General features: G+C 39.8%; 2 protein-coding genes and 1 non-coding gene across 4 annotated transcripts; 2 read left to right on the top strand and 1 right to left on the bottom strand.

Annotated features, from left to right (window-relative positions):
• Window positions 1-46,904: 46,904 nt before the first annotated feature.
• On the top strand, window positions 46,905-65,692 carry STRAP (serine/threonine kinase receptor associated protein). 2 transcript variants are annotated; one of them, XM_049783700.1, is made up of 10 exons: window positions 46,905-47,344; window positions 48,047-48,182; window positions 54,408-54,489; window positions 55,451-55,523; window positions 59,322-59,418; window positions 59,942-60,079; window positions 61,418-61,554; window positions 62,983-63,132; window positions 63,685-63,750; window positions 65,118-65,692. In XM_049783700.1, the coding sequence occupies exons 1-10, from the start codon at window positions 47,233-47,235 to the stop codon at window positions 65,177-65,179; spliced, it is 1,053 nt and encodes a 350-aa protein (XP_049639657.1). In that variant the 5' UTR covers window positions 46,905-47,232; the 3' UTR covers window positions 65,180-65,692. The 2 variants fall into 2 exon arrangements, with proteins under 2 accessions (XP_049639657.1, XP_049639656.1); XM_049783699.1 differs by having other exon boundaries at window positions 65,115-65,692.
• Window positions 65,693-72,174: 6,482 nt separating this feature from the next.
• On the top strand, window positions 72,175-182,409 carry DERA (deoxyribose-phosphate aldolase). The gene is made up of 9 exons (XM_049783701.1): window positions 72,175-72,218; window positions 96,666-96,763; window positions 99,715-99,856; window positions 101,982-102,077; window positions 105,481-105,615; window positions 138,648-138,776; window positions 177,067-177,179; window positions 181,064-181,213; window positions 181,808-182,409. Exons 1-9 carry the CDS (start codon window positions 72,188-72,190, stop codon window positions 181,862-181,864), a joined length of 951 nt encoding a protein of 316 aa, XP_049639658.1. The 5' UTR covers window positions 72,175-72,187; the 3' UTR covers window positions 181,865-182,409.
• Window positions 182,410-244,994: 62,585 nt separating this feature from the next.
• LOC126023124 (small nucleolar RNA SNORA51) lies at window positions 244,995-245,127 on the bottom strand. The gene has a single exon (XR_007500331.1). It is a non-coding gene; the product is annotated as a small nucleolar RNA SNORA51 (small nucleolar RNA).
• Between the last annotated feature and the right edge of the window lie 43,231 nt (window positions 245,128-288,358).

Raw genomic sequence — 288,358 nt, 5'->3', positions numbered from 1 at the left:
ATATAAATGTATATATAAATGCACATGTGTTTTCTGTTAGCACAGAACCAATAGGGCACACATTACATAGTCTGCTTTACTTCTACTCTGAAAGTGTTGTTTCACAGATGATCAATGATCTCACTACAGGCAAGTGAGACTGTATTTATATTGCCCTCTTTTATTTCGTTGTTTGTTTTTGGGTCCCAGCCAGCAGCGCTCACGACTTACTCCTGGCCTACTCTCAGAGATTACTCCTGGCAGGCTGGGGGACCATATGGGGTGCCAGAGATTGAACTCAAGTCTTCTGTGTGCAAGGCCAGTACCCTACTCATTGTACCATCTCTCCGCCCCCTATTTATTTTCATTTTTTAAAAAAAGCACTTTATAACATTGCAAGTCACACCCAATTTCTTCAATATCTTTTATAAGTGCATATGTTTGTGTGTATATAAAATTATTAAATATATAAAAATAAATTGAATATAAATAATTGTAAAATAAAATCTGTAAGTGAAATCACCTCACATGTCATGTTTCTAACCCCTTGGGCTGATGGTCTGAAGCAGGTAGGGCAACCATGAAGGGTTAATAAGCCAGACCAGTCAGGAGAGACCATGAAGTCAGTCTGCACCTCATGTGTCTTGTGGTTTCTTAGAGTGCTCCAAGCCAAAAACTGACCTTTCTTTATTAAACCAATACCAAGAAAGTCAAGAGAGACAAAAGTACCTGTCCAGGTGGGCTTTCACATATAAAAGGAGAGATTTTAAGGGAAGAGGAAGATGGGGGCTAATAGCTGAGTGTCATCATAAAGATAATATATAAATACATAATTATATATTATGTAAGCTTATAATATATATAATTTTCTTAACTATGTAATCTCACCACCATTGAAAATCATTGATGGTAAGGTATGTCTCATAATTTTTTAGTATTTTATATAAATTTGTAGCTAACTAAATATTCTTTTTTTTGGGGGGGGGTCACACCCGGCAGCGCTCAGGGGTCACTCCTGACTCTATGCTCAGAAATCGCTCCTGGCAGGCTTGGGGGACCATATGAGATGCCGGGATTCAAACTACTGTCCTTCTGCATGCAAGGCAAATGCCTTACCTCCATGCTCTCTCTCCAGCCCCCTAACTGAATATTCTAAAGGAATAATATATGCTAGTTCAAAAAACAAATTAGTTTTCCTCAATATTTATTTTTCCACTTAGTGTTTATTTTTCAAAATCTCTACACATAATTTTTGGCCTTTCATCAATATTTGAATATTATCCAAGTATATCTGTACATTCACCTACTCCCTTTAGATATTGGATTTTTCTATCCAAACTGGTTTCTAGCTACTTCCCTCTGGATGCTTTGAAAGCCTGTCATTCCAACTTCTGCAAAAATAAATTCTTAGTAGATTTTATCAATTTAACATCTTTGAAACTATAATTTATATTTGCTGAAACTCTTGTAAAAAATCTTGCTCTAGACCATACAGAGAAGAGGAACAAGAGTAAAATTATATTGTTTTCCCATAAGCAGCTTATGGGTTCATAAGGGAGGTGAGCACTTTTAATGAGCAGCATTCATCTAGATTCAGCTAGAGATAGACATAGAACTTCAGAAAATTCTCCAAATTGCTATGCTCTAACTTAAGCCTGGAATCATCCATATTTTCACATTGACTTCAAAGTCGAAATTGTGGTTGCATTTCTTGGATCTTGTTTTCCCACATGCTCCTTTTTCTTAGCTTTAATATGCTGAAGGAAGCCTATGAATCTCTCCAGCCTCCTCCAGACCTCCATTACTGGCCAGGAACTGTGACAACCTGCCACTTGCACCTTTGGTTTTCCATGCCCTCATCCTGCTTCAGTTTGATTCTAACCTGTAATACATATGCCAGTAGAAAGTTAAAAAAAAATCTTAATTCATAAAATATTCTAAGAAGATAATGGCAGGAGTGGAGGAATACCACAGTTCACATGGAGCATTTTTGTTGTTGTTGTGTTTTGGTCCACACCCAGTGACACTCAGGGGTTACTTTTGGCTATGTGCTCAGAAATCGTTCCTGGCTTAAGGGACCATATGAGATGCATGAAGCATTTTTAATAAATGAGAAAAAAGTATGTATGTTTAATGTATGTTTATATATGGAGAGAGAGAAAAGAGAGAGAAAGAGAGAGAGAGGGGAGAGAGAGAGAGAGAGAGAGAGAGAGAGAGAGAGTTTGGGCCATGTCCAGCAGTGCTCAGAATATACTCCTATCTCTATGCTCAAGATTCATTCCTGGAGTGACTCAGGGAACCCCATGGGATGCCAAGAATAAAATCTATATCAGATGAATGCAAGGCAAATACCCTATTCACTGTTCTATTGCTATGTACCCCCCAATCAGATATATTCTTATATAAGCACATGGACTCACAATCAAATGAAAGCGAGTTTAATCTTACTTGCTTCTTTAGCTAGCCACCCTTATGTAGTTCACAACCTGCACTGAAACAAGCAATCTTCCTGATCCAGCTTACATCTAAAGTGGACACGAAACAGACCTCCAATCCTTTCCCTCCCTCTGGTCTGACTTGAAAATAGATAAAAGGTTTCAAATAAACAATTAGCTTATGTTCTAGCACAAATGGAGATAGAACCACCCTGGATCCCTATCCCCTCTAGTTATTTATTCTTTGTCACTTAAGATTGCATTACTTGCATCCTTGAGTTTTGAAAAGAGAAAATCAAACTCATTTATTTGATGCCACTATCAATATTGATCCCAGAAATAAATTAGACATTTCTCACTCTGGTTTCATGGCTTCAGGGAGAATTTATGGGCTGAATTCTTTTTCAGTTAGAAGACACATTCAAGATGTACTAAAGTAGCTGAGGAGATATGGTGTGTTGCATTTTATGGAACTAAATGGCTTGTATTTACTAGACAAAGAATTTACAGCTAGGAGAAAGTAGATTTCAGCATTAAACTATTTCTATCTTTCCTACAGACTCCAACAGTTTATTGCAGGACTTGGTTTGAGATATTCTAAAATATAATAACATAATAAACAATTATAAAATGTAATATTTAGGAGCCAGAGAGATAGCATGGAGGCAGGGCATTTGCCTTGCATGCAGGATGGTGGTTCAAATCCCGGTCCCCTCATATGGTCCCCCGAACCTGCAGGGACAATTTCTGGGCATAGAGCCAGGAGTAACACCTGAGTGCTGCTGGGTGTGACCCAAAAAACAAAAAAACAGAAAACAATAAAAAAGAAAATATAATATTTAATTATCTTTCTCAACTAATAATATCCCCTTTTATGATTTGTCAACTTGAAAATATTTATATAAGGGTCTAGAGAAATAACACAGGGGATAAAGTACTTGCCTGGTACATGGAACCAGGAGTGATCTCTGAGCACAGAACCAGAAATAAGTCTGAGCAAAGCTAGGTGTGATCCCGAACTCACAAAACAAAACAAAAATTGTCACCTCAAATACATTCTTTAGGGCTACAGCAATAATGCAGTGGGCAGTGTATTTTACTTTGCATGTAGCAGACCTGGGTTTGATGCCACATGCTACATGGCATCCAGAGCCTGCCAGGAGTGATTTCTTAGCTCAAAATCAAGATAAATCCTTGAGCATTGCTGGATATGGCACACAAAATAAAACAAAACAAAATAACCCTTCCCAAAATTCTACTTTGACATACAGTGAAATTGAACTTTGTAGCTAGGTTATTAAAAGAGGATATGGGTGGGGCCAGAGAGATAGTACAGTAGTTAGGGAACTTGCCTTGCATATGGCCAACTAAGATTCAATCCCCCACACCATATATGGCCCGCTGAGCCCAGGAGGTGTGATCCCTAAGCACAGAGCCAGTAGTATCAGTGGACGTGGCCCCAAACCAACAACAACAAGAACAGAAAAAGAAATTGTAGTTACCTGTAAACCATTCTTTCAATTCAAAGTTTCATTGTGGGAGTCAAAAGAAAGATAAAACAAAACTTTTTTCCTTTTTTCTTTTTTTATTTTTATTTTTGAAGAGGAACACACTGAGCAGTGCTCAGGGGTTACTCCTGTGTTCAGGAACAAGTTTCTGGCAGAGCTTTGGGAACAACATGGAAAGCCCGGGGATTGAACTTGGATTGGCTGCATGCAAGGCAAACACCCTACCTGCTGTACAATTGCTCTGGCCCCTAAATAAAACTAAACTATTTTCAACTGACATAATTGTCAAAGAAGGTGAAGCATTTCATATTTTGTGACGTCTTTTAATTAAGAAATTACTATCCTGTTTTGTTCTTGCCAATATGTCTTTGTAACTGAGAAAATCGATGGTGTCATTTTCTGACAAAAAAAATGAAACTAATGGTTTTTGTGGTAGTACTTCAAGTATGGCAATGTTGCTATGTGACATGTCTCTTCACATTTGGATACAGTTTTCATATATGGAATAGACATCTGCATTCCAATCCTTTTATAGACTGTGAAAAAAAAATGAAGAAAACTTAATAATGTTTTAAATGCTTTACTCATCTCTCCTTAACATAAATCCTTAATCATAAATCTTTGTCAAGAGGTTAAAATTGGTTCTACCAGAAACCTCTGAAATGTCCCATCCTTGAACTTCTATTTTATTACTTTTTCTCTCCCACTGCAAATCCTACTTATAATCCAAACCTATCTAAAGTCTCCCTAGTAAGCCCTCCCTAATCCCTCCTCCCTCCTGTGAGATCCTATATCATTACCCATTTATATAATTGGAATATATATTTATATTATTGTAATGCAATCCTATGTCATCTTATATTATGTCCATCTCATATGTATGAGTTTTGTTTCCTTAGCAACACTCTTTAAGTCCCAGAATAGAAAAACAAAGCCTATTTCATTTTTGCTGTTGTAGAAAATTTGTTGTAGAGCTGAGCTGAGAATTGGTCAATTCAATTTAATTCAGTAAAGTTGATTTAACTTTTCTCCAATGTGCTGTTTGGATATTTGGTTTTGTGAGCAATGATGACCTCTTATAAATACAGCTAAATTATGGATTATACTATTGGATTATGCATACAAACCCATACATATCATACATTGCCTATATTATGATAACATTTGTTCTTGTATATACAAATAACATTCCTGAAAACCACCAATACTCATCAGATTCTACCATTTTGTTTTGCTTGATTGCTTTATTTTTGCTTTTGGGCCACACTTGGTGGTAGTTGGGGCTTACTTCTGGCTTCTGTCCTAAGGTATCTTTTTTGTGGGTCTAGGGGGGATCATTTGGGAAGCTAGGGATCTAACCTGAGTTAGCCACATATAAGCTGACACCAACTTGCCTGGTCTACAGTCTCTCTGGCCCCAAGATTCTATCATGTCTTAATCATAGTTACTACTCATCCTCAGCTAAAGAAAGCAATAACAATTAAAAAACATGTTAGATTTTATACAATATGTAGTTTTTAAAAGATATTTAATAGTTTGGAAAGACATAAATGTTGAGAAATAGCGATCATTGGCACCATAAAAATATAAACAGATTAAATATGGGCTTCACTATATGTATTTAAAGAAGAAGATGCTCTCTCTAGCTCTGGGAAAAGAGGGTAGAACATACCAAAATTATCACATCAAGAAGATAGAGGTCTCATATAGTTAAAAAGAAAGAAACGTACTGACAATGAATTAACATCTAATTAGAACTGAATCTTTACTTCTGTCAGGTTTCACAAATGGTTCCTAATCCTAATAAAGGACCTTAAGAAAAACCCTACAGTTTTCTTTTATGAGAGGAAACTCAGGCTAGTAGAGGTAAAGCTTCATGGGCAATCTGTCAGAGAGCTGGAATTCAAACTAAGACAATGTTACCAGATCTGGTGTCTGAGTTTAGATACTCTCTGAAGCAATGGAGGACATCCTGGCAGCAACTACTGTGCATTTTTCATTCATCCCCAGGCCCCATTCATTGATATCTAAAAAAATAATTAAAAGGCTCATCTGGGGGAGATAGTATAAGGGTTCAGGCATCTGGCATGAATGCAACTGAAACCAACTGATCCCTGAGGGCTTGTAAGCATCTCTATATATAGTACGAATAGCACCTGGTCCGACTCTAAAGCCACCTGAACCTGGTCAACCCAGCACTACAGGACCTAAGTAGGACTATATTTTGAACCCTGATGTTGAACACTGAATCTGTGGGCAAGAATGACTAGGAGAGGACTCAGATGCCTTGAACACTGCTTGAGAGACCTCCTCTCTCCTTCCCAAAACCTAACTTGATCTAATTTCTTTCACAGTTGCTAAGAGCATAGACTTGTGGCACACACCACAAAGTGACCTCAGGAATAATTTTATATAACTTTTAGGTAAACTTCCAATTTGCCTTTATCTCAGAGGCTCTGCATGAGGTCTCTCCCATCACTAGACTCTGTCCTCGAAGACTCTGCTTTTAGCATAATGGAGAAAGGCATTCTCTTCATGGACTTCAAAAAGCTAACACCATATTTTGCCTAAGAGAAGGGTTTCCAGGCAGGAGACTGGAGAGCATGTCTGGGACCACTAAGTAACAACTAGCTGCAGTCGACAAAAATACAAAATCTTTCATTATTTATTTTGACTTTGGGGCCACACATTTAGTGCTCAGTACTCGAGAACATGCCCAGTGACTATGGGATGCCAGGGATCACACTGGGTCATCTGAATGCAAGGCAAATACCCTACCCACTGTACTATCGCTCTGGTCTGAAAATCCAAGATCTTTTAGTCTTGCAGGCTAATCTGAATAAATGTTATCAACTACCTGAATCAGACTGGAAGTTCCCTCCTCCTCCTCTCCTCTTCCTCCTCCTCCTCTCCTCTTCCTCCTCCTCCTCTCCTCTTCCTCCTCCTCCTCTCCTCTTCCTCCTCCTCTTCCTCCTCCTCCTCCTCTACTTCTGTGTTTGAATCACACCGGCAGCCCTCAGGGATTACTCCTGGATCTGAGCTCAGAAATCACTCTTGATGCCCTATAGGAGTCCGGGATTCAAACCACCATTTGTCCTGAATCAGCTGCATGCAAGGGAAAAGCCCTACCGATGTGCTATCTCTCCAGCCCTTTCCTTACATCTTTCTTTTCTTTTCCTTCCTTCCTTCCTTTCCCTTCCCTTCCTTCCCTTCCCCTTCCCTTCCTTCCTCTTCCCTTCCCTTTCCCTTCCGTTTCCTTTTTCTTCCCTTTCCCTCCCCTTCCCTTTTCCTCCCCTTCCCTTTCCCTTCCCTTCATTTCCCTCCCCTTTCCCTCCCCTCCCCTTCCTTTCCCTCCTCCCTCCCTTTCCCTTCCCTCCTCCCTCCCCTTCCCTTCTCCCTCCCTTTCCCTTCCCTCTCCCTTCACCCTCCTTCCCTTCCCTTCTCCCTTCCCTTTCCTTCTCCCTTCTTCCTTTTCCCTCCCCAGCCCTGCCCTCCCCTGCCCTCCCCTCTCCTCTCCTTTCCTTTCTTCCTTTCCTTTCCTTTCTTCCTTTCCTTTTTCCTTTCCTTTTTCCTTCCCTTTTTCCTTCCCTTTTTCCTTCCCCCTTTCCTTCTCTTTCCTTCCCCTTCCTTCCCCTTCCTCCCTCCTTCCCTCCTTCCTTCCCTCCTTCCTTCCCTCCTTCCTTCCTTCTCTTTCTTTCTTCCCTTCTTTTTCTTTTTTTCTTTTTCTTTTCTTTTTTATGGTTTTTGGTTTCTGAGTCACACCCAGCAGTGCTCAGGGGTTACTCCTGGCTCTAGGCTCAGAAATCGCTCCTGGCAGGCTCAGGGGACCATATGGGATGCCGGGATTCGAACTACCGACCTTCTGCATGCAAAGCAAATGCCTTACTTCCATGCTATCTCTCTGGCCCCTCTTTCTCTTTCTCTTTTCTTCTTTTTCTCTCTTATTGTTTTGTTTTTTGGGCACACCCGGTGACTCTCAAGGTTATGTGCTCAGAAATCGCTCCTGGCTTGGGGGACCATATGGGACACTGAGGAGGTGGAACCACGGTATGTCCTAGGCTAGCGCAGGCAAGGCAGACGCCTTACCGCTTTGCACCACTGCTCCAGCCCCTCTTTGCTTCTTTCTTTCCTTTTTTTTTTTTTCTTTCTTACTTCCTTTCTGGACCACACCCAATGACATATAGGGGCTACTTTTGGTTCTGTGCTCAGGAATCACTCCTGGCAGGCTCGGGGGACTATATGGAATGCTAGGGATTGAACCCGGGTTGGTCACATGCAAGGCAAACAAGTACCCACTGTGCTAATGCTTAGGCCCCCCAAGGGAGCTAATTATTCTTCAGTAAACCTGCACTTGAAAATGCAGCCCACAGAACTTTTGGATTGGATACTTGTGTGATGGATCAGCAGAATTCTAAGGTTGTCTTTAAAGGTTTCTTGGTCCCTGGTGTATACACAGCTTCTTCTGCTTATTTTAATAAAATATTGATCTAGGGGCTACTAGGAAGGACTTTTGCAGATGTGATTAGATTTCAAATCAGTTGGCATTAAGAAAGAGAGGTTATTCTAAGGTGTCCTCATCTGATCAGATAATTCTGCAAAAGAGAATAGGACCTTTCTAGACATATTTAAAGAGTGAAGAGGATTCAACACAAAAGAATCTCCAGCACTGGCCTTGAAGATGAATTTGGTCAAAACATCAGTGTTGTCTAGATGCTGAGAGCAGCTCCCTGCTGATAGGCCACAAAGTATAGTACAACTCGTTTCTATAGCCAAGGGAATAGAATTCTCCTTTGAAAAAAAAACTATAGGTCACCATAGGCATACAACCTGGCTGATAGTTTGATTTTAGCCTCATGAAATGGAGCAAAGAAACCAGTTTTACTTCTGCTTACAGAACCGAGAGCTAGCATTTTAAGCTGCTGAATCCATGGTAACTTGTTTAATTTAATACATAAAAAAATGTAATTCATTTCCCATTTGAAATCAACCTAAATTGAGTGTTTACAATTATAAAAGAGTATAGAGTACAATGTCTGGAATGTAAACGATGTTAATTATTTGTGAAGCTTCTTTCTTAGTGAGGCTCTACAACAGAAGTTCTAGGTGGGGTGATAGTACAGGATCTAAATCACTTGTTTTGCTAGTGGTCAAGCGTGGGTCAAACCCCAATACCACATATGATGCTCTGAACACTGCTGATTATGCCTCCAAATACCCAAAATAAAATAAAATATAAAACTTCTTCTGTTGAGCCAGAGTGTTAGCACAGTGAGTAGAGCATATGGTCCCCCAAAGCCAACCAAGAGTGATTTCTGAGCACAGAGCCAGGAGTATCCCCTGAGTATCACTGGGTGTGGCCCTAAAAACAAAAAAAACTTCTTCTGTTTTTGTTAGAGTAATCAGGTAAAGTTTGCAAGAAAACATTTGGATGGTAACACTTATTAGATAGTGAAAAATACTATACAACACTTCACACAAAGCAATCAAATCTTTTTAGCATTTGATAATTGAAGGATCAATATAAAGAAAATTAAAATGTTGATAAACTTCACCTATATGTCCAGAATAAGAATACAATAAACTCAAAATATTAGCAAATTTAAATCAATATTCTGCTTACTTTCAATGATTTTAATAACTCATCTTTAAATTATTTCATTTTATTTCTCCAACAGCTTAGTCTTTCACTTCATAGAGTCCAAGAATACTGAGATCATGGGAAAAGTTTCAAAAAATTGTCTCATAGCTGAATCATAGACCTTGGCAGCTGTGGGTTTGTTTGTCATCTATAGTAGATGATTTCTCTGTAAAAAATTCAAATGTTTAAATTCTGGCCTGTGCGTCATAGATGAATTGAATATTAGTTCCAAGGTCTTTGATACATTCCAAAGGAAGTTTGCGTTGTCTGAAACAGAAAGTTCCCTATAGCTGCAAGCATCTCACTTTCTGTTTCAAGGATGGCAGGCATCATTGGCACTATTTTGAATGTGATATATGGCCCCAAAAGCAGCTGTGAAACTGGAAAAGACAAATAATTCACACATATATATTTGTTGGACACTCAAATCTCTGGGTGTTAAGAAGTGAAATTGGGAAGTAAAACTGACTATATCAGGGCCCCATATTATGATTAGAACGAGGCATTTAAAATTTCTGAGAGAGAGAGGAGAGAGAGAGAGAGAGAGAGAGAGAGAGAGAGAGAGAGAGAGAGAGAGAGAGAGAGAGAGAGAGAAGAATGTCTTCCCCAGAGGTATTCATGGGAGGGCATGAGGGAAACTGGGGGCATTTCTGGTGGAAATTGTGCCCTGGTGAAGGGTGTTGTACATTATAATGACTGAAACTCAATCATAAACAACTTTGTGGGGGAAAAAAGACAAATGCATTATGAATAACCTTGTAACCATGATACTTGAATAAAAATGTTTTTAAAATTTACTTTTTACTGACAAGGAAAACTCAGCATGCACATGCCAATTTTAGCAGGGTTACAACTGAGCATTGGAGCAAAGTACCTTGTAGAGTGTCCTTTTTCATCTGACATGTCTGAACAATGAACAAAGGTACTTTTTCAAAGTTATGCTGGTAGAGGGCAAAATGGGGTGAGATGTCCTGAAATTTTTATTTATGTGGATATTTTACTTGTGAACTTGTGACCATCCAGAGATAAGTTTGTCCTTTATAAGATAAAGTAACATTTTTGAGGCACTGAGACATTCTGTGTATAGTTTATCATATTTTTTCCTTTCTTCCCCCATTCTCCCTTTTTTGAAGGGCACACCCTGTGGCGCTCAAAAGTTACTCCTGGCTTTGCACTCAAAAATCACTCGTGTTAGGCTTGGGGGACCCTATGGAATGCTAGAAATTGAACGTGGGTTGGTTCTGGGGTGGTCTTGAGTTGGTAGGGTGCAAAGAAAGCGCCCTACCCACTATGATATTCCTCCAGCCTCCAATTTTTTATTTTTATTTTTTGGCATTCTCATTTTTATTGTGGTGCGAGGGATAAACATACATTCCCCGCCCCCCCCCCAAGCAGGTACATGTGCTTTTGAGTGGAGAAATAGTTCAATTTTCAATAAGATAAAAATGTTTTCAATTCTTTTTCATTTTTAAACATCAATTACTTTTGCGATCCAAATCTCTAGTACTTCCCTTAGAAAAAACTTGTTCTCAAAAATAATATAGTGCTTTAGAGAAAGAGAAAGATAGAGGTAAGCCTTTATTTGTTTATAAAAATATTTTCTCAATACTCAGGGCTGGAGCAATACTACAGTGCGCAGGGCACTTACCTTTTATGTGGCTGATCTGGGTTCAATCCTAGCAATTCACATGGTCCCTTAAGCCCACCAGTTGTGACCCTGAGCTCAGAAGAGTGAGCCCTGAGTATTGTTGAATGTGCTCACAATCCCTTTACACCCCCAATTGTTTATAGAAGAACAGAGAGACAGTACAAAGACATGTGGCTGCAGCTATAGCATTGCTTTTAATCCTAGTATCACTTATGGTCTTCTGAGCACTGCCAGATGTGGCCCCTGACCACTGTGTGATGTAGTCTAAAACCCTCCTATGTCCGTCTGTCTGGCTAGCTAGTTACCTATCTGTTGAACTATATCTATTCTAAAGCTGCTGAATAGTACTAGGGAATTTGCAAATTCCATTTTACAAAATTTATACTGGTGTTTACCAAAAAGGCTCATCCACAATTTGGCACAACAAATAGAGAAAAAATTGTTTTCCTTTGAGACTTCTGGAATATCCAAGATATTCTCATTTTCTGTGGAAAAACAATCTGCTAAAATGACTGGATGGCTTATTGGGTTCTTTTCTAAATTTTATGTGGGGTAAAGGTAAAGGGTATAAGAATGAAATCCTAGGATCAGAAAACTACTTGGAACATATACCAACAGATCAAGAGGCCTTGTGGATGGGAAAAGAGAAAAGATTCTGGAAGTGCACCTTCACATATAGCTGAACGTTAAAAGATTCTGAAAGTCTGAAAATTATTAAAAGGAAAGAATGGTGGCCCATGCAATGGAAAGATAAAGTACAGAGCACAATACTGTCAACAGCTGTCTCCTCCTCCAGCTTACTCAAGCTTGGATCAAATTTCTCCTTTTTGGCTTACAAGTCCCATTATTTTTCCACTTCGAAGTCCCCAAACAGAACTCATTTTTCTCTCGTAAAGAACTGCTGTCATGCTGGCAACACTACACAAATAGGTGGCTGTCCTTGTCTCTCTCACACTTCTGTGACAGGCAATCCCACATCCTGGACCTAACGCCTTCCCATCTTCATTGTGTTGGCTTTGGGACAAGCCCTGATAGAATCTAGTCTGACACAATGTTAACAGCCACCTTCTAGTCCTTCTAGTTAGTCACCCTACCCCCACACTCCCAGCCAGATGATTTTTTTTTTAACATCAATCTTATCTCCCCATATTCTTGAATGAGATCCCAGTGTTCCAGAATGAAGTCCAAAGTCATGAGAGGGACGTGACATTTTTAAGACTTGGCTTCTAGTAAGGAGCTTAGCTTCCTTTCTCAATGTTCTTCCATATCCCAAATGCCCCACACACTTGAATGCTTTTCTCATATGGTCTTCTCAGGTTCCAATTCCCTGTTCTCCTTTTTCTGACTGATCAATCACCTTTCCTTCTATTTGTCATGGCTGCTACAGAATTGATCCTATTTTTCTTATTCAACCATATGCAAGTGTCTTTGTTGATATAAAACTAATTAGCATATATTCTGCCCTCAAGATTCCTGTTGTCAGTCAACCTGGTATAGGGCTATAACAGTTGATTGAATAGGAACACCAGAAAGTTGGGTGGGACTTTGCTATTGGAACTCAGAAGAGGGAAACAAAATTAGTGTTTTGATTTTGAGCATTTGTTTGTTTGGGGGCCACACTTGGTGGTGTTCAGGGCTTACTCCTGGCTCTGCACTCAAACACTTCTGTAAGTTCTCAGGGTACCATATGGGGTACAGAGGACTTAACCTAGGTCCGTCACATGTGGGACAAGCAGTACTTTACCAGCTATATCATCTTTCTGACCCTTTTTGGTATCTTGTTTTAACATTTAAATTTTTCTCTTATCTAAAATTTAAAAACCAGACTGATTCATAGTGTTTTATTTCTCAAATATTTTACATATAAATTTAGTATTAAGCCATAAATTAATGCAACAAAGGCATTGCTATGACATCCACTATACACTACTGTATTTACTTTTTTCTTTTACTATTTTCACGTGTAAAAATGTTTTGACATTTTCAGACTTGTAGAGATTTATGATTTTCCTCTAGTTCTTTTTTTTTTTTTTTTTGTGTGTGTGGTTTTTGGGTCACACCCGGCAGTGCTCAGGGGTTATTCCTGGCTCCAGGCTCAGAAATCGCTCCTGGCAGGCACAGGGGACCATATGGGACGCCGGGATTCGAACCGATGACCTCCTGCATGAAAGGCAAACACCTCACCTCCATGCTATCTCTCCGGCCCCAGATTTTCCTCTAGTTCTTTTTTTTTTTTTTTTTTTTTTTTTTGGTTTTTGGGCCACACCCGTTTGATGCTCAGGGGTTACTCCTGGCTATGTGCTCAGAAATCGCCCCTGGCTTGGGGGGACCATATGGGACGCCGGGGGATCGAACCGCGGTCCGTTCCTTGGTAGCGCTTACAAGGCAGACACCTTATCTCTAGCGAGATTCTTCCCCTGTGTGTTCTATTCAAGCAGTAGTTCAGCATAACTATTTTTGTATAGTTTTCTTTAAAGTTAAAGTACTCACTGAAAATATTTTTTGTATTGTATTTAAGAACTTGTATTGTCAGAATAATAGTACAGTGATGGGGTATTTGTTTTGCACACAGCTGACCGGGTTCAATACTCAATACCCATATGATTTCCATGAGTGATCCTTATGAGCAAAGTCAGGAGTAAACCCTGGGCACAGTCAAGTGTGGTTCAAAAACCAAGAATAAAGTACTCATTAAAATACTGCAGTGGTATTCGCATTTCTCTATTTGTCATCTCCAGTTACCAGTACATTTGCTGTGTGGCTGATTTATAATACCAGAATTCCATGACACCAAAATATTTCTTTTGAAATTTGTATTCCCATTTTTCATGATTATACATTAAAAGCTTTACATATTCAGATTATGCCTTCCAATTAGATTATAGCATACAGTATCAACATGAACCAAATAATTCATCTTTTTTAAGAAAATCTAAATTCATCTGTGTGTGTGTGTGTGTGTGTGTGTGTGTGTGTGTGTATGTGGTTTGGGAGCCACATCTGGTGACACTCCAGTCTCTGCACTCAGAAATTACTCCTGACAGGTTCAGGGGACTATATAGTATGGCAGAATGGAACCTGGGTCAGTCACATGCAAAGCAAATGCCCTAGCCACTGTGATATCACTCTGGCTCTTAAATGCATCTTTAACAATGTATTCTCAACTTTATTCTCATAACAAACTTTCTAACAAGTCAGAGTTATATTTTGGTCAAGCAAATGTCAGTAGTTAGCATATTTTCAATTAAGGGACTTGAGGAAGGTTTAGGCCAGAGCAATAATAGAAAAGTAGGTAAGGCATTTTTAAGATATGTGACTGACCTAGGTTTGAACCCCTGTACTCAGCCCTACAAGGAGTGATTACTGAGCTCAGAGCAGGAGTAAGCCTTGAGCACCACTAGGTATGGCCCCAAACCAAAAAATAACAACAAATAAAATGACTTGAGGGAGATTCCATGAAGGAATTTGAATGAAAGTTGAACTGTGATGGAGGATTTGAAAGTAACACACACAGGTCTAAGAAGATAAAAGCAGGTTTACAAGTAAGCTCCTTAAGATAGAAAAATTTTGGAACAGAATTTCAGTCTTTCTGCTACTTGCAAAGATACTAACAGTATGTATCAGAGGACTGTTTAGACAAAAAATGAAAAGCCACATTGATGTTAGGTCATGAAGACCCTTGAACAAGAAGCTAAAGATAGACAGCCACCACCTTGTCAACTCAAAGGCCAGCTGCATAACAGATACTATTCTTGGAAAAGAAGAAAGTCAAACTGTTAAAATTCATAAGTATATTGCTTTTACAGCTGAAAACTTTGGGGTGCCCTTGGGAGTGAGGTGGTTTGAGTTTCCCTCCTGCTGAAGCTGTGCCAACCAAATTCACACTCTACAATCACTGCTACACCAACAGCCCAACTTCACTCATAAACAACTAATCTCTATAGACATCAAATCAACAAAATGGGTAAAGACCCAAGACTTCTATGACCAAAGAACCCTGGATTTGTGTGACTTTGGGAGTCCCATCTTTTCAAAATTCCATCATCTTATCATCTAAGTGGGTTTGGGGACAGTCCTGAAGGCGCTCAAGACTTACACTGTTCTATGCCAAGGGGTCACACCTCGAGGGACTCGGGGACACGGGTCTGGGCGTGAACCTGATCCAGCAAGACAAGTGCTTTCACGGTGCCCACTGCTGGCTCCATATCCAGGCCTCAGGGACCCACTGTCTCTATATAGGGCCGCTGTTTCTTGGATCTCTGACACTCCTCACTCCTTCACAGGGACCCCATTCTTTCTAAATTCAGACTCTCCTCTATCCAGGGCCCCATTTCCTCTGCCATTTCGCCCTCCTCCATCTCTTCTGGGTCCCAACTCTGTGCCCAGTACTTCTGGGATTCCCTCCATCTGCTGAAACTCACGGTTTAGTTTTGTTCTCGCTGCGGGTATTGTGTGATTTCTGGGGAGCTGACTGCGTAGTTCCAGGATCTGGGCCCAAATTGGGCTTGCTCCAACCGGCTTCCACATTGCTGCCAGTTGGCTGGGACTGAATCAGGGGGTGCAGCACGTCCCTAGAAACCAGGGTTCTACTGGGGTCCCCTTTGTGACGCAGTGAGCAGACATCAGAATTCTGGGCTGGGGTTCCCACGTGCCTGGCACCCTGGAACGTAATAGCGCCTGCCACTCGGCACGAGACCCCCTGCACTGGTTTCCTGAGCGCCCAGTGCTGAGATCCTGCACCAGCCAGAATGAACCCCAGATTCAGCTGTCACTGAGTGCGCCCCGCAGCTGGCTGCGCATCCTTGGTGATGGGATTGGCCCTGATTCATTGTATGTCTGAAACCCAGCTATGAAGAAATTTGTAAATCACAGTGGTTTTAGTGAAATTCAAAAAACAAAATAGAAAAAAAAAATACAATCACATTTGCCTTTCAATCAAGATCAGCAAGCAGCACTTAAATGTAGAGATTGGAAGGATACTACCATGTAGAGTCTAATAGTGCAGATCATGAACCTAAAATTAATGTAGGCCTGGGCTAGGAAGAAATCAGAAGGGCTGAGCACATTCTCTGCTGCAGGAGGCCTGACTCAGCAGCTCATGGGCCCAGAGCCCAGAGCAAATCCCACCCCACCTCTAGGCAGCTGAGAGTAAGTAGTCCCAAAGTATCACTGGGTGTGGCCCCAAACCAAAAACAAACATGAGTCTAAGCTACACTAGCAAAGCCAGGCGCCTGCAGTGTGTGTGTGTGTGTGTGTGTGTGTGTGTGTGTGTGTGTGTGTGTGTGTGTGTGTGTGTGTGTGAAGAAGGGTTAGAGATGGCCCCAGGTGTTTGCAAGCCCGAGTTAGGATAAAACCAACAAGTTCCATTTGAAAAACGGCAATTCCCTGGGTCTAAGTTTGTAGGCTTTGGAATGATGGCAGAGAAATGACTCATAATTCTTACTAAGGGAAAAGTTGTAAATTGTGCTCCAGGTCTAGTGCCTAGATGAGAAACTCAACTTCCTATCTGAGCTGAGACCATGCATCTCCCTGATGGCTTCTGGCCAAGGAGCAGGTGCTACAGAAATGCTCAGTGCAGCAACCTGAAAAGACAAAGGAGTCCCTGTTTAGCCAACTGTGGCTCAAGGACATCCCATCAGCTCTAATAAATCTTCCCTCAACTGTATTGTGGTCGATATGGCTTCCACCCAAACTTGCTTCTTCCCCATCTTCTCTCTCCTTCCTTGGAGCAGACTTGCACCAGAGGCTGAGCTGTCTTTCAGCATTCTCTCTGGGACTTTTCCCATTTTCCTTAGGCAAGCAAGTTCACACTAGTTATAAATTCTGGTCTTCATTGGTGTTGTTTTGGAGTCTGCTTCTTAGAACATTTATATGGTAACACAATTATTTTTAAAAAGACAATATATGCCATGCCAACACAACTGGAAAAGTGAATTATGATTTAAAAATCTTATGATGGAAATAAACCTCTAGGTATGCTGGTTTTGTAGCTGACATTTCCAGGGACTTTTAGAGCCAGGGCAGGCTGCCTTCCCCTGTGCTTCTGTACTCCCAGAAGACCCAGCAGTCAGGCCCACGATCCAGAGCCAAACTCCATGTCTACCCATCAGCCAGCACCATAATTATCTAACAATCGAAAGAGAGGCAAAACTAGCCTCAAAAACTATGAGTATACTGGCTTTTCAGCTGATAGCACTGATATCAAGTTCCCCAGCCCTGCTGAAGCCCTGAGAACTGCACAACAGACCCTCCCTACAATAGGTGCCATGCCAATGGCTCAACTTCACTACTTCTCCATTCATCTCCTCAGAGACTTCTACCTGCCAAAAACTCCAGGTATGTTTGTTTTGTAGCTGACATCTCTGGAAACTCTTTGGAGCCAGGGAAAGTCACATTCACTCTCCTCCCCTCCACTGCAGCACTGTACTTTCAGAAGTCTTGGCAGCCATACCTATGAACCACTACTGCCACTTTATGAACTCATTGGCTCAGCTCCACAGATACTTGAAGTCCTGGACCATTTGGGCACTTAAATTGCCATTATAATTATGGACACATCCATAATTTTAATACTTATTTTCTTTTTTTTTAAAATTTATTTAAACACCTTAATTACATACATGATTGTGTTTGGGTTTCAGTCATGTAAAGAACACCACCCATCACCAGTGCAACATTCCCATCACCAATGTCCCAAGTCTCCCTCCTCCCCACCCGACCCCCGCCTATACTCTAGACAGGCTCTCCATTTTCCTCATACATTCTCATTATTAGGACAGTTCAAAATGTAGTTATTTCCCTAACTAAACTCATCACTATTTGTGGTGAGCTTCCTGAGGTGAGCTGGAACTTCCAGCTCTTTTCTCTTTTGTGTCTGAAAATTATTATTACAAGGGTGTCTTTCATTTTTCTTAAAACCCATAGATGAGTGAGACCCTTCTGTGTTTTTCTCTCTCTCTCTGACTTATTTAACTCAGCATAATAGATTCCGTGTACATCCATGTATAGGAAAATTTCATGACTTCATCTCTCCTGACAGCTGCATAATATTCCATTGTGTATATGTACCACAGTTTCTTTAGCCATTCGTCTGTTGAAGGGCATCTTGGTTGTTTCCAGAGTCTTGCTATGGTAAATAGTGCTGCAATGAATATAGGTGTAAGGAAGGGGTTTTTGTATTGTATTTTTGTGTTCCTAGGGTATATTCCTAGGAGTGGTATAGCTGGATCGTATGGGAGCTCGATTTCCAGTTTTTGGAGGAATCTCCATATTGCTTTCCATAAAGGTTGAACTAGACAGCATTCCCACCAGCAGTGGATAAGAGTTCCTTTCTCTCCACATCCCCGCCAACACTGTTTATTCTCATTCTTTGTGATGTGTGCCGTTCTCTGGGGTGTGAGGTGGTATCTCATCGTTGTTTTGATTTGCATCTCCCTGATGATTAGTGATGTGGAACATTTTTTCATGTGTCTTATGGCCATGTGTATCTCTTCTTTGTCAAAGTGTCTGTTCATTTCTTCTCCCCATTTTTTGATGGGGTTAGATGTTTTTTTCTTTTTCTTTTTTTTGTTTGTTTTTTTTTTTGTGGTTTTTGGGTCACACCCGGCAGTGCTCAGGGGTTATTCCTGGCTTCAGGCTCAGAAATTGCTCCTGGCAGGCACGGGGGACCATATGGGGCGCCGGGATTCGAACTGATGACCTCCTGCATGAAAGGCAAATGCCTTACCTCCATGCTATCTCTCCGGCCCCCAGATGTTTTTTTCTTGTAAAGTTTTGTCAGTGCCTTGTATATTTTGGAGATTAGCCCCTTATCTGATGGGTATTGCGTGAATAGTTTCTCCCACTCATTGGGGGGCTCTTGTATCCTGGGCACTATTTCTTTTGAGGTGCAGAAGCTTCTCAGCTTAATATATTCCCATCTGTTAATCTCTGCTTTCACTTGCTTGGAGAGGGGAGTTTCCTCCTTGAAGATGCCTGTAATGTCCTGGAGTGTTTTGCCTATGTGCTGTTCTATATATCTTATGGTTTTGGGGCTGATATCGAGGTCTTTAATCCATTTGGATTTTACCTTCGTACATGATGGTAACTGGGGGTCTAAGTTCAATTTTTTGCAAGTGGCTATCCAATTGTGCCAACACCACTTGTTGAAGAGGCTTTCCCTGCTCCATTTAGGATTTCCTGCTCCTTTATCAAAAATTAGGTGATTGTATGTCTGGGGAACATTTTCTGTGTATTCAAGCCTATTCCACTGATCTGAGGACCTGTCCTTATTCCAATACCATGCTGTTTTGATAACTATTGCTTTGTAGTACAGTTTAAAGTTGGGGAAAGTAATTCCTCCCATATTCTTTTTCCCAATGATTGCTTTAGCTATTCGATGGTGTTTATTCTTCCAAATGAATTTCAAAAGTGTCTGATCCACTTCTTTGAAGACTGTCATGGGTATCTTTAGAGGGATGGCATTAAATCTGTATAATGCCTTGGGGAGTATTGCCATTTTGATGATGTTAATCCTGCCGATCCATGAGCAGGGTATGTGTTTCCATTTCCGTGTGTCCTCTCTTATTTCTTGGAGCAGAGTTTTATTGTTTTCCTTGTATAGGTCCTTCACATATTTAGTCAAGTTGATTCCAAGATATTTGAGTTTGTGGGGCACTATTGTGAATGGGGTTGTTTTCTTAATGTCCATTTCATCCTTATTACTATTGGTGTATAGAAAGGCCATTGATTTTTGTGTGTTAATTTTGTAGCCTGCCACCTTGCTATATGAGTCTATTGTTTCTAGAAGCTTTTTGATAGAGTCTTTAGGGTTTTCTAAGTAGAGTATCATGTCATCTGCAAACAGTGAGAGCTTGACTTCTTCCTTTCCTATCTGGATTCCCTTGATATCCTTTTCTTGCCTAATCGCTATAGCAAGTACTTCCAGTGCTATGTTGAATAGGAGTGGTGAGAGAGGACAGCCTTGTCTTGTGCCAGAATTTAGAGGGAAGGCTTTTAGTTTTTCTCCATTTAGGATAATGTTTGCCACTGGCTTGTGGTAGATGGCCTTCACTATATTGAGAAAGGTTCCCTCCATTCCCATCTTGCTGAGAGTTTTGATCAAGAATGGGTGTTGGACCTTATCAAATGCTTTCTCTGCATCTATTGATATGATCATGTGGTTTTTATTTTTTTTGTTATTGATGTTGTGTATTATGTTGATAGATTTACGGATGTTGAACCAGCCTTGCATTCCTGGGATGAAACCTACTTGATCGTAGTGGATGATCTTCTTAACGAGGCATTGAATCCTATTTGCAAGGATTTTGTTGAGGATCTTTGCATCTGCATTCATCAGTGATATTGGTCTGTAATTTTCTTTTTTGGTAGCATCTCTGTCTGGTTTAGGTACCAAGGTGATGTTGGCTTCATAAAAGCTATTTGGAAGTGTTTCTGCTTGTTCAATTTCATGGAAGAGTCTTGCCAAGATTGGCAGTAGTTCCTCTTGGAAAGTTTGATAGAATTCATTAGTGAATGCATCTGGACCTGGGCTTTTGTTTTTCGGCAGACATTTGATTACTGTTTTAATTTCATCAATGGTGATGGGGGTGTTTAGATATGTTACATCCTCTTCCTTCAACCGTGGAAGATTATAAGAGTCCAAGAATTTATCCATTTCTTCCAGGTTCTCATTTTTAGTGGCGTAGAGTTTTTCAAACTAGTTTCTGATTACCCTTTGAATCTCTGTCATATCAGTAGTGATCTCTCCTTTTTCATTCCTGATACGAGTTATCAAGTTTCTCTCTCTCTCTTTCTTTGTTAAGTTTGCCAGTGGTCTATCAATCTTGTTTATTTTTTCAAAGAACCAACTTCTGCTTTCGTTGATCTTTCGGACTGTTTTTTGGGTTTCCACTTCGTTGATTTCTGCTCTCAGCTTTGTTATTTCCTTCTGTCTTCTATTCTTGGGTCCTTTTATTGAGCATTTTCTAGTTCTATTAGCTGTGTCATTAAGCTACTCAGGTAAGCTCCTTCTTCCTTCCTGATGTGTGCTTGCAAAGCTATAAATTTTCCTCGCAGTACTGCTTTTGCTGTGTCCCATAAGTTCTGATAGTTTGTGTCTTTATTGTCATTTGTTTCCAGGAACCTTTTGATTTCCTCCTTGATTTCATCTCGGACCCACTGGTTATTGAGCATGAGGCTGTTTAACTTCCAGGTGTTAAAGTGTTTCTTCTGAGTCCCTTTGGAGTTCACAAATAATTTCAGAGCCTTGTGGTCAGCGAAGGTAGTCTGCAAAATTTCTATCCTCTTGATCTTATGGAGGTATGTTTTATGTGCCAGCATGTAGTCTATCCTGGAGAATGTCCCATGTACATTGGAGAAGAATGTGTATCCAGGTTTCTGGGGATGGAGTGTCCTATATATATCCACTAGGCCTCTTTCTTCCATTTCTCTCCTCAGGTCTAGTATATTCTTGTTGGGTTTCAGTCTGGTTGACCTATCCAGTGTTGACAAAGCCGTGTTAAGGTCCCCCACAATTATTGTGTTGTTGTTGATATTACTTTTCAGATTTGTCAACAGTTGTATTAAATATTTTGCTGGCCCCTCATTCGGTGCATATATGTTTAGGAGAGTTATTTTTTCCTGTTCTACATGCCCCTTGATTAATATAAAATGTCCATCTTTGTCCCTTACAACCTTCCTGAGTATAAAGTTTGCATTATCTGATATTAGTATGGCCACTCCAGCTTTTTTATGGGTGTTGTTTGCTTGGATAATTTTTCTCCAACCTTTTATTTTGAGTCTATGTTTGTTCTGACTATTCAGGTGGGTTTCTTGTAGGCAGCAGAAGGTTGGATTGAGTTTTTTGATCCATTTAGCCACTCTGTGTCTCTTAACTGGTGCATTTAGTCCATTGACGTTGAGAGAAAGAATTGTCCTGGGATTTAACGCCATCTTTAGTTCGAAATTTGGTGTGTCTTTTGGGTAGTCTTGTCTTAGATTAAGTCTTTCAGTTTTTCTCTTAAGACTGGTTTTGTGTCTGTGAAGTTTCTGAGCTGTTTTTTGTCTGTGAAACCATGTATTCTTCCGTCAAACCGGAAAGTGAGTTTTGCTGGGTACAGTATTCTGGGTGAAGCATTCATTTCTTTCAGTCTTGTCACAATATCCCACCACTGCTTTCTGGCATTGAGTGTTTCTGGTGACAGGTCTGCTGTAAATCTCAGGGAAGCTTGCTTGAACGTGATTTCCCCTTTTGATCTTGCTGTTTTCAGAATTCTATCTCTATCTGTGGGATTTGTCATTGTGACTAGGATGTGTCTTGGGGTGGTTTTTCTGGGGTCTCTTTTGGTTGGTACTCTTCGGGCATGCAGGATTTGATCACATATATTCTTTAGCTCTGGAAGTTTCTCTTTAATGATGTTCTTGACTGTTGATTCTTCCTGGAAGTTTTCTTCCTGGGTCTCTGGGACTCCAATGATTCTTAAGTTGTTTCTGTTGATCTTATCATAGACTTCTATTTTCATCTGTTCCCATTCTTTGACTAATTTTTCCATTGTCTGCTCATTTGCTTTAAGTTTTTTGTCCAATCTCTCCTGCTGTATGGAATTGTTATTTATCTCATCTTCCACAGCACCAAGTCTATTCTCAGCTTCTGATACCCTGTCCCAGAGCTTATCCATTTTGTCATTCACTTCGTTTACTGACTTTTTCAGTCCTGTTAGTTGACATGTTATTTCAGTTTGGAGATTTGTGATTTCTGTCTTCATATTTTCTTGGTTCTTATTAGTGTTCTGTTCAACTCGATCCATGGTTTCTTGGAGTCCATTGAGCATCTTCCATATTGCTAGTCTAAAGTCCTTATCTGAGAGGTTGATTAGTTGGTTGGTCATTATCTGGTCCTCAGAATTGTCATCTTCATTCTCTATGTCTGATGCTGGCCTGCGTTGTTTCCCCATTGTCACACTTGTATTGTGGGTTTTTCTACGTGTTGTGGTGGTATTCATTGTCTATATGATGCAGGCAGCACACTCCTCTGGCTCCTCCCTTTCTGGATGGGCTGACTTGCCTCTAAGGGAGGGGAGTCCTCCGTGGATGAAGCCTCACACTGGGTCAAATCTTAAGCCCGAGCATGCAACAGAGAAGACAGTCCGGAGAGAAATGTTTGCTTCTGTGATATAGCACTGTTCTTAGTGTAATTTTTTCTTCTTGTTGCAATGGTGTTCGTTCCTTAGAAAGAGTGCATGGCCTTGTAGTGAAGCGGAGTGGCCATGCTCCGCTGGAGCCTCTTTTTGCCCCACTCACAAGAGTTTCACGCAAGAGGACAGTAGACAGACATATACAGGTCACACTCACAGTTTTTCACAGTTGGGCCCCACTGGGCCGGTGTACTTTCGTGGATTTTCCCCACCTGGTGTCACGCACAGGGAGCCAGCTTTTGCAAAGTTATGCCGGTTTTCATGCTCTGTAGTCCCTCCCTGAAAATGGCGTCTGGGCGAGCGAGTTTTCTGGAGCCTCTTTTTGCCCCACTCGCAAGAGTTTCACGCAAGAGGACAGTAGACAGACATATACAGGTCAAACTCACAGTTTTTCACAGTTGGGCCCCACTGGGCCGGTGTACTTTCGTTGATTTTCCCCGTCTGTTGTCACACACAGGGAGCCATACTTATTTTCTAATAGGAATATACCAAATTATTTTTTAATAATATCTTTATTTATTTATTTATTTTTATAATTTTTTATTATGAATTATGAGAACAAAAGATGCAAAGAAAGATGATAAGGTAAAGTTACAGTGGAAGGACAATCACCCATAACATAATTATCAGAAGAAGTCCCCTTGCTGATATCTTAACTTTGAACTTTCACCAAAGAAAGTTAAGATAAATAAAACAGAATCCATGTGCAATTACTTTTTCCCTCAAGTCCCCAGATTGTAGCACATTATAATATTTCTTAACAGCACACAAGGCAATCTAAAGCCATCAAACTTACGTAACTCCTTAAACATTAGAGGCATAGTATTTTTTACATTTCCATGTACATGCATATTAGCTTAAGTTAACCTCAAATTTTAAGTGGGTGTGTTTTAAGGATTAGAGTCAAAGGAGCACAGTAAAAACGGTGTTAGAGTGGCAATTGTTGTTTGCATAGGCCCACCAAAATATGAGAGGCATGGAAAGGAATAGCCTTGGCCTAAATACAAAGAGATCCTACCCCTGTAGTTTCCTGGCATAAGACCAGCTCTAGGCCTAGGGAAAGTTATCGTTTGCTCCAAGACATTGTCCGTAGCGCCAACACACTTATCACACAGTCTCTATTGTTGGTCTCATGTTTCTGTATTAAAGATTCTGGAATCTGCATGTCCTACATTGAAGTCATGATGTGGAGTGCCTTCTCGTTTCACCTCACCATGAAAGGGCAATGCAGGAAGCCCTGTCCTGTAAGCAGGTTGTTGTTGTTAAGTCTTCTCAGTGTTAAGGGAAGTCTCTTTTGAGCAGGACGATGTCTGAGCCGTGGTAGGGTCTTCCGTGGTAGAGGATTGCTTCCAGGTGATGTTATAGACAAACCTCACCATAAAGGGGCAATACAGCAAGCCCTGTCCAGTAAGCAGGTCATTGTTCTTGTTGTCTTCTCAGTGTTAATGGATGTCTCTTTTGAGTAGATCGATGTCAGAGCAGCTGTAGGGTTGTCCCTGGTACAGGAATGCCTCCGGGTGATGTTATATACAACCTTGGATGTTTTGTAAATGTCTTCTGTAGATCAAGGGGTAAATGGAGAATGCCCATTCTTCTGAGGCCTGTGCCAGGTCTTTATGTCAATGTTCAGTGTGTAAGGTCTCATTGCACTACAAGATTTGTGTGTTCCCATTTCTATTAGATAAGAACTTACTGGTATGTATAGTATTTTCCCATGTTAGTGTGCCTACGCAAACAAGATATAAAGCCACGTGGTGCTATCAGATATATGGGGGCATAAGAACATTTCCAACAAGACCCATGACTTGGTTCAAACATAAGTATTAAACTGAGGGATTCTTTCACACCAAATTCCATATTGAGCAGTTCACAAAGAGAAGATAAAAAACATGGGGGGGGGGGGAATCATCACTGTATAAGAAAGTATTTAGCAAAAGTTATAGCCGTCAAAGAAAACACCCATAAAATGTTGAAAAGATATGTGTCCTTTTTATGCCATTTAAAATAGTTGGGTGGGTGTTAACTCTAGGGCACCACTTTGGTCTGTGAATTAGGACTCAACAGTACTTAAGTTAGAAAGGGTAAAAAAGGAGTAATGATGATAGGAGTTAAAGAAGTTAAAGAGAAATATGAACTTATGAAGGGGTATGCAAAAGGGCAGAGTACAAAATGGACATACTGCATACATAAAAACAATTCAATGATAGTGAGTACTATTAATGTTTCTTGTGAGAGTACTATTAATGTTTCTTGTGCGCGCGGGGGCGATAGCCCTCGCGCGATTTTGAAAATGTAGACTGGACAGAGATTACCAGTGCCAGCCAAACCTCCTCCTGCTAGACTCCTGGCTCCCAGAAAGGAGAGACCCTTCAAGAAGCTGGGAGAACAGAAGTTCAGAGCCCCACCCAGACCCTCCCTAAGGAGCCGCATGGATAGTGGGGGAAGGCCTAGGGTACCTTCAAGCTCCACCAAGGGACCCAACTCACCGGCTTGCCCAGGCGTGTGGCCCAGGGAAGCCCTGGAGATCTAGAGCAAGGCGGCAGAGGGGTGCTGGGGTTACCCAAATCCCGCACCCACCCTAGGCCTGGCCAAGCAGGCCTCTGGCATGACGTGGGCCTGCCAAACCTCCTCCTGCTAGACTCCCGGCTCCCAGGAAGGAGAGATCCTTCAAGAAGCTGGGAGAACAGAAGTTCAGAGCCCCACCCAGACCCTCCCTAAGGAGCCGCATAGATAGTGGGGGAAGGCCTAGGGTACCTTCAAGCTCCACCAAGGGACCCAACTCACCGGCTTGCCCAGGTGTGTGGCCCGGGGAAGCCCTGGAGATCTGGAGCAAGGCGGCAGAGGGGTGCTGGGGTTACCCAAATCCCGCACCCCCCCTAGGCCTGGCCAAGCAGGCCTCCGGCATGGCGTGGGCCTGCCAAACCTCCTCCTGCTAGACTCCTGGCTCCCAGGAAGGAGAGATCCTTCAAGAAGCTGGGAGAACAGAAGTTCAGAGCCCCACCCAGACCCTCCCTAAGGAGCTGCATGGATAGTGGGGGGAAGGCCTAGGGTACCTTCAAGCTCCACCAAGGGACCCAACTCACTGGCTTGCCCAGGCGTGTGGCCCGGGGAAGCCCTGGAGATCTAGAGCAAGGCGGCAGAGGGGTGCTGGGGTTACCCAAATCCCGCACCCACCCTAGGCCTGGCCAAGCAGGCCTCCGGCATGGCGTGGGCCTGCCAAACCTCCTCCTGCTAGACTCCCGGCTCCCAGGAAGGAGAGATCCTTCAAGAAGCTGGGAGAACAGAAGTTCAGAGCCCCACCCAGACCCTCCCTAAGGAGCCGCATGGATAGTGGGGGAAGGCCTAGGGTACCTTCAAGCTCCACCAAGGGACCCAACTCACCGGCTTGCCCAGGTGTGTGGCCCGGGGAAGCCCTGGAGATCTGGAGCAAGGCGGCAGAGGGGTGCTGGGGTTACCCAAATCCCGCACCCCCCCTAGGCCTGGCCAAGCAGGCCTCCGGCATGGCGTGGGCCTGCCAAACCTCCTCCTGCTAGACTCCTGGCTCCCAGGAAGGAGAGATCCTTCAAGAAGCTGGGAGAACAGAAGTTCAGAGCCCCACCCAGACCCTCCCTAAGGAGCCGCATGGATAGTGGGGGAAGGCCTAGGGTACCTTCAAGCTCCACCAAGGGACCCAACTCACCGGCTTGCCCAGGCGTGTGGCCCGGGGAAGCCCTGGAGATCTGGAGCAAGGCGGCAGAGGGGTGCTGGGGTTACCCAAATCCCGCACCTCCCCCTAGGCCTGGCCAAGCAGGCCTCTGGCATGGCGTGGGCCTGCCAAACCTCCTCCTGCTAGACTCCCGGCTCCCAGGAAGGAGAGATCCTTCAAGAAGCTGGGAGAACAGAAGTTCAGAGTCCCACCCAGACCCTCCCTAAGGAGCCGCATGGATAGTGGGGGAAGGCCTAGGGTACCATCAAGCTCCACCAAGGGACCCAACTCACCGGCTTGCACAGGGGTGTGGCCCGGGGAAGCCCTGGAGATCTGGAGCAAGGTGGCAGAGGGGTGCTGGGGTTACCCAAATCCCGCACCCCCCCTAGGCCTGGCCAAGCAGGCCTCCGGCATGGCGTGGGCCTGCCAAACCAACTGTTGCTAGACTCCCGGCTCCCAGGAAGGAGAGATCCTTCAAGAAGCTGGGAGAACAGAAGTTCAGAGCCCCACCCAGACCCTCCCTAAGGAGCCGCATGGATAGTGGGGGAAGGCCTAGGGTACCTTCAAGCTCCACCAAGGGACCCAACTCACCGGCTTGCCCAGGCGTGTGGCCCGGGGAAGCCCTTGAGATCTGGAGCAAGGCAGCAGAGGGGTGCTGGGGTTACCCAAATCCCGCACCCCCCCCTAGGCCTGGCCAAGCAGGCCTCCGGCATGGCGTGGGCCTGCCAAACCTCCTCCTGCTAGACTCCTGGCTCCCAGGAAGGAGAGATCCTTGAAGAAGCTGGGAGAACAGAAGTTCAGAGCCCCACCCAGACCCTCCCTAAGGAGCCGCATGGATAGTGGGGGAAGGCCTAGGGTACCTTCAAGCTCCACCAAGGGACTCAACTCACCGGCTTGCCCAGGCGTGTGGCCCGGGGAAGCCCTGGATATCTGGAGCAAGGCAGCAGAGGGGTGCTGGGGTTACCCAGATCCCGCACCCACCCTAGGCCTGGCCAAGCAGGCCTCCGGCATGGCGTGGGCCTGCCAAACCTCCTCCTGCTAGACTCCCGGCTCCCAGGAAGGAGAGATCCTTCAAGAAGCTGGGAGAACAGAAGTTCAGAGCCCCACCCAGACCCTCCCTAAGGAGCTGCATGGATAGTGGGGGAAGGCCTAGGGTACCTTCAAGCTCCACCAAGGGACCCAACTCACCGGCTTGCCCAGGCGTGTGGCCCGGGGAAGCCCTGGAGATCTGGAGCAAGGCGGCAGAGGGGTGCTGGGGTTACCCAAATCCCGCACCCACCCTAGGCCTGGCCAAGTAGGCCTCCGGCATGGCGTGGGCCTGCCAAACCTCCTCCTGCTAGACTCCTGGCTCCCAGGAAGAAGAGATCCTTCAAGAAGCTGGGAGAACAGAAGTTCAGAGCCCCACCCAGACCCTCCCTCTAATATCTTTATTTAAGCACCATGATTACACACATATTTGAAGTTGGGTTTCAGTTACAAAAAAAAGAATACCTCCCTTCACTAGCGAACCTTCCTACCACCAACGCCCTCATTTTTCTCCTCCCCTACCCTGCCTGTATTCAAGACAGGCACTCTATTTTTCTCACTCAATACTATTGTCATGATAGTTGTTAGTGTAGTTAATTCTCAAACTGCACTCACCACTCTTTATGGTAAGCTTCATATTGTGGGCCAGTCCTTCTAGGCCTCATCTCTACTGACTCTGTGTGTTATTACAATAATGTCTTTTATTTTTCCTAAATCCCATAGATGAGTGAGACTATTCTGTGTCTGTCTCTCTCCCTCTGACTTATTTCACTAGCATAATAATTTCCATGTCCATCCATGCATAAGCAAATTTCATGACTTTACTTTTTCTGATGGTTGCACAGTATTCCATTGTGTATATGTGCCACAGTTTCTTTAGCCTCTCATCTGGAATACATCAAATTAGATATGAAATTATTACTGTAGTCACATAAGACCAACAAACAAAACCAACAAGAATTCTCAACTAGCAATAAATAGCTTAGTAAACCTTCAGACAATGTCATAACAATCTCATTGTGAGATATGACAGTTTTACAATTTTTTAATTCTTTTTCTAATTCCATTACCATTTATTTGTAGCAAGAAATATTAAGTACATCATTTGTACCTGCCATTGTCCAGGTTTCAGGGACTTTTGGGAGACTAGGCGTAATGGTGGAGGGAATATTACACTGGTGGCTGAAACACTGAATGCCAGAAATAACTATATTTTGAGCAATTCTGTAAACCATAGTGTTTAAAATAAATTTAATTTAAAAAAATTATGATGGGGTTGGAATGATTAGGGTACTAGCCCTGTAAGTGGCTGGCATAGGTTTGATCCCGACAGCCTATATGGTCCCTCAGAACCCTACCAGGAATGATTAATCCCTAAGCACAAATGGGAGTAAGCTCTAAGCATCACTAGGTATGGCCCCAAGACAAACAAACAAACAAAAAACTTCTGGGTTGATACATTAACCCCAATAAATATGCCAAAGTTACACATCACCAAGTTTGAGTCTCGGATTGAATGGCCTTTGATACAATGCAGATTCTTTGGTAATTACTATTTTTTTTAATTTTTCAAATACTCATAAAGCTGCAGCTCCATTTATGCTGTTTTTAAATGCCCTCTTGCTTTTTCTCAAAATCTATTAGGCAAGGCTAAAGAAATCATCCAGTGGGCCATGAGCAAATGAGGGAAACCAGGGTTCAAGTTCAGTGACCTTGGAGCACAAAGTCAGGTGTCATGCAAAACACAAATGAAACTACTGCTTTAATATAAAAAAATAAAACTAATGATATATGTATAAAAGGTAATATATTAAAATATTATAAATACATTAAGAACAATCTGGCTGATCATCTACTACAGTATGTTATAGCAAGTTTAGCAAACCCTGAAAGTCCTTGTTAGTTTTCTGAAATTGGCCTCCCACACTTTCCTATAGCACCCATTCCCAGCTGAAGAACTTATTTTGATGTAAATAGTGAAAAAGCTATGGTTAGTCTTACACTGCTTCTCCAAAGGAAACTCAGGTTCTTTAAAAAATGTATGGCTTCGGGGCCGGGAAGGTGGCGCTAGACATAAGGTGTCTGCCTTGCAAGCGCTACCATAGGACGGACAGCGGTTCGATCCCCTGGCATCCCATATGGTCCCGCCAAGCCAGGGGCAATTTCTAAGCGTATAGCCAGGAGTAACCCCTGAGCGTCAAATGGGTGTGGCCCAAAAACAAACAAACAAAAAAAAACAAAAAAAAATGTATGGCTTAGAACCAATCAAAACAAGATCACCTCATCAATATTATAATGAAGTTAGTCTCTGAATCACTGAAGCAATTATGGTTTCAGGCTTATTGATGTGAGTCTTTGAAAGGCCAATGTAATAGAACATTTATTGATTTGGTTGCTGAAGTTATGGTAGTACGTTGGTTTAAATGTTAGAATTAAACATGTTGACAGAAGAGTAGAGGATGAAACTCAGGGCTTACTCCTGGCTCTGTGCTCAGAGATCACACCTAGCAGGGTTCAAAGGACAAGATGGAATGCAAGGAATCAAACTCATGCAGGCCTTGTGGCCAGTTTCTCCAGCCCAAGGTTAGAATTGTTTTTTAAAGAAAATATCCCATGGGTAAGCCTTTTTACTCTCGGGATCTGTGTTTCTTCACATTCTTAGGAACTGTTTACTCTTCTCTGAGGTAGGCTGGTTTAGAAATTGAGTATCTAGTTAATTCGGCCTCTATTGACTCAAGAGACTCACAAACAATGTTAACAGAAACATCTGTTGATCTTCTGAAAGGTAGACAATGAATTCAGTTTCCTTTGGTCTGACAAGTAATGGGATCACAGCCCAGTCCCTGAGATTAATTTCAGGGCAATAAGATTATTGCTGGCATCTATAAAGAATATCTCCAAAGGGAAATGGTAGGCTGAAAAAAATTACTGGCAAGTCTCTAATTTTTTCACAGTAAAATAAATGAAAGTGCTAAGATAAGTTTGTAAAAATAGTTGTAAAAACACACGCATAATTGAAACAAAGAGTTAAATGATTACATGGCGAGTTTGAATCATGTAAAAACTTTTTTTGAAAAAAAAAAAAGAAAAAAAAAAAGACCAGATATTTGGTCTAAATCTGCTCAGAATTGATGGTTCATTAACACTGTAATTAAAAAATGTTTAAAATAATTATTTTTGAAACAATGCGTTTCCCACTAATGTTCAGATATTGTGAATTTACCTCCCCTGTGGTATTGCAGATCAAACTGGGATCTGTTGCTTGCAAGGCAGATGCTTTAAACTCTCTACTATCTTTTCAGGTTAAAAAAAAATGATAGCAAAATCCACCAGCAATATAATGTAGCACCACTTCCTCCTGCAAAGACATGTTAAACAAAGGGGAAATTGTACGTGTAAAATAAGCTCTTATCTACTAGGGATAAGAACTCATACTTGTTTACAACACAGGGACATCTCCCACCCTGAACGTATGTCATGTAGAAACAACTTAGGCTTCAGGGAACTAGACATCGACGGTCCAGCTTTGACTCCTGGATCCCAGACATAGAAACGACAGAGTTCTCCACAACAGCTCCAGGAACCAAACCCCCTCCAGGGCATTCACAATGCTGCTCTGACGCCACCATGCGCCAGTTCTAAATTGATAACCTGACAATGAGGAAATGGGAACAAATTGATCTAAGAGCAAGTTGTCCTTCCTCATCAGCCAACGATAAGACAAAATCAGAAAACATGTCACCCTTTGATCTGTGCAAAAGCCAAGATCGCTATATACAGAAGACTGGTTGTTACAACCAGGGCTGGACAGTATGCATCTAGGGACCAACAACAACAACAGCAACAAAAAGCTCTAGCCTAGCTTTTGGTCTACGATTTGTTCAACAAACAAGATCTCCAATTCCAGAGGTCTGACTGAGACAACTTCAACTGAACGTGTCTTCCAGAAACATAACGAAAGACCTTATCCCAGGCTCCATCCTAGGAGCAACATAATGACCAAGAACACCAACTACAGAAGATGGATTAAAACGACACTGAAGAAACAGAACTGATAGAACCACAAAGAAAGACTTCATCATAAGCTCCATTCCTTGAGCTGCACAGTCACCAAGATCGCTAGATACAGAGATCTGATCTTACCATCCAAGACAAGCAGAAGTCTTCCATACACCAGGAAAGCACCGAGGGGAGAGTAAATGATCATGCAAGGAGTCTATAGTTAATCCCATGACAGTATACTTCAGGGGTGGAAAACCCTGTATCTCCTAGGTCAAGGGAATTCCCTGTACAATATCCCCAATAGTTACTGTGCCTATGCAGGGGGGGGGGAAGAAAAGGGGAGAAAAAAGGCACAAAACAATCATTTTCCCACATATTTATTTATCAATTGATTTTTTTTGATGTCTTTATTTTGGTGTAGAGATTGAAGTTGATGTCTCCAATATTATTTTATTTTATTTTATCTTATCTTTTTCTTTCTTTTTGCACTCCAGCATGATTTGATTTCAGAACTGAGACTACTGAGTGGTGCTTGTCTTTATTGCTGTAGTGCTCACTGGATATTTAATTTGATATTTCTTTCTGTATTGTTGTGGTGTTTCAATTACCTTTTTCACATCCTTTCTCAAACTGAGGTTGAAAGCCTCTAGAAGGACTCTGCCCATTTTCAGCGTATTTGACTTCTTTTTTTTTCTTTTCTTATTTTGTACCCTAATCTATTGCTTTTCTTTCCTTCAAACAAAACCACATAACTCAATTTATCTAGCTCCGCCTTTTAAATAGAGGGGGAAACAAGGGAGGGTAACAGGACCAAACAGATATATGATCACTAATAGTAAGCTAGACAAAGAAGGGACCACCTACTCTACTCTAGCAGCCCGGGGGGGGGTGATGGTGGGGGATATGGACAGCAAAAAGGGAACTGGGATGGGGGGAGGACATATTTGGTGATGGGTATTCTCCTGATTCAATGTTAATATGTACCTAAAATACTACTGTGAAAGATATGTAAGCCATTATGATCAAAAAAATTGTGTTTTAATCAGAAATGCTCTTTGACTTACATGTATTATTATATTATATTAATTATATTATATGTTATGTTACTATATTATGCTATACTAATTCACCTCAATATGTTAATCAATTTTGTCTCTTGAATAAATTTTTACAATAATAAATGATAGCATAATCAGGAGTAACCCTGAGCATCACCAGGTGTGCCCCCCCCCCCGCAAAAAAACAAAAACAATCAGGGCTGGAGTGGTGGCACAAGTGGTAGGGCATTTGCCTTGCATGCGCTAACCAAGGACAGACCATGGCTCGATACCCCAGCATCTCATATCATCCCCCAAGCCAGGAGTGATTTCTGAGCACATAGCCAGGAGTAACCCCTAAGCGTCACCGAGTGTGGCCCAAAAACAAAAAATAAAATAAAATAAGAATAAATAAATAAATAAATAAAGCTGAGGCCAGAGTGATAGCATAGAGGGTAGGCTATTTGCCTTGCACCAGGTGAACCTGGTTTGATCCCCAGAATCTCATATGGTTTCCTAAGCATGCCAGTAGTAACCTCTAAGTGCTGCTGAGTGTAGCCCCAATTCTCCTCCCAATTTTTGTTTTTCTTTAGGCCACATCCAGTGGTTTTCAGGGGTTACTCCTGACTCAGTGCTCAGACCATTCCAGGTAGGGCTCAGGGTACCGTGCTGTTATTGAATCCAGACTCTCACATACAAAGAATGTGCTTCAGCCTTGCAGGCTATGTCCACAGCTTATTTTTAAATCCTTTAGGCAGACAAACAACAGAACAACATATTTTCAAAGATGTTCCACTATGTGTTCTGCTGTAGTGCAGAGCAAATGCCAAAAGCCAGCAAATCCTCATTCCTTCTGCTATTGTATTAATCTTGGTGATAATATTAGCTCTGTTGGGTACAGCTATTATTTACATACATGCATTTCAGTCAGGCACACATCTATCCTTCTGATCCTATCCTATTCTTTACCATTCTAATCATTGCAACTGAAGTCCTGTCTCCAACCACTTTACTTACATAATTTATAATTGTCTTTCAATTATATTCCCAAATATAATTAAAATCTCCCATGTTGCTGCTATACCAATGTGCATATTGTTTATTTCTCAACTATACTGAGAAACTCTTAAAAGACAATTCTATATGCTATTTAAATATGACTCATATGGAATAAATTAAATTTTATTTTGATTCTACTAATATATATTATTTCCTATATGTCTTTATTTTTAATTCTCACTTCTACAAAAATAAAACATGATCAACTTAAGAGAGAGGTTGCAATCTTTTTTTCTTTTTTGGTCTTAGGGCCACATCCTATGGTACTCAGGGGTTACTCATGACTCTGTGCTCAGGATTCACTTCTGGCTATGTGCAAGGGACCATATGTGTGCTTAGGATAGAACCTGGGCAGACCATATACAAGGTCTTACCCTCTTTACTATTATTCCAGACCAACCACATCCTTAAATACCCTCTTCCTTTGATACTTGTTGGGTGTAGGGCAGGAAGGGGCCTCTTAAATGGTGTGATGTCCAGGTCCAATCGCAACAAAAGAGGCCACCTGGGTCAATGGTTTTGTGCTAGGGCCCAAGGATGTAATGTCCTCAGGCTTAGTTGGTCATTGTGGTTCTGAGGATTGAACTTTGACAGCTGCTATGCTATTTCTAGACTCTTTCCCTTGGATTCTTAGTTTCCATAAAGTCCATTTATTCTACCACATTCTGGACAGCTTCTTTTTCTGCCAATATTGCTGCCCAATAACTAGAATTGATCCCAGAAATCTGGTAGGGTCTTTATAAATTATAGCATTTAGTGCTAATAAGCATTCCTAAACAAGGGGTTCTTGTTATTATTAAAGATTATGGGAGTCCTGAGGCCGGAGAGATAGCATGGAGGTAAGGCGTTTGCCTCGCATACAGGACAGTGGTTGGAACCCCGGCATCCCATATGGTTCCCCCCCCCCAAGCCTGCCTGGGGCGATTTCTGAGCATAGAGCCAGGAGTAACCCCTGAGTGCTGCCAGGTGTGACCCCAAAACCAAACCAAATCAAAACAAAACAAAAAATATTATTGGAGTCCTAAACAACTATATGACATATGGTATATATTAGGACTAGAAAAAAATTAAATTCATTTGAGCAGAACTCTGGAACTTCAGTGTTAAAGAAATTACGTGGTCTGTGTGATAGTACAAAAATATCAACTCGGGGGGCTGGAGAGATAACATGGAGGTAAGGCATTACATGCAGAAGGTCCTTGGTTCAAATTCCGGCATCCCATATGGTCCCCTGAGCCTGCCAGGAGTGATTTCTGAGCGTAGAGCCAGGAGTAATCCTTGAGCGCTGCCTTGTGTGACCCCCTCAAAAAAACAAACAAGCAAACAAACAAACAAAACAAAGCAAAACAATATCAACTCGGGACAGAAGTGATAGCACAGCAGTAGGGCGTTTGCCTTGCATGAAGCCAACCCAAGTTCGATATCTGGTGTTCTATATGGTCCCCTAACCTTCCAGGTGCGATTTCTGAGCCCAGAGCCAGGAATAATCTCTGAGCACTGCCAGGTGTGACCCAAAAACCAAAATAAAATAAAATAAAACAAACTCAATTTCTTATTAATTAACTATGTTACTTGAACTAAAATACTTTGTCTTTAAAACTGGTAAACTTGTGTATATGTGGGGTGGGGAAGTAGGGGGAAGTGAAAGACTCTAGCTCAAATCTTTAAAAACACTTTCTTGAATACAGTAATACTAAATAAATTATTTTCTGAGAGATAATTGCCTATTTCTCTGACTGCTTCATTAGATTTTAAGTGAGGGTCTCTATTTCAGTGGGAAATGTTTTGAAAATAAATCTATAGTTGAATTTATTTTGAAATTCACATTACACTCACACCAAATAATAATTAAAAGACACAGATGGTGCTATTTGTTTTTAAGTTGGAATAGATGAGCAAAAACAATTGAAAAGCAAACAATAATCATTTTAAACACTGACAGCCAGTGTTTTAAATGAAAATTAAGTTCTGGAAAGCACTGAATGAAGGATCGAAGATTTTTAATTCTCTAAAAATGAACTCAGATTTTCGGTTGATGTAAAATTTACTCCCACTGACTCTCTGAGATGAATTCTTTTTCTCCTCCATTTCTATAGGCAGCAGATAAAGAGAAACATTCACCCTCCTAGAAAGGCCTAGCATTCAGAAGTGATGAGGGCAGTACTCTAAGAGGATTAAGCATACAAAGAAGATAATGAACTTGCAGAGGCTCCATTAAAACTGTGGACCAGCAAGAACAGTGTTCAGAGTTTCTGTTAACGTAGCATGAGAGTCCCTGAAAAATAGACAACTCAAACCTCCAAGTTCATTTGCAGTCCTAAAAATGTTCACATCAGTTAAAAGGAAAAATGTTTATCCTTTTAACTTCAAGCACTATGCAAAGAAAGTAAATGATAATAATTTTTAACAAATAAAAGTTTTTTAAATAAACGATATCTGTCTGTAGTTTACAACACAAACAAAAAATTTATTGATATTGTTCTTAACACCATTCACAATATAATAGAACTCAGAATAATAAAACTTCACAAAGAAAACTGATGAGAATGTAGAGATGTTAGATTTCTGTAAATGTAAGATAAACTTTTATAATAATTTTTTAGTCACAAATAGGATAATTCCTATGTGAAAACTGTGAGTTATTTCAATTTTTTGAGCTTTCTGCCTTTCAAAACTTTTTTTTATAAAGATTGTATATTTTGGAGAAAATTCTAAATAATTACAATGTGCTTCTATAGTCTTTATGTCTTTAGTGAGTTCCCTTCATCATGATCAGCTCAAATTTAGACATTAGATATGTACCTCACGTGTTCAAAAGGAAACTACTCACTTGATCTGGCAGAAAAACATCTGAGTCGACCACATTTGACTCACTCCTTGAGTACTGCTTATTGTAAATTAAAAATGTAATCCAAGGTCAATAAGTCATCATCTAATTAAAATGAGGAATCATTTTTATCATGTATTTTGACAAGAATAGAGGAAACAACTAGAGAGATTTGAGGATTTTTTTCCCCAGTACTTGTATGAGTTCTAACTCATTATAACAGTAAAGCACTAATGAACTCCTTTTCTTGGTGGATGTCAACAGCAATGGAAGAAGAGGAGATTCTGCCACTACCAATGTTGAGTGATGGCACTGAAACTTGGATGCAACGGGAGGATAATAGGTTGAGTAAAATAAAACAGGGGATAAGGACGTGTAGAAGCATAGGACTTGCACTCATCTATGGATATAGAGAAACTTAAAAGGCCTTTTTGGAATGGGAGGTAGGCAAATTCCTTTCCATTCCAGAGAGGCCTTGCAGCCACCACACCTGACCTCCTGCAAATTATAAACAGCCCAGCTCCACAGTTCCTGGAGAGAGATACCTCCTCCATATTTCACAGTACAAATAGCACCTTACCCACAGGAAATTTGATGGGAAAGTTGTGCGAGTGAAAATAATAACTCAACCAGCACCAATCAACTCAGTATATTAAAAGTGACTTTAGTAACATTGTTGTGAGATATAACAATGATAACAAATTGACTTTTATTGATCTACTTATGAATAATTCACATGCTATTGTGTTGTAACAAGCAAAATTAATTAAATACTTCATGTCTGCTAAGTGGCCAGGGTTTGGGGAATAGGGGTGAGAAAGTGGGGACAACTGGTGGTGGGACTGGTGCTTGAACATTGAATGCCTGAAATAACTGCACTGTGAATAATTTTATAAAGTATGGTGTTTAAGTTAAAAGAGATAGAGAAAACACCTTTCTTAATCTTACCTCAGGACTTACTATTTTCATTTCTATGTATTTTTACTTTTTTTTTTTTTTTTTTGCCCAATTCAGTGATACTCAGGGCTTACTCCTAGCTCTGTGCTCAGGAAATCACTACTGGTAGGCTCAGGGGGGACCATATGGGACACTGGGTATTGAACCCGTCAGCCAGATGCAAGGAATGCTCTTAACCCACTGTAATATCACTTGTTATTTTCTAAACATTTTAGGAACATTGATTAATATCCTCAATATTTCAGGGATTTAGAATTCTACCAATACACACATATCTACATTCAGCACATCCATCCCAGGTATATCTAGGTATGCCCTTAACTTACGTTAAGATGGAGCTAATTTGGGGCCGGAGAGATAGCATGGAGGTAAGGCATTTGCCTTTCATACAGAAGGTCTGTGGTTCGAATCCCAGCATCCCATATGGTCCCCCAAGCCTGCCAGGAGCGATTTCTGAGCGTGGAGCCAGGAGTGACCCCTGAGTGCTACCAGGTGTGACTCAAAAACCAAAAAAAAAAAAAAAAAAAAAAAAAAAGATGGAGTTAATATATACAGAGGGATAGATAGTAGCAATCTTATTGTAAGTAATGCCATGGGGCTAGAGAGATAGTACAGAGGGTAATGCTCTTGCCTTGCTGAAGACACAACAATGATTTTAATGTCATATATAAATCCCCAAGCATGGCCAAGGTGTGACCCTGAGTACCGAAGTATGTGACCCACTCCCCTCTAAAAGTTAAATTCTGTGTGTAACATATGTAAACCTAACGGTCTCAATCAAGAATAAAGCAACATATTTATATATGTAATTATTTCTATACTTCTCAAGAATGTCTTTCATTCTGACGCAAGTTGGTGCCAGAGCAGTTTTAGCGCCTCCCTCAGGGGTAGGAGATGGGGTTGATTCCTGGTGCAGGTAACTAAAGTTACGTATCTTGCTCCTAGCTGAACCTTGTTCAATTCCTGATACTGTGTATTTTCACCTGGCCAGAGGTCACTCTAGAGCACAGAGAGAGTTAACCCTGAGTAGCCAGGTATGGTCCAAATCACTCACCTCTCCCTCAACAGAATAAAAACAAAAGGAAATTCAAGGGTGAAGGAAATTCCTGCCACCTTTTAAATGGTGAAGTAGGGCCAATTAGAATAAAAACAATAGTTGTGAGTTTTTGAAGTTTATGAGTTTATTAACATTTTTGAAATTAAAAATTTCCTGAGTGTTCACTAAAATATTTTATAAGCATAAGCAATGTGTTATTTTATTTATTTGTTGAAAAATGAAGATATACATGTAACAATCCCTACAAATCCACATAAAACCCCTACAAAGGGAATTCAGCAAATTCTAAATAAAATACATGTGGAAAGATTGCCATCTAGTGGTCTAAGGAAAATACTTTTGTGGATGTCCAGAACAGTCGTATATAGGTGAAAGCTTACAATAATTAAATGGTCAATCCCTTAAACTGAAAACTCCTCAAAAACCTATAAATTTGGACCTTCCTCTAACTTAAAAATTCTACTTCTTAACTCCATAAAAAATGAGGAGAAGAAATGAACAGACACTTCCTCAAGGAAGAAATACAAATGGTCAAAAGACACATGAAAAAATGCTCCACATCATTAATCATCAGGGGGATGCAAATCAAAACAACAATGAGGTACCATCTCACACCACAGAGACTGGCACACATCACAAAGAAAAAGAAGAATCAGTGCGGCAGGGATGTGGGGAGAAAGGAACTCTTATTCATTGTGGATGGGAATGTAGTCTAGTCCAGCTTTTATGGAAAACAATATGGAGATTTCTCAAAAAAAACCCTGGAAATTGAGCTCCCATATGATCCATCTATACCACTTCTAGGGATATACCCTATAAACTCAAAAACACAATAAAAAATCCCTTCCTCAAACCTATATTCATTGCAGTACTATTTACAATAGCCAGACTCTGGAAACAACCAGGATACCTTTCAACAGATGAATGGCTAAAGATACTGTTGTACATATACACAATGGACTATTATGTAGCAGCCAGGAGAGATAAAGTAATGAAATTTTTCTATACATGGATGTACATGGAAACTGTTATTCTGAGTGAAATAAGCCAGAGGGAGAGAGAGACACAGAATAATCTCACTGATCTCTGGGTGTTAAGAAAAATAAAAGACATTATTCTAATGCCCAGAGATGAGGGGAAAAAGAAATTCCACTTCTTGGCATATACTCAAAGGTCCCAAAAACTCTATTCAGAAAACATAATTACAGATCTGGAAAGAAAGCACAGTGGAAAAGGTGTTTGCATTGCACATGGTCGAGCAGGGTTTGATCCTTGATATTCCATATGATCCCCTGAAGACTGCCAGGAGTGATCTCAAAGTGCAGAGTCTGAGCCAGGAGTAAGCCCTGAGCATGTATGAGTGTGACCCAAAACCTAAAAAAGAGAAGAAAACACATTTACTGTACAATGTTCATTGTAGCATTCTCACAATAGCCAAAACCTGGAAACAACCCAAGAGTCCAAGAACAGGATTGCATATGCATAAAGGAACTTTGATAGAAATACACAATGAAATATTACTTGTCTATAAAGTAAGAATGAAATTCAATTTTCTTTTATATGATACAATTGGAGGGTATCATACTGAGTGAAGTCAGCCAGGAGAGGGATGGAAGCAGAAATGTCTCTTAGCTGGGGTATGTGTGTGGAATAACATGCACATGAAAATTTATCATTGACAGTAGTGTAAATTGCAGTGATTAAAAATTTTTTAAGGGCTTTTTGGCTGGAACTGATGCTGAGCTTTTGGGCTTCAGTCTTGTTCACCGAATAAAGCCAATATTTTCACAAGCCTGACTGTCTGCTAGCTGTTTACCCACCACTTCACTTCAGAACCACCGGCTGAACAGGGTGGCAGATGCGTGCTCTGAGCTGGAGGGGAAAAACCTCATCCTCCATCCCTCCATCAGTCAACCCCATCAAGGGCTGATTTGCAACATCTCAGAAAGACTTCTTGATCTACAGACTCAAAAGGCAAAAACAAAAGAAATCAAAGAAGCAAATATTCGATAGCGAGGCAGCAGGCCCCACAACATCAAGTGGCCAGATATCAAAATCAAGATCTTTCTAATAATAGCCACATTCACTAGAAAAACAGAGACTGGAACTCTGCTGGAACTCAAATGCCAGCACCTCCATTTTCGGCCTGATTTCGTACTGTGTGTAGCTCATCTGCAGACGGCTTGCCTTCCCTGGAGCCTTCCCTGGAGCTGAGCTTCTGTGCTGTACAGCGGGAAGAAATCACTCTCCTAAACATATATGCACCGAATGAGGGGCCAGCAAAATATTTAATAAAATTGTTGACAAATCTAAAAAATAATATCAATAACAACACAATAATTGTGGGAGACCTCAACACGGCATTATCAACACTTGACAGGTCAACCAGACTGAAACCCAACAAGAATATACTAGACCTGAAAAGAGAAATGGAAGAAAGAGGCCTAGTAGATATATACAGGACACTCCACCCCCAGAAGCCTGGATACACATTCTTCTCTAATGTACATGGGACATTCTCCAGGATAGACTACATGCTAGCATACCTCCATAATATCAAGAGGATAGACATTTTGCAGGCTACCTTCACTGACCACAAGGCCCTGAAATTATATGTGAACTACAAAGGGACACAGAAGAAAAACTTTAATACCTGGAAGTTAAACAGCCTAATACTGAATAACCAGTGGGTCCGAGATGAAACCAAAGAGGAAATCAAAACCTTCCTAGAAACAAATGACAAGGAGACACAACTATCAGAACCTATGGGACACAGCAAAAGCTGTACTGAGCGGAAAATTTATAGCTTTGCAAGCACACATCAGGAAAGACAAAGGGGCATACCTGAATAGCTTAATGATGCAGCTCATTAGAATTAGAAAGTACTCAATAAAAGGACCCAAAAATAGGGAGACAGAAGGAAATAACAAAGTTGAAAGCAGAAATCAATGCAGTGGAAACCCGAAAAACAATACAAAAGATCAACAAAAGCAGAAGTTGGTTCTTTGAAAAAATAAACAAGATTGATAGACCACTGGCAAAACTAGCAAAGAAAGAGAGAGAAACTTGATAACTCGTATTAGGAATGAAAAAGGAGAGATCACTACTGAAATGGTAGAGATCCAAAAGGTAATCAGAAACTACTTTGAGAAACTCTATGCCACTAAAAATGAAAACCTGGAAGAAATGGATAAATTTTTGGACTCCTATAATCTTCCACGGTTGAATGAAGAGGATGTAACTATCTAAACACACCCATCACTATTGAGGAAATTAAGACAGTAATCAAATGTCTGCCCAAAAACAAAAGTCCAGGCCCAGATGGATTTACTAATGAATTCTTTCAAACCTTTCAAGAGGAACTTCTACCAATCCTGGCAAGACTCTTTCATGAAATAGAAAAAGCAGGAACACTTCCAAATAGCTTTTATGAAGCCAACATCACCTTGATACCTAAACAAGACAAAGATGCTACCGAAAAAGAAAATTACAGACCAATACCGCTGATGAATACAGATGCAAAGATCCTCGACAAAATCCCAGGAAATAGAAGTCAATGCCTCATTAAGAAGATCATCCACTACGATCAAGTAGATTTCACCCCAGGAATGCAAGGCTGGTTTAACATCCGTAAATCTATCAACATAATACACATTATCAACAACAAGAAAAATAGAAATCACATGATCATATCAATAGACGCAGAGAAAACATTTAATAAGGTCCAACACCCATTCTTGATCAAAACTCTCAGCTAGATGGGAATGGAAGGAACCTTTCTCAATATAGTTAAGGCCATCGCCACAAGCCAGAAACAAATATTGTCCTCAGTGGAGAAAAACCCATCAGACAAGGGGCTAATCTCCAAAATATACATGGCACTGACAGAAATTTACATGAAAAAAACATCTAATCCCATCAAAAAATGGGGAGAAGAAATGAACAGACACTTTGACAAAGAAGAAATACAAATGACCAAAAGACACATGAAAAAATGCTCCACATCACTAATCATCAGGGAGATGCAAATCAAAACAACTATGAGGTACCACCTCACACCACAGACATTGGCACACATCACAAAGAATGAGAACAAGCAGTGTTGGCGGGGATCTGGAGAGAAAGGAACTCTTATCCACTGCTGGTGAGAATGCCATCTAGTTCAACCTTTATGGAAAGTAATATGGAGATTCCTCCCAAAACTGGAAATCGAGCTCCCATACGACCCAGCTATACCACTCCTAGGAATATACCCTAGGAACACAAAAATATAATACATAAATCCCTTCTTTACACCTATATTCATTGCAGCACTATTTACCATAGCAAGACTCTGGAAACAGCCAAGATACCCTTCAACAGATGAATGGCTAAAGAAACTGTGGTACATATACACAATGGAATATTATGCAGCTGTCAGGAGAGATGAAGTCATGAAATTTTCCTATACATGGATGTATATGAAATCTATTATGCTGAGTGAAATAAATCAGAGAGAGAGAGAAAGATGCAGAATGGTCTCACTCATCTATGGGTTTTAAGAAAAATGAAAGACATTTTTGCAATAATAACTTTCAGACAGGAAAGAGAAAAGAGCTGGAAGTTACAGCTCACTTCATGAAGCTCAGCACAAACGGGGATGAGTTTAGTTAGAGAAATAACTAAGTTTCGAACTATCCTAATAATGAGAATGTAGAGGGAAATAGAAAGCCTGTCTAGAGTAGAGGCGGGAGTTGGGTGGGGAGGAGGGAGATTTGGGACATTGGTGATGGGAATGTTCACTGGTGATGGGTGGTGTTCTTTACATGACTGAAACCCAAACACAATCATGTATGTAATAAAGTTGTTTAAATAAAAAAATTAAAGAAAGAGAAACAGAGACTGAATTAAATTTGATTCAAAAAACAAATAGAGAAAGGCATTTTATGAATTTTAATAGAAAATCAGACAAATGCAATATATTTGAGTTTGTTTTAATAAATGCACAATTAATTCTTTCCAAAAAATGTTTTAAGGTCAAATATATATATATTTTTTGGCTTTTTTGGGTCCCACCTGGCAGTGCTCAGGGGTTACTCCTAGCTCTATGCTTAGAAATCGCTCCTGGCAGACTCGGGGACCATATGGGATGATGGAATTCGAACCACCATCCTTCTGTATGCAAGGCAAACGCCCTACCTCCATGCTATCTCTTCGGCCCCAGGGTCAAATATTTTGCCACATTGTTTCATTCTTTTGAGTATTCCTTGATTAGCCTAATTCACTTTAATTCAGTATTTACACACCCCAATTGGTACTGATGATGATTCAGCTTAATCTTGCAAATAAAACTACATATGTTAATCTAATTATTTTAATACTCTTAGACCCATCATGCTCCTACAATTTGGTAAGTAGTGGCTATTCCATTAAGAGGGTCAATATGTAAAATCTTAGGATTTTTACAAATAATTGGTTTGCCATTTGCTCCTTCACTAAACATTGTTTGTTATCACTGATCACCACCACCATGACATTTATGATTTAAAGAATCCACACTTGTCTTAGTGTTTCTACGTATCAAGAATATACCTACCAGTTAGTTCCCTTAGGAACTTTGTTGAAATAACCCATTATCCATTTATAGATAATCACCCAGTCTCTACTTATAATCCTTTAACTATTTTTGTATCATGTACATCTGTGAGATCTAAATATTCAGCAGTGGGGCATATTAGCATGATTTTGAACATTCTAGTCTTAAACCTGATCTAATATCCAACACTTTCAGTGTCTCCCTGTCAGTTAACAGAATATGCACATAATATTAAGAAAGATTTCTTCTACCTCCAGTACCTAAAATTTTTTATCATAAAATTATGAACATGAAGTTCTAGTTAAAAATTATACATAGGGAATCAGAAGATAGAATAGGATGTAAAGCATTTAGTTTGCATGAGGCCAATTCCAGTTCAATTCCCATCACCTCTGTGATTACCGTAGTACTGCCAGATGTAAAGTCAGAGCACAACCAAACAAACTATACATAGAGCTAGGGAAAATTCAATGCGTGTAATACACAAAGCTTTGCCTTTGACACCTGCACCCTAAGAGAGGACTTACCCTATGAGGTTTATAACTATACTGATATAAAATTTTCTTCCTCAATGTGGTTAATTTTACAACTTGTTTTCACAAACTGGCCTTGCAGTACATACAACTAATTATGACCTGTTAATACTCTTGACCTCTTAGAATTCAAATGAACAGGAAGCAGAAAGTCTAGAAACAAAGTAGTTTTCAGTATATACTTACCTACACACATGGGCAGCCAATCAACAAATATTATTTTTTGTTTTGTTTTGAGGCCACAGTTGGCACTCAGGGGTTGTTCCTGGTTCTGTGCTCAGGAATTACACTTGAGAGGCTCAGGAGACCATATGGAATGTCCCAGATTGAACTTGGCTGAGCTGTGTGCAAGCCAAATGCCCTACCCACAGGACTATCACTTTGGCTCCAAATGTTAATATTTTCCTAATTGTTTTACCCTCAGTTCTTTTTCTCTTTTTAGGCCTCTCAATTGAAGGCTGGGATAAACAGTGTGGAGGATAAATCCATGCCCTGCTTGTGTCACATCCTTCATCTTCAGTTCTATCTTTATTTTGTTTGTTGGCCATAGCCAAATATTCAGGGGTTATTGCACTCTGGAAATCATTCCCAGCGGTGCATAATGAATACTGAGAATGGAACCTGGGTCAGCTGCATTACCCACTCTACTTTCTCTCTGGTCCCTTCAGTTCTTTTTTCATTCATTTCCATCCATAATGCACTAATATATTAAATCAGTGAACTAAGTCGTCTCTCCTCTGGCAATTACAAGTATTGTCACTGAAGAGTTCAAAAGTGTGCAAAAGGGGACTCTGATGAACAATGAGGGTGAAGTTGACATAGAGAGGTGCAATAGTGCTGTGCTCTGGGTGAAAGCAGCATAAGGACAATCTCCATCAATTTACTGATGAGAATGAATCACAAAAAAAGGGGCAAACATTCACATTCTCACTGACTAAATCTTTACTGATTTACTGACTTGAAGATAAAGAAACAATTAAGCCACACACTTCCCTACCATTTTTGCATTTGGAATTGAAAGGGAATAAACAACTTGCCCAAAGAAAGACTCCCTGCTTAGTCACCAAAGCTTTTTTGTACAAGCCCTCAATCAGGGTCTAGTAGCTCCAAGAGAAAAAGAATACTCGGAAAAATGTGCTGCCAGTTGGAAGACACAGTACCAGAGCTTTTATTTCTATGATCTTAATTGTTTTTATTTTGCATTCTTCTACTTTTATTTTTGTTCTTGGGCGCAAACAAACCTAGGACTGGAATGGTTTGGAAATCAGAGCTCCAGCGCGACCCAGAAACCTCAAAAAGTCCTACCAACTGGGATAAATTATAAAGTTACTTTTCTTAGGCAATAAGTAGAGGGGAAAGCAAGGTCCAAGGGTAGAGGAGGGGGCCGGAGCGGTGGCGCCTTGCACTGCGCTAGCCTAGGAGGGACCGCAGTTCAATCCCCCGGCATCCAATATAGTCCCCCCAAGCCAGGGGCGATTCCTGAGCGCATAGCCGGGAGGAACCCCTGAGCATCAATGGGGTGTGACTCAAAAAACCAAACAAAAACAAAAACAAAATAATAGAAAAGAACACCAGGGGTAAGACCATCGCTCCTTAAGCACAGCGCCGGGAGAGTCATGTGACCTAAGTGGGCGGAGCCCGCGCCTGCGCACTGCGTCCCCCTTGGGTTTTTTTTTTTTTCCCTCCCCTCTCCCGCCCGTCCCCCGTGAACCCGCCTTCCCCGCCACGCTCGACGTCACTTCCGCCGCGCGGCGCGCGTCAGCGTGTCGTCACGTCCGGCCGGTACCGGTGTGGACGGTGCGGGTCGTGGCAGCCGGTTTTCCGGTTCTCCCCCTTTCCCCTACTCTCCTCCCTCCCTCCTTCCCTCTCCCTCGCCGTCGGTTCCCCGACCCACCACCCACCCTGAGCCCTCACACCCTTTTCCTACCTTCGGGGCGCCCATCCCGGCTCCGGCTCGGCCTCTCGCTTCTGCTTCCCCGGCCCCAAGTGTTGCCAAGTGTCGGGGCGGCGGCCTCGAGGCGGGAGGGGAAAAAAAACAACAACAAAAAAGACGAGACGACCCTAAGCTGCTCTTTGCCTTTGCCGTCGCCGCCATGGCCATGAGACAGACGCCGCTCACCTGCTCCGGCCACACGCGGCCCGTGGTGGATCTGGCCTTCAGCGGCATCACGCCCTACGGCTATTTCTTAATCAGCGCCTGCAAAGGTGAAATGGGGACGGGGCCTGGGCTGGGGGGACGGGTGGTTGCGATGGGGGGGATAGGAGAGTACCAGCTTGGTACCCCACCCCATTATTTTTTCTTTCTCTGCAGTTTTTTTTTTGGGGGGGGATGGTTAGGATCTGATGCTTGCCCAGACACGGCCGTCCTCCCCCCAGGCCCTCCCTGCAAGATTTTTTTTTCCTAGGGTTGGAAAAAGGAAAAAATAAAATAGGCCCAGGTTGAGTCATCATCTTTATTTTTTTCCTCCCTCCCCCCCAAAAAAAAACTCATTGGGTAGAATTCATCCCCACTTAATTTAAAATAAAGTCCTCCCTTTCCTCCCCCCCTCCTCTGCAAGTGGAGGCTGAAGCTTACTTAACACGTTTTGTTTTGTTTTGTTTTGTTTTGTACCCAAAACAGCAGTGAATTCACTCGCCCTCATTGTTTTCACGCTGGTCAAATTTGATTCATTTTTTTTTAAGTCGTGGCAGCCTTATTTAAAAGGCTGCACAGACAGACAGATGTTCCTGGATGATCTCTGAAAGTGGAGCTGGCCAGACACTTGGAGGTTGTTCATTCCAAGTGATACCTTATTTATTTATTTATTTACTTATTTATTTATTTACTTACTTACTTATTTATTTTTTGCATCTTAAGAGGTCTGTGATGTAAACTTGTAAATCACTGTGTCATTTTGATTGCTCTAGATGGGAAACCGATGCTACGCCAGGGAGATACAGGAGACTGGATCGGAACGTTTCTGGGGCACAAAGGTGCAGTTTGGGGTGCCACATTGAACAAGGATGCCACGAAAGCAGCTACGGCAGCTGCAGACTTCACCGCGTAAGTGTGGCCTTTAGGCCAAAGAGAGGGGGTGTTTAGTGGGTTTTATTCTGATCTTTCAAACTTAAGTCTCGGGGGCTCCTGAAGGTCTGACATCTTGCTTGCCATAGCAAACCTGTGATGTTTTGGATGGCATGCACAGTTCCTACCTGCTCTCCTCTGCTGTATTTGGAGTGCACAAAATTCTTAGAGCTTGTAAGGACTTTACTTCTTGGGCCACCCCTGCCCCCTAATGCATCTGATTTATTAATGGATGCTTCAGGTAGAGTGTTAATGGCTCCCATTATCCACATGTGCTTTCTTCTGGAGCATCTTCCCAAGAGCTAGACCTCATCTCTAGACAAGCTTAAACTCTGGATCCCAAACTTCTTAGGTATTCAAATTTTTTGGAATGTGGGTGCTGGAGAAATGTATAACTGGTAGGGTGCTTGCCGTGCCTCATATGATTCCCTAAGAACTGCCAAAAGTGTTTTCAGAGTGCAAAGACAGGAGTAACTCCTATGCACTGGTGTGGCCCAAAACAAAGAAGAGAAAATCTGATTTGTTGTTTTTCTTACATTCAGTTGATCTTTTATTTTTTTGATTCCACCAGTAGAATATCTCCTGATGACAAAGGTTTTTATTTTTCAGCCATTGCTTTAGTTCATCCCCCTAACTACTTGATTTTTTATTTTTCTTCTTCAGTCTGTTCAACTTTTATAGTTCTCCTACAACTGTCTCCATACAAACAAATTTTATTCACTTTTCTGCCTTGTGACTACTGTTTTAGTGATTGGGCCTTGAGTGTAGGCTAGAATAACCTAGTGAGCTCTTAATATATTAAAAATAGAGATACCAGTAATTCTGACTTTATTAGTTTGGGGATAGAGTACTTAATAGTTTTCTAGTTTGTTTGCAATACTCTGCAATGCTTAGGGCCTGTTGCTAGCAATGCCAATGAGTAAAGGGATCATGTGCTGAGATCAGGCAAGCCTGGGCCTCCTGCCATGTAGGGCTGGCTCCTTAATCCATTGAGCACACTGGCCCCAATAGCAGTTTTGTTTTTTAAACTGCTGCTCCAAGTTCAGGTTTGATTTGAAGCCTTAAAATCAATGGCTAAAAGGCAAAGTTTCAGTTGTTGGTACTTCAGAAGTACTTCTCAGGACTGCTTCCTCGTCCATCATCAGCATCTTTCTGCTGAGCTCTCTGAGCTGCTGTGGTCCTGAGACTGATCTGCTTATTTTCAAAATTCACCTGTCCTCATTGATTTTTTTTTTTATTTTTGTGCATTATATGATCTTGGAGTCCCTGGTTTCTAAGTATATTTCTGACTTAGTACACAGTACTGTTGAAATTAATGTAGGCAGTGTCAAGATTTTATACAAATAGACATGGTTAAACTGAAGTACCTGGAAAATTAAAGTGGCCTTGTTTCCCCCCTCCCCCTCATATTTTGTTGAGGGCTCACTCTTTGCTGGGCTTGGGGTGCTGGGGATAGAACCCAGTCAGCTATGTACAGGGCAAGCACCCTACGTGCTGTACTATCTTGGTTATTTTTAACATTTGTTGGGCTCTTTTATTTTATTTAATTAATTAATTTATTTATTTATGTTGGATTTTTGGTCCACACTCAGTGAATGCTCAGGGGTTATTCCTGGCTATGCACTCAGAAATCACTCCTGGATTGGGGGACCATATGGGACGTAGGGGGATTGAACTGAGGTCCATCCGTCCTGGGTCAGCTGCGTGCAAGGCAAATGCCCTACCACTGCACCATCACTCCTGCCCCTCTTTTTTTAAATAGTTTTATACTAAAAAGAATTTGAATAGTATTGTTCCCTTAAGCATATTAAAGATAATTATCAAACAGTGAAGGCAGATTGTGGTGGATGCATGCATTTAAGTTATCAGGGAGATGACATACACATTTAGATGGGACAGAATTTGAGGTGGTCTGAGACCTGTTTAAAGAGTTGAATCTTGTTTTAAACTTTGGCTCTGGGCAATGACTATATTATAACCTGTACAAGGCTTTGAACTCCCATGGTTGTATGTATCAAGATAAAAGTAAGAAACTGGTTTATTGCATCTTTATTACTGGGGCCAGAGAGAGAGAAGCACTGCACAGTAAATGGTTTAGTAGGACCAGGCTTGATCCCAGTACCACCTTGTCCCTTCAAAAACCCAGCACAGCAGTGAGTGATCCTTACTCCCAGCACAGAACATGGAGTAGTTCCCAAGCACCATCATTGGGTGTGGCCCAAAACAAAACCAAAAAATAAACCATAATTGTCAAGCAGTAAGTTGCTTTAGATATTAGCATGCCTGCTTATACTGTTTCAGAGGTGCTTTGATGATTAATTATGGGAGGTGAGAAATCAGCAAAAGTGATGTTGGAGAGGAGACTTACTAGTGCTGTAAATTGAAGGTGTTAGTCCCTTTGTGCTCATACTGTCCCCTGCAGGCATTTTCATAGTGCTCACCAGTGCTGTGTCCTCCTGTGTCTGGAGGCTGTCTTGGATATTAGTGATCTTTTTTGCCAAATATTAAAGATGGATGAACTGAAAATTCTTAAAAAATGATGTCAGATATTCAGCAGTTTAGCTTTTTTGTCGCCTACAAAGTTGTCTAGGGGAACCAGTAAGCAACTACTATTCATTACCAATTGAACAGGCCCTCCCCAACAGTTCTTAGGGTCACCAGGGAGACAGTAGCTGTGTTGTAGGGACTACTTAGTGAGCTAAAACTTGGGAGGCTAATACAAGGCGTGTCTTTAGCCTTTTTTGCTTTTTTCCAAATTTATTAAGCATCAACAATAGTTGGGCCTGGTTCTAAGGATGAAAAATTAGTAGCAAGGTGTCCAGGGGAATGTGCCACTCCTGATGCCATCTACTTTTCAACTCAGTATTGGGGACTGAGAAGTACTGGGAATGGAAGCCCACTTCCTATATACAAAGCAAGTATGTTGTTTGGGCCATACCCAGAAATGCTCAGGGGTAACTGACTCCTGATTCGGCATTCAAGATTTACTCCTGGCAGCACTCAGAGACCATATGGGCTGCTGGGAATGGAACTGGGGTCAGCCATGTGAAAGGCAAGCACTATTGCTCAGGCCCCTATAGAGAAATTAAATATAATTAAGTTACAAACAACCAAATTTCATACTCTACAAACTTTAGCATTAAAGGAAATTAGCTTTGACTTTGCAATTTTGTTAACCTTAATTGTGTGTTACCTAGCCCTGTCTGCTAATTACTTTGTGTCCTGCTTGATGGTCTTGCTTCAGTCTGTAGGAAACCTGTGCAGAGCTGTCGGGAATGAATACAGTCTGTAAAGTCTGTGTAGCCACTCCGTCCAGTTGACCAGGCTGTAATGGTGCCTTTAGGAAAAGATAGGACCTTAGGTAGAAGTCAGCTGAGTGATAATTATTATGAAATGGAGAGAGAAAAAGCATGCGACAAAGCTACTGTTAATGCTTAAGAGAATCTTGAAAAAGAGTGGTCAGGATTTTATCTTTCATCTAGCGTAAAAGTTGTCTTTGGGTCATTGACAGAGCTCGCATCACCAAAAGGGGACCCACCTTGAAGGCATGCCCTCTGGGTAAGAGCTCACTGTTATTTTTGTGCTTAGCATTTCATAATTTAGAATTTGTTTTCAAATGATACTAAGCATAAACTCTGGAACTGGGTTGTACTTGAATTCTGACTCCAGTGTTTAATAGCTCTATGAGGTTGGAAACTTTAGCTTCCCTTATTCATGTACATAAAAGTGAGATAGTATTAGTGAGTATGACAGTTGATAGTGAGATGGTGGGTGTTAATATGTTTTTATAATATTGCCTAAAATCTAATTGCCTGTTACTTAAGGGCTCCCTATATCAGGTTGATGGTTATAGCCACCACTTTTTTGCTCTACTACTACTATAAATGCAGTATGGCTATATGTGGTTTTATAGGAAACCTGTTTTCTCTCTTTTCTGTATTTTAATGTTTCATATATGAAAATATTTTTTTTTTTTTTTTTTTGTGCCGCATCTGGTGGCTCTCGGGTTACCCCTGGCTCTCCTGTGCTCAGAAATCACTCCTGGCAGGCTCTGGGGACCATATGGGATGCTGGGTTGGTCCCTGGTTGGCTGCTTACAAGGCTGCAAATGCCCTACCTGCTCCAGCCCCAGTAAATGATTTTTTTTATCAGAAATATTTGTTATGATATAGAATAGGTTGCTTCTGTTTCTTGTGGCTCTGTTTAGTAGAGCAGGTTTGTGGGTGAGTCTACAATATAACTAAAAATACAGTGTGAAGGGCACTTGTTTTGCATGCTGCTGACCTGGCTTCTTTCCCTGGCAACGTATATGGTCCCCTAAGCACATGGGATGATGTTGAGCACAGACAGAACCAGTAGTAAACCCTGAGCACCACTGGGTGTGTAAAAAATAGTTATAAAAAAAAAACCTGGACAATTTAGTCAGACAGTGTCTTTTCCTAAAAACAGTTCTCTTTGAGTTCATGCCACTGATTTACCATTACTTCCTCTTATTCTCTTATCACCCTTCACTTCCTACATCGTTTTTGCCCGATTCATCATCAATCAGGAGAGTCTGCCTAAATGTCTAGAAACAGAAATGGGTGCTATCTGTGTTTTAGAGTATATTTATATAGATCTGGTGTTGGGCTCAGGTATCTCAGTAGTAAAGCACACTGTCTATTTTCTTTTTTGTAAGATCCAATAGAAAGATCGAGTTATCTTTGCATAAGGTTCTTAGTCAAAAATGAACTTACTTTGGCCAATGTCTTAGAATAGGGGAATTTCTGTCCTAAGATAAATCATTTTTTCTCAACATCTAAAGAAGTTTCACTGCCACTGCTTTGGAACTTTTCAGAATATCAAAGAGAGTCAAACAGGTAGCACTGGTTGTTAGTCTATTTGAAAGATGAACTGGGAATATAATAGTTGACAGTTTTTTGGGGAGATGAAATGCTGTGGTAGGAGTGACCCAATGTGACCAATGCCTCACTGGCCTGATTAGACTCCTTTACCTAGCTACTTAATAGGAGAATCTAAAACCTTTTGATGATTCCAGATACTTTTTAGGTCTCAGGTATTTTTATGATACTTAACTGGGAATAATGAAAATAGGCCAAGTACAACTGGTAAGAATATGATTTATAGGGCATATCCAGCTTCAGCTTCAGTAGGTTTGTCTTGTGTTTTGGCCACACCTGGCTAGGCTCAGGGCTTACTACTGTGCTTAGAGATCAGTTCCTGCGTACTGGGGGAATCATATAGTGTGCTGGGAATGAACCCAGGTTAGCCACATGTATAACAAGCTCCTTAGCTCTTGTACTCTTTCTCGCTCAGTTTCAGTAGGTTTTTAAGTAGGAGAAAAGAGCAACAAAGTGCTGACCTCTCTATATGGGCCTGCTCTGGTCACTCCAGTTGTTTCCTCCTCCCTGGGTCAGAATCTAAGATTTTAAGGAGTTTGAGGAAGATTGTTAGATTGGATGTACTTGAAGTTAGTTATTCAGAGGGCATGAGCAAGTTCCTTTGAGGCTTGACATCATGTGAATAATTAGGAAAGAAATTTCCAGTCTATTACCACCTGTCACGCAGCTGTGTAGAATCCAAAATTGTGTGAACTCTTAGCACTGATTTCCCCATGATTGGGAGTAAGGATACAGAAAATGAAGGCAAAGAAAATTAGGCAGTCATCAGAGGAAGCTAAGTTCTGTGAAGGAACTGAAAGGTCTAGTTGATGGAAGCGAGGTAGATGGATTTGTTGACAAGATAGCATTTGAAAGGCTCCTGAGGCTGAGTGGAACCTGGATAGCCGAAATTGCAAAGCACAGACTAAAAGCTTCCATGTTTTTTTACCTACCTGAAAGAAGAGAATAGAGAAAATGTTGGAGAAGTTAAATTAAATTTGTTTTAAATACCTGTTACAGTCTAGCTAAAGGGTATTATGACTACCAACTATAAAACAAGGAAGGATGGGTGGGAGGTATCTGCATTAATTCACCAAGCTTTCTATTATCAACTTTGTCAGTTTGTCAGAGAGAAATTTCTTTTCACATAGACTCAGTTTATCAAATCTAGTGTTAGACTACATTTAGAGATAATGAAGAATTAGAGATGATGGAGATTTATAATGTACTTATGTGGCATTTCTGTAACATTTCACATATTTATTTGATAACTGATCATAAAAATTGTATTGTATTCTCTCCTAACTTTACTTTTTACTTTTAGGAAAGTGTGGGATGCTGTTTCAGGAGACGAGCTGATGACTCTTGCTCATAAACACATTGTCAAGTCTGTGGATTTCACACAGGTATCAAAACCTAGACTTTCTTTTAAGAAGTTTATTGCAGTTATGGGGAAATATTCCACTTATATTGTCATATTTGATTATCCGATTGAAGTATTTGTTGTTTTTTTTTTTTTGGAGGAGTTTTTTTTTTTTTTTTTTGATTTGTTTTGTTTTTTGGGGTGTTTGGGTCATACCCGGTGGTGCTTGTGATTATGTTTGGCTCTGCACTTAGAAATAGCTCCTGGAAGGCTTGGGGGACATATCGGATGCCAGGGATTGAATCCAGGTCTGTCCCAGGTCAGCCACGTGCAGGCAAATGCCCTACCGCTGTGCTATTGTTCTGGTCCTACAAAAAGTTGTTTTTTTGTTTTTTTGTTTTTTTTTGTTTTTTTTTGTTTTTTGTTTTTGTTTTTTTTGGGCCACACCTGGCGGTGCTCAGGGGTTACTTCTGGCTGTCTGCTCAGAAATAGCTCCTGGCAGGCACGGGGGGGGGGGGGGGGGGGGACCATATGGGACACCGGGATTCGAACCAACCACCTTTGGTCCTGGATTGGCTGCTTGCAAGGCAAACTCCGCTGTGCTATCTCTTTGGGCCCACAATGAAGTTTTTTCCCCCTGAGGGTTAAAACCCTTTAAAAAGTATCTTAGGAGTCTTGTTTCACTCTTCTAACAATAGTTGTACATCTGGAAGTTCAATATAATGTTTTCTATCTACTTGCAGAAAGGATAGAATAACTTTGAGATTTGAGGGAGGGGGACACAAAAGGGAATGGGGTAATCTGGTAGAGGGTTGGGATATATTTGCATTGGGAAGTTTGAATGACCTTCCTTGGCAATTATGAGAAGGTAGACTTCTTAGAAGTAATTGGGTTTACTTCTAAAGTAGTATATCTTTGTGATGTCTGTCTTCACTTGGTACTGAAGTAGCTTCAAAGCCGTATTTTTGAAGTGGCTAATGTGATAGCATTTTTACTCTTTTCAGGACAGTAACTACTTGCTAACAGCGGGACAGGATAAACTGTTACGTATCTATGACTTGAACAAACCTGAAGCTGGTAAGTGTCATTTATATGAGTTTGGATTTTATTTTCTTTAACTTATGTAGCTTTTTCTGGTTTTGATTTTCTGCTCAATGCTTAAAATCTGGAAAATAAAGATGGGTAGAAATTAAACATAATCAACCACCTGGTCTTCATTAATGTTAAGATCTTTTGATATTTGTTCACATTTTTTCAGGTTTTTTTCCCTCGATTAATTTTATCAATGATAATAAAAACCTTTTCCTATTACATTTGTATTTAAATTTCTAAATTTTTCTTTTTCTTTTGTTTTGTTGTGGTTTTTGGGTCACACCCAGCAGTACTCAGGGGTTATTCCTGGCTCCAGGCTCAGAAATTGCTCCTGGCAGGCACAGGGGACCATATGGGACGCCGGGATTCAAACCGATGACCTTCTCTCCGGCTCCTCTAAATTTTTCTTAATGGGAAGATCCTAGCCTTGGGTTGGGTCATACCCACCCTTGCTCATAGGGCTTCTCCTGGCTCTGCTCAGGGCTCACATGAACTCTTTGTGGTGCTTGGGGTTGAATCTGGGTTGATGGCAAACAATATAAGCCTCTTAATCCCCTGCACTCTGTTTGGTCTCATATTTAAATTGTAAAGGCATCTAAGAATGTTAGTACCTTTTAATAAATGGGACTGGGGAGATAGAACAGTGGTAGGGTTCTTGCCTTGCATGCAGCTAATTCAGGACAGACAGTGGTTCGAATTCCAGCATACCATATGGTCCCCTATGCCTACCAGGAGCAATTTTTGAGCACAGAGCAAGGATTTACCCCTGAGTGCCATCAGGTGTGATCCAAAAACCAAAAATAAATAAATGAAATTATTTATAGAAGCTGAATAAAGTGAATCCTTAGTATGTACACATATTCAGATTTTGTACTACATAACTATTAACTGTTGAAAATTTTTTGGAACATTGTAACAGTTTTTCATCTCAAATTATAGCATCTATTTGTTTGGCTTTTTTTGTTTGTTTTTTTTTCTGTATAAAAGACACAAGGTCAGTCATAATGGTGTTTATTCGGTACTGCTATGTTAATAGTATGTCAAACATAAGAAATAAAAATAGGCCCATTTGGAATTAGAGGATCACACACATGCACAACCAAACACTTTTCATGGGGGTGGGGAAGGTAGTGTGGAACATGTACAGTGTGGAGCCAGAAGTCCAATCCACAGCTACCAAACCCCAATCCTATGGTTTTAACTGGTGACAGAACATTACCTATGTACCTCAAATACACCATCTTATAAACCCTAGACTCATAAACAAGAAACACTGAATGGCCGGCCAGGTGCTGGTAACATTCTGATTTGTAATTCATCCAAACAATCTATCTGACAGTCTGAAAGAGATTGGCAGTATCACTATGGAGCCATTCTGCTAGTTAGCCTTCAACTATTGTATAGCACATGAGAAATAATTTATTAAATATTTATTTATTTTTTAGTTTTGGGACATACCTGGCAGCGCTCAGGGTTTACTCCTGGTTCTGTGCTCAGAAATTACTCCTGGCAGGCTCAGAGGATCATATGGGCTGCCAGGGATTGAACCCAGGTTGGCCCTGTGCAAGGCAAACACCCTACCCACTGCACAGAAAATATTTGTTAGGACAAAAAAGGAAAAGGAACATTGACAGTATTAACGTTTTTCCTCCAGCAAAGTATTAAAAGAAACTTAGAACTTACCTGTTTTTAGTAAATACTGACAACTTCTTCTTTGCAAATATAATAGAAAAAATGATTTCTATTAGACACATTTAAAAACTAAAATGCTTTTTAGTTTTGGGGTCACACCCAGCATAGCTCAGGGCTTATTCCTGGCTCTGTGCTCTAGGATCACTCTCGGCAGGCTTTGAGGCCCCTCTGGGTTGTCAGGGATCAAATCTGGGTCAGCTGCATACAAAGTCAATGCCCTGCCTATCGTGTGATTGCTCTGGCTCCCACAGTTAATTTTTTTGATGGTGAAGGAAAGGGAAATGTCATTTACTTTGAGTTCCCTCACTTTACAGAAGTTGTAAGAGAACTTTTCATTCCTAGTTCATATATTCAACTCTTTTTTTTTTTCATTGCAATGCATTTTGAATATCTACCACATTCATGATCACAAAATACATGTACTGATTATCCATAAATCAGTAGTACGCTTTAAGAGTTTTAGAAAGTCAGAGCCAAAAAAAAAAAAAAAAAAGAGCCACATTGAAATTAAATATATCTTCTCCAGTATCTTCTTTTTTAAAGAGTATTTTTGTTTTGTGGGGCCACACCCAGCAGTGCCTGGAAGGTACTCCCAGCTCTGTTGGGGGGGGGGCTGGGTGTTCACTCATGACAGTGCAAATATTTTTAAGGTGAGGAAACACTATATTTCCAGAATATTCTTCATTGGTACATAAGAGGGTTTTTTTTCCTCCTCTGAAAACTTTTTTTTTTTTTTAACCAAACAGCAACATATTCTGACCTCATTTAACCTGACCCAGCAAGGCAGATCAGAGCTTTGGTGGCAGTTTATGTTCCTTTACCTGCTTTCTCAGTATAGGTTGTTTAAAATGACTTTCCCACTGACCAGCAATAGGAATAATAATAATTAACTGATTTTTTGACTATTTTTGTCATTCACCATATTTGGTATGTTGATGCATGCATAGTTATTTTAATCTTATTATAATCTGGTGCTGAGGTATTGTAACTGTTGTCAGTTTTTTGTTTGTTTGAAGTAAAAACTGGTAATAAACTGAATAAGCAAGTATTGATGAAGGCATGTGGGGGTAAAGGATCAGAGAGAGAGAGTAACAAACTCAAGAAAGAGCATGGGCTTCTCCAAAAACAGCCCCAGTTAGCTATCTTGTCATCAAAGTATGAAGGCATGAAAGCACACATCTCAGGAGGGGAGATGGGGTCCACAGATGCTCGGCACCATGTATCCAGACAACACCTTTGTGCCAGCCACCTGTTTTTATGTAACAGGGCAGAAAGGCCTCAGAAGGTGAAATTCATCCCACCCACCCACCCCAAAAAAGAAAGAAAAATCCGTTTGCATAAAGTTTGAGTTGTGTATTGATGGCATTGTCTCTAGCATTTGCTATTGGTGGGAGAGAACTGTGGTGGTGGTTTCATTTTTTTTTTTTTTTTTAATTTTGTCTTTAAAATCTTGTGAAGGAGTAGTCTCCAGAGCCTGGATCCCCTCTCCTTTGTATGTATTATTTTCCATATAGGAATATTCTTGGGAGTTATTCCCTACCTCCCTGATCAGTTGCTACTTACTGTCAAGTATTTGGATGAGGGTCCCAAAAGTGGTAATTCTTGATACTTCATATGGGATGCTTTGTTACTGGATCTGGTTTTTTTTTTTTTTTTTTCAGTTATGCCTCATTTGTTATTTTATTTCTTCTTTTGAAGGCAAAAATTTTGCTTGGAGGTAGTCGTGTATTCGTTCTCGGCTACATTATAGATGGGTGTTTCCCAACCTTTCTCTGCTGTGGTTCTCTTCTGCCCTGTCCCCAAACCCTTCTGGTTGGCCTCCTAGTCTTGTGCTTTGGTGCTCTTAGACTATTCTGGGACCACTTACAGGGGTCATATGGGCTCAGGTTGAGAAACATTAAGAGATCATAGTTTATTATTTCCTTGTCATGCAGATATATTCCAATATAGGAAAGAATTTTCAAAGCAAGCATGGTTTGAAATGTGCTGATTTTGAAAAATTGCAGTCTAATTTAAATCTTATTTTTTCTTTTTTTTAAACATGTAAATGTTTTGATATTACTCATTTTAAATAAACTGTTTTGTCTTCAGAACCTAGGGAAATCAGTGGTCATACCTCTGGCATTAAAAAGGCTCTCTGGTGCAGTGAGGATAAACAGATCCTTTCAGCTGATGATAAAACTGTTCGGTGAGTAATTTTTGATTGTTTATAGAGTTCCAGAAATCTTTTTCCTCAGTGCTTTTGTTTTAAATTTACTTTACAAGAATTTCATGGGAAGAATTGTCTCTGAATATGAGGACTTTCTTTCTGCATAAGTCATATTTTTGTGCTGCTGTCAATGGATTTGTGAACAGAGCGCAGCAGTCACGGCATGTTAGAAAGTACTGACCCATCATAAATGGTGCCTTCATCTGGGTCTCTGAGCGCCTCTCTTTCTCTATGTTGGGGTGGAGAATTGGGTTTACTTAGAATCAGTCACACAAGTGACATCAACTCCTTAGACCAACATTGAAATTAATTTGTGTCATGGTAGGATAGTTTTGTTGACATCATGAGGAAATTGAGTTAAAGTTGGCCTCTTCAAACAAACTACATAATAATGCAATGTGTATGATTGTTTATACTGACTCATGTGCAGGCATGGTTATAATTTTTCACTTTTTTTTTAAAACTGAGTAAGTATCCCTCATTTTTTTTTTTTTTTTTGCAGCCTTTGGGATCATGCCACAATGACAGAAGTGAAATCTCTAAGTTTTAATATGTCTGTTAGCAGTATGGAATATATTCCTGAAGGAGAGATCTTGGTAATAACGTATGGAAGATCTATTGCTTTTCATAGTGCAGTAAGGTATGTTCACATATAATAGAGTTCATTTTCCTTTTTGACAAACAAGATCTGTGGTACTGGAAAGGTACTTTTAAGCAAATGTTGACCTCTGTGAAGGGAAATGCTTGTACTATCATTAATGCCTTTTTTAATATTTACTTTTTATTTACCTTAAAAAGCTTAATTCCTAATTATTTGGAAAATAAAGTTGTGAAATAAGTATTTTTAAAATGACTTACGATTTTCTTCCAAGTGTTACTAGACTGATATTCTAATGACTGTTTACTGTGGTGTGGTTTTTTTTTTTTATTATTATTGTATTGGGAAGACAGAAATGTGAATGAGCAATTAACAGTTAAAGGAGCACATAAGCTAGGAACTGGTAATCAGATTTTGTGGCATTTAGCCTTGCCAGAGACTGCTTTCTCAAAGCCCATCTTGTTAAGGGAAGTTGCTGACCTGCTGGATATTTGTATGTGATCCTGCATAGGGCATGATATGTTATAATATGAATAGGACTAAGCTCAGGATCTAGATTGTGGTCATGTTTTATATTGGAGGGTGACCTTTTAGGTAGGATTTCTAGGGTTGATCTGGAAAAGAGCCAGGTTCAAGATCAGTGATACCCGGTGAAGCTGCTGTCAATTTTTTTTTTTTTTTTTTTTGTTACTGTTTTGGAACCATACCTGTCACTTAGGGACTTATCTTGACTCAGGATTTTGGGATCTCTCTGGGTTGTGCTCAGGGAAACTGTTATAGATCAAACTTGGGCTGCCTGTATACAACACATGCATACTGCTCTTTGAGCTGTCTCCTGGCCCCATTATTTAGGGGAGGAGATCTGGGTGGGAGGAGCACCAAACCATACCCCGCAGTACTCAGGACTTAATCCTGACTCTATGCTCAGAGATCAGTCCTGGCAATGCAAGATTTATCTTACTGCAGAAGTTTATAAATTCTTAGCAAGTGAGACGAATTTTCAAATAATCCTTCATGTAACATTTTTTCTATTTACAAAAAAACTGTGCCAGGGGAAAAAAATCAAACAATATAAAAGTTAAACTCTATAGCAGAAATGTAAAAGTATTAGCTATATGGTTTTAATTGTTCAACGTAATCGTTTGAGGAAGACAGTGTTGCCCTTTATTAAAGCTTGTGTGCATGAGAATAAGTTATGATAAGTCATTATATTCTTGGCTTGTTTTGCTAATTTTATATACACTTTGTCTTGGATTTGTTGTTTAAAGATGTGCTTATGTTTAGCTAAATAATTCCTTGTCTTTTAGAATTTAGAAACAGTGTAAAGGTAACTAATTGTATTTTTATTCAAAACTTACAAATACATACATTTTTCTTCAGTTTGGACCCAATTAAATCTTTTGAAGCTCCTGCAACTATCAATTCTGCGTCACTTCATCCTGAGAAAGAATTTCTTGTTGCAGGTGGTGAAGATTTTAAACTGTATAAGTATGATTATAATAGTGGAGAAGAATTAGGTGAGTTCTCTTTTTTTCCCCTTAAAATGATAATCACTTTATCAAATGTAAGATCTCAGTACTTCAAGTCTCTGACATCTCTGTCCGTAAATCTGAGAGCAGTTTTTTTCAGCTAACTAAAGCTTGCTGCTTCCAGTTTACAAAGTAAAGAATTTTGATCCTCTAAGGCTAGAAATACAGTGTGGAGGGCCTTATTTAACTTAATTTTATTTCTGTCATGTTTTCCAAAATGGATACTACTACTGCATCCCCCAACACCCACCCTGGTGAAGGAGCTGGATCTTCCACCTCATGGTAGTAGAGTTGGATGCAATAGTGGTTTCATTAAAGAAGATAGATGTCTGGAGGAGCAGAGTAATTTTATGAAAAGAGGGTGTAGACCAAATCAATTGAGATCTGTGCCTGCTAGGAAAGGGAGTGGCAAAGTGTGACACAGCTCCATCTGGTGGTTCTCTACAGTCATCATAAGAATTAGGTCATCTACCACAGCTCTGGCATTGACTTACTCCAAAGAGTGCTCTCAACACCCAGACGACTCAGCAACAACCTGCTTGCAGGGCACATCGCTCCACACCTAATGGTGTGCTGAAACTAGAGGATGTTCCACATCAGCCTGACTTCGATGAAAGAAATGCATAGAATCCAGAATCTTTAAATATAGGAACCTGATACTAACAACAGCTAAAGTCTGAAAAAGTTTCACCGGAACACGGAGAATGACTCGGGTTGGATAGACTGGTATGCCTGGAGCCCAGAGTCGGTCTTATGCCAATAAACTTCTGGGGTGAGGCCTTCTTGTAATCAGGACAAGGATTTTTTTTTTTTTTCGTTTTCCCCATATTTTTCTGGGCCTATGCAAACAACGGCGATTGCCACTGTCACACCTTTACTATTGTATGTTTTTTTAACACTTATCCTTTAAAAAAAACAGTTTACTGAACTTAAAAACAAATAACTGTAGTAGAGTGCTTGCTTCGAATAAGGCAGGGGATGGGAAGGGGGGGCATTGGGAGGGGGGAATGTTACTTTGGTGAAGGGGGATATTCCGTTTGTGACTGTAACCCAACTATAATCAGGTTTTGTAATCATGGTGCTTAAATTAAAAAAAAAAAGAATTAGGTCATGGTAGATTGACTGTGGGTTCAGGTTATGGAAGTTAAGGTTCAACTGAGAAAGACTATAGATCTGCTTCCTCTAAATTTTACGAGGTTTTTCATTTTGTCTTTTTGCACCTTGAAAAGAGGTAATGTTAGAAGAAATTGCAGGCATAAGGCCACTTTCTGATGATTCTTTTTTATTAAAGTTCTAAATATTTATCCTTATGAATTTGACACTTTATCACTAATACAGTCTTCAAGGATCAACGTTTTGCCTCATGACTATTAATTCATAAATATTAAATTATGGAATGACATGTCCCTATTGCAGAATCCTACAAAGGGCACTTTGGTCCAATTCACTGTGTGAGATTCAGTCCTGATGGAGAGCTCTATGCCAGTGGTTCTGAAGATGGAACACTGAGACTCTGGCAGACTGTGGTCGGAAAGACATATGGCCTATGGAAATGTGTACTTCCTGGTAAGATTTCTTACTGAAAACAGTCGAGTAAAGCTTCATGATTTTGTGTCATTCTTAGATGACTATTTTATTCAATATTGTGCTTGTTGGTTTTAAATTATATGACGATTTAACTGGTTTCTCAACCTTTTCTACTTGTGACCGTCATCAAACTTCGTTTCCTTCCATGTTTTTCCCACTCTCCCCCTACTTCCACCCAGATTCCTCTTGGATATCTAGTATCTTGTTATGCACCCTCCTTTATACAATTTTTCCCTCTTGAGTCTCCATAGAATTACTTGGGATCAACACATCATATGATCTGTGATTCTCATGCGGTTGAGAAATACTGGTTCAAGTAGAGAAGCTCTTCATAAATTCTGTGTTTCTTTGCTTGCTTAAACTTTGTCATATAAATTATTCTGTTCCTTTTTTTTTTTCCGTTAGGGAATGGGCCTAGATCGAAAGTTGCTAGAGGCCAATTTAAAAACTTTAAATTGTGAACATAAAAGTAAATTGAAGAGCAGTGGCTACTTTCCTTATAATAATTACTCTTCACCTTTGTTTTCGTAGAAGAAGACAGTGGTGAGCTGGCCAAGCCAAAGATCAGTTTTCCGGAGACAGCGGAGGAGGAGCTAGGTAAATGTTAATGAATGAACTTTTATGGGGTTATGGGATTCAAAATTGAGGTGGTGTGTGGACTTAGCAAAGGAGTAACAGATTAATAATAAATATGCTTGAATAGTGGAAGGTTTAAGTTAAGAGTTATGTTTATATAATATTATTTAAATAAACCCTGCTTAGTGTAGGTATGGAGATGAGATGTGGTATGAACGAGATGTTTGTTTTTGGTTTTTTGCCTTTGATTCTGGGACTTGGATTCAGGGCCTCACATAGATGAGAGATGAGCTCTATAGCTAAGTGACAATTGCAGCATGATGTTGCTTATTATCTCAGAGCTTAGATTTAGGTGGCCTTTGTTAAAATAAAATTACAGTTGGGACCAGAGTGATAGCACAGCGATAGGGCGTTTGCCTCGCATGCAGCCAACTGAGGACGGACCCCAGTTTGATTCCCAGCATCCCATATGGTCCCTTGAACCTGCCAGGAGCTATTTCTGAGTGCAGAGCCAGGAGTAACCCCTGAGCAACGCTGGGTATGACCCCAAAACAAACAAAATTACAGTTATAATTATAGCTTAACATCAGTTAAGCTTTTTTTTTAATACCACGTATTCTGTTTTTGGTTGAATGGGGAGTTATATTCTGTGGTGCTAAAGACTTTCTCTGGCCTTGGCACTCAGGGATCACTTAGGTGGAATTCAGGGGACTATATGGAGTGCCAGGTGTTGAACCAGGGTTAGCTGTGTGCAAGGCAAGCACCCTACCTACTGTCAGGCTCCGTACAAAGTATTCTTTCCCAAACCTGGACTGACAGATTATAGTATGGTCTGATACATGGTTTGAAGTTGAATACATATAAAGATTGGGGGGGGGGAACAGAAAATCAAATATATAATTTTAGTTTTCGTTTGATAGCCAAAGTCATTGAAAATTATCTCAAAGCTTGGAGTAATAGTAAAGCTAGTAGTAGTGTGCTTGCTTTATATACAGCCAACCCTAGTTCCATTCCCAGCATTCCATATAGTCCCCCATCTCCTCCAGGAGTGATTCTCTGATCATAGAAGCAGGAGTAAATCCTGAGCATCACCCGGTATGTGCTCCACACTCCCCCACCACCAAAAAATAAACTTGGAAGATGGAAGAGAAGCTCCTTAGAGATTGTGTTTTCTGGTTTAGAAAGATTTGGGAAGGGGAGTGGGTGAAGTCATTGGCTCATCCTTGTTTTTTTTTCAGTGGCAGAGTGTAGACTCAAAGGCATTTTACTTTGCTCCTCTCACCAGCATGCTTAGAAGATTCACTTATTATTTTCATTACCTAGAAATGCTAGTTTGCTTTTTTCCCTTTATTAAGATATTTTTCATGACTTTTTCTTTCTAATAGTAGAAGAAATCACTTCAGAGAATTCAGATTCCATCTATAGTTCAACTCCTGAAGTGAAGGCCTGAGCATCAGGCATGTGCCACAGAGAACATACAACATATGGACTAAAACAAGCATCAGAGAAAAGCATCAGCCTTCCAGTATTACTCTCTGTTGAAGGCAACCCTGAGCAGTAAATAATGAGGAATATGAAGTGGCTCCAGTGCTGGAACTAACTTGGTATTACTGTAAGTGAAACCTCAAGAGCGCAGGATGAAGACAGGTGCAAGTTTTGCTCTTGAACTCCGGCGGCCTGTTGTCTTTTTAACGAATATGTGCGAGCCAACATCCCATTTCCCTTACAGATTAGATTTCTCCTAGCTGTTTATGTTACTATGAAGAAGAAAAATATATTGGCCTATTTTTCTGAATTTTTCCCTTAAAGGAGAAAGTTTTCTTTTTTCCATTTTTGCTTTAGTTGTAAAGAAGAGGAAATGTGATATGATAAAGTAAATGGTTTGATTTCTCTTTCATTGTACACTGCTTCCAAACACCTAATTGTTTTTAATTGTCCAAATAAATGTCTCTAAAACATTAAAGTAATGTTTGTTCCTTGGGAAATGAATCAGTTGTAACCACTGTTTCCTAAATTTTAAATTTTATTATGAATCAAGACTGAATTTGTAAGATGTGGCTGTCCTTTGCTAGGATTACAGCTGTCTTCCTGCAAAGTTGGATAGAAATGGTTGACCTGTGTTTTAAAAACCCTTCATAATAATTGTTTAAATGATGTGTTCTAGTGGAGAGGAAAATTTAAAACAGTTTTAAATGATCAGAAAGAAAAGTCTCATCACCTTCAAAATCTTACTAAAATTGAAAACTAATGCATGCATACTTTTGTGTGTATGCAGATAGTAGGAAAGATCTTATCAACACAGATAATTGTAGACCCACAATGAGGCCAACTGAGTTTGAATTTGTATTTTTTAACATGTAAAGGGAATATTAAACTCATAATTGGAAATACTTCATATTATTGAGTAGTGACTCTGCCAAGTTGATTTTTCTTCAGTTCATCTCTATAATGATCCTTAATAACCTCAAAGAAATGGCCAAGTAAATGGCAGTGTTTTGTGGCTCGTGGAAAACAGAAAGTTCTCTAGGCTAGGACCACCTTAGAAGCCAAGAGTAGTTACAGGAAGGTACCTGAAGACCCACATGGTGTCTCTTGGAGTGCTAATGTTTTATGTCAATCTGCTCCTTGCCTTGTTCTCTGCTTTGCAGCAACAATATTTTCAATGTAATTGAAATTGAAATTCCACTGCTCAGATTTTAATCAGTCTGACTTAAATAAAGTTGAATTTTACATGTACCACATTTGAATCATGAAATACTGAGTATGTTTATGAAACTTAAGAACTTAAAAGAATTTTTTTGGGGGGGTAGGTCTGGGGAATTTGGGTTGCACTGTCTGCTCTCCTTAGGGGTTTCTCATGCTCAGGGGATTTATGTGGTGCTGAGGATTGATCTGGGATTTGTTATGTGTAAAGTTAGTGTCTCATTCCCTATACTCTCTCTGGCCTGAGAGTTTCATGAATGAAGGTGACTATACATGCTTACCGTGGTGGCATGTTGTTTGTAATATAACTTTAAGTTGAAATTCAGACCATGAAATTTTGTTAATTACTCTCGTAACTAGAATGCTTGTGTTGGTCAGAGATTGGCCTAATAAGATCCTTTATAAACTCAAATTCTTGGTCTTCGACTTTTTTTAATTACTTCAGTTAAACACCATTGTTTATAAAGCTGTTCATAATTCAGTTTTTGGCATTCAGTGTTCCAACACCAGTCCCACCACCAGTGTGACATTCCCTCCATCATTGTCCTGTTTCCCTATCCAGCCCCCAACCCTGCCCTCTTGACAGGCACAAAAAATACTCTCTTTGTTTCTTGTTACAGCTAAATAGAAATGGAATTGCGAAAAAATATTTTAGGGAAAGAAAATCTGAAAATTGTCTCACTGTTTGCTGCTAATTGAGCATTCTGCTTTAGTTGAGCTTAGGCGACTTCTGTGCTACTTTCCCACAGAAGAATCTAATTTGGTGTGCTCCTTCTAGGGTGCCAGCATTGAGGAATATGGAGGTGTCCCTCCAGGAACTCCAGGATTTATTGAGCTAGCTGGACCCATGAACTTAATTCAGTGACAAGAGTACTTCCACTTTAAATGATGGTAACTGTGGGATGCAGGGTGGCTGCCTTGCACATAAACTATACTAGTCCTGTGGTCTGTCACATGAATTTTCTCACCAGTCCCAAAGTGGTTAGTTTAATTGTAGGTGCAAAATCTTATTACTATATGAAGTAATAAGAATTAGGACATGGATGTCTGGGATGGAGGTAGAGGAAGTTGAGGGCTTAGTTTTCCTCTTACACTTTGCAAATGGTAGAATCCTAGAATGAAATTTGATGTCAGCAAAAAGTTTAAAGACATGTCTACAACTTGTGCTTTGTTAAGTTTCCATATTTCTAAGGAAGTAGTTGCTTTACTATCCTCACCTTACTAAACCTATAATATTTAATAATTGTGTACTTGGTATTGACAAATTTTTTCACTTCTAGGAAAGTATACTATGATTTTCTAAATGATACCTTTTTGATTGTTTCCTGTAATATTATCTACAGGTTCACTTTCTATGGTTTTTCAGTTGTGACTCCAGAATAAATACAGAAAGATATTGTGAAAGACCATAGTCACACTTAAACCATCCCCTGTCTTGGAACTTGTGTCACAGATAAGGAATAAGAAAAGGCATTTATCATTTCTTGCTTTTTTGTTCAATCTCAGGTCTGTTCTGTACTTTCTAGTTCTGTCTCTAAAGAGAATCAACCCACTAATATAGTAGTAAGTACCTCCTGGTATCTTGTTTTTTCTTTTTGTTTTTGGTTTCAGGGCCACACCCACAACTGTTCAGGGCTTATTCCTGGTTCTCAATTTAAGGATCACTCCTGGCTGGACTAGGGGGACTATCTGAGGTTCTATTCCTCTGGCCCCATTTTATTTTGGTTTGGGGGCCACACTTGGCAGTACTCAAGGATTACTGTGTGCTCAGAACTCACACCTGGCAGTTGTCAGGGGACCACAGTTCCAGGGATTGATTTGGGAACAGCCACATACAAGGCAAGCACCACACCCCTATTAAGGTTTCTGTGTGTGGGTCACACCCAGCAGCACTCGGGTTACTTCTGGCTTTTCACTCAGAAATCACCTCTGGCAGGCTCAGGGGCCCAAGTGGGATGCCAGAATTTGAACCACTGTCCTGGGTTGGCTGCATACAAGGCAAATGTCCTACTGCTGTGCTATCTCTCTGGGCCCTGTGTTTTTTATATCTGGGATCTATATTTAATTTTTTTAAATTTTATTGATTTGGAGGTCATACAAGATAGTTTTCAGTGATCACTCCAGTGTTTAGGGACTCATACATGGTACTAGGGATTGAAACAAGGTTGGCCTCATGAAAAGCAAGTGCCTTAATCCCTGAATAATCTTTTCAACCCTAGGGTTCATAATTCACTTTTTTTTTGGGGGGGGGGCAAACCTGGTAAGACTTAGTGTTTTACTCCTGGCTCAGTGGCTCAGGGATTCTGGTAGTTTTAAGAGACCATAGGTGATTCTTGAGATTGTATTTGGTCAGACATGTGCAAAGCAAATACTTTACCCCAAATCTTTAGCCCTAGGATTAATATTTTAAGATACTGAGTTATTAGATAATTCATGTACATATTGGTCTTTAAGAGAATTCTGGAGAGTTGCTTATCTGTAGGAATGGACAGTTGCCCCTGAAACAAATGAAATAGTCAACAAATATACCTTTGGACACGACCAAAGTTTGCTTTAAATGATAGCAGTGAACAGTAGTAAAACTAATCAGTTTGATCACATTATATGTTGAATCAATAGAACTTTGACTATGGGAAACAAATGGATCTAACTATGAATATGACAATACTATACATAAAGCACTCTTAAAATTTCTGCTTGGGTTTAAAATTGTGAAATCTCCCATAGTCACGTAAAGTAGGTAATACCATTCTCCCAAACTTTGTCTTTTTGTCGGGGCCTACACTCAGTTGTGCTCAGTTGGCTCTTTACTAAGGGTTTTTTTGGCAGTTCTTAGGGGGTCATATGTGTTGCTGAGATCAAACCCTAGTCAGTTACACTTAACTCCTATACACTGTCTGGCTCCATCTTTCCTTATGTGTGAGAAAATAAGAGTTCAGAGATTGACGGTTTGTCTAATGAGTTTGGCTTTAGAGTCGGGGAATCGTGGGTCGAGGGTAAAATTGTCTGAGTTTTCTTTCCTCTTCCCTTGGTTGCTGGTGTTGTGATGATTGGGTTCAGTAGTTTTGGAGATCACCAGGACCACACTTACTGTTATGTGAGAGGGTTGTGTGTGTGTACAGACTAGTGCTGGAATTTGACTCATAGAATTGTCTGTGCAAGGCCTACACCCCATCCCTTTGATTTATCTCCCTCACCCCAAGCCTTATTTTCTTTATCTGTTAAAAAAATGAGATAAGATTATTTTTTCATACAGAATTTAAGGGGAAATGGGACAACAAAGCTCAGAAGAGACTCCAAATCAGTAAAATTCTAGGACCTTCTTGGAAGGATGGGAGATTTGAGTCCTCTGGAACGGCACCAAACTCCAGTTTCAGGCATATAAATGGCTCCATTTCAGCTTCTTGACTAATTTTAAGGGACACCCAATTCTACAGCTCCTGGAGTATGTGACTGCATACACTGCCATGAGACCCCTCCAAATTCTACAATATTAAGAACCAGTTAGGAGCCCAGCAAATTACATAGGAAAGTAGCAAAGAAGCCCACTAAGCTCATTAAATGAAAACAATAACAGAATGCTCAGCTAGCAACAAATAGCTCAGTACAACTGTGAAAAAATTTATCTTACTATTTTAATGATTACCAGTTTGTAACAAGCAATATAAAATAAGTTAAAAAAGAATTAAGGATGATAGGGCCTAATAATAGATTGCTATCATCAACTGATGAGAAAAGTTTAACCCATAATTGATATAGCATTGGGCTGGAGAGAGCTCAAAGGACTAGAGTGCTTTGCATAGGTTCAATTCCAGGCACTGCATGTTCCCCCAGCACTGTCATTTCTGACACTCCCAAACAGATGGGTGTAGCCACAGGACATTGCCAAGTGTGGATCCCCTGGTATTTATATAGTCTATCTGGATCTCTAACTTTGAAGCATCTTAGCTTTAAAAGAAGGGGACGGGTATTAAGATAAAATGATTTTGCTTCTAGTTTGCCAAGTGAACATTTTAAGATTCAGCTGGTAATGAAAGATTCTTTAAACTGAGCACATTTAGGTTCATAAAAAGATTTAATATAAATATTATTTTAATAGGAAGTAGGATTAGATGTTCTCCAAGTCTCCCTTTAGTCCTGAAACATTTCTGCTCTAATATTGTCTCTTCCTGCTCCTCTTGCTTCTACATTATTCCCATCTTGCTTGGTTAACCCTGGTAGATCACACAGTCTAAGCGAATGCTTACCTAAGGGACCTGCGAATTTCTGCTTGCATAAATCACTGAATTAGAGAGCAGTCAAATAAAATTGGACTGGATATAAAATAAACAGTGGACACTGGGGACCCAAGAGATAGATACTACAGCGGGTAGGGCATTTACCTTACAAGCAGCCAATTCAGGTTCAATTCCTGACACCCCATATGGTTCTCTGGGCCCTACCATGAGTAATTCCTGGTTGTAAAGCCATATGTAACCCCTGAACATCGCCCAGAGTGCCCCACAAACAGACAAAAACCAACAGACACCATAGGAAAGCAGCACTGGCAGTATTCATGTTAGAAATATTTACAGCCTACTGTGAACACAGATCTATTATAGAGAGACTCTGGGCATTTGCTGAAATAAATGCAAATAGTTCACAAACTTAACGTTTTTCCAGCCATGGAGGTTCTTGAGGCTTGGTTGTGTCTTAATAGAGGGGCCACACCCAGTGGCACTCAGAGCTTCTGGCTTTGCCCTTAGGGATCACTCCTAGTGTGTTCAAGGGAACCACATGTGGTACCAAAGATAGAATCTAGGTTGGCCACATACAAGACGATTACCCAGCCTGAGATATATATGGTATATATATACATTTATATATACATATACACACATATATGGTCCATATACTTCTACGTTAATTGAAGCAAAGAAGCACAATTTTTAATGTTTTCAGTGGTCAAATAAAGACAAGTAATTAAACATTTACTGAAAAATTAAAAATCGTGCCAAATTAGTATAGATTAATGCAACACATAACCTGTTAAATAAGATTTAAACCTGTAAGATTCAGTCTGGGGATCTAGCATAAGACTGGCCAACTTGACTGACTTGAGTCCCACCGATTCTTTAAAAATCACTGATAGAAAAATTGGAAGGAACTTGTTGAAATTAAGTACACATTTAGGGTCCTTGAGATTCTGATGCCAATAGGCTGCGATGAAGCCTAGAATCTGCTTGACTTTTAACACTGATGGGTGGCCTCACCCATCTCTAAGAGGCTTTAAGGAATATTTCAGGCATTTCCCATGACCTTATTTTCTTTTTTTGGTTTTTGGGCCACACCCGGTGACGCTCAGGGGTTCCTCCTGGCTTGTGCGCTCAAAAATCGCTCCTGGCTTGGGGGGACCATAGGGGACGCCGGGGGGAATCGAACCGCGGTCCGTTCTTGGCTAGCGCGCGCTAGGCAGACGCTTTACCGCTTGCGCCACCGCTACTAGGTTTGGATGTAAATGAGAAGGTGGGAGGGTCCGATGGAGCCCGGAGCAGGCGAGGGGCGGGGCCTTGGGCGGCCTGTGGGCGGGGCAGGGGCGTTTGGAGCCAGGGAGCTCGGGGCGTGGCTGGAGACTTGGGGCGTGGCCTGAGCTGCCGTGAGGGCGTGGCTGGGTGACCTGGAGGCGGGGTCTGGCGGGAATGCAGGGGCGGGCCAGGAAGGAGGAAACGCGGGACCAAGAGCCCTGGCTTAGGGTCCTGGCACTATTGACCTGGTCATGTCGGCTCATCAGCAGGGCACCGAGCTCGGTAAGGACCCCCGGCGTCCTCCTCTGAGCCCCCCGCTCCAGTTGGTGCGGAATTTCCCCGCAGTTCTGGCTGGCGATCATATTGGGGGCGCACAGCGTTGGTCTCCCACGCTCAGACAACCAGAAGTGGCAACGCGAGGACTTTCCCCTCCACCTCCCCTCCCATGCACCCTTCTTCCCCCGTGGCCTTTCCTTTCCCCTCGCTCTTTATTTCTTTCGCAAGAGACAGGATTCGACTTTGCACCTACAGGTTCCCCAGTTCAAAGAACAAATCAGCAATCCATACTCCCCCAGCAAAACCTTAACTTTTCTTACCAGCTCAGTGCAATGCAATCCAAGTCCAGGTGGCTGGATTTCACTCTGGCCTTGCAGCCTGCGTTGCTCAGAAAGTTGTCCCGCCCTTGGGAACCTTTGTTTTGGGGTCTCTATGCTATGGAACTTACTCAGTGGGGTATGATTATTGAGATCCAAAGATGTGTAAGAATGATTATTTCACCGCCCCCCCAATCTGTTGATGCTATCAAATTTTAGTGGCAAGATAACTTTATATAGATTTCGTCAAATAGGGAAAACATTTAAATTCAAACAGTAAAATATTTTAAATTCAAAAAAATTTTTAATTCAAAAAATTTTTAAATTTTTTAATTCAAACAGTAAAAAACTTTAAATTCAAAAAAATGTTAAATCCAAACAAAAAAAGCCAAAGAGAAAAGATCTCAGAGTCGGGGCATCTGTATTCTGGATGGACCTTCAATTCAGATTGACCATTTTAGACAACTTCACCTAAGTTACCTAAGTTTCTTTTTCTTTTTTCTTTTTTTTTTTTTTTGGGAGGGGGGGGCACCGTTGACGCACTCCTGGCTGTGCACTGAGAAATCGCTCCTGGCTTGGGGGACCAAATGGGACGCCTGGGATAAAACCCAGGTTCGTCCTGGGTCAGCTGCGTGCAAGGCAAATGCTCTACTGCTCTGATGTTGCCCAGTCGCCTCAGCTAAGTTTCTTGAGTGTGAAATAGAACAGCAGCGTGTATAATTCAAAGATTAAATGAGACTGTGAAGTCTTTGGTACATGGGGGCAGCTGCTAAATGGTTATGAACAATCTTATCGTGAATTCTGTTTCCAGGGGCCAGTTTTGAAAGAATTAGAGTGCCTTTCCCCCACTGCAAAGTGACTGCTCTTATTTAACTGTCCTGGCCTGGAGACCTGCTGAAGAACTTTTCTTTCTGCAGTGTGTCTTTCTCATGACAGCGGATTTCCTCCCCAAATCTTGTCTCCTTCGTTCACGGTTCTTTACCACAGTTGCTTCCACAAGTTCTTTCTCCAGTTCTTTTCGTTTTGTTTTGTTTGGGGAATACAGTGATGATGCTCAGGGATTACTCCTGGCTCTGACTCAGAAATTACTCATGGCAGGTTTGGTAGACCATATGGGATCCTGGGGGTTGGCATTGTGCAAAGCAAATGCCCTCACTGCTGGCTCTTATATCCTGACTCTCCTATCCCATATATGAGATGCTGGAAATCGAACCCAAGTTGGCTGCATGCGAGGCAAATGTCCTATCTGCTGTGCTATAGCTCCCCAAAGGTTTCTTTGTTTGGGGGACACACTCACTGTGCTTCAAAGGCATTTGCGTTGGCTCAGCATTCTGGGATCACTCCTGGTGAATGAATGCAGAGGGATTGAACCCAGACCAGCCCTGTACAAAAGGAGTGTCCTACCTGCTGTACCATTGCTACAGTCCTCACACTTTTATCTCTGGAATATGGACTTGAGTAATAAAGGAGTATTTCTCAGATAGGATGGTACGGGGTGGGAGCTACAGCCTCAGTGTGATATTCCTAAGGGGTGGCTCCATTCACAAAGAGTGCATCATTATTTTCTGAAACTTAGATTATTATTTTTTTAAAGAAATACAGTGAAACCATTCTTATTTTTATTTATTTTTGTTTTTTGGGGGGCCACAGCCAGCAGTCCTCAGGGGTTACTCCTGGCTCTGCACTCAGAAATCTCTCCTGGCAGGCTCCGGGATCATATGGGATGCCAGGGATCAAACCCAGGTTTATCCCAGATAGGCTGTGTTCAAGGCAAATGCCCTACCGCTATTTTATTTTATTTATTTTTTTTGGGTTTGGGGTCACACCTGGTGGTGCTCAGGGGTTACTGCTGGCTCTGCACTCAGAAATTGCTTCTGGCAGGCTTGGGAAACCATATAGGATGCCAGGAATCAAACCAGAGTCTGTCTTGGGTTGACTGTGTGCAAAGCAAATGTCCTAACACTGTGCTATTGCTCCACACACACACCCATTTTATTGTTTTTAATTGAGAACTTTTTTTATTTTGTAAAATTGAAAACTTAGAACCCCTCCCACTTAATTGTTGTACCTCAAACTACCTCAAATTGTGGTCCTCAAACTACGGCCTGTGGGGCCACATATTGTATTTGTTCCCTTTTTGTTTCTTCACTTCAAAATAAGATATATACAGTGTGCATAGGAATTTGTTCATAGTTTTGTTTTTACTATAGTCAGGCCCTCCAACTGTCTGAGGGACATTGAACTGACGCCCTGTTTAAAAAGTTTGAGGACTGCTATAAGACCAAAAAGAAAACTATGCAGAATAGTAATAATATGATTTGAGGGGACAGGGGAGTTTAATGCCATTTTCTGAGGTGCTCAGGGACTACTCTTAGTTCTGTGCTCATATGGACCCCTGGTTATCAAAGATATGGTGCTAGATTTTGGCCCCAGAGATTCCGCCTTTGTGACCACATGCAAGGCAGTGCTTTACCTCCTGTACTATTTCTTTGGGCTCAACTGTAATTTTTATGTAACTATTTGAATGATAACAATATTATTTTTTTTCTCTCTACATAAAATCAAATATAGTTCAAGAATGTTTTTTCCTTCATTGGTATCAATCATTAATTCAGAATGAGGCCTAACCTAAAATGCTGGAGTAAGTTACTTAAAATATTTATATTCTGGGAATATATCATTATTAATTTATGCAGTTCACTGAGTTTTATGGAGTTTCAGACTAAAAGTTTTTTTTTTGAGGAGTTTGTTGGGCCACACTGGGTGGGTTCATGGAACCTTGTATTTTGTTTGTTTTTTCTTTTTGTGCCACATCTGGTGATACTCCGGGTTGACTCTATACTCAGGAATCACTCCTGGAAATGCATAGGGAATAATATGCGTTGCCAGGATCGAACCCAGTCAACCTCATGCAAGGCAAACATCCTACCTGCTATCACTCCAGCCTCAGGGAATCTTATTTGGACTGGGAATCAAATTGGAGTTGGCCTTCTGTAAGGCAAAAGTCCTAAACTCTCTTCTATCTCTCTGATCTCCCAAATTGAATATTAATGTTGTTTTTTGGGGGGGCTACACCCAGTGGCACTCAGGGTTACTCCTGGCTCTGCTCAGAAATCTCTTCTGGCAGCTTTGGAAGACCATAAGGGATGCCGGGTCTCAAACCTGGGTCGATCAGGGTTAGCCACGTGCAAGGCAAACGCCTACTGCTGTGCTATCACTCCAGCCCTCAAATTGAATTTTCTTTTACATTAATAGTTGCAGAGTATAATATAGTTACTCGAGTACTGTATTATATATAAAATATACTCTTGTAACTATATTATACATACAAAAATTACAATTGATTTTATAGCTTTGTGTTAAGAATTCTTTTCTTGGGCCCGGAGAGATAGCACAGCGGCGTTTGCCTTGCAAGCAGCCGATCCAGGACCAAAGGTGGTTGGTTCGAATCCCGGTGTCCCATATGGTCCCCCGTGCCTGCCAGGAGTGATTTCTGAGCATGGTGCCAGGAGTAACCCCTGAGCACCGCCGGGTGTGGCCCAAAAATCAAAAAAAAAAAAAAGAATTCTTTTCTTGGTGTGGGGTTCACCCAGAGGTGCTCAGGGATTACTCCTGGCTCTGCACTCAGGAATCACTCCTGACGGTACTCAGGGTACCATATGGAATGTTGGAATTGAACCCAGATTAGACACATGTAAGGCAATCCCCCTTATTTACTACTGTACTCTTCTGTGGCCCACTGTTGAAAATTCTAACATTGCTTTTGTTATATAAATGATATAATATAATACAATAATATATAATGTTATATAATAATATATTAAGCATATTTTTATTTATTCAATATTTTATTTTATTTTTATTTTTTTTTGGTTTTTGGGCCACACCTGGCAGTGCTCAGGGGTTACTCCTGGCTGTCTGCTCAGAAATAGCTCCTGGCAGGCATGGGGGACCATATGGGACACCGGGACTCGAACCAACCACCTTTAGTCCTGGATTGGCTGCTTTTAAGGCAAACACCGCTGTGCTATCTCTCTGGGCCCTATTCAATATTTTTATTTATAAATTCTTCAGTTGAGTCACTGTGAGATACACAATTACAAAGATGTTCTTGGAGCTTCACTCATACAACACCTTAACCCATGCACTTTTCCAGCCACCAGTGTCCCCAGTTTCCCTCCCACCCCCTCTCCCTGCCTACCCCTTGGCAGACATTTTCCATTTTTCTTCTCTCTCTTTCTCTTTCTCCTTTTTATTTTCTTTTAGACTGGTTTGTACAAAAAGTATTACAAACTCACTGGTTTGTAATATTGTTACTGAAGGGATATCATGCATATCACTTTACCTTCTTTCAGGACTCAGTTCTTGTCTGGATGGATCATTTCCAAATATCTTTGTCCAAGCGGTCTCTTCTCTAACTGTACTCCACCCCACCACCCCAGATATTTATTTGTGGCAAGTAATGAAGTAATTTTGGGGAAAATTCTTACCTGAAGAACCAGCTGTGGTGGTTCTTTCCATTACCAAATTTATAGGACATCAATTTTCACCACCAGACTTCTGCGGAGTGAGAGTGGCTGACAGAGTCCAGTTGCCATTTGGGGAGAATGTTGATCCTGGACAGGACATGGAAGCCTTGTGCCCCTTTACATTCCTTGCTTCTGCCTTCTCCTCTGGCTTTTCTTGAATAATTAGTGGTCTAGTGAGTAAATGTGATTCTTGAATTTTGTGAATTGCTCTAGCAAATTGATGGACGCTAAGGGTTTTCTGTCCAGGAGCACTTGAAACTGTGTGCATGAGCTGTTCTGAGACTTCTGGGAGATTGAGTCCTTTTGTTATTCATTCTATGCTCACTTAGGTGGTGGTAGTACCAGAATTGAGTTAAAAGTATCATCTACTTGGCTGGAGGTTGAGAAATGTTTGTTGGTTTGAAGAAAACTCCCATTGCCCAGAAAGAAAAAAAAAAAAAAAAAAAAAAGAATGGGGTCTGGTGGAGTCTAATCTACTTTTTTTTTTTTTTTTTGATTTTGGGTCACACCCAGCGACGCTGAGGAGTTACTCCTGGCTCTGCACTCAGAAATCTCCCCTGGCAGGCTTAGGGGACCATATGGGATGCTGGGAATCAAACTACCGTCCATCCTGGGTCAGCCATGTGCAAGGCAAACGCCCTACCACTGTACTATCTCTCCAGCCCTAATCTACTAACTTTAAAATTTTTTTGGTTTTGTTTTGTTTTAATTTGGGGCCACAGCTGGCAGTGTTCAGGGCTCACTCTGCTCTCAGGAATCCCTCCTGCAATGCTTAGCGGACCATGTGGGATATCGGGAATGAAACCTGGGCTGACTACATGCAAGTCAAACTCTCTCCCTCGCCCTACCTGCTGTACTATGGCTGTTCTCAGTGATGAATGATCAATTTGTAATTGGCAGGATATAGGAACAATTCTCAGGCTCTCTTATAGTGTGCAAAGGTTTGTTTTAGGTATACATCCACAATTGGAATCACCAGGGACCATGATTATCAAGGAATGTGATGACTTTTGGGTGCTACAGAGGCATTTTCTGTCATCCAAGTCAGAACAAACATGAATTTAATTTAAAACACAGACATAGAAGAACAGATTTGGCTTGTTGCCCAACCAGGAACCATGATGGGATTTTTGTCTTTTGCACAGAGCATTCGCTTATTCAGCATATAATATTGCCCTGGCCCTGGAGTTATAAAATAGGCCATTCCCTGCTATCACAGAGCTATGTCTATTTCAGCAACTGGGCATTCAGCCAAAGGTACAATTAAAGTAATTGGTAGTATCTGCAGTTATTTACCATTTATTTTGGTCTGTTTCAAGAAATTAGACAAATATACTTAATTTGTGCCAAAAATGAGTTATAAAAATAGATTATCACAGGGGCTAGAGTCATATCACAGTGGGTTGGACATTAACCTTGCATGCAGTGGACTTGGGTTTGATCCTTGGCTTCTCATATGATCCCACAAGCTGTGAGGAGTAATTTCTTTTCTTTCTTTCTTTCTTTCTTTCTTTTTTTCTTTTCTTTTCTTTTTCTTTTTCTTTTTTTTTTTGCGAGGAGTAATTTCTGAGAGCAGAGCCAGGAGTAACTCCTGAATACTGCCAGATGTGACTCAAAACCAAAGGTAAAAAAAAGGTATCTTGGCCTTTTTTTTTTTTTTTTTTTTTGGTTTTTGGGTCACACTGGCAGCGCTCAGGCATTACTCTTGGCCCTCAGAAATCGCTCCTGGCAGGCATGGGGGACCATATGGGATGCCAGGATTCAAACCAATGTCCTTCTGCATGGAAGGCAAATGCTTTACCTCCATGCTATCTCTCCGGCTCCATATCTTGGCCTTCTTGCATGAAAATGTTTCATCGGGCCTGGAGAGATAGCACAGCGGCGTTTGCCTTGCAAGCAGCCGATCTAGGACCAAAGGTGGTTGGTTCGAATCCCGGTGTCCCATATGGTCCCCCGTGCCTGCCAGGAGCTATTTCTGAGCAGACAGTCAGGAGAAACCCCTGAGCACCGCCGGGTGTGGCCCAAAAAAACAAAAAAAAAAACAAAACAAAAAAAAAAGAATTCATTAGGGGCCGGAGAGATAGCATGGAGGTAAGGCGTTTGCCTTTCATGCAGAAGGTCATCGGTTCGAATCCCGGCGTCCCATATGGTCCCCCGTGCCTGCCAGTAGCAATTTCTGAGCATGGAGCTAGGAATAGCCCCTGAGCGCTGCCGGGTGTGACCCAAAAACCACAAAAAAAAAAAAAAGTTTCATCATTTCATGTGTGTGTGTGTGTGTGTGTGTGTGTGTGTGTGTGTGTCTGTCTGTCTGTCTGTCTGTCTGTCTAGGTGTCAGCTAGGCATCTCTGGAATACGGAAATGATACTGTGTTATCATTACTTCTAGGTAGGTAGTACCTGATAGTGGTGGTGTGTTTCAAGCTTTCACTGCAAAATTACTTTGCTTTGTTTTGGTGTGGTTGGTATTTACTTATTTATTTATTTTGGGGGTCACACCCAGGTGTGCTAGGAGGCTGTAGTTGGCTCCAGCTTGGGGATTATTCTCTGGTATTCGCTCAGGGGACCTTACAGAGTTTAGGATCAAATCTAGCCTTGAGGCATGCAGTGCATGTGTTTAGACAAATGAGTTCTCTCTCTGGCCCCTATGAAATTACTTTTTTTTTTTTTTTTTGGTTTTTGGGCCACACCCGGCAGTGCTCAGGGGTCACTCCTGGCTGTCTGCTCAGTAGTAGCTCCTGGAGAGAGACGCAGTCCGGCTGCGTCCAGACTCGTAGCCTCGTTGTCCTCACTGGGACCGCTGCACCCCGAATCTAGCCGCTCTTCGGCCCGTCGCCCCCCCCCCACCTCTCAGCATAGGGTCTGAGCCTGCAGTCTCTTAACATGCCCACCTCCCGCAGCACCTCCACTTTTAACGCCCCCCCGGAGGAGGTTAGGAACCTGTTGGCAGATGTTGAGACATTTGTAGCAGACATATTGAAAGGGGAAAATTTGTGAGTGTAACATTCATGTATACTACTTGGGGCCTTTATTAATAATAAATTGAATCCTCAACAACAACAACAACAACAACAACAACAACAACAAAAAGAAATAGCTCCTGGCAGGCACAGGGGACCATATGGGACACTGGGATTGGAACCAACCACCTTTGGTCCTGGATCGGCTGTTTGCAAGGCAAACGCCGCTGTGCTATCTCTCCAGGCTTGAAATTACTATTTTTTAAAAAACATTTTTATTCAGGGGCCAGAGCGATAGCACAGCGGTATGGCTTTTACCTTGCATGCGACTGACCTAGGACAGCCTGGGTTTGATCCCGGCATCCCATATGTTCCCTCGAGCCAGCAGCAATTTCTGAGCTCATAGCCAGGAGTAATCCCTGAGTGTCACTGGGTTTGCCCTCCCCGCCCCCCCCCAAAAAAAACCCTTTTTATTCAAAGTTACTTTGTATAAAGAATTAAGCCAGGACTCTGTGCTCAGCAGTAACTCCTGCTAGTGATGCTGAGGATCAAAATTGAGTAAACCATGAGCAAAGGAGCATGATAACCCTTGTATTATCTCTCCAGCTCCATTATATACCAATTTTGGGCGGTATGTCAAATCGGACTTACCTGGGGGCACCATGTAGTGTTGGAGACTGAATGGAACTCAAAGTAGCATTTCAGTGCATTGAAATATCTTCCTGGCCATACACATTTTTTTCTAATTTATTAATTTATTTCCTGTGTTAAGACCATATCCACAGTGGTCTAGGTGCCATTTGGTACCGGGAATCGAGGGAATTTAACTGAATTCTCTGCTTGCAAGGCAAATATCTTAGTCCTGTTCTCTCTCTCCAACTCCCTATGCAGTTTTTCATTTTGGGGTTCTTAAGGCTACTTTCCACTGTACTCAGGGCTTACATCTGGCTCTACATTCAGTGACTAATCCTGGCTGTGTTCAGGGGACCATAGATGGTGTCAGTGATCAAAACCAACAAAGCAAACAGACTTATGTGAGGTACCAACTGCTGCTGCTGCTCCTGGGACTTGATCTCTGTAGCTCTAGTGAATGGGGCCTGTTCTCTGCTCACCTGCATCCCAGGGTCACTAAGCCACAGAACCATGAGGGTCATCATGGGCTAGGAAGATGGTGGCAGAGAAATTCAGCTCTTGGGAAGATGCAGAGGAAGTCACAGTTGGGGGAGTCATCTTTGCAGAGAAATGGACCACAAAGCACCTTCTACCTGTGCTTAAGTTAAAAAGTCAGTGTTCTAGATTTCTCATGTAATCTCATTCTTTGGGAATGGCGAAGAGGAATATTTGAGTGGAGAAAGAAGAAAAATAAAAACCTAGATTTCACTCTCTGAGAATCAATCGAAGTGTTCAGTACATGTTTAGACTTTAAATGGGGCATGCTTTGATGAGGGCTAACTTTGCTGGTGCCTTGCAAGTCTTTACCTCATTGTCTGCAGGAGTGATGTTTATTTGGTCTTTTATTATTCTTAAATGGTTCTAGTATACAGAAAAGTTTCATAACCATTTGGGTTTGTTGCATCATTAAATAATGAAAAGTCCTGCGTGGTACAAAACCCAATTTTTTTGTTGTTTGTTTTTACAACTTCTGAGCCCTGTGGATTTTAATTGTGAGGAAAGCCAGAAATGTGCAGAGCCCCTGGGAAGCTTCTGTGGGAGAGAAAGCCTCATAAATGAGATGGGAGCAAGAGCCCTCAAGGATGTGATTCAAACATGTCACTAGAAATTGTTTAAGTGGAGAGCTCTGGCCCTTTTAAAACACAGTCTGTCGCTTGAGGATTGGGTCACCTTGAAATGTGTTCATCTTTGAGTTAAAGGCATAAAAAAGGCACTTTGAACTAGCACCGTTAACTTTGGTGTGTTGTGTTATGTGTGTGTGTGTGTGTTTTGTGTGTGTGTGTGTGCATGGCAGTCCCTCTCCTCAGCCTGCTGAAACCGAAATGCTCAGTTCCCTGGAAACCAAAGTGGTTGCAGGAGAAGAATAAATGTTTCATCTCAGCTCCAGCAAACTCTACAGATATTTTAAATGTTGAGGCTCTTGGCTGCTGCTTCTGGCTCTCTTTGTACTGGGCCTTCCTCCCCTGAAGCAAAGTCAGAGATAAGAGCTGCCTTGGTAATTACTGCCTGAAAGGGGCCACTTACCCAGGACCTTAGGTCTTTGGGACCTGGTTAATGATGTCAGGATGGTGGGCTTGACATCATTAACTCACTGATGTGTAAACACAGTAACTGGTCAGAATGCCCAGATTCAGTGTATTTAGAATCTACATTCAGGATCCTTTGCAATCACACTACCGCCAGTGTGTGTGTGCATGTGTGTTTTCATCCACATGTCAAATGTCTAGCATTACTTGTGGCAGGGGATGGGATGCTGGGGATCAAATCCAGGTGGATCGTGTACAAGGCAAGTATCCTATTTCTCTGGTCCTAACCTTTTTTGTGATGTCATCCCAGTGTGTAATGTTTGACGGTGAACTGTGAATTTGTTGTTCTTACTGTTTAGAGAGAATGCTTATGTTTGAATAAACATTAAAAAAAGCTTCAAACACTGTTTTCTAGGGAAATAGTGGTGTCCAGGTATATAAAACCATTTAAGAAAAAAGTCTCAATTTCAAAGCAGTTAGCTGTTTTAGCACCAGTACAATATCTTCTCTCATGCCCTGCCTATAGGCTCCAGGTAGTCACTTTTCCTGATGGGGATTAGTGCCCTGTCTGAGGTCAGATTTGTGTTTAGTCAGGGGCTCAAGTTCCATCAGGGAGATGGATTTTCTCTAGTACACAGAGAAAATACTAAATATTTTAGACCATTTTTCCAAAGAACAAAGGATTGGAGAGAAAGAGTTCAGCAGACCAAGCACATGCTTGGCATCAGGAGACCCAAGTTCTATCCCTGGCACCACATGGTCCCCAGTCACTTGCTGGGAGTGAGCACTGTGAAAATGGCTCCCCTGTACAAATAAATAAGAAACCTAGAATATATTGTAGTCTTGGATCTCCCTGGCCAGTTTCTTTGCTCTGTGTTAGCCTTAGAGGAAAGAAGGCCTTTGAAGAAACTTCCCTTGGGAGGGCAAATAGTCAGGAAGCCCAGTGTGATCATTAAGTGGCTCAGCTCCCAGTTTCCTGAGGCACTGGTCAGCAACTAATTCCTTCACTCTTAGATGACCATTGAAGGGTGGAGGTGAGGTTGGGGCAAAAATTGAGTGTCTTCAGTGAAGAAAGATTCCATGGGTCTGGTTCAGAGCAGGAAACAACTCACTTCTACTTGCACCTGAGAACTCTGTTTTGACTGCAGAATTCCACTATAAGGAGATAGGTTTGATTTCCAACATCCCATAGGGTTTCTCAGATCCCTGACAGAAGTGATTCCTGAGTGCCAATCCTAGAGTAAGTCCTGAGCACTGCTGGGTATAGTCCCAAAGCAAAAAAAAAAAAAAAAATCCCAGGAGTTCCACTGTGAACACACACATCATGCAGGGCATGGGACATAACCCTCAGCAAGTCCAGGCATAGCCAGAGACTGGTGCTATTAACACTGAAGGATCTCAGAAAAGGCACATTTTCTTAACTGAGGAAGTTAACTTGAGGAAAGGTTAAGTGCTTTGGGTGCTTGATAGTCCTCACTCTGTAGTAATGGTAGTATTTTCCCTCTCAGGGGGCTAGAGAACCCTCCCCTGCAGTGCTAGGAGGTCACTAGGGCTTCCCCAGCAGTGCTCAGATTTTCATGTAGTGCCATGATTAAAGCTGTGGCCCCATGCAGCAACCCATATGCTCCAGCCCATTCAGCTGTCATGCTCTCAGTTGTCTATTTGTTTTGTGATGTAGGGCTTGATTCCAAGACCTCAAATGTAGGAAATTTTATATACTTTTCCCTCTGAACCATATTCCCAGCTGGAGAGCAGCTGCACCTTGTGGTGCTTGGTGTGCCACCTGATTTCTCCTGGTGGAACTGGGACCTTGTAGTGTGAGGGAGAGGGTCAAACCCAGGTCTCTTGCATGCAGGCCTGTTTTTATCCCACTGATCTGTCTTTCAAGGGCCCCTGGTTTTTGTGTGGCCACACCCCACTGTGCTCAGATAGAGGATCAATCCTTTATTAATCCTTTGTGGTGCTCAGAGAACCTTTTGGGATGCCAGATCAAAACTGGGTTGATTTCATACAAGGCAAGTGCCCTACCCACTGTCCTATCTCTCAGGCCTGCTCCAGAGTAGTTACATTTTTAGGCCACCTTGACGCTATGTCTCCTGCTACATGATCTTCTGGGAATTTGCATTTGGCTATGTATGTTGAAGCAGTTAGGTGGAGTGTAGGTCTGGGCCCTAAGTTGTTTGGTCCTAGCTCAGCGTACAGCAAGCCAGGATATCAGTGTTACCTTACAAGGTAGGCCACTCTGCTGGGGAACGTTGGGGATATTGGGGCAAGGCCATCATGGGGGTAGAACATGAATGAAAATACATGCTTTAATAAATCTTTGGGCCTCCTCCTTGATTTTGCTCAAACTTGAAACTTCTCAAAAAGAATGAAGCTGGGGTCGGAGAAATAGCATGTTGGTAAGGCATTTGCCTTTCATGCAGAAGGTTGGTGGTTTGAATCCCGGCATCCCATATGGTCCCCTGAGCCTGCCAGGAACAATTTCAGAGCATAGAGCCAGGAGTAACCCCTGAGCGCTGCTGGGTGTGACCCAAAAACCAAAAACCAAAAAAAAAAAAGAAAAAAGAATGAAGCTTATATGGAAAAAAAATAGCAATAAATAGATGTATAGCACAGATCCATCACCTCTGAGAGTCTTAGTTCTGGACTTTACTGAGGCCTTGTTCATTACCAGGCCATGGAACTGTAGAAATGTTGCCTGTGCTCCAAGGTCACACTTTTCCTCCAAGATCACAACTTTCCTCACTTCTGTGCCATCCAGGGCAATCTTGGCCTTGGTAACATAGACATAGACAGTAAGAGATTGGTGTTTTAGTACTCAGACCCAATCCATGGCACTAAACTGCTTTGCGCCTGAAAACCATGGTCTCTCTATAGAATTAGGTTTGTTTGTTTTCTCTTTTGTTTTTTTTTTTGGGGGGGTCATACCCACCAGTCTAAAAGATTACTCCTGGCTGTTGCTCAGGGATCACTTCCTGGTAGGGGTCATGATATCAGGGATTGAACTTGGGTCAGCTGCATGCAAAGTGGCGCCCTACTTAAAATTTCTTTTCCCCATTCCTCACATTCCGTGTATGAGCAGTTGCTAATTATCCCTCCTAATTGGAAATCAAAATAAAGGTAGGTCAGAAGTCTATAATTTCTGAGTATCATTTTAATTAATAGTTTTTAAATTTGCTCCTCATTATTCTTCTTAGAGGGATTTAAAGCTGGAAACTACAGTGATATCCCAGAGGCTAGTATAGATGCTTGTATGTGGGAGGCCCAATCAGTTCTCTGAGCATCTCTTAGTGTGTCTTTCCCCCCCCCCCCCACATACACATAAGTAGTAGCACATTGGGAGTAATACTACCACCACCCCCAGCTCTGGTTGGGTATGACCTCAAACCCAAACCAAACAATCTTGTTTTGAACTTCAACTCTTCATTGCTGAGCAATGAGCTCCCAGGACTACAGCATATGCCTAGTAAGGACTGGTCCCAGATTTGATTCCTGGCATCAAGGCTGACATTCTTTTATTTTATTTTATTGTTTGTTTTTGGGTCACACCTGACAGTACTCAGGGGTTACTCCTGGCTCTACACTCAGAAATCTCTCCTGGCAGGCTCAGGTGACCATATTGGATGCACGGATTTTAACCACCATCCTTCTGCATGCAAGGCAAACGCCTTACCTCCATGCTATTCTCTGGCCCCAAGACTGACATTCTGAGTACCTCTTAGAGTAGCCCAGGTGGTCCCCCGGAGTCTTTGAGGAGGCCCTCCCAAATGATGGTGAACTGGAATTAAGTTCTTTTGTTTGGAAAGGGAGTTGTGGTTTGCACACAACAGTAATTAGTGTTCAGGGGACCAGGTAGCACCAGTTAGACATTTTCCACATGCAGAGCACATGTTCTAGCCTTGTGAGCCATCTCCCCAGTCTTTTCCACTCCTGCATCTGCATTTGGAGAGGTGCAAGGAGCAGTGAGAACAGGAAAAGGTTGGGGAAAGATATGGGGACTGGAAAGATGGTACAGCAGATGAGCCTTCCAGAAGACCAACCAGATCTTTTCCTTAGCACCCCAAATGATCCTCTTGAGCTCAGAACCATGAGTGATCCCTGGACACAGTGCTGAGTCAGCCCCGATTACAGGTTTTTCCATTCAGAAGTTTTTTGTTTTGTTTTGTTTCGTTTCTGTGGGTGTCTCTCCCTGTGTTTCAGACACTCAAAAATTCACTCTCACCCTTCTGAAGATGGTGATGGTGATGGTGTAAAGGGCCTGTGCCCAGCAAAGTTAACTGGACTAATGCCGAGGGACAACACACATGGTACAGCTGGAAAGAGTTGGCTGCAAGGAATAGTGGAGGGTGGGAGCCTTGTTCTCTCCATGAAATCTGGATATTTTGACTTCTCTCCACACAGATTTCTTCCCTCAACCCTCTAGAAGACTTAATGGCCCCGGTCTACAGCTATTAAATCCCTCTCCACAGGCAAGAGAGGAGAGAAGGCACAAACTTTTTCTTTGAAAATTAAACCGGAACCAGCTTTGAGACAGTTGTTTTAGTCTTAGGGGCAGCACAGCTTTTGGGGTCACTAAACTCCACAGAGCTGGTGCAGATTCTGTTATCTGAGGTACACCAGTAGGGGGCGTGCTTCCAACAGGAAGATACCTACCGTATTTTCCGGTATATCAGGTGACCCCCTAATTTTACAGTTAAAACATAGGCTTAGGCCTATATTTGCTGTATAAGACAGAATGTTTCTGTGCTGCAACTGTATCATCCACAGTGAGCCAATCACAACAAGCAAAGGTCCAAAGGTTATACTGTAATAGACGTACTCTCTGACTATGGCCAATCTGAGCAGGCTTTTGACAATGTAGATTCGGGTCCAGAATATTGTCTAATTTGCATGCATAAAAAGCCTGCTTGGATTGGCTGAGTTAGAGAGGCACCTGGCAGTGATTGGTGCAGGATCGAGTTGGAAAATTCGTTTTCTGGCAATATTCAGACAATTTTTGTTTAGCGGCATATTGAAACATTTTTCGGGATATACTCGGTGTATAAGACGACCCTTGATTTTCGGTTGACTTATTTTCTTTGTTTCAGAAGTTGTCATATACCCTGGAAAATATGGTAGTTGTCACTAACTCAGACTTCTGAGTTGGTGAATTGGCACTATAGTGAACCTCTTATTTATTTTTGGTTTGGGAACTGCTTCTGATTGTGCTCAGGGATCACTTTTGGGGACCATTTGTGGTTCTGGGGATCCAACTTTGGTCAGTCACAAGCAAGACAAGCTCCTTACCCTGCTATCTTATGGGTCTGCTGCCTAAAGAACCAGGGACTAACTTTATGTATAGCAACCTGAATAAATTATTGCAATTGTTGTTAAATTAATGTAGTATGAACTTGTACCTTAAAACAGTAGGAAAATTCTGTTTACCTTCTTGTCTTAAAACCTGGTGCTGTCCAGGGAGTCCTAGGTACTCTGACGAGGTTCCTGCTTCGTGCACCTAAAATAAGAATGAAAGAGGAAAAAAGGAAATAGAAGAAGAGAAGAGACAGCTCGCTTAATCCGATAGCCCCCAAAGTTGGGGCGCCAGGTTATACTAGAAATACGATTCACAAATAGACTAGCCAGCAGGGAGCTTTTGGTGGGCTTTGGTACCGAAATACCTTTGTGAGTGAAGAGAATCTAAAGCTGAATTTCTGTACAAGAAAAGGAACAAAATTCAAATAAAGAGAAAATGTAATGTCACAGAATTATAGCCAATAATCCACGTAAAGGGTCAATAATTGACTTCTCTGAATGGGCCTTTTGGCAAATAATTCTTGGTAGGAAAAATTAGACACTGCACCAGGAAGTCAAAAAGCCACGTCTGGTACATGCCCCCCCTAAGCGGGGATTAACAATAGATCCCGTGTGTGTGTGTGTGTGTGTGTGTGTGTGTGTGTGTGTGTGTGTGTGTGTGTGTGTGAAATGGGCAGATTATAATGAGCAGATTTAAATTTTGGAGTATTATATACATTTGTAAGCAGAGATGGTTGCCTGCTAATCAAATGGGGCTGTTTTTGTTTTATATCTTTTCTGAGGCCACACCAAGGCTGTTTTCAGGCTAATCCTAGCTCTGTAGGGGTTGCTCCTGGTGGTGCTCAGGGGGCTGTGTGGTGTGGGTGGTCTTGGCCTCCCCCAACATGCACAGCCTGTGCTCAGCCCTTGGACCCACTTCTCCCGCCTTTCCTAGAACTGCATTTTGAAGAGAAATCAAGAGACTTCCCTCAGAATCCATATGACTTTTGAGCTTTCTTAGACATGTAGTAAAGGAGGACTTGGGAGTGTGGTGGAGAAGTCCTTAGAATGGTCATGAGTGGGCATTCCATGTGTTCTGATAGCTGCTCTGAGCAGGACTTTACCCTCCTCCCCATGGACAGACATAGTGCAGAACTCTAATCACAAAGCAGAAGTTGAATGCTGTGAAAAGAGGATTTACTGACCATGGAGGTCAGCTGCAGTTTCAACAGAGACTGGAATGTTTAGGCATGGAACCCAGCCCTGTGCTCAGCACTTGTTTATTTGATTTTATTTTTTGGAGGCCATTCCTCATGATACTTAGGGAATATTCCTGCCTCTGCACTCAGAAGTTACACCTGGAGGTGCTCAGGAGACTACATGGGATGCTGGAGATGGAACCTAAGTCACCTACTCACCCTTGGGCAAGGCAGATGCTCCACTTCTGTACTATCGCTTGGGGCCCCGTGCATAGCACCTATAGAGTCACTGAGTTTTCTTCATATGCGAATACAATGGAAGAAATGACCTATCGGTTCTCTCCCCACATAAAGGTGCATCAGGGCCGGATTGATAGCACACTGTAGGGCCTTTGACTTGCAGCCAACCCAGATAAAGGTGCATCAATTTTACTTCCCATTTTTCTAAAATTATATATTATGACAGTTATTTTTATCAATTTTTTTTGGGGGGGCCATACTAGCAGTGCTTGGGTTTGGTGTTCAGAGAGCAACCCTGGCGGTACTTGGGGAGTATATGCACTGCCAGGGATTGAAATGGACTTGACTGCATGCTTGTCACTCTGGCCCATTGATCAGTTTCTTTTTTTTTTAAGTAAAATATTTTAATTTGAGGAAATTTACTTAGAAATCTGAGGGAGTGGTGGAAAAGAGATAAATATTCAAGAGAGAACATGAGCTTCTTCAGAATGGAAAAAGTGATCAGTATTTTTAAAATTTCTTAATAGTCAGACAACTGGAATGAAGATTTCACATGATAGATTTCTTAGGTGCTTCCCTGTGGTGATTTTAGGTGAATAGTCATAGACCAGTGCTCATGCAGTAACATTTGAGAATAAAAGTATTTTATGGCAAAAAAATAAACCTTGGTTTAAAAGTGCAAATGTATACTATTAAAAGCAAAAGTATAGAGTTGTACTTCTGGCCATTTAAAAATATGTAATTTTCACTATTTACATATATTTTGAAATATTGGGGAAAGATAAACTCATAAACATCAGCAAATGAATTAACACAATATTAAAAAAAATTTTGGCTTTTGGGTTCCACCCCATGGTGGTGCTCAGGGGTTACTCTTGGCTCTGCGCTCAAAAATCACTCCTGGTAGGCATGGAGGACCATATGGGATGCCAGGATTCAAACTACTTCTGTCCTGGGTCAGCTTCGTGCAAGGCTAACGCCCTACCACTGTGCTATCTTTCCGGCCCCAAAATCAAATATTTAAAATATATTACCTCATTATTTAGGAGGTAAACATGAAAGTTGGTGTTACTGGGATAGGCCATAGATAACCTTAAATTCATGGGTCAAATACAAAGATGGCCAAATGGAGTCTATTCTTGAGTGAGATCTCTATAGGATGTTGAGTGGTTAGTCATGAGGGGCAGCAGTGATGGGGTTTCAGGAAGAGTTTGGATGGGTCCTCAATAACCTTGAGTCCCAATCATTTCCAGAGCTTAACATTCTTATGTGAATTTATCCATAGGCTTAACAAACTTGTATGTGCAGTGATTTGTTCTTGCAAATTTTTTTTTTTTTTTTTTTGCTTTAAGGACCATAACTGGTGATGCTCAGGGGTTTCTCCTGGCTATGCACTCAGAAATCACTCCTGGCTTGGGGGACCATATGGGACACTGGGGGATTGAACTGCAGTCCATCCTAGGTTAGCACGTGCAAGACAAAAGCCCTACTACTTGTGCCACTGCTCTGGTCCCTGTTCTTGCTAATTTTTTAATTGTAGTAGCCTTTGTTTACATAACACATTTTTGGCATACAGACTTTGTGATGTCGGCATATATTCTATTACACTCACCACCAACTTAATATATGTTTACAAGATAGATGTTGTCCCTACTTTGTAAATGAGCCTCATCCAGCTTATTTCCATTCAGTCAAAATCACTGTTGTTTTTTTGTCCTATTTCCTAGACTTGAAAAACTGATCCTGAATATTCACCATGGCAAGATTAGTTGGTACAAGTCTCTTTTGGTACATTCAGATCTTTGCAGACTCTTAGCTCAGATGGTAGCACAGCATCTAGCACTGGGTGCAACTTTCTGAGGAAAGTTTTCTATTGGTTCATACCATGAATTCAGGAAATAACAGGGCATGTGGGGACTTTGGCTAGTTCCAGTGTTGACAGATGCATCATTGATTCTGACCTGGAGTAGAAAGTGTTAAATCAGCTTCTCTTAACTCCTAGAACCATGATTAGATCTCAGAGGATTGACTTGGATCTTTGCTGTTCAGGGGACCAAAGTTTTCTAGCCTCCTGAAGCATTGCTCTAAGACCTAATGCTTCTGTCTCCAGAGGCAGTGGTCTGGACTCTGAAGAACTGTCCTCAGAAGTTTCCCCACAGGCCAGAGAATTAGAAAGCCAGACGTGGAAGTCTCAGTGTGGCTGAGTAAGTGATCATTTGGGTCATGATGTCTTTTCATGAGTCTAATAATATATCACAATGAATTTTTCTCATAGGCATAAAGGTTAAAGCAAGATACAAGGTTTCCTCCCTTTAGAATTGGTTGGCCTTGCTGTGTCAGAACTGCCACGGAGGAGTGATGGACATTCAGAGAAACACAAGGAAACAGCAGGAAGGCCATCCAGTGGGTCTGCAGGGAAGTAGTGACCTGTGTCCACTGAGATTTCTGCAGGAGAACCATCATCATCTCAGTGGATTGGGAGCATGTTGGTGACTGTCAGAGACCTAAAGGCCCCCTGAAGCCATGTTAGAAGGTTGGGATTTTTGTCAGGGCTGCTTTTCAAAACAGAATCAACACCATTGCCCAAAGGCTCCATCCTTAGAATCCTTCCCTCCCTGTCAAAGAAGTCTATGGTGCTCATGAGACTCCATGCCTGGGAATTGCTTCTCCTGGGTTGGAGCTGCTGAAAGGTCCTCAAATAAAATATTAAAATTTGTGAAGGCCAAACAGGTCCTTTCTTTTCCCCAGATCCCATCATGGAGAAAAGGGTTATTTGATGAAATGAAAGAAGAGAAAATTAAGTGCTAATAAAACTAGAGACATTTATGTAATTCATTACTGTGGGAGGTCACAGAGGCAAATACTGTGGCAGTTTTAATCCTGGGCTAGAGCATTTTATGACCACTGAGGACATTTTTTCAGCAGTGGAGCCTGGGGATAATTGTGACCCACCCTCTTGTGGATAGTGTGTGGGGACCTCTGGTTCCTGTTGTCATGGAGGCATCTAAGCTTTGATGGGCAATCAACAGAGGGTAAATTTGGAAGGTTGCTTTCCCCAGATGTCCCTTTCCTGTTTTAGCCTCTACTTTCCTAAGTTGGAAGACATGTAGGGAAGAGAGGGGCGGGGGAGAGAGAGACAGACACATATACAGAAAGAGAGTCAGAGAGAGGAGAGAGAGAGAGAGAGAGAGAGAGAGAGAGAGAGAGAGAGAGACAGAGAGACAGACAGACAGACAGACAGTCATTTTTCAGTGAGAAGTGATTGTGGTGCAAAGTGCTACTCATGCAAGATGAAGATGTTCTGGACATCAAAACCATATGGAATGCTGGAAATCTGCAGAGAGATTTGATTCTGAATATTCCCGGCATGCACACATACATGCGGTAAAAGGGTCAATGTTTGAGATGCTCTCAATTAGCTTGATTGTGCCAGTTATTTCACACTGTCTACATATATCAAACATCCCATTATAGGGGAGCCAGGGAGAGAGTACAGCCCCCAGGGTCATTTGCTTTGCACAGCTGTTTTGAGACCTGGAACTGCATATTGATCACCACCAGAAGAGATCCCTGAACAGAGAGCATCACCACTTGTGCACCCCCAATCCCAATCCTGTTGTATACCTTAGATCTAGATGTGTCTTGCATGTCGCCTGCTTCATCTTCTGAAGAAGCCTTGGTTGGCCCTGGTGACTTGCCATGTGGAGTGTCTTTGTTTCTCTTTACTACTTCTCAGAAAAGTGTCTCTTTAAATCCAAACTGAACCTTGGTTTGAGTCTGGGTTGAGCAGGCCAGCTAGGAATGAGCTTTCCGGGCCAGACAAGTTGTTTAGGTCAGACATAGAACAGAAAGAGTAGAGTGGGCCATGAACGGAAGAGGAGCGGGCTGGAAAATCCTGGCGTGCTCCCAGTAACCAGTGTTTGGGACAGGGAGAAGAGATGATTGGAAGAGCTCCTAGCAAGTGTCAGATACATGAGGGACCAACTCTCAGCCTCAACATGGGGGTCCCTCTTCTGTCAGCAGCTGACTTGGCAAGATTGCATTTCATACCTGCTGCATTTCAATCATTTATTTTTCCCTCTCCCTCCAACAGTCTTTGCTGTGAACCCAAATCACCCATTTTAGTAGCAAAGAAAAAGAAGCTCCTCTTCTTCTCCCCTTTGAGGATAGGGGGTTCTTATGTTGTGTGTCTGTCTGATTTCAGGCTTGTGGGCTCTGCCTGGAACCCAATCAGTCTTCTAGCGGGGACAAAAGACAGATTTCACTTGCCTGACACTCAACTCCCATTCTTTCCATGAAGTTGGATCAGCCGACAAATAGGAAAACATATAATACCTTAGAAGAGCAGATGGACTTGAAATGATAGAAATCTGTTTGGCTAAATAACTTTGACTAACAAAACTATGCAATATGTACACTGAAACTTTGTTCCATTTTCATTTATATCTAAATAAGTTATTATTAATTTCTCCATCTTGGAATTTCTGTACTATTACTATTGATAAGATCAACTGGATTAACAAGATGTATTGTGTGTGTGTGTGTGTAAGTGCATGTGTGATGTCTTCTTGATAGTCATACCTCACTACTCAGGGCTTTGTGCTCAGGGGTCACTCCTTCGGTACACTGGGGACCTTATTCAGTTATTTTTTATTTTATTTTTTTCTTATTCAGTTTTGGGGACTGAACCAGAGTTGGCTGATGTAAGGCAAGTGCCTTAACCTCTGTACTATATCTCCTACTGGCAGAGAATATCTTTTAGAGAAACATTCTTTCTTGGTTGTCTTTGTGGTAGGTGTGAACCCTTTGCTTTTTCTTGTATGTCATGTTACCTTAGTATGGAATCAGTTCTTTCCCCCTATCAATATCCTATCACTTTACAAACAAGTATCATACTGCTACACATTTCCAGGGAACTAATCTTTTCTACTGCCAAATCTCTAGGCCCTTCTAAGAAGATAATTCTACAAAAGCCCAAGATTGCTCAAGAGACATAGAAATTGGTTTAATTTTAGGAGATAAATGAATATATGCTCAATTTACTGTGAGGCCACCTAGGTTAAGGAGTATAGGTGGATGAAGTTGAAATGTAAGTGCAGCTGATGCTGTGTTTTTTGGTGAGTTCTCAAATGGGTAAGAGTATGATTCATAAGAGAGGAAGTTCATAAGACCATCTTAGCAGGACTCTTAGAGGCAATACAATTCTGTAGTAGAGTCTAGGCTGCCAGAGAATTAGCAAGAATTATAGCAATAGCCAACATTTTGCTCCTCCAGGAATGTTGAATGGCTTGGAAATTCTTTCCCCATTTTATTTTTTTTCCTTTTTTTTGGGGGGGGGGTCACACCCAGCAGCGCTCAGGGGTTACTCCTGGCTCTACACTGAGAAATCACTTGAGGGGACAGGCTTGGGGGACCATATGGGATGCCAGGATTTGAACCACATTTCTTCTGTATGCAAGGCAAATGCCTTACCTCCATGCTATCTCTCTGGCCCCTTTTTCCCATTTTTAAAACTTATTATTTATTTTTATTTTAAATTTTATTGAGACCATTGTGAGTTACAAATTTTTTATAATTTTATTTCAGGCATAGTATAGTGTTTAAGGAGTTTTCCACCAACAATATTGACCTCCCTCCATCAAAGTTTTCAGTCTGCATCCCAATGCCTCCTCTCTTAACCACCTGAACTACTACTGAACAGAATTTTCCCTGAAACATAAAGATTTTGGGGTAGGCTAGCCAACATGCTCAGAGCCTATGTTCAGTCTTATGAGAGTATGCTTCATGGATGGAAGTACCCTGTAACTCTTAGGCCAAGAAAATTTCCTTTCTAATTTCCCCAATGTTTACTTCACCTATGAAAAAAAATAAAATCTGGCCACACCTGCCCCCCTTTGTTTTTGTTTCTTTTAATTTTATTTATATCTTTTAGATAGGGGCTCTCACTTTTTACATAGAACCTTAGAACTTGAATCATTTTGCTCTGTCTCATATTTTTATATCTTTCTACAGATAGAGAAAAGAAAGAAAAAAAGTGGATGAAATCAAGAGGCCACGTGGTCTCAGGAGCATTGAGATAAAAAAAATAAATAAATAAAGTCAGATCTTTCTCCTTTTTCTAGCGTATGTTAGAGCTATGTTACCATATCTTTTTCTTTTCTTCATGCTATTTATGTTTTGGGGTTTGGGTGTTTTGAGGAGTACTTCTTGTGGTACTCATTGGACTGTATATAGTTCTGGGCATCAAATTGAGGTTACTGAGTGAGGCAATTGCCTTAACCCCTGTACTATCTTTCTAGCCCTATCTTGTAATTTCTGATCCAGTTTGAAAAGTTCTTTGGTTTTTTTTCTTTCATTTTTTTCTTTTTTTTTTTTTTTTTTTTTTTTATGGGAGGGCCACATCTGGTGATGCATGGGGGTTGCTTTTCTTTCTGCATTCAATGATTACTATTTATTGTGCTTGGGGATTCATATGGGGCATCAGGAATTGAATCTGGGCAGCATGAGCAAGGCATATGTGCTAGTTCTACCCTACCCATTGTACTATCTTCCTAGCCATAAACATTTTTCTCTTGAGGAAATTATGCGCTGTATTATATCAGTGTCTACTGGATGTTCATCTGATAAGTAAGGACTGGTAATTAGTGAGCTCTTGAAACCTCAACACAAGTTCACTTATGGAGTTTTATCCCTAACATCCCCAGACCTTGCCATAAGTGAGCCCTGAGCCTAGACTTAGGAGTGAGTTCTGATCACTGCTGGGTATGGCCTGAAATTTATTTAAAAAAAAGGATGTTTATAATATGAACCATCTTATCATGCCTCACAAATTGAGGGGGAAATAATGGAGGGTACCAAGACCAGACAGTTGTATGAATATTAAGTAGAAATAAAACAATGATCAGACATGCTAGACACAGAGGGGACCACTTATACTAGCAACCCAGGTGGTAAAGGTGGGGGATGTGGGATGCATGGTGGGAACAGGGGTGGAGGGAGGACAACATTGGTGGTGGGAGTGCCCCTGATTCAATATCATGATGTACCTAAAAGATTACTGTGAAAGATTTGTAATCCAATTTGGTCAAAATAAAAATTAAAAAATAAATTTTTATCAAAGAAACATAGGAAAGACTTAAAAAAAAAAAAGGAATGTTTAGAGCTGGAGGGATAGCATAACAGGTAGGGCCTTTTCCTTGCACATGGGTGACCCTGTACTGATGTGGATTTGATCCCACGCATCCCATATGGTTCCCTGAACCTGCCAGGAGCAATTTCTGAGCACGAAGCCAGGAGTAACCTGAGAGTGCTACTGGGTGTGTCCCAAAAGACAAAAAATCGGGGGAGGGATATATTAGTCTTTTAACTTTTTTGACCTGGGCACATCCGAGTAAGTCCTCGCTGTCAGAAGATAGGCATATGGCCTGATGTACATTACTCCCCCCACCCCAAACTCCTGATTTCTGGGCATATATCCCTGTAGTTTTTGCACATTCCACATGAATGTGGTTTTACATGAAATATGCCTTTTTTTCACCGGCTGCCTTCAACAAGGTTATTTGTGTGTAGTGCTCAATAAATAATAGATGGATAAATTCATTTGTTGTGCATAAAGAAGAAAACCTCAGCTCTAAAAGAACTTTGACACCAAACAGTATAGACTTCTTTCAAGAACTGGATAAAACACATCTATTCAACACAACTTCAAACTTTTAAAAGTTATTCCTCCTTTCCCTTTAGACCTGAGCTGGATCTCCAAAGTACAAGTGAATCAGCCGGCGGTGCTGAGGCGCGCCCAGCAGATCCAGGCTCGCAGGAGTTTGAAGAAGGAGTGGCAGGTAAGGGTCCTTCTGGAATGTTCTGTACATCATTTTCCATGCACGGTCTCTCCCCTCAAGGCCACGGTATTGAATTTCACTCAAGATGCATCTAAACTTAAACGATTGCAGCTGTCCATGACTTATTTTAATAATTCATATATGAAGATGATGGGTTAGAGAAAGATAACACATTTATCCAAACAAGTTAAAAATCTTATCACTCTTGAGTGGCAAAGCCGCAAATGAATTTATGGCATCTTTATTCATGAGTAAATCAAGTGGTATCTTTTTTTCAGCACATTTATTCAGTTTCTTAGACATACTTTCTCTGGTTGTCTTAAGTTTTTTATGTTAAAGCCATAACATCCAAACTCAGTGAGTCTGCTGAGAAGCCCTTCCGATCTCAGAGTCGACCTTCTCTGACCACCGTGTTTTTCTGGCTCTTAATTTTCATAAGTCATTTTTCAACATTCAAGAAATGATGTTGGAGGGAGTTCCTGTGGTCAACATCTTCCTTGGTGGGGACCGCCCACAGACGTGCTGAGCATTTCTGGCTGAAAGAAATTCAGAGCGCTTTTCACCCGGGAGGCGGGATATGGGGATGGAATTTTTAGGGTGACATTTCACATAGTTCTCATCTTTAGAAATAGTTTGATTGTAGTGCAAAAAGGGAGCGCATCCGAATGAGTCAGGGAACAGGAATATTGTTTTGAAAATGGAACGGAATTAAAGTGAAAAAAGCAACCCTCTCCTCCACCTTTTTTTTTGTTTGTTTTTAAAGCTTTATTGGTAAAGCTTTATTGAGTGATAAAGCTCTCCAAAAATTAACAAAAATTAGAGACTTTTTATAAAAACTCTTGCCAAACTGCAGGGCTGGAAGGAAATTTTTAGAGATAACCTCTTCCCTTTGAGTTCTCCCACATCTGGTGTTCTCTGGATGAGCATGGGAGAACTTAAATATGGGGAGATGATTTATTAGGGGTTTCTGTTTGTGAAATCTGCATGAGAGGAAAACAAATTTAAGCGTCCTCCCCTACATCTCTTTCTCTTCCTTTGTTTTGGGCCACACCTGGTGGTGCTCAGGGATCACTCTGAGTGTGTACTTAAGGGCCTATCTGTGATGTTGAGGATCAAACCTGGTATTGTATTTTTTTTTTTTTTTTTTGGTTTTTGGGCCACACCCGGTAACGCTCAGGAGTTACTCCTGGCTATGTGCTCAGAAGTTGCTCCTGGCTCGGGGGACCATATGGGACACCGGGGGATCGAACCGCGGTCCGTCCAAGGCTAGCGCAGGCAAGGCAGGCACCTTACCTTTAGCGCCACCGCCCGGCCCCAGGTATTGTATTTTTATTCTGGTCCCATCCCCCACATTGTTTAACCCTCTGTTAAATTTATTTTTATTTATTTATTTATTTATTTATTTATTTATTTATTTATTTATTTATTTTACAAAAGAGGGCTTTTATTGGGATTTTTTTTTAAGTTGAGAAAGATGCCATCTGCAAAAGTTGAGAGAAGGAGCAGGACATTTTCTGAGAAAAGGCTTTTCTGTGTATGTGTGTGAGAGACAGAGACAAAGAGAGTCACAGAGACAGAGAGAGCGAGAGATGCTGTGACTCGGTACAAGAGAGATTGACTAGACAAAAGATTGTTTCCATCGCTCTGCTGCAAATACCTACTTGGCACAGATGTTCATGTCCACCAGCCCCACAAGGTAGCCGTCTAACTGCTCCTTGTTGCTAGACAAATTAGAGTCCACTTGTTTGTGCAGTGGGACCCATGGACTCAGATAGGAGTGAAGAATTGCTATTTGCAGAAAAGGAAAGTTAATCCTTACCTTGGCACAGGTATTCTGGATTTGTCACCTTTCCCTCAAGAAAAGAATTCTAGAAGGAGGTGAAATAGTGATGCAAGATATAGTTTTTATTGAAACTTATTTAGAAAGCTATGAGGAGAGAGAAAGAGAAAATTTATGTTCAAGAGAGAACACAGAAGGCTTATGGAGAAAGTCCCATTGAGTGTGTGTGTGTGGGGGGGGGGGGAATTGGGATGTTGGATCACATCCAGTGATGCTCAGGGTTACTCAACTCTTCATTTAGGAACCACTCCTGGTAGGCTCAGGGGTCCACATGGGATGCTGGGGATTGACCGTGGGTTGGCTGATGCAAGACAAGTTCCTTCCCCCTATGGCTATGGTCCCATGGAAGAAGCTATTTTAACCTTTTCATTAGCCATTCTTGTTTTTTTGGGGGTGGTGGTCACATTTGGTGGCGCTCAGGGGTTACACCTGGCTCTGCACTCAGAGTCATTCCTAGCAGGCTCAGGGAACCATATGGGATGCCGGGATTTTAACTGAAATTAGTCCTGTGTTGGCCATTTGCAAGGCAAATCGCCTTACCCATGTGCTATTGCTCCGGCCCACATTGGTCATTCTTTTTTTTTTGTTTGTTTGTGTTTTGGGGTATTTTTTTTGGGGGGGGAGGCTACACCTGGTGATGCTTAGGGGTTATTCCTGACTATGTGCTCAGAAATCGCTCCTAGCAGGTTCAGGGGACCATAAGAAATGCCAGAATTTGAACTGAAATTAGTCCTGTGTTGGCCACGTGCAAGGCAAATGCCTTACCCATGTGCTATTGTTCCGGCCAACATTAGCCATTCTTTTATTTGTGTTTTTGGGTTTTTTTTGGGGGGGTGTGGCTACACCTGGTGACACTTAGGGGTTACTCCTGGCTATGTGCTCAGAAATCGCTCCTGGCAGGCTTGGGTTACTATATGGGACACCAGGGGATAGGTTAGCGCATAAAAGGCAAACTCCCTACCATTTGTGCCACCTCTCTGGCCCTATGTCAGTCATTCTTGAGTGTTTGTGATACATGTTTGAATTATGAGTTGGGAAATAATGGCTTTACTAAGTTCTATATTGGAAATGACTCTTTTGAAACTTTCTTTTTTGCTTTTCTTCAAGCCAGGCTGCTTGGCTCCTGAAAGCTGTAGCCTGTATGGATCTCACCACCCTTGGCGGAGATGATACAGCTTCCAATGTTCGAAGGCTCTGCTATAAAGCCAAGTATCCAATTCGAGAAGACCTCTTAAAAGCTCTAGATATGCAAGGTAAAGGTCATGTGGTGTCTAGTACGACGAAGTTTGATGTAATTTACATCTTTATGATATTGACTACTCAAGCTAAGAGTCAAGATTCAGTTACTAAAATGGTCGCAGCCATTGAGGTCAGTAGAATGGGACTGTGTTCAAAAACAGTCATGGAGACTCTTTTCTGAAAATCATCAGAAAAAAAGAAACATTGGCTTCTTATTTTTAGGCCATACCTTTTTGCCCCCCCCCCTTGCCATCATGGATTAAAATTGCTGGTAGAGAATTTCTGTATTTTTCTTTCCAGTTCTTTCATTTTGGAAATTTTCTGTCTAGTGACTAAAATCCTGATTGTGATTCCCTAGTCACCACGGTGAAAAAGCCGGCCTCATTACTTAATAACCACATCTCATACATAAAGGATTTTCTGTGAGTCAATGAAATGCAACTGAGAATAAAATGCAAATGGGAAATATTGCTTGCTCGGATATTAGGTTAGCTCGTTTGAAAAAAGTTGCACTCGCTATGTTTGTATACATGAAAGAAAGGACTTTTCTAAAGTTGCTCCAAGTTTCACACCTTGTCGTTTTAGCATTGGATTTCACTGGGGCTTGATCCCCTTTATAAACCAGGAGCTCTCATGTCTTCACAAGACCTTGGTCTTTGTTACTTACTGAACTAGTTTGGGGTGTCAGGTCTTTCTCAGATGGGCTGCGAGGTTGTTTCATGGTCCCCCAGTGCTGTCTATCATGAATGTGGCTAGCCATGAGCCTTGGGTCCTTGAAGATGGTGTTAGAAAACTTATAGTGTTTAGCTAATTTAAATACCTTTTCAAAAGTTTCCTTTAGTTTATTTTCAGTTGACGCTACAAACACTTTATAGCAATTGAAAGTAACTACTTTGGATGAGTTTGATACAGTTGCTTTGTTATACAGTGGCTACTTGATCTTTTTTTTTAATTTGATTTTATTCCCCCAAATAAGAGTACTTCCCTCAGATTTATTATTGCAGGTGAAACCGAGACTAGGAGTAGTTATTACATCTCATTTGATTTTTCTTCCCTGAAAAATTCACTGATTTTCCTTCTTCCATATTCCTGTTTGAATACTGTGGATTTTGATATTCATGTGAATAAAATCGTTTTCTTTGTTTTGTTTTGTTTTGTTTTTGAGTCACAGCCATTGTTGTTCAGCATTTACTCCTGTCTCTATGCTCCGGGATCCAGGGATCATCTGGAGGTTTTTCAGTTTTGGAAATTTTCTCTCTAGTGACAAATCCTGATTATGACTCTTTAGTGACCAAAATAGAACCTGGGGTTGGCTACAGGCAAAGCAAGCACCTTATTTGTTATACTGTCATTCTGGTCTCCAAAACATCTTTTTGGTGGGGGAGGAGATTGGGGCCATCACATGGTGATATTCACTCAGAATTCTTGGCAATGCTCAGAGGAGCATATAGGATGCTGGGATTGAACCTGGTTGTCTGTGGGTCAAGCCTGTGCCCTATCCACTGTACTATTTCACTAGCCCCCCAAACCATTTTTTCAAGAGATTTTCCTTTCTCCATGTATTATGCTCTTGGTTCTTCTATTGTTAGTTGCCTTTGCATATATGCATGGGTTTGTTTTTGGGCTCTCAAGTCTATTTTATGTGTTTTTTGTTTTGTTTTGGGGGCCACACCCAGGAGTGCTCAGGGCTTACTCCTGGCAGGCTCAGGGTACTAGAGAGCGTGTTGGGGATCAAATCTGAATCTGTTGCGTGCAAGGCAAGCACCTTGCCCACTGGACTACCACTTTAGCCCCTATTATTATTTTGTGTTTTTTTTCCTAGGAGTATTTACTTGGAGTCATGACCTCCAAATTTTCAAAATTCTAAGGAAATTTACTAATTGGAATTAAACAAACAGAAAAGTATTAATCTACTCTGAAAGAACAATGCCTTTCATTTTACTCTCTGGAGAAAATGAGCTGTTTTTCAGATTTCAAAGCAACGCGGAGTGTCAAAACCTTTCCGTTTCTGCAGCAGTGGGGTACGGTTTGTTTTCGCTGTCTCAGTTTGATTTCCACCGGTGCTGTAGTGTAAATAATGACTCAAAGCATAGCTTGCGCATTGACCTTCCGTGGCTGCCCGGCTTGCTTTCTTTGCAGACCTCACTACAGCTGCTGTGTGTGTGTACCCGGCCCGGGTGTGTGAGGCTGTGAAAGCGCTCAAGGCTGCAGGCTGTGCCATCCCTGTGGCGTCAGGTAAGGCTTGTTGTAGCTTTTGTTGCTGCTTTTCAACATATTTCCGTTTCTTCAGCTCCAGAGTCCAGCCGTTCTATACTGCTTTTGGATTCCATTAAATTGGCTGTATTTACTCATTTCTGGAGAAGTTAGCAGGCACTTGCTAAGGAGCAAATGTTCTTCACATGCCCAAGAGTACATAACCAAGGTCAGAGATATAGTTTACTAGGTAGGGCATTTGTTTTGCACGTAGATAACCAGGCTTCAATCCCTAGCATCCCATATGGCCCCTCAAACACCATTAGGATTAATTCCTGAGATTAAAGCCAGGAATGATTCCAGAAGTAATCCCAGAGTACTTGGTGTGCCCTTAAAAAAACAAACAAAAAACTAGCCCCTAAGAAAATTTAGTTGTGGGGCCTGGAGAGATAAGTATAGAGGGTTAATTAAGGCATTTGCCTTGCATGTGACTAACCCTGATTTGATCCCCAGAATTTTATATGCTCCACTGAGCAAGTGCTGAGCACTGCTGGGTATGGTCCAAATAAACAAACAAAAAGAAAAAGTTATGAGAAAAATTGCCTGTTTAGGAAGAACAGTCAACTAACCCAAAGCCACAGTACAGGATTATGAGGATCTGAGTGTGCTACGGAAGCCCTGAGTGGTAGAAGGTACAGTGCAGTGTACCAATCAGAAGAGAATGATTTTTCAGGGATAGGTGACAGCCAGGGATGACAGGGCCATTTCTTGAAGAAAGTGAGCACTGGGGAGGAGCCTCTACTGTAGGGAAAAGAGGGAATGGCATTTTAGACAGGGCTCCCACAGGGGCATGTTCAGGACACTGAAAGCTGTGTGCAGTCATTGGATCTGAAGGTGGGAGACGAGTGAGCACAGTCCCTGGGGCTGGCGGGGGGAGTTCTCCTGAGGGCAGCACAGCCCCTGGGGAAAGAACTCTTGGGTCTCAGGGATTCTCGAGTTTCCCTCAGGTAGGGTCTTCTCTTCAGCATTGAACACATGAACTGTGATAGTGGCCCAATGAAAGGGTGAAATGCAGTTGTGTTGCAGGCAGTCCAGGTGGGGGTTGCTGTACGAGTCCCTCAAAACCTGAGAGAGAGAGAGAGAGAGAGAGAGAGAGAGAGAGAGAGAGAGAGAGAGAGAGAGAGAGAGAGAGAGAGAGAGAGAGAGAGAGAGAGAGAGAGAGAGAAGAGAGGATCAATTTAGAGTTCTTGCTGCAGAGAGATTTGGTAGGGCCAGGCCCTAACAAGAGAATTAGATGCTTCTTCAAACAAAACAAAACTGTAGTTTAGCTATTTGCTTGCAAAAGTATTTACATATTTACTTCTCATGTACATAGTTGTTACACCACCACCAAAGTATCCATGAGACCTTCCATTACTCTCAAAGAGTATCTAATTAGTATAGTTTATGTCATGTTTGTAATAATGGTGAGAGGTTACACTCAGTGATGCTCAGGGTCCATTCCTTGCTCTGCTCAAGATTGACCCTGGCATTGCTCAAGTGACCATATGCAGAGCTGATATTGAACCTGGGCTGCTGTACATGAGGCAATGATCTTATTTATGACTTCTCCAGTTCAGGGCTTTGGTATTGGCTCTTACCTTACCACCACCAAAATGCCCAGACCCTCCACCAATGCATATGCATGCCCTTAAAAAGATATTATAGAAACATGACCTGGTTTTCAGGAAAGGATTCTATAAAGATCCTGAATGGATTTTCTTAGGGATGCAGCAGCTGAAACACACTGTAAAGCACTTATGTACAGCCTGACTCAGGTCTTCCATAGTAGCTGGCAGCTCTCCTACACTGGACCTGCATTTGCCATGAGCCTCGTCAGTCAGTCAGCTTTGCCTTTACACCATCACAACAGTTAGTGGAAGTATTGGCAGACCCAGGACACCTAGTATTAACAGGAACATCTGGATGACCCCTGGACAAGGAGGAGGAATCAATGATAAGCCCCTAAGATCTGTGAACACACAGCTCTGTATCCAGAATTTTCTTTTTTTTTTTTTTTTTGGGCCACACCCGTTTGACGCTCAGGGGTTACTCCTGGCTATGTGCTCAGAAATCGCCCCTGGCTTGGGGGGACCATATGGGACACCGGGGGATCGAACCTTGGTCCTTCCTTGGCTAGCGCTTGCAAGGCAGACACCTTACCTCCAGCGCCACCTACCCGGCCCCCAGAATTTTCTTTTTCTGGTCCTACTTCTCATGTTCTTGGTCCTCTCCGATGTTGTGAACCACCAAGGGGCCTTTGCTTTCTGCTATTTAGTCTTATCCCCATCCTTTTTTTTGCACAGCTGTTTTAATATAGGCTGTGGCAGAAATCTATTTTATAATATGGCCACAACAGCTAAAATTGTGAGTAAGGGAGAAGGTAGGATGTTTGCTATGCACATGGCCAACCCTGTATAATCCCCGGCATCCCATATGGTCACCAGAGTCTGCCAGGAGTGATTTCTGGATGCAGAATCAGGATGAACTCCTGAGCACCGCCAGGTGTGGCCCCAAAACAAAACCAAGCCAAACCAAACCAAAAAACCCTCAGTCCTTTAGTAAGGGGCCAGAGCAATATTGCAGCAGATAGGTCATTTGCCTTGCACACAGCTGACCCAGTCTCAGTCCCTGAAACCCTATATGTTCCTTCATATGTGTCTTCCAGGAGTAATTCCTGAGAGCAGAGCTAGGAGTAAACCCTGAGAACTACTAGAGGTGTCCCAAAACAATAAATAAAGGAACAAATAAATTAAATATGTCATAGTATAGTCATTGCCTGCTTGATGAAGATGAAGATTCACACAGTGTTAATGAGTGAGAGAGGTAGAATGCCTGTCTCAAAAACAGGCAGGGGGTGGGGGAGGCGGGAGGGGGACACTGGTGGTGGGAATATTGCCCTGGTGAAGGGGGAGTGTTCTTTTTATGACTGAAACCCAACTACAAATCATGTTTGTAATCATGGTGCTTAAATAAAGCTATTATTTTGCAAAAAAAAAAAAAAAAAGTTAAAAAACCAAAGAAGATGAGTATTCACAATTGTTTAATGACCATCCAGCCGGAGATCCTGCTACTCCTGTGTGGCTCTCACTGGGATGATACATGTTTTCTTTATTCCAGTCTCAAAGCTCCTCCCAATATCTCTGTGTTAATGTAATTTCACATCTTCTAGAATATAAAATGAATGTTTATCCTAACCCCAGTCCTCTGTGTGATTGCATTCTGTTTCTTCACACTTTGCCAGGCGTGTATGAAGTTCTTAAGTGCCATTGATGCTTTGGTCTAAATGCTCATTTACTTTGGGTGTAATTCTGACTTGAAATGCCAGTCCATTGTGATTTTCATCCATTGTTCTCCCTCTCTTCCTCCTTGCTCTTGGCCTGCCCTCCCCACATCTTCTACCTAGTGGCCACCGGCTTTCCGGCTGGACAGACTCATTTAAAAACACGCTTAGAAGAGATCAGATTGGCTGTGGAAGATGGAGCCACTGAAATCGATGTGGTGATTAACAGGACTTTGGTGCTGACAGGCCAGTGGGAAGGTAGGTGATGTCCCAGTCATGGGGAGGCTTGGGGTTCTCCTGGGGACTTGATGGGGTGAGTGGGGAGTAGCAGCGTGATTTTGGAACTTGAGATTCAACTGTTTCACTTCTCTCGATGAGGAAGTGCATCAGAGAATGTGGCTAGGATTGCACTTCCCTGAGCATCCACGAGTCAAAGCAATGTACCCCAAAGTGGGACAGATGGTCTAGAACAGCCCAGACTTAGGGGGTACTTGATGTAGCCTCAGATATAATTTGGGCCTTGTTTATTCTCTTAAAAGAAGGTAAATTTCCATGGGGGGTTTTCTTTCTTCTAGAAATAGGTGATAGAAATAATTTGGGTATCTCTGATCTAGGTAGGTACCTGGCCACATGATATTCTTTCTGTTTTGGGGCCACACACGCAGCAGTACTCAGGGCTTACTCCTGGCTCTGTGTTCAGGGATCACTCCTCGTGGCCTTGGGAGATCATCTTCATGCAAGACAAATGTCCTACCCAGTGTACTATCATTCCAGCCCCAACCATATAAAATTTATTCAAAAGCACCTTTTTCATTTAAGGTACTAGTTACATGTAGCATATGAAAAAGTTTCCATAAGATGATTCTTGGAATTGTATATAAAAGTGTTTCCTTAGGATTGTTCTGTGACTTTTGCCCCACCTAACCCTTCCAGGTGGGGCGCTGTGGAGTTGGCAATAAATAGCTTGAGGGACAGGAGTGAGGGGTCCTTCTGTGAAAAAGCTGCTGGCTGCAGAAGGATTCTCTGGCTCTCCTTGCCCGATCTTTTAAACCCTATCGTTCTTGTCTGTGTGGATTATTATTTGCTGCGGATAAATATTACCAAGGTCTTCCCCCGAAAGGGGACAAGGGGATGGGAAGTAATTTCTCATTCTGGGGACTGTTCTTGGATTCACAAATACCCAGCAAAGTTAACAGCGAAGAAACCTTGCAGCTACATATTTGCATGCGGTAGATTATTGACTTTTATTCTGTGTTCTATTTTTTGGCTATTCCATACATAAGTCACTCTGGGTCAACCTTTTATGCAAAGTTTGTTTTGATATACTGGTGAAAATTTAACTTTTTAATGTTAACCTATGTGTATTTTGGAGGATGTAGGATTATTAATAAGCCTGCAAGTCTGTTTTTATTCCTATTGTTTTTGCATGAAGCTCCTATGAATATAATTTTATATTCATCTCTGAGATTCATGATTTACTATCACTGATTACAAAAAGACATTGGCCATTCCAGTAAGAAGCAACTGTTTCTATAATTAGACAGTAAAGAAATAGAATTTACCTGATATGTCTGCATGTATATCGGTATATATATATATATATATATATATATATATATATATATGTAAATCTTATATATATGCGAGCTAAGGTAAATGTAGTTTTTCATTGTAAGCAATTTTTTTATAGAACTAGTTTAAGAAATGTTGGTAGGATCATAAGATGAAGCCAGAATATGTTGTCTCTTTAGCTAGTGAATATCAAGTAGATGAATATTGTTTTCTAATTAAGTCCTTTATGCCTGCTCACTGTTGAAAACAAAACTGCTAGTCAGTTATAGAGTTTGTAACTATTCCACTTAGTCTCACTCCCTAGAAATAAGCCTTGACAGCATCACCGTACACAACTGGTCAGGCTCTTGGTTTATGCAGATACCAGCTTCTAGCCTTTTAAATTAAAATCTGGATTTTATTTATTTATTTATTTATTTATTTATGTATTTTGGGAGTTGCCCAGCAGTGCTCAGGGTTCACTCTTGGCTCTGCATATAGGAATCACTCCTGGAGGGGCTTGGGGGAACAGATGGGGTTCTGGGGATCAAACTTGGGTTAGCCACTCACAAGGCAGATGTACTACCACTCTAGCCCAGTTGTGTTATATGTAATGTGTGTTTTGTTTTGTTTTGAGGCCATACCTGGTGGCACTCAGGTTACTCCTGACTCTGTATTCAGAAATTACTCCTGGCAGGTTTGGGTGACCATATGGAAATCTGGGATTGAACCCAGGTTGGCCATGTGCAAGTCAAATGTGCTTATCACTGTGCTATTACTTGTCGCTATGCTTTCACTTTAGTCCCTATATTGTGTGTGTGTGTGTTTTAATTAACCAGTTAATTGGCCATTCCTGTAATTCCTGGGTATTCTTTGGTTAGTGTGCCCATTAATCCACCCACCGTATCACCTGTACATTCTAATTTCATTATTTATTGAAGCATGGCTTTTGGTTAGGGAGGGGCAAAGCTTCACTCAGTTCTTGGGGGGATAAATATGCAAAAACTTGCTGTTCCATATCTAGTATGGAGGTAAGTATTTCATGGTTTTGAGCCTGTCCTAAAATTCTTGGCATCTGGGCTCTGTGTCTCTCTCTTACGCTTATGTCCTCCCTCTGCTGCAACCCTCAAGGGCACCCATTGTCTCTGATGGAGAAGCCAATCTGGTCTCCTCAATAGAACATTGTGTGGCCCATCCCTGTCTTACACAGCACTTTCGTTTTCCTCATTGCTGTCTGTAACTTCCTCGAGTTAGTCACAAGACCATGCTGAACTGCTAGTGAAGCTGAAGGAGGTGGTGGTATGTGTTTGTGTTTGTAGATATGGATCACACAGTTCCTACTGTACTGTATTCAGATTGACCCCTGGTGGTGCTCAAAGGACTGTATGTGATGCCAGGGATTTGAACCAGAGTGATGTCTGCAGCAGACACATGTCCAGGTTTTTGGGCTTGGAATAGTGGCTATATCTGTGAGCTTCTCACATAGCTGATATGTACACTTCTGAACCAAGGAGCAGAAAGCTAGTGATTGGTCTTCTGAGATCATGATGAACTAAATTGGATGTGAGAAGAAAGAGCTTAAGAGCAAAGCACAAGACAGGATAGTCTTTTTATTTGTTTTTGTTTGGCCACACTCAGTGGTACTCAGGGTTATTCCTGGTGCTGTGCTTAGGTGTCATTCCTGGCAATGCTCAGGGACCATAAGAGATGTCGGGGATTGAACCTGGGTCTGCCACATCAAGGCAAACACCCTTCCCGCTGTGCTATATCTGGCCTCCAGACTGGATAGTCTTAATAAACAAAATCTATATACACAGTCCTCCAGGTTATTTGCTATGAGACAAGACATATTAGAACTCTCAGTAGCTCCTGAGATCTGTACCTATTCCAAGAAAATTCAGTCACTAATATGGCAGTTTGAATGATCTAGGAAGAAAAAGCAGTAGGACCATTTCTGTCTTGTTTTCTCCCACCTACATTCTTTTATATTTTCCACCTACATTCTTTTGTTGTTGTTGTTGTTGTTGTTGTTGTTGTTTTGTTTGTTTTTTGAGGGAGAGAGGGAGAGAAAGAGAGTGAGAGAGGGAGAGGGAGACAGGGAGCGGGAGAGGGTAGGAGAGGGAAGAGAGAGAGGGAGAGGAAGAAAGGGAGAGGGAGAAAGGTAGAAGGAGAGGGGAGAGGGAGAGGGGGAGAGGGAGAGAGGGAGAGAGGGAGAGCTCCACCTACATTCTTAATCTGGGTCAGTTTCAATTCTTTCATTCTCTTTTACTTGTATTCATTTTTACGCCTTGTTTTTTACCTCTGCTGATGAAGTTGTGAAGACCAAGTTTGCTTGCACATTGGTGGACAAGCTTTCAAGGCTGCTCACATACCCCTAGCTAACACTGCTGCTGGAAATCACTTGTGGTATCTGGGGGTCCAAGACAAGTTGAGTTGCTGGAATATACTCTATAGTAAATGGGCCACAGGAGTGAAACTAAGGGTCTCATGCAGGCAGGGCCAGCACTTAGGCCACTGCGTCATCTCGCAGCTCTTAGATTTCAGTTCTTTATGTTTACAAATATTTTTCTGTGCTTTTGATTTTTTTCCTTTTTGTTTATGGCTCATATATGTTTTGGCCAATTCTCATTATTTATGTTTTTTATTTGCCTTTTTTTTTGTTTTTGCTTTTTGTTTTTTGGGTCACACCCAGCAGCACTCAGGGGTTAGTCCTGGCTCTACATTCAGAAATCACTCCTGGCAGGCTCAGGGGCTGGGGGGGGGGGAGGAGCCCATGGGATGCCGGGATTCAAACTGCCATCCTTCTGCATGCAAGGCAAATGCCTAACCTCCATGCTATCTTTCCAGCCCCTCCCATTATTTTTGAAAGGCTCTCTAAAAAATGCCCTTGCTTCTGAGTGATCATTCTGCTAATCTCTTACTAATCATGGGTCTCAGTTAAGATTTAAGGCTAGAGTAAGAGAGAGAAATGAGTGTGCTAAGTATCTTAAACAAACCAAGGCATTAACTCTATGTGAATTAGGTCGATAAAAAACTCTTGGTCTAGGTCTAATCTTTGACACTGCCTATGGGCCTCTGAGTACCACCAGGAGTGATTCCTAAATGCAGAGCCAGGATAACCCCTGAATATCACCAGATGGGGTTCCAAACCAAATTTTAGAAAGAAAAAATGGCTCTTGGTGCATTAATGTTTTTTTATGAAGTAGCTATAGTGCATACTTACTTGTGGTCTAGAATACCGCTCATTGGGAAATAGCATACAGTAGAAAAAGGATTTCTTTTTTGTGTGCTTGTGTATTTTGTGGTCACACCCAACAGTGCTCAGGGGTTACTCCTGGCTCTGAACTCAGAAATCACTCCTGGCAGGCACTGGGGACCATACGGGATGCCGGGATTTGAACCACTATCTGTCCTGAATCTGCTGCTTGCAAGGCAAATGCCCTTCCGCTGTGCTATCTCTCCGGCCCTAGAGAAAGGATTTTGATGGAAGTGGCTATTCATTTGTGAACTAGGAATGGTTGTTTTTAAGAACTGATAATTTCCACATGACAGGTATTCATGCAAAGTATAATAATACATCTTTATCCTGGACCATTCTTTTCTATTAACTCTTTTTTATGGTGTGACTAACCTCTTGACCCAGAAAAAATAGAAAAGGAACATGTAATACTTGGAATTTAATTCCAAACAGAAACCCCCAATGACTGTGTCTTTTTGCACTATAGTACTTTGTCTTAATTTCAGTTCCCAATTTGATTACATATTGTATTTCTCTGTGTCATGTTTCAATATTAGCTGTTTACTAAAATATGAGCCTAAAATTGACTTCCTGGAATTTGCTGATGAAAATGTTTGCAAGGCTGCTCCATGTCCAACCACCAGTTTCTCCCCTGACCAAGGGGAGTATGGGGGATGTGGGTTAAAGTACAGAAGGAAAATAGCAACTATTTTTTTAATCTAAAAAAAATGTTCCTTTGAGGGCTTGGCTCACAAGAGCCCACATCCTGAGTTCTTTCTTTCTTTTCTTTTTTTTTTTTTTGGTTTTTGGGCCACACCCGGCGGTGCTCAGGGGTTACTCCTGGCTGTTTGCTCAGAAATAGCTCCTGGCAGGCACAGGGGACCATATGGGACACCGGGATTCGAACCAACCACCTTTGGTCCTGGATTGGCTGTTTGCAAGGCAAAGGCTACTGTGCTATCTCTCCGGGCCCACATCCTGAGTTCTTTAGAATCCAACTTTCCCAGGCTCAGACCTGACCTTCAGATATGCTACAGCCATTTGTCATAGACTCCTGGTGAGGGTGGGCAGGCTTTGTCTTAGGATGTGTCCTCCTTTGCCCTGGCCTGTGTCTTCCCTGTGTGGCCTGGCTTCTGGGAGGCAGAGTCTAGATCACCTAGCCCTGTTCTCCCAGCAGCTGTGCAGTTACCCCTTCACCTTCCAGGGCCTTTCCCTTCCTGTATCTGCTGTGCCCATGTGCCCATGTCTCTGACCCTGCCCAGACTCTGGTGACCTCTACTAGGCTCTACTCAGGGTCTTGTGGAGCTGCTCCTGGAGCTGAGCCACCTTAGAACAGCAAACATCTCTGATGGCTCATGGTAGCAGGTGGTCTCTGCCCCTCCTGACACCCCCAAAGGTAACTGTTCCTGGTCTCTGTATGAGTGTCTTTCCAAGCACTTCTCAGACTTTGCCTTTCAGGCCTTTGGGGTCATCCTGTGTTCACAGTCCTGAGGTCTCTTGAGCTCTAGTTCCATAACCTGCTGCACTTCCTCATTCAGGCAAGTTTTCTGTCATGGATCCTTTCCACAAGGAGACAGGCAACATCACTGATTCTTGGCCCAGGTGAAGAACCCAACAGTTTCAGGGAAATACCCACTCCAGAGCAGTGATATTCCTGACTTCTCTCATGCTTCCACTGAAATAACCAACGAACATTTGCTGGCCATTTCAGAGCACTTTTCAGGGGCCAGAGAGTCCCAAGATGCTCTGCAGGGGGCACTGTTGTCGCCATTGTGACCTTCACAGCAGGCATCTCTGCTTTCTGACTTTATGTCTTATTTTGTTGGCACATGTTTTTTGTTGTTGTTATTGTTGTTGTTGTTATTTGTTTGATTTGTGTGTGTGTTTTTTTTTGGGGGGGCAACACCCAGTGGTGCTCAGGGGTTCCTCCTGACTATGCGCTAAGAAATCACTCCTGGCTTGGGGGACCATATGGGATGCCCTGTTGGCACATGTTTTGATTCTGTGTTCACCCTGGCCCATGGCTACTGAGCATTTCACTATCTGATTTTGTTGACCAATTCTGACCTGCTTGTCCTCCTTCATAGCTGGTCCTTCCCCAGCACCTCATCTGGATGCAGAATCTTATATGGGATGTTGCTTGTGGATGTGTTGCTAGGGCTCCGGATTTGTCTGGCTAGAATAGTACTAGAGGTAAAGCATTAGCCCTGCTTGCAACTGTCCCTTATTTGTACCTCCATCATCACATTGGTCCTCTGAAAACCTCCAGGCGTTACTCCTGAGAACAAAGCCTGGAATAGCTCCTGAAGGCAGCATGGTATGGCCCAGCATCCCACCCCACACCTATAGTTTTCCCAATTTTGTTCTTTGAAGAATCTAGCAGAAACCTCTAGTATGTATAGATCAGCGTTGGGGTGGGCTGTGAAGGAAGAATTGGCTCCTCTAGAGTAAAGCTACACACAGTGATCCCCTCATCTCTGCCATCCTACAGTCCTGTGGACAGCCTCTACCTTGGAGCATCTTATTTTGCTTTCTGCTTTCCATATGCTTTAGGTGGCAGAACAGTGCAAGACTGTTGATGTGACATATTGATTCATTTGGTGCAAATAGTATCTTCCTTTATTCATTTATCTTAGATCTTCATTCAGTAGGGTATGTTGCAAACAGGAGGCCAAGGAAAATTAAGTGTTCTCTGGCAAGTGTAGCCAGAAAGGCATCATCTGTGCTCTTGGGAAAAGGCTGTTTTCTCTTTCCTGTAAAAGCTATACTTTGGGATAAAGAAAATTTTCCTAGGGTGAGGGGTGACAAGGAGCTGTATTCTGGACTGAGAGAGAGGTGGAGTCACCTAAACATATATTCTATTATCTTTAGACCCACAAAACTAGTCAAGGATGGACACACCAGGGAATGGGGCTAGAAATACTCTGGGTGTTAGATAGGGGATGGTTGAGAGCCAGACTTTGCATTTGACAGATGTTGGTTGGAATCCTGTTGTTGTCATTAGTGCTGTTTGCTGTGGGACAAGCTACTTAACTTCTGTGCGTCTGTTCCTTCTCAGTAAAATAAGAATAAATGGCATTGACTTCACAAAGCTATGATAGAGATTAAATTAGAGAATGCATGTAAATTGATCATCCTGTGGTTTGGCCCAGATGAATCTCGCCATGCCCACAGCAATTTATGTCTTCTCCTTCCCCATGATATATTGACCAGGGAAGCAACCCTGTGGCAAATGTATTGAGTAATGAAGTAAAACTGTAAAGGCTTGGGCCGGGCGGTGGCGCTAAAGGTAAGGTGCCTGCCTTGCCTGTGCTAGCCTTGGACGGACCGCGGTTCGATCCCCCGGTGTCCCATATGGTCCCCCAAGCCAGGAGCAACTTCTGAGCACATAGCCAGGAGTAACCCCTGAGCGTTACCGGGTGTGGCCCAAAAAAACAAACAAAAACAAAACAAAACAAAACAAAAAAGAAACAAAAAAAACTGTAAAGGCTTAGGTTTCAGTATTTGCAATTTTGCCAATTTCCACCTAGTGGTCAAGTACTTTTCTTCTTTCTGCCTCCATTTAAGCAATCTACCATTGTGGGATTAAGAGTTAATGAGTTCTATAATCATTTAGTAGAGAAATGGCCTATTGTTATGTGTCTGTGATATTTCTGACTATTTCTTTAGGTGATACTAAAGTTGACATTCAAGTTGCACTCTGTAAGTATTTCTTTGAAGAAAGCGCTCATCAGAAGGGGTTCATCATCTCATAAATCCCATTGAGCAGGTTTGTTGTTGTTTGTTTTAGAGTCACACCCAGGTGTGCTTAGGGTTAACTCTTGGTTCTGTGCTCAGTAATCACTCCTGTTGGGCTTGGGGAATCATGGGATTCTGGGGATTGAATCCATGTTAGCCTTTACAACACTAGTGCCTTACCCACTGTACTATCTCTCTAGCTCCATTGAAGTTTTGAAGGTTAAATGCATTCTGTACCCTGCAAACATACAGGAGTGTCTGTTTTGCATTTCTGTGATTGTTCTTTGTTGTACATATTTACCTAACATATTTACCAGCAACATGAAAATGCTATTAGATTTTGCTTCATTCAAGAGTCTCTAATGGCATGGAGAAATAGTACAGTGGATAATTTATTTGCTTTTCATACAGCCAACCTGGTTTTGATGAATGGCACTTCATGGCATCCTGAGCAATGCCAGGAGTGATTGCTGAACACAGAGCCAGGAGTAAGTCCTGAGTACCACAGGGTATGATCCCAAACCAAATAATCAAACAATCAAGAAACTTCTAAGTCTTGGATCTGATTTTACTAGGGTTTGGCAACTTCTTCCATTTGGGGCCACCAGAGTTTCTTACCAGACTGGCTCTACTTTCCAAGCCCATTGTGTTCAGAATCAGAATTGGAAATACTGTTTTCAGTATCAAAGTTTTAGGTATCTTTTATCTTTACCTCTTCAATCCTGAGTTGGTTTTTTAAGCTTGGTTTTTATGGAACTTAATATCTCATGACAGTCAAGAGTTTTAGGGTAAGAGAATGAAAATATTTGGCCACAGCCACTCTATCTAGCATTATGAATTATGCTGGTGGATCCTGAAAACTTTGAATCTGGGCAATAGTTTCTTTTTTTTTTATCATTATTGCCTTTAGAGCAGTGCCTGTGATTTCACCTGGCAGTACTGGGCAAGTTATAAGCTCTAACAAGTTATACGCTCTGAGTCACATTTTTAATTTAATTTAATTTGCTAATTATTATACAAGAAGGATGGTAGAGGGCTGGGGAGATAGCTCAAGTGGCAAAGTGTATACCTGCATTTGCAAGGTCCTGATTATATCATCAGCTCTGCCCCCCCCTTTTTTTCCTGTACCCCAATCTTATTAAGAAAAAAAGGTTGTACAGTGGAAAGGGCATTTGCCTTGCACTCAGCTGACCCAGGTTTAATCCCCAGAATCCCGTATGTCCCCCAAGCCCTCCAGGAATAATTCCTGAGCACCAAGCCAGGAGTAACCTCTGAGCATTGCTGATTATGGCCCAAAAATCAACCCTCACCCCAAAAAGAAAAATAACAAAGAGCTGATATTGGGGAGATATTTTCAAAGGGCTGAGCACATGCTTCATCTGCAGGAAGCCTTGGATTTAGTCTCAAGCATCATATGGTTTCCATCACCACTGGTGTCTCCCCTGAGCACTAAGTCAGGAGTAGTTGCTGAGCATTGCCAGTTATGAACCAAAATAAACCAAAATAAAAATGAGAAAAGAACAGTGGTAGATGGGCCGGAGTGGTAGCACAGTGGTAGTGTATTTGCTTTGCACATGACTGACCCAGGACAGTCGTGGGTTCTATCCCTGGCATCCCATATGGTCTCCCTAGGCTGCTAAGAGTGATTTCTGAGTGCAGAGTCAGGAGTAACCCCTTAGTGCCTTCTAGTGTGCCACCCCCCCCAAAAAAAAAAACTTTAAAAAGAACAGTGGTAGAAAGAATCTGTTAAAAGTAGTTACATTTCTTTGTTTTGTAGTTGTTAATCATACTACATTAAATGAAAAAATGTCATTTCTTCGTTTTTGGTGGAATCAGAATCCATAATTTGTTCTTTGTCTTATGGATGTTGTTTATGGCAGAAAATTTTAGTAAATACTTCTAGTGGATATGTGCTTTTATGGTTTTGTTTTCATGTTGTAATTTCTCTAGACTTCAAATACTATTGACAGAAATATATATTTTATCTTCTATAGGTTATTTGACTGCCTGGTGTTTTGGCTCATCTTGTTTTAGTCTTACAAGATTAATTAGTTGTCTCGGTGGATAGAAACTGTTCTTGAACTTTTTGTGACTTTTTTAGTTTAAAGGGTTTCTGTACAATTTTATATTAAGTGTTTTACTGTACATATAATTATCTTAAGAGTTATTTTCAGGCCATTCTGTGCAGTGTTGAACATCTTTCCGGTACTCAAAAAATAATTGCTTAGATATGTTAGTTAACAATTATTTCTAAGTGCCTTTAAATAGCATATAAAGGAAAGAAAATCTACCTTATGACTTTTAGATAAGAAACTGTCTTTAAACACTTAAATTCTTACTTAAATTCCCCCCCCCCCTTTTTTTTTTCCACATGAAATTTCGGAAACATAGTCCTCTATGTCTCTATCCATGGTATTTTGTTTAATTTTACCTTTGTTTTGGTTTGGTTTTGGGCCACATCTGGTGGTGCTAAGGGATTATGTCTGGCTCTGTGCTCAGAAATTACTCCTGATAGGCTCATGGGACCATTTTGGATTTTGGGGATTGAATCTGGGTTGGCCACCTGCAAGGCAAACATCCTACCCACTGTGCTATCATTCCAGACGCCCCCATGGGTTTTTTATTCTTTTATTAAAACTTTTTTTTTTTTTTTTTTTGGTTTTTGGGCCACACCCGGCGGTGCTCAGGGGTTACTCCTGGCTGTCTGCTCAGAAATAGCTCCTGGCAGGCACGGGGGACCATATGGGACACCGGGATTCGAACCAACCAACTTTGGTCCAGGATTGGCTGTTTGCAAGGCAAACGCCGCTGTGCTATCTCTCCGGGCCCAAAAACTTTTTTTTTTTTATTAAAAGCACCATTATTTACAAAGTTATTGAAAGTTGAGTTCTGGATGTACAATGTTCCAGCACCAGTCCTGCCACCAGTGTCGACTGCCCTCCACCGATGTTTCCAGGTTTCCTCTCATCCCTCTTCCCCATCTTGATAGGCACCTTTTTAAGTTCAGTTTTTAAAGGTTGAGTCACATGATTTCAATGTTGTCTTTGATTTGAATATTTATTTTTATCATTTTATTTTTTAATTAATTTTTTATTTAAACACTGGCTACAAATTGTTCATGATTGAGTGTAAGTTATATGGTATAATTGTCCTTCACCATTTCCTGCCACCAATGTCTTCACCCTCTCTGCTTCCTGCCTCTGGGGCAGATATTTTACTTCTCTCTCTCCCTTTCTTTTCCTTTTATACACTGTGGTTTGCACTATTGTTAATGAAGGGGTATCATGCATATCCCTTTATTTTCTTTCTTCTTTCTCTCCTAGTTCTTTTTTTTTTTTTTTTTTTTTTTTTTTTTTTTTTGTGGTTTTTGGGTCACACCTGGCAGTGCTCAGGGGTTACTCCTGGCTCCAGGCTCAGAAATTGCTCCTGGCAGGCACGGTGGACCATATGGGATGCCGGGATTCGAACCGATGACCTCCTGCATGAAAGGCAAACGCCTTACCTCCATGCTATCTCTCCGGCCCCTCTCTCCTAGTTCTTGCCCAGTTAGCTCTACCTTTTCTTAACACTCAGATCTGCATTCCTTGATGAGCATTTCTTTGATCCCTGCCTTCTCCTCAACCCCAGTTATTTCTCAGCTGTCTCTTCCTCTCCACTCTACTCCCTTTCCTTCTTCTTCCTTTACTCTGAGGCCAGAGTAATCTAGGCATTCCTCCTTTTAACCATTACATTCCCTCTTCCAGTTATTCTAAGTACCAAATGTAAATGCTACAATAAATAATAGTTTGCATATATTCTTTTGAATGAATGAAGATACCCCAAAGTGGAATTGCCAGATCATATGGCAACTTAATTTTGTCTGTACTGAGAACACTACATACTGTTTTCCATAGGGGTTGGACCAGGCCTTTCCCTACAACAGTGAATGAGAATGATTTTTTCACCACATCCTCACCAATACAAATTATTCCAAGTATTTTTGATATTTACTGATCTCACTTGTGTGATATGGTATCTCATTGTCATCTTGTTTTGGACTTTCTAATAATAAGTGATGATGATCATTTTCATGTGCCTGTTGGCCATTTTGGATATCAACCCTTTAGCTGATGTGTTGAATTCAAATATTTTCTCCCACTTAGTTATCTGTTCTTTTGTTTTAGTCTGTGTTTCTTTAGCCACACAGGAACTTTTAGTTTGATGTAGTCCTATTCTTTATTCTTGATTCTGTAGCCTTTGCCAGTTGTATCATGTCATTGAAGACTCTAATATTTTGCCTGTATTTTCCTCAATGTACTTTATACATTCGGATAGATCTCAAGATCTTTGATCCACTTTGAGTTGAATTTTGTATAAAGTGTGAAATATAAATCCAGCTTAAGTTTCTTATACATGGTTATTAGTTCTCCCAATGCCATTTGTTGAGACTATTTATTCCATTTCATGGTCTCAGCTCTTTTGTCTAAAATTAGCTGGTTGTCCATATTGGTATTTGTTCTTAGATATTCTATTTTGACACATTGGTCAGAGACACTGTCTTTATTTAGTCCAGTACCATGCTGTTTTAATTACTATGACTTTGTAGTATAGATTCAATTTAGGTAATGTGATGTCTCCCAATATATTTTTCAGTATGATTTTGGGTAGTTGGAGTCTTTTTTTTTTTTTTTTTTTTTGGTTTTTGGGCCACACCCGTTTGATGCTCAGGGGTTACTCCTGGTTATGCGCTCAGAAATCACCCCTGGCTTGGGGGACATATGGGACACCGGGGGATCGAACCGCAGTCCATCTGCTTGCAAGGCAGACACCTAACCTGTAGCGCCACCTTCCTGGCCCCCTGGTAGTTGGAGTCTTTTATGATTCACACAAACTTTAAAGTTGACTTCTAAGCCCTTGAAGAATTTGTGAATTTAGATAGGGATTGAGTCTATATAGTAATTTATGTAGAATGGTCTTTTTGACAATATTGATTCTTTCAGTTTACAAACATGGAATGTTTTTCTCACTTCCCAAGGTTTTCAATTTCTTTAAGTGTTTTGATGTTTTTGCAGAATGGGTCTCTCATCTTATTTGTTAAATTGATTCCTAATACCTTGAGGTTTTTGGACATTATTTTATTTTTATTTTCCTTGATTCATACTTGACTCAAAACTTTTCAGGGTAGTGGATTCTAGATCAAAAGTTTCTTTCATTCAGTCGTTTGAATATGTCATTCCACTCATCTGTACCATTTCATATGGGAGACCTTTTGTTATTCTATGTTATTTTCCTTATATTTAAGATTTATTTTCTCTCTTGCTGCATTAAGAAGTTTGTCTCTATTTGGTTCCTTTCTTCCCTTTTTTTTTTTTTTTTTTTTTTGGTTTTTGGGTCACACCCGGCAGCGCTCAGGGGTCACTCCTGGCTCCAGGCTTAGAAATCGCTCCTGGCAGGCTCCAGGGATTGTATGGGATGCTGGATTTGAACTACCAACCTTCTGCACGCAAGGCAAATGCTTTATCTCCATGCTATCTCTCCAGCCCTGGTTCCTTCCATTTTGATTACAATGTGTCTTGGTGTTATTCTGGATTTTTGTTTGTTTGTTTGTTACTATTTTGGTTTATTGAATTTGGGCAGTTGCCTCCCTCCACAGTGGAGGAAATTCTCAACTATTATCTCTTCCACCACTCATTCTTCCCCTTTCTGCTTTCCCTCACCTTCTGGTATTACTACTGTATTTTCCGGCGTATAAGACGACCCTTCAACCCATGAAAAACTTCCTCAAAGTTGGAAGTTGTTTTATATGCTGGTATATGGCATGCTGAAACTTATAACAGCTTCAGGGATGAGTGATCCGCCCTCCTCTTACTTTTAAAAAGTAACCTACTTTTAAGACTTTAAGGAAGTTTTTTATGGATTGAAGGGTCATCTTATACGATTATTCTTCTTGTCCATGAAGTACCTTACATTTTCTTCTATTCTTTTATTTCTCTTTCTTTTTTGACTTCATTCTCAATGCTGTATTTTGTCTTCAAGTTCATCTATACAGTTCTCCCGCTGTGAGAATCTGCTGCTGTGGCTCATGGGGGTGTTCTGTATCTTTTTTAGTTCCATTTGTATGGAATCTCTCATACTCTGAAAAAGTTTTTCTTTAAGTTGGTTGAATTTCTAGTGATTTCTTAATTTTTCTGAAAGTGCTTGTTTCATGCCTGTTACCAGTGCAATATTGATTTTTAGTTCCTCATCAACCAAGCTCAAGTGTTTTGATGGATTTGGGATTTTCCTGTGTTTCTCTCCCTATCTGTGACTTAAGTTGAGTTTCTTAGTTTTCCCATCATACTTCACATTTTGTGAGTGTTAATGGTGGAGGTTTCTATTCCCAGTGACGTGAGATTTTATCTGTTGGATTGTTTAATAATATATCTGCTATTCAGTTTATTTTCCTTAGTATGAATTGCAATTAAAATACACCCAGAAAATTATCTGCTAGTTATTCTGTTGATTTAACTGTGATTTAATTCTATATATGGTCTGAGAAGTGGGACTGCCACATTCCACCTGCCCCCAATATAAGAGATGTGTGTGATAATGATCTCATGCTGGTACACAGTTTTGGGTTGAAAGGTTAAATAGATGTGAGATGATGCCAATCTCTGGCCTAGGGGTGGGATACAATGCCACAGGATAGAAGGATGGGATCCCAGGCTTGCAGATGTTTAGCTGCATAGGGTTTTAGGACAAAGAGGACACTAGCCATGTTTTACCAGAAAACTTACTGTTGGCAGCTTCAGATAACAAATATAGCTTCCTTTGAGCTGGTAGCTGGAAATAATGAATGAATAAATAAATAAATAAATAAATAAATAAATAAATAAATAAATAAATAAATAAATAAATAAATAAATTGGGTAATGTAAAGTGCTATTGATGCAAGTTCCTGCTGACATTTAGAGACATTCGGTAGACCTGTTGTCCCTCTGCAGTCTGGCCCTCCTCTCCCCCTGCATTTATTGGATCAGTATTCTTGTGCTCACCATCCTTTCCCATTGAGACTGTTAACTGATTCCTGTCAGTGAACCCCCCACCAACAGAGTCTCACTAGCTTTTTAGTCAGCAATGACAAGCAGAAGGTCAACATCTGACCTTCATTTCTCCTCATCACAGTGGCAGTGGTAGGAGGGGTTTAGGGGACAGACAGAGACAGCTCCTCTGCTGACTGGGCCACTCTATTGATTAAGCATCTGCAATGTAATACATCCTGGCTTCTAGTACACCCACTTTCACTATTCCTGAAAACCTCATTATAAGTCAAAACATTTATTATCAGGTTTTTAATGTGACATCCCTATGCCAGCCCCTTCTCTGGTGTATGTGTTTTGTTAAATTTTGCATTATTCTGACTAATTTGCAGTCGTGGTGTTTGAATTCCATTTTCATTTGTCAGTCATCTCTATAATAGCCTTCTAAATTATTATTTTTCTGCTACGTGCAAGAATTGTTCTTTTTCTTTTTTTAATATGTGAGGAATTTTCAGTTTCCGTAATGCTTGAATTTTTAACAGTGAGCATGTATTACATGTGAGTATGTGAGCAGAAAAATTAATAAAGGCTGTAGGGAATAACATCATGATGCATGTAAAGATTTAACCATAAGGACATGTACTGAAGTGTTGTTTATAATAGCAAAAAAAAATCTGAAATCTTAAATAGCCAATAATGGAAAAATGATTGAATAAGTGATTTATGACCATGCAGTGGAAGGTTGTACAGCTATTAAAAATTGTACTACCAACCTCTATTTATTAATTTGGAAAGATGTTTATGATATATAGAGGAGGAAAACAGGTATCAAAATAATATGTATCATGTATAATTGCATTTTTTTCTGGTTAAAAAATAGAATGGTTAACAGTATCAGAAACTCTCCCATAAGAAAAATAGCTGGATGCTAAATAAATCGCAACAGCATATTGAATATATCTCTTAAAAATTTTAATGTATCTCTTAAACTTTTATTTTGAATAATTTTAAACTTATAGGAAAGTTGCAAAAGTAGTACACAAAATTTCTACTTACTGTTTATTCAAATTCCTCATTTATAAATAAAACCCGTTTGCCTTTCCTCTCTCTCTGGTATGTATATTGAGTAAATTATGATGATCAATAATGTATATTTTTCTGAATTCTTTGACATTTAATGAATTGATTGATTACTATTAAATATTATAATGAGTATTTCTAAAAACAAAGATATTCCTTTTTTGTTGTTGCTATTGTGTGTGTCATTCCCAGCTGTCCTCAGGCACCAGATCCACACCAGGCTTTGCTAAGTGGGCAGTTTGGTACCTGGGATTGAACTCATGTGGTAGGCCACTTGAACCACACCCCAGCCCAACCACGGCATTCTTATACCAAATCACTTATGCTATCAAATTCAGGAGTCATATGATTATTAGATCTATTGCTTTCATTCAGCTTTTACCGATTATCTCAGTAAATTAATAATTGCACATTTCCTCTTAATCTTCATTCTCTACTATTCTTCATCTTTCTCTGTGTTAGATGACTAAGGCATATTATTTTGTAAAAGGAACCTCAAGTTGGGGTTGTTTGATGTTTTTTTATGATTAGTCTGAAGTTATGAATTCTTAGCAAGAAAATAATTAAAGTTTTTCTTTGTTTTACTCACTTCTTTATTAGAAGAACTTGATTTGACCGATTATTGATGATGCTTTATTTTTACCTATCTTATTTGCTACCACATCTTTTCATTATAAAATTAATTTCTATTTTGTAGTTTGATAAATAATTTTCATAGTTTGTGAATGGAGATGTTTTGAGTTATAGTAATAACATCTTTCTCACTTAATTTTTGTTCTGTACTTTTAACATTTATTGATAGTTTCCTGCTAATTTTTAGCATTTGTTGACATTTACTGATAAATTAGAACAACTGGTAAGTTGTTTGATGGTTGACAAGCTATGGTTTTTCTGGTTTCATTTATTATTCCTCTCTTGGAATTAGCATTGCCCTTTCCTTTTCTCTATTTTTTTTTTTTTCTTTTGGGACTACACCCAACTGTGCTTAATGCTTACTACTACCTCAGAACTCAGGGTTTATTTAGGTGACCATAAGTGTTGCCAGGGATTGAATATGGGTTGGCTGCCTGCAAAATAAACGCATAGCCACTATTTCTCCAACCCTCCTTTTTTTTTGGTTTTTTGGTTTTTTGGGCCACATCTGGTAATGCTCAGGGGTTACTCCTGGCTATGCACTCAGAAGTTGCTCCTGGCTTGGGGGACCATATGGGACGCCGGGGGATCGAACCGCGGTCCATCCAAGTCTAGCACAGGCAAGGCAGGCACCTTCCTCCTTTTTTTAATGCCTGTAAGAACTCATGAATTTCTATTTTACACCATTAGTTATTATTTGTTACTATCATTTGTTTGATACCCAAACTTGGCATGTGAATCCTTTAATGTCCTTTTCCTATTTCCCATTATTTTGTGAGTTTTTTTTTTTTTGTTTTTTTTTTGCTTTTCTTTGTCCCAGTCCTGGAACTGTCCATATATAGAGAGATCAGTTTGAATACTGGTATTTAGAAGTTAAGATCTGGGTGCAAAGTATACTCATGTCCAGGGTTTTGTTTCTTGGCCTTCTCCAGAGAAAGATCTCTGTGAATGCATACATACACGTATATATGCTCAAAGCTCACAATAAGTGCACATATATCTATATATACTTATATGTCTTAGAACCACGAGTTCAGGGGCCGGAGAGATAGCATGGAGGTAAGGCGTTTGCCTTTCATGCAGAAGGTCATCGGTTCAAATCCCTGCGTCCCATATGGTCCCCTGTGCCTGCCAGGAGCAATTTCTGAGCATGGAATCAGGAGTATCCTCTGAGCACTGCCAGGTGTGACCCAAAAACCACCAAAAAAAAAAAAAAAAAAAAAAAGAACCACGAGTTCATAGGCATTACTTTCATTAGGAGCCAGTATCACATTTATCTTTGCCCACATTTCTAAGTTTTTGACCCTCTGGCCAATTAAAAAATCTTGCTCCCATTGTCTTCACTTGATCTGTTGACCTATTCTATCACTTTTCTCATATATAACAGTCTTGAACATACAGGTGTCTTTCTGAGCTCAATTCTGTGTACTAAACCTGGCTGTCACTCCCTGACTCCTCCAAAACTCTTACCCTCTTTGGTCCTTCAATTTTTGCTGAATTTTTGTGACTGCAGAAGTACCAAACCTTTTCTTGACTGGTAACATGTCTATCCCAAGCTTCCCTCCATCTTTATGGCAGTAAAGTACCTTCCCCTTTGCCCCCTTCTCTCTCTCTCAGAGCTCCAATGAGGTAAGAGTTCAAATTCTCTAAGGTAGTAAAAAACAAGTCTTTGTTCTTTGTGCTAGCAGTCTAGCTTTGTAGAGGAAATAGTTAAGTTTAGTTTCTATCTCTGCTTACTGGATTTAAAGGGAAATTATGTGTTGACTACCCCTAAAATGATTTGAGAAATTGCTTCTACATTTATCCTCAGAATTTGAACAGCGTTTGAGCTATAAAAGTGAAAAATCTTGGGACAGAGAGATAGCACAGTGGTAGGGCATTTGTCTTGCATGCGACTGACCCAGGATAGACCTGGGTTCGATTCCCAATATCCTGGATGGTCCCCTGAGCCTGCCAAGAGTTATTTCTGAGCACACAGTCAGGAGTAACCACTGAGAGCAGCTGGGTGTGGCCCAAAAAACAAACAGAAAAATTTAAAATCTTCCATCTTTGATAGAAAGATGAGATTTGAGAAGAATTGGTAACTTTCCCAAGTAAGACACTATATAGGCCGTCAAGCAAAGGCTAAAAAATAAGTGTTCTGCTTCTATTAACATACCAGTCATGCAAAGTTAAGGAGTTTGTAAATGTTTGTGATAATATAGCTTATTTTTAAATCATTTCATAATAAGTTAATAATATTTAACACACTACTTAATAATAATTAATAAGTGTAAGTTGACATCCCTTTAGGTCCCAGTTTTAATCATTGCACCAGATTCTTCTAATTTATTCCCACTATGGTATGCAGGTAGTTTCTTGCTTGCTTATATGTATGTGCTGGTACAGAAACAGAAAAGTGAAGAAATAAAGTCAATTCTGATAACATGGATTCTGGCCTGTATTCTACCACTGAATAGTGTTATAATTTTAGGCAAGCCTTTTATTTTTCCATATTTCACTTTTCCACATCTGAACTGTAAAGGGAACATTCAGCTGTTTCACTAGGATTTTGAAAGGGTTGTGTAGAAAGTACTTGAGTATTTTTAAAGGAAGATATTTTGATACTTAGGGCATTGTTCATTCCTTTCAGCAATCATTTCTCCTAAATAATTTTTTGGAAAAAGAGAATCTTGGGAGCTTCTTCTTTCCCTGCAATTTCTTTCACAACTTAGTTCAACAGCAATGGTGAAAATCCGTGATGGCCCTTCCTCATTCAGAGAAGGGCAAGTCTGCATATTTGTTTCCCGACTGCTTTCTTCATTTATAACAGAAGGAAAGTCACAGTTGAGTATATTCAAGGACAGTATGATTTGAGTTGACCAAGTTTTTAATTTCTAAGATCTAATTTCTAAGATGTCTTATTATTTTATTTCTAAGATGTCTTATTATTTTATTTCCAAGGTAGACAAAACTACCTAAACACTAATCATGTTTTTTGTGGTGTCTTTCATGGCTTGTGTTAGAATAAAACGGTCCATGATCTACATCTTTCTATGTGTAAAAGTTTTAAATTCTATTTATTCTTCCACAGTACAAAGACAGTGCATACTTTCTTTTTATTTTTGCATTTACAGATGTATATAAGGAAAGGTATAGAAAAATAGATGTTGTTGGATTAATGTTCACTGAATGCCTGGTTCTTATCTAATTACTTGTAGTAATTTAATCCTCACGTGAGCAAATGGAGGCTTTCTGCATGATGAGGCCATTGAGTAACTTTTATAACAAGTTTCCATAACATGCCACCCTAGCTGCTGACCCTGAGTTGGTATTACTGAAGGAGCATCTGAATTGAGAGAAGAAGAAAATGTTTGTGATATGGTAAAATTTCCCCTCAACCCCAACTCAGTCCATATTGATTTTTAGTATTACAAAATGCAGATCCTGATGTCGCAGTCTTTGTCAAGTCCTTTGGACTTCAACATAATAAGTATTTTACTAAATGCCAGCCTCACTTAGCAAACGGAGACTGTTTACTAAGAATGGACATTCTTTGAGTTCCATCATGAGCAGATATTGTCCTTCATTTTAGGTGCACAAACCTATTTGATGCTTAAAATAGTTCTGTGTGGCGCTGTTACCTTTGTTACCATGTTTTATAGAGGTGAAAAATGAGATCTAGATTCAGAGTTTAGTAAACTGGATTAGAGAGACAAGTCAGTGGGTTGAGCACATGCTTTCATGTGGGAGACCTGGTTTCTATCCCTCATACCACATGTTTACCAGGTCTCTCCAGGAACAACCCCTGAATATTATACCAGGAGTGACTCTTCAGAATGGCCAGCTGTGGCTGGAAAACAAAACATAACACAAAAGGAGTTTAGTGAACTTCCCCAAATCAAACCACTTATTAATCCAAGCTCTGCGCTGTGTAAGGGCACATGAATCCTGGGCCATGATTCCCAATTTTCCCAGTAAATTTAAATTTTTTTCAGTCAGGAATGAAAATGAATAATGTCCATTTTGACTAAGGGAAGCCACGTGGGCTTCTTTATGAAAATAAAGAGTAGAAAGTTCAGAGAAGCTGATATGGAAAACCAGCTGGAGTAAGAACAGCTCAGGCCTGCCTCTGGGAGAAATTTGGCTCTATGACCTCTAAGACAGCTGCTTCATGGTCTCAGAGCTCTTCACTCACCTCTGCTGTCTTTGTTGTATCATTTTGTAGAAAGAGCCTCCTGCTTCTCACCTCACATGCTCTATGGGATTTGCAGGTCCACAGATAAAATTTCACTTGCTGCAGCCCAAGACACAATTTTGGAGGGGACGGGGCATGTGTATGACCTCCTCCGTGGTGTAATGCTTGGGAGGCCCTGAGGTGTAAGGGTCAAGATACAGGGTCTTGTGGTTGCCAGCTCTATGTTCCAATCCTTTGAGCTATCATCCCAGCATCCACATCTACCTCCCCTAAGGTCACATTGGTAACAGAGCAGTTTAGTTGTGCATTTTTATTTCATTGTTCTTGTATACTTGATAACAAAAAGGGATCCTTTCCTAGAGTTGAACATCAAATATTAAGTTATTTGCTCAGGAAAAATATCTTGGCCTTATGTCATCAAAGAAGCCAGTAACATGATTTGAGGAGTTTTCAGTTAAAGAATGAGAATATGCTGGTTGTATAATTTTTACATCTAGTTAAGATACAGTGTCTATTTTTGGTTCATGGGTTAGAGAATTTAACTTCTAGGTAGCCTATAATTAAATCATAGAGTACTAAAATACATCCTTTTTGTTTGTTTTTGTTTTTTGGCCACATCCAGTAATACTCAGTGGTTACTCCTGGCTCTGTGCTCAGAAATTACTCCTGGCAAGGCAGGGAACCAAATGGAGTGCCGGGGATAAAACCAGGTCGCGCACTTGTAAGGCAAACACCCTACCCATTGTGCTAATTCTCTGGCCCCTAACTTTTTTCTTTCTAGTTAATTTTATTTTAATTTGTTTAAAGAAAATGCATCACATAGTTAACATAGTTGACCATAACACATCTGTTTCCAGATAAATGAGAACAAAATTATTAAAAAAAAAGGCATAGAAATAAAAAATATAAAAGATGAAGAGAGGAAAGAAAAATATTTTGAAAATAATTTTAAGAAAGAAAACATAATTTAAGAAGAAAAAAGTACAGTGGCAGCAAATTTATAAAAAATTTAAAAGATTAATTTTTTTTAAAAATGTAAAACATAATTTGAAAAAAGAAAGAAAGGAAGTACAGTGGCAGCAAATTTATGGATTTTTTTTTGATCTCCAATGAGGTCATTAAGTCAAGAGCAGACGATTTTGTAAGCTCTGTTGTTGGTGGACCATTCTGTTAACTTCATTTGTTAGTGAACATTAAGTGACCTCAGCTACACTTTGGCATCTAAATTTGTGTGTGAGGATGACAGCATCAAACAAATGAAATTGTTCAGTAATTCACTATTCACTAATTCAGTAATTCACTAATGCACTATTACTAATACTGCAGCTTTTGTTGATCATAGTCTTAGCTGCCAGTTCTCCCAGAAGTAGGAAAATGTGGGATGAGGGTGTCTGCATTCCCTCCAGAATAATCTCTGGTGATATCAGCTTAAATACTGGCATACCTGGAGTTTGGTCAGATTGGTATCTCTGCAGAAAGTCATAGAGGAGTGGTGATGCAGTGCTATAGGCAAAGCAGCATTATGGGTTATAGATACAGCAGGTGTGGCTTTGGCAGGGCAAGGGGTTGACCTTTCCTGTTTTCTTAAAATTCCCAGCTGCCTGGCCAGTGTACCTATGATTTTTTCATGGCTTGTTTTACATCTCTTTCATGAAAAAAGTGAGTCTATGGAGCTTGCCTGGTGCAAACATGGTGACTGTTAGTGGGTATGGTTACAGCTGCTAGGCCTCCTGGAAGAAGGATGTGGTGGAGGTGGTGCCCAAACTCCAAAAAGGCCCTGGTGATATTAGCCCAAATTCCAGCATACCTAAAGTTTAATCAGATTGGTGTCTCTGCAGAGAATTGTAGAGGAGTGGTAAGGCAGGGCCATAGACAAAGCAGTGGGTGTGAATGATGGAGGAAGTGGGCATGGCTTCAGTTTGGGCAGGGATTGGCCCACTCTCTACTCCTGATATTTTCAGCTGCATTGCTGGTGTACCCATGATTTTTCGCAGCTTGGATTACATTTCTTTCAAGAAAAGAGTGAGTTTATGGAGCTGCCCAGTGTGAATATGGTAACTTCATTTCTTTTATTTTGTTTTGTTGTTGTTGTTTGTTTGTTTTTTAGGGCCACACCCAGTGATGCTTGGGGTTCCTCCTGGTTATACGCTCAGAAATCACTCCTGGTTTGGGGGACCATATGGGACGCCAGGGGGATCAAATCGCGGTCCATCCTAGGCTAGAGCAGGCAAGGCAAACGCCTTACTGCTTGTGCCACCACTTCGACCCCAGTAACTTCATTTCTTTTTCTGGTTAATTTTAACTATAGTTGAAGAACTTCACTGACTATAAAAGGTAATTTTTTTTTAGGAATAATGTAATAGTTTTGTTCATAAATACCATCACAATCAGTGATTTAAAGAGTTATGTTATCCAGCATTGGAGAGGTAGTTCAGGGATGAAGAAACTTACCTTGTGGTGCCATATTTGGTACCAGGGATTCATCCCTTACACCAGCGGTCCTTCCTGAGTACAGAGTCAAGAAATGGCTTTGAGCACTACCAGATGTGGTCAAAAACCAAAAGGATTAACAGATAATATAGTGTGTAGATACTACCCTTGCTGGGTTCAATTTCTGGCACCCTATATGGTTCCCCAAGCTCTCCAAAAGTGGTGATTCCTGATGTAGAGCCAGGAGTAACCCATGAGCACTGCTAGCTGTGACCCCAAAACAAAAGAATTGTGTTATCCGAGCTAGAGTTTGCTTTAACAAATGCTGTAATAAAATATTTCTAAACTTTATTGAATAGCTCACTGATTGTCAACACTAAAATTTCATTGAACTGGGCCAAACTATAGAACAAGATTTGACCTTTATAAGGCAGCACTTAGTGGAAACTCATTTTGCTAGAATTCTAGCTTAATACAGCCATTAGATGGTTTGAGTGCTTACAATCTGGGTTTTTGTTGTTGGTTTGGTTTGGTTTTTGGTTTTTGGGCCACACACAGCGACACTCAGGAGTTACTCCTGTGCTCAGAAATCACTCCTGGCTTGGGAGACCATATGGGACGCTGGGGAATTGAACAGTGGTCTGTCCTAAGTCAGCCGCGTGCAAGGCAAATGCCCTACCATTGCACCATTGCTCCAGCGCTTACAATATGTTTTGTATCTTCTTTTTCAACCCTTATAGTAACCCTGTAAAGTAAATATTATTACTGATATTTCTAAGGATAAAAATGAGTATGAAGAATGACTTACTGGAGGAAGTTATAGAACTGGATTTTTAATCCACGTCTTCTGGTTCTCAAGCTTACTTTTCTTTGTTTCTCCTGGGCTTCACCTGGGTCTGCACTACGGGAACCGTATGAGATGTCTGGGATTGAAACTGGATTAGCCATATACAAGGCAAACAGTCTACCTACTGTACTATTGTTCAGGCCCCTCAAGCTTGCTTTTGAGGCAGTTGAAAATTATTTGCCATTAGTTAAGTCATAAAATTATAATAAAAAATTATTAGTTGAATCTCAACTCTAGCATTCTCAATGTTTTTAATTAAAAATATTTTTAAGGGGCCGGGTGGTGGCGCTAGAGGTAAGGTGCCTGCCTTACCTGTGCTAGCCTTGGACGGACCGCGGTTCGATCCCCCGGCGTCCCATATGGTCCCCCAAGCCAGGAGCGACTTCTGAGCGCATAGCCAGGAGTAACCTCTGAGCGTCACCGGGTGTGGCCCAAAAACCAAATATATATATATATATTTTTTTTTTTTAAATGGAAACAACAGTTTAGTTGTTTTCAGGAGGAGAGCTTCCATCTGCTACAGGGGTATAACTTGTACTGTACTAGCCATCAAGCTTCTAGTTCCCATGATTAAGTTGACCTCCTCTGCCCTTTCTTTCTACCTTTCCTTTTTCTTTTTTGTGGCTACCATCTTATTTTTTCCAGAGTCTGATTTATTTTGTTGTATGTGTAGTTTTTTTAATCTTTTTTTTTTAAATTTTTTGTATTCAAGTAAAACCATCTGGTAATTGTTTTTTATTTTCTGATATATTTCACTATAAATAAATCCTAATAAAGTAAATTTCAGCAAAAGTCAAAGTTTCATTTTTGCCTTTTCTAATAGCTAAGAAGTATTTAAATTGAGTGTATGCACTCTATCTTCTTTACCCACTCATCTATCTGGGTGGGCAGATGGTTATTTATTTGTTCTGCTCTGAATAGAGGGGAACATGGATCTTTTTAAATTAGTGTTTTCATATTCATCAAATAAATAACTGATATTTCTGGGCTATACAGTATTTTTGTGTACTGAGGAAGAAAGGAAAATAATTAAATCTCAAGATTTCTTTAAATTAGCATTCTTGAATTTTTAGATCAAGATGTTCTGGTCACTAATTTTTAGATAACAACTTTCTTTTTTTAGATCCAGTAACTAAATTGAGGGCTTCCCATTCAGAATCATTCTAAACAAAACATCAGTTGTTACTGCCCTATGTCTTCTAATGTGTGTGCTGTTCTTGTACATTTTGCTAATGGATGTCAGGCTAAGCTGATCTCAGAGCTTTGTCAAGATTGCAGGGTAGGGTGACCGAATACAGTTTATATTTGTGAAAATATCCCAGCCTTTCTTGGAAATCTTTTTGGGTATCATGACTTTCCAGTGACAAACTCGGAATCTTTCTGAATATCCTGTCATTTGCCTTGGTTGGGAGTCACTTTTCACTTCTGAGCTTCAAGTCAAGTTCTGTTGCCATAGGACTAAGGCAAGTTTTATTTATGTTGTTCTAATGGTCATGTCTTACTTTGCTACTTGGAGAACAGTGTTAAACCCCTTAATAGGACTCTTGGCTAACCAGTATGAATTCCCACAACATTCTTTGCAGTCAGAGGTACTTCCTCTAACCTTGACCCTTATTGTAATATTCTATCCTGCTCAGCTGAGTCACTGTAGTTAAAAAGTCCTTCCTATGAAACACTCATAGTGAAGAAAGCAAAGTTCGAGGAGTGTTGTAGAAGTACAAGGTTAAGTGGTGCCCAGGAGATGTAGAGAAGAGCATGAATCTATCAGGAACGTTGGGCTAGAGATCGCAAAATACATCTTCAAAATTTAATCTCCACCATACCAATTCTGTGTACTAGGATTCCTTTACTGTTGCTTGTAAAATGTTCTCTCAGTCTCATGTTGCTGTTGGTTTCTTGGCATAAACATATTCTCTTGAACCTTGAATAACATATAGGTGAAGGGTTGCCTTACCCCATGATCCTAAATAGTATAACTTTTGGTTTTTCTCAGATTGAACTGCTGATATCTTTGCTGTCATCTGGAAGCTTTATCAACAGTGCTGAGTTGATTAGCACATATTTTTACGTTATAGGATTAATACTGTGCATTCTTTTCATAAAAATGGTGGAGAAAAGTTTTCATCCTTATTGTCTTCATGTTGAACAGAATAGGGGAGTTTGGGGTTTGGAATTTTTTTTTTTTTTTTAATTTTTTTTTTATTTAAACACCTTGATTACATACATGATTGTGTTTGGGTTTCAGTCATAAAAGGAACACCACCCATCACCAGTGCAACATTCCCATCACCCAAGTCCCAAATCACCCTCCTCCCCACCCAACCCCCGCCTGTACCCTAAACAGGCTCTACATTTCCCTCATACATTCTCAATATTAGGACAGTTCAAAATGTAGTTATTTCTCTAACTAAACTCATCACTCTTTGTGGTGAGCTTCCTGAGGTGAGCTGGAACTTCCAGCTCTTTTCTCTTTTGTGTCTGAAAATTATTATTACAAGGGTGTCTTTCATTTTTCTTAAAACCCATAGATGAGTGAGACCATTCTGCGTTTTTCTCTCTCTCTCTGACTTATTTCACTCAGCATAATAGATTCCATGTACATCCATGTATAGGAAAATTTCATGACTTCATCTCTCCTGACAGCTGCATAATATTCCATTGTGTATATGTACCACAGTTTCTTTAGCCATTCATCTGTTGAAGGGCATCTTGGTTGTTTCCAGAGTCTTGCTATGGTAAATAGAGCTGCAATGAATATAGGTGTAAGGAAGGGGTTTTTGTATTGTATTTTTGTGTTCCTAGGGTATATTCCTAGGAGTGGTATAGCTGGATCGTATGGGAGCTCGATTTCCAGTTTTTGGAGGAATCTCCATATCGCTTTCCATAAAGGTTGAACTAGACAGCATTCCCACCAGCAGTGGATAAGAGTTCCTTTCTCTCCACATCCCCGCCAACACTGTTTATTCTCATTCTTTGTGATGTGTGCCATTCTCTGGGGTGTGAGGTGGTATCTCATCGTTGTTTTGATTTGCATCTCCCTGATGATTAGTGATGTGGAACATTTTTTCATGTGTCTTTTGGCCATGCGTATTTCTTCTTTGTCAAAGTGTCTGTTCATTTCTTCTCCCCATTTTTTGATGGGGTTAGATGTTTTTTTCTTGTAAAGTTCTGTCAGTGCCTTGTATATTTTGGAGATTAGCCCCTTATCTGATGGGTATTGGGTGAATAGTTTCTCCCACTCAGTGGGTGGCTCTTGTATCCTGGGCACTATTTCCTTTGAGGTGCAGAAGCTTCTCAGCTTAATATATTCCCATCTGTTAATCTCTGCTTTCACTTGCTTGGAGAGTGCAGTTTCCTCCTTGAAGATGCCTGTAATGTCCTGTAGTGTTTTGCCTATGTGCTGTTCTATATATCTTATGGTTTTGGGGCTGATATCGAGGTCTTTAATCCATTTGGATTTTACCTTTGTACATGATGTTAGCTGGGGGTCTAAGTTTAATTTTTTGCAAGTGGCTATCCAATTGTGCCAACACCACTTGTTGAAGAGGCTTTCCCTGCTCCATTTAGGATTTCCTGCTCCTTTATCAAAAATTAGATGGTTGTATCTCTGGGGAACATTTTCTGAGTATTCAAGCCTATTCCACTGATCTGAGGACCTATCCTTATTCCAATACCATGCTGTTTTGATAACTGTTGCTTTGTAGTACAGTTTAAAGTTGGGAAAAGTAATTCCTCCCATATTCTTTTTCCCAATGATTGCTTTAGCTATTCGAGGGTGTTTATTGTTCCAAATGAATTTCAAAAGTGTCTGATCCACTTCTTTGAAGAATGTCATGGGTATCTTTAGAGGGATGGCATTAAATCTGTATAATGCCTTGGGGAGTATTGACATTTTGATGATGTTAATCCTGCCAATCCATGAGCAGGGTATGTGTTTCCATTTCCGTGTGTCCTCTCTTATTTCTTGGAGCAGAGTTTTATAGTTTTCTTTGTATAGGTCCTTCACATATTTAGTCAAGTTGATTCCAAGATATTTGAGTTTGTGTGGTACTATTGTGAATGGGGTTGTTTTCTTAATGTCCATTTCTTCTTTATTACTGTTGGTGTATAGAAAGGCCATTGATTTTTGTGTGTTAATTTTGTAGCCTGCCACCTTGCTATATGAGTCTATTGTTTCTAGAAGCTTTTTGATAGAGTCTTTAGGGTTTTCTAAGTAGAGTATCATGTCATCTGCAAACAGTGAGAGCTTGACTTCTTCCTTTCCTATCTGGATTCCCTTGATATCCTTTTCTTGCCTAATCGCTATAGCAAGTACTTCCAGTGCTATGTTGAATAGGAGTGGTGAGAGAGGACAGCCTTGTCTTGTGCCAGAATTTAGAGGGAAGGCTTTCAGTTTTTCTCCATTGAGGATAATATTTGCCACTGGCTTGTGGTAGATGGCCTTCACTATATTGAGAAAGGTTCCCTCCATTCCCATCTTGCTGAGAGTTTTGATCAAGAATGGGTGTTGGACCTTATCAAATGCTTTCTCTGCATCTATTGATATGATCATGTGGTTTTTATTTTTCTTGTTATTGATGTTGTGTATTATGTTGATAGATTTACGGATGTTAAACCAGCCTTGCATTCCTGGGATGAAACCTACTTGATCGTAGTGGATGATCTTCTTAATGAGGCATTGAATCCTATTTGCCAGGATTTTGTTGAGGATCTTTGCATCTGCATTCATCAGTGATATTGGTCTGTAATTTTCTTTTTTGGTAGCGTCTCTGTCTGGTTTAGGTATCAAGGTGATGTTGGCTTCATAAAAGCTATTTGGAAGTGTTTCTGTTTGTTCAATTTCATGAAAGAGTCTTGCCAAGATTGGCAGTAGTTCCTCTTGGAAAGTTTGATAGAATTCATTAGTGAATCCATCTGGACCTGGGCTTTTGTTTTTCGGCAGACATTTGATTACTGTTTTAATTTCATCAATGGTGATGGGGGTGTTTAGATATGCTACATCCTCTTCCTTCAACCGTGGAAGATTATAAGAGTCCAAGAATTTATCCATTTCTTCCAGGTTCTCATTTTTAGTGGCGTAGAGTTTTTCAAAGTAGTTTCTGATTACCCTTTGAATCTCTGTCATATCAGTAGTGATCTCTCCTTTTTCATTCCTGATACGAGTTATCAAGTTTCTCTCTCTCTCTTTCTTTGTTAGGTTTGCCAGTGGTCTATCAATCTTGTTTATTTTTTCAAAGAACCAACTTCTGCTTTCGTTGATCTTTCGGATTGTTTTTTGAGTTTCCACTTCGTTGATTTCTGCTCTCAGCTTTGTTATTTCCTTCTGTCTTCCTGTTCTTGGGTCCTTTTGTTGAGCATTTTCTAGTTCTATTAGCTGTGTCATTAAGCTACTCAGGTAAGCTCCTTCTTCCTTCCTGATGTGTGCTTGCAAAGCTATAAATTTTCCTCTCAGTACTGCTTTTGCTGTGTCCCATAAGTTCTGAGAGTTTGTGTCTTTATTGTCATTTGTTTCCAGGAACCTTTTTATTTCCTCCTTGATTTCATCTCGGACCCACTGGTTATTGAGCATGAGGCTGTTTAACTTCCAGGTGTTAAAGTGTTTCTTCTGAGTCCCTTTGGAGTTCACAAATAATTTCAGAGCCTTGTGGTCAGCGAAGGTAGTCTGCAAAATTTCTATCCTCTTGATCTTATGGAGGTATGTTTTATGTGCCAGCATGTAGTCTATCCTGGAGAATGTCCCATGTACATTGGAGAAGAATGTGTATCCAGGTTTCTGGGGATGGAGTGTCCTATATATATCCACTAGGCCTCTTTCTTCCATTTCTCTCCTCAGGTCTAGTATATTCTTGTTGGGTTTCAGTCTGGTTGACCTGTCCAGTGTTGACAAAGCCGTGTTTAGGTCCCCCACAATTATTGTGTTGTTGTTGATATTATTTTTCAGATTTGTCAGCAGTTGTATTAAATATTTTGCTGGCCCCTCATTCGGTGCATATATGTTTAGGAGAGTGAATTCTTCCTGCTCTACGTACCCCTTGATTAATATAAAATGTCCGTCTTTGTCCCTTACAACCTTCCTGAGTATAAAGTTTGCATTATCTGATATTAGTATGGCCACTCCAGCTTTTTTATGGGTGTTGTTAGCTTGGATAACTTTTCTCCAGCCTTTTATTTTGAGTCTATGTTTGTTCTGACTATTCAGGTGCGTTTCTTGTAGGCAGCAGAAGGTTGGATTGAGTTTTTTGATCCATTTAGCCACTCTGTGTCTCTTAACTGGTGCATTTAGTCCATTGACGTTGAGAGAAAGAATTGTCCTGGGATTTAACGCCATCTTTATTTCAAAATTTGGTGTGTCTTTTGGGTAGTCTTGTCTTAGATTAGGTCTTTCAGTTTTTCTCTTAAGACTGGTTTTGTGTCTGTGAAGTTTCTGAGCTGTTTTTTGTCTGTGAAACCATGTATTCTTCCATCAAACCGGAAAGTGAGTTTTGCTGGGTATAGTATTCTGGGTGAAGCATTCATTTCATTCAGTCTTGTCACAATATCCCACCACTGCTTTCTGGCATTGAGCGTTTCTGGTGACAGGTCTGCTGTAAATCTCAGGGAAGCTTGCTTGAACATGATTTCCCCTTTTGATCTTGCTGTTTTCAGAATTCTGTCTCTATCTGTGGGATTTGTCATTGTGACTAGGATGTGTCTTGGGGTGGTTTTTCTGGGGTCTCTTTTGGTTGGTACTCTTCGGGCATGCAGGATTTGATCACATATATTCTTTAGCTCTGGAAGTTTCTCTTTAATGATGTTCTTGACCATTGATTCTTCCTGGAAATTTTCTTCCTGGGTCTCTGGGACTCCAATGATTCTTAAGTTGTTTCTGTTGATCTTATCATAGACTTCTATTTTCGTCTGTTCCCATTCTTTGACTAATTTTTCCATTGTCTGCTCATTTGCTTTAAGTTTTTTGTCCAATCTCTCCTGCTGTATGGAATTGTTATGTATCTCATCTTCCACAGCACCAAGTCTATTCTCAGCTTCTGATACCCTGTCCCAGAGCTTATCCATTTTGTCATTCACTTCGTTTACTGAGTTTTTCAGGCCTGTTAGTTGACATGTTATTTCAGTTTGGAGTTTTGTCATTTCTGCCTTCATATTTTCTTGGTTCTTATTAGTGTTCTGTTCAACTCGATCCATGGTTTCTTGGAGTCTGTTGAGCACCTTCCATATTGCTAGTCTAAAGTCCTTATCTGAGAGGTTGATTAGTTGTTCAGTCATTATCTGGTCCTCAGAATTGTCATCTTCATTCTCTATGTCTGATGCTGGCCTGCGCTGTTTCCCCATTGTCACATTTGTATTGTGGGTTTTTCTACGTGTTGTAGTGGTATTCATTGTCTATATGATGTAGGCAGCACACTCCTCTGGCTCCTCCCTTTCTGGATGGGCTGACTTGCCTCTAAGGGAGGGGAGTCCTCCGTGGATGAAGCCTCACACTGGGTCAAATCTTAGGCCCGAGCATGTAACAGAGAAGACAGTCCAGAGAGAAATGTTTGCTTCTGTGATATAGCGCCGTTCTTAGTGTGATTTTTCCTTCTTGTTGCAATGGAGTTCTTTCCTTAGAAAGAGTGCACGGCCGCGTAGCGAAGCAGACCGGCCGTGCTCCTCTGAGCCTCTTTTTGCCCCACTCGCAAGAGTTTCACGCAAGAGGACAGTAGACAGACATAGACAGGTCACACTCACAGTCTTTCACAGCTGAGCCCCACTGGGCCGGTGTACTTTCGCGGATTTTCCCCGCCTGGTGTCACACACAGGGAGCCAGCTTTTGCAAAGGATGGGGTTTGGAATTTTTTTTATATGGCGCCATCTAGTAGAGATGTTGTTGTTTAAGGGGCACATTGTGTGTGTGTGTGTGTGTGTGTGTGTGTGTGATTTTAAACTATGCTGCGTTCAGTGTATTTTATGAAGCCCCAGAAAGTTACTTGCATATTGGGCTTGGGGATCACTGAGCTCAAAACTGCGTCTTTCAGCCCTTCTACAGCTGGTTTTAGGCACATACATCTAACACACCCTGTACAGGCTCCACACTTGTTAGTCAGACATAGAGACACATTCCCCGGGCAGAGTGTGGGACAAGCTGTTATGTCTTTATTGTCATCAACAGAGCTCTCTGGAAGGGTCTGCTTTCTATTCCAGGAGAATTTGTTATGTCTGAATAACAGGATTCGTAAAGACCCTTCAAATCTTTACAAAGCTTTTTTTTTTCTTAGGGAAATCTCCTTTTTTTTTTCCCCCTTAATTTGCAGCTCTGCACCCTGATCTGATCTGCAGGAAAGATGATGAAATGATCGATAATTTGCATGTCATTATTGACTCCTTGGTGCTGGACCCGGAGCCAGAGCTCACAGTTCTGTGAGAGCGAGCAAAGCATTCCTTGCAACAGGATGTGAACTGTAACAGAATGCTCCAGGCGATATTAAATTGGGGGTGATTTTTAGAAAGTGACAAATGTTTTATGTTTCCTAAATCTGAGACGGGTTCTACGGGCTCTAAACGGCTGCCAAGTTATGTTCTCACTTGCCTCTTCTGTAACTGCCTCAATTATTTCTTCCTCAGCCTTGTATGATGAGATTCGTCAGTTCCGTAAAGCCTGCGGGGAGGCTCATCTCAAAACCATCTTAGCAACAGGAGAACTTGGATGTCTCACTAATGTCTATAAAGCCAGTCTGATAGCGATGATGGCAGGTAAGTGTTTCACATGCCAGTGATGAGATCTTGTCGAATTGCTGTTGCTTTTAGGCATAACAAGCACCTGAAAGCATCCCAGCTTCCCCCTGAAAAGTGCAAATGAACCCCTTGGACTCTTTCAGCGGGAGGGGCCGGCTGGTGTGTGAACACAGGGGCCATGTGAAGTGGTCAGAAACTCTTGGCCAATTTGCGGTGTTTCTTGGAGGCTATTTTGTAGGTGCACTCTCCCGGGAAGCCAGTAGGGGGCTCTCTTGTTAGTGAATTGCCATCTGTGCTAGCCGGTGATTTTTCATTCATCAACATATGTTCACCAGGAATTTCTTTTAACTCTGGCTCATTTCGCTCTGTGAATTTAAGTGCTTGCTATTGCTCAGAGATACTCGAGTTTGCATCTGGACCATCCAGGGCGGCCTGTGCTTTTGTTGGACTTTCTGTTTCTTTTGTACATTTTACACAGCAGCCTTGTCATCATGTCCTGGTATTTTTCAAAGGTGGGTTGATGTCTCCCTCACCTCCCCAAACAGCAGGTTGTCCAGTGAAGATGTCCAGGCTGCAGGCATGAAGTTGGGCTGTGCTGGATTCTCCCCTCTCCTGCCCTTTGTGCCCAGATTGAGTGCTCCCCCTTCCCTGGAGTACCCACGCCTCCCCCCAGCTTTGAGTCCTGCTGTCCTAGGCCACATGGATCATGCCAGCCAGCTCTTCACTGCTCTCCCCATCTTTACTTTTGCCCCCTTTCAATCTGTTCTTCAAACTGTTGCCAGAATGATTGCTTAAAAATGCCAATTTGAAAGCAGTTCTGCTTACTTCATATCCTTAACGCCTGGCCCCCTTCCCCTTTAAGGTAAAAAAAATGTTGCTCCTTCACCCAGATTTTTTATTTATTTAGTTTATTTATTCTAAACATCATTTATTTTTAATTTATATCTTTATTATAATATTGCGATTTATCAAGTTGTTTATAAAATGGTTGTCCCAGGCATTAAATGTTCAAACATCAATCCTACCACCAGTAGGACCTTTGTTCCACAAGTGTTCCCAGTTTCCTACCACCCACACTAGTCTGCCTCTTGGCAGACACAAATTTACTTCATATTGTTTGTTGCAGTACAGAGATAAATAGAATTATCAGTACTTAGATTAGTAAAGGTCAATATGTTGGCTTCTCGGTGTTAATTTTTGTTTGTGTATTTGGGGGTCACACCCAGCAATGGTCTGAGGTTACTCCTGATTCTGCACTCAGGAATCACTCCTAGGGGTGCTTGCAGGACCATATGGGATGCAGGGGATCGAATCCCAATTGACTGCATGTGAGGCAAGTGCCCTACATACTGTACGATCTTTCTGGCTCTAAATAAGGGTCAATTGGTAATAATTGTTCTATTTCTTAATGCTGTTACTAAAGTTATTTTTCAGGGACTTACTGGGCTGTAGTTAGTGCTCGGTGAGCCTTCTGTTATACTTTTTAAGTTCACTGAACTTGGTGGTCTTCTATGGAATTTTCCCGTCAGATTTACTGGGATCCTACTGGATTGACACTCCTTATAACCTTTGGCGTTGTCGCGCAGCTGCACGATTCAGGACCTAAACATCTGAAACAAACTTGGCGGCTTGTCAGTTTGATAAGGTTAAACTGTGAACATTTGCTGTTGGGGAGTGGGGGGTGTTGGGTGTGGCTGTAGAATGCTTTGGTTAATGCAGAAAAGGGCATCTCCCCGCCCCTGTTCTGAGAAGGCCCCAAGATTGTCAGCCCTAGAATTGGACCAGACTACCTGGGAAGCCATTGCCATCTGAATTTATATAAAAGCTCCTTCTCCAGCTCCTGCCGGCTTGTGGCTCTTCCTCCCCTTGTGCTATGTACTCCACACCATGGAACTGCTGAATGTCTCTGCTCCTTTTGCCATTTAGCCCTTTCACATCCTTGTCCTCCCCAGATAACCCCATCTTAGCCATGGGCCCTGCACAAGTGTGACTCTTTCTGAGAATCCTTTGCTCTAAGCCACCTCCTCCAATGCCCCATCTATCCTGTGGCATCCTGTTAAAAATCCTGTTACATGATTCATCACAGGTTGGAGTACTGGGTCTTAACTGAGTATTGAAGTTACTTAGAGGACATTTGAGTGTTAGATGACTGACTTGTCATTCCTTACACCTGATATTTCTGTAATTGGTCCCTTGATTTTTAAAATCTTCTGTATCTTTTTTTTGGGGGGTGGGGTCATATCCCCCCAAAAGACCAGTGCTCAAGGCTTAATCCTGACTGTGCACCCAGTGATCACCCCTGGTAGCCTCAGAGGACAATGTGGACTGCCTGGAATCAAACTCAGCTCAGCTAGGTGCAAAACAAGTGCATCTGTACTACTTTTCTGTACTATCTCTTTGTGCTGTTTCTCTGGTCTATTCTGTACCCTATTTTTGGATGGTGCTTTAGTAGTGCTCAGATGACCCAGGGCTCAATTCATTATTAGGATCTGAGGATACTTTGCTGCATAGGTCTTGCCAGGTTCACCGAGGAGACTCTGACAGTGCTAGGGACCTGGTGATAGGAACCTGTGGCGTCAGGGATCAAACTGGAGTCAACCATCTGCAAGGCAAGTGCCTTGCACCTCTACTACCTCTCTGGCTCCTTCCAGCTTTAGTTTTGGGGTGCTCTGTAAACTTCTCTTCATTATCCAGAACTCTGCTGAAAACCAGCATGCTGGGCAGTATGGAACATTCTCTCCTGTATCCATATCCAGAAGCTGTATGTGCTGATAATCTCATGGAGAGCAAAAATCTCTGAAAATTTAACCCTAAGAGAAACAGAGACTTTTTGTTCTGTCTTGTGGGCTTACTCCTAGAAGAGGTTAGGGAGTCCCTGTGAATTGTCAGAGATCAAATTGGAGTCAGTCATATATGAGGCAAGTACCTAAACCCCTGATCTGTCTCTCCAACCTGAGAAACAGTGAGCCTTGAGATTCACATTACAGAATTTTGCAGTCACAGCAGACTCGCAGCTGCCTCTTCTCAGACTCCCCAGAGGGAAAGCATTTGGGAGACCCGGGTAGAGAGATTGTCCCTCTTTATGTTGCCTGCCTGGTGGTGGTGGGGACTATGAGTCCCCAGTGCCATGAACCAAGCACAGTGGAGGTACTGGCTCACCACTGCAGCTACTGCTTTGTGACAAGAACTTAGTGGTGCGGCCACATGTTGGAAAGCTGCGTTCACTCTCCAACTCACCCTTTCATGGGGAATATTGTGACTAGAAGCCTGTTTTTCTGCCTCTTTATGCTATATTTGTCCCTATTTACTTTTTTTTCTGTCCTTTCTTCATTTACTTAGTGTCTGTTGAGCATGTATTGCAAATAACTTAGCTTGTATTTGTGGCATGCTTCACCAAATACTTTAATATTTCTTCACATCAGTCTTGTAAGTACTGAAGATTAACTGACTTGTGTATGGCCACAAAGCTAATCGATCCCATACAGCTTTGATTGACATCCCAATCTTTCCACTTCAGGAGCGTGGCTGCCACTGTTCTAATACCACTTTCCCCCCAGAGCTCCATGTCAGATCTGACTGTAAACTCAAGTCACAACTTTTGTAGTATAATGTGACAAACATTTTTTTTTTTGGTGTTTGGGCCACACCTGGCGGTGCTCAGGGGTTATTCCTGGCTGTCTGCTCAGAAATAGCTCCTGGCAGGCATGGGGGACCATATGGGACACCGGGATTCGAACCAACCACCTTTGGTCCTGAATTGGCTGCTTGCAAGGCAAACGCCGCTGTGCTATCTCTCCGGGCCCATGACAAAACATTTAAGACACTTCCTAGCTCATAGTCTGTGCCTATCATTGAAGAAGATACTTAATATGGAAATATTAAGAATAACTACACCCCCCTGGACACACACACACACACACACACACACACACACACACACACACACACACACACACACACCTCTTCCCCTTTTCTATTATAGCAATGAACAAGAGTTGCACCTGCTTTGATTGTGGAAACTTGTACTTGGTTTTGGTGTTCAGCTGAGTGTCTCAAACTATTAGTTGGAGGGCCACACACAACTGACTGCTGTGTGCCTGAGATCACACACTGTTGCAGCACCAAGGGGTCCTGAGGAGCAGAGCTACTGGGATTGTGCTTGATGTATGTGGGCAGCATTGGGAATCAAATGCTGCTTTTCTCTGTAAGGCAGGTGATTTGCTACGGATCTTCCCACAATTTACATTTTTAGGGACCAGGGCAATAGTACAACAAATATAGCACTTGCCTTGCATGTGACCAACTTGGCTAGATCCCCGGCACCACATTTGTTCCTAATAGCCCCACCAGGAGTGATCCTTGAGCGCAGTGCCAGGAGTAAGCTCTGAGCACTGCTGGATGTGGCCCCAAAACAAAGAAAGCAACAACAAAAATTTTTTGATGTTGAAGTTAAAGTTACATTGTTCTCTTCATCTGTGGTATTTTCTTTTTGCGTGGAGGGATTGGGCCACACCTTGTGGCGCTCTGGGTTACACCTGGCTCTGCACTCAGAAATTGTTTCTGGCAGGCTCGGGAAATCATATGAGATGCTGGGGATGGAACCCAGGTGGCTGCATGCAAGGCAAATGTCTGTGCTATCGCTCCAGACCCTCTGTGGTATTTTCAATGAGATGTTTCTAAAAATCAGCTTCACTAAGTAAATTTATATTCAGCAATTTCAGATGTTAAAAATGGACAACATGAAGAGCTTTGACTAAGTGTATGTTCCATTGTTTCAGATATGCCCTCTCTGTCCCTTCCTGCCCTGCAATAAAAGCCATGATATTCTTGTGTTGTTCTGTGGATAAGGACTTTGGTTAGAGGTATTTCATTCTGTAAACCTACCGAGCCACTTGACTTGCTGGTATGAAAGTGTTTTAAAAAATTATTTAATTACCATGAAATACAGAGTTTAAAAGTTGTGGATAGTTGAATTTCAATCGCACAATGTTCCAATGCCCATCACTTCATCAGTGTTCATTTACTGCCACCAGTTTCCCAGTTTCCCTCTTGCCTGCTTCTTCTTCTCTCTCTCCTCTCTCTCTCTCTCTCTCTCTCTCTCTCTCTCTCTCTCTCTCTCTCTTTCTTCCCCCTTTTCTTTTTCTTTCTCGTTTTTTCTTTGTGAATTATCTATAGGTTTGTGATTATACTTCCCCCTTTCATTTCTAATATTAGTCATTTTGTTTTCTTTTCTGTGTGTTATTTTCTCCCTTTTCTTCTTTCTCCTTCTTTTTCTTCCTTGTCTCCCCCTCCCTTCTGGAGGTTTGCCCAGTTAATATTTTTGAAGTACTATTTTTTTTTAAACTTGGTTTTGTCTCATTAGAAAATGTTAGAAATATCTTCAGCTTTCTTTTGTGATTTCTTTCAGATTAATTTCTGAAATTAATTTCTTTCAGATTTCTTTTCAGATTAATATTAGAGTGCTATTTATGATGGCACTTTGAATTTCCAATTATTTTGTGCTCTTTTTTTAGAGATTTTATTGGCATATGACTAAAAATTCTATAATAATCAGAATACCCATTCTGAGAGCCTTTTGTCTTTCACAATTAAGGAAGTTTATATCCCATTTTCTATTATATACACGTGAAAGGATGTTGTGCACTGTAAATATTAGTACAAGTGTTCTGTGAAAGTTGGTTAGGGCAAATTCATGGTTAGGATTCTTCAGATCTGGCTTTGTTTGGTCTACTTGTTCTCTTTCTTTTTATCATTCTTGTTTCTGGGGCCATACCAGGTGGTGCTCTGAGGCCAAATGGTGAGGATCAAAACTAGGATGTCTATATACCTGACATGTGGGACACCTCTTAAGCCATATTCCCTGGCCCTACTCATTCTGTTTATTACTAGAAGGAATTTTTGTCAAACACAAAATGACTGTGGATTTGTCTATTTGCCCTTCAGTTCTGTATGTTTTTGTCCACATGTATTTTGAGGTTCTGTTTGTTTGTACGTGTGTTTATTTACTTGTGGAATGAGCCCATTTGTCAGTATGCCATGTGGCCTCTGTCTGGACTTGGTCTTTGAATTGTTCACTTTGCTGCTAATCTAATGTCACCAGCTTTCTCTGGCTTATTAATTACCATTTGCCTGGTTTGGCTTTTATTATCTATTTATTTCTTTTTGGGGGGGGGGCTCACGCTCTGCAGTACTTGGTGCTCAGGGCTACCATGACTGCCAAGAACTGAATCCAGGGCCTCACTTGTGCAAGGCAAGATTCTTTCACTGAACTTTATCTCTCGTCCTCATCATTTAATTTTATTTGCTTTTTTTATTTGTTTGGGGGCTCCCTCCAATAGTTCTTGGAGATTACTCCTGGCTCTGCTCTCAGGAATCACTCCTGGTGGGATCAGGAGACCATATAGGATGCTTAACCCAGGTCAGCCATATGCAAGCAGATGCATTATCCATTGTACTATCACTCCAGCCCCTGCATCACTTTATTTTAAACTCATCTGTGGTCATATGAGGTTTCTCTCTTACAGGCATTCTTCATGATAATCTCTTTTTATTGGGTTTTGTCCAGTTCTGCTTCACATACTTACTGATGTGAGAGCTCTTAGTAAGTCTGTTGCCTTGCAATTCATTGTCTACTTGTACTGATCTTCTCTTTCTTCTTTTTCTTGCCACCATTTGAATTCATAGTTTTATTTTTTCTTTTTAAATCTATAGTCTCTTTGTATTGCTAGTTCTCTCACAACTGCAATATGCATCCTTGAGTTACCATAGTCTTAGAATCAATATCATTTGATTTATGCTTCAGAGGCAATGGATATTGAGAACTATACAGTGTTTCATTTCACCCCTCATCAGTCCTCTGAATTCTCGTAATGTTTGTCTTTCATCTAAGTTAGGAACCTTTCCTGACCATGATGTCATTTTTGTTTTAACAGTCATTTGCCTTTTTAATGAATCAACCAAAAATAACATTTTCCCTTACATTCATTGTTCTCTTCTTTATTCCTTTCTCTGACTCTGCTGGTGATTCATTCCCTCAGAGATTTGTTCATGTGGATTGATATCTGTTACCTCATCCCATGATTCAGAGTTTGATGTTGCTTTGTTTTGGGTGGGCCATTTAATTTTAACACTTTATAAATGTTGTGCCATTTGTTGAATTTCTTTTCTTCTTACTTTTCTCTAAGTTGTGCTTTATCTTCCTCTGGCTGTGGTTGGCTGATATTTTCTTTTAAGAAAAATATTGCTTCTCACTAATTTGACTGTGATGGGTCTAAGTGTGTTTTTTTTTGTTTCTGTACTCTGAAGTTTGCTGAGCTTCTTGCATCTGTAGGTTGATAGTTTCTACCTCAATTTAAGACATTAAAGAATTATCTTTTCAAATATATTTTCTATTCCATTCTCTCTGTACCTTCTCAGACGCCACATAAATGCAAGCATTTAGGCGCTATCTGGCAGGTGTCTGAGATCTTGTTTATTTTTATTTTAGGCTTCCCTTCCCCACTTCTAACTTACATGTGTCTTTATTCAGGTCCATTGACTGTTATTTTCTTGATTTCTTTTCTTTTCTTTTTTTTTTTTTTTTTTTTTTTTTGGTTTTTGGGCCACACCCGGCATTGCTCAGGGGTTACTCCTGGCTGTCTGCTCAGAAATAGCTCCTGGCAGGCACGGGGGACCATATGGGACACCAAGATTCGAACCAACCACCTTTGGTCCTGGATTGGCTGCTTGCAAGGCAAATGCTGCTGTGCTATCTCTCCAGGCCCTTCTTGATTTCTTTTTTTCTATTTATTTTTTTTCTTTCTTTCTATTTATTTTCTTTCTTTCTTTCTTTCTTTCTTTCCTTTCTTCATTCATTCATTCATTCTTTCTTCTTTCTTTCTTTCTTTCTTTCTTTCTTTCTTTCTTTCTTTCTTTCTTTCTTTCTTTCTTTCTTTCTTTCTTTCTTTCTTTCTTTCTCTCTCTCTCTCTCTCTCTTTCTTTCTTTCTTTCTTTCTTTCTTTCTTTCTTTCTTTCTTTCTTTCTTTCTTTCTTCCTTATTTATTTATTTTTATTTTCTTGGTTTTATTTTTCTTGATTTGTTTTTCTGGTGGCAGAGTGCTGGTAAGCAATGCTCAGAAATCCAGGGACCTCTCCTAGTCATGCTGGTTCACCCAAAATGGATGGTATAGCAATTGGGCTGACAGTATAGTGCTACTCAGGTCCCTGGGTTTCAGGGTCCACAGCATCACCCCAGTACTGTTCAGGGAAACAGGGTGCTGGAGATTGAACTCAGGGCCTCAGGGTTGTTTTGTTTTGTTTTGTTTTATGGGGTCACACCTGGCGGTGCTCAGGAGTTACTCCCGGCTCTAAGCTTAGAAATTGCTCCTGACAGGCACCGGGGACCATATGGGACGTTAGGATTCGAACCACTATCCATCCTGGGTCAGCTACGTGCTTGGCAAATGCCCTATTGCTGTGCTCTTTGGCCACAAAGCCTCAGGTTTTTGAGATATCTTCCTGTCCTTTGAGTCTTCATCTGGGCTCAAGGTTTCTTTTAAGTCAATCCAGAAAAATTTATGCCTCGGCATATTTTAAAGTTATAACTTATTTGAAATTTTTTGTAAAAACTTGTCATTTGTTTTCTGAGATTTTTTTCTTCTTTTGCTCATTGAGAACATTTTTTCCCTCTAAAGTCCTTAAATGTTTGTAATGCCTGGTTAGAAGTTTGCCTCTATTCGTCTGTATCTGTGAATGATTTCAAGGTCTGGACGTGGAGTTGCTATTCTCCCAGGGCCTGAAAAGAATTCTATACAGATATATCTGTTTATCACAGGACAGCAAGTGTGACAACAGTTCTCCCATGCCTAGAATTCCTCCTTGCTTTTGTTCCCCCATTAGTTTAGCATCAGCTTAAAAGGAAAGGAGTTTATAATTTATATTTGCCGTCTGTTTTATCTTTTTGATAGCCATTTAGAGTACTGCAAAAACAGTTCTCTGGAGAGAGATAGAGAGTAGAGATCTATAATTGCCATAGCCTGGCATTATATATCCTTGTAAATAATCCCCTGTGATTGCAGCCAGGCCTGCCCTCCAGGAAAGCCACTGAAAAAGTTTTCTAAAATCAGAGAATGAAGAGCTGAAGGATAAATAAATATGAAAAAGTTCATAGAAGCAAGGTGAATTTGAAGAGCTTGATTTCTTCCCAGATATACCGCCATACTTAGCCTTTTAGAGTTTGGACACAGGGACCACTACTGGCAGTGTTAACATTAACCCCACTGGGAATGCAAAGCACACACAAGCTGACTTCCCTTCGAGAACTCTCCTGGGTCCAGAAAACAGGCTTTTATTTGGCTTCATCTTGCACTCAGGGGCTATTCCTAGCTTTATGCTCAGGGGATCACTCACAGTGGGGCCGAGGGGGCTGAATGTGGGGTAGGGGATTGAACTGAGGTCAACCTCATGTGAGGCAAGTGCCTTAACTACTGTAGTGGTTTTCCAGCTCAGAATGTTTATTCTTGGACAAGGAGATGACATTTGAGACACTGTAGACAAAACCACACTGTGATGTGCTATGTTAAAGACTTGTGAGATTCCAAGGTGGTTCTCAAACTTGTTTGACATGCTGCTCTCTTTACAGAAAAAAATTTTTTACTCAGAGCCATACCAAAGATGTAACTTTAAGCAAGCAAGCAGAAAACATCGCCCCAGTTGCATGGGTGGCTACTGTGCCCCCTACCTTGTTCTGGTGCCCTAAGGAGGTGGTATCTCCAATTTTTGGAAACACTGGTTGAAAGGCAAGAGTGATGATGAAAATGCTTGTCTTAGCCTCATGCCTCTGGGTTTGGGACAGTGTGGGGAGAAAATCTCCTGTAAAGAAGGTAGGAGGGAACAATCTGAAGGAAGTATCATCAGGAATCCAGTCAAGAATCATGTGCTTTTTATACAATAAAATAGATACTTTTTGAAGGGAAGGAGAGAGATGGGGCCAGGCCTACAGAGAAGGTGGATTCAGATTGATCTGCTTAGGGAATTGTGCTGACAGGCGGCCTCATCCAGCCCCATGAGAGAATGATTGTTCTTCTTTACTGTATCTGTGGCAGTACTGTGGACAGTGTAAAGGCTCTACAGATTCAGTCATGGAGTCATCAGGGCTGAATTGCTCTTGAGGCTTGATGGGAAATGTCTGGCCACAAATTCAGGGCAGAGGTGGAAACTGGAGAAAAGCAGGCCTCGAAGGCCTGCACAGTGAGCTTTGAACATCTGACTTTGGAAAGTAGTTGGAACCCGGGGAGAAAATATTCAAATTGTTCAGCCCAATCAGATCAAGGTCCAACAGAAACAAGGCAATGAAGCCAGAACTGAAAGAAAACTAAAGGGACATGCATCCACAGAGATATGGGTGGGGTGGGGTAGAGAGGGATCATAGCAACTGGAGATACAAGAAGCCACACCCTGACAAAAAGGGCTGGGATGAGTACAAATGAGCACCTGAGGTATTTATTTTTGCTTTGGGGTGTGTGTGTGTGTGTGTGTGTGTGTGTGTGTGTGTGTGTGTGTGTGTGTGTGTGTGTGTGTGTGTGTATATGTGTGTGTGTTTGGGTGGGGGCCACACCCAGCAGTGCTCAGGGGTTACTCCTGGCTCTGCACTCAGAAATCACTCCTGGCAGGCATGGGGGACCATATAGATGCCACCATCCATACTGGATTGGCTGCATGTAAGGCAAAAGCCCTACCGCTGTGCTATCTCTCTGGCCCCTTAACAGGCAAATGCATTTTATTTACTTAACTAATTTAATTATTGGTTGGTTTGGGGGCTACACTCAGCAGTGCTCAGGATCTGGCAGACCATATCCAAGTGCCAAGAATAGAACTAGGGTTCACCACATGCTAAGCAACAACTTACCCACTTAGACTATCTCTGGGACCCCTGCATTTAATTTCTTTTTGTTTGTTTGTTTGGGGGGCCAGGTCGAACATGCTCCAGCAGGATCAGGATCATATGAGGTACTGATGATTGAACCCAGCTTGACTACACAAAGAAACATGCTACCCACTGTACTATCACTCTATTCACCCCCAGCCCCTCATTTACAGTTTAAACATGAATTAAATTGCAAATGACAGTGAAGAGTTACATTTCTGAAGATGGACCAAGAGTCCTTCCTCTGTGGCCCATCTTAAGTCCTCTTGAGGAGGCCCCATCCAATGGCACTCATGTAGTCTGCTTCTTTTCCTTTAAACAAGATCTCACCTTTCATGGGAAAGACATCTAATTTATGAGAAGAGCTGCTCTTATTGAAACTTCATCACCAGGGAAAGATTGAAAATATGGATGTGCATGAGGTTAAGACTTAAAGGATTTGAAGAGTAAATTTATTTACAACTCCTCAAACTGACCCTGAAAATATGACTACCTATAGGATCAAAGCAAATTAGGCCAAAGCCTTGTTCAGGGAGTACATTTAAATGCACAGATTTTAGCAAGCTGGCCTCTGCCCGTGTCTCTCCAGTCTTATCTCCTTGCCACCTTTGTTTGGAGTGAAGTGAGATCTGGCAGGGGAGAGGTCACCTGGCTATGGGCCTCTCTTGTAGTGCAGAACTGATACGCTGCTATGAGAAGGTGAAGTGTATGGTGTATGTTTAAACAAAGCATTTATTTTGCTCCCCCTGGTTGGGGTAAAACATGATAAAAACAAAACAAACTGGAGCCATAGCAATAGTACAGTGGGTAGGGCATTTGCCATACACATGGCCAGTCGGCGTTCATTTCCTTTATGGTCCTCTGTGCCCTCCTGAATTAGCCCTGAGCACAGCTACTATGGCCCCAAACCAAACCAAATCAACAAAAAAAACCAGAAAAATTTTTTATTTTTTGTAGAGGTCACCTTTGATGGTGCTGAGGGTTACCACTTTTGGCAGGGCTCAGGAGAGCCTATGCAGTGCAGGGGATGGAACCTGGGTCAGCGACACATGTTTTCCCAACAGTAGATCTCTCTGGCCTATGGGCTTCCCTTTTTGTATGTTTTTGTTTTTGAAAATGTGTGCATATTGTTGTTGTTGACTCTTACATAGCCTGTATAAAATTGCACTGTATGGAATTAAAAACATAAAGTGTAACCTAACTCACTCCTAAATCTTGCATCTGTCTCCTGACCCCTGCTTGCCTACAAAAGTTCATGGGGATGGCATAGGGATGGATGGCCTCCAGTATGGGCTCAGGAAATGTTGTGGACAGACACCTGTCACTGTGTTTTGATGGGGTATCAAAGAACATGTGTATAGAAATGATTTCTTTGAAGGATTTTCTTTTATTATTTTCTTCTTCTTGTTTTGGGAGAGTAGAGTTTGGACTACAATTCATTACTCAGGAGTGACCCCTGGCAGTTCCAGGGACCCTGTGCATGCAGGATAAGAGATTTCCTTATCTTCTGCATAGTCCCACAGGGGTGGGACTTTCCCTCTCTCCTGTCCTTTGTCCATGTACTTATTTGGGGGCTCCTGCATTAGGCTGTCATGCCTTTGCTCCTGTCTGTGCTGCTTGTGAGGCTGGGACTACCATGCTTAGCCATGGTGCTCACATATACTTTGGGTTGTTTTGCCCACTGGGACCTCACATCACATCATCTCAGTGCTCATGTGTCTTTTCCATGTATCACACACTAGGCTGGCACAGCCCTGCCCACTGTGCTTTCCTCTCTGCCCTGACTGGATGAACTCCAGATGCCTTCCTGTGCTTTTCTGGGAGGATAGCAAGAGTGAGAGGGGCAGGCACAGTATAGCAGGTAAGACACTGCCTTGAATACAGCCGGCCTGGATTCGATCCCGAGTCCCCCCAGGAGTGATCCCTAAACATGCAGCCGGGTGTAAGCCCTGAGCACTGCTGGGTTCACCCCAAACAAACAAACAAACAAACAAACAAAATAATCAAGAATAAAAGAGTAAAATTCCAGAAACATCCAGTTCTTAGAGAGAAATAGTGGGGCAGAGGTGGAACTCATGAACTACGCTTGCGGGAGACAGTCAGTACTGTCACAATCACACCTTCCTCCTGTTGTCAAGAAGGACTCAGATCAGACAGGGATTATTTTGTAAAGGGGTTAATAGGACAAAACAAGTAGGAAGGAGGGCCAGGGTATTACAGGAATGCCGTTCAGAAAGTCCAGCCAGCCCTCAATACCACCGCCAATATCTGCTGCAATCCATAACTCTTCACCTATAACTCTCACCCCCACAGTATTGCAACAAGGGTTCTTATATGCCCAGGGCAACTGCTTCTCAATTTGACACAGGAATTTCTAATTGATAGGACCCTTTACTTTTAAAATGACAGACCTCTCTTTTGGGATTGATCCCCAAATACCTGTACCCTGTACCCATGGAGAGCAAGGATCCTGTAATGATGCTTTGGAAACATCAGTGAGGGCCTGCTTCAGCAGTTGGTGTTGGAACTCTTGTTATCTATCTTTGTTTCTCTTCGGTTTTCCTCAACTCTGAAATCTGAGAGAAGAGCTCATGTAACAGGCAAGACCCTCTTCCTTCCATCTGATAAAGGAAGAAGGAGGGTGGACAGCTGACCTAGAAGGAGAACAATTGCCAGGGTTGTGGTACTGTGCTCAAATATTATGTGTGCATGCAGTCACAGGCACAGCCATGCACATGGATATATGCATATGTACAAGCGCAGATTCACAGGGATAATTGAGAGTGGCTATTGTATGGCAACCCCTGAGTGAAGGGCCAACTTTTAGTAGTGGAAAGGTGACATTGAGTCAGGCTTAAAGTAGGCTTTGTTCAACTCTGGAGTGCCCAGTTCTGGATGGGCTGTGTCAAGAGGTAGGGATGGTGCAAACAAAGGCAGCATTGACAATTCAATGGATAAGCAACTCACAGGATCCAGAGTGCTTTCTGCTTTAATTATTCTGGGGTCCTGTAAAGTTGAAGAGAATAGTTGGTTCACGTCTGTCTGTACATGGGTATCTTGAGACTTCAGTGTAGATTCCAGTTATACAGAGGCCAAGAGATAGGGTGGAGGGGGGAAATGGAGTGACTTCCTTTTCTGTGGCCGCTGTGAGTAAGGCCACAGACTGGATGGTTTCAAACATGTGGTTTCAAACATGTGGTCTCGGCAAACCCACAGGGTTGCAGCTTTTCTATAGTCTGTTGGGATTTTCTGTTTGGTTTTCTTTTTTGTTTGTGTGTTTGTGTTTGGGCCATACCCAGTGATGCTCAAAGGTTACTCAGTATGCTGAGGTGATCATATATGGTGTGGATCAAACTCAGGTCAGCCACATGCAAGGCAAATGCTGTACCCTCTATTGGGACTTTCTTATCTCCAAGGTTTGCTGGCTATGGGAACCTTTGGCATGTAGATGTGCTCTTCTTATCTCTACCACTATCTTTATGCATGTGTTCTTTTTCTCTCTCTGTCCCTCACTTTCTCTTCTCTTCTGTGTTTTTTGTTTTTTTCTGTGTGAGTTACGAAGGGGCATTCTTCTGTGTCCAGGAACAATCCCTGTCCATGCTTTAGAGACATAAATGGTGCCAGAGATCTAACTGGGTCAGCTGCATGCAGTGCAAGTGCCTTGCCTGGATTACTGTCTCTCTGACCTCTCCACCTCTTATACAATATCAGTTACTACCTTATTTGGTCGGAAAGATGTTCTCACGTCACTGATGTGTTTGCACTGGTCCTCTTTCTACACAGATGGCTAAATTCTGGTGTTAGAGACTCTGCAAATCTTTGAGGGTGGGAGATTGACAAGTCAACTCCCCATCACAAAAGAATAGGGTTCCCATTCTCTGGTTCTTTTGTTTCCTGTAAAGACCTGACAAAGTTAAAGAAAAATACTTTGAATCAAACCAGCAAACTTAAATTCAGGTACAAGAGATTGATTTTTCCCTCTGAGCAATGTTGGATGGTCTTGTGGATGGGGTAAATCTAGTGGATATTAAATATTTTTATCTGCAAAAAGCATTTGGTAGTAAGGTTCTCAATGGGAGATTAATGGCCAAAATAAAGAATGAAGCATTAGGAGATAAATTTGCTTATGAGCAAGAGACAGAAACTCACAGTGGAAGGAAATACTTTCTAGATTGGAAAGGAGTGACATACAGCCTCAGCCAGGAATCAGTTTGGGGACCTATGGGTTTTTCACTTTATTTTTATTGGACTTTGTAATAAAAATACAGATCTTCAAACAGTCTAAGACAGAGTGAGTAATACTACAAGCATCAGTAATCAAAAGTTATTCTCGCTCATAAACTAAATGACTGATAATAAATACTGACACAAGACTACACAATGTACCATAATATGATAAAATGGAGCCTGCAACTCTCTCCTGTGTTCTCTTCACTTCTGCATGGGTGAATATTTTTTTTTATTTGCTGCCTAAAAAATATTTGCAGGTTTCTGGGCTGTAGAAGCCAAATAAATGAAAAAGTGCTTTTTGAAACTCGGAAAGATGTGTTAATGGAGGGAAAAATTGGTTGCAGTGAGACAGATTCAATTGCCATCACTGGAATAAAGAAATCAGGACCCCACGTGTGAAATCACTCAGCAAAGTCCTCAGTCAAAAGCCTTCAAGGAGCAAGGGGGGCGGTGTGGACTGGCCCTGCATTCTCCAGTGATGTCCCTCCAGTGAGGAACAAGCTTTGATGGAGCAGGTGCAAGAGAGTCATTGTTTGAAAAAAGCAAACTGTTCGAGGGAGTGAAATTGAATAGCATGAAACATTTTCCCTTTTTTTCAAGTGTCTGAACCTAACTGTGTTCTCAGAGTCCCTAAAAATCCAGTGATTGACTGTGTAACTTCTATCCTTTCCAGGAACTGGGTAAGCGGGTAGGAGATGTACTTTCCCAATTGGACTCTCTCTCCATCCTCTTTGTCCTTCTGACATTCTCAGATCTTTACCATGTTCACCCCTGAGGTTCCTTGATTTGTCTCTTGTCAGTGTAGAGCAGTCGTGTCAGCAAGGTAAAAATGTGGGAAACTGAGAAGGATCCTAAAGAGGCTCCACTCACCTTTAAGCTTGCACTTTACAGACAAGGAAACTGAGCTCTGTAAAGGCCACCTTGAACAAGCACTAGCCTTTGTCCAGTTCTCCCAAGGACAGACACAGTTGTAAGTTCATCGAACAAGGTTCTTAGTCCATTCTGCAGCTCAGAATTTTCCTGAAGCATTTCTTTAGTAATGCTGGTGGATTCTAGCATACTAGAGATTCTGACTCAATGCTGTCTTACATGGCCACTCGAGCATTTGTGCTTGTGTGTGTGTGTGTGTTTGTGTGTGTGTGTGTGTGTGTGTGTGTGTATGTGTGTGTGTATGTGTGTGATGGTTGTTTTTCTTTATTTTATTTTTTAAGTATTTTTTTTTCAGGACTTACTCCTGGCTCTGTGCATAGGAATCTCTCCTAAGAGATTCCTATTCTCTCCTATTTGGTGCCAGGGATTAAACCTGGGTTGGCTTTGTACAAGGCAAGTGTTCTACCTACTACCTTTGGCCCTAGCATTTTTTTTTATAACTTCCCCAGGTGCTTCTCCTGAGACTCCTGGTATTGAGTTTCCTGATATTGAGAAGAGTCTTTCCAAATGCTCTGCTAGTTGAGAAATTACTTAGGGAGAACACTTCAGATTCAAACAGGGTTGGGGTAGGGAAAAACTCCCAAAACCACTCCAGTAGTTAAGGCAAATGGCCTGGGGCCAGAGCTGTAGCACAGTGGATAGGTGGTACTTGACTTGCACATAGCAGACCTGGGTTTGATCTCAGGCATTCCAAATGGTGCCCTGAGATTCTTGAGTGAAGAGCCAGGAGTAACCCCTGAACAAACAAATAAAACTTAAAAATCTGGAGCTGGAGAGGTGGCACAAACAGTAGGGCGTTTTCCTTGCATGTGCTAACCTAGGACAGGCCACGGCTTGGTTCCCTGGCATCCCATATGCCCCCCCCCAAGCCAGGAGCAATTTTTGAGTGCAGAGCCAAGAGTAACCCCTGAGTGTCACTGGGTGTGGCCCAGAAACCAAATCAAACCAAAACAAACAAAGAAACTTAAAAATTTGTAACAAAAATAAAAGAAATGGCCTAATAGTTACCATATTCTATGAATTGGCATTTGTCAGACCCAGGAGTTTAGTATACAGAACTGCTGACATTTAACCCCGCTTCAATAGTTCTTGTAGATCCCTGCCAACACACATAGTGGGTCTGTTAGATTTTGAGTGATACTAGGTGTTGTTCATGACTTATTCCTGGCTCTGTGCTCAGAGATCATGCTTGGCAGGGTTCAGGGGAGTAGATGGTATGCCAGGGATTAAACTGAGGTAAGCCATATTCAAGGTAAGTGCACTGCTCAGGCACCACACAATTTTAAACCCTCTTTACTGGACATAGCAGTGAGTTCTTCTTTCCCATTGTATCAGATAGGGATTTGGATAGTTCCTCAGGCTCAGCTGTGGAGTAGTAGAAAGGAAAGAAGAGAAGAGAAGGGGGAGACAAAGAGTGCTGGAATGAAGATTGTGGAGTCAGGACTATGGAGTCCATCTAAAGGAGAAGGCCCAGTGTCTGCTGGGAGTTGAATGCAGGCAGTATTTCTTTCCTTCTAATACTCTTACCTAGCAAGTACTAGGCACTCTTCAGGGTGCTGGAGAGGGGAGAAGAGTAGGGGAGAAGGGGAGAGGAAAGGCAGACACCTCTTGCTTTTTCTTGGAAGTGCTAGCCCCATGTTGGAGGATAATGAAGGAGTGAGCTCTGGATACCCTCTCCTGGAGGCTCAGACTGCTGTTTTATGTAGGTGCAGTGGATGGAGAAGAAAGACTCAGTCAGGGCAGAGACACACAGAAAGTAGTGTGGATCAGATGCGGGGGTGGAGGAGGTCTGGGCTTCCTCTGTGGAACTTGGGGCTTCCTGCAATACCCAGGAATTGCAGTTTTTGCAAATAAGCATCACTATTTCTTTTTTCAGTCTGTCAGTTTTGAGCCCTAGAAGTGAGTGGTTGAGTCATTGATGTGTCTGCTTTACTGGACGTAAAGCTTAGTGGGGTTTATTCCACTAATCAGATCAGTGAGGTGCTGCCTGCTCCCTTCATACGCCTTGCAGGGCTGCAGCCTGTTATCATTGTGGGTGTCCTGCGAAGGCTGGAGACTGGAACCCCTCTGCAATCTCTGGGAGCTGTGTGTGGCACCTCGGGCAGAGAGAGGGAAGCTGGAAGGTGGAAGGGTCTGCTGACGGGGACATTTGCTCAATGGCTATGAGCCATGTAGGTAGGTGAAGGAATGGATCTGGCAGCCTTTACTCAGGTCAGGATGAGACATTCAGGGAAGCAAGACTGGTCTCTGCCCAGAAACCCAACTGTCCGCTTTCTTTTATGAGACTCCTCCTCTCACTGCATCCTCAGCTGATGACCCAACACCTTCCAGGGCATCCCCACATCTCCATGCTCTGGTCCTTGTCACCTGCAGAGCCACACATCAAGGTTTTTCAGGGAATTAGAAGGTCAAAGGCTCTGAGGGTCAAAGAAAGAAAGGAAGGCTCTTTTTCTGTCTAGAAACATATTTTCTTTTCTGCAAGACAAGTTATGTAGCGCCAAAATGGAGAGCCTAGACTGATAAACATTCCAGGAGGAGAGGAAAATTCACATTCGTATGTGAAGGATCTGGTGATGTTTTGCTTTGCAAGTGACCCAAGAAGCAAGCACTCGAGTATGCCTTTTGTGAAAAATTCATCATCGACAGGGGCCCTGAAAGTAAGTTTCCTATGTTACAAAGCCGCTAAATTGGGCAGGGACAACAGAGAAGGCTCTGAAGAGTTCATGAAATGGGGAAGAACTTAGATCATCTGTGTCACACGAAGCCAGCAAAAGGCTTTTTGCCGAGTGTTAGCTGCTATCACACTGGTTTGATATTAACATGCTAGTGAATAATTAAAGTATTCCTGTTTATTTTTTAATAAAAAGGAAAAACAGATGAATTACCTTGGAGCAGCTGATGCGCTATAGAGCTGTTCGAGCAGGGGCCAGACCTGCAGACTACCCAACTAGTACAATTACAAAACAAGTTTTTCTCCTGCCTCACTGTTCATTGTTAAAAGACCTTTATAAAACACACACACACACACACACACACACACACACACACACACGCACACAAATGAAGGGCACACACACACACACACACACACACACACACACACACAAATGAAGGGCCTGCGAGGCTGGATGGGAATTGGGTGCTTGCTTTGCACACAGCTAACCTGGGTTCATTTCTTGGCTTTCCATATGATCTCCTGAGCTAGGACTGATACTTGCACACCATCAGGTGTGGTCCTGAAAAATCAATATGTTTATATGAAATTCCCAAAGATGACTTTGATGTATTTCATTAGCAGGTGGTGTCTAGATGGAGGAGTTCTAATGTCTTTCTCTACAGAAATGATCTTTTTTGTTTATTTATTTTTGGGGGGTCCACACCCAGCCATGCTCAGAGGGTACTCCTGGCTCTTCACTTCGAAATCATGCCTGGTAGGCTTAGGGGGCTATATGGAATGCTGGGGCTCGAACCCAGGCCGGCTGCATGCAAGGTTCCATGGAGATTTATGCCCAAGAAGCTGTTAGCTTCCTAGTGCCTTCCTACCACCAACACTCTACAGAAAACCTGCAAACCCACTTCTCTTCCTGTAACCTTCAGTTTTTGATATAAACTCCAGTGGTAGTTTAAAGCTCAGAGCAACCCCTTCACCAGCAGGCTGGTGAGGCTGATGCACAGTAAGTATGGACAGTCAGTATTTTCTGGCTTTTCTGTTTCCTGAGGAGACACAATGGGCACAGCACTTAGGAGAAGGGTTTAGAAGACTATCCAGTAGAGTCGGTAGAGGTACAAATTTGCTTTTCTGGGCTCACCTGGGACTTTACTACAAGGCAAAAACATTGCTTATCTGAGAAGCACATTCTGATTTCCTGCCAGCTGTGAATTGACAAGCGTTTGGAGTGCATCCATTTCTGGCTTAGAAAACAGTGTATGAAACGGGTCAATTTAATAATTAAAGGTTAAAAAATGTAGCTGGCTTATCTGTGTCATCAACTTAGATTTTAATATATGCAGATGATTTAAATCTGAATCTAAAATTGAGCATGCAAAATGCATAGAGATGCAGATGAAAACTAAAAAGCCCATGGTATTCCCTCAGAGGCCCTCCTTGAAGGCAGAGGGAATCACTTTCCCAAACATAACAAAATAAAACAACCCAAACTGCCTTAACTACTTCTTTCCAGCTCTGTTGCCCACCAACTCTTATTTCTTCTCATAGAGTAATGAATCTAGTGGTCTCATGTGTCCATGAATCCTTAGTAAAAGAGTGCTCTTAGACACAACAATTCTCAATATTTATTAGTGTAGTGAATTTTTAAAAAAGGTGTAACAAGGAAAAAAGGACCCCAGTATTTTTGATGCAGAAAGACTGACCACATTTCTTCATTGTTAGTAGGGATCACTTCTTCCCCAAATCAAAAGGATGTTTGCACACTTATTTATTTACTTTTTATTTTTGTACAAGAAGGCTTGGGGCCTCTGTTGCATTTGTTTGTGTTTCTTTTTCAAAAACATTATGGGTTATATTTATTTCAGTTTTTTTTTTTTAAGAATTAAGAAAACTGGGATCAGAGTGATGCACAGTGGTAGGTCATTTGCCTGGCATGCAGCCAACTTGAGATAGACCTGGATTTGATCACAGCATCCCATATGGTTCCCTGAGCCTGCCTGAGCATAGAGCCAGGAGTAACTCCTGAGCACCACCGGGTGTGGCCCCAAAACCAAATAAATAAATAAATAGAAATTAAGAAAACTTGGGACCAAAGCAATAGTACATCAGGTCAAGTGCTTGCCTTGCACCTGAGTTTGATCCCTGTCACCCCATATGGTTCCCTGAGCCCCACCGGGAGTGATCTCTGAGCATAGGTCCAGGTAAAGACATCAAGGAATTAATGAGATTTGTATTATACATTAACAGAAATTCCTTGGGAGTTTCCAAAATCAAGTTTAGGGGCATTTAAAGATCATGTGCTTCTGCATAAATGCATTTGTTAGTACAAAGGGCCAGAAACTTTTGATAATTTAATAAGCTTTATGGAATGGAAGCCTGCAAATTACTCAATATAAGAAACAGCACCAAGAATTAGGCTCCATGTCCTTTACAGCTCAGATTAAACTTTGCTAAAAGACAATTTAGAGTTTAGAAGATTGTTTTCTTTCCTTTTGTAGGTTGTCTTTGTGAACCAGAATGTTAACTAGAATGACCCTGGATCCCATGTGACCCAGGAACACTGAAGTGTCAGAGAGGGCACCAAAATCCATGAAGTCTTTCTAAAAATTAGCTTGTCTCCAACCAAAGGAATAGAGAAAGATGGTGTATTTTAGGACAATTCTCAGAAAATATACTGAGTTCTGAGTTGTTCTGAGTGCTATATATGGTGAAACTCAGGGGCTGTTTCTGGCACTGTGCTTAGGATTGACCCTAGCTGTGTTCATAGGGACAGTATGTGGCATTGGGCCTCAAACTGGAGCCACCTATGTATAAGGCAAGCTCCTGACCTCCTACACTATCTCTTCAGCCCAAATCTATTTTATCTGTGAGGCGAATATGATAACCACTTCACTATGAAAATGGTAACTTTTTTTTTTATTAAAAACCATTGGTCAAGGGGCCGGGTAGGTGGCGCTGGAGGTAAGGTGTCTGCCTTGCAAGCGCTAGCCAAGGAAGGACCGTGGTTCGATCCCCCGGCGTCCCATATGGTCCCCCCAAGCCAGGGGCGATTTCTGAGCACATAGCCAGGAGTAACCCCTGAGCGTCAAAAGGGTGTGGCCCAAAAACCAAAAAAAAAAAAAAAAAAAAACCATTGGTCAAAATCTCTTTCTCACTTGTCCTTTCCCTCTTTGCTTCACCCATAAAAAAAAAAAAAAAAGCTGAATATTTGTCCTCAAAATAAGAAACTTTTTTTTTTTTTTTTTTTGGTTTTTGGATCACACCCGGCAGCGCTCAGGGGTTCCTCTTGGCTCTATGCTCAGAAATCGCTCTTGACAGGCTCGGGGGGACCACATGGGATGCTGGAATTCGAACCACTGACCTTCTACATGCAAGGCAAACGCCTTACCTCCATGCTATCTCCCCGGCCCCCAAAGTAAGAAACTCTTTAAACAAAGATATTTTTCTTTTTTTGGTGGATGGCAGCTTGAGACCAGTCTTGGTAATGGGGGTGGCTCCTGGATGTGCATGGGGAACAGTATGGTGTTTGGGGTCAAACCAGGGTCTGCTGTATGCAATACAAGAGCCTTAACTACTATACTTTCTGTCTGACCACATGTTTTTCCTGAGATTGAAAGTGTTGCTGCTGATCAAGAGATTTTCTCTGAAAGCCTTGACTAAATAGATTTAAAGGGTAGAGCAGAAAACGATTCAGATTTTTCTGTGCTCAGACTGACCCACTGGGAGGCAGATCATGGACACAGAAACTGAGTTAGTGAGACAGCTGCAGAAAGCTCTCTCCAGCTCAGCTCTTGTAACTGCTGGCTGAGAACAGAAACTGGCCATTCCCATTTTCGCACTGCACCACCACCAAAACCACCACCACCACCACCACCACCACCACCCCGCCACCCCATCCCACCTCCAAATTCTCACTACATCCAGAGTGCATCCTTTCCAGCCTGTCCTCTTGTGGACCACAGACATCATATTCACACCAGCCTTTGCTCTGCAGTCAGGAAAGCTTTCCTTTGCAGTCAGGAAAGCTTCTCTGAAGGAGCACATGGTCTGGTCCTCCTGACCCCTGTCATTGTCATTTACAGATACTTGGGGGGCTAGAGGGAGTAGCTGGAATTGTCCAGAAAGCCAGTGACCATGAGCTGGTGCTGGATGTAGCAATTTCTCCAGGTTCCTCCCAGAATTTCTGCACCTAGGAAGGGTTTTCTTTCCCCATTTCTCTCTCTGCAGAATTAGGGTCAGAGCCTGAGGGGTCAGGTACCTGCTTTCTTTTCCATATCTGCAGGTTGTATATCATAGGACATGCTCAGGATAACATCCAGTGCATGGTCAGTTCATCACCTGTAGTCAAGAGGACGATGAAATCAACCCTCCTGTCTACACACTCAGGCAGGTGGCTGCTGTGGGATCAGTCATCTGGTCTCTGTATTCAGTATAGATATGAGACTGTATGAAAACCTACCAAAGGCCAGCTCCATAGCTAGGTTGTAGGAAGTGACTGAGCAGATTCTCAGGGAAAGGGAGCTGACAGAGAGTGTTTCTGTCAACCCATTTTCGTTCCTTTTTTTTTTTTTTTTAATCTTTTTGGGCCATACCAGGTGATGCTCAAGGTTACTCCTAGCTCTGTACTTAGGAATTACTGCTAGCCATGCTTGGGGCACCATATGGGGTGCTGGGGATTGAATCCCAGTCACCTGCATGCAGGACAAATGCCTTATCTGTACTATCATTCTGTTCTTATTAAGTTTAGGTCTTATAACAAAAATGACCCAAGGCAGATTAGCAGGAAGAAAACAGATTTAACTTAGATTTAATGTATATGGCATCCCACAGAGACTTGGGGGAATCCCCCAATAGTCAAACACTTAGGGTCCCATTGCCATCCTGACTGAGGGAGAAGGGGGCAGGAGTCTGATTCTTGGAAGGGAAGGGAGACAATTAACAAACACTACATTGGTAGATAAATGGGTTGGGCTGAGCAGAATCATTGGGACCAAAAATCTTGGAAGAAAATGGCTTGACTTGGTTCCCCCAGTGCCTCACACCAGCTTGAACCCTTTCTGGTTATCTCTGCCAGACCCCAGTCTGACTACTGAGAAGGGCACCCTTACAAATGAAGGTTTCCCCTCATGCAGGTGAATGCCTAACAAAGGGTTCATTCCCACTCAGTTGTCAAAGCGTCTTTCTTACTTTCTTTCTTCCTTTCTTCCTTCCTTCCTTCCTTCCTTCCTTCCTTCCTTCCTTCCTTCCTTCCTTCCTTCCTTCCTTCCTTCCTTCCTTCCTTCCTTCCCTCCTCCTCCCTCCCTCCCACCCTCCCTCCCTCCCTCCCTCCCTCCCTACTTCCTTCCTTCCTTCCTTCCTTCCTTCCTTCCTTCCTTCCTTCCTTCCTTCCTTCCTTCCTTCCTTCCTTCCTTCCTTCCTTCCTCCCTCCCTCCCTCCCTTCCTTCCTTCCTTCCTTTCTGCTATTGCGCCACACCCAGTGACACTCAGGGGTTACTCCTGGCTATGTGCTCAGAAATTGCTCCTGGCTTGGGGGACCATATGGTATGTTGAGGGATCGAACCCTGGCCCATCCTAGGTTAGTGCATGCAAGGCAAATGCCCTACCGCTTGTGCCACCACTCTGGCCCCTGTCAGAGCGATTTCTACCTCTGCTCTCGAAGAAGCCAAGCCTCACAAGTCCTTTTCCATTAGAGCCTTTTCAAGGTTCCACTGACTAATCTGTTCCTCAGGCAGCTTAGGAAACTCCCAGGTACAATGGAACCATCATCAGGAGATAAAACTCCCCCTGGAAGGTGCACAACTCCTTTCATGAAAGACAGGTCACTGTGGAAAGAAACTTGTACTTATCATCAGTTGGAGGGAGAGGAGATTTATGATGACATTGAGGTAGAATAATCTCAAATATGTTCTGCATTGTTTTTAAAAGCTTTGTGTTTAAAATTCACAGCACTTTCTAATCCTGATAAAGTAGCCTAATTTTCTAGCTTGCTTTGTTCAGTAAAATGTATTTCTAAATCCATTTTAAGCAGCTATTTCTTCAATTTGAGTAATTTTCTCTCAAGCTAATAGATTCCACACAAGCATACCTGACTTTTAATGTTAATATATACTACACATTCCGGGCTGGCAAGTGACAATAGAAAGCACAATCAAAATGAAATTCCGTTGTTTAAATCCTGTCGAACTTGTTATTTTGTTAAAAGCGCTTCTTCGGTTGATTCCTCTTTGCCCAAGTACAGTGATACCAAATCACGTTTGCCTTGAAGAGAGGCTCAGGTTTCTTTCCCTCCTGGAGAAAAGAATACAGAGAATGTGTCAGATACAGTTGTGTCATTTTAAGATAAGATGACTTTAGGGGGCCAGAGCAATAATACAGCGATGAAGAAACTTGTCTTGCATGCAGTTTACCTAGTTTTAATCCTTGGCACCACATACGGTTCCCTGAATTCTCCTAGTGTGTTCCCTGAGTACATAACCAGGAATAAGTATCATGCATAGATGGGTGTGGTCCCGAAATAAAAACAAAAACAAGATTAGATGATGTTTATGGGATCCTGTCAGGATGAAGAGATAGTACAGTGGTTAGATTCCATTTCTTGCATGTGGTTGTCCCTTGTTCACTCCTCAGCGCTGAATATGGCCACCTACGCCTCATGAGATTTGCAGAATGTTGACTTAACTGTTGGCTCATTGTTTCCAAAGTATATGTCCAAAACCTGTTCTTTTATTTTCTTGTGGGGAAAAGGCAGTTATCCAAGCTCCAATGACTCTGTACAATAACAATAACAATAACAATAACAATGGATATGGGAGTTTGTATCATCTCCTTTGGATAAAGAGTTTGAGCCTCATATCAGCAGCCTCAAGGATTTCTTTCTGCAGAGCCACAAGCATTGCCAGACTCAAAGGTCAACAAGATGATGACCCACCAAGATGTCTTTCTGGTGCCAAGAGAATAGAAATACCAGCCCTGACACTGAGTCAAGGTGACTTCTTGTGGTATCAAGTCCCAATAAGGAATACTAGGTCTACACTACTATTCTCCACTTTGGGCAGTGTTGCCTGCATAGAGACAGAACTTAGACATGAGCTGAACAGAGGCCAACAGATTAGAAACATAGTGAATATGTCATAATCAAGGGTCTTAAACTTACTTTAATTCTTTTCAGAAAAATAAAACTTATTCTAGGGTTCTACTTCCTCTGGGAACTTAGAGTTCTAATTTTATTTTTTAATTTTAATTTTTTTTTTGTTTTTGGGTCACACCTGGCAGTGCTTAGGGGTTACTCCTGGTTCTATGCTCAGAAATCACCCCTGGCAGGCTCGGGGGACCATATGGAATGCTGGGATTTGAACCACTGTCCTTCTGCATGCAAGGCAAATGCCCAAGCTTCATGCTATCTCTCAGGCTCCAAGAGTTCTAATTTTCTAAAGAAACAAGACTGCTGACCTATTATTACTGTATCCAAACCAGCAGGTGGTATTGCCCACTCCAGTGAACACTGGTTTTATATAGTTTTAGGGTTACTTCTGTGTGTTTGAAAGCTGAAAGCAAGTCCAGTTCCAGAGCAGGATAAAGCAGACCAGTCTCCCTAAGTGTTCATCTGTAAATGGTACTGAAATGATTAAAAAGTCTCAAGAAGGAAGCTGGAGCAGTGGCACAAGTGGTAGGGCATTTGGCTTGCACATGCTGACCTATAATGGACCGCAGTTCGATCCCTCAGTGTCCCATATGGTCCCCCAAGTCAGGAGTGATTTCTGAGCACAGAGCCAGGAGGAACCTCTGAGTGTCACTGAGTGTGGCCCACAAACAAACAAACAAACAAACAAAAAGTCTCAAGAAAATATTGGCCTGGAGAGCTAGCGTAGGGATTAAGGCTTTTGCCTTCAGGCAGACATTTCCACTGGGATCCCTTGCACTGAATATGATCCCCTGAACACTTTCAGGGGTCATTCTAAACACAGAATGAGGAACAGGTCCTAAGCACTGCTCCAAACCTCTTCCCTCAAATCAACGAAAATATTGCAAGACAGAGGAATTTGCACTGTATTGGGATTGGGCATAAGATATTGTGGAACTGTGTTCTTCCCTAAGGAAACTACAGATAGGTAATTATGGAGCATTTGTTTTGCTGAGTCATGTATTTGAATTTGGGGGCAGAGCCAAATTGTTTGGACACTGAGTCTAGTTAAATACTCTCTCCAGGGAGCTTACACTACCTCTAGGCAGACTTCGACCTTTCTTTCCTATATATTTAAACCAGCATTTACAACATCTTAGCTTGAAAGGACAGAAAATTGGAGCCCACATGGGGCAATCCCAACTTTTGGCACCGTGCTGAGGTCCAGCACCACTGTTTATTAGAAAGGCATCATTAAACATCTTTAATAGCCACACTAAGAACAGGTTCAAAGTAATTTTAATAATATATTTTCCTTAGCCTGGAAAATCCACACTATCCTATTTTAGTATGTAAGCAATATAAAAATTATGAATTACAAATATAACCTTCTTTTATTTTTTTTCATGCTATCCTCCAAACTGTTTGAGGGGTGCACTTGGGGCACATCCAAGTTTGAATGAACCACTGTCCCAGTGTTCAGTGGTAACTCTGGTGAGTAATATCCTGTGCAGTGAAGCCTGGAGGTGGCTGGAGCAGAGCCTGGCTTCCTGCTATTATCCCTGAGGTACTGTCCAAGGTCTTTCAATCTCTCTCTTTGGCCACCATGAATTTCTTAATGCTGGCATGTCTCTCTAAAAACTTCTTTTTTCTGGGGCCTGGAAGGTGGCGCTAGAGGTAAGGTGTCTGCTTTGCAAGTGCTAGTGTAGGATGGACCACGGTTCGATCCCCTGGTGTCCCATATGGTCCCCCCAAGCCAGGGGCGATTTCTGAGTGCATAGCCAGGAGTAACCCCTGAGCGTCACTGGGTGTGGCCCAAAACCCCCCCCCAAAAAATGTACATACACATATTTTGGGCCCGGAGAAATAGCACAGTGGTGTTTGCCTTGCAAGCAGCCGATCCAGGACCAAAGGTGGTTGGTTCCCATATGTCCCATATGGTCCCCTGTGCCTGCCAGGAGCTATTTCTGAGCAGACAGCCAGGAGTAACCCCTGAACACCGCCAGGTGTGACCCAAAAACCAAAAAAAAAAAAAAAAAAAAAAAAACAACTTCTTTTTTCTGAGATTTGTTTTTATTTTTTATTTGGTTTTTTTTTTTTTTTTTTTTGGCCAAAATAGTAGTGCTCAGGGTTTCAGGCTCTTCACTCAGCAATCACTCCTGGAAGGGTTTAGGAGACCCTACGCTGTGGCAGAGATTGCACTCCGGTGGGCATGAAGGCAAGTGCTCTACCCACTGTACTATCTCTTTGGACCATCTGAAAAGTTGTAAAAGGAACTCTGATGATTTCTCCAAAAGTAATTCTTTCGCTGGATTAATACTGGAATGAGGTGAAATGCCTTATCTCCAGAGTAAAGCTTTAGCAACGGGCAATTGTCTCTATTTTAGACTTGGGATGGGCAGTTATTAGGTTCTGGTCCTTAGTAAGAGTTCAAGAGGAAGATCTGCATTATGGGGTCCCATGTGGGAGCCAAAGGGAAACCATATTTAGACAAGGGGAAGATAAGCCCCACCAGGAGTCATTTCTGAGTGTAGCTCAACACCTCCCCACACCTCCCCCACATTAAGATTCACCTTTGAAAGCGAACATTTCAGGGGAGTTGAATTTACACAGTTGTCCACTCTCAGATTCCAGAATCTTTTATCTTATTGATAGATCTTGGGTTGACTTATTCTAACTCCTACTGGAGAAAAGAGGAGGGAGAGGAGGATGACACAAGTGCCTCTTAGAGGTGGTTTCTGTACTGTTGGCTCTTTCCTGGGCATCTACAGGTTTTGTAAGTATTATTAAGTAGAGAAAAATCTAGAGTTCTAGACACTGATTGGGGCCAGAGTGATAGTACAGAGTGTAGGCATTTGTCTTGCACACCTCATACCTAGGTTCAAATTCCAGCATTCTGTATGGTCCTCTGAATACTGGTCTCATAAATATTTGAATGAAAGTTCTTTTTTTTTTTTTTTCCACATTTCTGCCACATCACCTCTACCCTAGGGTTGTTTGGGAAGATTAAGCTGTGTAAAACCACTCTGAATCAGGGAGGAATTTCATTGATTGATCACTTATTTTCAGCCTGGTTGCAGTTCTCAAAATCCATTTCCAATCATCTGTGTTGTAGAAGTAAAAGGAGATTTCTGGCATATTACACATAACTCAAGGACTCTTGTTTGTGTCAAGTGCTGCTAATACATATCTTCGTATGGTTAGCATAATTGTTTCAAATATTCTCCCAGGGACATTTCTGCCAATTACTGGAGATTATAAGCATCGGCATCCCCACCTTGTATCCCATTTAAATCATACTGTTTTACATTATTTTAAATGGCCATATTTTTATTTTCGTTGAGAGGGAGGCAGTGGCCAGGAATGTAGTTCTCAGGAACTAATCGTACCCTCGAGGTATTTGAGATATTTACCAACTCTGAGATTGTGATTGCTTTCTGATTGCCATTCTGCTTGAACATGCCTTACCGCTTAATTGTGATGCTTATTGCCTCTCACATGATGGCCTGGACCAACAAAGAAGGATTTGCAAAGCTCATGACTTGGTTGAGAGGAAAGAATTGAGAGAGCGGTACTTTGAGTTTTTGCCTGTCCCTATTAGACTTGTCCTCCCACTCTAGGAAACCACCATCAACACCATCATGCATTCCCTTTTCACCAATTATCTTGGATCATGGAAGGATGCACTGGGGTTTCTGCAATTCCCAGTTAGGTAATTCTCCCCATATTGATTTTTTTTTTTTCATAGAGATTGTCCTCCACTTCCATCTCTACTCTGGCCAGTTTTTCAGCCATATCACTGGATCTTTACATCTGACCCTAAAATCTTTTCAGATTATTTTTAATAAAAGGTTATAATACTAAAGGTGAGATTTAATTTGGGCCTTTATGTTTTTATACAGCTGCCTTTTTTTTACGGGAAAATTAAGGTGTCCCATTGCAGATTGCAAGTATAAATTAGTGTCAGAATTTCCAAAATCTCTATACAAAACTTGCATGCTAACTTTAATCGGTAATTTCTTGGAGAGCGATAGAAAACATGGTGCTAATGAATAATGTACCCAGAAACCCTTATTATAGGGTTGGCATGAATTCCACTTAATGACAAGCTTTCTCAAGCAGCAGTGGATTTTAAATCCTATTTTTCATTAGTGAAATATAAAATGTTAATAATACCTTTCATTGTGCTGTTCTTTGTTACAGTGTAGTATATATCTTCCATGTTTGGTAGAACTATAGATGGAATCCTACTAGCAATGTCCTCTCTCTCTCTCTCGTAAATAAGATTTGTTCAGGAAATAAAAATGTATGTTTTCTTATTGTTGGCTATATGTTTTTCTAATAATCACATCTGAAGCTTATTATGCAGTAATAGCCTTAAAATATTATTTTTTTAATGTATTACTTTGGTCTTAGTACTAGTTTTTAATCTCCTCTTGTTTCTGTGAAGTCTGAATGAGATTTTCAAAATTGAATAATAATTTGATCCGTTAATCTTTTGAAGCTAGTAATTTTATTTTCCTCTCTTTGCAGTCTCTGAGGTTCGCAAATGAATAGAGCTTCATTACTGCAGTCTGCATTTAATAACCATTATCCATTATCTTGTAATTAAGACTCCCTGTAACGAATCATGAGGACAATGCAAAAATACATAGTACATTTCTTTAATGAACTGGAAAATGTTCATCTTGTTCTATTTAGTAATGAGTTGCTGAATAGTCATTAAATCCACTGGAGAATAGAGCTAGATGGATTTTGAAGACTGTCTTGAGTTGGTGGTTAATCTATTAGAATTAAAATTTCATCTTCTATTTTTATCAACAGCTGATTAGAAGTCATTCTGTTTGACCAAATTGATTAGAAGACCATATACAAGGGCAGCTGTTGTTTAATGAAAGTTTTTAATGAAACTGTACCATGGAGACTTGTAATTATAGGCCTTAGAAAAGCTTTGAGTTGCTTTAGACCACACCAAAAAAAAAAGTATTGAGCTAGAGATTTCAAATTTAGATTTTTTTTGATAGGAAAATAAAAATATATGATTTAATATAATGTTATGAATTTACTATTAATTTTAATTTCATCTCATCAGAGTTGAATGCTAGTCTATTTAGTGTGTTACATTTGACTTTTCAGGCCTTTTATCTCCTCTTATAGTCATTTCATTGAAATTGTGGGCACTGATAAAAGAACATTCATATGGATAGTTCTTTTAATTGTGAGATATTGTCTCATATGGGGTTTTCCCCAAGCTAAACAAAGGTGGGTTTGGTTAATGTCGGATTAATGGAAGCTCTGAGGAGTCTCTGCTGCTCTGTGGGACTGGTAATTCAAAATTCTAGCATTTATTTCTCTAAGGTAATATAGTTTTACAGAGGGGCCAAGAGAAGCAATATTAAAATAAGTAAAACAAAAGTGTGTTCCTCTGTAGTCCCATTGGAAAATTCATTGTTCTTTGGACAGTAGTAAAATACTAATGTGCTTCCTAAAGTACTCTGTGTAATTAAAGCTAGGTCTTCTGCCTAGTAAAAAGAAATAGTGAGTGGTGCCTGCAGGCCTGGCTGCTATTTTGTGATTTGTTTTGTGTGGTTTCTGACTGGCTTTCCATTGTTCTTCTTTAACTTACTCAACACAGACTTCACAGGTGATTAGATCTCATTTTGCAAATGACCTCTATATTCATGTGTCTTAAAATTCATTAGATATGAAAATATAGCCCCTCCCTCAATGCCACCACCATGTTCCCCATATTCTCTCTGTCACACAGATTCTTTAGATGCTTCCATCTATTGTCATTTGCATGTGTCTCATAAGTTTTGTGCTTCCTGTTTGTTGTATTATTCCAAAAAGGCATAGAAATAACTATGTAGAGAAGAAGTGACTGAGTCGCATGAAAGAAGCTTTTCTTTAAGGAGGATGTCCTCCAGAATGGACTTGACAACAGCTTGGAAGAGCCGTTTTTTCCCAGGAGAGCTAGGACAATATAACAGTTTATACATGTTCTTACAGTTTTCCAGGACTCATGCATTTCATGGAGAATAGCAAATAGCATATATGCATACAGAAAATGGCAGAGAAACACCTTGGGATTGGTCTAGCTTTTAGTAAGGCACTGAAGAGGGAGAAAACTAGAGGTCAAGAAGGGCTCTGTTGAGTCCTCTAGTCTGTTACTGTCTAGCCAGGATCTTAGGGTCCTTATCAGTACAGAAGTGTTCTTAAGTTTCTGCCTTGGTCCAGTCTGAGCCATAGAATGCAATAGACAGCTTCTTGCAGAGAGAGATTGTCACTCCTTCCATCTAAAAGCCTCAATCTAGCCTGTGTTAGTGTCCTAGCCCCAGTGAATTCTAAACTTGGAGGTAAGGAAAAAGAAGAATGGAATTTCCAAAAGCTTTGGCTTTTTAATGGTGGTGTTCTTCCATCTGTCCTCACATTTACATTTTATCTTCTTCAAAGTCTATACTAGTTTCTACCAGTTCCATAAAGACTTTTCTTATTATTTTAGCTGATGAGAATCTCTCAGAGTTCAGTCCTTGTCCTATTTCCATAACGCCTTAATATCATAAATTGCAACTTTACCCTATTGATTTCTAGAGAGTAGACGCTTCTCTGATGCATAAGGACTTCTTGGGTTAGATTCAATACTCAAAGAGCTTAGAACTTGCCATTTCTTCCTTTCTTAGAGCAAGAAACAGTGGAATAAATGAACAAACAAACATATTTAAAAAAAAAGTCATTTTCCCCAGATATAAGATATATGTGGCAGATTGCCTTCTTGAACTCTGGAGTGACATAGATTCTGAGTGTACCAGTCAATATGTGTTCACTGGCTAGACCCATTAACTGGTAAAAGATATAAGTAAAAATTTTTAACAATTTATTGGAGCCACACTTGTGTGAATTTTACCTCAAGGAACCCAAGATTCTTGGTCTAAATAGCCAAGAAAGATCCCTTCTTAGCTCTGACAAATGGAGGGTAAAATACTCATTTGACATGTGTCCAGGGCATTCTCATTGAAGACCTGCTTTCCAGGCTGAAGGACTTTATTGGAGTGAGGTGAGGATAGAGGTGGCCACTTCTATCAAAGACCCTAGGTAAAAAGGTCTGAAGCAAAAGCTCTGCCAGGATTAAGAAAACAAGACAAATATAAAAGAGAAAAGCATGCAGTCAGAGGGCTCACAACCTTGTGGACTGAGAGCCCCAATTCTCTATTACATTCCATTTTATTATCTGAAACCAACAGTCATGAGAGGAGCCGGATAATTATATACAAACATCTGCATAGGAAAGGCCAGGGTAATTATATTACAAAAATCTGCTTATCTATGCTAACCTAACCATGCATGCCAAGCTAATGTAAGTCAACAGGAACTATGTGACTGAAGGAACAAAAGGAGCTATAACTGAGGGTCTCTAAAGTAAACATATCTCTGGGACCCTACAGCAGTAGGGCATTTGCCCTGCCCTTAGTTCCATCCCCGGCATCCAATATGGTCCCCTGAGCCTACCAGGAGTAATTTCTGAGTGCAGATCCAGGAGTAACCCCTGAGCACTGTTGGGTGTGGCTCCAAACAAACAATAAGGTGAATATATCTCTAAGGAATCTTCTCTGAGAGAGGTAGCAGAGATTTCTGAGCACAGAGCCAGGAGTGACTCCTGAGCACTGCTGGGTGTGGCCCAAAAGCAACAAAATTATATATATAATAATAAATATTAATGTTTTTAACCTAATGGTAAAAATGGAGATGATCAGTCATATCATAGAGGAAGAAACTTAAGAAATAATAAGCCAAAGGGGATTCCAGAAAAAAAGAACCTAATGGGTCCAGAGCAATAATAATGTCTGCTTCTCTTGCATGCAGCCAACCCTGTTTAATCCCAGCATCCTATATGTTCCATATGGAGTTAGAGGTTAGTTACCAGAAGTAACCCCTAAAAATTGATATGACTCAAAAACCAAGGGAAAAAAAAAGAAAGAATCTGGGAGCAGGTGTTAAGAATGCCTTCACAGGCCCCTCAGTACAAGGGTCTGGGGGAAGAATCAGTGTCCAAAGGTTGGTTGAAAGAAACCTTCTAACCTGAAATGTAAAGGGCGGGGGGGGGGGGGGGACACACCCACAACCAACAGAACCTTCCAGAACTGTGGGATCATTTCTAAAGCTGTGACATATCCTTGAGGCATACGGACAGGAAGGGAAATGCAATTAACATATGAAACAGCCATAGCTAATACTTTACCTAAAGGAACGACAAACCCAAGTACAGAGTGATTATGGGCCCAGAGTAAACTACATCTAGATAGAGCAGATTCTTACTGAAACAAATCTAAGACAAATAGAAAAATCTTGAAAAACAAACATCTTATCTATAGACAAAAAGGGGAATAGTCACAATGGACTTGTGACACTCAAGCTCTTTTTTAGCAAGAAGGGAATAGGGGACCCAGAGCAACAGTACAGCAGGTAGGGCACCTGCCTTTTAAGAGGCCAACCTGGGTGGCTAATCTGGGTTTCATCTCTGGCATCCCATATGGACCCCTGAGCCTTACCAGGAGTAATTCCTGAGTGTAGAGCCAGAAGTAATCCCTGAGCACTATTCCGGTGTGGGTCCCAAACAAACAAGCCAACAATAACAACAAAACAAACAAACCAACAAAAACCAAAGAAGGGAGTAGGCTAGGATTGGAGAGAAATTAGCCAACCTAGAACGGTCTAGTGAAATTAAGCACCTTTTAAACTCCTTTTTCCTCTTCCCCCTACTTTCTTTTTCTTATCCTTCCTTCCTTCCTTCCTTCCTTCCTTCCTTCCTTCCTTCCTTCCCTTCCTTCCTTCCCTTTCCTTCTTCCCTTCCTTCCTTCCCTTCCTTCCTTTCCTTCCTTCCTTCCTTCCTTCCTTCCTTCCTTCCTTCCTTCCTTCCTTCCTTCCTTCCTTCCTTCCTTCCTTCCTTCCTTCCTTCCTTCCTTCCTTCCTTCCTTTCTTTCTTTCTTTCTTTCTTTCTTTCTTTCTTTCTTTCTTTCTTTTCTTTTTTTGGTGGAGAACCTTATCTCAGGGTTTACTCCTGGCTCTGCACTCAGAGAACACTCATAGCAGACTCAGTGGGGACCATATGAGGTACCAGAATTCAATTAGGCCACACGCAAGCCCTTTTCCCCTTGCCCAGCATTTAAAAGTTGCTTTCAAAAGGAATAAGGAGCTACAAAAAATAAAAACTGAAGGAATTCTTCACCATTCATCCTGATCTACAAGTATATTCTTCAGGAAGGACAGAAATGGTTTAGGTTAAAAACTCTGATCTGTCTATAAAAAATGAAGAACTTCAGAGAAGGAATATGTGGAAAACAAGAATACCAAAATTTTTCAAGTTACCGAAAAGAGAACTCTTTAAGGTCAAATTAGAAATTATACAGTAGCTGGTTGTAGTAAGTGGATGGGTGAAAGGAAGGACAGCAATGTGAGTAGAAGAGGGAATTAGGAACACTTTACTAAGATTATGTAGGTATTATGTTATCTAAAGTGGGGGGAACTCAGGCTTTTTCATGTATATATTGTAAAGGAGGGTGCTGCCTCCTTCAAAACCTTACCATTTTCCAGGTTGTGAGACTCTGATTCTTTTTATTCAGTCTCTGAATTTCTCGGAGATGGCTTTTCTGACAGCTCTTTACAGATAGCTCACACTAACCAGTTCCATCCCTCTCTCTCCCTGTGCTCTGTATTGTTCTTTATAGCACTTCATCTCCTCCTGACATTGTGCTGTATTTATTTATTGTCTTTTCTAGAAAATCGGCTCCCCAAAGGAGGGACTTGGCTTTTCTTTTCTTTTTTTTAAACAGAACCTTCCTCACAGCTAGCTCAGTGTCCAACACCCAGTAAGAGCAATGTAGGGTGAAGAAGAGCAGCTCCCTAGGATCTTTCCAGATTGTAACCCTGCCCAGGTCTTCTCTGCATTTGTGAGGATGGAGTACTACACAGTTTTAACAGTTCAATCACATAGGTTTTCTCAGGGTTTTTTTGGAGGTGGAAAGGGCTCCTAAGTGATGCTCCAGATACCAGAATTCCTTCCCTGCAATTCTCTGTCAGTCTTCAGATCACTCCCCATGATGCTTAGGGGAACACACAGTGCTGGGAAACAATTGACCCAGGGTTGACCACATGACAGCCTTAACCCCTGTACTGTCTCTCTGACCCCTGATGGTCTTTTTTGAGCCTTTTTTTTTTTATTATACCCTGAAGCCAGTAAGAATTTCCAGGCCAAATATAAAATAAGAAATAGAAGGTAAGAATTGCCAGGTAAATAACAGAGCCAGCACACCAAACCAGATCTAAGGGTGCAAGTGGGTGTTTCACTTGAACCTGCACCTGTGATATGTGTGTTAGTATTTGAAGTGTTTCTTTCCATTCTTCCTCTGTGCCTTACCCACCGTGTGCTTATGAAAGGTGTGTTGCTTTGAACTTTTCAATCCATGAAGCAGTCACAGAAGTATCTCTTTTCCCATTGAAACTTGCAGGAAAGGGTTAGGTTACTTTTTTTCTACTTTGGTCAATCATTTCTTTGATGGATATTGGGAAATCTGAGAATTGAATGCTTTATGGATGGTTCCAGAGATTCAGTGTAAAGGGCTCCAAATTTGCTCAGGAAGTCACCTAGGAGATCACCAGTTTATATTTAGATTCTGACTTAGGATAAGATCTGAGATTCTGTGTGTGTGTGTGTGTGTGTTTGTGTGTGTATGTGTGTGTGTGTGTGTGTGTGTGTGCTGGATCCGAAATACTGGGATTCACACATGCTTTCTACCACCAAGCCACATCCGAGTCTGCATTATTATGTTTTTAGGTGTTATCACATCCCTAGCAGTGCTTGAGAGCCAACAAAACCAAACCCAGCAATGCTGAGGGACAGGGGAACATTTGGTGCTAGAGTGTGAATGCAGGGCCTCACACTTGAGCCTGCTGTTAATCTGCATCTCTTTGTTTTGTTTTGTTTTTGTATTTTTGGCTACACTGGACATAGTACTCAGGGGCTATTCCTGAGCTTCGAATTGCTCCTGATGGTGCTAAAGAGGATCAGGGGAGCCAAGGACAGAATCTGGCCTGCAGAATGTGTGACCCTAAGATTCAGAAGACACTTAGCATATTAGTGAAGCCATATTTGCTTTGATTAGAAGTACAACTTGCCCACTTATGTCAACCCAGGCAAATGGCTTTCCTGTGAATCAGATTTCTCCTTCTAAATGGAGATCAGGGGTAGAATGTCTACCTCCATGCTTGGGACTACTCTGGTAATCCCAGCACCACCTCACATGTTAAGTGGGTTTTCAGTGGCTCAGCTATGTGTGCATCTGAGGTCCCACAACAAAGTACATTCTCCCCAGCATAGCACAAGCAAATGTATACATGTGGTTAGCACCATATCCAGGTATGCAACTTCTGTTGAGTGCAATGACAATAAATACAAGCCCTGCAGCAAATGTGAAACCCAGTGTTAGAACAACATTAAAGGAATTGGAGGGAAATAACCATTTATGATAAGTACTTTTAAAATGGAAATTATGGGCTGAAGAGATGGCTCAAATGTTGGATTTTTCTTATGGCCAAGGCCTGGATTGGAGCCCCACAACTGGGTGGTAAGGCAATCCACTACTGCCAGGAGTAACCTCCAGACATCAAGCCAATAGAATTTCTGAGCACTGCCAGCTATGATGCCTCACCACCACCACCAAAAGAAAAAAGAAGAGCTGTATTAGACTATAATAGTTGTAATGAGAATGGGCTGACTTGATACTTGTAAATAATACATAGCGCTTTGTGAATCTTAACTGCTATTATTCCCATTATCTCCTTATTAACTCCTAGCATGTTAAAAAATAGTTTTGAGAGGTTACAAGATGCTTGAAATATTTGCAGGTAATGAAGTAGTATGGTGTCTGTCTATGGTGTAAATTCCAATCTGGTTGGAAGACAATGCTTTCATTAAGGACCCAAGTGATGATATTTCTTGGTTATCCACGCTGAGCTGTGTCCTTTCTAGCAGCCATGAGAATAAGAGGGGAGCTGAGTAGATCCTTCAGTTGTGTAGACTAAAATGTTCCAAAAAATGATAATAAGCACAAGGCATAAAATCTTGTTTATTCATCTTAGGTTTTAAATAAACTAACTTGCTTTTAAGAAATAACTTGAAAATATGGAGATAGAGAGTCCCAGGGATACGTAGAACCCTGTTGGTATCCAATTTGATTCATCTGTAGTAAGAGATTTGAAAAGAAGGCACAACATTATTTTAAAAAGAGTTTTTTGTTTTCCAGTGGGGAAAAAACATTTTCTCTTTAAAAATAATTAAAGGAAAATATAGTTGTATTATTCAGGAAAAAAAATATCTTACACCATTTATCTCTTCCTCTGGCTCCCAACATATAAGAAAACAGCTTCTTAATTAACATGGAGTTTTTCCTTCCTTTTGTTTCAGGATCAGATTTTATTAAGACTTCGACTGGAAAAGAAACAGTAAATGCCACCTTCCCGGTAGCTATAGTGATGCTACGGGCCATTAGAGATTTCTACTGGAAAACTGGAAACAAGGTATATTATTGCTAGCAAATTTTCTTTCGAATAAAGATAATGTTATTTATAATACTAGTTGCCGCCATGATAACTGCCTTTCTAGGCAGAAGGTGAGAGATTAGTTTACCTTTATTAAGATAACTGTTTAATTTACCTTGCATCACAAAAGAATACATTCATGGAGGGAGAAAAAACATATGCGATGAACAGAAGGTGAGTGTGAGTATGGGAGTGTAAGTATATGTGATCAAGATGTGAACTCACTTTCTGTCCTTTTATTAACTGAAGACAATTTTATCACTGACAAGAGATTCCTAAATGGGTTCTTTAACGAACTAATTCTGCAGCAACACAGAGGCTTTCTGGTTAGGCGTTGGCCAGCGAAAACAGGTTAATGCAAAAATTAAACTTCCTCGAGGAATGGAAAGAATTGCAGAGTAACATTTATTGAATGATAAGCTGTGGTGGTGATATGAAAAGTATGCAGTATAATGGGAAATAATCTTTTCCTGTCATTATTGAAGGACACACATAAATTGGTTTTTCTGTTGGGAAACCCCCGGTCCAGAAAAACTTATTACTTTTAATAATATGAGGTGAAGAGAAAATTCTCGAGGAGATGAACTTATTAAACAAAATAATGAAATGCTGTGAAACAGGAGGGAAAAGGTAGCTAGACGTTATATAGCTCTTGAATTAAATATCCTTTTATTTTTTTTTATTTTTTATTTTTTGCATTTTATGGCAGCCAGATGTGCTCTTTGGAAGACTTAAAGCTGAGGAGGGTCTGTGTGAGTTTTTGCCAGCTTTTCAAAACATAAAATATATATTGTAAAACCTATGATGTTTAAAGAAAAAATGTGATGGGTATTTTGTTTTGTTTTCTTAAATGAGTTTGTATTTTCCTTATTTTTATCTTCAAATTACTTAAGGGAAAATTAAAGATTTTATTTTTACATTATGGGAGAGGAAGGTATTTTGTTTTTGAATGATACTGTCCCATCCCAAGAAGATATTTTTTCAAACTAATCTCTTGATATCTACCCAGTGGAAACCTCCCTTTCACAAAGGCCTTTAACCCTTTGCCAGGTGGTGATGAACAACTCAGATGTGGCACTAGATTTTGGTTGATCTTGGTCTAGGAGACTTTATTATAGAATGTTTATAGAAGAGAAATGAACTCCCTCTAGAATTTTCCTTTTACAGATAATTGTACATCATAACACACAAATACAAATACAAAAAAGGGGGTAGGACAGGATCAATACCTGCCATGCCTAACTTGTGAAATTTAGCTCAACTCAAGTTAGTTGTTTTTGCAGATACAAATGAAAGGGAGAACTTTATTGGGGGGGGGGGGCTATCTGAACAAGAACTCTCTCTGAGCCCCTAGATGAGGCTCTACCATCACTCACTAAATCATTGCTTCTTATTCTCAACCAAAGAACATCAAAATGTGTAAAACATATTCACAATGCTTGTTCCCTCACCTCCAGCAGTTGAAATAGAAGGGAATTCTCGAGCATCTGTACATAGGTCTTATAAACTCCAAGCTAAGGGGTAAAAGTTATCTCTGGGGACTCAAGTTTGTGTTGTTCTCCATAAATAACTATGGTTAACTATACTATGTTAGTATATGTCAGATCCGAGAAAGGCCAAAAAATGAACAAACTACTTCCCAGCAGAGTCCTTAGATAGTAGGCACAGAATTTCACTAAAAATATCTGCATGGTCAATGTTCCTGACTAGAATCCAGGCCAAAGGGGAAACCCTTGTCTCTTGTTCATTCCATTGATAGTTTGCTTGCTTAGCATATGGACGTGGTCCCTCCCAGCTGTATTCAGAAACACAGAGACACTAACTGTTTTCATTTCCATTGTGTGGTTTCATACAGTGACAATCTTGAGTGCAGGGCTGTGTATACATGGCTTGAGCAGCCCTCACTGTGCAGGGTCCACATCATTGATTTAAGGGGAGTTTACAAATGTGAACTGCTGCCTCCCTGACTCTGATTAGTGACCCTTTCAGAGATCCAGAGGCTTAATATTTCATCACTGATCTCACTGCAGATTTATGTTTTTTATATTATCTCTCCCTGAAAAAGAAAATGCCTGTGCATTCTTTAAAACAGTCAGACTTGGGCCCAGAGAGATAGCACAGCGGCGTTTGCCTTGCAAGCAGCTGATCCAGGACCAAAGGTGGTTGGTTCGAATCCCGGTGTCCCATATGGTCCCCTGTGCCTGCCAGGAGCTATTTCTGAGCAGACAGCCAGGAGTAACCCCTGAGCAATGCTGGGTGTGCCCCCAAAACAAAAAATAAAAACAAAACAAAACAAAAACAGTCAGACTTGCTGACACAACAGGATAGTAAGGAAACTCTAAATGCCACATTGCCTGATTGATATCATTGATAAATAACATGCTTTTAATTAGCATGTATGCCTAGACCAGTTCACTGATCTGGAGGAGTCTTCTCAATTCATCGCATCATTCCATTCATACTTCCTCGTTCCTTCACTCTGATGGTCATGAGCTCCAGAGTCATAGGTAGATATTATTTGAGTCTCTGAGCAATGGTCCTTTCATGTGGGACTGAAACAGAATAATCATCACAGCTGATATCCTTTGAGAGGCTGATGTGGAGTGTAAGTGATAGGAGGGGAGTTCTTGTATGGGAGGGAGAGAGAGAAGTTACTGGAAGGTGAGCAAAAAGGACCTGGTGCTAGTTCACTGGTTCATGGTGCTGGGAATCAACATGACAGGATCCAAGTTAATCATGAGGTGTCTAGTCTGGCTGTTTGTCATGGTCTCCCTTCTCTGACATTCTCTTAGCACTCACCCCTTCCAAGGCAGGATGGTCAAAGGACTAAGTTTTAATCCTTGTGAGATGGATATCATAATTGTTTATTTTTATTATTTATTTTTTGGATTGGAGCCTCACGCAATGGTGCTCAGAGTTTACTCCTGGCTCTGACCAAACTCCTGGCAGGTTTGGGAGTCCACATGGGATGCCAGAAATCGAACCTCATGCAAAGAAATATTCCTATTCACTGTACTATCACTCCAGACCCTTGTAGTTATATATTAGTGGTTATGGTGCCAAGTCCATCAGTGCTTTGGGCCAGGGCCAGTTTACAGGCTCCTGGAAGGTCACTGGAGTCTGAATCTAGGGCCTCAGGCCAGTCTTAGGGTCTACCTCTTCGAACCTCACCTCCCCCTACCATTTTATTTGGATTTCTCCCACCTCTTGAATCTCTTTACTGGAGAGTCAAATTCTTGAAACAAGCCAATTCAGGAAAACAGTTGTTAGATGCAAACACTTTTTTCCTCCTCTCGCCCAGTTAGACATAATTTTTGTAAGCATCATCTGTCGACTGGAATGTGCCTTTTTATCGTCCTCTTCAAGGACTGCTGCAGTGTGACATGTCTCTGTGTTGACCTCTCCTGAGCATGTTTCCGTGGCTTGGCTGATCTGGGTGACAAGCTCCTGCAGGAAAGTTGGCTAGAGTGGCTGACCCCTCTCCTGACTCATCTGTCATGGCCAGTGTGGTCTCTGTGGCCTTGCAGAGGCTTTCTCGGAGTTTTCATTGCTGACACACGCTCATCCCCTCTCATGAAGAGGGTCTCTGTAGTGAGGTGTAGGACTTTTTAATGAGTGAAATATTCAGGAAGGTTTTCAACTCTCCTGAGTGTCTTCCCAGAACCAGTGACATTCTTATTCCATAATCCCGGAGAAGTCATTTTCCTGAGTAAATGGATGTATATCCGTGACCTAATGCTCTTCTGCTGGGTTAAGTGAAATCATTTGTGGAGAGCAGGAAGGAAAGGGGAGACAGAGACAGTGGAGGGCTAGTGGTCAGAAAGGACATTGTCCCCACCATCTTCTCCCCACCACCCTTTCAGGTTGGCTTCAAACCCGCAGGGGGCATCCGCACAGCCAAGGACGCGCTTGCTTGGTTATGTCTCATCAAGGAGGAGTTGGGCAATGAGTGGCTAACGCCAGAGCTCTTCCGAATCGGCGCCAGCGCTCTGCTCCTGGACATTGAGAGGCAGGTGAGTGTCTCTCCTCTCATCCTAGGTTAGATTCACAAAGGGCTCCTGACCACCTCTAGGGGAGCCTGCTGTATCTCCCCAAAGACTCCAGAGTTCCATCCCCATCACCATGTCACCCACCAAAGCCCCAAAAAACTAGAGATGAAGACACTTGATTTTGGTTTTGGTTTTGGGACCACACCCAGGAACACTCAGGATTTACTTTTGGCTTTACACCCAGTGATCATTTGTGGCAGAGTCTCGAGGACTATATGCAGCTCTGGGAATTAGATGTGGGTCAGCCGCATACAAGGCAAATCCTCTACCTGCTAGATTTTTCTCCAACCCACCAAAATGGATTTTGAATGCTTTTTTTTCCATCTCATCACCCCCAGAACTTTTGCCCATTTAGCAAACCTCTTGCTGGAATGGAAGAAATAAAGGTTCTGCAGAACCTCCAAACCATGGTTATTTATAATGAAGTATTCATGAAAAAGATTAATTATTTGCTTTTATTATCAATGATCATTGTTGATTGTGTGCTAGTATTTTTGGAGATGATCTATATATTGATATAAGGGTGATGATATAACTGAACTCTCATTTTTCTCACAGATATACCATCATGTGACTGGACGCCATGCAGCTTCTCATGACCTGCCTATGTCTTGAGTCAGTGACCCATACCCGAAAAGTTCTTTGCGATCAAGTTTGGAAATGACCTTTCTGTATCATTGCTGCAATTATTCCCTTTCCTTTTTTCTTTTCTTTTCTAGTAGTGGAGTGGGTGATTGACTTTTCTCCCTGCAGATGTCTATTGAATTTAATCAAAAGAATAAAGAAAAATATCCAACCACATCTTCCTCCTCACACAGTGCTCATTTTAGACTCCTCTAACATGCTCTTAATTATGGCAAGATCTGCCACTGCTAACTTGGGACGGCTTTCAAAAACATTGATAATGTTGACACTATTACATCCTCAGGGAAAAATTGTGAAACCAGCCCAAGAAACATGCTGTCCTAGAAGACAGGGCAGTGTTCTGAGCTGCCCCTCAGCACTGGTTTCCTTCCTGGAAGACCCGCCTTGTCCACTCCTTTATGAATTGTCTCCTAATGTTATATGCAATTATTGTCCTGATGTTATATGCAATTATTGTCATCAAATTGCTTTAAATTACCTGTTTATTTAAAAATAAACACAAACTTACATCGTCACACTGCCTATTGAAAAACCAATTTGTTGACCTTACAAAGCAATTTTTATCAGTGATTTTCTATCAGTAGAGTCCTTGGGTGTTTTTTCAGATACAAGGCCCTGTGAGCTGTTACTAATGGGAATGATTTAGGTCTGTGACCCAAAATTTCTCTAGCATGGTGCATAGATTTGCTTGGCACTTATTATGTGCTATAAGCTCTAAATTAATCTATTTGACCCACACCTATTTCCTCGGATACGAAGGCACAGTGGGGTTTGTGATGTAGTAGTGTGGACTGATGTTTGCCTCCATCTATACAAGGCTGGCCTGAGGCACTGAGAGCTGCAGTGACTTCTCCAAAGCCACAGAGATCAGCAGAGTACACAGACCTTGCAAGGAGATTCTGGTTGGATCTTGGACACCTAAAAGCAGAGTCAAGTCCTTGCACTCGATGGACTCCCCAATCTATGCTTTTCTGCATGAAAATGTCCTTCCCTTTTATCACCATGAGCACACAACTACAGCAGACACATAGCATAAACAACACAGACATACAGCACACACAACTCACACAGCACAGACATATAAGCACACACAAACACATATATACAATACATATAGAGCACACACATAAGTACAGGCATATACCATAAGAACACAGCACAGACCTCAGTATATACATACACAGAATAGACAAGCACACAGATACACAGCACTGATACAGGCACACACTATACACATTTATGCACGCACACAGCAGAAACACATACACACTGTGCAGACACACAGACACACAGAGAAACAGCACACATGTATACACACGCATGAAGACACACACAGAGGGCATGCAGTGGGTCCTCATAGTGACCTTGCATCATGGTTCCTTTGCTGTTTCTCAGAAGTCCCCAGGACTACATAAAGTTCCCTGAGCAGCACTGGGAATGAGCTGTGAGTCAGAGCTCATACAACCATAAACTCTGTATGACCCAAGTTCACCATGTTTCCCCCAAAAAGGCTAAAGGAAAGCCATAAAAGGAGGCCTACTTCCCCCAGTACCCAAAATTCTGACTGACTTACCTTCTGCCTTTGCAGAGAATTAACCCTGACCGCTGTCTCCTTCCAAACCGAAAGCCCACAAACCCAACATCACAAACACATATCACCTTTGTCGAAGAAATATCCCAAGAAAAACAATAACATACTCTCACCTTTGACACTATCCCAATTTCACAAGGGGCTCTGCTTTCTTCCAGTTAAGCCCAGCTGGCCATTTTAATTGATCAAACGAGAAGGCATTATTATCTTCAATTCTTATTTATATGAGGCATCCATAGACATTCACCTCTGCAGACAATGATAGATGTACAAGGGAAATTAAGGCTGGTGAATCTCTGAAAGCCACTAGAGGCTGATGATGATGGCCTGAGCTTTAAAGGTAAGGAGTTAGGGTGCAAAGGGATACAGTTTTTCCCAGGACTATTGCTCTCTACATCTCCAAAGTCTGCCCCTTACCTGTATCTTGAAATAAAATGTAATAGAAGAAGAACTCTGGTGAATTCTGACTGATGAAGTGCAATAGTTAAAGGTCATGTCTAGGATGACTGTGACTTGATACCAGGTACATCCATGCACTTCTGAGCCTGACGAACAAATGTGTTGGAGCATCATGTGATGTTCTGTGTTTAAAACACCTCAGTTAGTAAATTCCAGCTCTCCTCCACATTGTCTTAACTGGGGAACCAGAATCTTAGTACAGCAGGTAAGGGGCTTGCTTTGCATACATTTGATCCCTGTTTTCCCACTTGGTCCCCTAAGCTTGTCCAGGATAGCCAGGAGTTAGCCCTAAACATTCGCCCCCAAACCCCCCAAAAAACAACTTGTATCATTTTAAAGCCCCAAAATAAACCAAATTATCCTAATTTTTCCATAAAACATTAAGCCGTAAAGCTACTTTCCAAACAACCAATCATAAAGTCTAGGGCCTTAGAAGAGACGAGAAAATATGGTTCTACCTATCATTTTTTACAGGAGAAAAGAAATGCAGGGGGAAAAAGTCAATTATGTGATGTGAATGCGATTGTATTATTAGAGGAAATCAAAGCCATCTGGGAACTTAGCACTCCAGCCTGCACTGAGACCTAACACAGCACATAGCAGGCATGGTTTAGGAGCAGACAACTGGTTACTTGTTTTAATCCTCTGCCATGCTTATTGTTGGTTCATCAGCCTATTGGCTTCTCTTTTGCATCTAGGACTCATCTAAATCGTGTTTTAGAGAAGACCCAACCACCCAAATCTAACCCACAGTGTAGTGCAATTCTTTTCTTTTAGTTTTTTTTTTTCTTTTCTTTTCTTTTCTTTCTTTCTTTTTTTTTTTTTGGTTTTTGAGTCACACCTGGCAGTGTTCAGGGGTTTTTTTTATTTTTTTTTTTTTTTTTTTTTTTTTTTTTTTTTTTTTTTTTTACTCCTGGCTCTATGCTCAGAAATTGTTCCTGGCAGGCTCGGAGGACCATATGGGATGCCAGGATTTGAACTACTGTCCTTCTGCATGCAAGGCAAACACCCTACCTCCATGTTATCTCTCCAGCCCCATCTTTTCATTTGAGATTTCATTTCAGATATTGGAGTGACCTCCAGAACTGAATTTCCAATTTATTTATTTTTTTCCCAATTTATTTTAACATTTGAAATTTACTTTAGTAGAATTTAAAAAAGGATGCATTACCGTAGTTACCATACTTTACAAGTTTTACATTGCTGTCAGCAGTCAGGTTTTATGCATACATCAGTCCACCACATTTCCTACCAGAGTTTATTTCTCTCCACCATTGTCTCAGAATTCTCTCTCTGCTAAGCCCCTCACCTGGATATTATTTATATTAAAGAAAAAAAAAAGGTGTTGTTTGGATTCAAGCTTGCCTATAAATGAGGGGAAAATAACAAGTAATCACAAAACAGTCCCATAATTACACTTATCTTTGCCTCATTCTGGGCTCTTTCAGCGCTAAAGGAATCACAGACTCATTCATTTGCATTAAAAATAGCTTTGAGTTGGGCCTGTGTATAGGAGTGTCATAGATCTCTCTGTGGAAATGTAACCCCCGTAACCCCCTCCTCTTGGCAGCACTGAGGAATGGGAAAATGTATGCTTGGTCCTGCCAGGTAGATCTAACATCAACAAAATCAGTTTCTTGGTTAAAATCAACTTCTTGTTCAAAGGGAAACAAACATGATTTTTTGTACTGTCAACCTGATAATTATTTTTAAACAATATAAGTAGAGCCACAGTGTAGAGATAAAGAAAGAAGAATTTGGATGGATCACACTTTCCAGGGAAATGGAATGTTCTACCCATTTGGGTACTAGGAGAAAGATATGCAGTGAAATCAATTTCTACATTTGTTTTCTTGATTGTGCTCATGGGTCTTACACCCTGGAGGAGAGGATATATTTTATAACTACTACCAAATGATCCTTCCCAGAATTGGCCACAGGTAACATCTGGCAGATATATAAAATACGTAGTAAAAATAATCATTTTTAATTAACTAAAACCTGCTCAAGAGAGAGTCCGAGGAATATCCATCTGGTCAGTTCTTATTTAATAGGGCAAATGAGGATCAGAATGTTCAATGCAGTATCTAGAAATACTTAGTGACCTTACAGTGAACTAAAACTTTTTTAGGAGGAACACGACTGAGGAGAATTCAGAGTAACTAGATAGAATCCTGCTAGAATTCAATTTTTCAAAGATATAGATGGATATAGATGTAAGATATAGATGGAAAGCAAGAAACCTGGGTTTTGTGGCCTTTGCATGGTTCAGTAACAGGAAATGTTTTTTTCAGTTCATTGGTATAGGTAAGATGAGGTTACTCTTTATTTTGGATATTGATAAGAATGAGGGAGAATTCTCAAGTTATCAGAGGGCCAGAGCTTGCAGGAGGCCCAGGTTCAATCCTGAACGACATGGCTCTCTAAACATTTTGGGGAGTGAACTTAGAGTTCTGAGCCAGGAATAGCTCCTAGGCACCTCTGGGCATAACTTCCAAAACAATTAATAGTCATTCGAAATAAAGGTAAAGGAACTGGAGTTATTTCGCCTGAAGGGATTGAAGGTAGCTGATATCCAATGCTTCCACAATTGATTAATTTGGCATTAATGCTTAACCTAGAACCCTATGTTCTCTCTGTAGAAAAAGAACCAAGTTTGCACGTCAATACAGTGAGTTTCCTTAGTTTTGGGAAAGAATAACTTTTGTGCTCTGAAATGTGACTTTAAGAAAGGGGTTCTTCCTGGATACCAAAGCTTTAGTTGTCCTAGCAAAGAAAGTGATTCTCCAACATCAGTTTCCACCAGAGACTGTCAGAGAGTTTATCAGACTTGGAATGCCTAGTTTCCAATTTAGGAAGGTTTGCATGTCCTGGAAGTTATCTGGTGAAGGTGATTCAGGATCATTGAGAACCACTAGAAAAAAGTTGACTCAGAAGCCTTGTATTCTTTTAACTGATGGCCCCAAAGAAACTAAAATGGTAGTTACTGATGTGGAAATACTTAACCAAGACTCTATGTGTCCCATCTAAATTATTTGGTGATATGTAGAGGCTACATTTTCCCCATATCATTTCCTCACCATTGAGTACTAGGAACATATGTATACATTTAGCAATGAGACAAACTTCTCCTGACTCTTACAATGATAAGAGTTCTTCCACAACCAATAAAATGAAAACAAACAAAAAAGACAAAAGATCTTGTCCTTTTTCTCTCCTTTGATTATTTTTTGGGGTTCACATTTCTCACAAGTAAAAATAAAAGACTTAAATATATTCATACTATACCTTTTTGCTATCAAATGTTTTAATTCATGTTACAACAACCTCAATTTTTTTTCTTTCACTGCATCATTTGTGGTACATAGTGACAATGAATGAGGGGCATTCCCACCACCAGTACTGTCCTCCCTCTGCCCCTGTTCCCAGTATGCATCACATATCTCCCCCCTCTACCCCCCAGTAGGCTAGTGCAACTGGTCTCCACTTTACAGTTTGTAGATTGAGCATCCATTCCACCGTCATTGGAGATAAAAAGGATAAGGAAAAGGGGAGAAAAAAATTTGGTGACAACTACCAAAAAAAAGAAAAAAGAGAGAGAAAAAAAGAAAAGAAAAAATGGAAGATAAAAGAAAAAAATGGACCCAGCAAATAAAAATGAATATAAATCAGTTAAAAAATGTGGATTGTACCAGGGGTAAAGAAGTTTCATGAGCATTGAATGGAAATAAAAATGATCATACCTAAATACCCAAAGTCAATGACAATATAATCAAAAGACCCAAACTACAACAAGCTATACACACAAGGGACCTGTTACACGAGCAGTTCAGGGAGCTAAGGATGAAGATATGGGATGCATGCTGGGAACAGTGGCAAAGGGAGGTCAACACTGGTGGTGGGAATTGCCCTAATTCACTGTCACTATGTGCCTTAAATATAACTGTGAAAGACTTGTAATTGACTTTGGTCTCAATAAAAATAATTTAAAAATAAAAAAAAGAAGCCTTGTATTCAACCTAGATACCAAAGTCAAACACAGCCTGTTTGTACTTGAATTCTACCAGCTGCAGTGCTGCTTTTCGTGAAGCTCCCTGGTAAATGTGTGTATTTTCTGCTTTCATGGCCAAGAACAAGAGAAGAAACAGAAGAAATGGCATTATTCCTTAATCCTTTCACAGTAGCCAATGAACTTGTTACACATTGGGCTTAAAAGCGAGCTCTGGAGCCTACAATAAACATTTCAGATGGATTTAAAATCATGGTCCATAAAATTGTTCAGAGAATTTTCAGCAAGCTGAGATAGCTGTATTTGATTTTTCTTTCTACCTATTTGAAATTCTGTAGTTGGCAATGTAGTATAACTGCACTTAAACCTATCCTATTTTAACTGGGTTCTTTAACACATATATGGAATTAATAAAACATTCCAGGGAGGAGATAGTTCACAGACTTATGGGTTAGGAGCTGCTGTTATATACAACTAATGAAAACATTAGGGGCCTTTGTCTTTCAGTACCAAAGTCTGCTTAGCATTGCTTTCTTTGTAAATGTGGTGGGTTTTGTTTTCCTGAGCTTGAAAAATAATGCAGGGGTTAAGGCACTTACTTTGCACATGGTCATCATCCTCAATACCTGAGTAGCCTTGGGAGTGAGCCAGAAGCATAGCCAGGTGTGGCCCCAAAATAGAACCTCCCAGTTATCTCCCCCGCAAAAATGTGTGTTCTTCCAACATTATACAAAATTAACCATGTTTCTTAGTTGCAAATAAAAGAATTTCCTTTTCTTTTGTGTAGAAAAAATGTTTTGTTCTGTTTGTTGTTGTTTATTTTGTTTTGTTTTGTTTTTGACACACCCAGTGGTGCTCACGGGCCATTCCTGGCTCTGCACTCAGAAATAGCCCTGGCAGGCTTAGGGGACCATATAGGATGATGGGAATTGAACTCAAGTTCTTCCTGGGTCGGCTGCATGCAATGCAAACATCCTACCACTGTGCTATCTCTCTGGCCAGAAAATGTAATTTTTTAAAGCTGATTTAGATTCTTGCATGTATGGAAAGGTCTTTTAGTTTTGAAGCAGCCCTGCTAGGAATAATACCCAAACCACTGTAAAATGTTACCAGTGAAGACTAGATGCTCCCACTCGGAGTCCTTGATCCCGAGAGCTTGTCCTGGCTGCTTCCCATCATGGCCTCCTCGTGTATTGCTGTCTTGGGGGGACTGTTCTGCCTGTATGTATTTACTTGTTGAAGTTTCATTCACTTGACCATACTCTAGCAGCAGAGAAATTCAGGAAAGCACTTTTGACTTTTTCTAGAAAAAGACAAAGAGAGGTCTCAAGACATGCCAGGTGGTCATTAATTGTGATGATTGCCAACAATAGGTGGAGAAGGTGATGCCAGTCAGGTGGTGGATAGTATTAAGAAAGGGACTCTGTCCATTTACAATGGCACTTCCTCTTAGGCTTCCAAACGGAACTACACAAAACCCCCATCTCAGTCACAAATTACAGGTCTAGAGATGTTGGGCAAACCATTTCTCACTAGCAATAGACAACAGAACCCCTTACCCCCCATGTATTAGAACTTTTATTTCTAGTTATTGACTTCTTACCATGAGAAATAATAAACTTTCCATTTCCCTTCATCTTTCTCCCATACTCATCTGGTTCCTAAAAATGTGCTTTTAACAACAGATTACTTAAACTTCTTTTTTTGTTTATTTTTAGTTAGTTAGTTTGTTTGTTTGTTTGTTTGTTTGTTTGGGGGCCACACCTGGTTGTGCTCAGGGGTTACTTCTAGCTATGCACTCAGAAATTGCTCCTGGCTTGGGGGACCATATGGGACTCCGGGGATCTGTCCTGGGTCAGCCATGTGCAAAGCAAATGCCCTACCTCTGTGCTATCACTCTGACCCCAGATTTCTTAGACTTTAAAACGTACTTATAGCTCTGTTCTATGATTTATCAGCTTTAATATTTTCTATCCTCTGCTCTACCAGATGAGAAAATCGGCATATTGACATTACTACCCACCATCTGTCCTCTTCCGTTTAGACTTTCATGATGTTATTTCTACATCATTAGAGTTTATAACATTTAAAGTCTGTACTTTGACCATAATCTCCAAAATCATTTCAGCTTTACTCCTACAATCACATGAAACCATAATGATGACCAGTATTCCATTCATTTGTGCTTTTTTTTGCAGTTTGGCTGTAATCTGGATTTATAAATTAAAAGATATTTTCACACTAAGGAGTAACTAGAAGGGCTGGAGTGCATACTTGGTATGTGGGGATCCTGGGTTTGATCAACAATAATATTTCATGGTCCCCTGCACACTGCCAGGAATGCCCCTTACCTTTGAATGTCCATTTTTTGTTTTTGTCTAATTGGACCACACCTAGCAATACGCACGGGGTTACCTCATGGCACTGTACTGAGGAATTACTCTTCGATGGTGCTGAGGGCCATATATAATGCTGGGAATCAAATCTAGATCAGCCTTATGCAAATCAAATGCATGACCTTCTGTACTACCGCTCTGGACCCTAAAATGTCCATTTTCATTATATTTTAACAGTTTTGTACAGCTCTCAAACCACATAGTTTTGATTCGCCCGCCCCCCTGAGGAGTTGGTACAATAACTTCAGTAACTTTTAGCATTGAAAGTTTCTAGGAAAAGTACATTTCTGACTTCAACACTTACAGTGACTTTACTAAAACCCATGTCAGGAATGAATTTTTTTTAATGTTTTATTGTTTTGTTTTGTTTTTGTTTTTTATTAAGCCACACTGATGGTGGGAATGCCCCTCATTCATTATTACTATGTACCATAAATGATGCAGTGAAAGATTTGTAATGCACTTTGGTCACAATAAAAATAAAAAAAAATAAAATCAACACACACACACACACACACACACACACACACACACAAAGAAATGTTAAATAAAAAAAAGAAAAGATGATTCAATATCAGAAGGCATTGCTCAGGCCTCTGACTTACTGATCCATCTCGTGTTTATCATTTTTCCTGGTGTTCTACTGTTCTTCATAGTCTCAAATACTGTGCCTGCTTCACATCTTTTTTAGATAGCCCATTCACGGCAGGCAGTTTTATAGGGAAGGGAAATTAGTCAGGAGAAGTCTGAGCTGAGTGAACAAAACAAAGCTGATAGGCAGATCGTTTACCTAGAGCTGTACTAGTCTAAAATGTAGGAGTGGAGAAAACTCTGGGGTAATAAAGAGGTGTTCCATCCCTGTCTGCTAACAATTGCACACGCTGCGTGGAGCTAGCAAGTTCAAATCTACTCTGGAACTATAGGAGATGGCAGGATAAGAAATGCAGAGCAGGGGCCGGCGAGGTAGCGCTAGAGGTAAGGTGTTTGCCTTGCAAGCGCTAGCCAAGGAAGGACCGCTGATTCCCCGGCGTCCCATATGGTCCCCCCAAGCCAGGGGCAATTTCTGAGCGCTTAGCTAGGAGTAACCTCTGAGCATAAAACAGGAGTGGCCAGAAAAACAAAACAAAACAAAACAAAACAAAAATGCAGAGCAGAATCAAGCAAGGGTCAGAATCAAGCAGGGGTGATGTAGGGCAGTGGTTGGCTTGACGTATTTTTTTTTTTTCCCATCATCAGGAGACTGAGGCTCAGAACTTGGGAAGGAACAGTTCATCTGTTTAGGACCTATTTGTCCACCTTGTGTTTCTGCTCAGCAGGAATTCTGAGGGAGTAACCAGTTAGAACCAGTTTTCAATTGCTCAGAACATTCACTTGTTCCCCAAGAATGAGTGCTCCAGAAATGATTAGATCAATTAACTTCAAAGATAATTTTCACTTTGGGTAAATAGAAGAAAGGGTTGATTATGCAATGAGTCCAAGCCACAAGTAAGTGCAGACTCTTGTTCATGTAGTGGGTAAAAGCACTAATACATACATTTGGATTTTGCGGGACAGTGATGCAGCTTACTAATGCTTTTGGTTATTTTAGACTTAAAATTGCTGGGTAAGTTAATGTCAGAAAAAAGATTGGGGAAAACCATTTTTACTCATTAAGTGTTTTTGTTTTGATTTGAAGATAAAAAATACACCTTTTAAAAACTGTTTATTTCTTTTTTGAATGACAGCAAAAATAACTGCTTGTTTGAAATCTTCCAAATATGTTTTAATGGTTTTAAAATGTCTTAAGAGAAAATATGACAATTTTACCTACTGCTTATACCATGCAGGGATTGGAAGTTAACTTCACTTCTAAGATTTATGGAATTACTTAATATACTCATCTATAGCTTTTAAACTGCAGTCAGTGGCTATACCTGGTGGACTAGTTTGAGCATTTGACATACCTACAACAAAATTTTACAAAGAAGAGATATTACAGTCATATGTAATGCTCAACTCAAGCTCTAAAAGTGGATGTGACTATTTTTAATATAATAGAATTATGAAAACATGATCTTATAGTTAGATTTCATTGACAGATTCAATACACACATGTCTGGAATAAATATACTGAGAATTAGTTTTCAACAAAGACTACCTTTCTCAATTTAAAACTTTTTTCAATTTAATAAGACATGATATATAAACAGATTTAGATGAGTTTTCTCAAATTCAGACCTAACATAAATTTCCAGGACCTTCTGAGTATCTGAAAATCATGGAACAATGGAATTCTTTGATTCTAGATAGTAGTTTGTTGCACAGTGTATATGTGATAGACAGCTTTTCTCTATTAACTCATAGTTATCAGTGGTAACTATTAAATAAAAAAACACTTTGAGATTGTAAAATTGACTTGGTCACCATTGTTATTTCCCAGATGTGCTGCGGAGGTATAAAGAAATGATATAATCTGCTATGAGATCACAAAGATTGCCAGGATTTGAGACTAGTCATTTTGGCTTCAGCATTTTTACTTGAACTATAAAGATGGACTATGTACCAGGCACAGTCAAAATGAAGCCTTTGTGCTATATTTTCAAAAAAAGGAAACTCATCAGAATTATGACAGGATTTCAGGGTGGTAAAAACAGACCCTCAAAGATAATTTTCTCTAATCACCCAGCCAACGATCGAGCTCTTCAGCAGTGTGCATGCAGGCTGCCATGGAGATGGTGAGAAATAGTTGAGTGGAGACATCTCTGTAATGAGCTGTTCAGGGACAGAAACAGTGTCCTCTATATAGGTTAAACATGTTTAGACCAGGATTTTTATCATATTTACTGTTGGGTCTTAGGATCTGGGATTTGGCCCATGTTATTTTCAAATCATATATAATGAGCAGTGTTACCTCAAGTATGTCCCACTATCTCTATAATTCCAAAACATACAGACACAAAGGCATACACTCAAGGATAAAATTACTAGGAAAACCAGCAGGATTTTTTAATGATTAGGTTTGGGGAATAATTACTGATCGTATTGGTCTGACCAAATCTTAAGAAGAATCACAAAGACTTTGGAAAGATTTCAGGGGCATAGTGGAAGTCGAGTACTGCTTTGTGGTATACATTTTTATACCAAATGATAAGATTTCAAAGAGCATAATTACATAAGTAAAGGTTTCATGGAGAGAGTGTGCTTTCTGCTTTCAATTTTTTTGACAGACACAGATAAGGGATTATTGCAATCAGCAATAGATACTGTGTTAATTACATCATATTTGAAGACATCAAACCTGCAGTAGTCTTAATTACATGTATTGAATGTATTCATATGTACAAAGTGTATGTGAACTGAAGGGAGTCTATGTTAGAAAGTTAAATAAAGCCCCCTACAACAGATAACATTGGAGTGTGTGTGTAGGAATTTTGTAGCATATTGCTTGAGGTTCATGTAGTAGAGGGAGCAGATGAGTAGTAAAAAGGCTTCTTGCTATCGATACGAAAGAAAGTCACTAGCAACCATTTCTGGTCTCTCTCATTCATTTTTCATGAGGGAAAATTAAGTGATTTAACTAATGATTGACTCCAGAATAAGGAACTGGATCATTTGTCTTGTTTTTGTTTTGTTTGTTTAGGAGGTGCAACAGCTGGCGATGCTCAGGGGTTACTCCAGGATCTATACTCAGGAATCATTCCTGGTAAGGTTTGGGGGACCATATAGAATGCTAAGGATCCAACCCAGGTCAGCCGCATGCAAGGCAAGTGCCCTACCTACTGAACCATCCAACTCTGGATTGTGTGTCTCTTAAATCACTGCTTTTCGCTCCTCTTGGGAGAAAGCCCTTTCTCTATACTCGAAATCAAATACTAGACCAGAAATGCTTTATATGGTTTGGTCTGTGGTTGTGCATGCTGCTTTTGGTGGGCATAGGCCTTTAAAGTTCTTGGGGGGTAGGTAGCCATATATAATTCTAAAATTATATACCTGCCATAAGGGTATGTTCTTTAGTATTAGCCTATTGGTTTAAAAGTTGATGCTTGATTCTCTTTGCCTGCCTTTATATTTCATCACGCAGTGGAGAGTCCTTCAAATTCAAACTCAAACACAGGGATGGGTATTCCCGGAGGAGATAATAGTTATGTCAAAATTAATGAGCTGAAAATTTGTAATGTTTGGCTCAAAATTTAAGATGATAGCAAGGAGCATGGCAGAGAGGTTAAGTGAGTAAGATTTAGGGTTCAGGTTCTACTGCAACACCAGTTGGCATCTACTTTTGATTTCTGCTCTGAGAGGCTGTGACTGGATTATTGGCATCTTTCCAATCTAAGAATTTTTGAGTTTTCAGTCTTTTTATAGTTTCACTTGTTTTTAACCAGAGTACCAACTTCAAAATCTCTGATATGCAGAACCAGAAGTGTAATGATTAAAAACAAAAACCAAAAGCATGAGTTGTAAAGATTGTACAGTGGTGAGACACTTGTCTTGCATGACTGTTCCCACATTTCAGGTGGTCCCCTGAGCACTGCCAGGAATAATCCTTAAGCACAGAGTCAAGAATAAGCCCTGAGAATGGCCAGGTGTGGTCCAACCCTTCACCAAAGAGAAATAAATGCATTGATTTGTACTTAAAATCTTAAAAAAAATGAACAAAGAAATCCACATAGGTCTCTAGTCTATCATTCACTTTGAATCAGTGTCAATTATATGACTTTGACTATGCATGATAATTAATGTAAAATGTTATTTATCCAGTTTGATGAAGCATAGAAGCTTTAAGCTACATTTTTCAACTTCTTGCCACTATATAGTGATTTTCAAAGAAAAGGCTTTTATCATTTTTTTTAAAGTAAGTGAAACTAGAAAAAAATTGCAACATTTGCAACACAAGAAGGAAAAAAAGCCTTGAGGTATAAAAAGCTTAACAATCTATGAAAAAAAAAAAACCACCATTGTAGTGGAAAGTGGAAATAAAGATATAAAGTATACCTTTTACAAAACATAGGTAGCTAAATTTATAAAAAAAAAAAAGTTGTTCAGAGTCACTGAAAAATAAGAAACAGAAAATAGAAGGTCTATCAGTTTCTATTTATCAACCTGGCAACGATAAGAAATGAACATAATAATTCCAAATATTGCCATCCCAGTGGGCAACTGTGAGTTCCATCTACTGCTAGAAGGATAATTGAGATTTTGTATAAAGCCAATTGTATAAAGCCATAAAGTCACAAAAATGTTGCACTGTCACATACAGGAATCTATTTTAGGAAACAAGAATGTGTGCACATTCGAGAATGTCCAGCAGTGGCCAGACAGAGGATGTGAAAATAGGTGAGCTTATGATTTCAATGTGAAAGACCAGGGATCAATCCTTGGCTCTGCATATTAGCCAAGTGGTCTCCAAGCACAGAATTGGGAGTAGCCCCTCAGCACTGCCAGGTACAATCCAATGCATTCTGCTTTGTACATTATTTATAATGAGAACCTTGAATAACATAAATAAAGTAAGAAAATATACTGCAGATAAATATTAAATGGTTTGGAAAAATAATGCCAAGCTCCTACACACATATATACCCCAGTAAGAGAGGACCCTACATTATGTTACTATGTTTCTAAGGATTATACAGAGGGAGAAAGAAAAAATAGTAAAATCTTGGTTACTTAAGGGGGGAATAAGAATCACAAGGAATTTTTTTCCTTTGTGACCATCTAACTTTTTCATTTTAAAAATTATTATGACCAGGCAGAGGGCTCAGTGGTAAAGTACATTTGTTGCATGGTCAGACCAAAGTTCTATCCCCTCCCTTTCCCCTACAGCAAAAACTAACAGTGTTAATTATGTTTTGATCATGTATTACCTTTATAAATATAGCAATTGTATTATTTCAACCGAATTTATTAACTCATTATTCTAGGTGACATAAATGTTATATTTATACTTCTAACTTTGGGGGACAGATTGGGGATTATACCCAGCTTGCTCAGAGTTTACTCCTGGCTCTGCACTCACTACTGATGGGCATTGGGGGACCATCTGGGGTGCCTGGGATTGAATCTGAGCAAGACAATTGCCCTACCCTCTGTACTATTTCTCCAGCTCATATACTGATATATCTTCTAAATTATTTACTTGGTCAGGGTGCGGGAGGGAGAGCTGAGTCACACTTAGCAGTACTTGGGAGACCCACAGGAGGTCAGGGATTTGAACAGGGTTATGAGCAATTAACATAGCTGCATGCAAAGTAAATGCCTTCCCTCCTGTACTATATTAAAAGCTTTAAACCCCTGCACATAAACTTTATCATCTAGATTCTAGAGAATAATTTAGGGTCAGGGAGATTGTTGTGGGCCAATTCTGTTGCAGACGTCAGCGCCTGCAAACAGATTCTTCCTGGAGTTCGGGAATCCTTCACGGGGAGAGAGTGGGTACACGAAATGGCGAAAAGACGGAACAATATTGTAGAAATGAATGAGACCACACAGAATGCATGGGGACTTGTGTCTAGAAAGACGAAGACAAATTTATTTTTTGAGCTGGCTGCTTTTAAGGTTTGAGGTTTGGAATGCAGGGTGTAAATTTTTGACATCAAAGAATGAAGGACCCTGGCTAAAATTAGCATATTAAAGAGCCCATACTGAAGGTGAAAAGGCAGTTTCTGTTGGGTTTGCTTTGTTTTGGGTAAGCAGGGGGAAACAGGTAATTTTCAGGGAAGTGGGAAGAGAGAGAAATGTTTTAGAGTTTTTGGGGGAAAACTGAAAATTGTTTTACTATGAGCTAAGTTTTTGGAAAAACCTGATCTTGGCGCCAAAGTAGCATAGATCACAGGGAGCTGTTAGTGGGAGACTTTTGGCAGGATTTGTACTGTCCTCCTTTGTTAGAAAGAATTACTAAGGCCTGGCCTGATTTTTAGTAATGGTTAAAAATAAAGAGAGAGGTAGTTACAGCCACTTTAGAATTATGGCCAAACAATCCACGCAAAGGGTCAACTGATTTTGACTGCTCTAAGCGGGCCTTTTTGGCAAATAATTCTTTTTCAGGAGTGCAACACTTTTAATGTGTGCCCTTTCTGAGTGAGGCACAACAGGAGATAGGTCACAGGTCTGGAGCATATACCTGGCATGCATGAGATCCTGAGTTGTATCCCCAGCACTATATGGTAACTACCAACATAGCTGGTTTTAAGCAGCACTGGGCCCATAATGGGGTCAAGTATCATCAGGATTGTCCATGGACCATGAACATTACTTGAAAGCCCCCCATAATTTCCCCCACTTTTAAAGGATAAGCTTAAAAAGCAGAAAGATTTAAACACATATTGAGTCAAATAAATCAGTCTAGAAAGTCAGGAAGAAGATCTGGCCTTAAATCTCCCCTTTACTGATTAGAAAAGTACAATTTCTCATCTAAGAATGAAGATATTAAAGTCTACTCTCTTGAGTCATCCTGAGAATTAAGTTACATGAAAGGTAGTATAGAGAAAATGTTCAAAAGCAGTTAGTTGCCTTTTATGAAGGAAACAGCAAAACGAACTCCAGATTTGCAAAGACTTTGAATGCAGTGGGAAGAGAAGTGGAGAACAAGTGGAGGGGTCTGCTGATGGGTGTATATAGTAGAGGGACAGAAGAGCTGGATGTGCTGGAGGGAGAAGCTACCTTTCCCCACATCGATTTCAGACCAACTCTTCCTGGGTTTATGCTGTAGCAGCGAATCTCAGAGAGTGAGAAAGCTTGAAGGGCTCTGGTCTGGGGTTTGGATTTAAGCTATATTTTGCAATGTGGAGATTCTATCCTAGGCTGCAGAATCTTAATAGGGGATGGCGCTCAAGGTCATATGGAAGTCACAGCCCCACTGCAATGTCCTCTAGGCCCCTGTGCCTGAATATCTAGTATTTGTCCTTACATGGGAAGCCCCTATCTCCTGTACCTGTTGACTCTGGCTCCACTAAGTAGTTAGGTACATGGGGTGAGGAGAACTGGGGATTGAGGCTACCAGACCACTTGAACGGTTGTCGTAAGGATGAAGAACTTTCTAGACTGGCATCAGCCCCACTCACTGTGCTTTGTTGGGGTCCCAACCGGACTGAGTCCCATCTCCCTATCAGTCACTGGGGTAACTATGGCAGAGCACAATGGCTTATTGGGTGAGCCAGGGACATCCTGAGTGAGAGATCATTGGGTAGCTGAGCATGCCTTGGTGAAGCTGCTTCTTCCTGACCACTTTGCAGATCCAGGTAGTTGGGCAGCTGTGGGGAGGAACTGAAGTTCTTGGGCCCAGGCTTTGGTGTCTGGTCTCCAATGTCGACAGAAGTTGATACTGGTCACTTTTGTTGTCTGCAGAATTATTTGCACTAGCCAAGATGTAGAAACCTAAGAATTATTTAATGGATGAAAGGGGAGAGAAAATGTGTGGATGATGGAATGTTACTCAGTCATGAGTAACATAGGTCAAGAACTAGCAGAGGAAGACCTGCTCTCGGCCTATAACAAAGCAACAGAAAACATTCACAGAGAGTAGAAAATGCTGCAGAGGGGCCGGAGAGATAGCATAACGGTAAGTCTCTTGCCTCGCTTGCGGCCAACATAGGACAGATCCCAGTTTGAATCCCGGCATCCCATTTGGTCCCTGAGCCTGCCAGGAGTGACTACTGAGTGAAGAGCCAAGAGTAACCCCTGAGTACCACTGGGAGTGACCCAAAAACCAAAAACACACCAAAAAAAAAAAGAAAAAAGAAAGAAAGAGAGAAAGAAGAAAGAAAAATAAAAAGAAAAATAAGTAAATAAAGAAAGAAGAAAGAAAGAAAGAAAGAAAGAAAGAAAGAAAGAAAGAAAGAAAGAAAGAAAGAAAGAAAGAAAGAAAGAAAGAAAGAAAGAAAGAAAGGAAAAGAAAGAGAAAAAGAAAAAGAAAAGAAAATGCTGCAGAGAGCTTAGTAGAGACTGCAGAAACAGTGAAGAGGTGACGGGCATAATGAATGTAGAGGTTCAAATATATATATCTGCAGTTGGAAGCTCATGAAGTTGTGTGTACAGTGAGTTCATAATAGTTAAAATACTGTAGCGTGTATTTGAAAGTAGTTCAAAAATAGGTCTTAAAAGTTTTCATCACATGCATAAAATTATAACTATTGTGCTGTGCACTATCCAGACTTATTGTGGCTGTCATCATGCATGAGAAACAACTAGTAAGTCATCGTTTTGTACCTGAAATTAATAAAATGCCATGTCAGTGAGACATCTAAATGGGGGTATTGTTACAATAGTGAACAATAAATGACATGCTGGGGCCAACGAAACTTAATTATGAGGCATCTGTTAAATTGTTAGCAACTTTTTAAATTGAGATTTAAAATCTGTTTAGAGGCCAGAAAGATAGCATGGAGGTAGGGCATTTGCCTTGCATGCAGAAGGACGGTGGGTCAAATTCCAGCATCCCATATGGTCCACCAAATCTGCCAGGAGCAATTTCTGAGCATAGAGCCAGGAGTAACCCCTGAGCGCTGTCTGGTGTGACCCCCCCCACCACAAAAATATGTTTAAATTAAGATTTATGAGACTGACGTGCTGCCTACTGCACTAAGAAGGTGATTAAATTGGGATTTAAAATATTTTTGTTTATCTTAATTTCACAGTAATCAAAGAACATTCTGAGTCATTTCAACTCTTTCTTTTCCTTTTTTTTTAAAATTCATTTTCTTGCCTTACCTTGCCTTCCTACACCCAGAGGTGCTAAAGGGTTACTCCTTGCTGTGTGCTCAATGGTCACCTCTGGTGGTGCTCAGGAGCACTATGCAGAGCCAGGATCTGTTTCTTGAAAGGCAAGTACCACAACCCTGGTGTTTGCTTTCTGATATTTCTTCCTTTGTCTTGAATCCAATCTCTTATATATACAAAGCAAACAACTTTTTTTTTTGCAGTTTTTAAAGCTGGTTATGCAGCAGCCATTTTAAAAATAATCATCATATAACCTTAAAAAGAAATTCAATTATATGACAAATTATGATAATTAATAGCCCAAATTGCATCTGCATGTTTCCCAGTTCACTTACAATCTTGTACCGTCAATAATGTTTTCCTTCCTTCCTTTCTTCTTCCTTCCTTCCTTCTTCCTTCCTTCCTTCTTCCTTCCTTCTTCCTTCCTTCCTTCCTTCCTTCCTTCCTTCCTTCCTTCCTTCCTTCCTTCCTTCCTTCCTTCCTTCCTTCCTTCCTTCCTTCCTTCCTTCCTTCCTTCCTTCCTTCCTTCCTTCCTTTCTTTCTTTCTTTTTTTTTTTTGGTTTTTGGGTCTCACCCAGCAGTGCTCAGGAGTTACTCCTGGCTTCATGCTCAGAAGTCACTCCTGGCAAGCACAGGGGACCATATGGGACGCTGGGATTCGAACAGATGACCTTTTGCATGAGAGGCAAACGCCTTACCTCCATGCTATCTCTCCGGCCCCTCTTTCTTTCTTTCTCTTTCTTTCTTTCTTTCTTTCTTTCTTTCTTTCTTTCTTTCTTTCTTTCTTTCTTTCTTTCTTTCTTTCTTTCTTTCTTTCTTTCTTTCTTTCTTTCTTTCTTTCTTTCTTTCTTTCTTTCTTTCTTTCTTTCTTTCTTCTTTCTTTCTTCTTTCTTTCTTTCTTTCTTTCTTTCTTTCTTTCTTTCTTTCTTTCTTTCTTTCTTTCTTTCTTTCTTTCTTTCTTTCTTTCTTTCTTTCTTTCTTTCTTTCTTTCTTTCTTTCTTTCTTTCTTTCTTTCTTTCTTTCTTTCTTTCTTTCTTTCTTTCTTTCTTTCTTTCTTCTTTCCTTCCTTCCTTCCTTCCTTCCTTCCTTCCTTCCTTCCTTCCTTCCTTCCTTCCTTCCTTCCTTCCTTCCTTCCTTCCTTCCTTCCTTCCTTCCTTCCTTCCTTCCTTCCTTCCTTTCTTTTTTCCCTTTTGTTACACCTGACTTTACTCAGATCTTACTCTTGACTCAAGGCTCAGACATCACTCTTAGTGGATTTAGGGGAACAATATAGGGTACAGGGATTGAATCTGGTTCAGCAGCAAGGCAAGTGTCCTCCCTGCTGCACTATCTCTCTAACCCCTTTATGGTTTCTTAAAATAAGTTTTAGGGGGCCAAACTTTATGGTGCTAAGGGATCATGCCTGGTGGTGCTCAGGAACTGTATTGTGTGGAAATGAAGCTGTGATTTCTGATTACAGAGCCTGAATATTTGTGTTTGCTCTTGGGTCCTACTGCTGATATTTTTGAGAATCTGTCTTCTGCTGTTGCATGGAAACGCTAGGAGGCGCTCTGTTACTCAGCTTTTTCAAACTATAATTGCCAAGTCAATAGCTTGGTCAAGTCAATAGGCTGGTCATGGAAGGAGTTTATGCCATCAAAATTGATAAGTGCTATAAATTAAGATTTTCCAAGTGTTGTAAATTAAGTGCTATAAGTAAATAAGTGCTGTAATTTAAGGAATTTCCAGAAGACTACAACTCTTCAAAAAGAGAGAATTAACCAGGGTATTGAGGCCCAATGGAGCCAATGGATTAAAATTTTTGGTTTTATTGGGACAAGGAAGACAAAGTTTGCTAGCTCAGTCCCTCTCTATTCTATAGCAAATAAAATCAAATAGCAAGGCTTTTGGCCCTAAAGAAGGGATCAAAGAATAGCAGAATAGGTATGGGGAATTAAAGTGCTAGCCATACTGGGACCTGGGCACAAAGACATATATCCAGGCTAGTAAAGGAGATGCTATTGGCTTTCACTGGGCCATCAGATCCCAAGAACTAATATTAGTTAAGGAACATGAGATACATAGTGAGCATTAACAGAGTACAAACGAGAACTGCATATATCAAATATGTATGTGTGTATATACTATGTACATATATATGCACATATGTGGGTGTGTATTGTAAAAGAAATGAAACTGGCATTACAGATATCTTATATCTTGCATTTATTCAGAAACTGAAGTCTATGTTTTTGTGTATTACATACGAGCGAGAATTATCTGATATAGCTGATGATGTGATAGTGAAGACCATTGAATTTATAGTGAATCCTGGCAGATATGGAAAGTGAAAAAGGAAGGTAGATGTAATCTGCATAGATACGGGCAGTCCTGGGCTTAATCTAACCCCATGTTTGGAATGGCAGCATAGTACCTGCTCTTCGCTCCATATTCACTACGAGATCATAATAGCATGTACATATTTTCCAGTAATTAATCAAATTACCCTCCCATAATTCATTTCTCCCTTCCCACATGAGGCAGATGCCCCTCATCAGTAAGGACTAGTACATTTGATTCCTTATTTCTGATAGAAGAAGGTTGCAATAAAGCAGTGAGGGTCAGCTGAGGCTTTGGGTTTTCCTCCAAGCTTGGAAACAGTTGTCAGTTTCTTGAATTTTATTAATAGGATCATACCTGGTGATGCTTGGCAATTGCTTCCAACTTGGTACACAGAACTCACTCTTGGTGGTGCTTGGGAAGCCTTGTAGTGTCGGGAATCAAACCTGGCCCTTCTGTATACAACGCCTGTGCTCCATCCATTTGAGCTATCTTTTGGTCCCCAAATTACAGTTCTTTTTCTGCTTAACTTGTGACTATAGTAGCATCTGTAATCATTGCCTGCCTTGTTTATAAAATAGGAATAATTCTAGTACTTTAGCCATGGTATGGTACAATATAAAATACCTAACAGTGTCTGGCATACAGAAAACTCTTGAAAATTTATTTTAATGGATTTACTCTTAATGTAATGATTTCACATTCCCTGTAAGTGTATGTGGGTAGAGTGCATTAAGGAGGGAGAAAATAAATAGCATTAAGTGACTGAAAATGGAAACTCATTGTGGCAGAATACTTTTTGCTAACTTGATACACTCTTTTTTCATACAAGATAGTATCTCTGCACTGTATCAATACTATTGCTATATCTTCTAAGCTTTTCCATTTCTTAATGACTAGCATTGATTCTATGGTTCTTACATATTACTTAATTATATACCACAATTTATCCACCTGTGGATGGAAAATTTGGTTATTTCTAGCTTTAGAGTTATTTAAGAATAATTTAGCTATATGAATTTTGGACATATCTTTTTGTAGACATACATTTTCATTTTCTAAGAATAAATATCTATACATAAAATTGTGATATTATTGTGTCAGTTACATTTCACTTCTTTTCTTTCTTTTCTTTTTCTTTTTCTTTCTTTCTTTTTTTTTTTTTGGTGGAGGCACATTCGAAAATGCTCAGGGCCTCCTTATGGTTCATCTCTGCATTCTGGGACTACTCCTAGAGATACTTAGCGACCATATAAGGTGCTGGGGTTCACATCCAGGTTGGCTGTTTCAAGGCAAGCAAATGAACTTATTGTATTATGTATCTCTCTATCTCTCTTGCCCTGTTACATTTCACTTTTTTGTTTTGTTTTATTTTGGGGGTCATATCTGGCAGTACTAAGACATAGTAACTCCTGGTTCTGAGCTCAGAAATTCCTCCTGGCAGGTTCAGGGGACTGTATGAAATGCTAGGGAAGGAACTCGGGTCTGTCACGTGCTAAGCAAATGCATTACCACACTGTTCTGTTATTGCTCTGGCCCCTCATTTCATTTTTTTAATGAACCCTAGACCCACCTCTAAGGGAGCTGTATAACTTACTGCTCTCACCAGCCATTTTTATTTTAATGGCTTCATTAACTCATCAACCTAGGGCAAAGCCCAGCTTTTCTGGCTTTTACCCATATAGCTGGATATTGTTTTCTTATTCTGGTTGCACTTGCCCATGATATTTCTCTGAACTGAACTTAATGTTCTCAATTCAGTGGGAATGTCAATAATTAAAAATCAATTACATTAACATGTAAAGTTTTCTTGCCAACAGTCTGCTTATTTTGTTCACAAAATTATTTATGGATGTTCCTTCAGGACATATATTAGCTTTTGTTTCTTCCAGGCATTTCATTTTATTACTTAGCTGACTTTAATATATATATATATATAAATTAATATATATAAATTAACTTCCTCTTTGAATAAGAACAACAATAGTAAAATACCCTTCTGATTAGTATATGATAATATCAAAGTGGAGGCTTTATGATTACTTAATGCCTTGTGTTTGGAGCACTCCAAGTACTCTTGAGGCTATTGTGCCCATCATTGTTAAGTGTGTGGGAAGAAGCTCTGGTACAAGAAATTAAAATTTCAGGTCAAGTGACTTCACTCTTTTCCAAAACAGCTGGGAATGTTCAGATACTATGTTGAATGACATCATCAGATACATTACCAGAAGTGGGGCAGAGAAACAGGGCATACAACTCCAGTGCCAAATAAATCCCATAGTTACTTCATTTCCTTCTATAAAGTGAATCTATGCTCCCCACCAAGTCATTTAGAACTAGAAAGTCCCGTGTTGGGTCCCTGTGAACCAGTGATTCTAAGGCAAGAGAATCGATGTGATCTCCAGAAAAAAGATGTATAAGAATAATAATGCAGTCAGGTCCAAAAATTTATTTTGAAGTACAAAAATCTTCTGTCTTCTTATAGACACTTAAATATTTCCAAAGAAGAAGATTTTGCTTCTAGAACAACACAGAAATGTATAGGATCTGTGGCCAGTAAACCAGCCACCAGTTTGATATGGGGTGGCTTGATTCGAACATTGTGTCTAGAAAGAAGCATTCTGAGGACTGAGTCTGAGGCGCAGAAGATAAATAAACATCCTGACACCCCACAAGACACTTGGAACCTTCAAAGTGGGCATTCTTGTGTATTTATACACTAACTGCAATGACAGAGCTGTCACTGATAAAAGACATTATTTTGGAATTGCCTTACTAATCTGGGAAAAAGTCTTTGAGGGTTTTTTTTTTTTTTTTTTGCATTCTGTGGACTATGTTAAAAAAGGATGCTTCAAATATTATTTTTTGTTGTTTTTGTTGTTAATTTGTTTGTTTTGTCCACAGTGGTGCTCAAGTGCTCTTGGCTTTGCACTTAGGAATAATTTCTGGTGGGCTGGGGGACCTGTCAGGGTTCCAGCGATCCAACCCAGGCTGCCATGTTCAAGGCAAGAGCCCTATATACTATACTATCACTCCAGCCTTAAATGCTTCAAATATTCTGCCCCTAATGTCTTCACCTTCTTCTAGGTCATTTCTTATTTCCAAGAGTCAGAGTCTCACTGTCCCACTGAACTTAATTCTCTGCAATTTTTAATGTCTTGCTTCATCATCCTATTGTGTCTTCTCTGTTGAATTCATTACTTCCTTCAGTATATTCACTACACTCTTTTAGCTTAACACTTTGACAGAAGCACTGCATTTGGTGTTAATGAAGTCATATTCAAGTGTGAGTCCCTGCCAACATCAATGCCTTCCTCTTCTCTTCTATGTGTGACCATGCTTCTGAGTGTTCTTCTGCCTGCCTTGCTCCTTCCTGGTGGCTCAAGGTAAAAACTTTTTTCTCCAGCCTGACTTTGGAATACCCAGAGTGAACTGCTTTTTCCAAGAAATTCCCTATACTAAATGTTTCAAGAATTTTGGTTAATGGTAACTGGCATATGGTGACTAACATGGAAATTAGAGGTGCATATGGAAATTAGAGGGTGCAAAGCAGATAGAATGTGGAGAGTATGGGACCAGGATGTTATTTGGGGTCAAGTACATGCTCTGTATGGGTGAGGTTCTGAATTTTATCCCAGTACTTCTCCCCCCATCAGGAAGAAGCTGGCTGTGCCTTAGAACTGTGCATGAAATTACAGTGCAAGACTTTTTCAGGCCATATAGGCAACCTATCAATTCATAAGAATGGCAAGAAAGTGGTCTCTATCTGTTCCTTTTCTGTGGATCCTCTGAAGGGATTATTACCTCCTGTTGGAGAATAAAGAGCCAGATTCACTCCCCACCACGCATACAGATATTGGGACAATAGCAATAGAAACAGTTCATAGTTGACTTGAGCTGAAAACTGATCAAGTTTCACTTCAAAGGTAAATTATATTTTTAATTTTGTGTCAAGTATTCTTGGAGAGCTAGTGCATTGTCTTCATATTGCACATATCTTCAGCAACTTTTAAATAGTAATACTGTATAAGGAAACTAATATACAGATGAGTGATAACACCAACAAGGTATTGCTTTTGATTTCTTTTTAGATAACAAATTTTGAGGTTTGGGGTTGGGCCCACACTTGATGATCCTCAGGAGCTATTTTCTGCTTCTTTTCTCTGGGATTGCTTCCAGAGTGCTACTAGGACCGTGTGATGCTGAGAACACACTGGAATCTGACATGGGCAAGGCAAGTGCCCTAATCCCTGTGTTATCTCTTCATCCCCTAGATAACTTATTTTTAGTTATTAATTTTTTTTCTGCTTGCATTTGGCCTAGATTTATATAAAATTGTGTCTGGACTTTTTAAGTGAAACAAAGTTGGCTTTCCCCCATGTCAGAAAAAATGGAGAGGCAGTGTCATGGCTCATGTGCACAAGTGGCCTGTTTGTAAATTATTGCCTGGATAAAGTCTAAGTCCAGAGCATGATTTACTTCGGTGCCACCTGAAGGATCTGACTTAAAGTCAAAATGCAGCAACTATGAGGTGACTCAGGGAACTTAGAGAAATGCAATAGAATCAAGTGGGGTGGTGAAATAGAGGGTAAAAGAGACAGTCAATAAACTGGGCAGCCCTTGGGAAGCTCTGATCCCATCCAACAGGTCCACTGCAAGTTCATGGGAGCAGAGATTAGGGCAGGCAAAAAAGTTCTCTAGCATTCTATCTTCCTGCCATGCACTTCACTTGGTCCCATGCACTTAGTTAGGATGCTGTCATGCAGGGGAGAGGGGAGAAAGGAGAGGGAAGAGAAGGCACTCTGTCAAAGCTCCATCATCCACCCCTACAAAGGAAACAGATTTTAAAAGCTGCTAGAAGGATTTATGACTTCAGGGACCTTTGCGAATCCTTTTATTAGCCTAGTACATCACTTCTCTCCCATCTTTATGCTGACAACACGCTTCAGCCCTTCTCTGGGTTTCTTGTCAAACTGGGTAACTATATAAAATGAACAGACAGGAGCAGCAGGAAGGGGCTGATGGATTCCCATGTCTTCAGCACACGGGGCCTGGTTTTACTCTGCTAAGAGGTTCTCCGAAGCTCTCTGCCAGGGAGGGGACCTTGAATTGTCTCTGAAAATGGTGTGATTTTCGAGAGTTTTATATTTCCTTATCATGGTCTTCCCAGGAGCATAAATAAGCATGTAAAGATAAGAGCTCGCTAGCCTACAGAGTTCTCTATAAAGTTATTTGGGAGTTTGAGGATAGTTGTGATGAATGTGACTTGTCCATACATCAGTTGGCAAGTGGAGGGATCCTTTCCAGCTATGGAACTGGTTGGTTTCCAGCTGGCTTTTCATTTCCTTCTTTATTGATGAATGTCAGGTTTATAAGAGATAGTTTTACTCTGGAAAACCTTCTTTGATTCTTCAAAATCAAATTAATTTCTCCTTCTGTATTTTTTGTTTGCTTTTTTTTTAATACTTAGGATCATGTGACTGGGATCAAACCAGGTCTCCTACATGCAAAGCATGTACTCCAGTCCTTTGGGCTATCTCTTGTGCCCCTCCTATTCAAATATTTAAAACAACAAACATTATCTATACATATATGTTAGTTTCAGGTGCATGATATAATAGTTTGATACTTGTCTGCACTGCAAATAATCACCACAATAAGTTAAATTCATTGTCATACATAGTTACCAAACACCTTTTTCTTTTAATGTGAACGTTTGCCTTTGGGGGGAGGGGTTAGCACACACCCAGCAGTGCTCAGGGGTTCTTCCTGGCTCTGCATTCAATAATCATGTCTGGCAGTGCTCAGGGGACCATATGGAATGCTGAGGGTCAATTCTGGGTTGACCACATGCAAAGTGATTGCTTTAACTGCCATACTATTACTTTGGCCTTTAACTTTTGGCTTTTTTATACAAACAAGTCTGTTTTGAAGGGAAGAACAATCTCATGTGTCATTATCCCCATTTCTGCAGACGTAATGTGCTTGCTTTACACTAGCTTTGAATTGAACTGAAGTTCCATGTCTGGTGTGCCAGAAAGATGTATTCCTGGGCAGTCCTTATAGTGCTCAAGTACTCATAAGATAGCAAGAGATTCAGACAGACACGTTTTTTTGCTGTCCATGCACTGTTCTGTGGAATTATATTGGCCTTCACTTCTCGGTTCAAAATAACAAACAGCAAAACACTCAAAGGAAAAAAAAAAGCCACAACTCAAAGATAAAAGTGGTAATAATTCCAAGTTAGTGGCAGTATTCCATGCCACCAACTGTAGAACCTTTTGTGAAATTGTTCAGTTTCAAGGTTCACAAAAATGGTCCTGGCTAAAAGCCAGTACATTAGGTTTCATTTTTCCAATGAGGTATTATTGGTGGTGGAAGAAATGAAGTATCTTGGCTAAGCCTAAACACACAGAAATCGGAGGAACCTAGGTTTGAAGTTTGGTGGGTCTGACTTCAGATTCATATTAATTTCTTTTTTGGAGGGTGCGAGGGTTTGGGTCACATTCAGTGGTGCTCAGGGGTTACTTCTGATGCAGTGCTCAGAAATTACTTCTGGAAGGTTCAGAGGATCATATGGGATGCTGGGGATTGAACCTGGTTTGGCTGCATGCAAGGTAAACAGCCTATTGGTTGTGCTATCATTCTGGTTCTTACACACATTCTTATTCAATATTGTCATCACAATTTATTTTTTTAATTTTGTTTTGCTGTCTTTGTTATGCCACCTAGGACCATTAGTAAATTTTGTCTTCTAAAATAAATGATTAATTTGTGGATTATTAAGAGCCCAAGTAGTCTTCTTTCTTATTCTTTTTCTTATTTTTTGTTTATTTGTGACCTCCTAAGTGATGTTTAGAATGCCCAGGGATCCTGGCAAAATTTTTTATCTTTATCACACCTAGAATATTCAGGGCTGACTCTTGGTTCTACATTCAAGAATCACACCTAATGGAGCTCAGGGGACCATATGAAATGCCAGAGATTAAATCCAGGTAGGCTTCATGCAAAACAACTGCCTTACCCTCTGTACTATTACCCCTGTCCTAATTTTCTTTGATTTGATATTTTTTTAGGGTTTTGTATTTGTGCCACACATCTGATATGCTCAGGGCTTACTCCTGGCTCTGCACCAAGAATTCAGTCCTAATGGGGTCAAGTTGACCATATGTGGTGCTGGGGATAGATCCTGGGTAAGCAGTGTGCAAGGCAAATGCCCTACCTGCTATACCATTGCCCTGGCCTCATATCACCAGCTATTTTTAGTCAACTGGGTTTGTGGTTCAAAGTACGACCCTGAGATGTGATGCTGGTCTGACCCTGCAGTGCAGGGAATTATCTGAACCACCCCAGCAATTCTAGGGGATGGGAGGGAGTGCAGAGATGCATATGGCACTTTTCAGAGAACTACGTGGGCTAGTGATTGAATCAGGGTTGTGTGCATGTTAGATCTATTCTAGACTCTGTACTATCTGCTGTACAATGTTAACCACTATACTATCATTTTTTTTCCTTTTTGGGCCACACCTGGTGATGCTCAGGGGTTACTCCTGGGTATGTTCTCAGAAATCATTTCTGACTTGGGGGACCTTATGGGACTCTGGAAGATCAAACTGCGGTTTGTCCTAGGTCAGCGCATGCAAGGCAAATGCCCTACTGCAGAGCCACCGATCTGACCCTATCTTTTGACCCCCTTCACCATTCTCTACTTAGCACTTTGACCCAAAGTACTTGGCTGCACTTTCTGTATTTCCAAATATCTGCTTCCCCAATTAACTGCCTCTTTATACCATCACCCACAATCTCAGAAGAGGTTGAGGGTTGTTACTTAATTTATGTAGAAGGAAGTTGAGATTCAGAGGCACACTCTGACTGTCTTGTCAATGGTATTGTTCACTCTGGAGTTCTTCCTTTCACAAGTCACTCCAGGAACAAAGAAAGCAAATAGAAATAGCAGAATATATATCCAAGATACAGGAAAGAAAAATATTGGCTCGTTAAAAAAAATGTGGTTCCTAGATCTTCTTCAAATTAATTGTGAGTCCGAGTCAGTGGGAAGAAGCTGTGATCTTTGGTCACAGAAACTCGACTTTAAGCACAATTGTCATTAATTAAAAAACTGGGTATACTCGGCAACTTTCACTTCTGGACTCCAAAGTCATTGCAAAAAAAAAATCTTTATACTTCCCTTGAAGGATTGAGTTCACCAGATAAGAAACTTCCAGGACGTGGTGTTGTTTCTTTCTCTGTCTATGTTCATCACCATCCACCACTGAATGGTAGACTCAGAGCCTCCTTGCTGGCTAAAGTAAGTTCAGACTTTTGCAAATTTCTGGACAATTACATTCCATTGACTCAGCTTCACACATTCGATTACTGCTCTTCTCCTAATATTGGTATTTAGGTCCAAAGAAGAAAGCCCATCAGTACTGATTAATGCTGAAAGATTTTTTAAGTGTGTGTGGCCAAGAACATTGCAGTCTTTAGATAAGACCAATGTAGACATTGTGATGTCACTTGAAAGTGAGAATTGATGAGTAGTTGAGCTACACTTAATAGATTCAAAATCATTTTTAATTTCTTAAAAACATTTAGCCAACTTGGATTTGATTTCAGGCACTCCATATGGTCCTTTGAACCCTGCAACAAGTGATCCTTGAGCACAGAACTGGGAGTAATCTCTAGCACCACTGGATGTGGACTTAAAACAAATAAAATATTATAATTTAGGAAACGTGGTTATAATAGAAACCTTCCACTTACATTAGTTCTATACCTTATTTTGGATCTATTCTACCACATTATTCTTCCTCCTCACTCCCTGCACTGCTTGCAATCTGAGTCTCATAATCTAAAACCAAGGATTTGTTAGTACTTAATACTATATATTTCATTATTTTACCTTTCTATATACCACAGGTGAGATCATCTGATATGTTCTTTTTCTAACCTATTTTGCTTAACATGATACCCTTCAGTTTCAAATGGCATGAACTGCATGATTTTATTATTATTATTATTATTTTGGTTTTTCGTTTTTGGGCCACACCCGGTGGTGCTCAGGGGTTACTCCTGGCTGTCTGCTCAGAAATAGCTCCTGGCAGGCACGGGGGACCATATGGAACACCGAGATTCGAACCAACCACCTTTGGTCCTGGATCGGCTGCTTGCAAGGCAAACGCCATTGTGCTATCTCTTCGGGCCCATGATTTTATTTTTATAGCTTCATAGTATTCCATTATATATGTATGTATTGTATTTGTGTGTATATGCATTTATATATGTATACAAATATATATATATGTATACAAATATATATATATATATACTTCACAACTTCTTTATCCATTCATTCAGGTTGTTTTCCTAAACAGATTATGATGAACACAGGTGTCTATATATGTTTACCAATTACTATTTTTGTATTTTGTGAGTAGATGCCAAAAAATAGAATCATTAGGTTAAACAGAAGTTCTATTTTTGTTTTCTTGTGGCATTCCCATACTATTAATTTTTTCCTAACGCAATAACATTGATTTATATGAACCTTTTAACATGGAAAATATATGATATTTAGCTGTAATTAAAATCTTTTAATTAATAAGAATTGCCAAGTACTTTTTTTTATGTTGGCTCCTCTATAGCCAAATACAGCTGGATAAAAGTTCGTAAAGGAAACAGTTTGTGTTTTATGCTAAATTTGCTTTTAATGGATTAAAAATATTCGTTGGTATTATAATTTATCATAAAAAGGCACATTTGAACCATCAATGTTGTCGAGTTTGCATAGTCCAAATGTCTTAAACCTTATGGGTAAAAGCATTCACTTAGGAGATGCACAATATGATAGAAAGTGAGGACATGAATTTGAAATTTTTGTCCATATGTTCATTGAGTTGTATAGGTCGTAGTCCTGGCTTGGGTAATTATTACTTTAGTACCACAATATAAAATTTCATAGTTTCATGTGCATTTCTAGTAAATGTTAGTTCTTACTAACCAGAGAGGCATTTAGGCAATTGCTTAGTATGAAAATTGCTGACATTTTCTGAATTTTAAATGACAAATGAGACACTCCTGTCAGTTTACTGTGTAACTCCATAGCATATGGTGCTTCTGCTGGTGGGTGTTATTTCAAAGTTTGCAAATCACACCATGAGAAAGTCCCTCTGGTGGGTTCCTGGAACACTTAGCAACTGTGAATCTGAAGTGACAGTATAGAGGGAAAGAACTAAAAATTAACTTTAACTTTTTTTTTTTGACAGAGAAAGCAACACAAAGTGAATGATAAATTAATACTGGGAGGTGGAAGGTTGAGACACCAATCTAACAGAAAAAAAACAACAAAGAAGCTGTCTTGATTTTTATAGACAAACCACTAAAGTACCTTAATTATTTTGTTGTTGTTGTTGCTGTTGCTATTGTTTTTTTGGGTGTCACACCTGGTATTACTTGGAGGCTACAACATGATCCTTAGGGGGACCATTGGGTCCAGACTTCCCACGTGCAGAGCATGCACTTAGATCATTGAGTCATCTCTTCATTATTTAAAAAATTGAAACAGTGGATAAAATCAGCATTTATAGCAAGAATCAGAACTAAGAGATGAAGGGGCTGGCGCAATAGCACAGCAGTAAGGCGTTTGCTTTGCAAGTGGCCAACATAGGACGGACCCCAGTTCGAATCCAGGCCCCATATGGTCCCCTGAGCCTGCCAGAAGTGACTTCTGAGTGCAGAGTAGGGGGTAACTCCTGAGCACTGCCAGGTGTGACCCCAAACAAAAAAAATTAAAAAAGAATAAAGATATGGATTGGCATTAGAATAATTGTCAACTCTGCTGCACAGAAGCTGAGAAATGTAAAGGAGACTGGTTAGGGATAAAGAAGTATGTCCAAATTATATCTACACCAGACATTGCAAAATAATTTCAAAGAGTAAAGATGTAGAAAGAAAGCCTCATCTGGCTTGGGGAGGGGCGGAGAGGGGAAAAAAGAGAAAGACTGTTCAAAAGGGCAAGTAGTCTTGGCTAAACTTCTTCTCTCATTTTGTATGTTGTCTTCTCTTTCAGGGGGCTATGATGGTGACATTCTATGATTTGGGGGCCACATTAGAGGTGCACAGGGTTTTCTCCTGGCTGTGAGCTCAGGGATCACTCCTGGTGGGTTTGGGGGACCATATGGGATGATGGAGATCAAACATGGTTTGGCCACGTGCAAGGCAAATAGCTTATCCTCCCCGCTACTGTTTTGCTTTCTTCATTAATGACCACATTCCAGAATATTTATATACAATGGCCAAGATACCATTCAAATCAGTGGCTCTAGTCCTTCTGGAAACAATTCTATTGTAGTAATTCTATTGTAATTATTTCTAGTGTAGCAATTTAACCTATTGTCCTAAGAACCAGTACTGACTTATTTTTCTATATGCTCCTCCTTGAATTACAGTTTCATTGATGTGTAAGGGGTACAGAAGGGCCAGAGCTATAATAGCACTTGCCTCCAATTTTCCTTCAACGTTCCCTTCCTGAGCCCACTCATTAACTCTAGGTGGCGCCGTTGTTGCTCCAAATATAAGCCTTGCCACACTTCTCTGGGCATAGTTGGATCTAAGAGGCTAATAATCGAGGGACTGAACTGGTCAAACCACAGCATTTCAATTCTAAAACTATTAAAAAAAAATAGGGGCCGAAGTGATAGCACAGTGGATAGGGCATTTTGCCTTGTAACGCAGTCAACTCAGATTCGACCCCCAGCATCCTATTCGATCCAGACAGCCAAGAACAATTTCTGATCACAGTGCCAGGAGTAAGCCCTGAGAGCTACCTGGTGTGGCCCAATAATCAACAAAACAAAACAAAACAAAACAAAAACTCTATTAAAAATGAATCGTTAAAAGAACAAACCTTTCCTTTCTCTCAAAAAAGCTGTCTGGCTTCTCTCAAAGGTGGGATGTCTCAGGCCTCTGAATTTTAAAAGAGGCCACACTGAGAGTAGTGGATATAAGTGACAACTTCCATAAGAAGCAAAGAAAAAAACCTGGTTATTCTTGTTATCCTGCCCAGTCTTGTTTGCAGCTGTGTGTACTTCTTAAAACTGAGCACCATAAGACCCCACGATCTCCTGTCAAAATACTTCTTTTTCTTGATCATGTTTGAACAAGTTCCTATTCTGTACAACCCAATGATTCATGTGATTTTTTTCAATGTCACCATTACTGCTTCTTTGAGAATTTTCATTTCAGCCCAAACTAGGCTCCCGACATCTCTCTCATTCCTCCTCAGCATCAAGCCTCCCATCAGATGAATGGACTGGCAACCAGTGAAAATCAAGATGTCAGGACTGCTTGCAACTGACAAGACGAGGAAAGATTTAACAAGGGGTGTCTATGTCAATTCTTAGGTGCTTGGCGTATGGGTCTCATAAATGATAACTTTCCTTTTGCTTCAGTTTATTCTAGAAATGCTATCACAAGTATGGTTTTGACATTTTGTAGGGTGATACCATTTCGTATATAGTCTTCCCATGAATATGTCACTCCCTGGAAGCATGTGATTTTCAGTTGGGGAAATCTGCCCTGGAACTGTGGAAATATGTAAGTTTGGCTCATTAATGGTTTATCTCCTGTCCCCCAGTGGGGCCTAAAGGATGCCCAGGTTCTGTGGGAAAACATGATTACTGTCTGGGTCTGTCAGACTTCCAGAAGAGAGGAGCATTTGAATTAGGAGACTGAAGAAAGAAGGATTTGCCCCTCCAACCTGGGGTGGACATTATCTCATCTAATGAGGATAGAGAAAGAGGTCAAATAAAGGGTAAATTCCTTCTCTGTTTGAGTCCATGGAACCATATTCTCCTGACCTCGAACACTTGCCTTCCCTGTCTTTCAGGCCTTGAGATTACAAAAATAAAATGAAGTGTTTGCCCTCCAGGGTCTCCAGTTTGTAGACTGCAAAGTGTATTATATCTTACCTTCTCTGATCACACAAGTCATTGTGCTAATCTTGCTGGCTCTTTCTCTCTGTCTCTCTCTGGATGTGTGTGTGTGTGTGTGTGTGTGTGTGTGTGTGTGTGTGTGTGAGTGTGTGTGTATGTGTATGTGTAAAATTGGTTTTGTTTCTCTGGAGAAATATTAGTCAGAATTAATATACCACTAATATAGACTTAGAGAGTGCTGGAATCACTGGAAGAATTCAGGAATGTGAACATTTATTATACCATTAGAGCTCTCAGTCCTTTTCTTTTTCAATGACACCATTTCTACATTCTTTAGATTCATACTTCCCAAGTTTATTCTCTAAATCCTGTGGAAAGATGTCATTATTAAGTTAGTTTGATTTGCGGTAGCTGTTTGAGCTTTTTTTTTTCCTTAAAAGAAATGGTTATTAGGTTTACTATATCTTATTTGCTTTCAATTTCTTTTTCTATTTCTCCAAGAAACATAGTAAAACATTCAAAACTTCTCTAAGATTTTTTTGTGCATGACATTTTCTAGACTATAAACAAGGTCTTATCAAAAATTTTAATAGGACCAGATAGAAATTTACTTTCCAACTGTTTACTTTTTTCTTCCAAGATTCTTTTGTAAATGAGAATGTAGTCCTGAAGAAAAAAGAGACAATTGTTTATAGTAATATTTAACACAATACAGATAGTCATAAGGTGCAGCTGTCTATTTGGGAGACTTTATTTAATATCAAAATATCATAGCAAAAAGGAGGGAAACAGTTTTTAAAAATAGCATGTTACACAGAATCCAACAGAAAGTGGTGACAGAAAATATTAGGTTGTATGTTACTTTAGGGCAAGGATATAAACTCTTCTTTCTTTTGTCATTTCACCAGTCTCAATGAATGTTAAATGAAAGAAATAACATCAATTTTACCTTTAAAGCAGTTGCTGTTTCCCTTCGACACATAATCAGTGTATTTCTCCTGAGCAGCAGGATAAACAGAAGATGCCAGATGTTTATAACAATCTTGAGAAAAATAACACAAATAGAAAGTGGTGACAAACCATGGTTCCATGTTGTATAGTGTGAAGTCTTTTGTTGCTATCTGCTAATGGGGAGAGCACTGTGATTAGTGTTGGCCTCTGTAGCACAGGGAGAGTCTACAGAGAAGCTACAGAGAAGCAGCTTGCTTGAGAAACATGATGTCAAGTGTGCAGCCCACCATTGGTTGTAGAGGGGGATGATAGCAATGCTTAGGGACATGAGAGAGAATCCCAGCAGGGTGGGGGTAGTGTCTACCACACTGGGGATCCCCCATTTAGAAATGTGTGAGGGTTTCTCATGATCTACAAGTCAATCAAACTTGCCTGTGCCATTGGACTGTATCCACTCAGCCTCATAAGCAGAACTGTTGTGAAAAGCTGAGCGTGTGAAGAACAATCCCAGACCACCGAGTCTGCACATACTTTCATAACTCTTTAAAAGGCCATAAGCAAGTAAGTGACTAGAGTGATAGTACTGTGGATAGTACCCAGCTGACCCGGGTTCAATCCTTGGCACTCCAATATGGTCCCACAAGCCACACCAGGAGTGATCTTTGAGTGAATATCCAGGAGTAAACTCTGAAGACTACTAGATATAGCTGCAAAAACACAAACAATAAAAGGCTACAAGTGCTTTGGAGCTCATTTGAGAGTCAGAAAAACACACTTCCGGGCCCGGAGAGATAGCACAGCGGCGTTTGCCTTGCGAACAGCCGATCCAGGACCAAAGGTGGTTGGTTCGAATCCCGGTGTCCCATATGGTCCCTCCCCCCCCCCCCCCCGTGCCTGCCAGGAGCTATTTCTGAGCAGACAGCCAGGAGTAACCCCTGAGCACCACCTGTGTGGCCCCCCAAAAAACAAAAAAAAAAAAAGAAAAACACACTTCCCTTTGGGATACACAACAGAACAAGACAACGTTCTGTTGGAATGTACCCATCTCCCTCCATCACCTGCTCATGATCCTGGCATGTTTTTTCACTGCTGTGAATAAAAACATTTACAGAGGGTTTGGGGGATTAGAGACCTTTTCCGGGTTGCAGACAACCTGTAATTCACCAGAAAATAGTTCCTGACATTTCTCTCTGGTTGGATCAAGTGAACCTCTGCCTCTGGGTATGCTCATGTACCTTCTACAACCTGTACTCGCTCTCAGTAGCTGCCCACAAACACTGTCTCCAGCCCAGCATGAAATAGAGTTGTTTAGACTCCCTGCTTCATAGTTGACCCTCCTGTTGACCTGGTTGTGAAGGGTGATAAATGGTCCAGCTTCTATCATGTCTGATTTAGGTTTCCTTTAGTCAGACATGGTTGGTAACTGTGTAGAGGCCACTGGAAAAGCCCAAGACTGTGTAGGAGCCTTGTGGCCAGGGAACACATTCTTTTCCCTCAATAGAACTACATTTGTTGGGCGAAGTGAAGCTGGGCTCAGCACCTCCTGTCTATGACTGTTGGGCAAAAGTCTTTTGGGGCAGTGGCATCTTCTCTATGGAAAAATGGCTGCATGAGACACATTTGGCAGTGCTCAGGATCTATTCTTGGCTAACATTGTTCCTGGGAGCATATATGGTACCAAGGATTAAACTAGGATTCACTGCACAAGGCAAGTGACTTACTCTCTATACTATCTTTTTATACTATCTTCTATTTTTAAGGTGAAAGACAAAAGTCTCCAAACCCTGTCTTCTATTTCTTAAGGTGAAAGACAAAAGTGTGTATCTATGCTTATGCTGTCAGTTCATTCATATCTCCTTCCTTCCTTCCTTCCTTCCTTCCTTCCTTCCTTCCTTCCTTCCTTCCTTCCTTCCTTCCTTCCTTCCTTCCTTCCTTCCTTCCTTCTGTAAATAGAAATATTCCTATCTATAAATAGATATACAAATTAAACAAGGATAAATATAAATATGTTTTTAATACATTTTTAAAAAGTTACAGATTAAGAAGCAAGACTAGCCCACCATGTTAGGGAGTTGAAATGGACTGACCTTTAAGCTTGTTACCAATTTAAAAAAATCTCATTTTATGAATTTTACTTTTCACAGCTATTCTCCTATTAGGGATGCTCCTGCCACAGGAAATGTGACCTATGAAAGAGATACAGAAATTGACAAGTCTTATAATAAGTCTTTGAATAATTAAAAAATTCATGTACTATTAGATCCTGTGTTTTACTTGCTATTGACATAATTCAAATAACAAAGAGAAGAATCATCAAAAAGCTCTTAATGAAGCTTAATGAGCCCTATCACTGATTCCTGATTAAGCAGTGAGGAAAAGATCATACACATTTGAAATTCACTGTCTGTTGGAGAAAATACATAGCTAATCCTCTAGTTTTAAAAAGATTACCTTGGGCCTTATATACTTTTATGCATTTTGCTTTATTCCAAGGCATGTCTTGGTTCTTTGAACATCTTCTCAGTGCTTGGCTGCCAACATGTATTGCTTATGATCTGCACAGATAAAGGATTGAAAGCTTTTCTAGCATCCAACACACATAGGAAGACCCAGGCCATAGTGGAGAAAGTTCTCAACATGGAAGTGCCTAGAGAGTTCAAAGAGGATGGTGAGGGCAAGAGGTGTCTGGATCATCCCCAGGTTCTTTCCCTCACTAGTAGTTATTCAAATTGTCCTCTGACAAAACCTCAACTTGTCACATAGTTTGGTAGCAAGCATAACAGTTGACCATATCCTGCCTATATCCATAAGGCTGGTTTGAGTGAGGTTAACACTAGAATTGGTAGATTGAGTCCATCAAAGAACTGTCCATAATGTCCAAACAGTTGAAGGCCAGAGAAAGACAAACAGATGGACTCCCCTAAGAGCTGCTTTCTTCCTATCTGTGGGCAGAGCTGGTAGCTTTAGTAAGGTAGAACTGTTTTCCAAATATAATATATGAAAATAATTCTTTTCCCACCCTACACCCCTTTATGCAAAAGTCTTTTATCTACCAGAAATTGTTTAAAGTTCTTTTTTTTTTTTTTTTTTTTGGTTTTTCGGGTCACACCCGTTTGATGCTCAGGGGTTGCTCCTGGCTAAGCGATCAGAACTTGCCCCTGGCTTGGGGGGACCATACTGGACACCGGGGGATTGGTCCGCTGTCCTTCCTTGGCTAGTGCTTGCAAGGCAGACACCTTACCTCTAGCGCCACCTCGCTGGCCCCTAAAGTTCTTAATTTTTTTGTTGTTGAATTTTCTGGAACTTTAAGATACTAATATTTCAGTTTACATGATGATTTTTGGATCAGTTGAGATAAAATTAGGAACCACTTTAGATGTATGTTTCCATAGGGAAAATAAAGAACTGTTTAACAAATGGTGGAAAAAATGGGACATTTTGATAATAGAAAAACAGTAATTAGTAGTATTACTGACCATCATTTATGGCCCCAGAAAAAAAAGGAAAAAAAGATAAAGGCAAGGAATAAGATTTAGAAGCTGCTAGCTCCTCAGTATGCCTCAGGAGTAACCCCTTACATTAGGACTGATCTTCCTATAAGCTATTTAGGAACCTAGAGGAAACAACACTCGGGAGCACTGCTGCCATGAGGCTATTATGAAAAGGTCTAAACATTTGGAATATAAAGTCACAAGTCTTGGGCCATAAAGACATCTCAAAGGACAAAGTGTCCTTATTTTTCATGTGGAGGTGGTTCCTGGCACTGCATGGTGCCCTAAGAAGTGCTCAAAGTGATCCTGAGTAGAGCCCCCAGGAATAGCCCCCAGAGCAAAAACCAGCCAGCCAATCAACCAATACCTATCCAACCAATATCAAGTCCTTGCTGTCTCTATCTCTGTCCCTTTCTCTTTGTCTCTGTGCCCTACATTGGTCATGTTTATCAAAGAACACATTTCTGTCTAGCTCTATTGTCAAAGTAGAATAGAAAGGGATGGATCTGCACTGGAAAGACAGTGGTTATTCAGGAGCAGTGATGGAAGATCTCTCTGTTCACTCACTGTACCCAGGTTGTTCAATATTTTTAAGAATGAGAACACTGAATTATGAAGATGTTCAGACTCAGAGAAAATAGAGGAGTTTATTGGAAAGTAAATAGAAGAGAAACTCCCTAGCAAAGGAGAAACTTAGTAAAGGACTAAATATGGTTTTCTTTGTGTGTTTTGCATGGGAAAATTGGGTCTTTATGTTACTTATAAAACTGAACCTTTGTGTTACTCAAACAAAGTATGAGAAGATTCCCATTTATTTCCCAGAGATCTCTATTAATTTAGTACCCATCTGTGTTGTCAAGATAAGACAAATACCCTGTATGTAGCTAGGATCTTTCAAGTTATTTATTTGATGATCTCCCATTATGCCTTGGTCTTCTCTAAGCCCAAGAATTTGGGGCAGAATGTATGATTTTATAAAAATGCAAACTACTCAGTCAGAGAAAATCCAGGAATCTGTAAGAATGACCAAAATATAGAGTTTAGTCAGCTAAAAATGGAGCCATAAGGGACAATGAGTAAAGGGTAAACTAGGGATCCTCTTTCAGTAGTTTAATAAATTGTGCCTGTCTTAAAGCTAGAAAGATAAAAAATAATCTATGTTTCATTGAGAATAAAATACAGAGAAAGAGATTATAATGGATGTAGAAGGGACCATGAATAAAATGAGGTAAATGAATTCCAGGGACAGTTTCCCTTATAGTGTCAGGGGACATAAAGCCTCTAAATCAGTGTTTCTCAACCTGGAGTCACATGGACAGCTGTGGGCGTTCAGGATATTCCTAAAGCTAATGAATAAAAATTGCATAAGTGGGGCAGGGGCCAAAATCTGAGACCAAGAAGCCAACTTGAAAGACAGTAGGATTCACAGGAAAGAAATTAAGCTAAGAAGGGAGCCATGGTCATAAATATGTTGATAATGAAATCTAGATAATGTGGGGTTTGTATAGGAAAATTAGGTCTTTGTGTTATGAGAGAATTGAAAGGTTCATGTTGGTTTAACCTCTGTTTACATTTTATGATGCCATTGATGCTTTTCCCAATATTTATGTATTTCCAAACTATTAATATTTTTTTATTTGGTTTTTATTTGGCCACACCAGGTGATGCTCAGGGGTTACTCCTGGCTATGCACTCAGAAATTGCTCATGGCTTGGGAGACCATATGGGACACTGGGGGATCAAACTGCGATTCATCCTAGGCTAGCACATGCAAAGCAGGTGCCTTACCGCTTGTGCCACTGCTCCAGCCCCTTAATTGTACTTTTCTTCTTTTTAAAAAATATTCAGTTTCTCCAAATCATGGAGTGATAAATGAACAAAGTCCTAGCAGTGTCCTTTGGGAAGCATTTTTATTTCCAAGTCTTATTCTGTCCATGTTTGAGGGAAAATACCATTTGAGGACCTGGAATGAGGATGGACTTATAATGATTTATTTTGCCTTTTTTTTTTTACAATTAAATTTTATTTTATTGAAACCATTTTGTGATTTACAAAGTCTTTCGTAGTTGGCTTTCAGACATACAATGAATTAGGGCCAATCCTACCACCAGTGTTTACCTCCCTCTACCAATGTTCCCAAGTGTATTTTGCTTTTTTATAAAAGAGAGATGAGAGCATAGAGTTAGTTGTGGCTGATTAGGGCAACTAGAGCAAATGAAGTAAATGGCTTCTCCAACATGAACAATAACTTTAATTTCTTCTCATTATTCTCTAAGTGCAAGGACATGTAGTGGAATAGATTTGATAGGGTCATTGATTAAAGAGACTTTATGTAAATATCCATTTCACACTGGGATTCTTTCTATACTGGTTAAAACTAACTTGCCTGGGCCTCTAGAAGAAAAGACAAACAACACAACACTTTGTTCTTGGGCAGATTTTAGGAAACAACAACTACAAAACAGAGGCCAGAACTGTGATACCAAAAGTATCCCAGGTTTGTAACCAAGGCAACTCTCCTCTGCTCCAGGCTTTCCTGTTGATTATCTATTGTAATGCCAATAATTGCAGCTGAGAGGAGTCTCTGTTTGTTGTGAGAGACAATTAGCACTTGAAATAAAATAGCAGACTTAAATAAATTGGGCTGCTCAACAGTGTGACCTGATCTCTTAGGAACAGCGACAGCTTTGGACTAGGACTAAGTGTGTGGGTAGCGCTTCCAGAGCCAACAAGCTGGCATTCAAAGTAACCCGAGGTCTGACTGGTAACACCTCTCAATTGTTTTGGTGGAAAATCATTTGTTTCTTCTTAGGTTATGTTAGAAAATATGAAATCAGGCCTGCAAGAAAGCAAGACTGAATTTCCAAAGACAGGCTTCTTCAAATAACATGTCACGTGTAAAGCATTATTAAAAATATTTCTCCCAATTACTGTCATAATTCCTTACTGTTTTAGAAACTGTATTGTAAATTGCTATCGTTTTCCATTCAGATATGAAGGGATAGCTTGCAAGTCCTGCTCTGCTTATCTTTGTGATTTGTATGATTTGGGTGGAAGGGAGCGGACACACCTTGTAGTGCTCAGAGGCTATTCTTGCTTCTGTGTTCAGGGGCCACTCTTGGTGTTACCTGGAGGACCTTATGTGATGCTGGGTATCAAACCAGAGCCTGCTACATGCAAAGCCAAGTGCCTTACCATTTGTACTATCTGTCCAGCCACTTACCTGCAATTTTTTTTTTCAAAATGAATGTCACCCTAAGTACTAATTTATCCAGAGACCCATGAATATCACAGAGTTCATCATAAGCATCTCCAGATCATTCAGATTCTAAAGACAAACAACTTTCTTCAGTCTCAGCACTAGTTTTTGAGTTCAGCTGTTATCCTTGCTTCTCCCTTCATTACGTTGATTTCTTTCTTTGCCAGAGGAGTGTGTCAACAAAGTTTTTTTTTTTAATATGATTTTTATTTTGATCATAGTGGCTTGCATATTGTTGACAATAATATTTTAGGTACATATTTACATTAAATCAGGGGGATTCCCATCACTGATTTGTCCTCCCTTCATCTCCGTTCCTGTCCTACCTCCCATATCCTCCTCCCTCACCCCAGGGCTGCTAGAATATGTGGTCCCCTCTGTGCCTAGCTTACTACTTAGTAGTCTTACACCTGTTTGGTCTTGGTATCTCCCCAAATTTTTTTTAAATGAGCCCTTTGCTCTTTGATGAGCTCTGCTTCTAGGAGGAAGTCCTCTGCAGCTTTTTACTATATTGGGAGTAAGGAAACACACTTTAAGTTCAACAATAAAGGGCACACATCATGCCACATTCTCCAACCAGCTTTAACTATAACCAAACTGTCAGTTTGATCTCCATTGGTTTAGCTCCTTAGTTTATTATAAACAAACTTCAAATGACCCTTAGTTGAGACTAGTATATATTCTTATTTCTTGGCTAGGGTCCACCGGGGACAAAATTCTAAATTATCTCTCCTTCAGGATATACAAACTTTACATTGATTCTGAATCCAGATGAAAAAAGAGAGCTGATATTAATTGACTGCCCCAAATGTATCATTTGTATATCTGTTGCAGTTGGAAAAATACAAAATAAGGATGAAAAATACAAAGTAAGTTTGAAGTCACTAATGTGATTTCTCTGAGAGCAGAGCCCTTACTTGTCTTGTTGACTAGCATTTCTCTAGTGCAGAAAAAGTTTTGTTCAATCAATTAATTCACTCCTTCTCTAGGTTTGACTAGATGAGATCACAAAGACCCATCAGAATAAAACCTAGGAGGGGAGGGACATTTTATTTTTGCAATACTTCAAAGGATTAATGAAAGGTGTTATTATAAGTGTAAGGACCATCATCATTGAATCATTCATGAAAGAGAGGGGGGAATTCTTTTGGCTGATCAAAGGCTACACAAGGAAAGGATCTAGGATACTGAAAAGTAGATGATAGCATAGTTACTTGGTGTGAAATGCTTAGTCATTTTTCTGAGCCACTGCTGCCAACCAACACTTGTGTACTGACAGTATTATGGCATGGGACAATAGGGATTTGTTCTCAAAACAAGAAGTGTTTTTTGTTCCTATGAGAGTAGATACACTTGGTTCCTATCTGCCAAAGATCCAGTCACTGTAATAAGAGAGAGAGAGAGCTTTCATGAAGAGGGAAAACCCTTAGATGCTATTTTCATATGAGGGAAAGGATGACTGAAGAAATTCATTGTAGATTACCTGAGAGAATTACAAGTATCTACGAATGTAAAATCATTTTACAAATCAAGACTTATTCTGGAGCTTTCAAAACAAAGACAAGCCTATGTAAAAACAGGCAAGACCATAGAAAGTCTGGGAGAACAGAATGGAACTGTATAAAACAGAGACTATTAATTTAGGTCTGACTAGCTTATCATCTTCATAGTTTGTGTTTATAATTTATTGAGTAAAATAAAACCCAAGAATTTTAAACTTCCTATGGTTTTTATTTCTTGTATGGCTTCAGGCATTTCCCAGAAATCTTGTAATGAATTCTTAAGGATGCTTTAGGGTATATATATTATATATATAATAAATATAATAAATATATATTATATATTATATATTTAAATACATATTTTACATATTATATATGTCAAAGTTAGCATTATAGTGTTTTGTAAGGACAAGCACTTATAAAGAGATTTCCATAATTTTATTGTAATAAGGTACAATTCTTATGAAAGAGTACCTGGAGTTTTGGGTAGTAATGCCTAAGTTTAATGTCTGGAAGGAGAGTCTTTGTCAGCTAAATCTATCTACTCAATTTGTATCTACAATTTGTAGCTAGTTGTAAAAACTTGAGTCAGTTACTCATTATTTTTAGCTTCAGTTTTTTCACCTGTATAAAATATTGTTTTCCAAAGTGGGTGTTATTGTAATCTTCTGAGAAAGTTGAAGAGCACTGGAATAATATGGAAAACACGTTTTGTTGTTTTGAGGCAGATTTTCAGTAGAGTGTTGAGTTATGTATATTTATTTATTTATTTATTTATTTATTTTGAAAAGGGGAATTAGTTCAAATAAGTTTAGGGAACTAGTATAAATATACACAGATAATAGTATTTCATCAGAGAAATATAGCAAGAATTCTGCTAAGTGAAGCAATGAGAATTTTAGAATTTTGATATGTCTAATTGATTACATGTTCTGAACAGGTAATTTCTATAAATTCCTTAGCATAGTGACTGGCATATGCCCACCTCATACAGATAATGAAAAATGGTTAGCAAAAAGCTGTATGAGAGAGCTGAGAATCTCTCATGGGCACCGAATGAATCTGGAAAACGTGTGCAATAACCACTATAGTATCTAACCAGACTGTTCATCTCATGTATAGCCTTTTAAAAATGGACCATTTTTCATTTTTTCTTTAATAGTTCTGAATTTTCCCTCTCAAAAAGCATAAATTGTATGTCATTTGGCTACAGTGCTTCATTTCCTCTTCCCTTCTTCATAGAAAGTTTAGTGACTAGTCGTCAGTGATTTCATCAGTAAGATTCATATTCCCTGCTCTCTCCATCTTGGTGTTTGTTATTTAAGAATTTTTATTCCAGGGGCCAGAGCTATGGTGCAAGAGGTAGGGTATTTTCTTTTCATGTGCTAACCTAGGACAGTCAATCTTCTGGCATCTCATATGGTCTCCCAAGCCAGGAGCAATTTCTGAGCACAAATCCAGGAGTAACCCCTGAGTGTCACCGGGTGTTACCCCCCCCCCAAACAACCCCAAATAAAAAAGTTTTATTCAAATTGTCTTTATACTTCCCCTTACCTGTTTTACTTTGTCACTTATTTTGAAGTCTCTGATAAGTATAGTGTATTGTGTTAGAAACGGCAGAAAATTCTAAGAAGGACATACTTCTTGGTGTGTGTGTGTACATATATATATACATATATATATGTATATATATATATACTCTCTCTCTCTCTCTCTCTCTATATATATATATATATTAGAATTTAGAATCAATGTAGGGAAAAAGATGTTAAAAAAGTTAAATCTAAGAGTTGAAAAATACTATTCTGAGAAGTCCCAAGACTTTTTGTTTTGTTTTTGTTTTTTTGGGTCACACCCGGCAGCGCTCAGGGGTTACTCCTGGCTCTATGCTCAGAAATCACTCCTGGCAGGCTTGGGAGACCATTTGGGATGCCAGGATTTGAACCTTTGTCCTTCTGCAAGCAAGGCACGGAAGCCTTACCTCCATGCTTTCTCTCCGGCCCTGCCAAGTCTATTTTTAAGTGCGATCAGTGATTGCCCTCACACATGTAGCATATCACATTGCTGATATCTCATGTCTGTAATTTAGAAATTTTTAGTCATCTCTTTTTCTTTCTCTCACATACAGGCAGAAATACACACAGAGATAGCTTTATACTCACAAAGATATAACAATCACTGCTCTAGTGATGGTGGATAAACTTATTACTCTAGTCAGGAATAAGCTAGAGATCCAAATGAGTCCATACAAAGAATCCATTACCCGTGATCCTTTTGCAATTTGACTTGGGAATTTTTGAAATCTGACAGTTACTGGTTAGGAAAAAACCTCAGAATCATCACCAATCTCCTATTTTATGAGCATAAAAGGTGAAATGGTAATTTTTTGACTACCAAGGAAAAAAAACATACTTTAAAACTACTGTTTAGATAAATGATGAGAATGTATTTAGAAAATATGATGTGGAACAGGAGGGAAGTCCAGAATTAATAATGCAGGATAGACTGTGGTGATAACTGGTAGTCAATTCATATAAACATGCCAGGTAAGGGGGTGTAGGAAAGAGGAACTATGTCTTTAGTAGACCCAGTAGAGACAACACATTGCAGATCAAGAAAAATCTAGGCACGTCTGTTTATATCTTCCTGATGAAACACTTTTGGAATAATACATATGATCTCAGGATTTCAGCACAAGGAGACATTGAAAAGCAAAGGAGATTCAGATGAAATGCACAGTGATATAAGAACCTTCCAGATTGATTTATGAGGTATCAATGGCACAACAAGCACCTAAATCTGTGCATAGATGTGGGTATCTCTTCCAAGAATCCAAGGGATTATCACAATAATTATAGTCTTCTTTTTTGCAGTTCTATTGTCAAGAATAAGCATCTGTTGGTTTAAAGAAGATATTTTTTTTCTTAAAAAGAAATGATTAAAAAAATATATTTTTGTTTTGTGTTTTTTGTGTTTTTTGGGTCACACCTGGCAGTGCTCCAGGGTTACTCCTGGCTCCATGCTCAGAAATTGCTCCTGGCAGGCACAGGGGACCATATGGGATGCCGGAATTCGAACCGATGACCTTCTGCATAAAAGGCAAACGCCTTACCTCCGTGCTATCTCTCCGGCCCCATATTAAAAATATTTGTCTTTAGTGAGCCTAATGTAGGAAACAAAAGTACACCCAATGCAAATAAAATGGTCAAATTCAAGCATATTTATACTAAACAGTAAGGTACTATAGTTCTAAAAACAAATAGAAATGGTAATATAAGTAAAAATACCCTTACTTAATAACTAGTAATTATGCTGGAATATTCTTATTTTATAGTTCAAATGTAGCCTTTGAAATATATAAACATATTAAAATATGATATAAATATAATAGTCAAAGAAGTACTTTATATAAAAATAAGAATCAGGGGCTGGAAGATGGTGCAGCAGTAGGAGTTTGCCTTGCATGTGCCTGACTCAGGCTGGACCTCGGCTCGATCCCCCAGCATCCCATTTGGTCCCCCAAGCCAGGAGCGATTTCTGAGCGCATAGCCAGGAGTGATACCTGAGCATCACCGGGTATGGCCCAAAAGTAAAAATAAAATAAAAAATATAGGAATCATTACTATAAAGAAAAGAAGATATTTTATAAGTATGCTAACTTTATTAGAGAAAGATAATCCAATAGAAAGAGAAATAAAAAGGTTGAAGGTTGAGATGTACCCTTTCAGTTACATTTTTTTTAAAGGCTAGGAATTTTAAACAAATTATTATCAAGGAGTTTATTTATTATTTTGGTTTTGGGGCCATACCTGGCAGTGCCTGGGAGTTACTCCTAAGCTCTGTCGTTAGGAACTACTCATTGTGATGCTTGAGGCATGGCATAGTGCCAGGAATCAAATTGGGTTGAATGCATAAAAGTAAATGCCTTTAGCAGGGAAATGCTTTGTAGCTTTCTAGTTTATAGACCACATCGGCAGTGCTCAGTGCTTACTCCTGACTCAGTGCTATGGATCACTCCTGGTAGTCTTGGACAATACTGGGGTGTCAGTATGGATTGACCCTGGTTGGCAAGGCACACTTCCTCCCTGCTATACTACCATTCAGGTCTATGTACAGGGAGATGCTTTAAAGTACTTTTGGTGGGCCCGGAGAGTTAGCATAGCGGCGTTTGCCTTGCAAGCAGCCGATCCAGGACCAAAGGTGGTTGGTTCAAATCCCGGTGTCCCATTTGGTCCCCCGTGCCTGCCAGGAGCTATTTCTGAGCAGACAGCCAGGAGTAAACCCTGAGCAACGCCGGGTGTGGCCCAAAAACCAAAAAAAAAAAAAAAAAAAGTACTTTTGGGTCACTTATTACTGATGTTAGTATGTGAATATATAAAGAAAATAGAGATTTTGATATAGGTTAAAATGATTATTATTAAAGATGTTAATGAAAAAGCTAACTATGCATACATAAATGTTATCAAATCAGTAACCCTAAATTTCTTATGTAATGAAGTGACCTTTTTGGCATTTTATAATGAAGTCCCCCCCAAAAAAAGTCAGCAGTAAACTTGAAGAATTTTGAAACATGTATATTTTACAAATGTTTGTCTTTTATTTATAAATGGTCTTTAGGAAATATTTAGCATGAATGTTTCCCATTTGAAAATAATTTCTCATAAGTGGCCTAAAGAAAAGGAAAGTAGTAAGTAAACACGAAACTTGTAAAACTAAAGTATTTTTAAGAATCTCATGCGCTACTGACTGAGCTAGCTGGGCAGCCAAAACTAAAGTATTTTTAATGACTTGGGTTCCATGTAAATTTGTGTTTGAATTATGGTAATTATTTTGAGATGCATGTAGAGCACTGGGGGAAATAGGGATATAAGACAAGTTATTCAAATTGAAGTCAACAGAAGTATAAATTATATAACAAATGTATTTTTCAGTACAGTTATTTTCAACCTGGTTTGCAAAAAATATCCTGATTAGCTGCTGAAACATATGCACAAATTAAAATTATTTTAGTCAGAATTAGGATCTTTTGAAAAAGCTAAAATTGTCTATGATTACATTGATCCTTTGTCCAAAAACTTCCAGTTGCTCACCATGATTTACTGACTTTAGATGAACAATTTCCAGTGAATGGGCAACTCAGTTCAGTCTTTTCATGGCAGTGTTGATTCTTTTCTACTATCAGTTGTTCCTGGTTTATTACTTAATACTGGTGCCTGGAGCTGGAGAGACAGGGCAGCATGTAGGGTGCTTGCTCTCCAACATCCCATATAGTCCCCTGAGCATTATCAAGAGTGATCTTTAAATGTAGAACCAGGATAACTGCTGAGCAGGTGTGGCCCCCAAATCAACTTACCAAACAATGATTGCTTTAATTTTGAAGTGATTAGTATCATTTTTGCTAGTTTTCTAATTTCATATTGAAATTGCCTTAAGTTCTTGAGTGATAGATAGCTCTCGTTTCTTCTAGTCTCCTTGTATATTCAAATGTGGGGCTGGAGCAGTAGTACAGTGGTTAGATCATATGTCTTTCAACCAGCTAATCTGGGTTTGAGCTCCAGCATCTATGATCCCCCAAATACCATGAAATAATTATAGGAGTAAACCCTGAGCACTGCAATATGTGGCCCCCAAACAAAAAAAAAAAAACAAAAACAAAATAAAACAAAGAAAACTCAAATGCCCACCAAGATCATGTATGTGTTACAAGCAGACAGACAGGAAGGTCTTGGCAATGTGAACTTTGTGAAAGAAACAATGTGAAAGAAACCACTCTTAGACTTTGACAGACAGGGAGCATCCCACAAGCTTGAGGGCTAGAAATCCATTGAAATGTAGAGAGGGCTAGACTCCTCAGGAGAGGAGAAATTTTAAGCAAAAACAGTAATAACATGAATGAAGACTTCCAAAATTTCCAAGCTCTTCTTTTTCTTGATATTTCCTTAAGATGCAGATTCTAATTCAAGTGGTGGCAATTTGGTAAACACCCTGTAAAATGAACAGTAGAAGCAAGTAGTACAATTCCCACTTCAGAATTGTCACATTTTTCACTTGGTATGTGTCCTCTTGGCTTTCTTCCCCTCTGGAAAACCCTGTGCTCTGTCAATGTATTTCTCTCTCTTTCTCTCCCTTATTTCCTGAATACAGGTTAATTTACTTCACTCTTTGTTTCCTTTCTTAAATTCCTTCCTTCAGGATAGATCAAGAGCCTGGAAACGTCAGAACCAGGTGAGATCAGGATTGATTTTCCTTTTCCTGCAAAGAGTAATTCCTTGCTCTACTTGGGCCAATTTCCACAGTTTCCCTGGACACTCTGTTGGTGGCGGCTTGCACCCGCATGCCATGAAGATCAAGTAGGCCATGAAGTACGTCTCAAATATAGTTTGATGACTTTCGACTGGGGCTGATGCCTGCTGATGCAAGCATTTATGTTGGGCAAGTGTTCATGGCAGACATTACCAATCCAAATCATCCAGCTATTTGCCAGGAAGATAGAGATAGGTGAAATAGGAAGATGGTAGCACTCTCTCTATCAAAGCTACCACACTCACTTTCTCACTATTCATCCAAGTCACTTACATAATTAGGCAAGACAATCAGAAGTCACCTGACCTGCAACATGCTGCCAGTCACCCAGAAGAAGACTTACTTCTTTCAGGGAGTCACTTCTTCCATCCACAACATAGGAAGCACAAAGTGGAACATTGTCTTTGGAGGGGAGCAGACAAATAGGAAGGGATATTTTTACCTCAGGAAAATAAGCCACTGATTTTCTTGATTCTTTTTATGTTTTGAATATTTTCTCTGAGTAGTGCTGCATGTGTCCCAGGATCTCCCAATTACTATCAGGTAAACCAGGGAATCTCTGGCACTACAGGGCCTCATACATCACCTGGCATTCAACTGCAAGCCTGGATTTCTAGGATGGACCTTGGGCTCTATGTATACTATTTGAAAGGATACTCTCTCCCCCCAAATACTGGGGAAAAAATTCTTTTTCTAGATACCCTTTCCTCCTCTCTGAATCCTGGTAGTTGCTAACCTCTTTCCTACACCAAATTTTGTCTTACACATATTTATTTGTGTATGTTTTATCCTTATTGCTAACAGACTGAATGTCTGAAGGCAAAGACATGTTGTGGCTGACTCAGGAGCCAATGTATGGGTGCTTGCGTTGACCGGGAGGTGGAGTATATTAGTTACAGTTCCCCCCACCACCACAGCATATTTCTCGAGAAGACTCATTTGAGCCGAACAACTTAGAGTTAATTTTTATAAGACTAAAATCTAGTGAAAAAAGAATCAGTTAAATCATGTTTCCTGAACAGATGGTGCATCTGTGTTTGCTAATGTGATATTCTGATTCTGTATAGTTGTCATCATTAAGTAATACTTGCCTGCATGGTCTTTGGTAATGGAGGAATCTTTCCAGATGTGTTCTTTAAGCTCGATCAATAAGTACTCCAGGGACTAGGGAGATGGTTTCAAGGGTTGAAACATATGTTTCCCATGAGGGCACCCTGGGATTGATCCCTAGCACTCCTTCCTATCCTGAATATTGTCAAGAATGACTCCTAAGCACCCAGTCCCTCCGATTTATTATTATTATTATTATTATTGTTTTGATTTTGGGGCTACACCTTACTGCTCTTGCCTTATTCCTGGCTCTGTGCTCAAAGATTACTTCTGGCAGTGAGTGGGAGCATTTATAGGAAACTGGTGGATCACACCCTCATTGACTGCTTGTAATGCAAGTACCCTACCTGCTGTACTATATAGCTCAGGTCTCCAAGACTCTAAACTTTAAAAAATAAAGTGAAAACTACTTCTACATTTGATTCACTGTGGATGGTTCCAAGTGAATTTTCTGATTTTGATCCCAAATGATTGAAGTCCTTACCGGTTTTGGTTTGTGTAAGTAGAGATTTGAAGGCCTTTATGACTGATTTGTGTGGTGACATAGGCACCAGGACATAGCATTTGCTTGCTGCTATTCTTGGGTTAGTACAGAAGATTCAGCAGACCTTGAGGAGTGTTGAAGAGATTTTTTTTCAGCCTCTCAAGCACAAGTCCCCTTTCCCACAAAGCATTGTTGGATATTATCACTTTCTTTAGTTTGATCTGCACTGAGTATGTAGGTGTGTGACAGAAAGATCATTGAATAAAATCAAGATATCAGCTGTTGGATTTTGAAAGAGCAAGAAAGTTCCTTCTCATTTTCTCAAGTGCGAGATAAAAAAAAATCAATGTTCACCTCTTAGAGAAATATTTACTTCTGGATTAAATGTTATTAGAACTGCAAAAATCCTTTGTGACTATGCATGCAAGTATCTCCTGTGGAAGAAACATGTAGCATGTTCCTGGGGTGGTGAGTAGCCAATATTGTTGGTTTCTGAGGCAGCAAGCAATGATAGGATCAATTCTGGCTAAGACCATGAAATTGCATGTTGTTTCCAGTTGTTTCATTCATGAAGTACAAGGCTGAGTAGTGACCATAAAAGCCTTACGTCCACAAGGTCTGCAACGTTTCCTACCTAGTTCTTTACAGGAAACACTTGCCTGCCCAGCATGCATTTGCACTTGCAGAAGACAATCAGACCTCTGGATCCTGGTCTGAGTTGGCCATGTGTTCCCATGATACCTTTTCTGGTTTCTTGCCTTTTTTGTTTGTTTGTTTTTGGGTCACACCGGGCAGCACTTAGGGGTTACACATGGCTCTACACTCAGAAATTGCTCCTGGAAGGCTCGGGAGACCATATAGGATGTTGGGATTTGAACCACCATCCTTCTGCATGCAAGGCAAATGCCCTACTCCCATGCTATATCTGGCCCTCTTTTTTTTTTTTCTTTTTTGGTTTTTGGGTTACTCCTGGCTCTGCAGGGCTCAGGTGTTACTTCTGGCTCTGCACTCAAAAATTACTCCTGGCAGGCTTAGGGGACCATATAGGATACTGGAATCAAACCTGGGTGGGCCAAGTGCAAACAAAAGCCCAACCTGCTGTGCTATCACTCTGGCCTCTCTTGCTTTATTTTTCATATGGTCACAGCACGAGAGTCACAGCACCTATGGGATTGGGGACCATAATAATAATTGTATCTCAGTCTTATCTGCTGCAGCCAGAAGAAAACATCTGCTTTTGAAATTCTGCTGAGAAGGGCAGAATGAAACCTCCCTGGGGGCTTCCATTCCGTGAGGCACGAAGAAAGAAAGGATGGGAGGCAGGTAGGGACATTTCTGGATTACCAGAATGCAAAGTTACTGCAGATCACATCCACTGAGGGGATGTCTGGGCTTTAAAGTTTCCACTTAAATAGGCCCCACTGCTCTTCTTGAACCAATGGATAGATGTTGGCAAAAGTCCCATTAATTCTTTGATTTGTTTCATAAGACTCATTTAAAAAAAACCAAATAGATCACTGGGCAGAAATTTGACCAGAAATACCTTCCAAGTGTTAATTAGCTTGCCGTTTTTTTTTCTCTGAGTTTTATGTTACCATAAATATTCATGACACATTCCCCATCAAATTGTAAGTTCTTCAGGAAACACAGTTATCAGTTTAAGAAGAACATGAATCAGACTGATAAAGCTAATTGGTTAGGGTTCTTTATTCTCCTTCATTTTAAATAAAGCTGTCGAAGGTTCCCAGGGTAATGAAGAGCTTTGTTGTTATGACAACTGCTTATTCCGTTCTCTTTGAAGAAGCTTACGAAGTGATAGGCAACACATTAGCAATAATTAAAACAAATGATAAGCCAGACGCATTCGCTTAGAGGAATAAACAGGCACAAATGTAAACCATTTTTTTTACAGATTTCAGGTACTTTTTTTTTCATGACTAGTACTACACCTCATCCGAGCAGGTCATTTTTGCTTATTTCCAGCATTTTCTGATCTAAGAATCGCTCCCTCTCAGAGGAGGATTAGATGCGATTGAGAGACTGTCTCTGTTCAAAACTTCTCGTTTTCTCATCGACCTGTTTCCAGACAGTCAGATGGAGAGGCAGGTGGGTTGTCAAGGTCAGGGAACTACCCCTGAATTTAACTCCCAAAGCTCAGGCCCTTGTCTTCCTCTTCTCTGTGTGCCATGGTTGGAGTCCTCCATGGGGATCATTTAGAATACCCGCTATGACATTTGCTTATCCTGTCATATTCCCTTTGTCTTTTTATTTTTTTGTTTGATTTTGGGGCCAAACCCAGCAGTGTCCAGTGCTTACTCCTAACTCAGTGCTCAAGGAACACTGCTAATGGCCTCAGGGGACCATATGAGGTGTCAGGGGATTAAACTAGGAACAGCCACATTCAAGGCAAACTCCTTTAACCCTGTACTTACTCTCTGCTCCACCTTTCCCACTTTGTTTTCTAACCTTTACAACTCAGGAAACGTTAATGTTTTTTATGGTTCACAGAGGACCAAGAAAACCTCAGAAAATCCTAAGGGCAAGGTATTGTGTCTAAAAACAGTGAAATGAGAATTCAATCCTGATCTTAAAAAAAAATGCTATCGCTGAAGAAGAACATGGGTTTGAAAGATTAAAATGTGATGTGTAATTCTTAAATTTGTCCTTATTTTTGTGCTAAAAAGTTAACTTAATTATTTAATTTTGGGGAGCTTCTCAAGAGGTCAAGAGTTGCTTGCGAGGTCTGGGAGTCACACAAATAATTCTGGGTAATTGGGCTGTTGGTTTAGCATAAGGTCCTGATATTGTGATGCTGTTCAGATTGTTTCATGCTGATGATACCCTGAATCACCCTGGCAGTGCTAAGGGCTTCCAGACCTGCATCCAGTAGTGCTAGGGCACTTCCAAGGCTGTCCCTGTTGATGATTGAGGGCCAAGTGGTGCCTGGTAATTGGCTAGATACATGTCAGGCATAACCTCTAACTTCCATGCTGTGTCCCAGCCTCACCTGGTCTTTTACCATGTTATTTGTCCAAGTTCAGGACAAGTGCCATTGGGGGCTATATGATGTTTTTGCATAAAATGGTCAGTTTTTTTTTTTTTTAGAAAGGGAGTGTTTATTCTGTGCATTTTTCCAGTTTGTAATTACTTACTTTATTTAAACACAGTGCTTATAAAAATTTTGATAATATAGTGGGTTTTCCAGATAGAAAGTTGTTCACAATTGAGTTTTAATCATACAATGTACAAAAACTTTCACCAATACGTATTTCTCACCTCTAATGTTCACAGTTTCCCTTGCACCCTCCCCACTGCCTGACTTAAAGACAGACATTTTTTTTTCTCTCTATTTCTTCCTTTCTTTTTAACCCCTTTAAGAGACTGTGGCCTGAAATATTTTTACTAAGAGGATTCATGCCAATCACTTTATCTTTTGTCAGCACCCAATTATTGCCCAGAATGTTCATTTCCAACTACCATTGTCATAATGATCTTCTATTTCTGGCAAGCTTCCTACCATGACCTGACCCTCCTGATTCTCGTATATATTGTCTCTTAATATCTGAATATCTGAATATATATATTCATATATATGAATATAATATCTCTTTTTTAATATCCAATAAATAAATGCAGTCATTCTATGTCTATCCCTTTCCTTCTGGCTCCTTTGGCTCAGTATAATACTCTTCGTATATATCTTCATATATATATTTCATGACTTCATTTTTCCTAACAGCTGCATAGTATTCTATCATGTAGATGTACCATAGTTTGATTAACCACTCATCTGTTCTTGGCACTTGGGGTTGTTTCCAGATTCTGGCAATGATGAATAGTGCTACAATGAACATAGGAATTCAGAGGGCTTTTCTACATTACATTTTTGGGCTCCTAGGGTATATTCTTAGGAGTGGTATTACTAGATCATATGGAAACTCATTTAAAAAGATAGTTTTTTTCCTTCTTTCCTTCCTTCCTTCCTTCCTTCCTTCCTTCCTTCCTTCCTTCCTTCCTTCCTCCTTCCTTCCTCCTTCCTTCCTCCTTCCTTCCTTCCTTCCTTCCTTCCTCCTTCCTTCCTCCTTCCTTCCTTCCTTCCTTCCTTCCTCCTTCCTTCCTCCTTCCTTCCTCCTTCCTTCCTCCTTCCTTCCTTCCTTCCTTCCTTCCTTCCTCCTTCCTTCCTCCTTCCTTCCTTCCTTCCTTCCTTCCTTCCTTCCTTCCTTCCTTCCTTCCTTCCTTCCTTCCTTCCTTCCTTCCTTCCTTCCTTCCTTCCTTCCTTCCTTCCTTCCTTCCTTTTCTTTCTTTCCTTCCTGTTCTCAGGGATTACTCCTAGCTTTCCACTAAGGGGTCATCCCTATGGTGATCAGGGGTCCACATGGAATGTTGGGGATTAATTCTGGATCAGCCACATGCAAAACAAGCACCTTAGCTACTGTTCTATCTTTCTGTTCCCTCTTTCTTTAGCCCTTTTCTAGATCTCTATTGTTGGTCTTTTGCAAAATAAAGAAACATATTAAGGTTGGTGACACACTAGTTAGTAAATCTAGGTTAATGATATATGGGTATTTTGTATTACTTTCCAAATCCTCTGTAAGTTTAAATGTTTTCAAAATATAAGGTCAAATATCTAGCCCATTGGAGAGCACATGCCTTTTGATACAAAGCCCTGGGCTTGATCCCTGGCAAAATAAATATGTGGGAGAAGAAAAAATATATATTCTATGACTTCATTGTGAGGAGCTTAGAGGACTGAGATCTTGTTTAATCTCTATTTTTTACGATTACCTTTATTTTTTTTTACTAGCTAGATCAATATACTCCTATTGAGATGCCACTCAGTGCACTCTAATTATATATATGCATATATATTTTACAAAATTTAAATGATGGAGTGCTGTTGAATTAATATTATACATGGTTATCTATACTAGAAATAAGTAGAAACTTGTATTAAATTATTGTTTTTATTTTTTTACAAAAATGTTTGAAATTTTCTTTAAATAGTGATTATCAAAATTGTTTATAATATAGTCATTTCAGGTATTCAATATTCTAACACCTATCCCACCAGAATGTGACCTTTCCTTCACAAATGTTACTAGCCTCCACCTATCTCCCAAGGCACACAATAAGTTACTTTATATTTCTTGTTATAACATATTATATCTGTGTTACTAAAGCCGTTGTCCTAGGATATACTGAACTCTTAGGTGCTAATTGTGCCTTCTGTACTATTTATTTATTTATTTATTTGGTTTTTGGGCCACACCCAGTGACACTCAGGGGCTACTCCTGGCTATGGGCTCAGAAATTGCTCCTAGCTATGATGCTGGGGATCATTGAACCCAGGTTCATCCTGGGTCAGTCACGTGCAAGGCAAATGCCCTACTGCTGCACCATTGCTCCGGTCCCTCTGTGTTATTGTTTTATTAATTGAGCTCAGTGGGCTTCTGTTCAACTATCCCATCTAATTTTCTGTGCTCCTATTGGGTTGTCAGTCCTGTGGAATTTGGGGGTGCTATGTGATCATATATGAAGCTACATGCCCCAGGAGACATAGAAATACTGTGAAGCAATAGCATGGTATCTCTGCTTATCTATTTCTATGCCAGCAGAAGTGGATGTTGGTGGAAAATGGGACTTCCAACAAGGCAGGAAATCATCCTGCTCCCATTTTGAGAAGGCTCCAGAAAACTAGGCCTGGTTCAGCTCAGCTGCAGCACTTCAACAATTGATTGGTTCTTGAGTGAGGGAAGAGAAGGTAGAATTTCAAGTGTACAAATAGGCTACATCTGAGATTGTGCAAGGCCTTCAGAAATCTCTTCATTGGGGGAAAAATCTATTTAAACTAATTTGTATAGTTCCTGCACATGGATAATTCAAAATATTTTGCTGTTAATTACTTACTTAGTAAAATAAATTGCAGTGATTAAAAAATGATTATTGCTTCAGATGTTAAATTTCAAAGCCCTGCTACACAATGCATGGTTATTATATTGTTTTAATTTTATTATCATAGTGTTATAGTTATTTCTGTAAGATCTGCACAGAAATATCCAATGGCTGTCTTTTTAAAAGTTCTAGCTTTTTGTTAAGATATCGTGATTTACAAATTTGTTTATGATACAGTGTTTTTCTTTTTCTTCCTTTTCTTTTTTTTTCTTTTTTGGTAACAAGTATGTATGTGATCTGTCTTATATGTCTTATAAAAATAATGGTACTTCTAGGAGGAATATGAGTTTGTTGGCAAAGATGGATTTTTCAGAATTACTGTCTCCATCAGCTTTTCACTTCAGGTTAGGAAGACAATAGCTAATTCACTTTATTCTCTACTACTCCCCTCTGCTTGGGTGGTTTTAGGTCTAGTGGACAATGATGGAAACTCAGTTCATTTTTGTGAGCCATATGCTGCTTCAAATGAGTAAGTTCCTCAGAGTTGCATGAGGGTTTTAATCAAGTAGATAGTCTTGTAGATGTTTCAGTAGTTTCTGGGGCATAAACTATACCCAGTTCACAATGGATGGTTTATTTTACTTCTTATATAGTCATACCTCTTTCATTCATTTGTTAAACACAGGTCATCACTTGAATGTAGTTTCATGAGGGTTGGGATTTCATTTTTGTTTTGTTTACTGATTAATCCTCAATACTCGGCACCTGACACAGAAGAGCTCAGAAATTATTTGTGGAAATAAAGAATGACACAATGGTACACCTACTTTGAGTTCAATATTGTTCTAGGCACAGAAACGAAAGAGAATTGGAGGCTGAGTTTTCAACATGAGCAGAACAGTAAAGCAATTTTTCCCCTCTATAAATAAAGTATTATAGTGTAGAGATTTCTACATTCAACTCATACCATTTAATAAAATTCTATCTAGGGGCCGGGTAGGTGGCGCTGGAGGTAAGGTGTCTGCCTTGCAAGTGTTAGCCAAGGAAGGACCGCGGTTCGATCCCCCGGTGTCCCATATGGTCCCCCCAAGCCAGGGGCGATTTCTGAGCACATAGCCAGGAGTAACCCCTGAGCGTCAAACGGGTGTGGCCCAAAAACAAAACAAACAAAAAAACAAAAACAAAAACAAAAAAAAATAAAATTCTATCTACTAGAACAGAAAACTCTCAAATATTAGGAGCTTTTCAAATCAAACTAATTAGAAGTTTTACCCTATACCTTTCTGTGTTCAAGGCTTACTTTTGGCTTTGTGCTTAGGGAGTACTTCTTGAGGTGTCCAGGGGATCAAATGTGATGTTGGGATTTAATCGGGGTCAGATATGTTTAAAGAAAACAACATAATGTACTTTAATTATTTACTGTAATTTTAAAATTTAATTTCAATTTAACTAAAAACTTAAGGTTTATAAAGTTATTGATAGTTGAGTTTTAGGCATATAATATTTCAACACTAATCCCACCATCAGTAATAGGAACTATTACTGCTCCATTACTCAGTAATTCCTCCTCCCCAATCTTTCCTCTCACCTTGAGGCATGTTAGAATTTAGTGGTTTCAGCTTAGATCTGTTTTTCGTGTTTTTGAGACTATGCTTTGAAGGTATAACTATACCACTCTTTCAAATCCCCAATATAACCAAAGCCCAGACTCCTATTTTCTATTACTTCCCTTTGTCATTATCTCCTTCCAGCCTTGATTTCTTTTTTTTTTCCTGTCTTTCTCACTAGACTCTGGGGGCAAGAGTAATCTAGAAATATCCATTTATTACTATTTATTTATTATTATATTTTAAATGCAATTGTATTATATACCACAGGTAAGTGATATTATCCTGTCTGTTATGTTTTGATTTGCTTTACTCAACATGATCTCTTCAAGTTCCATCCAGGTTGCAGCAAATTGCATGATTTCATCATTTTTTAGCTGCATAGTTTTCCATTGTGTATATGTAGCACATAAAGATGTACCACATCTTTGTAATCTATTTATCTATTGTTGGACACCTAGGTTGATTTTATATCTTAGCTGTTGTACTCATTGCAGCAATGAAAATTGATGTGTATATATCTTTTTAAATAAATATTTTAAGGCCTGGGGATAGACACCCCAAGTAAAATTGCTAGGTCATATGGCAGCTCAGTTTTAAATTTACTATAGATTCTCCATGAGGTGTTTTTTTTATTGGGGTTGAATGAGACAACATTCTCAGCACCAGTGGTTCAGAGATCTTTTTTTTACCACATCCCCACCAGCAAGATTGTTCTTATTATTTTTGATATGTGCCATTCTCACTGTGTGAGGTGCTATCTAACTTTTGTCTTTATTTGAATTTCCCTAACTATAAGTGATGCTGAGTATTATTTGTGCCTATTGGCTATTAATTTGTCTTCCTCTGAGAAAAATCTGTTCATTTTCTTTCCCCATTTTTGATAAGATTTTTAAATTTGTTTTTGAGGGGCCAGAGTGATAGCACAATGGTTAGGCATTTGCCTTGCATGCCGCTGACCCAGATTCAATTTATGGCATCCCATATGGTCCCTTGAGCCTGCCAGGAGTGATTTCTGTTTTTTTTTTTTTTTTAAAAACAGGAACACTTCTAAATAGTTTTTATGAAGCTAACATCACCTTAATACCAAAACCAGACAGATATGCTCCAAAAAGCAAAATTACAAACCAATATCCCTGATGAACACAGATGCAAAGATCCTCAAGAAAATTCTGGCAAATAGGATCCAATGCCTCATCAAGAAGGTCATTCACCACGACCAAGTAGGTTTCATCCCAGGAATGCAAGGATGGTTTAACATCCTTAAATCAGTCAATATAATACACCATATCAACAAAAATAAAAATAAAAATAATGTGATCATATCAATAAATGTAGAGAAAGCATTAAATAAGATCCAACACCCGTTTTTTTGGGGGGGACCACACCCAGTGATACTCAAGGGTTACTCCTTGCTATGCACTCAGAAATTGCTCCTGGCTTGGGGACCATATGGGACACCAGGGGATCGAACCTCAGTCCATCCTAGGTTAGCACGTGCAAGGCTAATGCCCTAATGCATGTGCCACTGCTCTGGCCCCCCAACACCCATTCTTGATAAAAAAAAAACCTCTCATCAAGAAAGGAATGAAAGGAACTTTTCTCAATATAGTCAAGACCATCTACCACAAGTCAATGACAAATATTCTCAATGGAGATAAACTAGAAGCCTTTCCTCTAAAATCTGGTACAAGACAAGAATGCCCTCTCTCATCACTCCTATTCAACATAGTACTGGAAGTACTTGCCCTAGCAATTAGGCAAGGAAAAGATATCAAGGGCATCCAGATAGGAAAGAGAGAGAAGTAAAGAAAAAAAGTGGCACAAAACCTTGCCACACCAGCCCTCCTTCCTTCGTTGTTTTTTTCCTTATTATTATCTAATGTTCTCTTTTTTAGTTTTCTTACATTTCTTCTTCTTTTTTATTATTTTTATTTTCTTTCATTCTCATGGTTATTATATGATGGTGGTTGTCTTTAGTAACTGGGTGCTAGTTTTTGTAGTTGCTGGTTTTTTTTTTGTTTGTTTCATTTTTCTTTTTTTTTTCTTTTGCTTTTAAATTAATATTTATAACCTCAGATGGAATCCTCCCAGTTTTTTTTTCCAACAGACCACATAATTTTAATCATCTTGTTCTGCCTCATGAATTGAGGGGGAAAATAGATGGTACCAGGACCAAACAGTCGTATGAACATTGAGTGGAAATAAAAAATGATAAGACTCAAACACAAAGCCCAAAGTCAATGTCAACAGAATCATTCACATTAGTGCCATACAAACTCAAATATCTTGGAGTCAACTTAACTAAAGAAATGAAGGACCTATACAAAGAAAACTAAAAAAAGACTGCTTCAAGAAATAAGAGAGGACACAATGAAAGGAGACACATACCCTGCACATGAATTGGCAGGATTAATATAATTAAAATGGTAATACTCCCCAAAGCATTGTACACATTTAATGCAATTCCTCTAAAGATACCCATGACATTCTTCAAAGAAATGGAGCAAACACTTTTGATATTCCGTTGGAACAATAAACACCCATGAATAACTAAAGCAATCCTTGGGAAAAAGAAAATGGGAGGCATTACTTTCCCCAATTTTAAATTGTATTACAAATCAATAGTTATTAAAACAGCATGGTAATTGAATAAAGACAGATCATCAGATCAGTGGAATAGACTTGATTATTTATAGAATGTTCACCAGACACACAATCAATTAACTTTTAATAAAGGGGCAAGAAATCCAAAATTGACTGTAGAAAGCCTTTTCAACAATTGGTGTTGGCACAACTGGTAGCCACTTGCAAAAAAGCAAACTCAGACCCCCATCTAACACCAGGCACAAAAGATCAAATCCAAATGGATTAAAGACCTTGATATCAGGCCTGAAACCATATGGTATATAGAACAACGTGTAGGTAAAATACTCTAAGATATTGAGACTAAAGGCATCTTCAAGGAGAAAACAGCATTCTCCAAACAAGTGGAAGCAGAGATAAACAGATGGGACTATATTAAGCTGAGAAGCTTCTGCACCTCAAAGAAATTAGTGCCTAGGATACAAAAGCCACCCACAGAATGGGAGAAACTATTCACCCAATACCCATCAGATAAGTGGCTAATATTGAAAATATACAAGGTACTGACAGACTTGACAAGAAAAACACATCTAATCCTATCAAAAAATGAGAAGAAATGAACAGACACTTCCTCAAAGAAGAAATAAAAATGGTCATAAAAAATGGTACATAAAAAATGCTCCATATCACTAATCATCATGGAGATGCAAATCAAAACAATGATGAGGTATCATCTCACTCCACAGAGCCTGGCACACATCACAAAGAACAAGAACAATCAGTGCTGGTGGGGATGTGGAGAGAAAAGAACTCCTATTCACTGCTGGGAATGCCACATAGTCCAGCCTTTATGGAAAACAATATGGAGATTCCTCAAAAAACTGGAAATGGACTTCCCATATGATCCAGCTATAGTACTTCTAGGATATACCCTAGGAACGCAAAAATACAATTCAAAAATCTCTTCCTCATACTTATATTCATCATAGTGCTATTTACAACAGCCAGACTCTGGAAACAACCAAGATGCCCTTCAACAAAGGAATGGCTAAAGAAACTGTGGTACATATACACAATGGAATATTATGCAGGAGTCAGGAGAGATGAAGTCATGAAATTTTCCTATACATGGATGTACATGGAAGCTATTATGCTGAGTGAAATAAGTCAGAGAGAGAGATAGACAGAGTCATCTCAATCATTTATGGATTTTAAGAAAAATTAAAGACAGTATTATAATAATGCCTAGAGACAATAGAGATGAGGGCTGGAAGGATCAGCTCATAATATGAAGCTCACCACAAAGAGTAGTGAGTGCAGTTAAGGAAATAACTATACTAACAGCTATTATAATAATCTTAATGAGTAAAGAATTAGAATTCCTGTCTCAAATATATTATTTTTGACCTTTTGCTTTTGCCAGTGGTACCAGATCATTGATGAAGCCTTTGAGGTACAAATCTTGTAGTGTTTGCTTATTTGTTCTTCAATATACTTTAAAGTTTCTTGTCAGATATCTAGGTCTTTGATCCACTTTGAATTAACTTTTGTGTAAGGTGTAAAATATGGATCAAATTCACCCAGGTATTTAGCTTTCCCTACTCCATTTATTGAAGAGGTTATCTTTACTTCCATTTCATGTTTTCTGCTCCTTTATAAAAAACTATCCATATGTGATTTTCTCATTGGGTATTCAATGCTGACCCATTAACAGAGAATGTATGTTTACTAAGTACCAGGCAATTTTGATCACTATAGCTTTATAATACATCTTCAAAGTGAGTAATGAGGTAACTTCACATTTCTTATTTTTCAATATGACTTTGGATATTTCTGATCTCTCTGATTTTATACAAACTATATTAGATTTTTCTAGGTCCTTGAGGAGTGTCATCTGACTTTGAAAGATTTTGGACTGAATTTATATAACAGCTTAGTAGCACAATCATTTTAATAATATTGATTATTCCAATCCATGACCATGGATTATTTTTATATTTCTTCTTTTTTTTTTTTTTGGTTTTTGGGCCACACCTGGTGATACTCAGGGGTTACTTCTTGCTATGCGCTCAGAAGTCATTCCTGGCTTGGGGGACCATATGGGACTCCGGGGGCGGGGGGACCATCTTAGGCTAGCGCTGGCAAGGCAGACACCTTACCTCTAGCGCTACCACGGTGGCCCCTATTTTTATATTTCTTAAGGACACCTATCTCTGTCTAAATGAATTTAAACTTATTATGGTATAGTTTTCTCATGTCTTTTGTTAAGTTGACTCCTGATATTTAATGTTTTTGAATATTATTTTAAATAAAATAGTCTCCTTAATCTCTTTCACATCTGATTCATTGTTTTTGTATCCTATTTTATGTATTGACTTTGAAGTGGTGTTATTATTTCTAGAAACTTTTTATTGAACTTCTATGTATATTACATCTATGTGTATTGCATCTTCTATGTATATTACATTATATGCAAATAATTAAAAGTTGGTTTTTTTTTCCTTTTTTAAAATTATTTTTGTCCCCCAATTCACAATACAGACCAGGCAAAGGGCCTGGGTTGAGGTGTATATGGGGTGCATTTACTGTACCTCCTCTTTCTATACAGTCAGTGTAAAGAACACAGCCTGTGGTAAGAATTGGGAGGCCTTATCTTTTCTTTTTTTTTGATATATATATATATATATATATATATATATATATATATATATATATATATATATATATATATAAAATTCTTCACCAGTGCAACATTTCCATGACCAATATCCCAAGTGTTCTTCCTTCCCACGCAACACCAGCCTGTACTCTAGACAGGCTTTCTACTTCCCTTATTCAGTCACATTTTGTTATGATAGTTCTCAGTGTAATTACTTCTGTGACTGCACTAAACGATACTGTGGTAAGCTTCATGTCGGGAGCTGGACCCTCCAGTCCTCCTCTATCTTCTTTTCCAATTTAGATCTATTTGATGTTTTTATTCTGATTGCTCTAGCCAGGACTTCTAATATTATATAGAATAAAAGTGTTGATAGTGGACACTCTTGTCTTGTGCCTGATCTCAGAGAAAATAGTTTCAGTTTTTCACAATTCAGAATGATACTGACAGTGGGTTTGTTCTGGATGGTCCTTACTATCTTGAGGAAAGTCCCCACATCCTATTTTGTTGAGGATATTTATCACAAATGGATTTTGGGTCTTGTCAAAAAATGTTCTCTACATAGACTGATATGATTATATGGTTTCTATATTTTCTTTTATTAATGTGATATATTATGTTAATTGATCTGAGCATGTTGAATCATCTTTGCATCCCTGAGACTTGATACACTTGACTATGGAGTATGATTACTTTGATACATTGTTGAATTTGGTTAGATTTTGCTAAGGATTTTGGCATTAATATTCATCGAGGAGATTAGTTTGAAATTTTTTTTATGGAAATGTCTTTGTCTGCTTTGAGTATTAGAGTAATGTTAGCTTCCTAGAAGGTGTGTCTTTGATGTTTTAAAAGAGCTTAACAAGTAAAGGTAGTAAATCTTCTCTGAAGATTTAATAGAATTCATCTGTGAACTCTTTCAGACCAGGACATTTGATCTTGGGAAAATTATTATTTTTTGTTTGTTTTTGGGCCACACCTGGTGATGCTCAGGTGTTACTCCAGGCTCTGAGCTCAGAAATTGCTCCTGGCTTGGGGGACCATATGAGACACGGATATTGAACTTACTTCCATCCTGGGTCAGCAAAATGCAGGACAAATGCCCTACTGCTGTGCTATCACTCTGGCCCCAGGGGACATTTTAAATTACTGTTTTGATTTCCTTATTTGTGATTGGTTTTTAGACTTTCACTTCCTCCTTGTTTTGGAAGATTACATGACTCTAAGAATCTATTCATTTCTTTTAGGTCCTCCTGCATAAATTCATGAAGTTGTTCATAGGAACTTCTCATTTTATTTTGAATTGCTTAAGGGTCCATTATAATTTCTCCCCTATCATCTCTGATGGAATTTATTTGAATATTTTCTTTTTCCTCATGAGTTTAGCTAAAAGTTTATCTATCTTGTTTATTTTTCAAAGAACCAAGTCTTAGTTTAATTGATTCTTTGAATTGCTTTCCTGATCTCTATGCTATTGATTTCTGCTATTGTTTTTACTATTTCATTCCTTCACTCCTTTTACTATTTTATGATCTTCTAGATTTGTTTGCTATTCCTTTTGTAGATTGTTGAGATATGTATTTAGGTTGTTAATTTGGGCTTTTTCTTATTTCTTAATGTAGGCCTGCACTGCTATGAATTTCCTTGTAGCAAAAATTTTTCTGCATGTCATAGATTTTGATGACTTATACCTTGCTGTTATTAATTTCAGGGAATCATTTTATTTCTTGATTTTCTCTTCGATACAGTTTCTACTTAGCAGTGTTTTACTTAGTTTTTATATGTTGGGAATTTTCTTCATCTTCTTTCTGCGGTTAATTTCTACTTTTATGATGGAATTATCAGAGAAGGTACTTTCTATGATTTCTGTATTTGTAAATTTATATATGTTTAAGTTACGCATGAATACATTCTCTATCTTGGAGAATATTTCATATGTTCTAGAGAAGGAAATGTTCTTATTTTAGGGGAAGAAAATCTCTGTATATGTTCAACAATTCCAGTTATTTTATCTCCTCTTTTAGGGCTCTTATCTCTACTGATCTTCCATTTGGTTGAGCTATTTAGAGGTGTAAGTGGAGTGTTGAAGTCTTCCACTATTTTTATTTCTATCAATGTGTTTCTTTTGGTTTGGTTGCAGAAGCTTTATGAATTTTTCTGGGTCTTTATTCACTGCATAAATGTTGACAATAGTACCTTTTGGTCATTTATTTCTTTAATAGGTAAAGTCCATCACAGTCTCTAATTCTATTCTTTATATTGAATACTGTTCAGTCTGATAATAAATATGTTTGCCCCAGCCTTTTCACCATTTTTATTGGCTTGCATGATTGTTTTCTATCTTTTCACTCTAAGAATCTTTATCCTTTAGGTTTTGGTGTGCTTCCTATAGGAAGCAAATTAATGGATTCTTTTTTTTTTTTCTTTTTTGGTTTTTGGGCCACACCCGGTGATGCTCAGGGGTTACTCCTGGCTATGTGCTCAGAAGTTGCTCTTGGCTTGGGGTACCATATGGGATACCAGGGATTGAACCGCGATCCATCCTAGGTTAGTGCTTGCAAGGCAGATGCCTTACCACTAGTGCTGCTACTCCAGCCCCAAGTTGGATTATTTTTCTGATGCATCCAGCTACTTTGTGCCTTTTTATAAGGGACAAAGTATATTATATTATTATATTATTAATCCATTGAAATTGAGAGACATTAATGATATATTGGGCTGTGTTGCCATTTTTATGTGTATATATATATATATATATGTGTGTGTGTGTGTGTGTGTGTGTGTGTGTGTGTGTGTGAGAGAGAGAGAGAGAGAGAGAGAGACATATAACTTATTTTTTTGCAAGAATCTAGTTATTAGAGCTGGCCTTTCAGTAATTCTTGGAGGATTTGTTTAGTTGTTGCAAATGCTGCCAGTTCTTGTTTGTCTTAGAGGTTCTTATTCTCCCTTTAAGTCTAAATAATAGCTTCACCAGACTCTAAATTGGAAGTTTTTCATTTAATACTTTGAATATATCATTCTACTTTTTTCTGGCTTGTATGATATTATATGGAAGGTCTATTGTTATTTTTATGTTGTTTCTCTTATACTTGAGATTTCTTTCTTACTTAAAGAGAAAGTAAGTCTGTCTTTGTCATTTGATCTTACCATTTTGATTACTATGTCTTGATGTTGTTTTGTTTGAATTTACTTTATTTGGTACTCATTTCATTTGACTTCTTTTTTTTTCTTTGTCCTTTAAGCTTCTTTTTCTCTTCTTAAGAAGCAGGAGAGGAGAGGAGGAAAAGAGGGAGGGACTTGTAAAGGGGAGGGAAAAAGAAGAGATTGGAGAAGGTCTGTTGTAAAATTAATTAAATTAATAAGAGACCTTGATGGTTCTGGATAATGGTGGATGGAGTGAGAGGCCTTTCTCAGCATGCCTGGGCACCTGCTGCTTCTTTGGACTGGCAGGTCTGAGGGTTCAGGGTAGCAGCGAGGAAATGATCTACAGGCAGTCAGTAGAAGTAAGAAGATATGAAGCTTTATTAATAGGCCCTAGCTACCGTGTATGGCTTCTAAGCTAACCTTTTAAGCAGCCTCCTTCACGCTGCCCTGCATCTAAATCTGTCTCTGCTCTCTACATCCTCCATCTTCTTCCTGAGGCTTCTGTCCTGCCTCTCTGAATCTTCCTTCCATCCTTCAGGCAACCCCTTTGTTATCTTCCATAGACCCCTCCCAGATCTGGACTGGTCTGAGTATCGGGTAAGATTAACATTTAGCCTAGGGGGGAGTGACAGTCTGTGTGTGTGTGTGTGAGAGAGAGAGAGATAAGAGATAGAGAAGAGAGAGAATGAGAAGAGAAAAAGAGAGATAATTGTACCTCTTGAATCTTTTCTGGAGCTTTACTCCAGAGATCAGGAAAGTTCTTAGTGATTATTTCTTCTGCCAGCCCTTCCTTTTTTTCCTCTTTTTATTATTCCTGTGATTAAAATATTGTTTTCCTTGTTATATTCTCTTCTATTTGTTTATCTCTTTTTTCTTTTACCACTTCATTCTTGGCGATGGCCAGTGTTTTGTCTTCTCTACCACTGGTACAGTCCTCTACATATTAAGTTATGATTTGCTATGCATTTGTTTTAGCTCCTTCAATTCCATTTGTCTGGTCTCTTTGATACCATGGATCAGTTAATCTTTCAGTTGATTGAATGATTCTTTCTATGATTGCCTTATTTCCCTGGCCATTGCATGCTTTAAGTTCTTAATAGATGAAATTTGAGGCTTTGTCTGAACTTGATGATTTGACAGAAGTAATGTCCCTATCTGACAGAGCATGTGAATTCTTTTGTTCATTGTTTTTAAAGATTCGTGGGCACTATTATTTGCGATTCGGATTACCAATAGCCTGAGATGTGAACTGTTTCTTATATTTTACCAAACTTTTACTTTCTATGACCTGTTAATCTAACAATGTCAGTGTCCTAAACTGCTATTTCAGTGTTCACTCAGGAGACTAACCAGTGATCCATTTGCTTAGAGGTTAATTGTGGAGGTGTTTGAGGCAAGATCCCAGAAACCAGAAACTCTTGGAGCTAATGGGGTGGAAAGGGTGCATTCATGCAGTTTTGTTTTTGAGAGACAGATAGTGGTGCAGGAGCTTTCTCATACAGGGGAACTAGGAGAAATATCATACAGTGTGGGGAAAGTGGATGGGTAGAGATCAGAACCATTAATGCACTGCTGTGTGTGTCCCTTGGGGGTATGTCCTGAGTTCCACAGGTTGGTGGGGAGTTTTCGGGTGGGGGTTAAATAGTGGGAAGCTTTCTGGTGCAGTGCAGAGAAGCCATACGATTAACATAATTTTATTTTAATTAAAAAATTAGTAATTGGGGCCGGAGAGATAGCACGTAGGTAAAGCATTTGCATTGCATGCAGAAGGACGGTGGTTCAAATCCCGGCATCCCATGTGGTCCCCCGAGCCTGCCGGAGGTGATTTCTGAACGTATATCCAGGAGTAGCCCCTAAGTGCTGCCGGGTGTGACCCAAAAAACAAACAAACAAAAAAAATTGTGGTTGGGGTGAAAGCAGGCTCTGTAGCAGGCACACAATAACACAAGACCATGGAGGTGCTGACATGCTCAACACAGGCATTTGAGATTACTTTGGTGAATGATATATTCCCAACAAAAAGGAGAGGATAGAGGAAGCCCTTATTTTTTCCTTTTCATTTGATCAGTTTTTAATTAAGTTGTAATATGACCTTATACACGCATCTTATTAATTTGTTCCTTACATTTGACTTTTTTTCTCTGCACAATTATTTTATTTGTTTTTTTTTTAAATTTATTTAAACACCTTAATTACATACATGATTGTGTTTGGGTTTCAGTCATGTAAAGAACACCACCCATCACCAGTGCAACATTCCCATCACCAATGTCCCAAGTCTCCCTTCGCCCCACCCGACCCCCACCTGTACTCTAGACAGGCTCTCCATTTTCCTCATACATTCTCATTATTAGGACAGTTCAAAATGTAGTTATTTCCCTAACTAAACTCATCACTCTTTGTGGTGAGCTTCCTGAGGTGAGCTGGAACTTCCAGCTCTTTTCTCTTTTGTGTCTGAAAATTATTATTACAAGGGTGTCTTTCATTTTTCTTAAAACCCATAGATGAGTGAGACCATTCTGTGTTTTTTTCTCTCTCTCTGACTTATTTCACTCAGCATAATAGATTCCGTGTACATCCATGTATAGGAAAATTTCATGACTTCATCTCTCCTGACAGCTGCATAACATTCCATTGTGTATATGCACCACAGTTTCTTTAGCCATTCGTCTGTTGAAGGGCATCTTGGTTGTTTCCAGAGTCTTGCTATGGTAAATAGTGCTGCAATGAATATAGGTGTAAGGAAGGGGTTTTTGTATTGTATTTTTGTGTTCCTAGGCTATATTCCTAGGAGTGGTATAGCTGGATCCTATGGGAGCTCGATTTCCAGTTTTTGGAGGAATCTCCATATCGCTTTCCATAAAGGTTGAACTAGACGGCATTCCCACCAGCAGTGGATAAGAGTTCCTTTCTCTCCACATCCCCGCCAACACTGTTTATTCTCATTCTTTGTGATGTGTGCCATTCTCTGGGGTGTGAGGTGGTATCTCATCGTTGTTTTAATTTGCATCTCCCTGATGATTAGTGATGTGGAACATTTTTTCATGTGTCTTTTGGCCATGTGTATTTCTTCTTTGTCAAAGTGTCTGTTCATTTCTTCTCCCCATTTTTTGATGGGGTTAGATGTTTTTTTTTTCTTGTAAAATTCTGTCAGTGCCTTGTATATTTTGGAGATTAGCCCCTTATCTGATGGGTATTGGGTGAATAGTTTCTCCCACTCAGTGGGTGGCTCTTGTATCCTGGGCACTATTTCCTTTGAGGTGCAGAAGCTTCTCAGCTTAATATATTCCCATCTGTTAATCTTTGCTTTCACTTGCTTGGAGAGTGCAGTTTCCTCCTTGAAGATGCCTGTAATGTCCTGGAGTGTTTTGCCTATGTGCTGTTCTATATATCTTATGGTTTTGGGGCTGATATCGAGGTCTTTAATCCATTTTGATTTTACCTTCGTACATGATGTTAGCTGGGGGTCTAAGTTCAATTTTTTGCAAGTGGCTATCCAATTGTGCCAACACCACTTGTTGAAGAGGCTTTCCCTGCTCCATTTAGGATTTCCTGCTCCTTTATCAAAAATTAGGTGATTGTATGTCTGGGGAACATTTTCTGTGTATTCAAGCCTATTCCACTGATCTGAGGACCTATCCTTATTCCAATACCATGCTGTTTTGATAACTGTTGCTTTGTAGTACAGTTTAAAGTTGGGGAAAGTAATTCCTCCCATAGTCTTTTTCCCAATGATTGCTTTAGCTATTCGAGGGTGTTTATTGTTCCAAATGAATTTCAAAAGTGTCTGATCCACTTCTTTGAAGAATGCCATGGGTATCTTTAGAGGGATGGCATTAAATCTGTATAATGCCTTGGGGAGTATTGCCATTTTGATGATGTTAATCCTGCCAATCCATGAGCAGGGTATGCGTTTCCATTTTCGTGTGTCCTCTCTTATTTCTTGGAGCAGAGTTTTATAGTTTTCTTTGTATAGGTCCTTCACATATTTAGTCAAGTTGATTCCAAGATATTTGAGTTTGTGTGGCACTATTGTGAATGGGGTTGTTTTCTTAATGTCCATTTCATCCTTATTATTATTGGTGTATAGAAAGGCCATTGATTTTTGTGTGTTAATTTTGTAGCCTGCCACATTGCTATATGAGTCTATTGTTTCTAGAAGCTTTTTGATAGAGTCTTTAGGGTTTTCTAAGTAGAGTATCATGTCATCTGCAAACAGTGAGAGCTTGACTTCTTCCTTTCCTATCTAGATTCCCTTGATATCCTTTTCTTGCCTAATCGCTATAGCAAGTACTTCCAGTGCTATGTTGAATAGGAGTGGTGAGAGAGGACAGCCTTGTCTTGTGCCAGAATTTAGAGGGAAGGCTTTTAGTTTTTCTCCATTGAGGATAATATTTGCCACTGGCTTGTGGTAGATGGCCTTCACTATATTGAGAAAGGTTCCCTCCATTCCCATCTTGCTGAGAGTTTTGATCAAGAATGGGTGTTGGACCTTATCAAATGCTTTCTCTGCATCTATTGATATGATCATGCGGTTTTTATTTTTCTTGTTATTGATGTTGTGTATTATGTTGATAGATTTACGGATGTTAAACCAGCCTTGCATTCCTGGGATGAAACCTACTTGATCGTAGTGGATGATCTTCTTAACGAGGCATTGAATCCTATTTGCCAGGATTTTGTTGAGGATCTTTGCATCTGCATTCATCAGTGATATTGGTCTGTAATTTTCTTTTTTGGTAGCGTCTCTGTCTGGTTTAGGTATCAAGGTGATGTTGGCTTCATAAAAGCTATTTGGGAGTGTTTCCACTTGTTCAATTTCATGAAAGAGTCTTGCCAAGATTGGCAGTAGTTCCTCTTGGAAAGTTTGATAGAATTCATTAGTGAATCCATCTGGACCTGGGCTTTTGTTTTTCGGCAGACATTTGATTACTGTTTTAATTTCATCATGGTGATGGGGGTGTTTAGATATGCTACATCCTCTTCCTTCAACCGTGGAAGATTATAAGAGTCCAAGAATTTATCCATTTCTTCCAGGTTCTCATTTTTAGTGGCGTAGAGTTTTTCAAAGTAGTTTCTGATTACCCTTTGAATCTCTGTCATATCAGTAGTGATCTCTCCTTTTTCATTCCTAATACGAGTTATCAAGTTTCTCTCTCTCTCTTTCTTTGTTAGGTTTGCCAGTGGTCTATCAATCTTGTTTATTTTTTCAAAGAACCAACTTCTGCTTTCGTTGATCTTTCGGATTGTTTTTTGAGTTTCCACTTCGTTGATTTCTGCTCTCAGCTTTGTTATTTCCTTCTGTCTTCTATTCTTGGGTCCTTTTGTTGAGCATTTTCTAGTTCTATTAGCTGTGTCATTAAGCTACTCAGGTAAGCTCCTTCTTCCTTCCTGATGTGTGCTTGCAAAGCTATAAATTTTCCTCTCAGTACTGCTTTTGCTGTGTCCCATAAGTTCTGATAGTTTGTGTCTTTATTGTCATTTGTTTCCAGGAACCTTTTGATTTCCTCCTTGATTTCATCTCGGACCCACTGGTTATTGAGCATGAGGCTGTTTAACTTCCAGGTGTTAAAGTTAATGTTAAACACTTTAACTAATAATTTCAGAGCCTTGTGGTCAGCGAAGGTAGTCTGCAAAATTTCTATCCTCTTGATCTTATGGAGGTATGTTTTATGTGCCAGCATGTAGTCTATCCTGGAGAATGTCCCATATACATTGGAGAAGAATGTGTATCCAGGTTTCTGGGGATGGAGTGTCCTATATATATCCACTAGGCCTCTTTCTTCCATTTCTCTCCTCAGGTCTAGTATATTCTTGTTGGGTTTCAGTCTGGTTGACCTATCCAGTGTTGACAAAGCCGTGTTAAGGTCCCCCACAATTATTGTGTTGTTGTTGATATTATTTTTCAGATTTGTCAACAGTTGTATTAAATATTTTGCTGGCCCCTCATTCGGTGCACATATGTTTAGGAGAGTGAATTCTTCCTGCTCTATGTACCCCTTGATTAATATAAAATGTCCATCTTTGTCCCTTACAACCTTCCTGAGTATAAAGTTTGCATTATCTGATATTAGTATGGCCACTCCAGCTTTTTTATGGGTGTTGTTTGCTTGGATAATTTTTCTCCAGCCTTTTATTTTGAGTCTATGTTTGTTCTGACTATTCAGGTGCGTTTCTTGTAGGCAGCAGAAGGTTGGATTGAGTTTTTTGATCCATTTAGCCACTTTGTGTCTCTTAACTGGTGCATTTAGTCCATTGACGTTGAGAGAAAGAATTGTCCTGGGATTTAACGCCATCTTTAGTTCAAAATTTGGTGTGTCTTTTGGGTAGTCTTGTCTTAGATTAGGTCTTTCAGTTTTTCTCTTAAGACTGGTTTTGTGTCTGTGAAGTTTCTGAGCTGTTTTTTGTCTGTGAAGCCATGTATTCTTCCGTCAAACTGGAAAGTGAGTTTTGCTGGGTATAGTATTCTGGGTGAAGCATTCATTTCATTCAGTCTTGTCACAATATCCCACCACTGCTTTCTGGCATTGAGTGTTTCTGGTGGCAGGTCTGCTATAATTCTCAAGGATGCTTGCTTGAACATAATTTCCCCTTTGAACTTGCTGTTTTCAGAATTCTGTCTCTATCTGTGGGATTTGTCATTGTGACTAGGATGTGTCTTGGGGTGGTTTTTCTGGGGTCTCTTTTGGTTGGTACTCTTCGGGCATGCAGGATTTGATCACATATATTCTTTAGCTCTGGAAGTTTCTCTTTAATGATGTTCTTGACCGTTGATTCTTCCTGGAAGTTTTCTTCCTGGGTCTCTGGTACTCCAATGATTCTTAAGTTGTTTCTGTTGATCTTATCATAGACTTCTATTTTCATCTGTTCCCATTCTTTGACTAATTTTTCCATTGTCTGCTCATTTGCTTTAAGTTTTTTGTCTTATCTCTCCTGCTGTATGGAATTGTTATGTATCTCATCTTCTACAGCACCAAGTCTATTCTCAGCTTCTAATACCCTGTCCCAGAGCTTATCCATTTTGTCATTCACTTCGTTTACTGACTTTTTCAGTCCTGTTAGTTGACATGTTATTTCAGTTTGGAGTTTTGTGATTTCTGTCTTCATATTTTCTTGGTTCTCATTAGTGTTCTGTTCAACTCGATCCATGGTTTCTTGGAGTCCGTTGAGCATCTTTCATATTGCTAGTCTAAAGTCCTTATCTGAGAGGTTGATTAGTTGGTTGGTCATTATCTGGTCCTCAGAATTGTCATCTTCATTCTCTATGTCTGATGCTGGCCTGCGTTGTTTCCCCATTGTCACACTTGTATTGTGGGTTTTTCTACGTGTTGTGGTGGTATTCATTGTCTATATGATGCAGGCAGCACACTCCTCTGGCTCCTCCCTTTCTGGATGGGCTGACTTGCCTCTAAGGGAGGGGAGTCCTCCGTGGATGAAGCCTCACACTGGGTCAAATCTTAGGCCCAAGCATGCAACAGAGAAGACAGTCCGGAGAGAAATGTTTGCTTCTGTGATATAGCGCCGTTCTTAGTGTGATTTTTCCTTCTTGTTGCAATGGAGTTCTTTCCTTAGAAAGAGTGCAGGGCCGCGACGCTTCGCAACGCAGCCATGCTCCGCTGGAGCCTCTTTTTGCCCCACTCGCAAGGGTTTCACGCAAGAGGACAGTAGACAGACATAGACAGGTCACACTCACAGTTTTTCACAGTTGGGCCCCACTGGGCCGGTGTACTTTCGCGGATTTTCCCCGCCTGGTGTCACACACAGGGAGCCGGCTTTTGCCTATTTGGGTTTTCTTAAAGGAGCATTGTATGACATCTCTAGAAGTGCTCAGGGTCTGTGAGGGGCTTAATAGACCATATATGGCACTAGCTTATCTCAGTATTAAATTACCTCACTAGTAAATAAAATTCAGGGATTGAATCCATGTCAGATGCATTCAAGTAAAGTGCATTAACTGCTGTTCTAGCTCTCGATCTTCATCTAATAGGTGTATTTATAATCTACCAATGTATGTCATCATACTATTTTTCTTTTTTAAATAATAATTTCTTTATTTAAGCATGGTTGTTACAAATATGTTCATAGTTGGGTTTCAGTCAGCAAATGAATGTCACCCTTCACAGGTTTAACTTGCCTGAGACCAATGGTCCCCATTTCCCTTCTCCCTCATCTTCTGCCTGTGTCTATTGGTCTGTCTTATCTTAAAGTACATCTTTCAGTTCATTTTTTAAGGCTGGTTTGAGTCTGTAATGTTTATGAGCTGTTGTTTATCTGTGAAGCTGTTTGTCCTTTATTCATATCTGAATGTAAGTCTGGCTGGGTAAAGTCTGGCTTGGTAATACATTAATTTCCTTAATTTTTTTTTTAACTATATACCACCACTGCCTCAGGCCTTGAGGGTTTCTTTGACAAATCTGCTGTAAACCTTACGGATGTTCCTTTGAATATAATTTACCTTTTTGATCTTACTGCTTTCAGTATTACATCCCTATCTGTGGGGTTCATCATTGTGACTAGAATGTGTCTTGGGGTGCTTTTCTTTGGATCTCTTTTGACTGGTACTCTTTGGGCATGTAAGATTTGCTTGCATGCATTCTTGAGCTCTGGAAGTTTCTCTGCAATGAAGTCCTTGGCTGTTGATACTTCACTGGTGATTTATTCCTGGGTTTCTGGAACTCCAATGATTCTTATGTTGTTTCTGTTGACTTTATCAAAGACTTCTATTTTTGCCTATTCACATTCTTTGAGGACTTTTCCCATTGCCTGATTGTTTGTTTTAAGGCTTTTTTTTTATTTTAACTTCTGTTGTGTGGAGTTATTAAGCATCTCATTTTCTAGCTCACTAGTTCTGTCTTCAGCCACTGTTACTCTGTGGTAGATACTTTTCTGCGAGATTTTCATTTTACTGACTGAGTTTTCAGTCATTTTATTTCAGTTTGAAGTTTTCTTATTTCTGCTCCCTTGATTCCTATTTGTTGCATGCTCAGTTCATTCCACGCTTTCTTTGAGTTCTATAAACGTCCTCCACATTTCTTCTCTAAAATCCTTATCTGAGAAGTTAAAAAGAAGGTTGGTACTTTTTGTGTCATCAGAGCTGCCATGTTTCTTATCTAAGCATGGTGGAGGTCTTCATTGTTTTCCCATTGTCCTGGTTGTAGTATGGTGTTTTTCTACTCTGATGCTGATGTTCATTGACTAGGAGGAGTCTACAGCTACAGAGTGGAGTGCCTTCTGGTTGTCAATGTTGTGGTCACAGCCACTGCTGCTGTCACCAAAAGGCACTGAAAGGCAGACTCCTTCCCTCTGACTCCTTGTTTTAAGCTCTGTTAGTTCACCTGGGTAGCTTTTGGGTGCCATTGCTACAGTTGCCACTTCCACTGCTATCTCTGGGAGGGAGGCTCCACCCCTCTGTCATACTTTTTTAAGTGATTATACCAATTTATATTCCCTGAGCAGTGCATGAATGTTCCAGTGGCATTAGTTATTTAGTATTTTTAATTTTTAATGTATGAATAGGTATGTGGTGGTATTTCACTGATATTTTATATGCATTTTATTACTATTTAATATATAGTATTTTAATATTATTACATAATAACATATTTTATTATATTATATATGATTTATAATGTACATATATTTATATAAGTACTATATATTATTGTGTTTGGGGCTATTAGGAAGTGCTTAGGAGATAGTCCTGTTCTTTATACTCAGGAGTGATCCATGGTAGTACTCAGTGACCATATGCACTGCCAAGTATACAATTGACATTGATCACATGCAAGACATGTGGACAACCCTTGTACTATATACTTCTATATCCCTGAGATGTTGACAATCTTTGCTCCTGAGATACATACTAGGAAATTTTCATGGTTAGAAAGCCAGACTTCTTGTTTTTCTATCTTTCAGAGGTTATTACTTTAATTTCTGATTCTAATTTCTTGAAAGTCAGATTTTGTTTAATATTTGTTCAATTTTTTATTTTTTCCCATATCTGGTGATGTTTAAGTCTTACTCAGAGATTACTCATGGCTGAGCAAAGAAACCAAGCCTGTGTTGGTCAAGTGGAAGAAAAAAGAAGTTCCCACTGTACTATCTCTTGGTCCCTGAGAGTCACTTTTTAATATATAATTTTTGTCTTTCTTAAGTTGTTTTAAGAATGGGATAAGTATAGCCTTTATTATCATCTTAACTTTTGACTCCTTCCCTGAGAATTTTACCACCATCACGAAACATATTGTCCTTGGCAAATAATTCTGGGATGTGAAGAGTAAAATTAATGATAAATAACATAAATTGCTTGCATGCAATTAAGTCTCAAAAATATTACAAAAAAGTAATTACTATGAATGGAGGAGACATTTCTAAGAATAAATATAGAGGAGGTAGACAAGGCTGAAAGGCAGAATCGTGTTATTTTTTCTTCAGGCCACACCACAACTCATCAGTGGGGATAAAAGAAAAAGCCTTCAGTATTGCCATTTTCCATTTGAATATATCAGTGGCAAGTGTTGATACTGGTGGAATAAAGCAAAACCATTGAGTAGCTTGAGAACATTTAAATTTTCTGGCTTTTGTTTTTATAGGAGCCAAAGAAGATATATATTAGCGAACACTAAAAAGAAAAGCATTGAAATTAATTGTGTCTGTAGTGTGAAGTGTTTTTGGAATGGGAAACACTAGGAAATTATATCATAGCACTTTAAAGACTACTCTTTCAATATCATGTTCCTATTTTGAAAGGCTTCTCTCCTACCAATGAGTCAGTGCCTTGTGTTAAAGTTGTAATGTAGGGAAGAGCTGAAAATGTCAGCATTTCTTCGTTTTGCAGAACAAGGAATACTGCAGCCTGCAAAACAGGGAGACTGCTATGCTTTCATAATACTAAGAGCACATTAATTCATACCAAGACCTGTGGTATATTTTAAACTTTGAGTTTAAAAATATAAAGAAAGGACTAAGCCAATTTTTTTGATATTATATAACTATTGACATACACCTGTCCCACACTTTTATTTTAAATCCACCTAAATACCTAAAAAGTTATTTAAAAATACAGCATAAGAACTGTGCTTTGAATTAACATATCTTCCATATTTTCTCTCATTTTGAAATGATCAATTGAAGAGCAATAAAGAGCTTATGAGATGAAGATGTACAGCCTATTAATGTAAAAGCTATGTAGTATAGGGACATTTTAGGCTATGAAAATACAGTTTGTTTCTACTACAAAAGTTAGGACTTCCTCTTTATGAACCTCCATAATATGGTCCAGAGCACATAGTTAGGAACAAAATGATGCTCTTTTTCGCATGCTTTTTGGACATTTGTTTATTTATTCTTTTCAATTTTTGTTAGCGTTGGATTTTTTCCTTATAATATTCTACCAGTGTTTTTTATTTTTTATCAGATTAATGATAGGAAAATATATTCTCCTAGTCTGTGGGATGACTTAATTCTGATGATTGTTTCCTTTGAGGCGCAGAAGATTTTCAAATTAATATAGTCCCATTTATTTATCTTTGCTTTCACTTACTTGGCCAATGGTATTTCATTTTAAAAATGCTTCTAGCTTCTATGTCATAGAGATTTCTACTATATTTTCATCAATGTAGTTTATGGACTGATATCAAGGTCCTTAATCTATTTTTACTTGACTTTTGTGCATGGTGTTTGGGGTCTGAATTTATTTCTCTGACTAGATTTTTCCAACACCACTTGTTGAAGAGGCTTTCTTTGTTCCACTTCATGTTTTTCTCTTTTATTGAAGACTAATTCTCTATAGGTATAGTCTCTGGAGTTTGAATTCTACAACACAGATCTGAAAGTCTGTTCTCACCACTACCATCATCATTATCATTACTATTTGTGTTGTTTGGAGCCATGCCCAGCTGTGCCTGATCAGGGCTTACTCTTGACTCTGCATTTAGGGGTCAGTCCTGGCAGGCAGTGGGGACCCACATGGAATGCAAAAAAATTGATGGCCATTGACTACATGCAAGGCAAATACCTTACCCATTTTATTATCAATCTGGATCAAGTATTCTTTTTCTTTTCTTTTTTTGATTTTTGGGTCACATGGGGTAGCACTCAGGGGTTACTCCTGGGTCTATGCTCAGAAATAGCTCCTGGCAGGCTCGGGGGACCATATGGGATGCCGGGATTCCAACCACCATCCTTCTGCAAGCAAGAAAACACCCTACCTCCAGCCCCTGGATCAAGTATTATTTTTGATTAAAAACTTAGAAACTAGTGTTCAACTCTGAGTTAGTGGTTAAATAACTCATAGTTAAGTTATAAAAACAAAATTCCAGTATTAAAATTTTGTTGAAAAATTAAATGTCGACATAAAAATGTTTGTGCAAATGTTTTCTGAGACTGCCACATAGAACCTGTCTTTTTTTTTTTTTTTGTAATTTTTGGGAAAAGTCATTAAAATGCCTCAATCACCAGAATGAGGCCTGATTTTTGTTATTTTTGTTTTGTTTTTTCGGGCCACACCCGTTTGATGCTCAGGGGTTACTCCTGGCTAAGCGTTCAGAAATTGCCACTTGCTTGGGGGGACTATATGGGATGCCAGGGGATAGAACCGTGGTCCTTTCCTTGGCTAGCACTTGCAAGGCAGACACCTTACCTCTAGCGCCACCTCGCCAGCCCCGAGGCCTGACTTTTGAATGTAATACCGAAATTGGGTAGTGACAAAATAGTTTTTAAATTTTATCTCCCTACTCTCCTCTATTTTCCCCTAGCCAATTGTAGGTTCTGAAATATATATTCTCAGAGGAAGATGTCAACAGAGAAAGGCTTGAAGTTCTGGAGATTGGGGTTGAGACAGAAAAGAATAAGTAAGAAAGATTCATTTGAACTTGGAAGAAAATCAAATCCAGTCATAGATGAAGAGTGCAATAATATTAAACAAGAATTAAGATGGAATGAGGAAGGAGCTAAATATATATAGATATAAATGAGTAGATAGGTGAGAAACAAAAGAGCACATGTTGACAAATATTCAATTTAGTTTACTTTTCTCATGAAAGAAAAAGCTAGATTACCAATTTTAAGTACCTAGTGTTAACTGGAAGTTTGAGAAGTGTTGAAGATAGGGCTACTTTATAGAGAATGAGAAAGGTTACTTATATTTTATGCATAATAACTTAAAATGTGTGCTTTCTTCCCTTTGATACTGATACCACAATAAGACAGAAAATAGGAGAGTATCAGTGTATTCATAGGAACTTAACTGCGTAAATGTTAGAGTCAATAAAGTTCTGCCTTTCCATCACAGTGTAATCTCTAGCATGCATTTCTTGAATTCTCATGATGAAGACACAGAAGAATTTGCAGAAATAATGAGGTATAGTTAGTTCCCTTTCGTAAGGAACATACATCTGGCTGGTGAGATGAATCATGGCACTTGAAAAGTTAACTACATTACAAGGTAATTTAGCTGTAAGTGATGAAAATGACATCACTAAGAATCATAGAAACGATCACTTACAACTGGAGTAGTCAAGAAAGATTTCATATTGTTTTTACATCGCCTTTGTGTATTCATCACCTCTTTCCTGAAGCCTCGTTTTTACCGTGTTCATCTCTAACCCTTGTCATATAAATTGGTAAATGCTAAATCCCAAATCATAATGACTAAATGAATGGACTAGTACATTATTGAATTTGTTAATGAATCAGCTCATTGTGTAATATTGATACAGATGTAAGGGCAGAAATGATTATTAGGATACAATATGAGAAAACTTAAGGGAGGAAAGAAAGTAGCATTTTGTTTTTGTTTTATTTTTTTGGTCACACCCGGCAGTGCTCAGGGGTTACTCCTGGCTCTATGCTCAGAAATTGCTCCTAGCAGGCTCGGGGGGCCATGTGGGATGCCGAGATTCAAACCACTGTCCTTCTGCTTGAAAGGCAACGCCCTACCTCCATGCCATCTCTCTGGTACCAAATGTAGCATTTCTTGATTTCCCCCCACACTATGTTCAATTCTTTATGCTACATTGGCTCATTTAATTATTATAATCTTGAGAAATAGATATAAATATTCCCCACTTAAATTTCTTTTAGTCTTCTTTTATATTTCATTTTATTCTAACACTGTGGTTACAAGTTATTCATGATTGTCTTTCAGTCTTACAATGTACACCACCCTTTTTACCCATGAGCATTTCTTGCACCTATGTCCCCAGTTTCCCTCTCTTCTTCCCCTGCCTGTCTCTGGAGCAGGCATTTTTACCCCTCTATCTCTCCTTGTTCCTTTTAGACACTGTGGTTAATGAAGGGGTATCATGCATTTTATTTTATTTCTATTCAGCACCCAGTTCTTGTCCAGGGTGATCAGTTCTGACTATCATTGTTGTAGTGGTCCCACTCTACCTTAATTGTACTGCTCCATTATTTTGGCAATCTTCTTAAAGGAGCTTACCACCTGGCCCTTACCTCTGTTGTCTCTGGAAAATATTCCACACTTCAGAAAGTGAAAAAATGTCAGAGAAATTAGGTGACTTGGTGCAGAAATGTAATGACGTTATGGTGCTTGTCTTGCTTTGCAGGCTTCATTTCTGTCACTACAGAGCGTTCCTCAAGCACAGAGCCAGAGTAGTTCCTGAGAAGTTAGGTATGGCCCAAATCTTTCCTACCCTGCTCTCCTCACCCCTAAATTATGATACATTTTATCAGAGAGCAGTCATATCCTCCAACAGGCATATAGGACAAATATGGATATGAAATTAAAATGTGTCAATATCACATTTGAAGTGCTTGCTTATCTACTTGCTAAAAACCACTCATTCTTAAAATGGCTGTATTATAGCAACTAAAAAACAGAGATAACTTAAATTGACTTTTTTTTTTGGTTAAGTGCTAAAGGTTTTTTCACCTCTTGTGTTCACAAATGGATAATTGGGGAAACTTCTTTCTATGTAAAATATATTCCCCAAATGATAAGAAGTTTAATTATTAAAGCTGTAAAAATTAGATATTTTTTCATAAAAACATTAAGTAAAGTAAAAAATTAAATATCATTTTTGTTTGCATAAGTTTTTTTACTCTTTTGATAGTGGAGAACTTGAAGTTCTTGAAAACATTTAAGCAAGAGGATTTCTTAGAGAAATGTTCTGGAGGCAGTGCTTAACTACTGGAGGGACAGAAGGTAAGAAGCTTTTCTCTTATGCTAGGAAGTCATTTCCATAAAGAAATGAGGACAAGAATTCAGAGAGCTAGTGCAGTGGGTGAGGCACTTCCTAGAACGCAGCTGATCTGGGCTCGTTTCTTGTTTCCCACCATGAATGATTCCTAAGTACAGAGCCAGGAATGAGCCACAAGAACTGCCAGGTGTGGCCCAAAACCACCCCCTAGAAATAACTATCTAAATCTAAGGAAAAATCTAAATGATACCAATTGGCAGAAGAGTAAGCACTGGGCAAACCACATATTTTAAGGTAAATTAAGGAAAAGAAGGGCTGAAGTCACTTTGAGATTTGGTATAAATTGACCATTTGATGGTCATTGTGAGAGTAATGTAAATATCTTGGTGTACTTAAATTAGTTAAGTCTCAAATGTGTTGGGTTTGGAAGACATGCAGCCATTCAGGTAGAAATAGCTAGTCAGGGTGTCTGAGATCCAGATGACTGGAAGATTTTGTCTGTGGATGATAAATACTTACAAGGATGTAGACTTAGAATTCAAAGAAAATAATAGGGTGGCAGAAGTTGCAGGAGTGGTAAAATTCCCCAGGAGTAGTGGCATAAAGGAAAAGAATCACTTCAGAATGGACATTGAGAGGAAGAGTCAAAGAACTGAAGTCAGAAAATTTAGAAGAAAATGAGAGGAGAGAGGAGAGAGAGTTGTGCAAGTGAGCAATGAAATTCGTTTCATAATTGTTACCTTCACATAATCATCAGGCCATGATTAGTTCTTTTTTCAATACAATATTTTTAAATACAATAGATTAAAAGCATGTAAATACATAAAACTAGAATACTGAAGACATCATTGAAATGAGTTTATTCTGTTCTTCTGCTGAATGTTTCAAGGGTATGAGACTTTAAAATTTATAGGTGAAAGGATGAGTTAAATTCCTGTGGAGGGATTGCATATTCTATATAAAGATATTGACCAGGATTGCATTTTTTTAATTTAAATAACAGCTTCCTACAATGGTTGTGCATTACTGTTTTAAGTTATTTGTTATTTGGGGTGACATTATTTTCTAGGCTTATCATATATGTTTTCCAATCTCGAATTAGAGATAGTTACCCGTCTCAGAGGTCTGGAGGATATTTTAAATCCATAATCTGTTTTCTAGGAACTGGCATTGTTGCTAGCCGGATTCAATGGAGAGAATTAATGCATAAGCTCATAGTCATTCTTCTCATCTCCACACAAATAATAATGTTGTCTCAACTGTTTTAGTCAAATGAGCATTTTTTAATTTAATTTATCACATATATAGAAGTGATTATAATAATTGATATATTATATATACATGCATTATAGTTTCAGTGAGGGTTACAATAGTCTAGATTTCTGGAATTGATGTACAAAGATACTGCTAACCACTGCCATAAAAATGCTTATGGTCCCCATTCCTATGTCTACTTCAACCCACCATTTCTTTCCTTCCACCTCTGCTTCCATTATTTGTTAAATTGACAGTCATGGTTTTGATATAAACTGTTTCTTCCTTTAGCAAAACCCATATGCTTGATATCCTCCATTGATTCCTGTGTTGCTTCCTGGTGCATATTTGTCTTTTTCCCCTCCATGCTAATCCAGTACTCTCACATTGGTAGTTTAGTTTCTGAGGTTCATTGTTAAACAATATTTTCCATACCCTTGATCTGTTCTTCTGTATTACCACAGATGAGTGAGATTATCCTGTATCTGTTCTCCTGTCGCAGCTTATATTATGCAGCATGATGCCCTCCAATTTCACTTAGTTGTTGCTAACTGCATGATTTGTTTTTATAGTGACTATATAGTATTACATTATGTAGGTGCACCACAACTTCTTTATGCATTTCTTGTTACAACACGGGTTGTTTCCATATCCTGCCAACTATACTTAGAGCTGCAATGAACATAGGTGTACATAGACCTCTTTGAATGAATGCATTTTGTGTTTGGTGGCTAGCTACCTAGTGTGATAGTTGGGCCAAATGAAAATTCCATTCCTAGGGCCAGAGAAATAGCACAGCGGTAGAGCGTTTGCCTGTCACACAACCGACCCAGGAACCATGGTGGTTCGATACCCGGCATCTCATATTGTCCCCGAGCCTGCCAGGGGCGATTTCTGAACACACAGCACCTGCCACAGTCATAGAGACTATTCTTCTTAAGGTATTTCTTGGTAAGATATTTTAAATAACTTTCAGAGGACAGTTTCTCAGAAATGACAATTTTATTCTTTTAAAGATTTCAATGTAAACAACATTACAGAGATTTTCAGGTTTTCTATCGATTTTAACTTTCTTCCATAGAAGCTTCAAAATTTTCAGAGTCAAAAATCCCATTTTCTACCAAATGAGTAGAATGACCTAGTTCATTCTGAATGATTCAATATGGTGAATCCCCGTCACTCACTCAGAGAGCTCCTTCTAGTTTTTTTTTTTTAATTCCTTCTACAGGTAGTTTTATTGTTGAAATGTGTTTTTAATTTATATATATATAATCTTTATTTAAGCACCATAATTACAAGCATGACTGTAGTTGGGTTTCAGTCATAAACAGAACACCCCCTTTCACCAGTGCAACATTCCCACCACCAATGCCCCTCCTCCCTCCTTCCCAGCCCTTGCCTGTATTTGAGACTTCATTTATTTATTATCCTTTCCTAGGATGTCACCTCTTTTCTGAGTTTTTATTTCTAATTCATATTTACAAGGTTCTTTTACATATTGTGTCCCTTATTTTAAATAACTTCTAGCTTATTTGAAATAGTTTATACTTTGATATATCCCTGCCTTTCAGATATGCTTATATTATTTATATTGATGTTATGCCGCTCTTTATTCTCATCTATATTCTTACAACTTTGTATAAAACTTGACATTGCTACTTTTCAGGTGGAATCAGTTTTCTGAGCTTATTAAGATCTGGCTCAGCGCAGCTTTTCTAACTTCTATGAATTTCTTTAGGTTGTTTTCAAAGATTTCCTGGTTCTTCTTTCCTGTGTTCTGGTCTGTCTTCTTTTCTTTTGTCTCTATCAGGCTTCTGTTCACATTTGATTATATTTGAGAAGCTTCTCTTCAATGTAGGGTTCTTTTCTGAAAAGTGTCCTGTCTTGTTCATACGCACTAGCTTCCTTCAGTCTCTCCTTGTTCCCAGATCCTATCTGAACTATTCATTATTGACTAGTAATAAATCTCCACTGCTTGCTTCAGTGGCTATTCCCCTAAAGAGGAATACATGGGGGCTTGCTCTTGGCAACTATTCTTTTGCATGGAACCAAATACTGTGCTGCTCTTGAAGTAGTGGTGGTTTGTCCTCACTAACTGGGGGTTAGTAAAAAAAAAAAAAAAACCCAACAAAAAACAAAAAACAAGAAAACAGAGATTTTGAGTTTTTTCCCCACCCCCGAGATTTTGAGTTTTATAGACAAAACTCATAATTTTGTTTTAATGCCAAAATCTGTCCATGGAGTTTTGATCTGCTGTGTAACTGCTTTGTCTGTTTTTTTTTTTTTATGTGATTCAGAGAGATGAAAAAAAAAAGATTATATACAATGCCCATTTCCTCCATCATTTCTCCAGTAATTGTTAAGCTCTGTACATTAAATCTAATTCACTTCTCAGGGCATGGGACCATTAATAGTTATTCTCTTTGACAAGAAGGATACTCATGTTCATAAAATCAAGAGCCCTTAAGCTCTCTTGCCCACTATCTGGTAGTGTCAGTGCAATTTAGAAAAAATTTGCACACAGAACTCCAGCTACGAATACTAGTTCATTGTTCTATTTTTTTTTTTTTTTTTTGGTTTTTGGGCCACACCCGGCGGTGCTCAGGGGTTACTCCTGGCTGTCTGCTCAGAAATAGCTCCTGGCAGGCATGGGGGACCATATGGGACACCGGGATTCGGACCAACTACCTTTGGTCCTGGACCGGCTGCTTGCAAGGCAAACACCACTGTGCTATCTCTCTGGTCCCTCATTGTTCTATTTAAGCAGGTGACTCTCAGTCCTTCCCCAGCATGTCTTTTACCCATGTACACATTACTTGTCTTTGCTGTTTTCTCATTTTCAATGTTTCCTTTTTCTTACTGTACTAGATCCAGGGTATGGCTTTTTTGTCTGAGGTCTGGGACTGGAACCCCATAACCTGTGTCCCCTTGCTGTGCTTGTTGCTCTGTCACTGGGATCACTGGGCCGCGTCTTGAAGCCTATATCCCAACATTTCTTTAATCTTTTGACGTTTGTCTATTTTCAGTCTACCTGGGTGAATATTTATACTTTTTGGCTTTCTGCTGGACATAGGTGATGGCTCAAAGAGGAAGTTTTCTGGCCTGGGAATTTCATATACTTTTTATATCATACTATTTCTCATCCCCACCAATTTCCAGAATCTGTTTTTACTGGCTACCCATTTGGCTAGACTTGATTTAAAAGGAGCAATCAAAGTAATTAATTTACTTTAATTTACTCCTCTCCACTTCTGCTATAACTTTGTTGTTTGCATTCAAACACCTTGTATTTTAAAGTTGGCTAAGTTTTATCTCAAAAGGTCTTTTCTTTTTGGACCACACCTGTTTGTGTTCAGGGTTTATGCTCAGGGCTAACTTCTGACTGGGCTTGGGAGACCCATCAGTGATCCAGAGGTCCTTGCATGGTCCTTCCATGGCCACATGCAAGGTAAATAATTTGCCTCCATATTCTTGCTTTGGCTTCAGTTTTTTTTTTAAATTTAATGCAGATTCTCACACAATAATTTCCTAATGAAAAGTCTTTTATTTTTAGTTAATAAATATTGGAAAGTATTTATTTTTGAGTATTCGAATTTGTAGGGTTCCCCCCCCCCCAAGAGCATACCTGAAAAGTCCCTTAACTAACTTCAAATTTTTATTTAGGACTGGTGAGAAGAAAACCCAGAGCACTGGAGTGAATACCTGGCATGTAAAAAACCCGGGGCTTAACCCCAACACTGGTTAGTTTTCTGGGTACCACTGAGTGTAGTCCTGGTGCTTCCATTGGGAAAGTCTCCCCAAATAAACAAAATAAATAGTAAACAAATGACAGATACTTACCCTAGCTATCATCCCCCTTCCCTAGACTCAGATGAAAATCTTCCTTTTTGCATCTCCACTCTCTCCATGGCATCCTTCCTGCTCCAGTAGCACACAGCAAAAATAAAAAAAAAAAACACCTTTTGTTTAACCCCTGAAGTATCAGAAATACAGTTCAGATATCTTTGTATAGATATAAATCATGATTTTTCATATTAGTAGTATACTTAAGGCTATACTAACAATACTGTTATTCTAACAATAGCATAATTGTTAAAGACACTATATCTGTTCAGAGAAACCAGGAACTGAACACAAAATCTTATTTAAGTTCCTTTTCATAAGCTTAGTTTCCTTATGTGCAAACAGGAACAGTCTCATAGGATTGTCCTTAGCATAAAATGCTATCGTACATATGTAGCAAAGTTCTTGACTAGGCATAATAATAAGAAACACTCACTAAATAAACAGTGATTAAAAGAAAATAGTATAAAACAACTAGGCTTAGGGCTAAAGAGAGAGTACAGGGTGCCTTGTGTGTAGTCAATCCTGGTTTTAATTAATTAATTAATTAATTAGTTTGTTTGTTTTGGGGCCACACCCAGTGACACTCAGGGGCTAGTTATTCCTGGCTATATGCTCAGAAATTGCTCCTACCTTGGGGGACCATATGGGACACCGGGGGATTGAACCATGTGGTTCATCCTAGGTTAGCATATACAAGGCAAACGACCTACCACCTGTGCCAACACTCCTGCTCTGGTTTTAATTCTGAGTACAACATATGGTCCACAAGCACTGCCAGGAGTAATTCCTGAGCACAGAACTAGGAGTAAAACACTGACCACCATTAGGTGTGGACCCCCCAAAAAATAAAAGAAGAAATCATGCTTAGAGCAGGCAAATGGATTGTTCCAGTGGTCCTCAAACTATGGCCCATGGGCCACATATTGTATTTGTATCTGTTTTGTTTCTTCATTGCAAAATAAGATATATGCAGTGTGCATAAGAATTCGTTCATAAGTTTTACTATAGTCAGACCCTCCAATGGTCTGAGGGACAGTGAACTGGCCCCCTGTTTAAAAAGTTTGAGGAAATACAGTCATTCTAAAAATTGTGTGTAATAGAGATTGGTGCACATCACAAAGAATGAGAACAAGTAGTGCAGGCGGGGATGTGGAGAGAAAGAAACTCTTTTTTCACAGCTGGTGGGAATGCCGTCTAGTCCAACCTTTATGGAAAGTGATATGGAGATTTCTCCAAAAACTGGAAATTGAGTTCCCATATGGTCCAACTATACCACTGCTAGGGCTATACCCTAGGAACACAAAAGTAATATACAAAAATTCCTTCCTCACACCTATATTCATTGTAGTGCTATTTATAATAGCCAGACTCTGGAAACAACCACGATGCCCTTCAACAGATGAATAGCTAAAGAAATGGTGCTATATGTACACAACGGAATATTATGCAGCCTTCAAGAAAGATAAAGTCATGAAATTTTCCTATATATGGATGTACATGGAATCTATTATTCTGAGTGAAATAACTCTGAGAGAGAGATAGACGCAGAATAGTGTCACTCATCTATGGGTTTTAAGAAAAGACATTTTTGCAATAATTCTCAGAGACAAAAGAGAGGAGGGCTGGAAGGTCCAGCTCACAACATGAAGCTCACGGCAAAGAGTGATGAATGTAGTTAGAGAAATAACTACCCTGAGAACTATCCTAACAATGTGAATGAATGAGGGAAGCAGAAAGCCTGTCTAGAGTACAGGCAGGGATGGGGTGGTGAAGAGGGAGATTTGGAACACTGGTGATGGGAATGTTGCACTGGTGAAGGGGGTGTTCTTTACATGACTGAAACCCACCTACAATCATATTTATAATCACAGTGTTTAAATAAGTATATTAATTAAGAAAATAAAAATAAAAATGTAATAAAATTGTGTGTAATTTCAAGCCTTGATAGTAGGTGGCTTATTTATTTGGGGGCAGAGGAGGACTTTTTCTTCAACTTAACCAAAACCAATGAATGCATGCAAGACAAGGTTTCACAGCTGTGGAAACAAGAGTCATAATAAGTGTTTATTCAGATGGGTCCCCGTGGCTCCAACAGGGCACATATCACATAAAAGGCATAGAGAGGTCAGATACTTGCTGTAAAATTAGTTGCTGAGAAATTAGACCCTTGTCATGTTATGAGGCTAGTTTGGAAATTCCCCCGCTGGGCCAGTTTGTTTTTGACAGAAAACTTTGGCAGGCCTTTCTAGGATTTGAAAGGCATTTGTAACCCTTATCTTTGTCAACAAATTATACTGAAGATGTCAATTGTAATGCACTTTGGTGAAAGTGGCAATGATTAGAATTTTCAACAGTAGTGAGTTTAGTTAAAGAAGGTGATTCTTTGGAGACAGTGAATTTCCCTCTTTTGTCCCTATGGAATTTGCTATTTTTGTTGTATTTGCTGTAGAGAGCATAAATGCATTGTGTTTTAGCGAACAAAACTAGCTGATTTTGAATGTATAAACATCAAGTACCCTTCTGATTTCTTAGGATGATGAGACACTAATTGGCATCCAGGAATAGGCACATAGGTGTATTTCTGTGCCCAGAATCTGGAGAAACAGGCATTTGGGTGGACTTGGAGATTTGCCAGGATTTCTCTCTATTTTACCTATAGTAGATGGCTACTTCAGTTTCCCCATTGAACTTTGCATTTAGTGGTTTGTAATGCTGGATTTCTCAGGCTGTTGAAAGAAGTGCTAGATCCAAACTGCCAGGAAGTCTGGCTGGCCCCAAAGGGCAGATAAACAGTGAAGGCACTGGAACCCATGAAGAGTATAAGAAAGAAGCTGTATAGGCCCTTTGGCTGGAGTCAACATCTTATTACAAATGATTATTGTGTTATCCATACCAAAATCCGACTTTTGGCTTAAAGGATCTAGAATGAAATCTAAGGATTCCAGTTTTTAGAAAAGTTGCTTTTATTTCTGAGCAACTAGTTATTTTTTTAAGTTTCTGACATCAATAGTAAATTTTGAAACAATAGATTTTTTTCTTAGTATTGATAACTAGGAAATCACATTTGTGGCCAGTCTCTGCAAACCAAGGGTATCTAAGCCCCAGAGACACAATTAATTTTGGTTTTCTCTATAGAAAATAAATCTATATCTGGATATTTCTCTCCTGAGTTCCTCTTCTATGTAATTTCTTTATCTGCCATTTATTTCATATAAAATTTGTATATATATTACAAATAATGTCTCTATAATTTTTTCTACAAGTCATGAAAAAATCCTTTAAACTGAGTTAAATTTGATCCACATCTGACATTTTTCAAATCAGTACTAGAAATTCTGACAGGAAACCTATAATCTTTCTTTTTGTTTGTCAACAATTAAATCTTGACAATAAAAAAGATAAAAAATATTTTATAGATCTTTTCTATTCATTGTCTTGTCAAAAAAATTTGGGGGCATTAATTGTCATTATCAGTAGTTTCATATCTGGGGAAGAATTTGTAATATCTTATTCCCCCAGTTTTACTTGTGGAGGGACCTGAGAGATAGTACAGCAGTTAAGGTGCTTGCCTTTCAGTCAGAAGAACCAGGTTTAATCTCTGGCATCCCACATGCACCCTTGAGCCTTCTGGGAGTGCAGAACTAGGAGTAATCGCAGAGCATCACCAGGCATGGCCTCCAAAACTCAAAAACTTACTTTGTGTCCCAAATTTACTTTGTATCTAGCTGATGAGCTTTGAAGAATTCCATCTTGACCAAGTTTTGAGAAGTTGGATCAAGTCTAATTGGCTTCTCTTCTTAAACTTATGGTTAGGTCTATAGCCATCCCCCATACTTCATTGGGCTCTCACACTCAGGACCACACAGGACCACCACAAACCAATTAAAAATGGCATTGGTTCTAAGTATCAAATAGGGAAACGGGGAGAACCTGTACTCCAGGACCCACTAGATTTATTCTAATGAACCATTTCTATGAGGCCAGAGAAACAGTGCCAGGGCAATGTGCTTGGTTTGCAGTAAGAGATCCTGACTCAATCTCCAGCACTGTTTATGGTTCCTCATATATCCTTGTACCACTTGAGGTTATTTCTGTGCTTACCCTGTCTCCTCTTCTTTCTACAAACACTGTCCCTTTCTCCTAGTGTGTAATTCTTAAGGAACTCAGCTTCTAACACTCTACAAAGCTCTTTCCTCTTGTCTCAGGATTTATGCACATTAAGCACACTATATCTGAGAAGAGTTACAGTGGTTACAGTGGTGGTTCACTGCCAACAGATGTTCACTCACTTTCATTGTTTGTACTATCAAATATTTAAGCATCCCATGTTCTAGAGATTTTCCAAAATGCCTTAGGCTCTATGTTTTATTTTATAGACTTGTTTTGGTATTCCTTAATTCTAGTTAAATTCAGTTAATGTCATAGATTTTTTTTTAAATCAGAAAGAAAAACTAAAAATTAGAAAATATAACTCATGCAAGTATCCTTATTTATTTTTTTCAAATATTTCTTAAAATGTAATGTAAAGGGAATACAAAAGAAAAATATAAAAGTCATTTTCATATGTGTTTATTCAGAATAATAAAATAAAATGAAAATTATATTTTATAATAAAATAAAAATGTGAAAGAAATGGAGTGATGCTTTAAATTTAAGTAAAAACATATTTAAAGATTAAAACCCCATAATAAGCACATATCTTGCATGCATGAATCTCAGGTTAGAACTATTGTAATTATTAATTCACATTAAACGAACAAACCCAAAAAAAGCATACACACAAAGAGCAATCAGTTATCAAATGTAAATATTTCAGGCGTTGAGAAATCCCAGAAGATACAGGTACACAAAGAAATGTAGGAATAATATGAGTTATTAAAGTGTATAAAATGTTCCTCAGCTGCCATGTGCAACGATTGCATCTACTTTCCATGGAAACATGAAGGAAAACCGAGAAAATATTTGACAACACTGGAAAACTCTTCTTTGTCATACAATCATCTGTTGCGTCCAGACACCTCAAGAGAGATTTGACAGGTTAATGAAAATGTCTTGTATCTTAACTACTTCTGTCACTGCAGTCTTTTTTATTTTTTTTCTTCAAAGCTGTGCACATTCATTAGTGAAACAACTCAAACTTTCACTATGATTAAATGAGGTTCCCTTTTTGGGAATGGATTGGGGAGAAGCTGGAAATTACTTCTCTAGACTCTTCGCAGTGTTCACCTTAAGAGTGGATCATTCGAATATCCACTAGGTCAGTAAGTAAGCCTAAGTGACAAAGGCAGTCGTGTGTGTGTGTGTGTGTGTGTGTGTGTGTGTGTGTGTGTGTAAGAGAGAATATGTGTGTAAGAGATAAAAGTATATGTTAGCATGTTCTCGTACATTGTGCTATGAGAACCCTGAATCAAAGTTACTTGACCGTTTATCAACTGTGGCCCCATTTTGAACTTGTTTCCTTTCTGTGACCCCCTTATCCTACTAATTGAATCCTTCCAATTTCCAAATTTCACCTGTGGCCACCTTGGAAAATCTTGGGGCCTCTGATATGGGAGTGATGTTGGGTCACACCTGATCATGAGCAGGGGTTACACCTATCTATGCACTCAGGTATCACTTCTGGCAGTGCTTCTGGTACCCTACCTGCTGTACTATTGCTCTGAATTTTGGGGGCCTCTTGTGGGCATAAGTCACCAGTAGACCTGTCTCTTGTACTATGTGTAAGGGCCGATACAAACATAATTTTTAAATGTCTGAGAATTTAGTTCTTAATTTTTTCACTTGAAAACAGATATTTAGATGAGAACCAATTCAGAAATAAGTGGAAAAAGTGGTAATACTAAAAGATTACTTTTACATCTGTATTTGTGTTTTATAATAAAGGACACAATTGTGTGTACATCTGTCTAGTAGAATCTTGAGCAAAGGGTGGAGTGTGTGTATATGACTACCAGGTGGCAGTTGTCTGTGTGTGATGAAAGATAAGAGGTGAAAAAGCCAGATGGGTTGAGGCCTAGGAGTCTGAGAACCCTTGATCCTAAAGCTGCCTTTGTTGAATTCTTCCCAGGGGGTCACAAATGAAAGAAAACTTAGTTTTAAATACTTTCACTTTGCAGGATCTTATTTCCCTTCCCCACTCCAATTTCTCTGGTTCATTTTCCCTTAATTGGTCCTGATTGGAAGTCATCATAAATCAGAATAATTTCTCTTTCATGCTCTTCAAATTTTAACTTACCAAAAAAGTCTTTAGCTGGAAATGTCGATAAAAAATGAATGTCAGTGGTTTCATCTTGAACAAGGAGAAAATGAAACTCAGACATTTTGGAGTCACAGTCAAACTCCCTCAGTATGATTGTGAATTGATTTATACAGGGCCTTTAGAAACTTCATGTCCTTTTCAAATATACTAAGCAGGAATCACTATTTCACAAATCTAGAAATTATAGCCACCTGTGAAGTTAAATGCTATATCTGTCTCAGCTGGGGTCTAGGCCAGCCAATAATTTACTTCCAGACTCAAAAAGGTGATTTGACTCTGATATCTAGTTCTCAAAATTACCTAGTGGATATGGAATATTTCAATAAAGGTTACAGTTTTCTTTCTTTTCCTTTCTTTCCTCTTTTTTTTTCTGGTCTCTATCTGTAACTCCTTCCCTCTATCTTTCCCATAATTTTTTCAGTATTTTTAAGGCAGATGCAGTAGGTGAGTGTAGTGCTAACTGGTTATCATGTAGGACCTAGGTGGAAAATATTTATCTATATGTAAAAAAAATAGCATCAGTCCTCTTAGCTCCAAGATTTTGAATATTAACAAACTAATTTCTGGTGATGCTTAGTCATTACTTGAGTAGTTTAGAATGTGCTATATTAAATATATTTATACATTTGTGTTTTGAGTTTTTGCTAGAAACCAAATAACAAATATAGACTATTGATATGGAGAAGTGTCAGCATATAACTAAATCACTTTATTTGTTTTAGTAGTCTTCGAATTTATTATATCTATCCATTAACTTCTTCAAGCAGTAGAGTCTAGGCATGAACCTGAGAAAACTTGAGAAGACATGTTAGTGCAACACCACAACAAAGAAATACAAGTTTGTTAGTTGGTTTTCCCAGACTAAATGGAAGTCTAGTCTTTAAAGGTGACTCTTTTTTACTTGATAATCCCACTGCATTAAAGCTGTATGGATGTTATCTTATGGTCATCCAAAAGATTGTATAATAGAACTTTCATCATAAAATATTGATTCTCTCTCTGTACTTTAACATAATTACTTTCAAATGGAACTTCCCTATATATTTTTTTAATCTCTGTTGAGCCCAATAATAAGTCGGCCTAAGAAAGTGTAGAGACAGTCCAAAGATTGTGGCACTTGGATGAAGCTAACCTAGGCTGATCCCTGAACACAAAACTGAGTTATCCAAGCATCACTGAGTATGTCCTAATATCCCCAACCCTCTCTAAAGGATAGACTGATATTATTATTCTTTTTAATTTATGGCCATGCAATCTTGGGCATACATTTATCTTTTCAGAAAGAGGCAACAACAGCTTGCTACAATCTGCAGAATTGTAGAGTGAATTTTCTAGTGATGGAAGGCAGGAATATTTGCACAGATATCATAGGTTTTAAAGAATAATGAAGCATAACAGTTTGGTAAGAAGAAATAAAGTAGGGTGGACTACTAGGATAGAAGGACAGCACAAATAAAAGATGGTGTAAGAGAAGAGGTAGAAATATGAATTTCAATTTCCCCACTTCAAATATTATTTAGATTTTAGCTAATATTAAATCCTTACTTTTTAAAATAATTTTTATTGAGACCAATGTAAATTCCAAGTCTTTCACAGTTAAATTTAAGGTACATACTGACAGTGAATTAGGGCAATTCCTACCACAAGGGTTGACCTCCCTCTACCCCTGTTCCCTGCATGCTTTCCCGGTCCCTACACTTAGCCCCCTGGATTGCTAGTGTAACAAGTCCCTCGTGTATAGCTTATTTTAGTTTGGGTCTCTTGATTCTATTGTTGTTGACTTTGGGTTGGGTATTTATTTAAAGCTGATTTTGTTTTTAAAAAACAAATTTAAATTTCCGCTCAATGTTCATGAGACTTCTTGCCCCTGGTAACATTTTCTTTTTATTTTTCTCAATTTATGAAGTGGAACAAGCTGTAAATTCTGACTTTAACTTGACAAGATCAGATACACTTCATTTATTAAGGAAAAACAGAGTTTAGTATCTTCATATTTGAGTAAATGTTGTGACATGAGATAGAGAAATATTTTCTCTTTTGTTTGTGTTAAAGGGTACCTGGCCAAAAAAAAAAAAAAAAAAGAACAAAAAAAACCCAAAAAAAAAAAAACACCACACATCCTACCCTTTAGCCTTCTAACAATTTATTTTTATTAATATCAAGGTAAAATTAGTTTATGACAGTATAAGTTATGACAGTATAAGTTTTGGCTTATCACTTATTTATAACTTCAACTTAAAGTTTATACCTTAGTATCTCTGTAAATTATATCATAATCACTCAAGAAATTTAATTTTCATCCACTGCTAATGGATACTTAGGCTTCTTCTACCTATGAAGTCTTACAACACTTCCTAAAAAGAATTCAAAGACTTCTAAGAATTCATGTCTTAGACAGATTAGATATCTCATTTTACTGCTTTTAGACAATTACGTTTATGAAATACTCTTATTTCTGATTCCTTTGGTTATTGAATATATGTAGTAAACTGCAATGGTAATAAAGAGAAGGAAGGAAGGGTCTTTCCAAAATTGTTCATGATTTACTTTCAGTCACACAATGTTCCAGTAGCCATCGCTTCACCAGTGCACATTTTCTACCACCAATGTCCCCAGTTTCCCTTTCGTGTCCCCTCCCCTCCCTGCCACTATGGCAGACACTTTTCTGCTTTCTTTCCTTTCTTCCTTTTATTTTTAGGCACTCTGATTTACAAATTTATTACTGAATGAGTTTCAAGCATATCACTTTACCTCCTTTCAGTACCCAGTTCTTGTCTAGGGTGGTCATTTCTTTCTTTTTTTTTTTTTTTTTTTTGGTTTTTGGGTCACACTCGGCAGCGCTCAGGGGTTACTCCTGGCTCTATGCTCAGAAATCACTTCTGGCAGGCTCAGGGGACCATATGGGATGCTGGGATTCTAACCACCAACCTTCTTCATGCAAAGCAAATGCCTTACCTCCATGCTATCTCTCCGGCTTCTAGAGTGGTCATTTCTGACTATCATTGTTATAGTGGTTCATTCTCTATACACATTCCTTCCCATCCCCTTTTGTGGTAAATTTTCTACAATGGATGAGTCTTCCTGTTTTTCGTTTCTATTGCCTTTGGATATTGTTACTATACTATATTTGTTTGCTTCTTTTATATCCCACAAATGAGTAAGCCTATGGTTTTGATCCATAGTTTGGTCTCTCTAGTTTTGTCCAGAAGCTGAGTATCATAAGTTCTGAGGATGGTGACAGTCTGGTGAAGATACTCACCAGCTCTTGAGAATTTTTCTATTTTCTTTTTAGGAATATCTAGTTTAGAGATAAGAGAAAGAGTAATACTGCCCAGAGACCAATTAACAGACTCAATGTGCCTTATCTAATCAGGTAGGGACATTCAAACAAAAGCTTTCCTTGAGTGTCTGTCTGTAAAGTGCTTTGTGGAGAATAAGGATACTTAAAAACACCGTTTTTTTTTAAAAAAAAAAGAAATTATTTTATTGAAACAATTGTGATCTACAGAGTTCTTTATAGTTAAATAATTTCAGAAATACAATGAGTCAGGGCCCTTTCCACCATCAGTGTCAACCTTCCTCTATTAATGGACCCAGAGTGCATCTCATACCACCATCCTTTGGCCCATTTAAGTTTAGACTGTTAAAGTTTAGGTCCCTTAATTCTATTATCATTGACTTTGGCTTGGATATTTTGTCTGTCCTTATTTATTTCCCTGCTAATGTATTCAAGACCACTTGGCCCATGTCTCCCAACCTCTCTTTATTCCTTTCTTCTTAAGTCTATAGAAAAATGCAGGAATATGTGATAAAATAAAGTGCTCCATGTCCCAAGATCCTATAAAAAAGGCGGAAGCCCAAATTTAAAAGATAAGAGATTAAAAAAAATACAATAAAATAACAGTGGCTTTTTTTTTTTTGCATAGGACCAACAAAATATGAAAAAATAGAAAGAAAAACTTTTGGCCTAAAAACAGGGAGATTTCACCCACTACTTTTTACATGAACACTTTGGTTTGACACATCTGATTTCTTCTGGGTTGACAAAATTCTTGACTTTTATTGTTATTATTATTTATTTTCCCCCAAAGTCTATCTTTGGAAAAAAAGGAATTTGAAGTCTTCAGTGAAACCTCAATTTTTTTCCCTTTTATATCTTATAATAAAGTCTCAGTTGACCCTACTAGTTAACTGAGAAAGTTGTTTTTCAATATGAAAGTTTTTCAACAAGCATGGTAGGATGCATTTGCTTCCCACATTACCAGGTAAGGTGACCATACTCCACCTCTTATCAAAAGTATTTAATAGGACCAACTCTCTAAATAAAAAGTCCTAACTATCCTTTTCTTGTCTAAAGACAAAGCACTTTTGTAAAAGGAATAGAACTGTAGGGCAGTGGTTATTTTGACTTATAATCTCTCTTCTACTTTGAATGAATCTCCATCTCCATCTGTGCTCCCAGTTATCTAAGATCAAGAATGTAAGAGCTGGAAAAGGGCTAGGAAAGAGTGGGCTGGAGAATAACAATGGAATATGAATTCTTCTTGAATATATTGGAATTTAAGTGTTCCACAAATTTCTCAGAGAGGCTCATAACCTCCATTTTTCTGGCAATAAACAAACAAGCAAACAAACCTGAACCAACTCCTTCACCAAGCTCCAGAAACAAGTAATGGCAGCCAATACTTTCCAGGAAGCCTGGTTCAGGCTGATTCCTCTGTGGCCTTCACAGAAAGGGTGGAGGGTAGATGAACTACAGCAGCTAAAAATCACCCACTTGATGCTCCAACAGAAATGGCCGGACTCTGTGACTTAACTTTATCAAACTTCTCAGCCACCAAGTTTGTTTATATAAATCCTGTACCATGTAGCTGCTTGTGGTCATACAACACTTCAAAAATTTTATAGTAATGTCGGCACGGTATCACAGGAATTCTGACGGGAAAGTTACAGTAAATCTACCAAGTTTAGTAAGCTTAAATAGTAACGAAGGCCTAACTGGCACCAGAAATCATCAGAAGCTGGAAGAGAACCTGGAACAAATCATCTCAAAGAGCAGGGTTCTGCAGAAACCTTCGCAGACTTATTATCTCCTGAGAAGTGAATTTCTTATGTTTTAAGTCATCCAGTTTAAGGTATTTGGTTGAGAAGTCTCTGTGTTATGGGTAGCAGTCCTTCTGATTTCTGTGCCTCTTAAAACAGTTCCAAAGTGAGAGAAGTAGAATGCCTGTCTTGAACATAAGATACTTTCATTTAATTAACACCATTTCCTATAGTTCAGGATTTGTGTGACTATTGAAGAACAAGTTAATATCCTTTGGAATTTGTAGGTAAAGTGTTCAGTATGAAGGGCATTTAACAAATGAATCTGCTCAGCATTTATTGGGCATCATTTATTGAAGGATGGTATCATGCCAGTCACAGGCTCCTTCAGTCTGAAATGAGCTTGTTGACTTCTTCAGTCAGCAGTTTTATATGGGGAGTTTTAAATGGGAATAATTGAAGTTAGTCAAATAAATTGGTTTAATATCACAAAAATATTTTATAATGTACAATAGCTTGAAATACAGTGTCTAAGTGACTAAACTTTGAAATGAACTGCCTGGGTTCTACTACCAGTTCTATCACTTATTATTGATATTTGATATTTCTTTGATTTTTATGCATTTTTTCTTGGTTCTGAAAAATAGGAATAGTAACAATCTTCCCCTAGAGGGTTGTTGTGAAGATTAAAAAAAATAATGAAGTCTTCCAAGAGCACCTAGCATATATAGTTTGGATAAATGTCTGTATTACTCATTGTGTTTATTTGGAATTGCTTCATTGGCTAATATAATGTGTATGCCTTTTATTTTTTCTTTCCCTTTCCATGACATCTGAAAAGACGTTGACTATCACATGACAGTGTATTTCCTTAGTTTATACACAGTTGCACTTTACTCTTGGATCACAATTTTCTAGGTATCTATAGAGTTTGCAGGGATCAACCTAGCAGTGTGTGTATGATAGATAATTAAGAACTTGATCCAGTGGTTAACAGATATCATGCAAGAATAGAACAAGATCTTTTATGAAGAAGACCAGTTGAGCTAAAATATATATAACATCATTTCTATTTTTCTTTCCTCCATTTCCTAGGGTTACGTTAACTTTCATATTCTGAATATAGGGAATAGAAAAAACTATAAGACAATTTTCATCTTTCTGTGTGAAGTAGCAATATAAAGTAAATATAATGGAAACTTAATAAAGCAAACTTTATTCAACTTGTTAGAAAGAAGATGCTTTGATAGGTGATTTTTCATTTTTTGGGTTTTGTGTCAGACCTGTCAGTATTCAGAGGTTACACCTGGCCCTATGCTCAGAAATTATTCCTGGAAGTCTTTTGGGGCTCTATGTGATGCCAGGGATTGAACCTGGGTCAGTTCCTTGCAAGGTAAGAGTCCTATCTGCTGTACTATTGCTCCAGCCCCTGAGATGAGGTTAATTTTTACTATATTTTTAAATTTAATTTTATGGAAAAGCCCACTATGATTTATTGATTTTAATATGTAAATAAACTTTTAGAGACCACAAAACTTCCATTGTAGGCATTATTAACATTTTAAGTTGTGGGAGTCATGACCAGTGATATTAGAAGGACAGTGAGGTCATGTAATGCTGTGGCTGGAACTCTGGATCTCAAGCACTTGAGGAGTCCACTCCATCACTTTAGTCACAGTCCTGGCCTTATCACAGCTAACTTTCCATTTAACTTATTACAGAGATCTTCTAAATTATTCATACTATGTGGATTCTATGTAGAAAGTCTTCATGTAGCATGTTTTGAAGAGTAATGAAATGTAATTGGTGAGAACTCTCTAACTACCTTTGTAATCACCCAATGCTTACTGAAATATAGCAAAGACAACAAGTTTTATTTCTGGAAATTATAGGGTTTAGAAATTAATGAAGTGAGAATTAGTGAGGCTTGGCTCTATTAACCCAACTTTTCTCTACTACTGCTAAAAGCCTTTAGTTCTTGTTCTGTCTCCAAAACTACCGAGATTAACTGATTCCTGTCTTCTTTTTGCATTGTCAATTTATGTACAATAAATTGCTTGTAAATTGAGCATTTACTTTTAAATGAATGTTTTAAGAAATGGGAATAGAGATTACTGGTTATATTAAAGTGAGAGGGTAAGTAACCTTATTTCTGGGTCATAAACCAATCAGTGGTTTGGAATTAGACAAACAGATCTTCTCTATCGCTCACTTTAGTGTGTGTTTGAGATTGAAATGAAATGTTTTACTGAATGTTTTTCATTTTCTCCTAACACACTAATTACTTAAGTCTGTTCCTTTAAAAATTATTTAAAGAAAATGCATCACATTGCTGACATAGTTGATCATATACACTTGTTTTCAGATAAGTGAAAGCTGTTATTGAAAAAATACTAGAAAAAAGTAAAAGGAAGAGAAGAAAGTTTAAAAAAGAAAAAAAGTACAGTAGCAAGCACATTTATGAAAATTATTTTATTTTCAATGAGGTCATTAATACAACGGCAGAAGGCTTAGTAAGCTTTGTTAGTAACTGTCCATTTCAGTTAATTTGGTGTGTTTCCATAGGAATGACAGCATTAAATGAAGTTGTCCAGAGATTCAAAGCTCTATTACTGATACTACGACCTTTGGGGGCATATACTCAGCTGCCAGGCCTCCCGGAAGAAGGAAAAGGGGAGGGTGCCTACACTTGCTCCACAAAGCCCTGGTGTTACCAGTTTCTCAAACTGGTCTTCCTGAAGCTTGGTCAGATCAATTTCCCTGAAGGAAATAATAGAGGGTCAGTGATGAGAGAGGGCCACCTGTAAAAACAGTTATTCTGGGTGATGGATGCAGCAGATGTGACCTGAGCAAGCCAGGGGCTTGACTTGTCCTCTCCTCCTGAGATGGCCGTCTTTTGCAGCAATGGGCTGGTGTATCCATGATCTTCACAGCTGGGTTTACATCTTGTTCGAGAAAAGAGTGAGTTTATGAAGCTTGCCTGCTTCAAACATAGTGACTGCATTTGTGGGCATGATTACAGCTCTGAATATGTTCTTTATAAACTTTTTAAAAAGGAAGTATTAGATTAAAATGCAGATCAGTGGTCAGAGCAATAGCACAGCATGTAGTGAATTTATTTTGCATGTGGCTGATCTGGGTTTGATCCCTGGCATCCCATATGGTCCATCAAAGCTGCCAGGATCAGTTTCTGAGTATAGAGCCAGGAGTAACCCCTGAGCACAGCCGGATGTGACCCAAATACAAATAAAATGTAGTTCTAGCATTTTACAGATAACTCAGGGTGTTTCTTTTCTTTTCTTTTCTTTTCTTTTCTTTTCTTTTCTTTTCTTTTCTTTTCTTTTCTTTTCTAGTTCCAATTTTGTTCACCTGACAAATGTTTTCTTCACCTTTTGGTCAATATGTAAACTATTCATTCTTTATAAAGACCTTTCTAACTTTCTTATGTAAGAAGACTTTTCTTCCCATTTCACTTCACTTCTTGCTTATCTTTCAGAACTTATAGTAGAAGTCTTACTTATGCATTCATTTTCTGTATTTTCTGCCACACTCTGAAATGTATGAATTCAAGGTTGTTGTTGCAAGTAGAAATCAACAAGCAAAGCACTTGTCTGATGCTTTGTGGATATTTGACATGAGAGTTGAAACAGAACTTTATCTTTTCTCTCTTTTATACACATACACACATATACACAAAACCAACAATATTGTTTACCTAAAGCTTTTGGTAACAGGATTCTCACTCATGCAAAAAATGTATTCTCAGTCTACACAGAAATTCTTACTAAAGTGTTATGTGGAAGAAATAAGTCAATTTTGTAGATATCATTAGTGATAGCATCTGAGAAGTAGAGTGGTCAAATATTTTTCTCCCAAAAGGAAATAAGGATTCTAAAAGTAGAACATGAATTATAAAATGAAGGAGAAAACATTCAAAAGAGTAGAGACTTTTTTTTAATGAAATAGGATAAAACGAGTTGTTTATTGTATAAACTTGTTTGTTTTTAGAATATGGAAGTTTGATGACCCATTATTTCTAATTGCTGGACAAAATCACCCTCGAATATTTGCAAATTTACTTCTGATCTGATGAATCTGAAATTCTCACTGGGAGATACTGAGAATACATATTTTTAAAATTACCACTTGCCATTCTCTTGTTTCCGGATTTCAGAACAATATAGGAGATCAACCTAGATGCTGGAAAACTACATTAGTGTTCATATAAGTTGTATGTCCTTTAAAACCAATAAAATAGTCACCATAGAGCAAGCAGATTATTCACAACTCTCTAATTCTTAATTGAAGACATATTGTATATGATAAGGCTAAAGTGTTTTCTTAGCCTTAAGTCTATATGCATTCTAAAAATGGTTCTAACTTATTCTCAATAGGGTCCATATACAGAGAGATTTTGTTAGAGTGATTATTTTTCCTGGAAATACGCCAGTTGTGACTGCCTGTAGATTTGTCCCCTCTCTCTGCCTACTCACCATATGGATTCTTTCTTCTGTTTTAAGTCAGGGTTCAGGGCTTATCTCCTTCAGAAAGTTATCTATAAACAGCTCCATATATTCTTTTAAATCTAATTTGTCAAATAATTACTGATCTACCTTTATAAATCATTGTGTCTTATGCACATCCTTCTATGAGTTACCTATTAGTGACAATGTCTATCTTAAATAGCTGTTAAAATTTTTTAACATGAATTGCAAATACACACATGCATCTGGTCCCAGCTGGTTAATGTCCAGTAAGTATTTGTGGACTAAATGAGCATATATATTGGATGATTTCAGGCAAGAATTTTTACAAGGGAAAGTTTAAAGAAACCCACATAATGGGGGCAGGGAGGTAGGGAAGGAGTTGTTGGCAGTTTGTTCCTGTGAAATAAAAATGAAATCGAGTTTTCTTTTTTCTTGTGACTGATTTCTTTTCACAGGTTTCTTCACCAACTGGCTAGTGTCCAACTTTGTCAGAGATGAAACATCAGACAGTTAGAAAAGAGGTTCTCAGTTGATAAATATTTGATTTACAAGGTATTGAGAGGTTTAAAGAAATGGAAGGGAGTTTGCCTAATGGGATTTGTGTTTAATAGAGCGAAGAAGATCACCTATAACCAGGTCTGTCTTTCTTTGCAATGGCCAGTGGCTACCTAAGTCTGATTTTGCACTACAGATTGTTCTGGACTGAGCTGACAATTGGGCAAAATGAGGAGGACTGGGATGTTCATGGTTTCACAACAGAAATACAGCTGAAGGGAATAGTCTTAGATTTTCTTTTCTTCTTTTCTCTATCTGTGATAAATATTGTATGTCTCGGCAGCATAGGGAAGAAAATGATTGATCCTTTCTCAGTGATATAGATATGTGGCTGTATACGTTATATGCAGAATGAATGAGAACGAATGTAGGGGGAGAGGGAGCTGGGAAAGAAATGCAAGGCACTATGGATAGAATTGCCAATAGCAATCCATCAAAGCAGTGTCAGGAGTGTTCAAATAGATAGGGGAATCTTATCTCTAATTTAATCGTTTGTTGGTTTTCTGTTGTCAAAGTTTTGTTTTGTTTTAAAATTTTGCCTCTTACCTTTCCCTGGCTTCTTCAAAGTTTTGTAGAAATAGGAATGATTAGGGGGGAAAAGCCTCATTGTATCAAATACATAAAGAAATAAAGTGCGTATATATATATATATATATATATATATATATATATATATATATTCAGCAAATCTTTTGTACCAAGATAAACCAGCAGAGCCAGTGCTGCATTTCAGCAGCGCTGTGATTTAAATTGCTTGGTGGATTTTTTTCCAGAGGAAGAGTGTAAAAGTGTAGAGATTCTGTTCACTTTCATTGGAGAGGATGTCCCCCCCCTCCCAGAGAACAAATATTGCTTCAAGGGTACAATTTTTATTTTTTTAAAGGGCAGTACCTACCCTTTATTTTAATCTTACCTCGTACTGGTTTATAATATTGACAATTTTCTTTGCTTACCATATTGTTTTGGAGAATATTTAACCAGATAGTTTGATAGGGGTTATGTGTGATTGGAAACTCAGTTCCAAGATTAACAGTTGAGTGACACAGAGCTAGTGCAGACTTGTTCGGTGTAACAAATTTTTGATATTTTTTTTATGAATTACTTAGCCTTATTTCTACATATTGTCTCTATAAATTGTTGAGAGAACTAGGAGCCTGGTTGGAAGATACTAGTGGTAATTTTGAAGGGTCTGAATATGTTGATCACACATATTATGTAACTGTTTAATGTTAGTAGCTGAGATACTTGTTTCTTTACACCAGAAGGGGATGCGAGTTTTCACTAGGACATTTATAATCTTTTGCCTCTGCCCACATCTCCTCATAGAATGAGCAAAATTCACTACTTGGTTAGAATTCTCAATTATCCACTATGGCTTAGGTTTTTATTTTTGTTTTGGCAGTTCCCGGGTGATTCCCAGGCATGTGTCTGTTCTTTTTTCTTCTTGTTGTTGTTGTTTGGCAGATCTGGACCTTGTGTCTTCCATTTACCTATGGATTTAAGAAGAGTTGTTAGTTTTCTTGTCTATTCAGCTTTTCTTATTTTCTTAGGGTAAACTTCTTGTTTCCAAGTTCCTTACACTTGGAATCAGAAATCACAAGTTATCTTTCATTGGAAAGAGTTTTTGGCCACCATGGTTAAATGTGTTTATCTTTTATTCCATCTAAACTATTCTGTGAGAGAGTAGAAGATGCAAATATAAGCAAGTTTTGAATCATGTTTCCAGAGACCTTAAATTTAATATAGGAAAGACAAACTTTATATGGCATACAACTTCCTAAAACAAACCAAACATATTTTTCTTAGTTTTTGTTTTAGATAACATCTGGCAATGCTCTGGATTTACTCCTATCTGTACTCCTCTAGGAATTATTCCTGGAAGTACTTAGGGGACCATTTGCAGTGCCAGGGATTGAACTAGGATTGGCTTGTATACAAGGTTACTGTCTTAACCCCTCTACTGTCACCTCAACTATAAAACCAGCTTTCAATGGTTGAGTTTTCTATGAACATATTATGATCTTTTGGACACCCTGAATTCCTTATTATAAATTGTGAAAAGCCATCCTTTAAAAAGCAATGAACAAAGTTTTATTTCTGGCATAATTGTCCAGTGGTATAATTACTTGATTCACAAATCTGAATTCTTTAAAATGCCATACTTTATCACTCTCTATTTGCTATTCAGAAAACACTCACATATTTACCTCCAGGTGGATATGCACGAATCTAATAGAGAGTGGAGAGTCACTCCACTCCTGGTGACATTGAGCTCATTATTATTGCGAAAATCTCCGTTAATTTAGCATAAAAGAAAAATAATATTTATTGCTTGGGAGCAAAAATTAATTGTAATAGTTACTACTTTTTAAAGAAATGGCATCATTCAGAATAGTCAACCAATACGTGAACCATGCTATAGTTTCCTTAAGTGGTGAGAACATTGATCAAAGGGCAAGACAGGAAATTTTCAATGTCTCTGTTAGTTCCATTGCTTGGGTGGGGGGCTAAAGATGGTACAAAATAGAGATTTATTATATAGAGGAAATCTCAGTGACTAGGGATGACTTGAATCAAATAGGGGAATAAAAACTTCAGGGGAAAATAAAAAAAAAGGAGTTTGGATATAGCTAGGAGACCTTGGGTGGGGTTAAAGAAAAGGGGTAGAGGCATGGTGGTAGATTGAGTCACAGGCAGGGGATTCTGAAAATAAAGGGGGGAAGAAACTCTTTGAAGTAAGTATAGAGGTTGAAAAGTAGTACAGCAGGTTTGGCATTTTCTTTGCATGTGGCTGACCCAAGTTCAATACCAGAACTTCATATGGTCCCCCAGGTCCACTGAAGTGATTACTGTGTGTATAACCAGGAGTAAGCCCTGAGCATTGTTGAGTGCTTACCAATAATATATAAATAAATATATATATAATATATAATATATATATTTATATATATAATATATAATATATATATATATTTATATATAATAATATATAAATAAATTAACTATAGCAGAGGAAAATGAAAATTCCTAGCCTCTGTCCCCACAATTCTTTGGAAAATCAGTTCTTTAAATGAAAATTAAGCACAGGGGTCATTAGCCATATTTATGGCAAGTTGTTTGCAAAAATTTTTTCAGAAAAAAATTACAAACAACAAAATGCTGCATCCAGATACTACACCAGTCAAAGTAGAGTAAGATTTATAACGAAGTGCAAGTGAGTATGAGAAATTTCAAAGGCATTAGGAAGGATTTAGGCTTTCCCATGTGAAGACTAAATTGGGTTATGTATCATTCATATTACAGAGTTAGAGTTTTAATATTTTTTTATCTAGTTCTGAGTCTTCTTTTTTTTTGGCTATTCATTTTTCTTCTGTGACTCAACTATTCAGATTCCATACATTGGCTTTCACATCTTATATAAACATATTGTGACAGCGCCAGTTGGGAATAAACAAACTAACATCTTCCATGT

The sequence above is a fragment of the Suncus etruscus genome, chromosome 11, assembly GCF_024139225.1.
Source record: "Suncus etruscus isolate mSunEtr1 chromosome 11, mSunEtr1.pri.cur, whole genome shotgun sequence".
Classification (NCBI taxonomy): domain Eukaryota; kingdom Metazoa; phylum Chordata; class Mammalia; order Eulipotyphla; family Soricidae; genus Suncus; species Suncus etruscus.
This window is presented reverse-complemented; position numbering and strand designations above follow the sequence as displayed.

Coding starts and splice junctions, on each gene's coding strand:
- STRAP (XM_049783699.1), top strand. CDS start 47,233: ATGGCCATGAGACAGACGCCGCTCACCTGCTCCGGCCACACGCGGCCC. Junction 54,490..55,450: donor AGTCTGTGGATTTCACACAG/GTATCAAAACCT, acceptor TACTCTTTTCAG/GACAGTAACTACTTGCTAAC. Junction 60,080..61,417: donor GCTTTTCATAGTGCAGTAAG/GTATGTTCACAT, acceptor ATTTTTCTTCAG/TTTGGACCCAATTAAATCTT.
- DERA (XM_049783701.1), top strand. CDS start 72,188: ATGTCGGCTCATCAGCAGGGCACCGAGCTCG. Junction 99,857..101,981: donor AAAAGCTCTAGATATGCAAG/GTAAAGGTCATG, acceptor CTTTCTTTGCAG/ACCTCACTACAGCTGCTGTG. Junction 138,777..177,066: donor TCTGATAGCGATGATGGCAG/GTAAGTGTTTCA, acceptor CTTTTGTTTCAG/GATCAGATTTTATTAAGACT.